General features: G+C 41.5%; 3 protein-coding genes across 11 annotated transcripts; 2 read left to right on the forward strand and 1 right to left on the reverse strand.

Annotated features, from left to right (window-relative positions):
- Window positions 1–807: 807 nt before the first annotated feature.
- DNAAF5 (dynein axonemal assembly factor 5) lies at window positions 808–42,764 on the reverse strand. 2 transcript variants are annotated; one of them, XM_073362091.1, is made up of 13 exons: window positions 42,125–42,764; window positions 41,394–41,578; window positions 39,921–40,045; window positions 39,330–39,445; window positions 30,587–30,819; window positions 27,984–28,196; window positions 25,160–25,303; window positions 18,960–19,128; window positions 15,988–16,135; window positions 10,610–10,760; window positions 7,775–7,931; window positions 5,166–5,357; window positions 808–2,666 (listed from the first exon to the last, which is right to left on the reverse strand). In XM_073362091.1, exons 1-13 carry the CDS (start codon window positions 42,675–42,677, stop codon window positions 2,536–2,538), a joined length of 2,517 nt encoding a protein of 838 aa, XP_073218192.1. In that variant the 5' UTR covers window positions 42,678–42,764; the 3' UTR covers window positions 808–2,535. The 2 variants fall into 2 exon arrangements, with proteins under 2 accessions (XP_073218192.1, XP_073218193.1); XM_073362092.1 differs by lacking the exon at window positions 808–2,666 and having other exon boundaries at window positions 5,265–5,357; window positions 7,899–7,931.
- Window positions 42,765–50,821: 8,057 nt separating this feature from the next.
- Window positions 50,822–169,501, forward strand: PRKAR1B (protein kinase cAMP-dependent type I regulatory subunit beta). Of its 3 annotated transcripts, XM_073362094.1 has the most exons (12): window positions 50,827–51,125; window positions 51,866–51,947; window positions 52,524–52,707; window positions 73,485–73,655; window positions 79,515–79,606; window positions 115,300–115,361; window positions 116,146–116,192; window positions 126,506–126,664; window positions 136,344–136,404; window positions 140,067–140,188; window positions 166,380–166,461; window positions 166,869–169,501. In XM_073362094.1, the coding sequence occupies exons 3-12, from the start codon at window positions 52,531–52,533 to the stop codon at window positions 167,039–167,041; spliced, it is 1,146 nt and encodes a 381-aa protein (XP_073218195.1). In that variant the 5' UTR covers window positions 50,827–51,125; window positions 51,866–51,947; window positions 52,524–52,530; the 3' UTR covers window positions 167,042–169,501. The 3 variants fall into 3 exon arrangements, with proteins under 3 accessions (XP_073218196.1, XP_073218195.1, XP_073218194.1); XM_073362093.1 differs by lacking the exon at window positions 51,866–51,947 and having other exon boundaries at window positions 50,828–51,125; XM_073362095.1 differs by lacking the exons at window positions 51,866–51,947; window positions 166,380–166,461; window positions 166,869–169,501 and adding an exon at window positions 141,944–144,626 and having other exon boundaries at window positions 50,822–51,125.
- A 26,448-nt stretch (window positions 169,502–195,949) lies between these two features.
- Window positions 195,950–223,447, forward strand: PDGFA (platelet derived growth factor subunit A). Of its 6 annotated transcripts, XR_012161118.1 has the most exons (8): window positions 195,950–196,453; window positions 198,036–198,132; window positions 206,359–206,463; window positions 208,839–209,026; window positions 218,099–218,225; window positions 221,364–221,446; window positions 222,438–222,551; window positions 222,655–223,447. XR_012161118.1 is itself a non-coding variant. In XM_073362096.1 (7 exons), the coding sequence occupies exons 1-6, from the start codon at window positions 196,391–196,393 to the stop codon at window positions 221,417–221,419; spliced, it is 636 nt and encodes a 211-aa protein (XP_073218197.1). In that variant the 5' UTR covers window positions 195,950–196,390; the 3' UTR covers window positions 221,420–221,446; window positions 222,655–223,447. The 6 variants fall into 6 exon arrangements, 2 of the variants coding, with proteins under 2 accessions (XP_073218197.1, XP_073218198.1); XR_012161119.1 differs by lacking the exon at window positions 221,364–221,446; XR_012161120.1 differs by lacking the exon at window positions 206,359–206,463.
- Window positions 223,448–288,358: the final 64,911 nt, after the last annotated feature.

The following is a 288,358-nucleotide window of genomic DNA, read 5'->3' on the forward strand; positions in this document are numbered from 1 at the left end:
TGTAGTTTTCCTTTATTTTTCAATGCAATTAAAAATACTTTATTGGCATAATCAGCTTCAAAATCTTTGCTAAAGAAACCTGAGGTATCTTTCAGAGTGGTCCAGATTCTCAGCTATACGCTTTTGTGCTTCTCTGATCCATGAGGGCTGCCAGTAGCCATTTTGGTCCCCAGCATAAAACAGAACATCCTCAAGATTGCTGTACATCATGACAACTTGTGATGGTCCACAGGGGCTGTTGCACTAGGTGGTAAGTGTCAGAATACAGCTTGCTCAGATCATGCCTGTGGCATGCCCACACTCTGCCCCCAAGCCAGGAGTTGGCCCGAAAAGCATGGCAGAGAGCTGGTTACGCACCTCTATAACCCTGCTTCTCAGCCTCTACATTAATTGCCAGAGTCTTCTACTTGGCCATCCATACCCTTTCTCCACCTCTAGCTCACCACAACATTTACAGCAGCTCAATCAGTTTATATTTATAGACATTCAAGATACTTTGAAAACATTGCTATATACCCAAATGACAACAGCTCTGTGCAGCGTGGCTTGGGCTTTAGCTGCAGGTAAAATGCAAAGGGGTTAGGGGGAAATAAAACAAGGAAAAATCTGCACCCTGCCAATTTAAGACATATGCACCTTTGCATAAACATATTTCCCTGTACTATAGGCCAAGGCAGAATCTGGTCTACAGCTCAATTCGGTTTGATCCCACCCCCGGGTAATTAACAAAAGCTATTTGCTTCAACCAGAGTGTGGGGGTGAACAAAATCTCTTGGAGGCAAGATGGTCAGTTTCCCGCTTCCACCTGTTTCCTGGTCTGGGAGTGTCCGTACGTAAGTTTCTTCACGAGGTTGGGACGATAAGGAACAAGAGAACCTTCTATTCCCCTGTGGGGCTTTCCCCCAGCCTTATACTGCCTCCATGGTTCAGGCCTGATTCAGAGATTCCACTGTCTTCAATGGACTTTGGAACATACCTTATGTCCTTGCTGTAATGAGGCCCTAGTTAACCCCTTACTTGCCTACGTTAATCAGGAGAAAAGCCCCTCACAAGCTGTTTTAATTATTTATCTTAATAATTTCCACACTAGCTACTCCTTCCTAACCACCCCAAAATAATAAAAATAAAAAGGCACTTCTCCTCCAGGCCAAGAAAACAATATGAATGTGGAGTGTGTAAGCCAAGCCATTTTGGGAGATGAGCCTAATAACAGAAAAATCTTCAGTCAATAACAGGAACGTTTTTAGAAACCAAGGCCCACCATGGTCTTGTACTTTGTGTTAATTTCACTCCATAATACTGTAATTCACAGACAAAGACACTGTAAATATAGTTTTTAATTATACAGCTCAACATACAGAAAGAAACCATATTGTATGCACTAAAAAATCTAAAAAAAAAAAAAATCAAACCGGTTACCTAAAATCAGATTCAACACAATCTGGTTTGTTTAAGGCACTACAGTGTAAACAATAAAAAAAATACAGACGTAATGTAATTAATGAGTACAAAAATAAAAATACTATTGATCTAAGTATATTTTTGTAACAAAAGACCATTGTTTTTAATGTCATGTAAAATCCTTAATTCCTTGTCGTATATTCCTAAATATATTCTCATTAAATTCTTCTCTATTCAGACAGTGCAATACAGTGACAATACGAAGCATTTTTTAAAAGTCACATGTGCTCAGAATAGTACAGGCTCATTTTGTATACTGCAAGAAGTAAACATAGTACAAAGAGATTCAGTCGATTTACAAGTACTGTGGAAAAATACACTTTTTCCCCTCTGGGTTAATGGTTTTATTTTAAAAATTGCAAAATGTGATGCTAGTTACAATGGAGGCATGTTGGAAACGAAGGGTCCCATTCTGCAAATGCTGCCAAGTATGATGCTTGTGTGACTAATATACCTTTAATTTGAATAGCACTGCTCTAAGAAATAAGCTTGTCACTTTGCTGTGTTTGCTGGGTCAGTTGCTCTGCATTTAACCAATACAGTACTTTAAGAGCATCAGTACACAAAATGGTGTAAGATTCTGTTGCTTGATGCAATTTAAATTATGCATGAATAATTATGCATGGATAATTCCCAGAGCTGGAGGCACTCAGCAGCTTGCAGGATTGAGGCCTACATGAGCTTCGCTAATTCAATTTTAGGCCTGAGGGTACATTACGTAGAGGTTAGTTTGTAAAATAAGGTAGTTTTCTCAAAAATAAATATTGTCAGATAGATTCACAGAGAACATTCTTGCCCCAACCCAAATACTTTCAATAAGGAATTAATTAAATTAAAACATTCTGTTTTGTATTACTAATTGTAAGTATGCACAGTCCTGTTGAAATTGCAATGCAAGATGTCAGAGTGTGTTGATTTCACTTTTAAAGATGACACTACTCTATTTGCAAAAGAGCCACACAACTATTGCTCAACTTATTTTATTGTAGAGTTGGAAATGAGGCAATTCCAGTTCATATGAAGTTCAAACAAGGCTGTTTTAGAGACAGCGTTGCCACTCCTGACTCAGAAATTCTACTCCCCACGTGACTGAATGTGCTGTAGTAGCTGATTGCAGTACGCTGGAGTTCGATGCTTATGTTCAACTGCTTCTATTTCTTTTACCAGTAATTCTGGATATAAAACACTTCCTTCTTTTAAAACTTCTGTAAAAGAAGAACATATATTCATAATAATCAAAAGATCTGTCCTTCTCTAGATATGCTTCAAAGTACCTGAAACCTGATCTGGAAGGACATTTAGAGGTGAGAAACTAATATTCAGTCTTTATGCTAATTTAATCCCTGTACTCTTTAGGGCTGTCCATAAATTAAACAACACATTTTCTGGTGATTTTCAAGACCCATTCCCACCCCTTGTAACACTGAAACAAACATGGAAAATTAAGGACCCCTCTCAATGCATGATGTAAATTATGGACAGCCCCTTTGCTGATATTGATATTTGCAATGTTGATAACCATCTGCTTGAAAATGGACTGAAAGTACCAATTCGTTTCACGTAGACCACAAAACAGCTATCATACGGTAGTATATTGCAGTGACTACTAACTTCTGACAGATATGAGGCAGTGACTTAGTGGTGAAAAGTTCTATATCCCATTACATTTCCCTAATCTATCGAGTTACTGAAAGGTGTAAGCAAACAAGGGAAACCTGGACAAGCAACCAAACAAGAACATTACAGAAAAAGCGTAAACAAGGCAAGACTGTTGGGAAACCAGAAGTCAAAGAATCGTGCAAAATGCAAAATCACAAAGATCGGACAAGCAAAAGTTCTGGAAAGGAGAGGCTCAACAAAAACAAGATATGAAAATGATATACAAGAACGTTAAGTTGTATGGCAACAATTAGGCCAATGGTGTGAGCAGTAAACAAGGCTACCGGTGAACTGACAGCAAATGCTGAAGATGTGCTGGAAATATGGAAGGAGCATTTTGACAAAGTGCTGAACCCTGTAGTTCATCCAGATACAAGCATTCTATACAAACTAGACGAACAGGACATCTTAAAAAGGAGAATGGATATCAGTATTGAACCACCATCAGAAGAAGGACTAGAAAGAGCAGGGAAGCAGTTAAAAAATGGGAAAGCTCAAGGAACAGACAATATAACAGCTGAGCTGCGAAAAAAGCCAGCGGGACAAGTGCTATCACAAGATTTGGAAAAATATACGAGAAGGTATGGGAACAAGAGGAGATACCGGATGATTGGCTAAAGACAATACTTGTGCCAATCCTGAAGAAAGGAGATCCTACCAGTCTGAATATTTATAGAGGTAAAAGCTTATCATCAGTGCTGGGAAAAATCATGAGGAAAGTAATTAACAGATTAAGGCCAGTTTTAGAGGAAATAGTAGGTGAGGAACAGTGTGGCTTCAGACCAGGCCAAAGTTGCACGGATCAGATATGTTCCAACAGTTGATGGAAAAAAAGTGAGAATGGAGACAAACGATGTTTGCTGTTTTCATCCACAGCATGTAGGCATTTCATTCAGTTTGGAATAAAGCACTATGGAAAGTAGTAAAAGCATATGGAGTCCCAGATAGGATAATTGCAATTATAAAAGTTATGTACGAAATCTCCTCTAGTGCCGTGAGAATTGGTAAAAAATTAAGCAACTGGTTCAAGTTGAAGTTTGGTGTAAGACAAGGCAGCATGGAATCACCATCACTTTTCATCAAGTTCTTAAACTGGGAATTAAGAATGTTAGACAAGTTTGAGGGTGTGATATTGGGTGATCTAGAGTTAAACTCATTAGCTGATGCAGATGACACCTTTGAATTAATGAGGATACTCTTCCTTACTTTGGAAAATTGGTGTAGTCGACTTGGACTTACAATAAATGCCAAGGAAATTAAGTGGCTGCATCTTCAAAAGAGACAATAGACAAAATGGTGAAATGCAGCAGCAGTGAAACTATAGAACAAGTAAAATCATGTGTGTATCTAGGAAGCTTGATCAGTGCCGAAGGATGAGGTTAAAAAGAGATGTGCAAATGCTGCACAGAAGTTCATGAAATTATGGACTGATAAAAACATGTTGGTACCAAAGTGAAAATTTATCAAACCAGTATATTAACAATATTACTCTAATGAAGCAGCTGCATTAAATGAAACAGACATCAGAAGGCTGGAGGCAGTAGAAAGGAGAGTTGTTTGGAAGATGGCCGGTGTAAAAGTGGAATGATTTTAAAATAAATGAAGAAGTTAGATGGAGAGTAGGGTGTAAAAGCAGAGTATGGGATTGATTGCAATTCAAAAGATTACAATGGTGTTGACACTGTAGAAGACAAACTGAAGATATGGTGCCAAAGAAAATAATACAACACAACCAAGGTCAGTCTGACCTAAAGACCAACCATTGACTAGATGGTGGAACTTCGTATGACGAGGTATGGCCAGACTGGGCTTAATGGAGGAACAAGTAGTGGACAGGAATGAATGGCGTCACTAGTGCTTCCTGTGTCTGTAAAGATGCTCTGGGATGAAAAGAAGCAATCTAGTTTCCAGAGAGGACAAATACACCCACCCACCTGTTCAACACTGAATGCACTGTTCAACACTGTTCAACCTGTTCAACACTATGCAACACTGAATATTCAATCTAAATTGCTCATTAAACTATAGCTCCTTCACTGACTTACCTAAGACTGCCCGTTGGATGTTTTGGTCAGGGTCATCCAGATGAATCAACAGTTCTCGGTAAAGAAACTCAATATTACTTTTAAGTATAGATTTTTCATCATCATTTCTTATACATTTAAACCAGTTAGTTAAGGCTTGAGCAGCTGCTAGTCGTACATCATGTGCAGCATCATCCAGCCGCTTTAAGAGTTCTAAAAAGAAGCATACACATAATTGAACAAGTAACATTGGACAGATGTGAGAAATCATTAAAAAAAATCTTCAAATTGTTTCTTCTTCTTTTATATTGCGAGACACTGCAAAATACAAATGTACTTCATGATTGTTAAAAGCTAAAGTTTATAATGTTGCTTCTGTCACCCTTCTTTGAGTTCCTGGAATATATCAAATACACTATACCAAATAATCACGCACTATATCATTATTTGATTGTTACTGATTTAGCTGATTTTTATTTAAAAGCAAATCTCCGTAAAGATATTATGAATTTATACTCATGCATTAAAAAAAAATACAGATGGGAATTTAATTAGAACTTGAAGCATCAACACTTGTTTCAGAAACATATTTCTGACAATTATTGTTATTTGAGCTAATATTGTATATTAAATTACTATGAGTTTGAGACTATCTATGGGACTGAGGTATTGCATTCATGGAGTCCAGTAGGATGTGACGAGGAAATCCTTTGATAATTGTTCAGTGATAGTACTGATTATTTATGCCTATAAAATGCGTTGCTGGTTTCCTGCTGTGCTATGTGGCAAACACATTAATGACTATGGCGCCCTACTTGGAAAAAAGACATTTAAAATCACCATTCCTGATACCCACTCCCCAGCAGATTGTGCTGAGGACCATTTAGTTCAGCACTTAGCTACTATGCTGATGGGTGCTATAGAAAATCCTAAGAATAGTAAAGCTATTCGACTGCATGGAGTTGCGTGTTTTTGTTTTTTTTGTTTTTAAATACAAGTGCACATTATCTATTCTTCCTGGCTTTTTTTGCATGTCCATCTACACATTTGTCTGTATAGAACATTATTACCATTACTCTTTGAAGTGGAGTCTACTTATAGCATTACCTCATGGTGTGCTGTCAGCATGATTTTGAACAGTACTGGCAAAAAGCAGAGCACAGCTACTGTTTGCATAATTTATTTCTGTTCTGCCTGCACTAGAGTTAAAATTAGGATTGCCAAGTTTCTAATCGCACAAAACTGAACTCCCTTGCCCTGGCCTCTTCCCTGCCCTGCCCCTTTACTGAAGCCCCACTCCTGCTCACTCCATCCTTCTCTCACTCTCTCCCAGCCTCATTCACTTTTACCAGGCTGGGGCAGGGGTGCGAGAGGGGGTGCGGGCTCTGGGGTGGGGTAGGGAGTTGGGGTGCGGGAGGTGGTGTGGGCTCTGGGAGGGCGTTTGGGTGCAGGAGGGGGCTCAGGGCTGGGGCAGGGGGGTTGGGGTACTGGAGAGGTGTGGGGTGCAGGCTCTATGAGGGATTTTGGGTGCTGGAGGGGGTTCCGACCTGGGGCAGAGGGTTCAGGGTATGGGATCCACCTCAGGCGGCCCCTGGAAGTGGCTGGCACGTCCGGCTCCTCGGTTCTTGGCCAATGGGAGTTGCAGTGCCAACGCTCGGGAGCCTGCCTTTAGCCCCACTGATCGGACTTTTAGCAGCCTGGTCAGCAGTGCTGACCAGAGCTGCCAGGGCCCCTTTTCAATTGGGTGTTCAGTGGAAAACCGGTTGCCTGGCACCCCTAGTTAAAATGCACACTATTTGGTGCCATCTAAGTTGGGAATGATGCAGATGAGGAGCAGGCAAGTCTTGAAGAGGAGAGGATACTATAGAGTAAGGTTCCATCTAGTGGGCAAACACACAATAGCACTATGATGGCTTTAGGTTTGATTCTGCAAAAATTTTATGCATGTTCTTCACTTTACACACCATTAAGTAGACCCAGTGACTCCAAGTGAAACTATTTAAAGCCGGTAAAGTTAAGCACATGTGCAAGTCTTTGCAGGATCGGGACATTAGAGTGCAGCCGGTCAAACAAAAATGCTGCCAAATGCACAAAACTGTACAGCCTCTTCCCAAAGTTTGTATGTTTATGAAATTATTAGAGGGGAAAAAAAATTACCCATGAACCCTGATAAAATACCAGATCAAAGAATGCAGAAATAGCCTTCCTTTAGATAGTGCATGTGTACAGGACAGTGAAGGAATGAATGGCTGGGAAAGCAATTTATTCACTCAGGGTAACACTTACCTCTATGTAGAGAGCCAACACAAGCTCTATGCACTATTTACATTTCACTTAAGCCATGCCTAGGCCTCATACTGGCCCTGTACACAGGTTCAAGGCTAGAGGACACCATGACAGAAACTGCAGAAGGGCTAGACCGATTGTGAAAAACGTCTTAGGGTCAGCCTGTGACCTGCCTAATGCACCAGTCACATATTTTTCAGGCTCAAAGAGCCTAAAACCCTGCTTTAGGTGAAAATGCAAATGCAATGTTAGCTACAGAGTTGCTGACATCTCCTCTATAAGGAAGAATTAAAATATTATTTTAAATTCTAAGAATATTTACAGGATTTAAAAAAAAATCATACCAGGATAAATGTTGTTGAGTTTATCTAGATCAAACTGCTTCCCACAGATGTTTAAAATAACACTGACAATACGACAAGCCATTAATCGAGTCATTTTAGAATCTTCATCCAATGTGGCAATTACCTGAGGCATCAGTGCATCTTCTAGTTTAAAAATCTACAATCAATAAAAAAAAGTCATTAAAAAATAGTAGCTTTTCATGCAATCCCTTGCAATCCGTGTACTAATTAGTTATTTTAACTTTCAGGAGATCTGTCAGAGATGCTGTCTGCTTTAAAACCATTTTTAAAAAGCCAATTGCTCGCTAATATTTATAATACTACTTCATTTGTGCTCTTTTATTTTTTGGATTTCATTCAGCATGGAGAATGAAAATAGATGAGCAGACCAGTCATTTGATGAGCACTTTCGGGGAAACATGCAGTTGAATCTTGTGTAAGGGGCAAAGGCATATGTTTAACTTGCTTTTGTATATTTTAAAAAACATTTTGGTAAGATGAGGATTATTTTTGTACACTAGCACATACCGCTCATGATCTAAATGGAAAATTTAAATAAAGGCCTTTGTAATACAGCATGCCTGCAGTTGAATTTCATATTTTTGTCTTTTGTAATATGTATATTCTGCACTGCATATTACTGTAGCAAGGTACAATGGTCTTGATGCAGCAAAACACTTAAGCATGTGCTTAATTTAAGCATGTAAGTAGTCCCTTTGAAGTCAGTGGGAGTGCTTACGCATGTAGTTAAGTCTGTGCTTAAGCATTCTGCTGAATCAGGGCCTATCACAGAAACCCCTCGCCCCCGAAATTAGGTAGTTTTAATAGCACTTTTAAGGTCACTTGTTTCTTTATTTTAAATAGCAATTCTTTATAGTTAATTAAATGTTAAACAGAATGAGGGAGGGATGTTAATGAGACCAATAGATTAACTGTGGCCCATAGTATTCTCAACGTGACCTGCACCATAAGCATCCTCCTCTTACAGTGAGCTGTATAAAAAGCAATGTGATTCAAAGATGCCACTTGGACCTAGATGAAGCTTTGCCTACACCTGTTCCCTTTTCTCAGTATTCGTCCAGAGGTGATAGAAAAATAATAAAAGACAAGAATACTCTATGTGAGTTCATTCGCAAGCATAGTGATTGTTTGGTTTCACCCACATAGTTGTTACTGGGACATTTGATGCACTGGATTAGGTACACCACACATTTTGATAGGCATGGGTAGGACCCCAGAATCTCGAAAGGTGTGTTGTGGAGGGTACTCCTTCGCAGCATACTCTGTGGTAACTGAGTGCCTGCATATGGACAATACATTTCTTGGTTACCCCACACTGGAAGCCATACAGAGTGAAAACAATTACAACTCATATTTGATGGGGTCCACTTCCTGATATATAAAAAAAAAAACTTTCCTGAACCTCCCATCCCCCAACCTCACCAAGTTCAGCATCAGAAGCAAGCTCCCCACAGAGCAGGATACAAGAAATCAAAGTGACACCAGACCCTGCCTGAATAACAGAAAAAAATCTGCAGCCATATCTCTACTCTACGAAGATCAATACCCCGCTAACACAGCTTTCAAAATGCATGGGTCTGATACATGCCTCTCATAACATGTGGTGTACTTCATCCAGTGCATCAAATGTCCCAAAACAACTATGTGGGTGAAAACAAACAAAATCACTATGCTTGCAAATGAACTCTCATAGGAAAATGATGAGAGACAAAAACACCATATCACCCGTGGGTGAATACTTTTCACAAATTTCAGAGTAGCAGCCGTGTTAGTCTGTATCCGCAAAAAGAACAGGAGTACTTGTGGCACCTTAGAGACTAACAAATTTATTAGAGCATAAGCTTTCATGGGCTATAGCCCACTTCATTGGATGCATAGAATGGAACATATAGTAAGATTGTATATTTTCATGGGCTATAGCCCACTTCATTGGATGCATAGAATGGAACATATAGTAAGATTGTGTATATATATATATATATATATATACACACACACACACACACACACACACCCCCAGATAAGTTGGAAGTTACCATGCAAACTGCTAATTAGCCTCTCACAGTTTGCATGGTAACTTCCAACTTATCTGTATGTATATCTTACTATATGTTCCATTCTATGCATCCAATGAAGTGGACTGTAGCCTATGAAACCTTATGCTCTAATAAATTTGTTAGTCTCTAAAGTGCCACAAGTACTCCTGTTCTTTTTACTTTTCACAAAGTGATCACTCCATATTTGACCTCTCAGTCCTCGTCCTCAAAGAAAACCTGCACACCACTGTCAAAAGACGAGCCTAGGAACGTTAAATTCATAACTCTGCTGGACACTAAAAATCATGGACTTAACAGAGACACTGGTTTTATGGCTCAATACAACAATTTGTAAAATACCCTACTGCCTACTACCTTCCTTTGCCCTAAGTCTGTAGAGGTATTAACAGCCCACTTAAAATTAAGTGGTCTCTTACAATGAATGTGTACCCCTTATATTTACCAATCTGTCCCCTTTATATTTAGCTGTGACACTCTGGTTACCTTCCCCTGAATTGAGGAAGAGCTCTGTCAAGCTCAAAAGCTTGCCTTTCTACCAACAGAAGTTGGTCCAATAAAAGATATTACCTCATCCATCCATATTACCTCTCAGTCACATCCTGGGACCAACATGGCTACAACAATATTGCAAACATCTTAAAACATTACATTTTTTAAAGGATTAATTTTGTAAAGGGTAAGTTTGTGTTTACTACATGTGCCTTGTGTTTTCCTGCCTAGGTTTTAAAGTACATTTGTTGGGGAAAGAGGAGTTTACCTCTTTTGGTGAAAGCATTTCACTGTAAATAAGAGCCCAAAGGCACGATACAGCTGTAGTGCGGATGGCAGCTGCTGTTCTTCCAGCATGCCACTGCAGATTAGGAGCCAATATCTCTCTTATCACGATCTCGAAGTAGCTAAGAAACTGCCTAAAGCCAAAAAAAAAAAAAAAAAGCAAATAAAGGTTCAGGAGAAAGTGGTGAAGAGATTCAAAGGCTGAAATGGAGAGTTTTCAGTATTGGAATGAGAGAGAGAGAGAACAGGAAGAACATAGCATAAAAAAAATTAAACATATATCCAATATGATTATTATATATATTAATATAATTTAATTGCTTATCTTTTTTTGGCTGAATATCTGGACTTCAAACAAAACACTAACATATTCAGGGAAAGAGGAGTCTGGACATTTTTCCATTTCAGACACTGCTAATGACTTGTGTGTTAATCTTGGTAAGCTGTTTACTTTCTCTGTGTCTGAATTTACCGACTGTGGAGATAATACAAGCCCAACTCACACAAGTGCTGTGAAGGTTCATTAAAGTTTGTGCAGCCCTTTGAGATAGTCCAGTGAACAATGTTATATACAGTGAGAAGTGTATTTGCTATTGATGAGACCCGTATTACTGATATTACACCAAATCCACATTGGAATAATTCAGCTTTTCCTTCGCTTAGAAGCCACTCTCCCTAGGATAAGAGCTTTGTAGTATTTTCTGGTGGTACCAGCATCAATGCAAGGTTTTTTTTTTAATTATTTTGGGGATGTCCACCATGCTTGTGTGTATTGGGTGCCACCTGGGTGCAGTGCACCCATTTCATTGTACAAATGAATGAAATCATATGTAAATCAGTGATACCTTTGATATGAACAAGAATTAACCATTTCTTCCTCCTTCTCCTCCGTTGAATAAGCTCTTAAAATACCCAAAGCTGTTGTAAATCTAAACAACTATACCCGATTACCCATCTAATTCCAGCTAAAACAATCCTCATTTTAAACTGAGTATAAAAAGTGGATACTTTGGACACCAGCCTTCCTTCCCACACACACACAAAGAAAAGCTGCTGCTGACCTCCCCAAAAGTCCCTTTGGCTTCAGGGTGAAGTAAGTGGCTCCTACAAAGATATGACATGGATTGGAAGTACACAGTGTGCAGATGTCAGTGACAAACACTAACCCCAAACATTAAAAAAAAGTGACAAAGATTTCCTTAGTGGCCATGTATCAGTCCAACAGGGACTGCTAGTCAATTTTTTTTTGTAGGAATGTAACTATTACTGCCAGTCCTTACAAGATGGATAGGAAGGGCCTTATCAGGTAGGTATAATCTGACTAGAATATAGAGAGATGATTTAAATCATCTGATTGGCTAGCATGCCAGGCATTAATTCTCTAGTACCTTGATTCTCTAGTTCTCTGTACACACAAATTGGAAATCTGTATCTTCTATATGATAAAATCCACACACCTGTTTTTTTTGTTTGTTTGTTTTAAACTGTGTCAGTTTATAACAGCAGTCAGAATTGGAGACAGGCAAGATTATGTTCTCATTTCTGCTTCTTGCCCAGCAGGTGGCACTTAGGAATCAGCAATAAATGAGAAACATAACCTCTAAAATCAAATTAATATCTGACAAAAACCTTTGATTTACAGTTTCAACACTTAACACATTTTAATGCATTTAAAAAGTTTTTTTTCAAAAGATAACGGTCTTTTTCTACACAATAGGTTACTAGGAAAGCCCTGAGTGTGAACCATTATTACTTCAAATTTCCTTTTAGCTCTAAGGTGGTGTGTGCTAAATGACCCTTAGCTACTTTAGTGTTTTTGGTAAGGCCTTCTTTAAACAGTTAAAGAAAATCTATCAAAACATACAGGTATTTCCAACAGCCTTTCCTACTTACTATAATGGCAGGCTCTCTCTGAAAAATAAATTTCTTCAAAAAATGCCTTGTATTTGGTATTAGTGAAGCAAATCAAGGCTAATATTGTAAGACTTTTACACCAAATGAGATGGCCACACAAAAGCTGCTATTAAGGTAAATTGGAACTTGCCAATCTGAACAATTAAAATGTGTAAGAAGAAGAAAGCAAATTACTTTCACATAATGAATGCTATTATATGACTAAAAGAAAGTAAACACCATTTTCTAGGATGAGGCAGTAGTTCAAACATTGGAATCTCTCTGGATACTTCTACAATGATACTATGTATTTATGCATTTTCATTACTCTATGTATAACAATAAGAATGTACTGTATACAATGATGAAATCTCATAATCACATCGGTACAGGCCAACTTCTAAATCCGAGCTATTTCAATACAATATATCCTCTTTGTTGATAGTATTCACTAATTTGTGAATTTGTCTTCACTTGTTTATAAAACAACTAACATGATTCTATGTCCGCAATAATAATACATACCAGTTACCATCAGTAGATCTCAAAGCGCTATTACAGAGTAAAGAATCATTACTTCCACTTTACATACGCACATAGTTATACTCTATCCTCATTTTCTTTAGATGTCACTTATTTTAATACTTTCTTCTAGATTTATCCCTTTTCTCCGTTTTCTATTCCACAACTGTAATTAGCAAATTCAATTAACTATTAAATTGAATTTACATTTTATAAAACAATATTAATATGCTATACCCAAATCAATTTTAACAAAATATGAGTCATTTTCATATGAGAGGGCAGAAAAATATCATTGTAATTTCCACGGTATTCACCTGAGGTGGTGGGCCAGAAACTCAAGAAACACTGTTGGTACTACCTCCAACCTAAGACGAGAACTGGGGTGCAGGTGGCTGAGAAAGTTGCAGTAGAGCAGTTTATCCAGATCATCCCAGCAGGGGGGAAGAGACTTAGTGGTATGTCATCAGCCTGAGACACTGGCCAATTCATGGACAATTACATGGCTGCAGACAGACCCCCTTCCAAGATGCCAGGTGGTAGTTATACTGGGTCCAGAGAGCTCTGAAGCATGTGCCAGGCAAGGAGGCTGGTCTAATTGGAACTACGCCTCTGACTGAATGTTACCAATGGCCCAAGGTCACAGCAAGGCTGCTGATCCCGGGTCCAAACTGGAACAGAAACCCAGAGAATATTCGGACCTACAGAGAAGGAATTCCGGGGGCAGGGGCAGACATACCCTGAGTGATGAACAGGCTATGACCTCCACTTTAGGAAACACTTCTGCCTGTGGGAAATAGGGTCACCTCTGATGTGACTGCCCCTTTACAGAGAGTGTGACTATGGGCAAGTCTGGACAGCTGAAAACAGGGCAAAAAATGAGGCCCTGCTAAAAACGGTAGTCCCTGTACAAATTAATGGGGTGGAAATGTCAGGGCCAGGTAAGTCAGGATGCAGCCAGACATTGGTTAAAGAACAGCTGATGGACAGTCAGGGTATCCCAGGAGAAGTGGTCTTCCTCCAGTGTGTGCACAGAGATGTACGACCATTACAGATGTGCAGTATCGGTGGGGAAACCTCTTTGTAGCACTAGCATCTAACCTGGCATATCCAATAATCTGAAAGAGACTGGAGATATTTTAGGGAAGTCATAAAGGAGTGGGGCACTCACTCACTTGAGAGGATACCCTGATCTCAGAGACCCAAGAATCTGAGGGTCCGAGGGAATTGGTGGGGTTAGATGAAACAGGCAACCCCAGGAAAGGGACTTCCCACCAGGCAAAAGACTCTCTGGCAGGAAGTGATGCAGGGACGCAGCTGCATAGCACCCCAAGGTGCAGTGTTTAGCTGCCAACCATTGCCAACCTGCCCTGGATTGGAGCTGGTGGAGATGGGGCCCAGGCTCCCCTACCAACACCTAAAGAAGCTCAACTATTAAAGCCTAACCTTTGGCAGGGAACCAAATTGATGGAAGACCCTGAAGATACAAGGGTCTGGACCACAAGGCCCCAACCAAAGAGGGAAGCTCTGAACCTCCCAGTTGATCCTGAAGACCTCCTCGTTATTGGACTTTTTCTTTACACCCTGAAAGGGCTGGACTTGCAGACATGACCTGGCCGGAGGGTTAAGTCACCGAGGACAGACCTCTGTAGGATAGAGCAGTGGTGAGAAAGGGGAACTCCTGGAAAGAAACAACCCGCCAAACCCCCGCCCAACCAGGAGGTGGCATTGGCAGTGAGTGTTCCCCTTCACATGGGGTGCTGGGCATTCAGAGTTAAGTCGAACAAATACTTTAACAGTTACTTATTAAGCACCATGAGAGGGCTAAGGGCAGTATAAAACAAATGGAAGATATGGTACTGGCCCGAAGGACCTTGCATTCTAAATTACAGGTCAGGGATATAGTGCATCAGCTTACAGCAAATGGTTAAATCTCAGATCAATGCAAATGCTTCCCAAATTGCTTCTGACCTCCCTTATTTTTAGTGGAAGGAGACTTACAAACCTTGGGCCTGATCCTGTAATCACTCATGGGAGAAGTCCTTATTCACATAAGTAGTCACAGACTTCAGTAGGATTATTCATATGAATAAGTGTTGCCGTTCAGGCCCCAGAGTGGTCTGAATATACAATGTAGGCAGAGATGTGTAGAAACATGGCTTAAAACCTTTCAGTTCAAAAAAGGAGAGTATTATCAAACACCGGCTTAACCACACAGGCCCTGATCCTACAATGGGACCTGGGAATACCTGTAAACAACAGGATTCACCATTTATTAGTAGATTCCAGAGGATGTAGGCCTGTAACATATTCGTAATGCTTTAATGGTGAAAACAGTAAAGAAAAAGTTAAGCAACAGGATACCTTCAACATTAGTCATTAAAAGCAGTCATAAGTCCTTACTGAGTATGAAGTTCAATGCATTTCTAAATACCATGTTAGAACGTAGCTTTTTTTAATAAAGTGGAGGACATATTTTTCTGTTTTTTTAACTGTTAAATTTTCCATTGATAAATAAATCTTCAGTCCTTGCTTGTAATAGCTAGCCAGAAAGACACTGTTTCATTCCTAAAATTCTCATCGCAGCTCTCACCGCTACACAGCCTTTCTACAGTAGTTTTTTGTTTTTGTTTTTAAAAACAAACAACTAAACCAAACCCTCCACCATTGCCCAACCACCAGTGCAACTCTATCGTGATAGCGAAGGTGGGAGAGCTACTGTGGACAGAGCCCAAACTTCTTTACTACTGTGTCATGCCAAACTCTCCTGAGCAGAATTAGATAATATAACAGTAAAAATGTCTGAGACCTGTAGTACATAGTGAGACTTCCCCCCCAAACGCTAATGCAGACACAGCCACAGGGGTTAAATAACTACCATGAACTTGACTTTTGAACAATATTGTACTGTTCAGGTGGTACATGTGAAATCAGAGCTGTACCTACCCCTGAGAGTTGATGGTCTCATTTGCTTTCTGGAGCAACTGTGATAAAATAGTGAAAAGCTTTAAGCGCATTGGTGGGTCTTTGGTTGGCTGAAGACATGTCTTAAGGATGAGAATGAAATCTTGAAGGGCTTCACCTATTATAGGACCTAGAAAATAAATATTTAAATCTTGATTGAATTGTACTAAATATTTTAATCTTACATTTAAATATTTAGCATATAAATCCAATCTGTAAGGTAAACTACTTCCTTTCTTCTTCAACACTTGGGTGAACAGTTGGCTGTAGCAATAGTTTGCCATTTGATCTGTTCCTGTGTGGCCAAAAGGGCTTGATGGGCCAAGAGTCCAACATTGGAACAGACTTGATGCACCCATTTAATAGGGGGTCTCTGGTGTTAAATTAACATTTTACTTTGTGTACTGCATCAGTCCTTGCAAAATAATTATGACACAACGTATCACCTGTCAGAGTCCTGAGTGGGTCAGAAGAGTGGCTATGTTAGAAAGCCCTTCCACTCCCCATTGGAATGACAAGGGTTAAAACTGCAAAGCCAGGAAGCAGCTGGAGCCTGTTAACTATCCTGATTTATTTGTAAGAAAGAGGTCAACTGCTGGGAAGGTTTTAAGCAGCAAGTGTGACCCAGCCACTACTGACCTGGTTGTAAACTTCCAGTAGGTTTCAATCTGTATTTGATTCAGACTATTTACAGGCCCGGGCAGACCGGTTTGTTTACCTGCCGCGTCTGCAGGTTTGGCTGATCGCGGCTCCCAGTGGCTGCGGTTCGCCACTCCAGGCCAATGGGGGCTGCGGGAAGCGGCATGGCCCAAGGGACATGTTGGCCGCCCTTCCCACAGCCCCTATTGGCCTGAAGCGGTGAACTGCGGCCACTGGGAGCGGCGATCGGCCAAACCTGCGGACACGGTAGGTAAACAAACCAGTCTGGCCCGCCAGGGGCTTTCCCTGAACAAGCGGCAGACTGGCTTTGAGAACCACTGCTCTACTCTGCTCTGGAGAAGAAGAAAAAAAAAAAAAGCAAAGAAACATGATGGTTCACTAGCAGCCTTATTTTTGTATTGTTTGGAGCAAGGAAAAGCTTCCAATGACTATTGTGAGGAGGTTAGCTGAGAACTTTACTACACTTTGGCATTGAAGAATGGGGAAGAAGTATCCAATAGAAGCAACAATATTCTGTCACATGAAAAACTGTCTGATGAAAAGTATTCAGATGCCAAAAGAAGTTCAACACTGTATCTGGAAGTGTGTTGTCTCTAACTTGGAACAAATAATAATCTCAGATGTCTAGACTTAAACATAGGGCATAAAATACATCTTGGTAAATTTCCATGCCATAAGTAAGATTTTATTTTTGTAACAATTATTCAGATGCATTGCTTTATGCTAGACCTGAGGTATTGTTAAAACAATGCCATTAAATCATGTTTTGATAATAGCAAGTTAAATAGATGGAGAACAAAATAATCTACACCACTTATTTCAACAGAAATTCCAATTCCTGCAAATTAAAAAAAAAAAAGGTGGGGAGGAATTGGAAAGGAGTAAACCTCACTAAATTGATTCAATGCAACATTGTGTGTGGGAATGAAAAGAAAATGGGAATAGTACTAGGAGTTGCTGTTTTAGACAAGACAGAAAACACAGAAAAGAGCATATCTCCATTATGGGTGAAAGCCAAAATATTTGCCCAGACATTTTATGATTTTTCATTAAGCAAAACAGACAAATGTCTAGAAATTCCATAAATCAAGAAAAGGAGGAGAAGGACTGTTGGCCTCTCAATATTTGTATTGGACAGTTGTTGTTCTTCTCTAAGGACTAGTCTACATTTTAAAGTTAACTAGGATTAAGGTAGATGTGAATTCAAAATGCAAAAGCTATTATGGAATAACTCCATGTGTAGACAAGTCCTAAGGGTGAGGCTGGTCTCTGTACAAAGCAAGAGAGGTGCCTCAGGTGGGCTTCTTGAGGCAATTTGGAGATGAAGGGAGATTGAGTAATTTATCACTGGAAGTCTTAACAGTTAGGATGGTGAGAAGCTACTTGTCCCTGAAAGGCCATAGAGGATTTTACTAGATACAATATGGGGAACTGTGTTGGTGTACCTGTTCCAGCAGAAGGAGACTAGAAAAATCGTAGATGCAAGACAAGGAGGAATGGTGATACAAAAGGCCTTATGACATATTTAAAGATGGCACTGTAAGAAGGGGAAAGAGAATGTCACTAAGTAATTCTTCTTCTATTGAGGAATGTCCACCATTCCTGTCTTTTCAAGCAATTTCAGTTGAGATAGGCTAATTGGTTATGCATCTGAACAGCAGCTAGAGCAAGGAACTGGTTATATTTTATTTTTTATAAAATTAGAATACTGAGATTCCCTTTTACAAAGTGCCTAAGTGAGCTTATTTATACAAGTTTCGATAGCAATGATCCAAAATAAGAATTTTTTAGGTAAATTCTTGCGAAAGACAGTATTTTATGGCTGCATTCAGGTAACTAGTTACTTGTGTTAACAAGAAAAATTACTTCTAGAATATCAGATTTTTAAGGCCCAATCCTGCAAAGACAAAGGCATGTGTTTAACTTCATGCATATGGGTAGTCTCACTGACTTCAAAGGAGTTACTCACATGCTTAAAATAAAGCACATGCTCGCATGCTCTGCTGGACAGGGGCATAAACATACAACATACAGTTTAAAATAAGTACACAAGGTGTTTCATTACACTAAAAATTCAGGTGTTAAAATGAATATTTTTATTATTCTCCAGGCAGTCCATACATTCTGAAATGCTCCTTAAATACCACAAAACTTCATATCTTTTCTTGCATCATGAACCTGTGAAGTTTCTGAATGTTAAACTTATAAAATACAGCATGTTCGAAAGGCATGGAGACTGTTGTAGAACACAAGAAATGTCTAAGATCCCCATTACCTTGCTTAATGAGTCATACCTGAATGAGTGGCAATGACATCTAACTGTAATAATTCTGGAGAATAGCAGTTCCAACGATCATGCGATACAGATACCCACTCCATAAGCTGATCTATATGTTGTTTATACAGATCAAGAAAACCACTCAAATGCTGCACCTGAGCTAATGAACACATTGACTCCTCTACCTGTTTAAAAACAAACAAAAACCAAAATAGGTGAATTTAACCAAAATGTCGGTTAAAAAAACACCCCAAACATTTTTGGAAATTTTTGATGAAGCTGACCATAATGTCATCACCACCAAGAATTCAGAGAACAGCATAGGCATGTCTGTAAGTATCAGTTATTTTTAGTTTTTAAATAAAATAAGAAAATTCAAGAGACAAAAAACCCTCACCGTTTCTTAGTAGGGAAGTCATGGTCAATATCTAAACATAATTTATCACAGTATTATACCTGTTAACGTCAATTTTAAAATGGAAAAATTGTTTTTGCTTCACTATGACATCACACAGAACACTGCAATGCAGCATCAAAACTGATGAAACTCAGTGTCACATAAAAGGACCTCAAAGCCAATCAAAATTGTAAAACAGTTACTTTTCCATGTAGATAAGTAGTGGTTTCCTCCCCAACTCAATAATGCTTAAAACACTTATATAGGAGGTGACCTCTCTCCAGCAAGAATAGCTAGATGTGGTTGCCTCCAAAGCCTATCACTACTACTTCTTGGATCAGCCAAAATGTTTTTTTTAGAAAAATAATACTATGTGCTCCATCTTCGCAGACGCTGAGCATGCTGACTTTGCAGCATTCCTAGCTCCTGCCTGTTTGGTGACAGTGTTGACATCAACCTTCCTTTTTACATATTACCAATTCCATTAATTCAGTGAGGAAAAAGTGAAACACGTAAATAAAGAAACACCAGATGAACATGCAAGCTACAGTTATGTGTTATGCAAGAAAGCATAAGGATTTTCATAGTAATCTATAACAGGTGTATTCATGCATAAAATTGTTTGCTTTTATAGCTCCTTAAATCTCCTATCAAAAGTACATGTCCACTAAAGGTGTGATCCAAAGCCCACTGAAGTCAATGGATACACTCTCACTGATTTCAGTAAGCTTTGGATCATGCCCTAAGGGCCTGATTGTGATATCCCCACACTGAGCAGTACTTTAACTCCACAAGGAGCCCCACTGACTCCAATAGGACTACTTATGGTATAAGACTGAATTCAATGTGAATACAGGTGACATAATTTAGCCTTAAACAGTTAACTGTAACTAAAATTATATGCATTTGTTTTGCTATTTTTAAACTGTACTCAACTGTTCTGGTGTCTGGGCCCTTTAGAATTTTGAAGATAGATCGCTGGCCTGACAAGTCATTAGGAAGCGTCAGATGTGAAAAGATTTTAGAAAAGGCAGGATTTGCTAAGTACAGAGATTATACTTTAAGTGACTTTGCCTGCACCCAAGACAAAAGATTGCCGCTTTCTGTAGGATCTTTGCATTCTAGTCAAAATTACTCAATATTTGTGTTTCAAAGTATTTTTGTTGACCTGTAAATAAATCAGACCATTCCACAACACTGAGCTGTGTATTTGAGTTCAAAACCATTGTCTATCATTCCGTATATAAACCACCACAACTTTTTTTTTTCATGGAAAAAGGAAGAAAGTACAAAATGATGTAATTCCAATCAAGGATACAATAGAAGCATTGTTCAGAGGTGGTTTACAATAAACTGTTCAAACTTTCCATTTGTGCTAGTAACATAGGAGGGTACACATTAAATCCACAGATAGGCAGATGTCCAGCATTAGTTTCACAACCTTGTAATACATTTGACTGAGTCTCTTAAGAAAATTGGCAAGGGTTACTTTTAATTTCTATAAATATTTTAATATCTAACATGACCCATCCTGCATTAGCCAGCACTGCAGTAGTCCTCAAACTCACACAGCCTTTCTAGTCAAAGAGATGAAGTTACATTACTGTGACATAGACGTACCTGTAAGTACAAATGCTGAATTATCCTCATACCAACAATCAAAACAGACCTGATGAAAGGACAAGATGGCTCACAAGTGTGGTAAAGGAATAAAAAGCCTTTAAACTACTATATCACCAGTTCAAATCTGGACAAGTTCAGAATTGATCTAACAGAGCTGCTATCTGATGGCTGAAATGAGTTCCAGCCACCTAGAAAATGGAGGGCCACAACTAAGCACAGTACTTAGTAGGTGGTCTTACCCCATTTTCATGGTGCTTAGTTGATGGCCTGTCTTCATTTTCTATAGGACAGGTAATTAATGTAAAATCTAGCTCTTATATAGTGCTTTTCATTGGTAGATCTTAAAGCACTTTACAAAAGGAGGTCAGTAGCTTTATCCCCATTTTACAGATGGGGAAACTGAGGCACAGCATGGTGACGTGGCTTGCCTGAGGTCACTCAGTAGGCCAGTGGCAGAGCTGGGCACAGAATCCAGATCTCTGAGTCACAGGCCAATGCTCTATGCACTAGGCTTCACTGCCTCCCGCAAAGAAATTGGTGCCATTGCTAACTGATCAGCAGATGAGCTAAAAATCCAGTAAGTATGAAGAGTGCACTATTCTCTTACAATTAGAAGTACACAAGATAATCATTGATGCCCTACCAGTGTATCTCTGCAACCTCCTTAAATAATAGCTTGGAGGTTTAGTAATTCAAAGGTTCAGATGGTTCAGGTATATTCACAAGATCTTTTGATCCTGAATAAGGAACTCTTCTCAGAGCAACACATTTCTATTTTTAAGCTAGCTGGAAGGCATTTGTCTTCTATGGACAAAAACTATTTCAGTAGGGCATTTTGCTTTTTGGAGTTGTTTATATGGATTGTATAGCAGCCTAGGGCACAAGGCATGAAATGCACTATGTAAAAAAAGCATTTTATTGTACTTTGTGGAGGTTTTGGAAAAAACACACAAGAAATATATTGAAATTCTTAGATCATTCAAGGTAGAATTTATGGGACACAGAGTAATAATGAGGAAAGGAGGAATCTGAAGATATACAAACCACAGTTGAATACATTCTTGACATAGCCTTAAGCATTATGAGGCTGATATTGAGAGATACTGAAAGCTGCAGCCCATTTTGAAGTTGTTGGGAGTTAGGTCCTCAATAACTGAAAAAATCAGGTTATATTTGTCTTTGTGACAAACCTGAAATATTGGAACTACCCAAACTAATTGCCAGATTATCTGTCTTGCTGAAAAAAATGCTAAAGAGAACAAAGAATTTAATCCAAAATAATGTCAACTGGAAAAAAAAACACCACTGTAAATACAAGAATATCCAAAGCCTTTAATAATTTCAGGGGATTTCCTTTGTCTTATGCGAGAACCAGGTTTTATCTCCATGAAACTGCTTTACTTCTAGGACTTGTAGGATTTGCAAAGTTTGGAAAGTGGGCATGTCAACACTATTGACCATTCTGTAGCCAAAAACCGCAGAGATGCGTAAAATAACGATATTTTTGTTTAGGGACTCATGCATTCACAATAAAGTTTATAAAAATGTATCCCAGATTAGTTCCTTGTGTAATTTGACTTTGAGTTTGAAAGAATCTCTTGCACCTTGTTTTAATACTTGTGTAAGCTTTGTTTCATTTCTTCCTTTCAGATTAATTTTCAAAGGGTATGCCTCTTTGGAGAGAGCCTGTTGGTGACATAGCCATAAATACTGTTAAAGCACAGGTTTTTGGATTATAATGCCTGGAAGCAATACAAGAGGAAGTAGAACAGCCATCAAATAGGAGCAGGTCTGAAAAAACAGACTTGGATAGGCCACCAAGGAGTTATAGTGAGTAAGGATGGCTGTTGATTTATTTGGCATTTAACTTTGGGGTGGGGGGAGGATTTGAAGAGTGCGAAGAGAATGAAGGAGATGAGATAATGGTTAGAAAAAAGGTTGACTTATTTTCAGAGCTTCTCTAGATGTTGTCCTTGATGTTAGAGAATGACTACAACACCTCTTAAGCTTTCTTATGAGAGGTGAATAGGTCAACTACTGTAAAAGCCTCGATGTTTGGCAAAGCACAGAAAAAAAATCCATTTTGAAACTCATTTTGTGGGCTAGTAGTTTGACCTTTCTTCTGTGGCCAGAAAAGAACTTGGGTCCAGTCTCAAAGGAATGTATCGTTAAGCAGGGTCCCCCTAATGTCACACGATTGTTTGCCTTAGACCACACTTGGGGGTGGCCTGCTTTCAGCCTTCACCAGGATGACTCTCTGCAAACCTTCTTTGCTTTTTTTCATCAATATCTAGTCTAGAAGACTAACAATCTTGGATCTGAGATCCTTTTTAGGAATTACCTTTTTCCTTCAGATGAACCCCTTCTCCCAAATTTAAAGGTTTGGTTCTGTAGTTTCTTTAAGACAGTTTGTTTTATTCAGGAGAACACCTTTTAAAAGGAAAGATTCCTGTTCATCTCACCACAACAGAGTCCTTGATGCAGCAAAATAAAAAGCAGCTCATGCAAGGCCTGTCTTGACTAGTTCATGGTACTCTACAGGCAACTTTGGAGATTTTGCAGTTAAAGCCTTGTGGAAGGATATGAAAGCAAAAGGCCATCATAATCAAATGGTACAGCCCAAACTTCCCTTATTTAGTTCTCTTCCCCTTCCGGGATGCAATCATAATGCTTTCCTGGCCACTTGTGCATATATGGAGAGCTTTGTTTGAGGCAAAAACAATACTGCAAGGAGAATATGGTTAGAAAGTTTGAATTTCTTTCTAGCCTGGTGGAAAAATTGTGGCCGAATCAAGCTGTTCTAATCTTCTTTAGCTACACACTATAGTAAAACAGATTTCTGAACATTAGTCTCCAGGCCTCATGGACCCACCAGTTAAGGCATAAAATTGTGAAATGTTGGCTTTTTGGGAACAGAGGTGCAATGGGGAGAATTTGTTCCTGGAGGGTTTACATCTTTGCGAAGGACTTAGACGAAACAAGAAAATTCTGAGGGATTTTCATTGCTATCTTTAAAAGAGAAAGTTAGATTAATTTCTAATAGGAAGAGTGAACTGGGTGAAGAGTCTAACCTGTGGATGCTTAACTTATAGGATGTCTAAAATAAAAACTTGTTCAATATTATAAAATATTCATAGTCAGTAATGCATCTTCTGATGATAAGAATTCCCCTCTTTAAAAGTGTTATGTAAAGTGGTTATAATACCTACCTGTCTTGTAATAAAATAGGATTTGGCTACCTCATAAGGGTGTTATAAGACTTTAATGGAATGTTTGATAAGCAATTTGAGATCCTGGGATGAAAGGCACTATATGATTACAGTGTATTACTTATATGATGATAATTTGGATTTTTTTAAAAAGAAAAAAAAACAAAACAAAAAACCTCTAGAAGAAGAGCACAGCAGTCATGAGGAGCTTCTGGTAAGAGAATCAGGAAATAACAGAGTTACAGAACACCTTAGAACCGCTTGATATATTAAAGCGGGAAATTTCAGTGTCTGGACTGGTGACTAACAATAATACTCTCTCATACAGCTCTCTTAAATCCTCAGAATGCTTTCCAAACATTAGCCAACCTTAGCAACAGCCCTGTGGAGATAGCTAGGGGCAGAAAAGTTTAAGGACTTGCTCAAGACCAAAGTCCTAAATCAGAGCTGCAATTAAGAACTAAGGAATTCCATGTTTTCACTCCTATGCTTAGATAATTAGTCCATGCCAACCTCTCACTCTTGCAACAACAGACAGAATATGCTGTACTTGAAAGAACTGCAAAAATAAATAAATAAAAACTACTGTCCTACGGTTCAGATCCTCGGCTGGTATAAATCACATTTTTAATTGAGCTATAATGATTTATGTCAGTCGAGGATCTGGCTCTAGGTGTTTCAATAAGGGTCTTTACTCAAAACTAAAACCAAAGGAACTTCTTGGGAAGAGAATGAGCAGACAGAGTTTACAGCATTCTACATGCGCCCCTGGGGCCACATAATGACTGAATCTTCTGAACTCTTTAATCTTTACTGCTCGACTCTGAGTTAAGCGCTAGCAAGGCCTGAAGCCTAAGAGCAGGGAGATTTATAGCGGTTACTTACATTATATTTAGACAAATCGTCTTACCAACAGTAAAAACAAACAAAACAAAACAAAAATCAGGATTTTAAACATTTAAAACACCCATTCACAGTTAGTGTCACCTTTTCATTAAGATGTTCGGCGCGTGGTATTGCCATTATTGTCACCAAAACTTTCATCAGCTGCAGGCTAGTTTCTTTGCAGTCTTCTTGGCACACTTCAGTTATCGCTTGTACGCAACAAAGCAATTGTTCCATGTAAAAGATCTACAAACAAAAAGCATGAAATGTGTGAGTTTTGTTAGACAACGTTAGACACCCTTTCTTTCACAGGCCAGTAAAATTGACACAATCCTCTTTAAAAGTCAGGTATTAGTCGATGACAGTAATAAGATAAATTGTACATATCCTGCTAAACTGGATGCCTATTTATTGTTCCAAATATAGACTCTATAATTCACTCAGTTTTATAATAACCTATGGGGCATTTTTTGTAGAGCAACAAATTAATACACTCTTCCCAGGTTTTTTGCTTGTGGAAGTGATTACCTTGTCCTGTTAAGAAAAATTAATAACCATCCTGCCAGCCACACGATTGCAATATGCTGGATAAATACATTAAAGAATTTTGGGGTTCCTAGGAAGATTTTCATCTTATCCTGAAATGGAACTCTTTAACTTCTAATGCTTCTGCTGTGCCAATCTCAAACGTCCAAATTTCTGAACATACCAAGTAGTGTATTGCAACATCACTATGCAGAAACAAGGAAACCTGAAGGTCTGTCTCCCACCTAATTACTGCAACATAATGCATGAAATCCTGGCCCCACTGAAGTCAATGGGTGTTTTGCCATTGACTTCAATGGGGCCAGAATTTCACTCAAAATTCTTGTCAGTTTGCAAGTCTTCTGTAACAAAGCATAGCAGACCACAGTTGGCAGAGGTTCCATGATTTGCTGTACTATATCAGTGAAAGAGACCACTGTCATACGACTGGTTAGCTCCACTTCCAAAAAGAAAATAAATAAAACTTGAGAATACTCTTACCTATAAATGGTATTTATCTGATGTCATTTATATATCATTCTCTCACTCTGATAAAGAATTATTTCTCAAATAGAAAAGTTAGGTCTGTCTACTCTCTATATTGTCGAATAGAGTTAATTTCTAGAAGATCACATGGCACTTTTGCAGATCTGTTCTGTGGACTCATTGTTTGAACACCCAGAGGTGGTGGTGCTTCCAGTGGAATAGATCCCTAAGAATAACGTATTTCAGTGTGATTGAGGCCAATTCTGAGCATTCTAAGAATCACTCAAACACATGCCATTAAAACAAGGACTTAAAGAGGAAAGAACTACATTGTCTCAAAGGGAGAATTAAACAGATCCTGTAACACTAGAATAATCTTCTTAAAAGGAATTATAAATCTGACAAGGGGTACAAAGAATCTTCTGGAGACAGGGTATTGGCCAACTGCATATCCCTGAAGATCCCCTGCTAGTCATTCTAAGGGCAGAGGCTTAACATTTCAAACTCCTCCTGGAAAGAAAGCTAGAATCTTAATTAAGGAGAAGGCTTGGTAGACTGTATGGATCTTTCTTGTATACCAGTAACAGAACATGCTGCAGATCCGGAAATAGAAGAAAGGGGTGAAGAACTCCTGAATTTCAACTGTTACACTAGAGAGCCCACTCCATATTGGAGAAAGAACCTTTCATACACCAATCTGAAAGGGTCAAGATACTGAGATCTAAGGATCCTTTCAGCTGAACAGTTACATGCAGAATAATTAACACAGGCAAAGAAAATGTAACAGGTGAGGAAGTACACCAAAGGAAAAAAAAATACATGCAATGCCTTAATGCTAATTAATTGTAAACATCACTCTCACTATATGGCTCACAAAGAATACGGGCACTTCAAAACAGTATAGTAAGAACCGCCTTCAGGCTCACGTCCCATGAAATCCATCTACTGCACGTTAGTTATGTGTGTGCTTAAGAGCAATTTTATCATGATGGAAGTGTCTTCATCCTGCATTTTTAGGATGAAGGAACCCAAATGTAAGAAGCTTAAATGCTAAAGCTTTTTGCAAAGAGTGTTCCTAAATGCACATTTAAACATACTGGATCATTGCCTTTTAAAAATCAAATATTAATATCCAAAAAGCTAGCATTAAAAGGAAGCACTTCTCTTTGTGAAATATAACATGCCAATCACTATTACCAAGAAAACGCTTGTAATGATTGTATCAATCATTTTTATTTAGCTGGACTGCAGAGCTGGGAAGGGACAAAGTAAATTCATTTGTTTGGATTCTATACATGATGAACTTATCAAAACAAGGGCCAAATGGTGCCTTTGGATTAATCCAATTGACTACCATTGCAATACATGGGAATGACGTTCATAGGTTTAAAAGCAGAAAGTTAGTCTAATGTAGATAACTTGAAGTTTTGATGGCAGGGAAAAATCAATATCTTATAACTATATTAACTAAGACCTATATAACCCAGTGTAGTTTGAACTGAACATATGCAAGATTGTGTGCAAACAGACAATCACAAATGAAAAACTTGTGTGCACAATAATTTAAACAGAACTGCTATTATTTTGGTCAGTATTTCCATGGTATGAGAAGGGGACTTGTTACTTTAATATAACTTTTTTTTTCAATCCGCAAAATTGCTTGTAAAATTTTCTAAAGTAAGGTACAGTCTAACTCAGTGGTTCGCAAATTACAGTATGTGGGCCACAATCAGGTGGCATGCAGATGGATTTGAAGTATAGTATGAGAACAAGAATCCGTTATAAACTACAGTTAAAAACAACAAAAGTGGTTTGCCAATCACTTTTGGCTTTTAGATGTGGTATGCTAAGACTTAAAGTCTGAGAACCAGTGGTCTAAGTCCTGGGCTGTTTTGGATTTTCCATTTATCCTTACCTCTTCAGATCGCTGACAGATCTCAGGTTGTGAGAGTGTGTTGGCAAGATAAGACAAATGAGGCTTTAAGACTTGTCTTGGGCAACCTCGTATCACTGCAGCTAGAATCATGAGATAAGAAGGCATAGGTGTTTTTTCAAGGGCCGACACCAGTAACTTCAGAGATACCTTAGGGTTAACAAATGTTCCAATCAACTCTGCTGCTTTCACACACTGTAAAAGAGAATAAACATAACTTGAGGATTATTTTGAAAACACAAAGACCATTCATCATATCCTGGCCCTTCCTCTTTTTATGATTCCAGCTGTTTTTTAAATACTTCAGCAATTGGCTTATAGGCCTTTCCGCTCACTCAGTAATGACTGCATGCATGAAAAAATTTTCTTGACATGTGTTCAGAAAGCTCATAATAAGGCATGCAAGCACCCTTCTCAGCATCAGACTCAAACTTTCATGAGAAAGTTGTAAAGCACAGTGTAATAGATCTCTAGCTTAGGGTGACCAGATGTCCCAGATTTCCTGGTTCAGGGTCCCCCCAACCCCTGCGAAAACTGGTCTGAGGCACACCCCCTACCCTCATTTATATATATATATATATATACAAAACTCAAAAAAGAAGTAATCCATTTTTTGTTGCATTCACACTCCTCTCAAAACTGTGTTTTAGAGAAGCACCTTTGTATTTTTCTCTGGCATGCAGAGGAGTCAAGTATACGTGGCAACCTAGTGATAGCATTGTGTACTCCATACAGAAAGAGCCTGCTCCTTTCAATCTTTCATTCTCGGTGCTAGCAGGGCTGCCAAGTACTATGTATCCCTCTCTGGCATGCAGACGAGTCCCAAGGCCTAGGCTCCAGCACAAGCCCGAATGTGTACACAGCACCTGAACAGCCCCGCAGCCTGAGCCCGAGTCAGCTGACATGGGCCAACCACAGATGTTTAACTGCAGTGTAGACATACCCTTAGAATCCCCTAACCCAATGCTCGGGCATTGGTTCAGTGATGACTCACAGAGCAGAGAATGCTCCTAACTGAATCACCAGTACTGTTTCCTACAACATTCTGAGTTTTCTTCCTCCAAGTACTGATCAGGTGCACCTCTGCTTAGCTTGTGAGAACAGAATCAACTTCAGCCTAAAGTGCTCTGGCTCAGGACCACACATGTGGAGTAGAATCAGGGAGAATGGGTGTGAAGAGATCTAAAATCTGATATATGGGAGGAGGGTGCAATCTGTGAGAAGAGGAGGAATGCAGAGGGTGTAGAGAGAAGTAAGGATAAGAAATGAAATCCAGACTTCATTTGGCTTCCATAATAGCACTATCCCATACAGAAGCTTGATTTGGAAAACCAACCTTTGTTGACATATACTGGCTGCAGATAGTCCAGGCAATGTGAAAGTAACAAAAATTGGAAACTGGCAATGGAACTTTTTGTTACAGCTTATTTTTTGTGTGTTCCGGTGGCAGTAAAATAAACAAACAGGAATGAGATTTAATTGTTAAAATTATATAAAAAAACCCCCGTCCTTTATACCCTTTGAAAAATTTGGTTTAATTATTTTGTAAATGCAGCTGTGACTGATAATCTATGAGAGTTTTGCCTGTTGATAAAAATCAATAAGAACTGTGTATTTTAAGGCACTGGCTTACATAAATCTATTAGAAAAAGTGTTCTATTTCTTGTCTAAACACAACAGTGGGAAGGAAGCATTTACTTGGATAACTGATGTGTCTGAACACTGATGGCTATCATATGAAATAAACATACCTTAATGTTATGGTTAGATTATGCGCTGAGAGATAACAAGTGAAATTAACTAGAAAGGTCATGAACTTCACATATTTTTAAAATGGAATTTGTTGCCCCAAGGCATTTACACTTAAATCTGGTGCTTATGATTTTTAAGAGGCCGTTAATGCTTCTCTTGTTGGCACAAGAAGTGAAAACCATTTGAATAGTCTCAGTTTTGGTCTTCACATGAATCATACAAAAATAAAATTTATTTTAACAAATACACATAAAAATCTACAAAATGTTTAACATCCTCCCTAAAAACATTTAAAACTACTGGGGATCTTGATCATGCATCTGTACTCTGGCAAAACTCTCACTGAGTTCAACAGAATCACTAGCATCATCTTTTCCCATAACAGTATTTCTTTGAAACATTTTATAAAGGAGAAATGAGATTCAAAGCACTATTAACAAGTGGCAATTGTAACATTATTTTATATCCTGTGGGAAGAGTGAGATGGCAACTCATGAGTTTAGGACCCTTAAAAGAAACGAGAGGGGAGAGAAATTATTGGCCCAGTTCACTCATGTTGTTAGTTGTTTGTGTGCCAAATACTCCTTTGAGCTCAATTACAGGATGAGGACTTTTCCCAACATGTTAAGTAAAATATTTTAAAATTTATTTTCAGTTAATTAAAAATAGTTTAATTTTAGCCACATGGACCCAATCCTGAGTGGTGCTGAGCACTTCCCTCTCCTCCCCTGGACTTCACTGGGAACTAAAGGAAATAGCCCCATACACTCAAGACTATTTAAGATTGGGTCTCTATTTAGGGTATTGTAGATATCTAAAAAAGGCAAACTCACATTTCTAACCACATTATTGTCTTCATCTAAGCATACTCGGTACAAAGTTCTAAGCAGTAGCTCCATGTGCTGTGTAATGTGATCCTCTGCATGTAGCAATAATATAAACAGAAGCTGAGATGCTTTTATTCTTGTGCCTTCAACCCAGTCAGTTACATCATGACAGAGACCTGGAAGAATTTTGGAGAGGTTTCTTGTAACAAGCTCCCGACATCCCAATTCTGGTCGAACCACTAGGAGAAGAGGGAAAAAAAACAAAACAAAACAAAAAAACAGAAGGAAAGTTCAGGAAAAGCACTACAAATGCTTCGCAGAAAATTTTAGAAAAGGTTAATGGTGTTGATTCATAACAAAAATAATGTCTTTTTTGCTTCTATGTGAAGTACATGATTCAAAGCACTGCATGTGGCTTTATCTGGGAGAATGCCATTGACTTTTTAATTGCACAATGCTATTAAACTCCATTTAACACTTTGAAAATGTAGTTATTTAATAAGTAATATTAATACCACCTTGGTGTTATATAGCAATTTTCATTAGTAGAGCTCAAAGCACTTATATCATTGGAAAGTTGGTATTTTCATTACATGCTTTATTTTTTAAAAAATGTATAAAGGAGAGAGGAAGGAAAATAAGAAGCTCACCGCCCAACATGGCAAATGCATTTTAGCCAATCTCAAAGCATATGACACAAAGAGATAATCTCCTTTTTACTGTTATTTTAAAAATCAAATGGAAGCAAACAAACAAAAAGAAAAACAAGAAAAGCTGGACTTTTTCAAAACAAGCTTGGTGGCATCCCTGGCTCAAACACAATTGAGACAGCACGCAGCAGTCAGAAAAACTTTGAAATAGCATGAGAAACATTATATACAGGTTTCAAAAAAGAAAAAAAATATATTCTTTTCAGGGTGTCAGAACACAGCAGGAATTGGCAAGTGTGCCTCCTTGTACTTCATAAAAAGAAAAGGAGTACTTGTGGCACCTTAGAGACTAACCAATTTATTTGAGCATGAACTTTCGTGAGCTACAGCTCACTTCATCGGATGCATACCGTGGAAATTGCAGCAGACTTTATATACACACAGAGATCATGAAACAATACCTCCTCCCACCCCACTGTCCTGCTGGTAATAGCTTATCTAAAGTAATCATCAAGTTGGGCCATTACCAGCACAAATCCAGGTTTTCTCACCCTCCACCCCCCCACACACAAACTCACTCTCCTGCTGGTAATAGCCCATCCAAAGTGACAACTCTCTACACAATGTGCATGGTAATCAAGGTGGGCCATGTCCAGCACAAATCCAGGCTCTCACCCCCCCCCCCCTTTTCCCGGACACACACACACAAACTCACTCTCCTGCTGGCAATAGCTCATCCAAACTGACCACTCTCCAAGTTTAAATCCAAGTTTAACCAGAACGTTGGGGGGGGAGGGGGTAGGAAAAAACAAGGGGAAATAGGCTACCTTGCATAATGACTTAGCCACTCCCAGTCTCTATTTAAGCCTAAATTAATAGTACCCAATTTGCAAATGAATTCCAATTCAGCAGTTTCTAGCTGGAGTCTGGATTTGAAGTTTTTTTGTTTTAAGATAGCAACTTTCATGTCTGTGATTGCGTGACCAGAGAGATTGAAGTGTTCTCCGACTAGTTTATGAATGTTATAATTCTTGACATCTGATTTGTGTCCATTGTTTCATGATCTCTGTGTGTATATAAAGTCTGCTGCAGTTTCCACGGTATGCATCCGATGAAGTGAGCTGTAGCTCAGGAAAGCTCATGCTCAAATAAAATAAATAAATAAATCAAAAAATCTGATCATAGGTAAACAGCATTGGGTATACAAAAGATTGAAATCTGACACAAGGTAAAAAAATGCCTATGAAGTAACTATTTAAAATAAAATTCTTTAAAACATAAGACACTGTTTGATTATTGCTTCTTTTGTGTATGGAAGAGAGCACTTGGATTATAAGAATTGACAGTGAATAGCAAAGGTCAAATGAGGAAATCTGCCTGAGACAACAAATATGGAGTGGCATTCTATTTGACCTGAGGCAGAAGGTTTTTTTTTAAAAAGGATTCTGACCATTCCTTTTCAATAGTTCCTTCATTTCAGATGTTCAAATGCAGACATTTAATTCCTGTAGCTACCTGCTGTCAAAGCATTCCCCCCCCTCACTATAAACTGTTTGCACCTGTATCCCAAGGCAATGGTTGCTCAATGGAAAACCATTCAGTTGTATAGATGGCACTGAATATTAGGGCAGCCTTCACTCCCCCGCCCCACCCGCAGTGTCTATCATCATGAGATCAAAGCACAGTAAGGCTGAGGTGTCAGGTTCATTAGCTTGCAAGTACAAAAGGGTGGTTAAGGAAAATGCATTACAGCCCTTAATGGAAAAGAAGGAATTCTAGATCCTGAAATATAGATTTACAATGAATCACTCATTATCATGGAATTCTTTTTATAATATGTTTTGAAAAGGAAGCAAATAGACGCAAATGTTAAAACATAATCACAAAGAATAAAATGGAACTTAAAATACCAGAAACTGAAATATAAAACAGATGGTACAGATACATAGATAAATACAAAACTTGCAACAAGACACCACAAATTCCTAATCTTATTTCAAGACACAGGTAAGACTCAGTGGTAAATCATCCTTTTCTCTTTTAACATGCATAGCTAGAGAGACACTATCAGATGCAATCTGGCAGTAAAAGTAAATGGCAGGAAGGAATCTTAAAGTAATTATTAACTTCTTGGGACTGAAGTACAATATTACCAGGTAATTTCCTCAGAAGGCTCTGCAACTATCTTTTCATTGAAGACTTAATGCAGAACTTTAGCAAGCAAGATGAATTTAAAAAAACGGATACAACTGGGCAGCGTTGGGGCGGTTTGCTCAACATTGCGAAGCACTTTTCTTTTATCAGAGCATTGTCTCACACAGCTCTGTAGCAAAGACTGGCTTATGAAGTAGCTCACTTTCCTACCAGTGGTAAGTTCCATTAAAATAATTCCACTAGAAACATATTCAAAAAAGATGCAATTAAATACTAACAAATATGTTATTTTAACTAATACGTTGCACCAAAGTTCCCTCTTGTGGTATGTTTTATCTTTCATGGTAGGAACACCAAAACCGATCAGCTTTGCTGTTCCCTCATCAATCGCACTCATGGTAACACATATCCCTGATGATATGCATTAATTCATAGGGGATGCCTGCATTTGCACCTTATCTGAAAATGGTGTAGGTAAATACAACACTGAAGAGGACACCAAAGAAGGTCCTGGAAACAGGACCAGTAATGTAGACGGTGCCAATACTGAATGGTGAACTGCTCTTAGTACCAATTTTTGAAGGTGCATCTTCACTGATCTTGGCATTTTAAAGATGTGTTGCCACCCATTCTAGAATATAAAACACTTGTGAAGACATTGCAAGTGGTGTAGGAGGAGGTTATTTCCTAAAAACAGTAATCTGGGATGAAAACATTTGTAGCAAAGTCTGATCTGGTTCAAGAGTTTGGTGCAGATTCTGTGAGGTCTCCAGTGGCTGTAATGCTTCCTAGAATAGCAACTTATTTTTCCTCAAGGAATTCCTAGATTCTTCATGTGAAAACTATCAACATATCAGAGGAACTGAGTAGTGTAAAGGGACCCATTCCAGAGACACCTTGCTTAACTATAGGATAAGAAACCTTACTATGCTTTTAATGCTTTCGAAGAAAAATTTAATAGCCTCACTTTCACTTATTTAAGTTTTCAGGAAAAGAGATTTTGGAATCCAGTGCTAAAGAGAAGGCAGTGGACAAAAAAAGAAAACAGAAGCCGATGGATACTATTCATTTTAGCTCTGGAGGACATTTTTGACTATATTCTGAGATAACATGTAATAACTCCAAAAACTCAAGGCCCATACAAAATTCAACTAAGAGAGAAAGCAAGAGGAGAATTATTCAGACTCATCAGGCTTTTGGAAACAGAGCGATAATAGGCAGGATGTGCTGTCATGGTTATAGTTTCTTTTCTGATTCGTGAACCATTGGACGATAACAAAGTACCCACAGATACTCAATAGGGTGCTGAGCATGATGTGCTGTAATGCAAAGTAGGCAATGGCCTCTGCATGGACAAAATTCACGGAGGAAGCATTTGCTTTTATTACCAATGGAAGTACCCTTTCAGAGGTATGGTCACCTTTCATGCTAGTGGCAGCTCCTTCATTCAGAATTGTGAGGAAGTTGCAGACTGCTTATGTGACTTGAGACAGGTCACTTACTTTCTGTGTCTCAGTTTCCCCCTTTGTCAAAGGGTATAACATCCTTTCACCCACCTTTTGTATATCTTGTCTATTTATATTGTAACCTATGTGTTTGTAAAGATCCTAACATAATAGGGCTCGTCTCAACTGGGGCCTAAGGCAATACCATACCACAAATAACTACTTATAACAATGAGAATAAAGTATTTCCTTTCCATGACAATCCTCCTTTCCCAAGGTAAGTTAAAACATTTTAGAATCAATTACGAGAAGTCATACTAGTTTCTGTTTTTCTTGAACCTTCTTCTTCCTCCGTCCTACTCTAATTTTAATATGGGTAACAAACAGCAGCATTATTTCACAACTACTAAGATTGCTTTAGCGTGCTCTTTTACATTTAGAATACCGATCACAACATTCATGAAAAGGGCAAAATTTTCCCTCAGCCTTCATTGCAGATATTTTTAAAAACCTATCATTATCTTTACAAAGGAAATATATGAATGATGGGTGATTATCTAAAAATTCATGAGGCTGACCATCTATTAATATGAACAGCCTGTGACAGGACAAATATTTCTCTTATCATTGGAGGAAGCAAAGGCATTTTTTACCATTTACATGTCCCAAAGCTAATTTTATAACTTACGTCACAGAAAGAAAAAATAAAAACGAACAACAGATCAACTTGACTGCCTTGAAGGCTACGCAGATATGTCACGTCGGTTACTATTATGACGTGCTTCCCCTTTCATTCAAGCATTACCAAGTAAAACAATTTTAACAAAAATATAATTTCAAAAGAGAAAGGACTCCGGAACCCACTGTCATCGAAAGGATTTTGTTGCTGGGGATTCTGTGACGTGATTGGCAGGTAGGGACAAGTCAAGCATGATCTTGTTCTTTCACACCATAAGAGCATTTTGTTCTGTTAAATCTGAGTGTACAAATCAATAAATTACCCACTTTAACCCCCTCTCTCTCACCAATATCCATAAGCATAGTTTTAAACATTAACTTTACAAACCTAAGACAGGAAACAAGCTTCATGCCACAACATAAATGTTAAAGCCACGTATAAATAATATGGCGCAAAGAAGAGGTTAGCCTTTGTTGCCCACCTAGTTTTCCTTGGAAAATAGGGAAGGTACAGTAGTTTCCCTTAACTGCTTCCATTTTCTCCCCCTCTGCTGGCTGACTTTACATCTGCTTAGAAGTTTAATATAATTTTGATGCAAGCTTTTCTGCCATTAAATTTATTTGGGTGCTTCATGCTATCCCATGAATGCTGTGTCTCAGTCTCACTGTTCAGGAAGAACTTAATGTCTCAGGGTCTCTCTCTCCCCAACCCTCCCTTCTCATCTCTTCTCCCTCTCCTCACACGGTTTCTGCCTTAAAAACAGCTTAACATAAAAATGGCCATACCGGTTCAGACCAATTGTCCATCTAGCCCAGTATCTTGTCTTCCGACAGTGGCCAGTGCCAGATGTTTCAGGGGAAAACGAACAGGACAATTACCAAGTGATCAATGCCCTGTCATCCAGTCCCGTCTTATTGCTGAATGGAGGAGATTGCAGTATCGTTTCATCCCTTTTTCAATGTGCAGTGTGCAGAGACTGCAAATAGTAATGAGTCCTATCCCACTTGCCAATTATTTTGGGCCAGATTATGATAATTTATACTCCCTGTGAGAGAGGCTATTTTATGTGAAGTCCCATTGAGGCCAATGGGACTATTTTCAGGGTAAATTACTAGCAAATGTGAGTAAAGGTATCACAATTTAGCCCTATATGGCTATATCCCTCATCATCTACTTTTATTTGTGATAACAACAGAAAAGGCTTTGACTCAGGTGGAAAAATATGACTCCTTAGGTTACAGGAAACCTGAAATGACGCCATTCAATAAATCTGAATTTTGCAACAGAGCTGCAATACTGTGGATATACATATAATCATATGCCCCCTAGGAGTGAGAAGGAGCAATACGACTTCTAAATTCATTGAACTGCAACTAGTGGATGGGATTTGTTTTTATTTTAAAAAAAAGAAAAGAAAATGGCTCCTATAGTATAGGAAAATATTAACAGAGCTTGAAACTGTGTCTAGGATAACACTGTTTTAGGAGAAGATGGAAATGTCTATATTTATTTATGAATTAATTCTAGCCATCAGCCCAAGCTGTTGTGCATTCTGACCCCTAGATGTGCCAAGAATAATTATGGCCTTATCTTCTGACTTTAATCCTAAATTTTTCTGAAGTGTAGATATTTCCCAACCACGTTTTGCATGCATATAAGTCTCCTTTCTAGTGAAAACACAATCTGGGTTTTGTTTATTTTAAGGTTAACAGTACAGTTTACTTATATATTCTCATTTTCAGGTACTGCCTCTTCTTTTTGAGAGTGTGGGCATGTTCTGCCAATGATTGCAGTGGTCAGAGTAAAGGTACTAGCAATGTATAGTATTTCTGAAATATTCTCAATTATTAACAGATTCCTCCTCCTCCAGCTCAGGGAAGATGGGGGAACCAAAATCCTGGAGGCTGATTAAGGTAAGAAATGGGGAGCAGAGGAGAGGGTAAACGGATCCCTACAGCTGATTAAGGCAGTGATTATGGTAACTAATTAGAACAGAGATGCAAGTCTGAACAGATGAATAGCAGTAGAAAAGGTAGGAGAACAGGAGACAGAAATGAAGATGAGGAATAGGAATTCCGGAGGCTGGATTAAGTGCCTCTCTGAACACTCTTCTACAGAGTACCTTTTATTTAGTGAACAAGATCCAACTTAAATTTTCATAGATGTTAACTAAAATAACATCTAGTGACCAGTCAGCATGGACACTCTTGTTTGGAGGATCATGCAAGAATTAGATTACTGGAAATGCTCAAATACACCAGGCTTGGTCTTTGTTGCATTTTCTTTCTTCCTCTTGTACTAATTTAAGTTGTTACCCTGGGGGAGTTGGCTATGTGATGAATGGCAAACCCCATTATATCAGAAAGCTACTGTTCAGCAGTGGTTGAGGCACTTGTCATACAGACTGACATACATACATACATATCTGGCTCAAACCATATAATTCAAATCTATCTTATATCATACATACATATACACACACATATATATATATACACACACACATATATACATACTTACACCCCCCCACACACCCCCAAGAAAGTATATTCAATAAACCAGATTAACTTCCTTACATACAGAGTTGGCATCCAGGAGTCATTTTAGTATCACAGCCTAGGGCAGTGGTAGAAAGATTGCATTCATGCTAGAAAAATTCAATACTGTGGATGACTTGGAAAACTGAATACAATAACCCATAGCTGCTATATAGCTATGTCTGCACTATGAGCTAGAGATGTGATTCCCCGGCTCATGTATACAAACTTGCACTAGTTTGATGAGAGTTGGCATGAGTTTTAGTAGCAGTGTAGTTGCAGTAGTATGGGTAGCAGCAGCAGAGTCAAGGCTGAGACGTACTGAGTATAATACCACCTGAAACCAGTGGGTACGTACTTGGCACAGCTCATCTATGCCTTCACTGCCGTTACCTATGCTAACACTACAGTGCTATTTATGCTCATGCTAGCTTTCAGAGCTAGCACAAGTATGTGTACATGAGCCTATAATTTAATGGTTTAGTTTTCATTAGATATGATAGCTCTTGGTAGACCAATATATTTTAATTGTAAGAAATACCAATAGAATGTTGCGAAGACATACATTACAATAGAACACTTGAGAGACTGACAAAAATGAGTTATGTATCAATACAGAACAAAGAAGAAATTGTTGAAGTTTCTTTAATAAAGTCTGCATAACCTATGAATGCTAACCCACTACAAAGTCATATGGTTTTATTTTGTTTATATTTTAATTCAGGCTGATGGGTTTCTCCATGGAAACAAACAAACAAAAAACGCCTAGATGTTTCTTACTGGGGGGAAAAAGGAAAAATAACTTCTGTAGAAAATTTGTGAAGCCTATCTGTGCACTTGCACCAATTCTGTACAATCTTTATAGCTGTAAGTAAGATTTATGTAAAGTTTGAGGTGAAGTTCGTTAAAATGGGATTTTCTAATGCACTCAGTGTAGGCCTAACTCTGCTTTAACTGAAGTCAATGAGAGTTTCACCATTGACATAATGCTCTCATTTAAACCAATGCTGAACAGCTTCTGAAAATCCTACCCTTAAGCAAATACATACATAGAGCTTAACTCTGAGTACCTTCAGCTCCCATTTAACTTTGTGGGAGCTGAGGGCACTCAGCACCTCACAAGATCAGTCCCGTAGACAACTATGACTGCTTCAACTGCTTTCAAGTACTTATTTTTCACATCCTCTTCCCTTTTCTTAATATCTTTTATGCATACATATATACTGAGGAGGAGCTTCTCAAGCCAGTTATTTTCAATCCCGAGTGCTTTTCTACAATACTCACGTCCTTCAGGATAATGAGATGGTGCTGAATAAAAGTCAAGCTTATCCTTAAGGTCTTCTTCATTCTCTTTTTCCCACTGCAAGCCTATCCTCTTCCAATAACTCACAGCCAGTTGCCTAAAGTATAAAACCAAAGTGTTTGAACCACCCATCTTTACATACATACAGAATGGATGCATTTTTAAATGAGACTGCTGGAAAACAAGAATCCCCTCTACACTCAACTGGAAGACTTCTTTGAATACACTGGGACAAACACTAACTTCAGATACACTTATGCAACTGTAATGGCCAGAAATTTTTTTTTTTTTAAATGAAGCTTCAGTTCAACAGAAATAAACAGTGTGAATCTCAACTAGCTGGGGGAAAAAACCCTTTTGCTTTGAGAAGAAGAATACAACCTCCTCTACCCTCTTTATAATCACACTTATTTGAATGCAGCAGTAACAAAAAAAATGACTGAAAAGTTGTGTGTAGAAATAAGCAAATCAGCTAAATAGAAGAGCAGGACGTTTTCCTGAACTCCGACCTGAGTGCAGAAGTACTTTAATACGAAGTTATCTATAAAAACTGGATCCTTTGTTCTGCTTACTTGTTCTCAGGCATTTCATCAGTAAAGCTGCTAAGTAACAAAGGAATCAACTTGTGAAAGTAAGAATATCTATCCCGCAGGTGCAACAGCCATTCTCCAACAACACTTGTAACAGCTTGCCGAACCTAGGAAGGTGAGAGAAACAACACACTGCAAATTTTCCTACAGTCCCATAACATGAAGGGAAGAACTTTGAAAACAAAAACCTTAGAGTAAACTTTAGCAAAGTGTCTAGAAGAGTCATTTATCAAATCTATTTACAAAAAACAACAACACACACAAATAATGAACTTTCATACAAGACAAGTAAGCTTTGAGCGGGGAAAAAAATAATCAGACAAACTATAGGAGTAGACTGCCTGCATGTCCTGATCACCATTATCTTAGCTCATCATTCCCTGAAGTAAACAGCTCCAACATAGGGTATGTCTTCACTAGCAACGTTTAAGCACTGCTGCAGTTTAAGCGAGAAAATGCAGCACTATAAAGTGGCAGTGTAGACAAGGCCATACTGTATTTCCATTTAAATGGTGGATAAAGTCCGACACATTCTAAATCACAGTAGTTCTTAGAGGGAGTACATTATGAAATGAGGTAAAAACATGGCACCGTCTACTAATAAAAAATATTTAAAAAAATAATTCTTCATTTATACAGCACATTTTAAGCAAGGCACATATACATTTTAAGCACATATACATATTTATGTATATGAATAATCCCATTAAAAGTCAATGGAACCAATCATACGCTTAAACATTTACATATGTGTTTTGCTGGAACAGGCCAGAGAGCTCAGTCCCTTACTGGATCAAGCCCTAAGACTGCAGGGAGAACATAAACGCTATCACTCAACTCTGTCAACCAACACTTTAGATTTTCTGGTTTACTTGGTCTTCAAATTTCCTATCTGCTAAATACTATTGTGCTGAAGGATTATTGCAAATCCCTTTGATTTTACAAAGATTTTTGTCAGCCCCTGGAGAGACATTCATAAACAAACCAAAAAGAGTTCTCTTCAATTATACCCATATTACTGAGGGACAAAAGAGCCAAAGGACCAGATTTTTAGAAGTATTTAGGTACCTAACTCCCATAAAAATCTAGCCCTAAGTGACGTCTCCAAAGTTATGTAGCTAGGAGTAGTACAAACTGAAACACAATCCAGAACTTCTGATACTAGACCACACACCCTCCCCACAAAAGTTGAGTATTACAGCTTTATTCACAAGAACATGCCATCCTCCCTAATTTTTGAGGATCCCTCCTTGGTGGCTAATTTTTACTTGGTCAACTTTATACATTAATATACAAATACTTAAATTCAGCTGAAGCCGAAAATCTTAATGAAGCTAGGAGAACAATTTAATTGGCATTAAGTAGTGAACAGATATTTTTATTACATTATTTTTATTCCTAGAAATATGTTAATGAAGGCGAGACAAAAATCTAGACAAAATAAAGTAGAGTTACCTGAGGAATTTCATCAAAAAGTCGCTGGGCCAAATGAGAGAGAACATCGTCTACAGACTTTCCGTTGCCAAACTGTATCACCGTTCCTGTGGCCTGAATCACAGCAACACGGACTCGGAAGTGCTGGTGTGAAACTGTTTGCATTAAGGGTTTTATTAAAAATTCTGAGTGCATATGAAAGTGTTCTGTTAAAGGAAAAAGAGAGAAAGCTCAGCTCTGTCTTTATAGGTATGCTTACAACAGACCTTGTGCAAACATCACCCTGCATTTATATAGCACCTTCTGGACATGAATCTGATTTATATAGCTATGTTTATGTATATATATGGTCTCATTTGGCAGTGTGTGTTAGACTGGGATAACAGCACATTTGCATCTCTGCTACTATCATCCCAGTCCCATGACCATCCCAGCACCCTCCTCCTGCTGCAGCTTGTTCCCTGTAAGTCTGGTCCCATTCTTTCTACCCTGCCCTCTACTCCCCCATCCCCAGTTAGGATGGCCAGAGCAGCACTGTCCACATACCTGCAACTCCTCCAGCCAGGTGCCCAGCACCCTGAGTTCCACCCCCAGATCACCCTCTTCATCCGAGTCAGGGCCACTAACAATGCTCCTGCAGATCCCTCATCCTCCCTGGCTTCCCCACCATCTCTCTCCTCTCCAATCACTAACCCCGAGCGCAGGACCCTGTGCACCCGCAGCTCCCCGTGGCTGCCTTCCCCGGGTCCCACCTGGCATAGCCCTGGCGCTGGCGGCCGCACACCTGCAGCTTTCACGCTTGACCTCGGGGTAGGGGTCGAGGAGGGTGGCCTGCAGGATGTGGATGACCTCGGGCAGGTAGGGGGCCAGGGCGGTCCCGCAGAGCTCCAGCACGAGGCCCAGGAGCTGGATCAGGGCCAGGCGCAGCTCCTCGCAGGGCTCCTGCGATTGCCCCTGCGGCGGGCTGAGGCGCTGGGCCAGGGCCGGCAGCAAGCAGGGCAGGCCCTCAGCGGGCCGGACACTGTGGCTCAGGCCGTGGTAGGTGAGCTGGACGGCCAGCTCCCGGCAGCGCTCGGCCGGATCCCCCACCAGGCACCGCACCAGCGGCCGCAGCAGCTGCTTGGCGAAGACCTCCTGCAGCACCGGGGCCGAGAGCGGCCGCTCCTGCACCTCGGCCCGGATGGCCCGCAGAGCCCGCAGCCGCGCATCCCGGCCGGGCTCCTGCAGGCTGCCCAGGTGCCGGCCCAGCGCCTGGACCACCTCCGCCACCCGGCGTCGGTCACCCAGAGCCCCGTCCTCGGCCATGCTGGAGCGTCGCTAAGGAGGCTCAGACCCCCCGCTGCGGCCCGTTACTAAGGACTCTGCTCTGCTGGCAGCCGCTTTCACGGCAGTAAACACATGCTTTACGGCAATTTCAACATGCAAGAAACTTTATTGGCAGGGGGCTCTGGCGGACACGGACGCTGAGGCTGTGGTGGGTCTCGCCCAGCAAGCCGCTCCCGCGCCACAGAGACAGTTCGAGAAGAGTGATAGGGGGGTTATAGAGGGAGCATGGGTCAGGGGTTAAAGTGCATAGCGGGGAGCCAGCACTGCTGGGTTTAATTCCCATGGGGCCTTGGGCAAGTCATTTGACAGCTTCCCTGCCTCAGTTTCCCTATGTGTTAGCTGGGGCTAACAGCATTTGCAATGTAGTTGTCCTGACACAGTACGGCATAAAGGCTGCCCCGTAGCTAGGGTTGCCAACCCTCCAGGATTGGCCTGGAGTCTCCTGGAATTGGCATCGATCTCCCGGCGACTATTGAAAGCAATCCAGGAGATTTTAATAGATCATTTTAAGAAAATGATATTACATCAGTGGGGAAATCTCCCGGAATAGCTTCAGTCAGAGTTGGCAACCCTACCCTGAGCTGGTGCCTAATATTCTGTCTCCTGGGAGAAGGGCTTGCTTTGTGTTAGCATTCACCACTAATCAGAGTGAAACACTGATTGCGTAGCTTAAGTAAATGTTGTAGGGTGCAGTCCCTTAAAAGTCAGCGTCTGTGGGAATTAAAAAACCCAAAGCTCTGTTCTTTGCTTTTTCATATAATCACCCTATCTTTGGATGGAAGGTACTATCAAAGTGCGGAGAATCATTACACCAGTGTCTTGATATTAATCCCCAAAATAACTGCATCACCCATATCCTGAAAGGGGATTGCTGCTTTAAATGTTGAAAAGGACCCCAAAGGAACTTTTGGAGCCTTGTGAAATGTTGCATGGTGATGCTGACGAATGTCAAAATGTTTAAAATTGCCTATTAATGGTTGGCCCCAATCCTGTGATTAGACCCATGGGGTGATCCAAGTGCAGGGTCAGGGCCTTTTTTGTAATATTGTACAGCAATGCTTGTGTAAGCAGAGTCAGGATGAGCTCCACCCTGACATCTGGTGGTGAGGTGTGGCAAGTTGTGGAAAAGAACTTCAGGGGCTGATCTCATTTGTATAGGCACACCCACCCCGCCTAGAATGAGGCCATAACTGCCCAAATGGTCACTTTGGCTGTTGTGGGATCCCCAGTGTCTCTGTTATTAGGGTGGGAAGAATAAATTGTTATTACCCAGATTATGGGAACTGTGCTTGGAACTGTACTTGGCCTTTTGTTATGCTGGAGGGACTCACCATCAACTAAGGAGCACTCGCTAGGCAAGGGACCTGGGTTCCAAAACTCTGTGAATTGAGAGAGGCTTGAGACAGGTATTTGTACCTGGTGGTGTGGGCCCCTTTCTGAGGGCCTGAAACACCAATTGTAACTCTGTCTCTCTCCACTGTGGAATGTCAGAGCTAATTTTGCATCTCTTAAGAGTCTTGCTACAGGTACTGTGCTGAATTCACTTTGGCCTTATGGTGTACCAGCACTAAGGCTCCCACTACTATGAGCTGAAATCACTGAGAGCTGGAGTCACTGAGCACTGTGTCAAGTAGCGGGGAGCCGGAAGAACTAGAGTGCAGTGGTGCTGTTTGTGGATAGGCTGGTGGAGTGTTCGTGAGGCGAGCTGTGCAGAGCAGAGTGGAGCCGGTTCATGAGACAGTGAGCTGAGCAGAGCTGTTCGGGAGATGGTGGAGTGAAGTGTTTGTGAGATGGCGAGCTGTGCAGAGCAATGCCGGTCGTGGTGGAGCGGAGCCGGTCGTGAGACAGCTGAGCAGAGCCCTGTGGGGCAGTCAGATTCAGGACACTTAAGGTGCCCCTTACCTCTTTCCCCCCCAACACAGGCACATTTTAGCCAGACTGGTGAGCAACACTCTGCAGATGAACTTTCGAACTCTGGGGCTGGACTTTTTGAACTTTGGGTGATTTGTGGATTGCTGGACTCAAGAGATGTTTGGGTTCTGGGACTCAAGAACCGGAGGGCAAGGATGTGGCCCAATTTGCTGGGGTGGGTCTTTGCTCATGGTTTGGTTAATGAACACTAGTTGTGGTGTTTCCGCAATTTAATGCTGATGTCCTTTACCTCATGTTAGTAAAGATTCTCTGCTACACCAAGACTCTGTGCTTGCAAGAGGGGAAGTATTGCCTCTTTGAGGCGCCCAGGGGGTGTGTAAGATATTCCGAGGTCACTGGGTGGGGGCTTGAGCCAGTTTTGCATTTGCTTTGATGAGAGGGAACCCCTGTGTACAGCACCCGGCCCTTGCTGCTATCAACTTGGCCTGGCAGAAGGGTTACACTTGCACAGTGCTTCGAACGTATAAAGTGCTAATTAAAGGTGAAGGCTACATTCTTCAGAAATTGGATGTGTAACAATAGGTATCTAAATCAATAATCTCGCAGAGATCTGGCCTTCCTCTAATCGCTCGCTGCATTTGAAAGCAGCATTGCATGCTCTTTGAACATGTCACCAGGATGGACAAAAATACCCCAGCACGATGCTCTCAGACTCTACATTGATGTGTGAAGGGATGCACAACTTGACCCTACCTGGCATCACCTGTGAGGCTGCCCCAGAGATTTGTAGATTTGCAGGATTGAGCCAGATCTGGGAACTTCATTCTATGATGCCTGGTACAATGTCATCATCATTGATGACTGGTGGCTGGTGCATCAGTCCTCAGACTATACACGTTTGAAAATCAGGGCATATGCATAATCAAAGATGCTGAGTTACCCACATTTGGACATTTTGGCCTAAGTGTGATGTAATTAAAAAAAATCTGATAGTGAAAGGCTGAAAATCTTGTCTCCCTCCAATGATCAAGTGGTGCTAGGCAGATCTGACTATTGAAGCATGAAACATTATATCCGGGGCTCAATCAGGGGCTTCCAAACTTTTCCCAGTCATGGGGTTGCATTGACAACTTGCTGGGACTAAGTGGGAGGCATCTCATTCGTATGATATCAAACAGATTGAGATATATTCACACCGAGATATATTCCATCCTCCATGCAAACTCCTAACAAATCCTAACAAATCTCCGTGGTACCTATGCATATATCTCATCCGACCAATTAATATTCACTTTGTGGTGGCATTACAGTAAAACTACAATTGGGCCACAGTCCTGCAGTTTGTTGCTTACCAGCAGACACCTGAACCTCTGTTGGGCCCCACTGACTACAACAGGACTCTGCACAGATGCAGGGGTCCACCCATGCACAATGACTTGCGGGCGAGGAGCAAGACTATACTGTAAAGGGATAATGGTTTCAGTGTATGACTTGATTCTAAAGCCAAGGCAAAGACATGGCTTACCAAGTCAATCTTTAACATACCAAGATAAGAAGCATAAAGTGCAGTTAGGAGTTAGTATAGACAGCTGGCACAGTATGACTTACTTCATTGCATATTCTTGAGGGATGCTGACAATTTGGCTTAGTTTGAAAATCCAGCAAACAGGCAGCATGAAGTGGATTCAGACCCCCAGGAAAGCAGAATTTTCAGACAAAATGCCTTGCACAAACCATTAGAAAGCATCACAAAAAAGCCACTGTAAAGTGCATTGAAATGACTACAGCATAGGTTATTGGGACTGCAATGCTTTGAGGTGTGTACGAGGTACTGCCCGGGAAAGTCACAACAGAGATGGTTCTGGGGAATAGGACAGTTTCTTTCTGAGGCCCTCCAACATGCTATAGAAACTCCATGGCCCCGCTGTGCCACAACAACTGTTTTTCTGCATGTAAAAGCCGGGGCCAGCTTTAGGAGGCAGCAAGCAGTGCAATTTCCCAGGGCCCCACGCCACAGGGGGGCATCGTGAAGCTAAGTTTCTCAGGCTTTGGCTTTAGCCCAGGGTGGTGGGACTTGGGGGTCCAGGCTGGAGTCCTGCACAGCAGGACTTTGGCTTTCTGTCCTGGACCTTACCAAGTCTAAAGCCAGCCATGCTTGATAGAACCCCTGAAACCTGCTTGCGACTCTCGCAGGAGACCCCAGATCCCTGGTTGTGAACCACTGGAATAGGAGATAGTCTATCATCATGCTATAATACTTTTACATATCTGGTGGGAGGCTCCAGGCAATCCACCACCAAAGCATTGAACTGGATGGGATGCTACAGGGAGTAAAACAATACTTCAAGTGTGGTCAGACTGCAAGGCAGAAGAGCCACAGGAGGTCACCCTCTATCACTGGGAAAGGATGAGCTATATGTGCAAGATGGGATTTTGCTTAAAGGGGACAAAGCAGTAATCCCAGTCGATTCAAGACCTGACATCATGAGACAGATACATAATACATTCTTGGGTATTAAGCATGCCTGAGATGAGCCCAGTTGTGTATCTACTAGCCAGGCATGAATGGCTATGGAACAGTGTGAGCTGTTCAGAGTGTAGTGATCAACAACAGAAGGAGACTACATACAGCCTAACCTGACCCTGAGAAAAGGCCTCTCTCTGTAGAGGATAAAATTTTCAAAAGTACACAAGTCACTTAGTGACTTTCAATGGGACTTTGGTTCCTTAGATACTTATGAAAATTTTACCTCTAGTCTTTTAATTCTTTAATTCTTTTCAAGTTTCTCCCATACTCTAGGCACATTACAGACATTCAAAAGATAGATTCATTTGATGCATTCTGTAAATATTTGAGACTATAGGAACTGCCCTGTTGAGTAAGAACAGTTGTCCATCTAGTGTATTATCTGTTTCTAACAGTAGCCATTACCAGATGCTTCTAAAAGAGTTGCAAGATATCCCATAGTGAACAGTTATGGAATAACTGGCCCATAAGGGAGCTTTCTTTCTAACCCCAAGCAAGGTTGGCATATGCCCCTATGTAGGAACCTTATGGTAGTGTGGATGTTCTCATTATCCATATAAATGCCAATTTCTTTTTCAAATCCTGCTAAACTCTTGGGTTCATTTGATACCTTGTGGCATCAAGTCCCACAGGTTAATTAGGTGTTAGGTATAAAAGTATATCTTTTTATCTGTTTTAAATGTATGGAATTTGTTTCACTGAATGCCTCCTTGTTCTTGTAAATAGAATAGATAGTGTAAACAGAAACACTTGAATATTTTCCCTTTATCATTCATTATTTTATATACCTCAGTCATATTCCCTCTTTATCATTTTCTCTTTACATTAAACAGTCCCGATCTTCAGTTTCTTCTTACATGGAAATCTTTCCATTTCACTAATTATTTTCATCACCTATCTCTGCATCCCCTTCTATCTTTTTTGAGGTGGGGTAACCAGAACTAAACATAGTGTTCACAGTGAGAACATGCCATCGATTTATATATTTTTAATATTAGTGTCTCTCTCATTCTTTATGCAGCATAGTGCTTGTCTGACCACTACTGTGCATTGGGCAGATGTGTGACTGGTGTCAACAAGATAGTTTTCCTGAGTGATTGCAGTTAATTTAGAACCTAGCAATTGTTATGAGTAATTCAAATTATTCTTTTCAAATCACCTTGCATTTACTGATGCTGAATTTCATCTGCCAGTATGCTGCTCATTTGCCTAGCTTGCTTAGGACTCTCTGGAGTTTTTTAGAGTCTTGTCTACTATTGACTAGCCTAAATAATTTGTATTATCTGCCAGTGTTGCCACTTCATTGTTGTCTCCTTTTTCTAAACCATTAATGGGTTTATTAAACACCAGCTGTCCTAGTTTATATCCTAGAGATATCCTCTTATTAACCTTTTAACCTGTGATTCTTGAGGGTATGTCTATACTAGAGAAATGGAGGTGTGTTAAAAAAACTGTTATCTCACATGTTTTAGTTAGCATGTTGTTAACACCAGTTACTGCCATCCATTGTGGACAAACACATTAGCTGGCTGTGGTTAAGCCTCCATCATAGCTTCCTTTCACCCCAAATTAATTGCCCTTCCCCTCACACCCCAAAAAGCCTGGGAGAACAGGCTGCATGTCCTGAAGGTCACCAAATCTGGTCTTTGGAGAACCACAGGCTATGTCTTGTCCGTGCAGGAGACAGAGCTTTCTCAGGGCCCGGTCTGAGAGACTGGAATGAACTCCCCTGGGAATTGAGGACCATCACAAACATTCCCACCTTCTGTTCCAAGTGCAAGACACACTTTTCTGACCTGCCTTCTCTAACAACTACACAGCAGCACATATATTTAAAAGACGAAAACAAAGCCCTACCTAAACAAAACCCTATTGTGATCAATGAACGCTTCACTGCCAGCTTACAAGGTTTCTGGTATGTACATTCTGGTTCAACAAAATATGGCATGTGAGATCTTAAAGAAAATCCAGAATCACAGTGATGATTAATATAATTGTGAAATGTATGTACCGATACTATGCAAGGAGTTTTGTATGCCTACTGAAAATGTGCTTTAAAGTGTGTATCACGGCAGAGTTGACAAACTGGCTTTCTGTCATGCAAAAGAGGTTTAGTCACCAGTCTGTTGGCATGTAAATTAAACATTGTAAGGTTAACACCATAGAGAGTCATTTACCTATGAAGTCAACAGGAGGATGTGAAATCAACAGGGAGGCAGCACAATGGAAACTAAGCCACAGAGGTTATCTTGGTTCTGGGTACAGACAGTGAACTTTTGGGGATATAAGGAGAATGAAAACACCACTTCATTCTCCGCCTAGGAAGCAATCAGACAGTATGATTACATTCATGAAAATGGGATCACAAAGGGCCTTGGTTAAAATGCTGCAAAGGACATTTGCGATGAGATGCATTCCTTTAGACAGAAGGTTAGCCTGTTAAGTTTAGTCTCTAGAAATCATGTTATGATTTTGTTCGAAATGTAACCTTTGGTTTTCATTATTCTTACTATCTCTTGACTCTGATAATAAACATATTTGTTGATTTCACTATAAATATATCCAAGTGTTGGGATATTAAGCTGGGGGCTGATCCTGAGTTGAATCATACAAGCTGGTGTGTACATTTTCTCCTTGGGGACTGGAGACCTGCTGTTTCTGGGAGTGTTTGGTGGATAAAGAGCTGGACACTACAGGGGAACACTTCAAAGAGGCTTGGGGATAGGATGCACCTGTTGTTAACCTGCAAGGCAAAGTAAGGGCTGGCATAGCCCAGAAGAGAGTGCTTGGCTGGCTCACAGGCTGGCAGCATCAGAGAGCTGACCCCCAGTTAAGCACAAACAAGTCTCCCTCATGCTGGAGGCAGAGGGTAACAAGGTGACTCTCAGCCCTTGGTTCCCCAAGAACCTATACTGTGCACATGGTTCCACTCCTGGAAAGAAAATGTATCACATGACACAGATTAGTCACGTTCCTTATTGCACGACAGGAAGGCATCAGGTACTATGCTGAGGAGGGTTGTATAAGAAATTATGTAGAACAGAATGGGAGCACATTGGAACTCTGAGCCTGAGCACCTCACAGGATGACAACTGCTGCAATATCACAGGGTAGAGAGGCAGTTTCTGAAAGTGACAAGCCCCACACCATGTTGGGCTTTAGAGGTCAAACGCAGCCCCTTCAGCTTGATCCGGACCTTAGCTGGCGGTTGTGGAGCACAGGTGTAATGTGCACGTCCAGGGACACGTTGCGGGTAAGCCACCGCTTTCTGCACGAGAAGTTTCAAGGCATAACTCCAAGTCAAGTGCACTGCTGTAATCTAATCGGGGTGACAAAGGCACAGGCAGCTAAATGGGTGCAGCCCTGGTGCCAAGAGCAGATCATAAGCACACCTGGCAACTGCTGCTATTGGGGCAGCTGGGGACGCAGCAAGACTGCCAGGGTATGAGCCACAGAAACAGAGAATGGGTTGGTATACCTGCCACAGAGAGGCACCGATGTCACATCTGCCCTTTCCTCTGGCCCTTTACTCCATCTCCTAAGCACCATCCCCAAAAGCAAGCTCCAGATGTCCAGGGCACTTTGGGGCAGCTTGGGGCGTACCTATCTGCCTCTCTCAGACACGCTGGGCAGGCTGCGTGCCCCTCCTTTGGTGCCTCTCCCCCCTCGCCTGCCCCCCCCCCCCCCCCCCCCCCGAGAGCCAGAGCCAGAGCCAGAGCCGGCTTTGCCTGGTGAGGGAGGCTGCGCTTCCGCGTGAGTGACAGCAGACGGGACTTCCTGCCGGGGAGCTGCTGCAGCGCCCGGACGCTTTGCAGGCGAGCTCTCTGGGGTCGGCGGGGGGTGGGGGTGGGGGGCAGGGCGGTGAAGGGGCCCCCTCAGCTGGAGCCCGTCCACGGCTGCCCAGGGAGAGGAAAGGTAGCAGCAGCCAGGGAAGGAGGAGGAGGCGGCCGCGCTGCGGAATAACAGGACCCCCCCCGCGTAAGGGAAGAGAGAGGAGAGCTGCTGCTGTCACTGCTCCAGCCACTCAGGTATTTATATGGCCCTCTCACTCCACATCCTTTCCCCACGGCTCCTCTTGTCCCCTAGCCTGGTTTGGCACCCTTCCGTCCTCCTTCCTCTCCGGCGTTGACAGCCCCTTTCCCTCTCCATCCCTCCCCCATCCCCAGGCTTTGGAGCTGCTCCCCAGCAACAATGGGTTTATTTCAGCACACAGCCTGGTGCTAGTGGAAGCAGGGGAGGGGGCTGCTTATTCTCTCCCCCCTTATTCACCCCCACATGGTGCCCTTCACAAAGGCTGGGAGATGCTCTGATGGGGGGGGGGGGGGGGATATCGTCTCCCGCACTGGGACAATTGAAAGGAGAGGAGATGCCCCCTTTCCTACACCCCTAGCCGAAAACAAATCCCAGTCCAGCATGAAATTTCTCCCACTTCATTGTAAAACACACAGCTAAATTCTCTCCCACTGGAGGGAGACGCTTTAAAAACTGCTTTGAAATGGATTCTTGGGAGGAAGGGGTTTCCCTCCAAATCTGTTTTAAGACATAATCCCCAACCTTAGCCCAAGTTTCAGTTAGGTGGAGGGAGAATTGTCTCGTTTCGGATTCATTTTGAGCCAGGTTTATAAGAGCATCTGGCTCTTGTGATGAAGGATTTTGCTGTGTCGTTTTTGTTCCAAGGGAGCATTTAAGCATCTCATCTATTGTTTTTCTGTAAAAAAAAAAAAAAATCCCTCTTGTTTGAAATTGTCCCCTCCTGAAACATTCCTAGGGGTTGAAAGCAAACCTCAAAAGATGCTCTGATGATGGGAATTGAGAAGATGTGATGAAACTTAAATGATCTTCTGATATAAGTAAGTTAATATAGATCGAAAAGACCACAAACATATGTCCTTTTAATTTGTACTGGGTGAACACACATTAATTGGAGGAATCAAACATGTTTTTCCTTCATCACCAAACTCCTCTGCCCCATATATATTTAAAAAAAAGAGTATTAAAGTATTTTACTAGAGACAGATGCCCCTCCATCTTCTACAGAAATCTAGCACCCTGAAGAGAGGGATCTAGACTCCATTTGTATACCGATAGGGACATTAGTCTAAATTGTTATTTAGCAGATATCTTTAAAACTCATATTGTGCATGATTTATTGCACCATTGTTTTCAAATGTTGAAGAATGTCTAATAATTTGAATGCTCTTTTTGTAATTCTTGGTATGTTGCTTTTGTAGAGATGACATGATTCAATATTTGCGTGTGAAGTGCCACGACATTGACATGTGCTGAATTGTTAGCTTGTGAAGAGAAGATGTACAATATTAAAATACCTTAGTTCTGTCAAATTGCTTTGACAAAAGACTTCAGGAATTCTCTTTGATATCTTAATTGCACCATTTTCTTACCTACGTTTGTTTTCTGTTTACAAGCCTGAAGATGGCTGCTTCTTCCTCCTGCAATGTGGAAGAAGATGAGAGCCTGAAGGGATGTGAACTCTATGTTCAGAAGCATAACATCCAACAGATTTTGAAAGAGTGCATTGTAAACCTTTGCATAGCAAAACCAGACCGGCCAATGAAGTTCCTCAGAGAACATTTTGAAAAATTAGAAAAGGTCAGTGGCTTTCATGTGGCTTCTATTTTCAGTTTCCAAGTGTATGAATGCAAAGGATGTTCTTAAAGTTTCATATATTTGGGTGCAATCTTTTCTTAGCATTCTGCTTTAGTAGTTATCCTTTTAAAAAAGCTCCTAAGAGAAAAACTTTTGTTTGCATATGTGCAGTGCAATATCTGATATCATGCACAACTTCTTTTTGTGGGATAAGGGTTATAATTTCTCCTCAGATTGCAAGGACACTCACACTGACTGGTAAAATTGATCCAGAGAGTTACAAAAATTTATAGCATTATAACATACAGGGCCCTGTTCTCCCCTTCCATCAGAAGGACCTGCACAGCAGAGCAATGTGTGGGTTCTTCCTATTCATTCCAATGTCAGGAGATTCCTTACCTCCATCATGGAATCTCCAAGTTCTGTGTAGATCTCAGGAAATGCGCAGAGGCCAATCTGCTACTTGACTACACTGACTCCTGTCCATACTGGAGAGCACAAGTACCGCAGGAGTGGTGCTTATAGGGACTGTCTATACTTTGACTGCTCTGAAAAGGCATTTTGCACAGTGTAGAGGCATGTCATCATGCTAGGCTGATCTGGTGTGCCCACTTACAGACAGGCATAGTGTTATAGATGAACCCTTACTTGATTTTTCTCATGCCCAGAGGAATCAAGAAGTCCAAACAGACAGTTGGATGCTAAGAAGCACCTTCTTGTGGAGGGTTTCATTTATTAACAGAAAAGCCAGTACAGAGTATAAACAAAACTTTCACCCCAACATCTCAGCTGTAGGACTGGGTCATTCTTAGCCTATCTGTCTCTCACCTGAGTCTAGTGCTCATCTTTACCCAGGCTCTTCCTCAAGGATTTTCTCAGTTCCAGTCTTTGCCTCTGGAGTTAGGACTCTTGCTCCTACCAGAGTAAGAGCCTTCTCTGGAGTGAGGGGAGGTTAGTCCACTGTGACTCTTCCCCAGGGATAGCAGGTGATCCCTGCCTGGCAAAGCCTCCGGCCACTGTCTAGGAGACCCTGACTGAGACCAGGTCCTCTAGGATACCTGCTGACTGCATCTCTCTTCCTACAAGGCTCCCCTCTCTAAGAGCACCTCTTACAGGTTCCCCATTCTGATGGATTCCACAGACAGCTCACCCTCTAGGCTCTCTGCTCAGCCGTCTTCAGGGAGCTCCTCCCTACTAGAGCTTCCTGTCTCCATTTAGAGTTTTCCTTTAACTAAGCTTGGATAATCTTTATTAGGTCCAGGTGCTCATTTACTAATCAGCCACCTGGAGTAGACAGTTACCCCCTGATGAGGCCTTCATAAGGTGGTCACAGGCAGACTTGGCCCTAAATCCCCATAAAAGGCAACTGCCCTTTGTGGGGAAAAGCAGCACTGATAAACACATCCTCAGCTGGAACCCGACAGAGCTTCCCAGAAGCTATCTTGGCATGAGAAGGAAGAGGGGAAGCATGTAGCAAAGAACTTTCTCCTCTGTGGAGACAGGATTCCCTCCAAGCATAGATGCAGAAGGAAGTATGAGGCTCTGGATCTTTAACTGTACAAGGCCTCACTCCTGCAAAGACTTACACATATGCTTAACTTTAAGCCTAAGAGTCCTAGTGGGACTATTTGCGTGCATAAAGTAAGTGTGTAAATCTTTGCAGGATCATGGTCTAAGTTAGATGTGGTTGCAACTTGACTTCATTTTTAAAAGTATTTTTATTGTAAATGTGGAATTTTAGGTTAAAAAGAAAAAAATATGCACAGAACAAGAAATATAATAATCAGTTGGCTGCAAATGCAGCCTATGTACTATATGTTGTGCATGCATTGTTTGTATGATAGGTTTCAGAGTGGTAGCCGTGTTAGTCTGTATCAGCAGAAAGAACGAGGAGTACTTGTGGCACCTTAGAGATTAACATATTTATTTGAGAATAAGCTTTCGTGGGCTAAAGCCCACTTCATCAGATGCATGTAGTGGAAAATACAGTAGGAAGATATATATATATATATATATAGAGAGAGAGAGAGAACATGAAAAAACGGGGGTGCCATGCCAGCTCTAAAGAGAGCAATCGATTAAGGTGGGCTATTAGCAGGAGAAAAAAAACGTTTGTAGTGATAATCAGGATGGCCCATTTCAAACAGTTGACAAGAAGGTGTGAGTAACAGTAGGGGGAAAATTAGCAGGGGAAATAGTTTTTAGTTAGTGTAATGACTCATCCACTCCCACTCTTTATTCAAGCCTAATTTAATGGTGTCCAGTTTGCAGATTAATTCCAGTTCTGCTGTTTCCTGTTGGAGTCTGTTTTTGAAGTTTTTGTTGTTGGCCAATGTACATGGCAGAGGGGCATTGCTGACATATGTTGGCATATATCATGTTGGTGGATGTGCAGGTGAACGAGCCTCTGATAGTGTGGCTGATGTGATTAGGTCCTATGATGATGTCCCTTGAATAGATATGTGGACAGAGTTGGCAACGGGCTTTGCTGCAAGGATAGGTTCCTGGGTTAGTGTTTTTGTTGTGCGTTGTGTGGTTGCTGGAGTGTATTTGCTTCAGGTTGTTTTAAAATAAAAAAACCCAATATTTGTATACTGTTGGAAACAACTTAGAGTATACACCATGTTATGGGGGGGGTAACACTCTGAGTGGACCACCAAGGTCATTAGCTGTGGCACATATATCACAAAAAAGACAAAATTCACATCAAAACAGTTTTTTCTAAACTTCTGAAAACTGAGCTCCACTTCAGTACAATGAAACCAATTCTGGTTCCTCCACCTTGCTATGTATTGGTAGAGACTTACCTATTGTAATGTACACATCTTCTGAACTTTGTAGCTAGTGTGAGGGCGACGTGCATCATACTTTTGCAAAACGCTTTCTTAAAATGTGCCACGCTAGTCCGTATTATTTCAGTATTTTATTATTAGTCTCCTTGGCTAATGGGATTATTTATTTGAATTGCAGTTGCAAGGGATCATGGCTCCATTGTGTTAGATGCTGTACACAGAATTAGAATTTACATTGTCCCTGCCCAGAGAACTTACATTGTTTTCACTTAGGTTTTTACTATTTCAGGAGAGAGCAGTGGATAATGCTTCATAGTAGTATATAGACCAGGAGGCAAACAACTTGCCCCCATACAAACCAGTGAAAACTTTCCAGTGTTTTGAAAGCTGAATGAGATTAGGGGCTAGATCACCTGTTATGTGAGGAAAAAACCAACCAGGACAGGAAATTCTGTGAATTTCATGTTGACAGTGGAAGGAGGCAATGTTTGTCTTAACTCCTAGGGAACAGTCAGGGGAGTCAGACCCTGCAGTGCTTAAAGTTGGCTGGAGTCCCAAAGGGTTGTAGACCTGGCCAAAAAATAAAATAATTGAGCTGGGTTGCTGAGGGGTGCACTTTAAGCAATGTCTTTCCAAAGCTGCTGATCCCAGCTTATGATAAGCTCCCCACTTTTTTCAGACCACTTTAAACACTGAGCCCCCTGAATCTACAGATCTTGGGACATCCCTGGAAACCAACAGCTTTCAAATAGTGGTTAGTCTCTGTCTAGCAGCATGACTCCCTCGATCAAAGACGTCCTTGAGGGGAAACGGGCTCACATCATTGAGGGTCTTCCAGTGTAGGATAAGGTTGACTAGGTCAATTGTTTGGGATTGATGGGGTGAACCAATGCCATGGGAGAGTGGTCCTCACAACCGTACCCAGCTTGCTGAGCTCTAAACTCACAGGGGCAACAGTATGATGGTGCTGTGGAGGCAGGACTCCCCTCTTTTCTGTGCAATCATCCTAGATCCAACTGAGCTGTGTGGCCCCTCAGTGAGTAGAAGCATTTAGGATGATCAGATCCAATATGTTGCTAGCAACATAAAATCCTCAGCCCTGCCATGTGCACAAGTGCATCCCTGTCCTCATGTGGAACCCCACTGAAGTAGTGAGGTTCCATATGGGCTCTTGGCATCACATGCTGAATCAGGACCCAAGAGTGCAAAACTGGTGAATCCTGCACTTTGATGGCTTGTGATGGGGCGATTTATAATTTGTAAACAAAAGTCAAGAGAATTGCTTCAGAAACCTTCTATCCTGTTTTTAATACCTACTGACACTATTATTACAGGCAAGTGTGCCAAGACAATTTTAATATACCTTGTGTTTGCCGAATAAGGAGCTCGACAATTGCCATCAGAGTTTGAGCTAACACCAAATATGACTGTTCATACAATATTTTCTCTTGCTTAGGGAGAGCAGTGAAAATCTTTGGGTTTAAGACTTTGCTTAAAACATTTGATCTAAGAGTTATTTTCAAAAAATTGGATATTTTAGTTCATTTTCCAAATTTCTAAAGTTAATGGAAAATCTAACTTTGTTTCACTAGAAATGGCAATAGCCTTGAATGCCAGGACATATTCTCCAAAATTCACTTGAGAAATTTTGGGTTCAGATGAGAGGTATTTTTTCAAACATTTAAAAACTGGAGCTCATTAGAAAATGTATTAAGATAAATCCACAGTGTCAAATTAATTCTTGGTGCAGCCCTACTGACTGCAGTGAAGTTACATCCAGGAGACTGAAAAATACAGTTTGTATTATTATGCTAATGATCTCATTACATATCTTAAACTGCATAATTAAACTAGAGATTAAACTCAAGAAAACATAATATAGTCCAATAATCATGCATCACACGTGGCCCTATCGTGCAAACACAAATAGGTATAGTCTCACGAATGACAAAGGAACAAGTATTAGCCGGATGAGGTCTGTTGGTTCAAGAGGATCATACCTGGGTAAGATCACAAATCAATGCCTTCTGCAACTGATTAAAGTTTGATATCTAAATCTATACCAGTCATTTACTGTCAGGTCTGGGCAAAAGGTAAGGAGAGAAAAAAATGCCTGTTGTCAGCTTGATGCTTACAGGCCATAATTTTTCAGAGACCAGCCTGCCTTCAATGTTATTGATTAGGAGGTGTTATTGACACAAACTTGATTTACTAACCGTAGCAATTCCAGAATATAGGAATTTAAGAATAATTGCTGGGAATCATTAGTACATCTGTTTCTGTTCATTAAATACAGCCAGGTCCTGCTGTCTTAAACATACTACATCAGCTCTTACCTTATTTACTATTTTATATTGCTCCAAAGTGAGACAGGTGCCTAGCAATACAGGTAAGTCAAGATTATTCCTGCCCCAAGGAGTTTATAAACAAATATCGAAGGACACAATGCAATGGGTGACAAAACATTAAGGAGGGATTGTGAGGGGAAGGCCAGAGTGACATTAAGATTACTTTCTTCTTTAACAAAGACTTCGGCACAGCACGGATTGATGATGGTTCTTAACAAAAGATCTGAATGAGAAGGCAGTGGGCTTAAAACAAAATGTGGGACCTTGAACATCAGTAGTTTACAGATAGAGTTTTCACAAACCAGAACAAAATAGCCTAACCCTTAACAAAAAGAAAAGGAGGACTAGTGGCACCTTAGAGATTAACCAATTTATTTGAGCATAAGCTTTCGTGAGCTAGTGAGCTGTAGCTCCCAAAAGCTTATGCTCAAATAAATTGGTTAGTCTCTAAGGTGCCACTAGTCCTCCTTTTCTTTTTGTGAATACAGACTAACACGGCTGCTACTCTGTAACCCTTAACAAGTACAGCCCCAAACAGTCCATTTCTTCCAAGCCACCTCCTCCCCAAATGCCCAAGGGAAGAAAAAGTGGACTTTGCAGCATGCCTGGAATGTAAACAAATCCTGGGTCTGTTGGATCAAAGGTGCAATTGTCTAAGCCAATGATTAATCATAGAAAACACATCTATAGTGTTGCTAAGGCAATATCCCTTGCCCAACAAAGGATAAAATGTTAATAAAACCCTTATTTACTGTTATAACATTAAACCATTAAGCGTGGTCTGGGGTTCCATGGAGAGTTATTGCTGGTTTATTCACATTGTAACAACTGCCATTAAAAATCTTTAACCTTTTGTTGAACACACAAAAAAAGACAGAAAACAATTAAAGCATTTGGAACTTAAAGAATTAATTAAGGTTTTCATTTGAACAATTTCCCTTATTCCCATTCTCTTTAGCAATATAGAACCTTTTATAGGGGGATACCTCTGCTTGATGGACTTTTTAGATGGTATTACCTTGTCCTTTTTGTGGAAAAGAGAAATAATTAACGTATCTGGTTTCCTTTAGGACAAAACCAAGCACACACACACACCAAGAGAGAAAGAAAGGATAGCAAAAGAGAACCTAGTCTCTGTCTCTAATGTTCATTCTTGCTTGTATCCTAGCTGCTGGAGATGGCAGGCAGAGCATACTATCTTATCAGCCACTCTGGGTATGTCTACACACTGCAATTAAACACCAGAGGCTGGCCCATGTCAGCTGATTTGGCTTGCAGGGCTTGGGGTGCGGGGCTGTAAAATTGCTCTGTAACATTCGGGCTTGGGCTGGAGCGTGGGCTCTGGGACCCTCCCCACCTTGAGGGGTCCCAGAGTTTGGGCTGAAGCCTGAGCCCAAACATCTACACTGCAGTTTTACAGACCCATCGCCCGAGTCAGCTGACACAGGCTGTTTAAAGGCATTGCTTTTAGCTTGCCTTTTTGGTCAGACTTACAGCAATGTTGCAAAGGATGGAGTTATCTTGTCTGGCTCAGCAAGGCTTTTGTTAAACAGAAGGGGGAAAAAAGAGAAGAAAGGGGAAACAAGGTGGGGAGGAAAATGACACACTTAGAGGGGGGCAGCTGCAGGAACTTTGGGGCTTTCTTTTTAGATATGATTAGGATTTAGGTGAATCCAGTTTGTACCAATATTTGTCTCCAACTTTTCTTGCTTTTATAAACAATTTTATATAGCTGACTGAGTTGCCCTTTTGTTACTTTGCATAATTTAGAATATGGATAGTCACTGCACAACACACTCTGTTTTAAATTGAGGGGGCTCAAGTTTGAGCATGTCAGCTGATTGCTACTGTGGCAATATCACACAAGGAGAGAGGAGGTCTCTGTTAAGTAAAGCAATACATATTGGTTGTATTATTGTTGACTTCCTTATCGAGCTCCTGTTAAAGTCAATGGAAAGTCTCCCAGTGACGTAAAAGGGAGTTAGATTGGACTCGTAACCCTCAACCACCTGCTGCAGTGGATAAGAGAGAACCAGACACTGGGGAAGAGCAAACTCAGAATAGCACTGGAGGCTGAGAAAAACGAAAAGCTGGAGTAGTTAAGACTAAAGAATTTGCCTTTCTTCAGTCTCCTTGCAGAGCATTACCATACTCCATGGACAGCTCAGCTGGACCGCATTTCTGAGACAGTAAAATGGCTCTTTTAAGGGAAGATGGATATATTTAGGGATGATTCACTCATCTCTACCAGGAGATTTTAGTTATTTGGCTGGTTCGTCAGCAAATTGTGATTCTTTCCCCACACCACAACCCCAATGAACCTTTTAGTGCCTGTATAAAGTGGGGAAATAGAAAGCTCTAAAATGGTGCAATACATTATTGTATTTTAGCCTTCAGGAACCATTTAATTTGGTGTCTTTGGCCAATTATCATATTTAGACCTCTCACTTCGCAAAGAGACTATATTGAATTTTATTATTAGCAACTTTACTTTTCCATTTATAAGGTATGCCCATCAACAAATTCCTTCAGCACATGTACACAGAAAGAAAATGAAATACATGGTAATATATTGGCCAAATGCCAATTAAGGGGCTGAAACATCCCACCCAGAAAGCAGCAGTAGACTCCGAACTCTCTCATACCCTACTAGCCAAATCCTCTTCTCCAATAGACAGTACAGGGAGATGAGCTTCTTAATAATCGTTAGTTTTAAATAAACAGATGCCTGAGCGGGGTTGATTATTATATCACGGGGCCAGTTTCGTGGGGTCCTGAGGACCCCCTGTCAGGTGATGAGTTGCCCTCAATTTCTGCTGACTTTGGTGGGAGAGGAGAGCACTCAGTGCCTCAACATATGAGATGCTCAACATATTGTATGATCAGGCCCAGTGTTTTCAAGCATCACTGTAAGCAGCAGCTCTACACCTATGAAATTAGTCTGGTCACTTTACCAGTGTATGGAACAGCTTCTGAGAACACTGTTTTCCAATAGCAATACAGGATTTTCCCCAATCTTTACCTATTAAGTAATAGAACGCATAGGATTATCTGTATAGAATAGAATAGGATTATCTGTACTTGCTCCATCTGGTGATCCCCAGATAATTGCACACATATCTCCTGCCTAGAAAGAGAAGGAACCAAACCATATCAAGTTTACTATTAACACAGGGCTGAGATTTGCTGAAATAAAGTCAGTAGTAAACTGATGCACAGCTGTTAAAATATTAGCTTGATAATAAATGCTCATACACCCAGGGACCTAGCTACCCAAGTGTCAGACCATCTTTCTGTAGCCGTGACCTCTCATAATAGCTACATTCCTCTGTAGCAATAAGGTTTTCAGCCAGTAGTGGGGAGCCTCTTGAGCCCAGTAGACAGAACTTTCACAGGAACCAGATGAAAACAATGAAACTCACTCCCAGGATGACTGTTAACGTCCCTGCATTCAGAACTAAGTGTACAGCTCATTCTGTCAAGTTAGCTTTCCCGCAATATTGCTCATACACACATGCTCCAAACCCCCTCCCCAACCACCCTCAAAAAATTGAGCAGATTTTCCTACCTGATGAAGTATTAGAGGAATATTATGATATCTTCTGAACTGTGAGAGGCACAGAGACACTACGGTGCTGGTCACCAGTATAAGAACTTGATAGATTGGGTAGACAGGGCAAACAGGCTGCCTCGAAAAACATGGTTTAGACTGGAAATTTTTGTATTTTTAAACCCCTTAACCTAGATTTTTTTAAACACAGGAGTGATGTGTTTTAGTAACTTATTTTACTCATTAGGGAAACCTGAATCTCTGAAATTGTGCTCTTAAGAACCATGTGTCAGAAATAAATTAGAGCATCACTTAACTCCCTGTCTTAGTTTTCATTTGTCCATATGACAATACCTTCCCAATTCTCAAAGTGGGGAATTGCTGGACTGGAATTTATTGGCAGACTCTGAGGGAAAGTTGCTCATTATCTGCCCTTACTTTGTCTAGATGTATCCTTTGCTTTTAGTTTCTGATTATCAGGTGATTTAAAGCCTTAATACAGAAAGGTACTTGAGCACATGCCTATCTTTAAGCATGAGTAGTCCCATTGACTTTCAAAAAACATTGACTTCAATGAGACAAGCACATAAGTAACTTGAAGCACATGAGTAAAGAATCTTGCTGAATTAAGGTAATGAAGTCCAAAAGAAGTGCTGGATCTGTCATTGTCCAGGAGCAGAATTTCATCAGATTGCGATAGAATTTTAAGGCTTGTTTAAATACCTTGCCAGCTCCTGCTTCCTGCAGTGGTCTCTGCTGTTTTGAAAGGGGTTTACAACCTCATGTGACCCAGCTCTCTTCAAGTGTAGTGCTTTCATTTTGGGTTTTTAATTATTTTTCAGCATCAGCACAATAGTATTTTCAACATCTTCCCTATTCAATGGCCCTAGTGATTTAATTTCTAGTGGAAAACTGGATTGGGGGTTGGCTAGCTCGATAAGGAGTAACACCACTGTTGTTTGGGGTAATTTATATGTGGAGAAAAGCTACAGCAATATTTTTGGTTAATTCTTCAACAGATAAGCTGCTCTTCACTCATTTCTCAAGTATACAAAATTCTACCTAAACTAAAGTGCCTCAAAATAAGCATTTTAAGGGCACAAACATCAGTTCAGAAATGTCCATGTGTCAAGGTTCCTCCCCCACTCTGAACTCTAGGGTACAGATGTGGGGACCTGCATGAAAACCTCCTAAGCTTATTTTTACCAGCTTAGGTTAAAACTTCCCCAAGGTACAAATTAATTTTATCCTTTGTCCTTGGAATATCCACTGCCACCACCAAACTCTAACTGGGTTTACTGGGAAACGTAGTTTGGACACATCTTTCCCCCCAAAATCCTCCCAACCCTTGCACCCCACTTCCTGGGAAAGGTTTGGTAAAAATCCTCACCAATTTGCATAGGTGACCACAGACCCAAACCCTTGACTTCATTGAAAAAGCATTCAGTTTTCTTACAAGAAGACTTTTAATAGAAATTGAAGTAAATAGAAGTAAAGGAATCACCCCTGTAAAATCAGGATGGTAGATACCTTACAGGGTAATTAGATTCAAAACTTAGAAAATCCCTCTAGGCAAAACCTTAAGTTACAAAAAAGACACACAGACAGAAATAGTCATTCTATTCAGCACAATTCTTTTCTCAGCCATTTAAAGAAATCATAATCTAACACATACCTAGCTAGATTACTTACTAAAAGTTCTAAGACTCCATTCCTGGTCTATCCCCGGCAAAAACGGAAGTCACAGACCCTTTGTTTCTCTCCCTCCTCCCAGCTTTTGAAAGTATCTTGTCTCCTCATTGGTCATTTTGGTCAGGTGCCAGCGAGGTTACCTTTAGCTTCTTAACCCTTTACAGGTGAGAGGATTTTTCCTCTGGCCAGGAGGGATTTTAAAGGGGTTTACCCTTCCCTTTATATTTATGACACCATGGCTCTGACGAGAGTCATTCATACTCAAATTAAAGTAATAAGAACATAAGAACGGCCATACTGGGTCAGACCAAAGGTCCATCTAGCCCAGAATCCTGTCTTCTGAGAATGGCCAATGCCAGGTACTTCAGAGGGAAGTCAGCTGTTGGCTCATAGTCTGCTTGAAATTGTTTAAATGCAAACATACCATTGTTAAAATTTATAGGGCAAGTTCACACCTCTCTTGGTGCTATTACTTCATTCGGTCTTGTTGCAGTCTCAGTAAAATGGCAGTAGTCTGATTTACATTGAGACACCTATTTTTGCATTCAGAACAGCTAAAAGCTTCTGTTTTTTTTAAGTGAAAGCTGAAACTGAAGAGCATACAGAAAAATCTGTGGGAATTGCATAAGCATGAAGATTCAATGCAGGCCTAGTTTGCCCTAAGTAGTGGATGAGATTTTTAATGTTTATAACGGACATTCTTGGAGACTGATGTCTTCTATTTATCTATAGCAAAGGCAGAAGTGGTGCAAGCACTCACAATGCCCCCCCCCATTGTTTTAGAGAGACCACATCTAGGGTCTTGTATACATTAGGGAACCTCAAACCCATATTTTAGCTCCAGTATAAGCTCTGGCATAGACTGGGCAAAGGTATTTTTACAGCCATGGTTAGATGTTATAGTGGCAAAAATCCGTATGCTAGGTTTATGCTAGAGTTTATACCACTGGTAAAAGCGTTACATGATTGCTTAAAAACTGATCAGGGATTCCTAGTGTAGATTTATCTTGGTACAAGAGCAGTTCAGTCTTTATTCTACTTCAGTGGTTGATCTGCCTGCTGCTTGTGATAATTAATTTCAAAAGAGTTCTTTGTTGGTCGAACTCTCCTCTTATTGAAGTCACTGGTGCTAGAGCTATGCTGATTTTTCTTGTCAAGGATCTGGTACTGTTACTTTACATGACTTAGCTGTTCTTTCACTAATTTGGTTTGCTGTTGCATGTGAAATGTGTTTGACTATATAATACCGACTTGTCATGTAAGGTCAAAGTTTAGGATGCAGACAGATGAAAGATTCCAGTCCTTTCTCCTGTGATGCATGTTAAATTCTCTTTCCCCATATCCTTTCTCTGTCAGTGTGGTGGGCAAGGCTTCCCAAGAGCCTTTTAAGTAAGGCTGCAGCTAGTTTAGTCATGGCCAAAAGGTCATTGTGTCTTTACTCAAGGGCACTAACCTAATTTCTAAATTACTTTATTTCATTTTCTTCTAGTTGTAGAAGATGCTTTGGGGAAAGTCTGGATCAGGCTATTAAAGCTGTGTCAAACAGCTTTGCCCATATTAACCACTCTAAATAAAGTGCATGGGAGATAGAAATAATAGCAAATAAAATGGAAATGTAAAATTGGTATAAATTGGATCTACCTTGAAACATGTGTAAGAGACTGGGCAAGACTGAGGGAGTTTGGTTTTAAAGTAAACAGACACTATCAAGTGCTTTTTAACAATATTTCTGTAACCATTCTGCCAGGTGATGTCAGCAGCAACAAGGGACAGTTTTAATATCTAGGAGTTCCTCTTAAAATTACAAAAAATACCCCCGTCTTGAATTCCCACCCAGAAATATAACTAACTGTGTCCACTCGGTGCCTCTAATAGGCACTTGCTCACTTTCAAGCACTGAGTCTGTGTAAGAACAAAAAAGAAAACTTTTTTTCTGGTTCATCAACATCAAATCTACTCTGGAGGAATATTGTTTAGCTATAAGAATAGCATTTAGAGCAGCACCAGAAGCTTATGGCAGTTGTGCTTTAAAAAAAAAAAGTAAATCTGGATTTTTCAAAGGAAAAATCTTAAAGACACTTGGCACCAAATTATGTCGGTTTTGATCAGTGACATTTTAAAAGAAAGGTCTGTTGCAAAATCTTGTTGCAGCCTTTCTGGGTAAATATTAGTGATAAAAGGATATTGATGAAGAACAAATCTACTCTGCTTTCTGTGCCTGCTCTTACCTCTTATGTCTCAACCCTGGCCCCATTTAAGGTGCCCTAGCACCTTTACTAATTACTCTCTTTTTACTGATCCATCTCCCATCTTTATGTCTTCTTCCATATGGCCTACTATCCATGAATCCTCAACCTAGCCTACTGTGGGCCAACACCCTCCTACTTTAAATCCCTTCAGAGAATTCACTTAATCCAAAAAGCCATTTAACCCCAGCTCCCTTCCCTCTACACCATGAGATTATAGTGAATCAGAGAGAAACTAAACACAACCTGTGGAACTACTGAGATGTTCTTAAAGCAAATGGTGAAGTTATCACTTACTTTTCTTGCATCCCATCCCCCACATACCTAGTGTCTGTATGTGAATGCTATATAAATAATACATGATAGTAATTTATTATGTAATTTTGTTTCTAAAACATTCTGAAATGCCACAGGGACTTGGCGATGGAGATTATCTACAGAACATGAAAAATAAATTTGTTTCTAAGCCTGATGAGTTTCCAGGAAGTAGTGTCACAGACTTCATGTGTCATTTGCTATCCATAATTTTGTTTTTTTCCTCTCCATTTATTAGTCTTCTCTTTTCAGCAGTATCATTTAATCAGTAAACACAAGCAAAGAAATTTAGGAACTGATTTTTCAGGATTCCAATTTGATTTGCATTGTTGTCAGATCAGAACCACATCTTTTTGGTACCTCTGTCATTTACTAAAGCACTCTAAATACATCAGAAGTATGTTGGGGGAGAACAGTGAGATGTCAGGGAACATGGATAACTGAGGAGTGATACCACAAATAAGAGTTTTTGAGGCACCCTCATGATTTACCTCACAGAAATAATCGTTTTTATTTCCTGTGCTCTAAGGGCCAGTTTCTGCCACCCTTACACTAAATAAATCCTTATTCCTCGGATAGTCTTGCTGAGTTCAATGGAGTTACTTGTGGATTAAAGTATTCCCCAGTATAAATGAGAATAACAGAATCTGGCTGTAAGTAAACAGCTGTGGATTTGGCATTGTACATCCTGTAATATTGGCAAAGTTGAAAACTTTCATGCAGAAGCATTGATGTTGCTGAAAAGCACAGCAAAATATCCTTACAGTTCAATCTGAAGTGATGTTTAGCTATTAGAAGCAAAGCAGATTTAGGTGATTTTTTCTTCACATACTAGATATATATACAAATGCATGCTTGGCTTGGATTTTAAAAGCAGAACCTTTGGCTACAGTTCTCTCTGTTTGGTAACATGAGCTTTTAAACATTGAAAATACCTTCTGTGTTTTGTAACGTAACCTTGCTACTTTATAGTGACGTATATATAAGAAACTAGGGCATTGCTGGTGATGGAATGAGATTCTGCAAGGCATTGAAGTGGAAGACAAGTTTTAATGCGATACAGGAGGTAAGAGAGATTCGAGCCAGTGAAGGGATTCGAAGATGAACGGGATGTAGGCAGAGTCAAAGAAGAGAGGAATGTTTTGGCAATAGTATTGTGCTTAGATCATTGTATTGGTACAGCTGCGCCTCTGCAATGCATCTGGTGAAGACGCTCTGCCGACGGGAGAGCTCTCTCTTGTCTGAATAATAAAATCATCTTCACAAGCGGCAGAAGCTATGTTGGTGGGAGATGCTCTCTTGCTGACATAGCAGTATGCACACAAACACTTGTGTCGGTGTAACTTATATCACTCAGGGGGGTGGTTTATTCACACTCCTGAGCAACATAAATTCTGCCGACATAGGCTGTAGTGTAGACATAGCCTAAGAAATGGATAAGGACATTAGTGGTAGGGGGTGGTTATTAAAAGACAGATTTCAGAGATGCCATAGAAGAAGAAATGACAGCATTTAACAGCCTGGATGTAGGTGGGGCAATGCTGAGGATTGGGTCAAAAAGCCCCATTGAAGTTGCGAGCCCATATGATGGGGCAGATAGTGGAGTTGTCTATGGTGATGATGACAGGATTGGATGGGAAGATAAGAAGTTCATTTTTCTCCCTGTTGAGATGTAGATGGAACGGGGACATCTGTGAGGAGTTGACAGAAAAGCAGTCAGAGATGTGAGGACTGCAGAGTCAGAGGAATGGGGTAGAGAACTCCAAAATTTCCATCAGCTTCAATGGGCTTGGAATGAGTCCCATACTGAAGAGATCAATCCGGCACTGCCTGCAAAGTGGAATAGTTTGAGCTAATAAATCTTTTGCAGTTCTAATCTTTATAATTCCAGGTGGCAGTCTCTAGCAAGAACTGAATGGTCATGAAAACTGAATTACTTTCTCCTCCCTCGTGGTGATCACTCCAGGTCAGTTCTGGGGGCAAAAAATCAGGAAGGTTGCTCAGTCATTAACAGTGTTGTACATTGTCTGTGGATAAACAGGACACAGACTTCAGGGCCATCAATTAGGAAACTTTCTTGAGGACTAAACTTGGAAAACGAGAAAATATTTCAGTAGGACAGCACTCTGTGTGGGTGGCAGTTTTAGAACAAAGTGAATAACGTGTGGGGAGCAAAGTGGAAATCACTTAATGAAACTTAATGGCCAGCTTTGCTTTTTAAAGTCTTTCTGGATGTTATTATAAAGCTATACAGTGATTTGGACCTTGTCAAGTGTCATAGGTCTCTATGCTTTCACATTGAGTTTTCAGACAATGACTGAGCATAAAAAGCTGATACAGGAGGAGGAACTACTGAAAATGAATTTCTCCTTGAAAATGTACCAACTCAGAAAGAAGAGAGTCTATGGGTTAGGAAACATACTCTTGAACTGAAGTATGAAAGAAAGAGACTAACTCAAACACTTGTTCAGCATTGTGACCATGGCTCATTTTCATGCTCAGTGTCATACCCTATGAAAACACTAATCAGAGACTAAGTGACCTATTACTTTGAGGTCAGCACACTAAATTCTTTTGTGTCATGCTCCAAAGTCTCCCAGGACAAGTTCCTTAGCTACAGTCATACATACGTTAGATACACAGGCCACTGCAGACATTTACATTTTTATTTTTTTAAATTCTAGGCAAGGATGACATTTCTTGTTTCCTTTCCAATTTTTGTCCTAATCCTACGTGCACCAAAGCTGCTAACTGCAGTACTCCAAGTTCACAGTCAAACTCCCTTTGAATTTGCTGGCAATACTATGGACTGCCTTGAATTTTATGGTATTTGATCAGGACCCAAATGATTTTGGTGGCAGCAGGATCACACTCCTTGTAGATGAAATGGTTTATATTATTGTAAGGCAGTGATGTGGATTTGTAACTTCTGGGCGTGTTGATGTGGTTCCATTATAGTAGTGGCTTTACACATTTCAGGCCCAAGGCTCCTCTTACTACCCCAGTGTAAGTTTGGAGTAATTCCACTGAAGTCAGTTCAGTTACTAGTGTAAAAGTCAAGAAAATAAGGCACTTGCTATTGGATTTGATCCAATACTACCACCTGATATACAGTGGTCTGGTCTGTATGCCTATTTTCTCCATAGACTATCATTTTAAATTGGAAATATGATTTCCCTGCTGTTGTGAATTCTCTGTGCCATTCCAACAGAGAGTGAGAAAGCCCGTTGTCATGCCAACAAAAGAATGGTGAGGTGTTTACTTGAAAGTGAGTTCTGTACAAGCATTCATAGCAAGCTATGTCTGATGATCAGTGTTTGAACTAATCTTAAGAGAGTCTGTTCTTCCTTCAGAATATTTGCTCTGTTTATGTAGTTTTACCCCAGGATATAAGGAAGATGGCTATTTGAGAGCAATACCCTGGACACAGTGTATGCTTTTGTTTTCAAAAAGCACTCTTGAGTTCAGTAATGGAAAGCATACCTAGACTACAAATAACGGCACATGGAAAAGCCAACCAGTCAACTGTCTGCTGCTTATATAAAGAGAGTTTGTAGTGAAGAGACTTCTTTTTAAAATGAATCATATGGTAACTCACTTTTATAATTATTTAATATTTTTTGTTTTATACTGTATTTGGGTTTAAGAGGTGTGTGGATTGTGATATTGTTTTACCTCACTAAGCCTTTTACCTTTTATGAATCTGTACTGGACTAGGGGACATATTAGTTATTAATTCTTCACAAATGCCTATTATACAATATACAAAAAAACAAGAGAAAGCATATATTCAGATATTGCAAATAAATCATTTTCTGTATTAATATATGCCATGTATGAAAAGACAATGTTAAGTGCAAAGTAACGTTATATAATTATTTACCTGACTATCTGGTTTTAATAGTGTACCTTTTATTGTACTTTCAGAATTAAAGTGTTACTAGCAGAATATTGTCTTAGAAGGAGGATGGATTTATAGGTTTGCAATCAGGTGTCTGGAGAAACTGTATATAGTTTTGGCCACCAATGAACAGAGTTTACTATACAACTGGAGAACTACATGAAGTTAAAAACACAGTATGGGTTATTAATATTTGAAATTCTTCAAAAATATATCAGTTTGATGTTGGTAAACAGGTATTAATTAAAATTTTTGATGCACAGAACTTTTGTATGTTCTTTAAGAATGTTTGCTTTGCTGTCGCTGCATACTTCTGCTCAATACAACGGTGCATCCAGACACTTACTGTGTGTGTCGTGGGGAGGAATCTGGTGTGAATGTTATGTATGATTCACCGTTCTGAGACTGTATGAAAATCCAGTCTAGCCATCCTCTAACTGCATGATTTATAGTTTGAGATAGAATTGCAGACATTTTCAGTACCTTGGAGCTCTATTTTGCAAGGTGGTGAATAGTCCCATAAAATCAGTTCGTTCTGTGCATGTACAGCACCTAACACAATGGGTCTTGCAGTAGTGCCTTGGATTCCAAATAATAAAGGGAGCTCGTCACCCACAGGAGCACACTTGGCATGTTGTGGAATCAAGCGTTTCGTCAGCCCATAAGTTGTATTTCTCTGTTGGTCTCCAGAAAAATTCAGTAGTCTAGATCTTAAAAATTATCTTTGACCAAAACAAGGATGTGCTGGGAGCTGTCATTTTGAATGATGCAGCTTGAGACTTACTAATTTGTGCCTTAACTCAGGCACCAGCAATACAATCAGGTTTGATGTAAAAGGTACTTTTTGATAAGCAGCATAGCTGGATTTGTCAGACATTCATAAACATCGATGGCAAACCATGTATTAATCATCTGTTTTTCTTACAAGCTTTAAAGTTGTGGACATGTGCCAGTAAAACAGGACACATTTTATGTAGCACACTCTTTTCTGGTGTCATACCTGATGAGCTAACCATAACTCATTTCCTGTGTCAACAAAACCAACTGGTTAAGATGTTAATTAATCACATGACTATCACTGGTACCCTCATCCTTCCTCCTCCACTCCCTCCATGTATTACACGCAAATTAGATAGGAATGTGGGTAAGGCAGGGGCTGTTTTTTGGTATCACCATCTAGCACAATGAGGCACTAATCTTACTGGGGACTTTGAGTGCTACTGTGAAAGTAGTTTTGTTAAGTTAAATTCTGGGGAAGTTAAACAAATTCAGTGGATCATGATACAATTTGATAAACACCATTCACTGCCACACACATTTGTAACTCCCAGGACTTTTCCCCCATACTGTTTCTCTCCCCTGTTAGTCCCTCTTTCAGGGATTCCCCTTGGTTTTCTATATTGTTTTCCAGGAGTGGCAATTTGGAACACAGCCTTTCTTTTGGCCAGCTGGCACTAAACCAGCCATCAATTTTCATTGTCCTCCAGGGACTGACTCAGATCTCATTTATTCAGTTTTTACATGGATGTAACTCCATTGACTTCAGGGGAGTTGCTTACACTGTTATAAATCAGGAGTGAGATTAGAATTGGCCCCCAGCAGTGGAGATTCCAGAATATGCAACCTCTTGAAAAAGGTCAGCCAGCATTTTTGCTGTGTTCTGGTTGTGGGAAACCTGGAACAGAGCTTCTTGCAGAGGTACAGTGATGTGATTAATGTGTGGCTTTTGATTTAGACTCTTTTATTAAGAGAAACATAGTCATGACAAAGTCTGTTCTTTTACTCACTCCTCCATGAGTATCTTCCCATGGGAAATTCAAAGCTTCTAAAGATCAACTGAAAAAAAAAAAGATTTTGGAACGTAAGTGATAGTAGGTCTCTGTCTCTTCCCACAGCAATATTTAAACCATTGAAAGCAATGAAGATACCTTGGTGGATAATTGGTATGAGAGACAGGGTCAGGTCTAGTACTATGGCACTTTCTTATGCATTATGCAGTGTAATAGTGTCCTTAATGGATTAGGTGGCCTAGTGGATAGCAAACCCAGTGTCACCTCCTGGTAGGGTTGCCAACTTTCTAATCACACAAAACCAAACACCCTAGCCCTACCCTTTCCCTGAGGCCCCACCCCTTCCCAGAGGCCCCACCTCCCCACTCACTACATTCCCCCTCCCTTAGTGGCTCGCTCTCCCCCACCCTCACTTACTTTCACTGGGCTGGGGCAGAGGGTTGGGGTGCGGGAGGGGATGAGGGCTCTAACTGGCGGTGCAGGCTACAGAGTGGGGCCAGAAATGAGGGGTTCAGGGTATGGGAGGAGGCTCTGGGCTGGGGCAGGAAGATGGGGTGTAGGAGGGGGTGAGGGCTCTGGCTGTGGGTGCATGCTCTGGGGTGGGGCTGGGGATATGGGGTTTGGGCTCCAGGCTGGGAAGTGGGGCCGAGGGATTTGGAGTGAGGGTGGGGAATGGAGTGTGGGAGGGGGTGAGGGCTCTGGGCTGGAGGTGCAGGCTCTGGAGTGGGGCCAGGGATGAGGGGTTTGGAGTGCAGGAGGGTGCTCCAGGTTTTGGGGGGAGCTCAGGGCTGGGGAAGGAGGTTGGGGATCGGAGTTGGGGTATGGGCTTACCTCGGGCACCTCCTGGTCAGCAGTGTAGCATGGGGACTAAGGCAGGCTGCCTGCCTGTTCTGGCACCACACTATGCGTGCCCTTGAAGCAGCCAGCAGGTCTGGGTCCTAGGGGGAGCCAGGACCCAGGAGGCTCCACGTGCTGCTCTCGCCTGCAGGCACGGCCCCCCCAGCTCCCATTGGCCGCAAACCGGCCAATGGGAGTTCAAACCCGGTGCTTGGGGTGGTGGCAGTGTGCGGAGCCCTCTGGCCCCCCGCTTAGGAGCCAGATCTGCTGGCTGCTTCTGGGGTGCAGCGTGGAGCCAGCCAGGACAGGTAAGGACTATCCTGCCTTAGTGCCGCAGCACCGCCAACCGCACTTTTAACAGCCCGCTCAGTGGTGCTGACCAGAGCCGCCAGGATCCCTTTTCGACTGGGTGTTCTGATTGAAAACCGGACACCTGGTCACCCTATCTCCTGATGGATAGGTCTTGCAGTTTTGGTCCTCCTTTAATCAGAAGTGCGGCAGGGGGCAGGTGGTTTGGGTCCCTCTTGTAACATGGCAGAGATAGACTAGCCCAAGCCTAGGGTTACAACCCTCCAGGATTGGCCTGGAGTCTCCGGGAATCGACATTGACCTCCCGGTGACTATTGAAAGCAATCTGGGAGATTTTAATAGGATATTTTAGGAAAATGATGCGATGTTATGTTGAGGAGAAAAAAATGTCCTGGAATAGCTTCAGTCAGAGTTGGCAACCTAGGCTGTTCACTCCACCAGGTTTCGACCCAGGGCCGTAGGAGAGTAAACAGTGTCTGGATCCTAAGGTGTCCTCTGAGTTACCCTCCCTGGGTCACTTTCTACTGCTGCTTTCCTCTCTCAGCTTACATTCATATGGCCTTATTCCCTCAGGGAGGCTTCTCCAGTGCCCTTGTCAGGAACTTCAGGGCAGGTCTGTCCTCCTCCCCAGCCTCCCTCCTTCTGAGCTGGGTTCCTTCCTTTTCAACCCTTTCTCCAGTTGGAGCATGCCCTGCAGGGCTAGAGAGGCGGGGCTACCAAGGCTCAGTAATGTCCTTTCACCCCTTCCAGCCCAGTGTTGGATTTGTGTACCCCATCACATGCAGATTATGTTGGCTGGTTTTCCTTCCTACGGTTCACTAGTGTTTAATTGTCCTTCATCAGAAAACACAAAAGTTCACAAATGTAAAAACATTGATTAAGATGTAGAAATGAATAAATTGCTCTGAGTTACCAAAAAGAAATATACCAAGTTTTATTTAGGGTGGCAGCTACATAGCTATGAAGGGAAAATGCATCTGTGTCTTCTTTTCACTTACAGGAAGAATGCAAACAAATATTGGCTCGGCAGAAATCTAATTCCCAGTCAGATTCTCATGATGATGAGATTTCTCCTCCTCCTCCAAACCCGGTGGTGAAAGCTCGACGCAGAAGGGGAGGTGTCAGTGCTGAGGTGTACACTGAGGAAGATGCAGTTTCTTATGTTAGAAAGGTAACGTATTAGCATCTATTTGATTCTGAAGTGTATGTTACAATCAAGTGATCTGTTTGCATTTTACTCTGTAAAACATCAGTTGCAATGGTTGGGTCATTTTATATTGCCACTTCTTCTGAAGAAATGCCAAGCACAAATTAAGAATAAACGAAGCAAGAACTAGAAGTTTACAGTCTGTGGAAGCCCTGGACTCTATTTCACAGGGCTCTTTCAAGCAAATCAATTTATGTTTATAAAATTAAATGTGTTTAATCTTTGGCAGGTGGTCCCAAGAGCATGGACTTTTATTCATCTTCCCATTAACAGACATAGGCTTTAGACCCATCATAATCTTAAATTCCCCTCCAGCCATTATTTCAGAGTGCCATGAGATGTGCATGGCAATTTACAGGCTCATATAAGACAACGAGATCAGTGCCCTGCAAAGCTTTCATGAAAAGGTGGATACATTTTACCACACTAATGCTCCTGTTTCGGTCAGTTTGCTGGGAAAATTCCCAATGGAAGCACCTCAGGGTATAAATCAGGGGTCTCAAATGCAAATGACCATGAGGGCCACATGAGGACTAGTACATTAGCCTGAGGGCCGCACCGCTAACCACGGCCCCCCACTGCCGCAGCCCCGCCCTTATTCCACCACTTCTGTGAGGCCCCGCCCCTGGCCCGCCTCTTCCCACCCCTTCCCTTTCCATTCCAACCACTTGAAGCTTTTCTGTTGCAAAGTTGCCACCCTTAAGTCTGTTACTGAGTGGCCAGAGAGGTTGAAGTGTTCTCCTACCGGTTTTTGAATGTTATGATTCCTGATGTCAGATTTGTGTCCATTTATTCTTTTGCGTAGAGACTGTCCGGTTTGGCCAATGTACATGGCAGAGGGGCATTGCTGGCGCATGATGGCATATATCACCTTGGTAGATGTGCAGGTGAACGAGTCCCTGCTGGCGTGGCTAATGTGATTAGGTCCTATATGGTGTCACTTGAATAAATATGAGGACAGAGTTGGCATCGGGCTTTGTTGCAAGGATAGGTTCCCGGGTTAGTGTTTTTGTTGTGTGGTGTGTGGTTGCTGGTGAGTATTTGCTTCAGTTTGGGAGGCTGTCTGTAAGCGAGGACTGGTCTGTCTCCCAAGATCTGTGAGAGTGAGGGATCATTTTTCAGGATAGGTTGTAAATCTTTGATGATGCGCTGGAGAGGTTTTAGTTGGGGGCTGAAGGTGACAGCGAGTGGCATTCTGTTATTTTCTTTGTTGGGCCTGTCCTGTAGTAGGTGACTTCTGGGTACTCTTCTGGCTCTGTCAATCTGTTTTTTCACTTCAGCAGGTGAGTATTGTAGTTCTAAGAATGCTTGATAGAGATCTTGTAGGTGTTTGTCTCTGTCTGAAGGATTGGAGCAAATGCGGTTGTATCTTAGAGCTTGGCTGTAGACAATGGATCGCGTGGTATGTCCTGGATGGAAGCTGGAGGCATGTAGGTAAGTATAGCGGTCAGTAGGTTTCCGGTATAGGGTGGTGTTTATGTGACCATCGCTTATTAGCACAGTAGTATCCAGGAAATGGACCGCTTGTGTGGATTGGTCTAGGCTGAGGTTGATGGTGGGATGGAAATTGTTGAAATCATGGTGGAATTCCTCAAGGGCTTCTTTTCCATGGGTCCAGATGGTGAAGATGTCATCAATGTAACGCAAAATAAATACAAGGTGGGACAGATTGTTAAGCATAAGGAGTTCGCACATGTTATAGGAGACCACTTAAAATGAAGTGGGCACTTAAACACGTTTGCAAAGGAGGTGTGGTAGGCAGAAGAGTGCGTTACAAATTGTTGGAATGGGCCATAAAACTTGTGTCTCTGTTAAATCCATGTTTTTTAGTCCCCAGGCTCATCTTTTGAAGGTGTTGGGCAGATTATTTCTGAGCATGTAGGTCAACTCTTAGATCACTGGCATGGATTTATTTTTATCTTCATTAGATGAGGTCTTTCATTATCTAATTAGACTTCCCACATTCATCTTCAGGTTTTTCTAATTTTACATTAGAGATTCATAAAGTATGAAACTTGGCTTTGCAGAAGCTTTGCATATCTTAGATGAATCAATAAGTGACACCAGAAATACTGGACATTATGGGCCAGATTTTCAAGTGTTCAGTCCCCAGAGTTGGGTGCAGGTGTACAAAACAGCTCTGCACCAGCATCTCCTATTGTGACATTTATTGCCAAATTTTCAGAATAGCTGAGCACCCAGTGTGCTGAGCTCTGTAGAAGATCTAGCCCTAGCTGTGGTTTCTGAGCTCTCTAAAAATGTTGTCCTATAATACATAGTATGGTAATATTTTTAATTAGAAATATTAACTTGTTAAAAATTAACATGAATATTTGCTATCCTGCAGTGGATCCACATAGGCTGCATGGCTCCCTTTCCAGGATTGGCCCATGAATGCCAATTTACACATGTGCAACTGTTTCATTAACTTCATTGCTTTTGGGTGTCAACATTATTGTAGGCATCTGGTGTCAGTGGGTGGAAGGATTTTCTTTCTTCACCAACAAATACTGGCTAACAGTTACCCCCAGCAATGGGGGGGGGGGGGAGCGTAACAGCTGTTGCTCCAATGCCTGAAGTAGCTCTTCCACCAAAAAGAGTTTATTTTATAGGAATACATTTTGACAACCATTATTTTTGGGTGGAGTATTTTTTTCTGTTCATGAGTGTGCATGCCTTTGTCATCCTCTTGTGGCATGAGCTCGCTGACCGCTATTGCATCTTCCCTCACAAGAAACAGACACCTGGGAGAGCTTTCAGCCTAAAGCCAATTAGAGAAGAGTATTCTCCCAGCATTTAAATCACATAATGCTGGCAACTACCCAGTACATTTTTAAAAACTCTATAGTTAAACTGTTAATACATGGCACTGTTTAAAAAAAGCATTTTCATGACACTTTAAAAGGCACTTTCAACTACTTAGTATCTTCTCTCCACAGTTCTTAATCTCTCCTTTAGAAACTTTAAAACCCACCGCAAAATGTCTCTCTGCTCATTACGGGCCCAATCCAGCTCTTCTGAAGATCAGTGGAAGTGTTCCTCCATATTCCTTGGGATTGTTTTCTTATGTTCCTAACTGAACCTGAAATGAACACAACTTTGTTTGCTTCCTTCGGTCAACAATGATGTCGGTACAGGCTGGCAATGGAGCTTGACAGGCAGTTGCTGCAAAGCTCGAAGACAGTACAGATTATTTTTTGTGTTCTGCATAGAGATGATATGCTTTTAATTTCTTAGAAGCAGATTGTGTTTAAATAATATTCTAGGGGGCTATTTTCCTACCAGGTTATTTGTAATGCTAAGAAATAAAGAACTCGGAGGTTGTGTTGGAATACTTTCTTTGGTGGCATCAGCACATGAATCTACTCAGGATGTTGCAGAAGTATGCGTGATAGAGCCACCTACAATGCAGATATGAAAGGAGAAAATGACATGTGGAACATCCAGGATGTTTCAACCCTCTCTAGAATCATGCAGCAAGAGACCAGGACTGGAACTCACACCAGTGTTTCTCTGGCAGGGTAGGACACTAACAATAAGCTCTGAGCTTTTCTCATACTGAGCTAAGTTTTGTCTAACTCTTATTTTGATATTAGGAATTCCGAATCTCTACTCAAGTGAAGGTGAAATGTTGCCTTCTGATAAGTATATGCGCTTCCATTGACTTCCCTACACCTTTGAGTAGAGGAAATCAATGGGAGGTGTGCTGGTGAAGATAGAATTCAGCCTTTGAGCCTTTACCAAGGTGACTGTCACATTCTTCTGTACCAGATATGGACTGGCTACAGAGCTTGCTCATACAGACCAGATGTGTTCATCATAAGATCCTTTAATTCTCTGCCAGCTACGGCAGAAGCTTGTTTAAATAAGGTATTTTACACATAGTGCCACCTAGGGGCTAAACCGTATACTATAGTTTAGCATTCCATTATAGACAATGGCCCTTTTCCTTAAAATAATTCTAGGGTTGTTCTTTGTTCGACACTGCAAGAGGGTTGTCATGCACCAGTCCCCTCACTGGAAATAACCTTCTTCTGTCTGGGTTGGCAATATGGCCCTCTGGCCTAATCAAGATCCCTTCCCTGCCAGATTAATAAGGGAAGGGACGAACAGCCGAAAACAACCCTTTCTCACATTGGGAAAATGGCTTACTTCTGCCTAAATTAAAGGGGGGTTAGGAAAAAACCAACAATAAAAACCCCAAGCCCACGGCCTGCTCTCACTCTCGTCTCTTGGGATTTTTCCCTGCGCAGTTTGAAAGGAAAAACAAAAAGAAGACGTTCATTCTTTTTAGGCTGCCTCTCACTCACAGCCTCTGTGGGGTCAAATAGATTCTAAACTAAGCAAAATAAAGCTCATCCCTTTTGAGGGGAGGAAAGTCCTTATGGAAGCATATCTCCCCTCCTCACTTATTTCTTCCCCTGTACTCCCTTAAAGGCCCTTTTACATGGAATGAGAGGAAGACTTCCCTGTCCTCTCACCTGTCTCCCCCTCCTGAGTGTCTGTGGCTCTTCCTGTGACAAAGTGTTAACCTTTTCCCTGCTAGATCAGGATAATGTCTGTCTACTCTGTCACAGACAGATCCTAAAATACTGTAAGATGCTTTACTTTTCAGAATGTAGACTTCACTGGTGATATGAAAGCCCGCTCTTTGTTCTGTGGGATTTCTGCAGAAACGTAGATCGCTCTTCCTTTGTGATTATACTTCAGAACTCAAAATATTTTCCTTTCACTTAATTAACTTAGTTTCTTTAACTATTTTTTGTGTGGGAGATTGGAGACGCTTCTGACATAGGAAAGTGTCCGGTAACTCAAATAATGCAGGAGTTCTGTGTGTTTCATAAGATTGTGTCAATTGCCAGAATATTTTTTCATCATTATTCATCCTGGAGCATCTTTAAGACAAGGGGAGCAGTGAAGCATTGCCATACATTCCTGTCTCTGACTTGTTTTTCCATTACTCCCAGCCTGGTCCTGTCCCTGCATATGATGTCCCACATCTAGTCAGTGGTCAGCCTGTAGGTCGGACTGGCCTTGGTTGCATTTGCATTATTTTCTCTGGCATCCTATCATCTGTTTGATACGGTGTCCCCATCACTGTAATCTTTTTAATTGTAGCCAATCCTGAAGCCTAGTTTCACATCCTACTCTTCCGATAACTTCTTCATTTGTCTTAAAATCATTCTATGTTGCACCTGCTATCTTCTGAATATCTCTACTGCCTCCAGCCTTCTGATGTCTGCTTCCTTTAATGCATCTGCTTCCACACCAGACAATAATGCACTGGCTTGATATTATGGACTGATAAATAACAATTTTTCACAATAAAAAAGAACTAGGGCACATGTTTGTATTTTTTAAGGCAGAGAAACATCACTCATAACATAAACTGTTTTATGTTTAGAGGTAGATTGCTTCTGAAGTTGCTTTGGGGAGAGGAAGTGTGTGGAAAGTGTTTTCCTCAGTCTATTAAAAAAATACATGAAATATGAAAGAAGTCTGCATAGCTGTTGTCAGTTCCTGCTGAATTTTTGCCTTGTACTGTATAAGGATATTTTATGAGGTGAGGAGGGGCAAGAGGAGGAGGGGCTCCCATACATACCTGTTTTGATTGTTATATTAGTAACAATAATTCTTGTGCCCAGGCTGTCAAAATTGCAATGTATTGCTTTCTTGGTGGTTTTATATTAAATTCTAAATCTGACTCAGCAATTTGAAACAAGCTGCATCCATGATATTGAGTAATGCAGTTTTTTAGACATCAAGATACATAGTGAAACAAAGCCAGAACTTTAACTTTGTGTGTTTTCTTTTTCCCCACAGGTTATTCCAAAGGACTATAAAACAATGACTGCTCTGGCAAAAGCCATCTCCAAGAATGTGCTCTTTGCTCACCTTGATGACAATGAGAGAAGGTATGAGGAGGTGTTCTTATTATCTCAGCTTTTTGAATTAGTGGAATACATTACTTGAACTAAAGACAAATCCTCCACAAAACTTGACGCATATGATATTGCAGCCCAGAAAGCTTTATGGGACTTCGAACCTCTCCCATAGGGTATTGGTGGATTTAGACTGTGGCCAGAGTCTTCCTAGCCCTTATGCAGGGACACATTGGGGGTGAGTAAAGACGGGATGGCCAGTGGAGCTTCTCTCCCTTGCATGAGCCATGTAAGATCCATTCGGAATAGCAGTTCCTGAACTGAGGGGTATGCAGGGATTGTTTTGTTCCTACCTCCTGGGAGAACATGGCAGCCTGGAGGGGGCTGGGAGCATAGGAAGGAGTGAAGCCATGGGCAGGTGCTGGCCAGGTGTATAGGGCAGAGTGTGTGTGTGTGTGTATAATGCTGAATCACAGAGCAGCTGCAGAGCTTCTCCTCGAAGGGTCCTCCAGGCTCCAAGCCCCTTATATGGTCTTGCCAAAAAGTGGAGAACTGGATCTTCTTTTCCATGTTCTACCTTTTCCTCACCTTCCCAGGCAGGGAAGCCCTACAGATTGTGTGGGTGGAGGGTGCACAGCTTTCTCAAATTCAGTGAGCACTCCCTTCCCCTTTTAGGGCAGACCTGCTTCTGCTTCCAAGGATTCCTAGGATTTTCCCCTTAGTGAGATTTCTTACTCTGTTTTCTTTCTAATTCATATTGTTTATCAGTAAGGCTAAGGTTTTGGCATGGTTATTTTTAGTAAAAGTCATGGTCAGGTCACGGGCAATAAACAAAAATTCACGGAAGCCATGACCTATCTGTGACTTTTGCTGCTGCGGCTCCATGGTTTCCCAGCAACAAGGTGGCTGGGAGCTGTGGGGTTCCCCCTCCACGCACAGTGGCTGGGAGCTGCAGGGATATTTCCCAAAGAGAAAACAGGACACCCGCAACTGCTCGCCCGAGGCGTCCCCCTCACCCCCCACTACCACGCACGGCTGTCACCCATCGCTGGAACCCTACGGAGGGCCCCCTCAGGAGTCTGTCACCTTTTGCTGGAACTTTGCAGGGGGCCCTGTGTCGCTGCTGTCACCTGTCGCTGGAACCCTGCCAGGGCCCTGCTGGCTACCAGCTTCAGGGTCCCGCAGCCTTGGGGCTGAAGCAGAGAATGTCACTGAGGTCTCTAGAAGTCATGGATTCTGTGACTTCCATGACCTCCGTGACATAAACGTAGCCTTATTTATCAGCTAGGAACTAAGGCCTTGTCTACATGGGAGTTTTAGCATGAGTAGCAACACCAACACAGTCCTTCAATGAGGCTACTCACATGCTTAGAGTTAAGCACACGTTTATTTACAGATTCCTACTTATACTAGACATCAACTAAACATCATCAGAGGCAGTTAAACAGTCTAATTACCATAAGATGCCATTAGAGTGCCACCCTCCAGAGTAATTAGGAGGGCATTAACTTTCTATATAATACCTTCTAACTTTCCCAGATATTTAAGTCCCAATACGTATCTGCTGTATAAGACTATTAACATATGCAAGCAGTGGAAGAGTATTTTCACCACCCTCAGGTACAAATTGAATGGACAAGTATTTATGGCTAAATGAATATTTTAACAATATTTCAGCAGAGAAAAAATGAAGGAAAGAGAGTTTTGCTGTCCCAGGTTTAAATGGCAGGCGTGGCTCAAGGTGATGGCCCAACCCCTGTATACTATTGCCCACATCTCACCTAATTCTGTGAGCTAGTGTCCCTTGTCCTATTATGGGTACGTGGACATTGGGAAGGGAAAGTGTGCAGGGAGCATTTCACCTCCTTGTGCACACCACATAAGAGTTAGAGACATTCTGTCACTGCAGTCTGGGGAGTGCAGGGATTGTTTTCTCCCTGGGGAGCAAATGACCCCTAAAGGAGCAGAAAAGAGGGAGGGCCATTCCTCCTTTGCGTCAGCCCACCAAGCTGCAGAGAGGCATGGTGCAGCTTGCACATTCCCCTTTGCTGCCAGATGTTTCAGGAGAGATTCATCCTCCTGGTGTTCCCCTGCAGCATTCAGTTCTGCACCATCCCCCTGCGTGGGGCTGGAGCTCCATGCCACAATCACGCCCCGTAGCGAGTACGACAAGCTCTCATCCACATCAAAAGAGATGGAAATCTCAGAAGGACGTATACGTTATGCTTTTTTCAGACAAGGCTGCTGTCTGCAATTGGTTGGTCTCTGAATTTTAATGAATTTCCTCTTGACATCATACTTCGTTGCTCTAGTCCAGTCTCATGTTGTCAAGTGCTGAGAAGTCAGCAAACCGGGATACACTGCCGTCATTGCTGCCAGTCTGCATCTTACTGATGCAAGCATGTAGCTAAGCAAAAGCAATCGCGTATGACTTGTATTTTGTCCTCTTCAGAAATATCTAAGTTTCTGAATGACTGGCGATCCTGGGGATAATATTTCATTTCCTACGCTGCAGTGGTTTTTTTCTGCAATCAGCTTCTCATCCTGCAGTGTCTGTGATCATTGGATCATTATTTCATTGTCATCCCTCTTCCAAAAGTGGGTGCTAGATAACCGTTGTCACCCACAAAACAAACAAACAAACATAGTGTAGAGCTGTTGGTCTCTTGCACTTTTCCTTCTTGTCAGAATCAACTCTGCAAGAGAACTTTATTTTTATCTGCTCCATGGCTGAATGGTCAAGGAGTTTTGTGGATTATTTATTGGTCAGAAGCTGTGGAGGTCCTTACGTAGGATGTAAGACCCCAATTCAGCATGGTAGTGCAATGTAAATTTTCCTATTTCCCATGTATACTTTGACTTCTATGGGACTACTCACATGCTTAAAATTAGGCATTACTTTGCTGAACTGGGGCCTAAGATAGCATAATTCATGTCATTATTGTGGAGAATCTATAATAGTATCCTTTCCCAAATATGGTGCTACAAGTAACAGGGATTTACCTCCGCCTCCATACACGAAGTAATGTAATGATACACAGAAAAGAGCTGCAAGCAGCAGATAAAATGCAACTGCATTGGTATTAAACAGTGCTCAGTTTAAAATCCAGGAGCTGGTTTCCCAGCAGAGCTTTTGGTGAAATGTTCTCACTTATCTCTAGACTGCCTACAAGCTTAAAAGAGAGCTCTGCTCTGAAAAAATGACTAAGGACTTGGTCCTGTGTCATTGGAGTGAATGGGAGCTTTTCCATTGAGTTGAATGGGAGCAAGATTTCACCCCTAAGTGAGCTGCTGGTCTCACTTGGCACAGGAGGACTACCCCAGCATAGGAGCTACAGCAGGATCAGAGGAAAACGAAGATCAGCTTTAAGCCATGTGTGCACATGCATGCATACACACTCATCTTGTGCTACCTGCACTTCATCCTTAGCCAATGATCTGGCCTATTAAATGTACAGCCAGACCCCACATACACTTACACTGATGTCCCAGAGACCCATTGCTGACTTCTTGTTAAATTGGCAAGAAAATTAACAAACCATAATACCTAAAGGTAAAGCAATGACAGTGCTTCACAAAACATACTCATTATACCTTGACAAGTGTTGTCTAGTTTTAATTATTTGTCAGAATATTGCATAATGAACTAGCAGATACACTGGAGTACCTTTTTATAAGAATAATGAAGTCTTAGTAATGTGCAAACTCATCACAGGGTAACATCTTAAATCTTGGCTGAGACCATTTTTTGTTTGTGAATTATAAATGAAATAGATTAGTGAGTTACTACGGACACATGGAGATTAAAATGAGAAAAGGGTTCCTTCCACCGTTAACAGATGATCTTTAGTTGCTGTCCTGTCACTCCCATGTTAAAATATTTGTTGAAATTTCTGTTGATTAATGGATTTCAAAGGAATTATGACTGTTATAAACTTTATTCACTACTGCATAATATCATAGTTTATTAAAATACTGGTTGCAGTCCAGCCGGAATGCTTCACAGATGTGGAAGAAACCTAATACAGCACCATTCAGGAGCAAGGTATTTAAGCAACAGGACACCACAGCTATGCTGTTTTCATTACACACCCTGTAGTTTCATTGCATTTGTAACTTTACTCTTTGTTAAGAACAAACAAATACAGGGCAGATTCTGCTTGGCCTTTATACAGACATGCAGTGAGCAGGGTGGTGTGAGGAGCCTTCCTCTCCCTTCCTGGTCCGTGTATAACCCAAGAAGAATTGTTATTATTTATATTACTGTGCCTAGAAGCCCAAGGCAAGACTGTGCTAGACATCACTTGGACACATAGTGAGAGACATTCCGTGCCCCAAAGAGATTACAGTGCAATCAGACAAGACCATCAAAGAGTGAAAGGGGAAAGAAGCATAGGGAGGTGAAGCGACTTGCACAAAGTCACACAGCAGGTCAGTGGCAAAGCCAGGAATGGAAGCCAGGTCTTACAATTGCCTGTTGAGTGCCTTATCCAGTACACAACACTGCTTCCTCAGAATTGCCGGTAATTTGCTCAGGGAAGTGCATGGTTTGATCCCGTTCTTCTCCTTTGGGATGAATAGTGCATCAAAGAGAGTGGGGAAAGGCAGGACCATATCCCTGACCCATCTGCATTAGTTTGAAGAGGAGAACTGGTAATTAGGAGGAGCAGGCTGCATCCTCTAAAGGCATGTAGTAGTGGGTGTTCTCTCCCTACAGCCGGAGAATTTTGGGAGACAGTCTGCAGTCTATGGCAATTTGGAAGAAATAAATATATGCATTCCCAAATTCTGTCCTTTGAGTTGTACTACGTGGTCAGACTTGGGTGAGACTGCAGCTTTTAGTCATGTATCTGAAGTTATTCTAGAACATTGCAGATCTCACAATTTATCACAACTTCAGTTCTCGATTCCATTTTTAAATGAAATTACGAAGGTTGAAAGTGATGCATTGCCTGATCTAAAATAAAACTTGCCTTTATTACTGAACTGGCTTTTGTATTGTGATGATGCAGTTCACTGATGTAGCCTACTGAAGTCATTTGGTGTTTTCTTTTATTAACATAAGAATAGCAGCATACAAGGATAACCTGAAACTGAAGACATAGTGATTATACCCAAAGTCAAATGTAACACATTCTAGTCTAAAAATGGTCAATATTGAACTACTCTGATGAATGGGAGGGATTTTGTTCTTGGAGATTCGTCATTTTAGATAATGAAAGGAAGTTGGCTTCTTCCCATGAACACAAAGCCTTGCCTTGAATTCCACCTGTAATCTGCCAAGAGAGAGGAAGATAATATTCAAACCTATCTCTCAAAAGCCTTCTTTGAACTAAACAAAGGGTTTATTTCTTTTGAGTAATGCTGAAGGTATTGTCCGGGTAGATACCAACACTGGGTCCCTTACAGTCCAGCTTCTCAGAGTCTTTCTGCTTGATGAATCCTATTGATGGCCCTGATTCAGCATGGTACTTAAGCATGCGCCTAACTTTTAAGCACAAGAGTAGTTCCCATGTCTTGCCATTGATTTCAGTTGAACTATTCACATGCTTAAATTTAGGTATGTGCTTCAGCATCTTGCCGAAAAAGAATACTTCTTATACTAGGAAAAGTTTGTGGATTTTGGAAACCATAGCTATTTGGCAGCAGAAATGGAAATGGAATGAGGTGGAATTGTCCAGCCATTTGGAAAATAAATTCTCCATTCAAGGATTAGACAAAAATTCAACACTGAGTTTATTTTCAGACATATCCATATTGTTAACCCAAAAAACTATTGTCTTTTATCAGACAGGTGTCTGGAGGCACCATTCTCTGGGTTAGTTTGCAGCTCTCAGGAGATTATATCAACTTGGCTATCTTTGTCCAATCAAAACTTTTGTGATGGCAGGTTTTTAGTTTTGTAAGATAGACTCTGCTCCTAAGCATAATTAAAGTCTCTGACATTTGATATTCTCAGTCTTTCATCTTTAAAGAGAAGTATTCTCACACTGAAAAAAATAATTGTAAGAGCTTTGTTTTACTTTCTCTGTTTTGTTCAACAATTCATATTTTTCATCACAAATAGTGGTGATTCCAATGGCAGACTTTTAAAAGTCTGTATCAATTATTATCCCAGTGGTTTACCAAAAGGCATTCTATCACCCATTCCTGGTAAGTATTTCAGATAAACAGAGTTTAAGTAGAGCACTAGTTTATCTGGTTTATTTCTAGAGTATTTAATTCAAAGAATGTAGAGTTAGGCTGTTAATATTCTTGCACACTTAGGATGATATCTTTACCCTAAATTCAGTGTATTGCAGCTGCTGTACAAGGATATTTTAATGCAGTAGCATTTACATGTGAAATAATTATTTAAATAACATAGAAAAAGAATAAACTCCTGTTTACTGCTGAATTTACTGACTATTGTGAAATCTTTCAGTTTATATTACAGTACCCTTGTGTACTTCTTCTTTACACAGCAATTAACTGGCAATAATTCTGTAAACTTAACCATTACTTGATGTAAAGGAGTACAAAATTTAAAAACAAAGGTTGATTCTTTTCTCAATATCCAATCTTCTCAGTGTGGCAATATTTTGTCTTTGTCTTTCTCATTCAAAGTGGATGACAGCTTGTTGGAAGTGGTAATTTGTCTCTGTTCACTGAAGAACAATGGCTTATTTCAGCTAGAGCTGCTGAAAGCAGTGTTTACCATTTTGTTTTTAGAAAGGTTGTATGTAACTTGTTCAGTTACTCTTACTGTAATGTGTCTTGATTTGGGAACAGATCTTGAAGTCCTTCATAGCTCAGATTTCTTTGAGTGGGAGTTTTACCTGTGCCTGGGTTGAAGGCTTAACTCTCTGAGTTGCTCAGTTGTTGGTTTAGGCTGGGATTTCCAAAGAGTTTAAAGGAATTAGACATCCAAATTGATGGAAATATGATGGGATTTGGACACTTAACTCCCACAGGTTATTCTGAAAATCCCAGTTGTATATTTTGACATTTAGGCATATAAATGTGCATTACTAAAGTACATCTTACCATTTTTGAAAGAAAGAAATTGGCTTAACGGCCAACTCCCCTCCCCCCAAAACAAACAAACAAACAAACAAAATCTACAGTACTCTGAGTTCAAATGTTATTTTAGAAATAGAAGATCCAGTTTAGTAACCATACAAAGTTTCTCTGTCACTCCAATGCACTAATGGAAATTCTGAGTGTAAATTATTTTACTGTTAGGCTCCAAAGACTGTTCTAATGAAAAAAAAATCTGACAAACCCAAACAATGATTTAGTTCTCGTTTTACAAGTTGATTACTAAAGAATATGACCTGAACTACATTGCATCTTGTGAGGTAACAGCTGGTCTATCATAGTCCTTGGAAAAAAGTAACAGTTGCTAATATTTCAAGAAACAAAGATGGTCTTTGAATCAACTGGAACAGCTGTAAGAGACTGACACACCATGCACTGTCAGCTGCTAAATTCATATATTCAGACTGACTGAAACAGAATACTTTAATCCTTTGGTGCCACCAGATTACTACTTTCTTTCTTTAAAATTTAGTTTAAATTTTAAATCAAGTTTTCAAATTGCTTTTTGCTTTCTCCTCCCAGAAAAATAAGTTATTTTTAAATTTCCATACAATTTAGAACAATTTGAATTTTCTATTTGTCCAACTTCTCTTTCGCAACCAATATTAACACTTGTTTTCTAACCTGCTATTGTACAGTTGAAGTCTGTATTAGGTATGTATTACCTGATCTTCTGCGTGGTGCACAAAACTGGACAAACAAAATGCTTTAGACTGGGTATCAGGGTGAAAATGTCAAACACAATGTTAGAGCCCTCAGCACCTGCCTTTTCTTTCTTTCCTCCCAACAGTGTAATAGAAGCTCAAAGTACTTAGCTTATCCAAGTAAACTTAGAGGTGGCTTGATCACAGTCTGGAAGTACTGATGCAAGGAGAGGATATCTGATACCAAAGGTCTCTTTAATCTAGTAGACAAAGGCATAAGGGATCCAGTGGCTAGAAGCACATGCAAATTGGAAAAAGATTATTTTTTTTTAAGCAATGTCAGCAAATTAGCCCTTGGAACAATGTAACCAAGGATGTGGTGGATTTTCCATCTCTTGAAGTCTTTAAATCGGGGTCCACTGTTGCCAGCTCTTACAATCTTACCACGAATCTTGTCATGTTTGGTGTTTCCCCAACTCCTGGAGTCAGCTGATTACATGAAAATCTGTGCTCTTATTTATTAAAAGTAAGTTTCTAACCCTCATGCTTGTATGGAAACACTTGAAAACATGAATCGAGTGCACCCTAAAGGCTCAAAAAGCAGAGGCAAACAAAAAGGGTCTAAAATTTACTATTTTAAAACATCTTATGATTTCTAAGCCAATCCTGTGATTTAAGGGACCTGATTTAAGATGTTTGAATTCTTGGGGTTGGCAATACAGGATGTCTATAAACTATGTGCTCTAGTGCAGCTACAAGTTATTGTGCTTGATGCAGGAGTTATTCGGTGAAAATCTGTGGCCTCTGTTATGCAGGAGTTCTAGGAGGTCATCATGGTCCCTTCTGCCCTTAAAATTGGTTAATCTATTTACTCCTATTACCTTCTGTACATCAAAGCCACCCCTATTACTAAGGAAAAGTATGTAAAGCCCCACAATATTCTGTTTATTTGGCTAGAGGGCTTATGATTGACTGAGTGATGTGAGGTACGTACAGAACCCTGATCGTTCTTATACATAGAAGATTTATAAGCTACCTCATTGTAGTTGAATACAATACTGCCCCAAGTCTAATTTTGCTCTCTCTCCTCCCCTCCTCCCGCATTATTATTTCAACTCAAGAGTCTCCTTGTAATTCTTCCATTGGTGTGAAGAATTTGTGAGTATGGTGGTGAGTGTCCTACCCTCTAAACAAATGGTACCCGTGATCTGCACGGGGCAAAGGGAAACTATGGTGAGTCCCCTTGACTCTGTATCATAGCTTCCCACAGATCCTGGATAGCACTGTTGCGGCATGAACCATGCTGGGTCAGGGGTTCCCGCAGCTGAGGTCGTCCATGGGACCCTCACTAATAACAATTGTAATATAACAGTGGGTCAAGTCATGACAGATTCTGTCTGCTGTAACATGCTCTAACTTACCCTGTACCTTTGGGTGCTGGGAGGGACCCCTGCTCCTGCTCTCTCTGCCTGCAGGGCTGAGAGCACTACAAGGGGTATACGCTGTGGAATCAGCTTCCCCACCGCCAAATCTGGATCTGCAATCTCAGGTTCCTATATGCACTCAGAAGTAGAGGGAAGCATGGGGCTTTAAACACTTCATGTCTTGATAGTATTAGTTTTTCATTTATGTCCTTACAAGTGATTTGCAAAGACATTAGTATGTACTTGAAGGCCCTCTGAACCCATCTGCGCGCTCAGCAGTAATGTGTTATTTTAATTTACCTCTTCTCTTCAATATTCTTAACATTATACCTTATATGTAAAGGTAAAGCAAAGAGCAGAAAGCCTCAGAGAACCCCTGACTATAGAGCAGCGAGAGTGGGGAGCAATAGCCCTGATCCCCATAGGCAGACCCTTCACCAGAGTGGTCCTACAGTGGTTATGACATTGCCAGCACTATGCATAGATGGGAATCTTATCTGAGCTGCTGTGATTGGGGAACAGGCTGATTTTCATGGTGCTATTTCCTCCTCCACTTCTTTATTTCTACTTTAGAAGTGTGCTCCGACCTGAGTTGTTTCAGTATTCAACAGCTAATGCTTAGGGACGGAGCTTTTTATAAAAGAGAAAAATCCCTTTGCAGATCACCTTAAATTTTTCTGATTTCAGAGTAGCAGCCGTGTTCCATGTTATGCTTTTAAGCCATGATCCTGCACTGTTCAAGTCAATGGGAGTTTTGCCTTTGACTTCAGTGGTTGTGGGATCAGGCCTTTATAAGGTTAATGTACTTATTATTTATCATGATTATTGATTATTATTATTATTTTATTATTTATTAATTTGTATTATCATACAGCGCCTACGAGGCTCAGTCATGGACCAGACCCCCATTATGTTAGGTGCTGTACCAACACAGAACAGAAAGACAGTTCCTGCCCCCCAAATGCTTACAATCTGTGCTGTTATCATCAGCCTGGGAAATATAACTCAAATCAGGCCACCAGAAGATCTGAGAGTGCTTTGCTACTGTTAATGTATACCCTACAAGTGAGGCAGGTGTAATTATCCTCATTTTTACAGATGTGAAAACTGGGCATAGAGAGATTGTCCAAGGTCACACAGGAAACTTGTGACAAAGTCAGTACAGAATCCACATATCTGATTCTCATTTACACTAAACCCACTTTACACCACTCTGATAGAGCCAGATCTCCGGACTTACAGCCCTGTTCCTTTTATAACTGCTGCATTTAAGCACAAGACCCACCTTGCTCTCTTTGGGCCTAACTTCACCTCAAATTTCCACTGCCTTGTTTTTCATGTTTTGCAAAAATCAGCAAGCTGAGGATTGAGAAGACTTCAATAGAAACAAAATTAAAACAGCACTCTGCTTGTTTCATACGCTTTCTGGATTTATTTTCTTCTCTGATTCCTTCTTAATAACAGTATCCACAAGATATCATGATCTTTACATTTTTGTGTTCATCATCTTTTTCCTCTTACATTTTCCTCACATGAAAGCTTTTGGTCCAACGCTTTTCCTCAGATAGACATGTGCATGCCCCCTGAGGTCAGTGGGAGCTGTATTTGTATGTCTGAGGTCAGAATTTGGCCTTTTGACATCTTAATAATTCCCAAAACAGCCAACAGAGGTCGTCCACACCAAGGATTTTGGCTTCCCTATTCTAATATTGTAATGTCATTGTGGTCTTAATTCATGATGACAGTTTCATCAGCACAGTGAATCTGTTCCTTTTATAACTGCTGCATTTAAACTTTTTTGGTACAACATTGAATTTTTCTTTTTCCAGAAGCTAGATTTAAAACAATAAATCAGGGCATAGTTTGTCTTTGGTCCAGCTTTACTTGGTATTCCTTAGTGGTATGGCTTGTCCTATCTTTCTCTCCTGCTTGTTAATTCCTGTAATTCAAAAGATAAGTACTTTTTTAAACAAGAATTTGAAAATAGTGCTGTATTACAGTTATATTATTCGAACACAGAACTTGATTTGGTGAAGTGCTCACAGGAGGTTCTCAGCATCTTTGCAGGATCAGGCTTTTACAGTCAAAACTGGACCCGGTGAATTCAATGAGCATTTGGCCACTAACTTCAATACCAGCACTTTGGTCCTAAAATCGAGGTTAAATAAAACTATTCAGTTGGCTAAGCAATATGTCGTGGCATCTGAGCATTAATCTTTCTCCTCTACAAACTCTCTCTGTGTGCTAATGCTGACATGTCATTGTTCCAGGGAAGTAGACTTTATTATATCCGACTCCTTATATACAATACCTGACTGTGTTTCTTAAAGATTTTAATGTGTTTAATGGTGCAGTTAAGGTTTTCTTGACCCTGCTAGGCCATTTCAAAGTATTCCTGGTTGTACTACCTCCTGACATATTTTGGTGCTAAGTAAATTTGCACTTATAAAAAATACATCTAAATTGTTTGGCTTACCTCGGCATCCTCCTCATGCCTTATATTTTAAATTCAAATGTACTAAACCTTAGCGTAGCCCATAGTTATTAGTACAAGACCTATGTGCTAACTTCTGAGAGCGTTCATTTAGTGTGCTCTTTGGTTTTGGAACTCCCTTCCTGTTATGGTTAGCCAAATCCAGCCCTTTAAATCTGGGGTTTATTTTAATTTGTTTAATGTGGCTTGGTCTTAATTACCTGGGCTGTATAGCATTGTGTCACAAAATTTAGATTTCTTTTGCGGCAACTTCCTATGAAAACAATTGTCTTCTGAATACAAATACAGTGAGAGTGAACGGTTTATATTTAGAAGACTAGTTTCATTTTCAAATGATGTTTTCATGGAAAACAAGGTTTAATTGTGTGGGAACAATGGAGATTCTGCAAACAGCGCTAATAGGTACTGCTTCTTTTTTCTCTCCAATAGTTTTATAAATTGGATTAGCTAGAACACAAGAGATACAGTGAGAAAAAGAAAAAATAAAGCCATATTATTCTCAGAATCCATAACTGTTTTCTTAATGGTTCAAATTATGAACAATTCATCCAAAGTTTACTTAGAGCTTATTTCTACCACACAACCTCACACTTCTTATTTACCAGTCTGATTTGTTTTGCTGCTCTGTTCTGGTGCCATAGTGACACCCTCTGGCAATGGTAAGATAGCAGAACTCTTTTACAGTGGATCAGTGATATAACTATAAGGGTACTACTGTGGCATATCCAGTGATTTCTACACACTCAGAGTTTGCTTTGTCTAGTGATTAAAGATCATATATACCTTTGTATATGAATGTAACCAGCCCAATCTTACAAGTTAAAGTATTGTGAGATAAACCGTGCAGTTAGCCGGGTAATTTTTGTTGATGAGTGAATTTAGTGCTCATGGAAGCCTTACTTTGAATCAAGCATGATAGGAGCAGGCATTGTGCAGAGCAAACATGTAAACATATATAGTCAAACCTGATCTAAAACACCCCCTGCCATTCTTGTAGTAAGCCTCTGAGCAAAGTCTTAAGTCCCATTTTCAGAAGTAACTTTGGCAGTCTCTGTCTTATTGAGAGTCCATGGGAATTTTGGCTCCTAAGTGTCTGAGTTGCTTTTTAAAATGGACTTAGGCAGGTTTGAAAATGTTACACACTATCCCTTTGTCATCTCTATATTTAGTTATAAAACTTTTCCCACAAGATTTTTGAGTAGTGATTCTAGTGGGGAAAAAAATCTTTGCATAGTCTGCACATAGGCCAGGTATGTGAATGGTCAGACCATCCTTGCCACTGTGAAATTCCCACGCATGGTGGAAAATAGCTGTGGCAAATAAGAGATATTTATTTTCTGCAGTGATGAAGAATAACCAGAGCACAATTTTATACAGACCAGGCTGTAGTTTAGACTGTTAGGAAAAGTTTTGCACATTAATTAGGGCAGTGGTTCTCAACCTGTACCATATCAGGACCTACCTCTCAATCCCCTGAGAGCTCCTATCTAGTTAGAATCTGGCTCGGAGGGACCTTGTACCATTTCACAATATATGAAGGGTGGTCAAGACTTCAAGGCTGAGAACCCATCAATTATGGAATTGGGGATTTTGAGCCTATTGTTTGTAGGAGAGTGCAGGTTTAGCTCAGATCATTAGAGTGGCCATCATGGTACCTGCCACCTGGGGTCACTGTGTTCAAGGTTATTAAAGGATGTATAACAAAGAAAATATAATCAGCAAATAATCCTGAGGCTAACATTTTGATTGCCAGTGATGCACACATTATTGGAAATAGAAGACTGTATAAAATGTAACTTACTTTGGAAGAAATAGAAAATCTGTATTTTAATGCATATAAACACATTTGCATTAACACAAGGTTATTTTAGAATAAACTAACACAAGGAAAGCACTAGATCTCTAAAACTTTCCCATAATACAAATTTTCTAAGCTCTGTGCTCATTTGTGTTTAACACAACGGAGTATGAACAGTTTGAAAGACCCAATCTCTCTCATGTAATTCAGTATGTATTTTGGGAGTGAAAAAATATTTACTGGACTTGATTCTGATCTTGAACTGGTCTCATATACTAATATTGCTACATTGACAGCGGCGGAATTATTGTTGATTTACATTGGTATAGGTGAAATCAGAATCAGACCAAATATGTATTTTTAAATTGTATCCACTTTATAACATGTATTAAATCTACTCTGTTTTAAAATCTGTGTCTTAGCTAAAACTACAATACAGTAAGCCTACATCCTCAGGCACAGGAAGAACATGCACTTTGTTTTCAAGTTGGCTGGCCTAGAGAAAAAAAACAGATATTTAACTAAAAAGCCTCATAATGGTGTGTGTGTATGTGTAAGTGAAATTGCTTCAATAGAGTTGATCGTATGTCGGGGAGAGGATAGGGCAGATGTGCCCAGGAGAGCATTCTGCCCCAGCTAATGACATGCAAAACACAACCCCAGCCCCCCTACCCTCCCCGCATGAAGCTGTATCAGCAGCTTGTGAGTTTGTATGGAGCACAGTATACCTAGTGCTCTCTCTGGGGCATTACAGCTCTGCACCACTTATGGGATAGCGTAATTGTGACATTACAGCCTGAAATGTCTTAAATGTAGCTTTCATAGCCTTAAAGCTAAGATGGTTGGACACTGAAACCCTAATTCAAATATTTTCTTCTATTCACAGGCAGCAGGGCCGGCTCCAGGCACCAGCATTCCAAGCAGGTGCTTGGGGCGGCAGTTAGAAAGGGGCAGTAGTGTTTCCGCGGTGGCGGGAATTCGGCGGCAGCCCCTCTTTCCCGCCGGCCGCAGTGGCAATCCGGCAGCAGCTTCTCCCTTTTGCTGTCCACGGCGGCAGTTTTTTTCACTGCTTGGGGCAGCAAAAACTGTAGAGCTGGCCCTGACAGGCAGTGATTCACTTATAAAGACCTTATAGTTGACCAAAGGAGTATATTCCTTGCAACCTTTTTGCTGTAGTTGGCCACAGAGTGGCCACCATAATATATAAGTCTATTTCTTTCTTTATTCTTTAAACTTGCTACACAGAGACATTATATGTGATAAGAACAGGAGTACTTGTGGCACCTTAGAGACTAACCAATTTATTTGAGCATAAGCTTTCGTGAGCTACAGCTCACTTCATCGGATGCACCATTAATACGTGGTAGTCCATTAAATCCAGGATGTTTTTTAATACTGAAAATTGGCATCTGAGTATTTGGACACTCTTTGACACTGATCATTAGAGTATATGTCTGATCTATCTTTCATCTCGCTGTTGGTATATCTTTTCACTGAACTGCCCTCAGAAGTACTCCAATAACAGAAAGAGAAAAGTACACTGAAATTAGTATTCAGGTGCTTCGCAATACTTGCTCTATGGCTGTATAAACTGAAGAGAGATACAACTCAGGCAGTGCATGACAATTGCCAATTCAGTAGTGTACTGTGGAATCCAAAATGAACTGTGCATAATCCATCAGCACCTCGAACTAAACCATCCTTTGTGTTTGAACTAGACTGTATGTGGTTTAAAACAGACCAGATTCTCCTCTCAGTTACACCAGTGTTATACTGGTTGAACATCTTTGATTTCATTGGAGTTCCTCATGATTTTACATCAATGTAAATGAGACCAGAAGCAGAGTCTGTCTAGGTTCTTATAGTACATTCATCACGTGCCTCTGAATGCTTTGCACACAGTTGGTGCTGGATAAAGAATGTAAATTAAAATGCTGGTTATGGCAGAAATGGCTCATGGGATTAGAAAGACTGATACGTTTAATAGTGCAAATAATACTCTTATTTTTTAACTTCCTTCACTCCCTCCCTGCCACCATACAAATTTTTGAGCTAAAAATAGGGCACAGGTGTCTTTTTTTTTTTTTACATGTAAGAAAATGCCTGGAATGTGGAGCAGTGGAGAAAACGGAGCTCCTTTCGGCAAGACTATGTCCTCTTTCGTTGTTGTTCAGTGCTTCGGGCCTCATCCTGTGAGCACTTATAACAAAGCCTAGCAAGCTCAGTAGTGTTATTTGCAGTCATAAGCACTGCAAATTTCAGGCCCTCAGACACCCCAATGATAGGTATGTCAGAGATCGCATGGATTTGATGAGTAGGTTTTGTTGTAGCTGAATGTGCACTGAAGTTGTACTGCTCATCACAATTGGACAGTCTCCTTTCCCCCACTATTGTCTGGGTTCTTTTAAACAATGTTGATCAGTCTCTAAAAGAACACTGTCTTGCCATCCAGTTAACTGTGATACTAGAAGACCAGAGAGCAGATATGGACAGAAGGGAAGGGTGTTGTGGAGCTAACTCAATATTAGTGGTTCATTGATAACACCTGCCTGGTTTTAGACTCAGTAGGAGAAGAGGAAACAGCTGTGTGAATTGTAGGATGACTTGAGATACAGCACTGGAAAGTAACAAAATGTCTATGACAGTGATGTGGTAACTGCAAGGTAGATAGTAGAGGGTTTAGTAAAGTACTTGTATAATAATAATAATACTTAGCTCTTACATAGTGCTTTTCAAAAGTAAGATCTGTTGGCTCTTTAAAAAGGAGGGTATCTATCTTTTGTTCAACCAGTTTCAGATATTGTATGGCATTGGTGTTGATTGATAGGATAAAATTACAAACCAAAGCCCCAATCCTACAACTGGATCAATGTAAATTTGCACGTGGGTGAAACTCAGTTGACTCCCCTGGGGTTTTGCATGGGTGTGAGCAACATCCAATTATATGGAGATTCGACTGCAGAATTGGTGCCAAATGGATAAAGAAGCTGTGAACCATAAAACAAAATTAGAAAAATATTGGTAGAAGAGAATTTAAAGATGCACTCTTGCGATAGCTGTTTTTGTAAAACAAACCGAATGAACAGAACAATGATTAGTTTTCTCATTAGTCAGCCACAATTTTAAGGAGGCCACATTTCACATTTACTGAAAAACTTACATATAATAGTGCATATGTGTAATGTGATCAAGTTAATGTTGATGTTGGAATCTTTATTTTTGCATTTTCTCACTTTTTATGATTTCATCTGGGCAAAGTTAATCTTGCATCGGCACAAAGTTTTTTGTGTTTAATTTCCTAAATTTTAGCCCTGGTAGATTGTAGGATACTGCACTGTAAAATCAATCTATAATTATATATAGTAAAGCTAGGGGTTTCTAAAATGTAACTAGTTCTAGAAAGTAATTTCTCTCTCTGAGTTTTGACTCCGGCTAGTAAGAGAGCCAGGCTTTGCAATCAAAAGGGTATGAAAATCAGACCAATCTTTTTTCCCAAAGCTGTTTAGAACACACCTAAGGAAGTGTTTTGTAAGTCTGCAGCATATGCACATTATACAATATCAAGGTGGTATAAGGGCCTGATCCTCATCTGATGTAGTCAGTGCTGGTACACCAATATACAGAAGCTGAGAGTCTGGCATCAATTGTATAATGTTTTTACAGCTTTGCCACTTGTGAGTAATGTGCCCATCCCAGCTTATGTTGATAAAACCTTTTTACCCCCAAACCACTGTATTCACTTTCTCTTTCTCTACTTTATGTGAATGTGTGTGTTTACCCTTATACCACAACTCACTATACTATATATTTGTGTGTGGGGAATACACTCAGACACATGCACACATCTGCACAATCATAAACAAGTTCTTTTTGAGTTGGGATGAATTTGAACACCTGAACTCCTTACAGTCTGATAATGTACAAGTCTGAAGCCTCAAATCTGAGCCAATCCCTAGGGTTTTGGTTCCAGGCCAGATTCTGGAGAAAGATGCAGGCAAAATCCCTTGAGAAAAGTCATTCTAGCAATATTTTTGCCCAAGATGGTGGGAATTTTATGCGAACTGCTGACCTCATTAATTTTTTTCCATTGGGGTAAAAATCTTAGGAAAATAACAGTGATGCCACTGAGATATTGCTGTTCTCTAACTGTTGGTAGCTGTTCATTAAAAAAAAATACAACCACAGTATGTTACCATTTCTGTAGCTCTTTCCATCTGTGGATCTCAAAGCACAGGGGGAGGTAAGTAGGTGAGGAAATTGAGGCAAAGAGAGGTGAAGTTACTCACAAAGCATTTTTTCTCAAACCAATAAGCATGGAATAACTTTAATCATGGAACATTCTAATTTTCAAAGACTCTGATTAGTATAACAGCTACACAAAAAAACTGGCAGTGAATGTGTTTCTAGGGATTTTGCAAATGGCTGGTTTATACATTTTCTTTAGCAGCCTACACAGTTGGTGATAATTCAGAATTTAATTGAGCCAACATCAAGAATATTGTGACCACATTTAGGGATGGGTGAAATGTTTTGATTACAAGAATTCCATCCCTCAACCAATGCCCTTACCTTTGTCTGCCCCTCAAACTGGTCAAAGAAGGAGATAGGGAGAGTACCCCAACTTAACTTCCTACTCCCTCCTGCCAGTCCCTCCATCAATTGGGTATTAATCATCTCTTGCCACGTACCCTGCCTCATAATCTTCTCCCTTCCACATATATCTTGTTGCAGAGCCCACTTCTTTAGCAACCATTCTATTAGTCCATGATAGTAGCTTAACTTCACTATTACTTGATCTTGGTCATGCAAGGCACTTTGTGGCATGTGATCCTAGGGCATTCTAGATTTGAATTAAGCAGCATCAGGCACTAGCCAAGAAAGTTCTGGGCCTTGCCCCAATTGTGTTAGCTTTTGGAAAGGGGAGAATTGAGTGGAGAAAATCAGGAGATTTACTGCTGACAAGGCAAAGATGGTGGCAGCAGTTAGATCTTGGATCTTCCTTCTTACTGTCCGGAGGTAGCAGAAAGGCCACTGACCTTACCCATCTTCCATCATTGCCTCAAGCATCTTTTCCTACCTATATGGCACACTGGTTGGTGTACAGCTGTGTCTTTGTCTAAGTTTGGAATGTGCCAAATGCAGTGAGGGTACTACTACAGTCTAAATAATAACTAATAATAGATGAAGGTAAATAGTTGAAGGGCTAGAGAAGGACATCCAGGGAATGATGAGAAAGGCAGTCTGAAGTCACATCTGTAATAATAGAATTCTTACAATAATCTTAGACAGTATGTTCCCAGTATGAACCATGACACACAGTGTTACCAGAGCATGTGCTAAGGGACTGGAATTACACATTTCCTGAGATGCTGCAATCCAGTGTAATGCATCTAGTTGGATGGGTCCCACAACTCTGATTTTTAGACATGGAGGATTTCTAGAGAGTGTTAGGAACACTGCTAAAACAGACAATACTACAGAGCTTTCATAAGTGTTTTGTGACTTCAGAGACATCGGAGATGGATTATGAAAGCTGCCAGTGCAAAATGGAAGGTTGTTTTTGAAGAATGATATGTCTTCATCCTGACCCCTTTACCTAACATGCAAGCCAGGAGAAAAGCAATGATGCCAATCCAATAGGCATTCTCAGCAGAGAATATCCAAGTTTCTGTTTTATATCCAGTGATGATAAAGGTTGTTTATAAAGGCAAGGCATTATTGTTTTGAATTGTTGGCAGTACCTCACATCTTTTAAAGTTGAGAGGAGCAAGTCTGACGAGGTTTCCAGCTCCTTGGTCTCAGTTACAAGAGTGGGCTGTTGGAGATCATTTGTGCCTTCTTTGACAATGATCTTGCACTTACTGAATTCCTCTTTGCCTTGTTAGGAAACATTTATTTCCTTGTCTTTAAGTTACTCAGCCTGGCATTTGGATATAATCCAGCGTAGTAGACTGAACTGGTAGAATGTTAAATGCAGTAGGACCTCACTAATCTAAATGTTGCTAATCTCCACACTATTGTTTTTCCAAGGAAAAGTCACTCATCACACTTGTCAGCAAAGATGCAATACAGTAGCAGTGTTTAGTAGCGAGTTCAAGATGTGCATACTTCAAAATTTAGGACTTGTCCATGTGGGAAGTTAGTGTGAAATAAGCTAGTGTGGACTTAAAAGTGTGATAGCTATTCCGCACAACTTCCCGTGTGAGTACTCTTATTCTGTGCTAGAAGTTCCTTTGTGCAGTTTAGCTTAGTCTGCTAAGTAACTGAATGATCTTATTCTTGTAACCCTTGTCCTTCCCTTCTCCATTCCTCTTATTGCTTGTTACTTTCCCTTGTCCTGTTTATATTGTTAACTCTTTGGGCCAGGGAGCATGTTATGCCTTTCTATTTGTTGTGTAAAATGCCTAGCACATTTTTTTTTGGTGCTGTATAAATAATAAATACTAATTATTACTAGTAGTGAGGTTTCTTGTTACAAAGACTTCATTACTTTTGGAAAATAGTGTAAATCTGAAATTTTTCCAGATATTCAGTAATATGCAGAGAAATATGATGACATCAATCTACAGCTGTCAAGGAACATGAACAAAGTGCATTTTATGATGCAGTATCCTTGCTTTTTATTGTTTATTCACTTACCAGCTGATTCATAAAAAATCAGTCATTCACAAGGATTCGCCCATTCATTAGTTCAAATTAGCAAAGTTATATCTTCAATAGATTTTCTGTATGTGAATTTCAGATTGTGTAGCTCCTTTTAGGTGTTCAAGCCGATTTTATTTTTAACCTACTTTCACACACAAGTGTTTTCAAGTATTTCTCTACTTCTCAGAGGAAAGTCTTTAGAAATGATTTTAATAATGGTTTTTCCTAATAACAAGATCAGATTGAATTCTGTTTGTGCTGCTCTATCTATCTGAAAATGCCTCTCCTATCCAGCTACTGAGTCTCCTAAAAACTTTCCTCTTTGCATTAAACAACTAACTGCAAACCATAGTCACCATTTCCTTCCCCCATTACTACATGCTTATATTCTTCCCTTGCTGTAAGTAATCAGCAAGAATAGTAGCATCTTTACTGTTTTTAAATTTCAGCTCCCTTGTTTATTTCTTCTCCTTACATTTTTTTTTGCTTTCTACCTTTAAGATTCTCTGTATTCAGCTCTGTAAAGCATTTTATAAGGCAATGTCCTCTGGAGCATGTTACATAAAATATACATTATATTGTACAGACCTTCCCTGAGGACTGCATCTTGACATGGTGGAAAGGCTTGTGTGATCCAGTGACCCTAAGAGCCATGCCGGGCAGGGAATTTTAACTCCTGGTAGGGCCACCCAAGCTGGACGGGTCAAAGGGTAGTAACCAGATGAAAAGCAGCCCACTGGTCCTCCAGATTGGGGTTGAACAGTAGACAAACAACGTATCCTTGTAAACAAGATGCAGAAAACACAACAAGATAGCCATTCCGCAAAAAGCATGGTAGACAGGGATGGCAGAGCCTTATTGATGACCTCACCAACGTCTAATAGTGTGGGAAGGATTCAGATGCAGATATTGTACTGTGCCCTCAGTACATCTCTTCACACCACCCAGCAGACCTAGCTCTTAAGAAATTATTTTTGAGCTCTTTCAAGTCACCTCCCTGGTTTGGTTTAGGAATGACACTAAAGGATGCGAATACTCTGAATATTGTGAACTGTTATCACTGTTATTATCCTGTAAACACTTCCTCTTTCAACATCCCAGATGGGATATGGTAGATGTTTCCATCCAAGATATGAGCTTTCCCTAACCTCCAGAGATAAGACACCATATCCTAGACATAGACTCCCATTCTGAAGGGGACAATACTCTGTTAAACTGGCATTTCAGAGCCACTTTTCCTGATTTACTCCGCTTTGACATATTTTCCTTTACAGAACTGTCCTGAGGTGCTCAGCACTTTTGAAAATCCTAAAATGGATTTAGAAGTCCATTGGGCTTCTATTTTGAAAATCTTGGCAATGCTTTATATACCTAGTTCTATGACTTGAGAACATTTAGCTCCTAGATCTCACCTAAACCCTGAAGACAGACTGCTAAAGAGAGCTTACTTTTCTGTTAGCCAGTGTATTATCTTACTCCTTTCATTCCATTTTTATAAGGTCTCCGATCAACTTCTCTTCTATGTGTTTTAGGAAATAAATTCTACCGAAGGGTGCAGTGATACTGAACAGCACTGATTTACTAAGAGGGTTGATTAAAATAATTCTAGAGGAACTGTTCATATTAATGAGGTTTCTAAAACTTAAGTATTTGGGATCATAATGTTTTGACAGAGTGTTCTGCAGCACTCTCCATTGAAATCAACAATATGATCATAGGAGATTAAGAGTAATAAGATGGCCTTAGGAAACTAGTATAAAAATAAACCACAACTTTGATAATAAGAGCAGTAAACAGCAAATTGAGGCAGAACTATTCCATTCAAACCCCAGAAAACCAATGACATAAGTGAGACCATTAAAACAAATAGTATAAATGAGCTTGAGACAGCTATAAGAGAGAGATAGGGTGATTGATGGCTCTAGTGACAAGTTGGGGGCCCAGAAGTGGATTAGAGATTGAGTTAAAGGTAACAGTGCTAACACACCTTTTCCTGTCCAGCAGTTCTAATCGTTCTTCCTTCCTGCGAGTTCAACATACAATAGTGTATATAGCAATATTTCCTTACAGTTTTTGGATGGGTAGATCAATGGGTTATTGTCGGCTCTGTTTTTTCAGTAATAAAGTTTAGTTTTATACTGGATGCACGGGGCAAATTCAGGGGTGATGTGTAAACTACCCTTTACATGAACTTAGACTCCCCTAGAGACATTTGTACACCAACTGTTAAATGTCTAAAGGAGTCTAAGTTGGTGTGGCTTGTGTTGGGGAACCAGAAGGAGATGTAAAATGAAGATTACACATTTGTCTCATGAGGATTTCCAGAACAATTACACAAAAGCAAAATAACCCCTCCCAGCAAACCATTAGGGCATAGTTGTGGCATATCTACAACCTTATTTGCAGAAGGTTTTAACACTTGACCTGCAAAATCAACAAAAGAATCACCATCTCCCATCTTAATAAATTGGGTTCTATCTGCACTAATCACATCCTGCAAATACACCAAGTCATCTGTTTCCTTTTTGCTTAGATCTTGCATACTCTTTGGAGGAAGAAGGTCTACTGTTGTCAGCACTCCTGTTAAATTTATTTGCTTTTCTAGTGCAGGGAAGATATGTGTATAACTCTAAAGGTCACATTCTACATTTATTTATTTATTTGATGACTTTTGATTTATAGAAATGTCCCTGTAATCTTTGTGCAAGAAACATGTACAAAATTTACCAGAACAAAAATAAAATGGGAAGGCCTCTCAGAATATTCACTAAGGCCCTGATCTTGCATTTGTTCTCTGTGAGCAGAACCCTACAGTCATGTGAAGCACCACTGAAGTGTAAAGAGCATGTGATGCTCTGTGCAGGATCAGAACCTAAACCCTTGAGCTTTTACTTTCCTTCCTCACTGCTATGTTTCTTGTAACTGGACCATTATTCAGAAGGAATTAATATATATAAAATTACAGTTTAAATTATAGCAGTCAAAGGTTCCAATTCAGCAAGGTGTACTTAAGCATATTCTTTACTTTAAGCAGGTGCTTAAATCTATCTCCCTTCAGGAAAGCAATTAAGCATGTGCTTTAGTCCCATTGATATCACTTGCATGATTAAGAGTTTGCAGGACTGGGTGAAAAAATTGGTGAGATTTAATTTGGCTCGTCAGTCAATTTTTTTAGAAGTATAAATCCCAGGTCAGTCTGAAGCATCAGAAAATTATTTGCTTCCCATTTAAATTTCAGGATAGTATGAAAACAGAATGCAATTTAGCTGATTTTCCTTTCCATTTTATTTCTAAAATAATGGCAATAATCCACCAGCAGTTTTTCTTTAATCCAATTAGAAACTTCCTGTAAACATCAACAGCCTATCTATCTATATCTTAACCTATGGAACAAATTCTAAACATCCTTTATTCCTGAGAGCAGAAAGTAATGCATTGAACAAATATATCTCTTCAAGAAGTTATGAGTTTTACATACAATATGGAACAATCCAGGAGGGGGATACTTTCAGAGCACAAATGGGAATTAAGCACCCAATTTTCAGAGACTGAGTTAGGGCCCTACCTGTCCTTTGTGCCTTTGAAAAATCTGACTCATTGGGTGAAAACAGTCCCATGATGAAGCACTACTGTTGACTCCAGGGGTCAGTAATGCTCACATGCTCAAATGATTAAATTGGCTCATCAGTGGTCATCAGATTTTTTTAAGCTGTTAACTTTATTTATGTCTTAGAGAACTAAGGCTTTTAAAAGTTACATGTTACAAATTCATGGCCAAAATGAAGACATTTGTAAGCATTTCTGATGAAGAAAGAATGCATGTAACAATACGTATAAACTGACTTCATGTTTCACTGGCCATCTAGATTTATTGTCCTTGGTGGTAAATATTGACCTTGGATTTATCTCAGTCAGTGTTTACCTCTTAGGTCAATAAATCTGAGGTTCACCTTAGCCGAAGTCAATATCTGCTCAGTGTTCGGTTTCATTATTAATATAAATATTTTGGTGACCTTTACATGTATTAAGTAGTCTAGTTTTTTAAAGTCTTTCTCTTGATATGCTTATTTCTTTAGGTATATTTTTACACCATCTCCCATATTACTTTGAAATCTGTTAATGCAGAGAATTACTGTCCTTTTTTTCTAAGGGGAGCTCTCAGATTTTTCTGGACATAACAGGTGCTCCATAGTATAATAATATAAAATTGACCACATGGAACACCATTCACTTGTCTGCTAGTAGGGCATAATGGTTACTCCTTTCTCTTCTCTAGTTTCCTTTTTGAGAAATCTTTTCTGTGATATGGTATTTCCTTTTTGCATCTTTTATAGAGTTTAGAGCCAGAAGGCACCATTAGAACATCTAGTCTGTCTTCCTTTATCTCCTGACCATCTTTATCTTATTCATCGAATAAACACTTCTTTCGGCTTTCACAGAAATGAGTCTGGGGGGTTTTTGTTTAGGTTTTAGGTTTAGGTTTAAACCTTTGTGTGTCTGCCTTCTGAATGGTCTTTGGGGGATTTCCCATGTAGTCTCAAACTGAAGCACCTCAGAAGTTTCAAATTCTGCTTTCATGACTCTCTTTGGACTGTCATACACAAGTATTGCCTTTTCTGCCTCTGAATAGGCTGTGGTGTAGCTGGATCTGAGAACTGCATCTGAATATTATCTCAAGCCATTAGATAATGGATGGAGTCCTTTAGTTTCCTTCCTTAGTTTCCTCCTTTCCTTCCCCGGAAAGCTTCCTAGAAGTAAGATGCAAAGTTGACACTGACAGCTCCATGAATCCTCCTTTTTAATCTCATGGGGGGCATGCAAGGGAGAGCATACAAGCCAGAGCCTGAAGTTTCAGAAGCAGCTCCACAGCTACTCAGCAGACTGGAGACAGGATGATTTCCCTTTGGGCCAGCTACTTGAATTGGGTGCTTGGCTCAAGATTGTCCCCATTATTATTGCTGTATTTCAAAACATTTATGTAATACCATAAATTTAATTGACATATCAGAGATAAGGTCTAAGCATATCAAAGATATAGATAAGATACACCCCCCGCCCCCAATCTCCCAAGAGAGTTCAGAGTCTAAAGCAGTGGTTCCCAAACTAGGGGTGCTGTTTGTTCAGGGAAAGCCCCTGGTGAGCCAGGCTGGTTTGTTTACCTGCCGCATCCGCAGGCTCGGCTGATCGCGGCTCCCAGTGGCCGCGGTTTGCCGTTCTCAGCCAATGGAGGCTGCGGGAAGCGGCGCGGGCTGAGGGATGTGCTGGCTGCCCTTCCCGCAGACCCCATTGGCCTGGAGCAGCAAATAGCGGCCAGTGGGAGCCGCAATTGGCCGAACCTGCAGACGCGGCAGGTAAACAAACCAGCCCGGCCCACCAGGGGCTTTCCCTGAACAAACGGCGCCCCTAGTTTGGGAACCACTGGTCTAAAGGCCTGATTCTGCCGACCCATTCTCATGAGATTAGTTCTTATGGTACTACCATGAGTAATGACTGTTCACATAAGTAAAAGATTGTGGGGGCTGGTCCTTTGTGATCACATAAAAATCAGCGTTGACTGTATGAAGATTTTGGGTTATTCATTCTAAAGGTATGTTGGGTTTAAATGGTTTTAGAATGTTGTGCTATGGAAAATTCTGATCCCTGTCACATGGAAAAACATAAACCTAAGCGTATGGATTTATATGAATATTATTTACAGAGACCCAGATACAAGATACATATAGTTTTCTTTTCCTGTTGATTCCTTTAATTGGATTTATTTTAAGCGGGCTTTAGTGCAGAAATTTCTGCTGAACTTCTTTCATATATTCTGGGATTTCACATGAGCACAAATAAAGGCTATTGACCCCTACAATAGCAAATAAAGGCTATTGACCCCTACATTTAAAAAAAATGTGTATTTATGTGATTGGTAGTGCTATATTTAAACAATAGGCAAAATCTTGTTGTGGCCATCTTTTCTTTATCCTAATGTATACCAATCCCTTCTTAATTTGATGGGCACAATATTTTAAAATTGCTTTGTCAAAAGCAATCCAGAGTAATGTATCCAGTTTGGATTTAAGATTCTGTTGAGAGGAATTATACATGATGATTTCAGTATATTCAGAGATAAATGTCAAAGCTGTGTTTGTGTTGAGATAATTTGGCTCAGCAATATATCAAGTCTTCAGCATTTTTTCTTCCGAAAGTTATCATTTGGAGGGATTTGTATGCTACAGGCCATGTAATAGCTGGCTTATATATAAGGCTTGATAGAGCAAGCAAAGCGCTTGGCTGTTTTTCTGTGATGCATACCTTTAAGTCAGATTGAAGAGCAGCTTACTGTTGTCAACGTTTGATTCATAGAGTTGTGTAAATGGGCAAAAAATTCCTTTCTGTCATGCCAGAGGCCAAATTAAACAGAAATCTGTGAACTGGGATGGTTATGTGGTTGTGGGGAAACAACATGGATTGTATAACACATTTCTGTGTGTTTTTGTGATTTGTTTGCATTGAGTTTTGATCCTATTTTATTTAACTCCATAAAATATAATTCTGCCTATTTGTTAAACTGCTGTAAATATGATTACTGCACTAAGGAAAACATGTAGTCAGCAGAGTTAGGCAGAAAAAGTGTGAACACTACATATTGTGCGTAGGCTGAATAAGAATGACTTTAAACATTTCAGTGTTAATGATGTTGTCGTACTAGACTGCCTGCAGAGTTCTCCATATTCCATTTCAAAAAGGTATTTAAAAAATGTCCTACAGATACTCAGTAAGGCATATACAATAGTGCTTTTTTCCCCCTTTCAACGTTAATGAAAGCCCAGCATATTTGAGATTTAAAGGCACTTTGGAAACCTGAATCTTAACGATTGTAGCACTGTGGAAAGGTAGAATACACTAAGGCATCCAGTATCTAAAAATGGTCTTTCTTTTTTAATTTTTGTAGCAGAGTGCAGAAGGAGCAAGATTAGATTTGTGACATGTTTACTAGGCAGATTTTTAAAACACCACAAAATCATAGCAGATTTGTGCTCTGAGGTTAAAAGTACCAGATGTTCCTGCTAGTAATATTTTGGTAGGGCCCTACCAAATTCACAGCTATGAAAAAGTGTCATGGAGGAACAGCTTGTGCTTCTTCATGCTTAACCCCCCATTCCTCCAATCTGTCCAAATACTGAAATACTGACCCTCCTGAAGGACAAAGATGCATATCATCTGATCTTATTGACCTTTATTTTCTAATTGAGCTACTGGAGCTTCGAAAAGGGGAACTCTTTCACTCAAAACTGTTGTTGCACAACACACAAGAAACAAAACCCAGAAGGGACCATCTGAAAAATATGGACCTCTAATTCATTTTGTGAATATAAGTTATTCTGTTCCAGAAGTGCAGGAAATTAGGGGGAGAATATGAAGCTCTAGGGAAAGATAAGGAAAATGGGTGGGTGAATGAGTTTGCACATATCTGTCAGCTACACTGGCTATGCAAATATAAAATCGAGTGGTTGCTGATCTGTGGTTTTGTGACAGTCATGGAAGCAGGACTTTGGAGCTGTGCTCTGGCTTCGCTCCAGCTCCAGGCAAAAACCTGCAGCTCCGTGCTCCAGCTCCGGGCTCCGCTCCGAAGCCTGCATGGAAGGACTCAGGATCCTCAAATTAGTGGATAAATTAGACTCATCCAATTTTAAAGAAAAAACCTGACACTTTTTATAGATAACCTTTATCAGAATATTTTATAATCATTTCACTGATCCAAATATAAATTATAATTGAATCTTAGGTTAGACTAATACATGTTTTTATTGTGCTTAGCTGTTTGGTATCTGCAAGTGTGGTAGTACACAACAGAATGGAAATGATTGAGACAAAATGTGGGAGATGGTTGCAGCCATATGTAACATGCTTGTCAAGAAAGGGAGAGCATGTCAAACATTAGCTGATCAGTTGTAGCATGCGTTTTTCTGACATGATGCTTGCCACAGAAATCTGTACTACTGTCCAATCTCTGGAGGACAGTAACCGCAATTTGATGGAGGATTGCTCTATGGGACAGAGGCTCTCTCTTCCTCTGTGTCTTTACAGAATCAAGCAATTGGTGGCAAACAATAGATAATACAATTAGTTGATGATAACCATGGGAATTTTCTGGCATACAAAACTACTTTGCAGAAAGCTAAAAACAAGAAACTAAAGTAAATTAAATTTAAACTCTGAATCTAGCCAATGTGTCACAATTAACAAACATAACTCAAATTTTGAATACCACACATTGAATGTTTGTGACAAATCCACAGAGTTAAAAAAAAATTGTAAACAATGTTTCTTAGTGAGTATAAGTAGATCTGTACCAATCGCAGTTTGTTCACACACATACTGTGAGTAGAAAAACAGGTTAAATTCTGTCAGTTGTTTGTTTATCTTTAATATTCATAGAAATATCTGGCTGGCAAACAAAAATCATTTATTTTCTATGTAATTTGTCTGTCTCATTAAACAACTTCATCTAACTTTCACCTCAAATGTTAATAAAGTGCCAGCTGAAAACATTAGCAGGGGATGAGGGGGATCTACTTATATCTACTGCACATCCTGAACAATAAGTACAAAGCTAATGCACATAGTACAGTATTGGTTTATGTGTAAATTGTAATTTATCTAGATAGTTATTTAAAATAATGTCCAAGGTTCCTATTACTTTCTTAACATATAGGGTATTTAGCCCATGTAACTGGCTAGTAGTGCATTTTGTACTTAATATTAAATTGAAAACCTCTGGGAATATTTGAAATCCCAATGTATTCTAAAATATTTTCAAAGAATTCCAAGCAAAGTAACAAAATGAAACTGGCAAATAGCAATTAACCATCTTCAGATCTGTCACTTATAAAGAGTGTTAGCCCACCATCTGAATATTGAACTATATCTGATGAATAGTATATAGTAACTCTTCTTACTTAGTTGGAATAGTCCAGAAGAGGGAGCTTGGAATTAAAGAGTAAATATGCTTAAAAGTACATGAAGCATAAGTTGCTTAAATATGGTAACTTTTTATGGTTGCCAATTACCATTAGTGGAACTTGTTTTATATTAAATAAATATAAAAAAGATTTGGTTTTAGGATGTTATAATGTTTTTATATTGGTTTTCTGTCATGGTTTTAAAGCAATTTTCTATTAGAGATTCATTCTAAATATTTTGCTTGTCTTAGACTAGCAAGCAACTTCTCTAAGCATGTTTGATAAAGAAACAAGGAAAGTAGTAAACTCATGATGATGGTTAGATCATAAAAAACCCAAATCCCATATACAGTGCATAGGACCATATTTATCTTTGGTTGAGTCAAATCTATTGACCTCATCCTAGTTACACTAGAGATGAACTTGGCCTACTTTGCCTAAAGTATATGATTTTTCATTCTGATAACACATCCCCGGGATACTTATAGAATGCCGATGTATACAAATACTGGCTTTGACTTTGTTACAATGTCCTTCTGTGCGTCTAATAAAAATGTATTTGGAGCCTTCTCTAAATAAAAGATCCAGTACAGTATGCCTGCAGCCAAAATGAAGCAGTGGTGCATTCTTACAGTATGTAACCTCCATCAATAGAGTGCTGTCACTCTTTATCCGACCTATCAGTTCTCATCCTCAAAGGAAACCTGCACAACACTTTTGAAAGATGAGCCTGGGAGTTTAAATTCATAACTCTGCTAGACACCAAAAATCATGGTCTGAATAAAAACACTGAATTTATGGCTTATTACAACAGTCTGTAAACTAACCCCCCCTTTTTGTCCTATGACTATATGGATGTTAACTAGCCAGTTAGTGTTGCCAACTCTCCAGGATTGTCCTGGAGAGTTGGAATTAAAGATTAATCTTGAATTAAAGATTATGTCAGGTAATGAAACCTCCAGGAATGTGTCCAACCAAAATTGACAACCCTAGGGTCACTTCACCTTAAATGTTCCCTTAGAATATGTGCTAACTACTTACCTTAAACGATCTGTTGGATCTTGTATTTACTTGTGACACTCCTAGTACTTTTCCAGACCTGATGATGAGCTCTGTGCAGCTCGAAAGCTTGTCTCTCTGACCAACAGAAATTGTGACAATAAAAGGTTTTACCTCACCCACCTTGTCTCTCTAATATCCTGAGACCGACACAGCTGCAGCACTGAACAGATCAGCACAAAACTGAAACCTGAACAGATCAGCACAAGACTAAAATAAATGGCAGAAACTGGTGGATCCCTGTACACCTGAGGGAGCAGGAAGACAAACAAGAATAATTAAAGAATAGAATGAAGCCTTATATTTAGATGGTATGCTGCACAGGCCAGGAACCTTCACATTCTATGTGCTCGTAAAGCACTGTCCAAGTCTGCATTGTATGAACATTAATGAGATGAGCTCAGTACTCTGTCTTACAAAAGAAAAAAACAAAATAAGACAAAAATCCTACTATAATACTTGGATATAACAGAATAGGACTAAACGAAGAATTTGAAATGCAGGGTTACCATGGAACACGTTTGCTCAACTCTTAGTATATGAAAACAAGGAGGCTCAACACAACTGAGTAAGAAGTGATACTGGTTTTTACAAGTATTATGCTGAGAGAGTGTTGTAGAGTTTTTATGGAACTATGCCTGATCAGCTTAATATTTTTTCAAACCTACCCTCAATAATATTGATTTTTTTGGTAAAGTGATAAAGGAAGAGAAAGTATGTATAGCACACACACATTGAATGTTTTCTGTTTGCCTACACAATGAAATAATTCTGCTTGAAGTCTGACAATACCTGAAGGTATAACAAGGCTTTTCCATTTGTGTCATGGATTCTCTACAATGTATACATTTTATCTATCTCCATCTTCTTTTTGTGTTATCTACTCACCATAGTAAGGGCTGAAAACAAATCCGACTTTGAAACCGATAAATCACATTCCATAGTTTTGTTGTATAGCCATTGCCATTGTCTGATTTTGAAATGTTTGAAATCCTGTTGTCTCACTTGACTTCAACAAGCTTGTTCTCAATTGTCTATTGCCAGCACTGCGTAACCTACAGTAGACATTGCTTTTTTTCCTTTCTCACTTTCTGTGTTGATTCAAAATAACCTCATTGCAACAGCAAATGAGATTATTTATTTTTACCATTTTTTTTTTCATGATAAAGAAAATCTCTTCGGCCTATCTTCCTGCTGCCTTTCACCTTTTGTTGTGCTTTACACCTGGGCAGGTGGGTGGGAAAGACTACCAAATCAAAATGGTGTAGTGTGTTCTACCCACTTGGCATTCACTGTGCCAGATTCTCTGCTGGTGTAAATGGGTGCAGCTCCAATGACTTCTGTGGAATTTTGCTCACTTACGCCAGCAGAGAAATTGACCCTCTTTGTACAGGGGTAGATACATATATAAGGTGGAAGCCAGCAGAGAAATCAGGCCCTTTGGTCTCAGATCTGACTTCAGTTATTTGCAATCCGCTTGTATGCTTTATGGAAACCCTCGACATGTTAAAACTTGCTGTGAGTCTTTGATATCTGCAACCCTTTAAAAAAATCCTTTAAATTTTGATATTCCGAGACAAGACAGATGGCATTTTTTGATGGAATAGATAGAGATTTCAGGTCTAAACATATTCCTCAGTTTCACCTTGTTGGACTAGTTAATAATCAAACTTTATATTATGTGCAGCTCAGAATCTTTGCTTGTAATTTCATTTACTATTTTAGATTGTATTATCACAAAATTACTAAAAATTAAATCTGCATAACCCTCTGTGGAGTTTATCAGTGGTGGCTGAGTCATAGACTATCAGGGTTGGAAGGGACCTCAGGAGGTCATCTAGTCCAACTCCCTACTCAAACTAGGACCAATCCCCAATTTTTGCTCCAGAGCCCTAAATGGCCTCCTCAAGGATTGAACTCACAAGCCTGGGTTTAGCAGGCCAATGCTCAAACCACTGAGCTATCCCTCCCCCCAGTCCTGTCAGTCTTTCCCTGCAGTGCCAATGGGAGCCTCATGTACATACAGTCCCACCTGCATCAGTGGTTCCAGACCAAAAACTGCCCCCAAAGCCTTCTGATTGGAGCACTGGGTTTGGCTCCAACTGCCGTAGCAATGAGAACTCACCTTTTCAAGAGGTAGCCAGTAGAGACTGTGGAAGAGCCGCAGAATAGACCTAAAGCTTTTCCCCCTGGGGACAGGGGAGTAAAAGGCTGAGGAGAAGCAATATTGACATTAGAGATGAGTGAGCTAGGATGCTTTGAGGGAAATATTGTGTAGGGAGCTGAGACAGCAGTGCTGGGGGAGCCCTTCAGGTGTAGGTGCCTCGATGAAGAGGTACTGGGCATCCCTCTCTCCCTCCACATTTTAGAGGTTGTCCATAAATAACATAACACATTTTTTGGAGATTTTGAAGACCCACCAGCCCCTGTGACACTGAAACAAACATGCAAAATTAAGGACCCACCTACCACCTAATGTGTTACGTAATTTATAGACAGCCCTGTGACTCCAACCACCAATATCCTGAATTGAAAAACCCAAACACAACACCCTACATCCTCATTCCATCACCTAAATAATACACCTAGGAACATTACAAAGGATAAATTTAAAAACAAATAATCCCGTCTGTTAGCAATTCTCCCACACCACACACTGATACACAAAGGCATTTAGTAAAAATCTACCCCATGCACACTAACCATCTACTTCAGCATTCTGTACCGTTAGGGAACTTAGCTGGAGTCAGCATTTGGTGAAGAGGTGGAGAGTGGAGTCATGTGCTGTGGGTGCAGTAGATAGGGAAAGTAATATGGAGATGAAATCATGGTACGGTAGTAGGTTTCAAAGTTTGGGTGAAGATTTAGCTAGTGATTTCCTAGCTTTTTATATCATTGTGTTACCGTGCTGCAGTGTATGCACTTAAACAACCACATACTGTTTTTTTAATAAGAAATTTTGTTTGGAGGAATTTATGTGTATATGTTTAAATATATATAAATAATAGCAACTTGGAAACAAAAATTCAGGTCCCCTCCACACATCTGTTACAATTCTACTACACAGGCAGGGCTGTTTATAACATTATGTTTATGCCTTTCATGGACAAAAGACTGTTGTGAACCATTCTAAAAATAACATGTACACCTTGTAGCAAAAAGAAGAAGGTCAAAATCTGGGCCGTGACCATATTATCTCTTTAGTGAGCTCCACTAGTTTTCCTCAGTTCATCTATTTTTTAAAACCAGCTTTGTTTTCTACACATCACTCCTCCTCAGGTTTTTCTAGCATGAAATTGCATATTGAACATGAAAATATATATTGATAAAAAATTAGTGTTGTATTTTCAAATGCCAGCTTGAACAGATCATGACCAAACTTTTTAACTTAAAATAAAATAATTGGCATGCTCTCTCAGGGTAACAGTTTTTTTTATTTTAGTCTATTTTGTATGTTGTAAATCAAAGTCAGTAAATTATATCTGTTGTTTCAACATCAATTCCAAGTAGCCTAAATTAAATCAAAGGTCAGTTTTGGTGCAATGAAGTTATGAGGTTGGTAGGTTATTAGGCCAAGATTTTCAGAAGGGCTTTGTGAGGTATTGTGTGCCTCTGTTTTTGGGGGGGCCCAACTTGAGACGTGTTAAAAGAGGCTGATTTTCAGAGGGTTAGCAGTAGTTTTTAACCTAGGAGTTTGAAAACATTTTTGATAAAAGGAAGAGATGTTCAGAAATCTGATAACAAACCATTTTGGAGAAGGGTGCAGTGCTATACATAATTTATCAGCCACTATTTGTACAGTTAGTTGTTAAGATATAAATAAAACACAACCTTCAAACAAGAGATAAAAAGCTGACACTGTGCATGGTTATTTCTCTGTATTTAGTCCAAAAATGGTTTCCAAATCTGTTCAGTCACATTTTGTTTTTGATTATTTTTGTCCACGTTCTGATTTCTCTATTTAGTGGCATAATCTTTTGGGGCCTGATCCTCTGAAGCACAAAGTGCCTTCAATGCTAGTGAGAGCTCTCCACATCTTGCAGAAGTGGGCTCTTAGATCTCTGCTTGGGCACAGAAATCGGGGTAACACAGGGAGCCAATTGAGGATCCTTGATCCCATTCTGCCTGGTCCCAGCATAAGATAGAGCTACTGAGAGTACACCACCAGTGGGCACACTGGGGAGGTCCAAGAGAGGCACAATCCTTGCCAGTTCTCTACTAGGTATGGTACAGTTCTGCACTGCCCCCTACACAGGACTGCATGCTCATCATACCATCTAGCCCTAGCAGTGGAAACATACTGACTGCTCAGGAGGAAAGATATGCCCAGCTTGAGTAATGAGTGAACATTTCCTATAACTGCATCTGAGTGGATTGTGGAACTGTTGGACAGGAAACAAGCTCATAATGGGATTTTACAATGTGCATTTCCCATATAAGGGATTGAAATCCACCACAGGTTTGTTACTGACTTCCTGGCTATTTTGCTTAACCTTTTAAATTTCTTCATTGTTTTCACTTATTTGTGATTGAGAGGAATTTGCTCCATTTTATGGGCTAGACGGAGAGTTTATGTCTCACTCTGTGGGAGGGGCAGTACATTGATGCACCACTCCTGGAGAAGCCAGTCACAATTCCTCCCCTTTGCTGGTGGTGCGAAGTGGTTTCCTTCAGCCCTTTACACTGATGAATTGGCGGCGGGAGTGGGGGAATAGTGCAGGCTCCACCCAGTCTTTGCTCCTCATCCTCCACCTGTGTGGGAGAAGAAGCAGTGGTTCTGTGGGGCCTGCTCTCTCCCCAACCTGGGCAGGCAGCCTAAAGTGATTGTGGAGGGTGAGTTATGTCCCTTACTGCCCAGCCTGGCCTTGTAAGGGCAAGTGACAAGCTTGCCCTATATGTTTAAAATCATGGTGCTGTGGAGAGTCTGGGAAAGATGAATTAGTCCAGTGCTCTTCTATAGCTTGAGTGTTTCCATAGCATTGGCCGAATATTCATCACACTAGTAACTCTGCTAAAGTCACTGAGCGTAACTAAAGTCAGAATTTGGCTTCATATATTTACCTCTGCACTGGAAGTGTAATCTCTTGCCAGCTCTTATGCTGTCTTAGTTTAGTCCTTTATATTTCCGAATGCATCCTGCTTTGTGCAATGGGTTTTGCTGGTAAAAATGGAGCCTCATTTTCAAAAGGGGCTGTGCTTCTATTTTGGGTTTCCAACAGCTTCCGTTGTGACACACACTGGGCTGTTTTGAAAATCTGGCCACTTTATGGTGCCTAAAAGGGAACTGAGGTCTTTTGAAAATTCTGGCCTTAGAGAATAAAAAGTATGAGCTGGCTAGTTTGTAGAATGCTTTAATTTAAGAATGGGTCTGTACACATAAATTTTGGAAGTTCTTTCAAAATAGCATGAGTGGGTTGAGTCACTGTCTGACTTAGTTTTAAACTATGGCTCCAACAGAACTAGCTTTTCTGGTGTTTTGCCAGCTGGGGACTCCATGTGCTGCTGCAATTAACCTTTCTCTTTTTCTTTGCAAAATCTGTTAATGAAGGATTAACAAAGCAGAGCGACTTCAGTACTGTTGACTAAATAAGGAAGAAGTTTGACTCAACAATGGCTGTTCATTTTCTTTTATAGTGACATATTTGATGCCATGTTCCCTGTTATGCACATTGCCGGAGAAACGGTCATACAGCAGGGTAAATTTCCACACTTTTTCCCTTACAGATTTGCTCAGATTGTATCATTTATGCCACTCTTTCTGATGTTCAGAAAATTAGGGGGTCAGAGATTTTACCATTTTTGCTCACATGCAGCGACATCTTATTCCACAAGTATCTAAGTATTTATTTATACTGTAAGCTCTTTGGAGCTTGGGAATGCCTTGTTCTGCAGTGACCAGCTCCAAGCATCATGGGGTTCTGGTCCATGGCTGTGGCTGTTAGGTGCTACCACAGTCTAAATAAATAATGATAATACTAATAAAAAAGTGTCCACATTGATTTACATGGGGGCTACCCACGGAGTAAAGTACTACTCAACATGAATAAAGGGGGCGGACTCTAGCACAGAGTAATAAAAGATGGAAAATATTTTCAATGGCCATTGAGAGTGCTCAGCACCTCACTGTATCGTGTTCATAGTTACCAGATTTGGCAACTTACTTGCAAGCTTAGAGCAAGTGAAGCAGGATTTTAGTATCCTGAGGGTATGAAAAGTTTCTAATGTGTTTGCCTTCATTTTAAATAAATCAAAATGGATAAACTAATACAACTGAGAAAAAAATATAAATAATCACCCTTGATATTTCTGTTCATGAGCGAAACGAGGCATGGATGTTGAGGAAATGATTTTCTCTTTAAATAATCAGCTCTGCAAACCTGTGCAGATATGTGTAGAATCAAATATGGGGATTGGAAATTATTTGTATAACCATCCAGCAGACATTGTGAAAACAATAATCATTTATATTTTTGCTTCCAGGTGACGAAGGAGACAACTTCTATGTAATTGATCAAGGAGAAGTGGATGTAAGTTTTAATTAGCCTCCGATTTGGAGTTGCTTCCCCTTCTTATTTATTTTAATCAGACTGTTGCAATATGATGCTCATTCTAAGATTACATAGTAAAATTTCGTGCTCATGAAAAGAATCAGGGGCTCATAGTGGATCACAAGCTAAATATGAGTCAACAGTGTAACGCTGTTGCAAGAAAAGCAAACATCATGCTGGAATGTATTAGCAGGAGTATTGTAAGTAAGACACAAGAAGTAATTCTTCAGCTCTATTCTGTGCTGATTAGGCCTCAACTGGAGTATTGTGTCCAGTTCTGGGTGCCATATTTCAGGAAAGATGTGGACAAACTGGAGAAAGTCCAGAGAAAAGCAACAAAAATGATTAAAGGTCTAGAAAACATGACCTATGAGGGAAGATTGAAAAAATTAGGTTTGTTTAGTCAGGAGAAGAGAAGACTGAGGGGAGACATGATAACAGTTTTCAAGTACATAAAAGGTTGTTATAAGGAGGAGGGAGAACAATTGTTCTTCTTAACCTCTGAGGATAGGACAAGAAGCAATGGGCTTAAACTGCAGCAAGGGAGGTTTAGGTTGGACATTAGGAAAAAATTCCTAACTGTCAGAGTGGTTAAGCACTGGAATAAATTGCCTAGGGAGGTGCTGGAATCTCCATCATTGGGGATTTTTAAGAGCAGGTGGGACAAACACCTGTCAGGGATGGTCTAGATAATACTTAGTCCTGCCTTGAATGCAGGGGACTGGACTAGATGACCTCTCGAGGTCCCTTCCAGTGATTCTACTTGCCTAGGGCCTGATCCAGCAATGTTCTGTGACTCTCCACTCCTGTTGAACTGAGGGAGCTCAGCATTTCACAGGATTGGTCACCATGTTAGATTTTGTCACATTAGGTCTTTTATGTATAATGTTATAAATGGTATATTTTACAGCCACATTTATTTGTCCATTCAAAGCAGGATAATAAGGTATCATGATCAAGCAAATTACTTTATCTTTAGAACCCTAACCACACCTCTAAGCGTGCTGCCTTCAGTGGCGCAGGCCACCATGATGGAATTCACTTGAGGGGGCCATATGAAACATAAGGAAAATATTTTCTTTCATCACTTATCTGAGCTCATGTGCATTTCTTTTCAAATCAAGAGAGAGCCCCAGGCTGCTAGTTTCATTTTAGAAACCTTAATTTGCTTTTTAAACTAGATCGGAATAACCAAGCAATGCACTGTATTGATAAAGCAAGGATTCTTTAGAAGTGTCAATTGAGTTTTTAAATCACAAAATGCCCACCAGAGTTTGCAATGGTTTTGTCTGGAAGGGTTTGAAAGGAAGCTACCCTCTGAATCTGGTTTCCAGTTCTAATCTGTGCATGTCTGATCAACTTCACCCTAAGGAGTGGTATGACATCAACCCCCTTTGCAGCTTTCATTTGGTACAGTCTTCTCATCTCATTGAATTCTCTGGAAGCCACGTCTTACATATCAACAGTTGTTAGATAGGACAGGCTGGCTCATTAGCAGTGTTGCTATGCAGACTCCCAGTTGAATTCTGTTTGGATTATTTAAAGAAGGCAGTGATTTATTTTGAATCCAGCCAGCAGGCATACAGTTATTTTAGTGAAAGTTGTTTTTTTTTTTTTTTTTTTTTTTTTAGAGGTTTGTTTCTGTCAGGGGACCGTCTAATTGGTATTGTTGGGAATCGAGAAACCTCACACTCTACCTCTGGAAGTTACTCCTCAGGAAATCCGTGTGACTCACTGTTCCTATCAAGCGGGGTAGCGTGCCTCAATAGCAAACATTGCCACATTGGCAGTGCCAGAAAATAACAAGTGCAGTATTTTTAGAAGTGTGGTAAAAATTACTTTTAAAAAATTTATTTAGGGCCTGATTCAAAGCTCACGGACTTCATGATAATATGCACAAAATAGATATTGGAATCTTACTGTAGTCCTCCTTAAAAGTGCCTTGCCCTCCTTTGGAAGTTTTAGGGAATAGTTAGCTGCATTTTCTGTCACTGAAGATGGCTTCTTAGTCCCCGTCCTCCCACTACATCCCATGATCCCCCACCAGAGCAGCTCTTTTACACAATGTTAAGCAAATTCTTACTGAGAGAATGACACCTTTTCATACATAATCCTGACTATACGTGGTCCAAGGAGGGACCTAAATGTAAAGATTGTTTTGACTGATTATTGAGTACATGAGGGCCTGATTTAAAGTAACCTCTATGTGCAGGTATCAGATGGTTTTATGGGCAGTTGCAGCTTCTGGGGAGGGGTACAATTTTCAAAAGCAATTTAGTGGCTTAGGAGCTGTGAGGGGGTGTCTCCTCACTCCATCCCTGAAGGGGGGTACGGTGGCTCAGAAGGCGCTAGTTAACCCGTAGGCTGCATCTGGACAGAGACTTAAGCTTGAGGACAAGGGAAGTGTGAAGACCCATAGTAGGAAAAGGACAGGAAAAAGGGGACTATGGAGCCACCGTGTATGGGCGCCTTCTTTGCAGAGGGCAGATATACCCTCCTGAGCTGGTCCCCAGATTTACCACTCCCACTGAAGGTGGCCGACAGACAACAGAGAGGAGTCCAAACCATAAGGGCTGGAACTAGGGGTACTGGGTTCTGCTGCTGCACCCCCTGGCTTGAAGTGGTTTCCATCATATACAGGGTTTATGGTTTGGTTCGATGGCTCTCAGCACCCCCCACTATGCAAACTGTTCCAGCATCCCTGATCTGAGCCCTCTTTACGCAGGCTCTGGAGAACCAGTGGAGACTGGGAGGCACAAATATACCTACAGGGTTATTTGGCAAAGTTAGCTGAACAGCAGCAATATTTACTTAAGATTCTCCAGGAAGCGAGCAGGGGCCAAAGGGGCGGAGAATGGAAAAGAGGTTCCGAGCCAGAAGGTCAGAAGCCCAGCCAAGGCAGTGCTATATGTGTGTGGTCAGAAGAGATACATTAAAAGTGAATGTGCCTCCGGGGATGGAGACGAGAAGCCCTACCCTGAAGGCAGGAAGACAGGAAAGCCCTGAGGCATCCCACCTGTTGAGAGAGAAGAAAAGGGCTGCTGCCTGTTTTTCCTTTGTGGAATTAGGGCGTTGCCCTCACAAAGAGCAGAACCAAGGCCGAGGGAAGGGCTGGGTCCTGACTAAGGGCTGGAAGAAAGGGTTAGTAGACAGCAGCCTGTACAACCGTCATAGAGAAAGCTGAAGGGGCAGTGATGATAGAGGGTGAGAAAGAACTGGAGGAGAGAAAAGCACCTGCAAAGACCCACCTGAAGGAGGTGAGGTGGACAGTGAGACCAGTCAGTATACAGTGGGAACTCAGATGCTGAGGGAGAGGGTTTTGAAGGTGTCTGCAGAGCAAGAGAAGGGGCTACAAGAGAAATTGATAGCCATGGAGCAGACTTTACAAGTAGCTGTACAAGACCTACAGTTCTAGAGGGAAAAGAACCAGCAGAAGGGCAAACTGCTTCTCTTAGCGAGTGAACTAGAGCAGGAGTGGGATGACCTGTGAGCCCCGCTTTGGCATCCATACCCTGGAGGATTGCAATCTTGAGGGGGAGAGTATGTGATGGGGTATTGACCCACACCACCTTTGAAGTACTGGATGGGCTAATTAACCTGATAGGCTGCAGGACAAGCACTAATTGAAGATGGAACCCACCTTGGCAGGAGTAGGCAGGGCTTTTATAAAGCCAGGAAGGGAGAGCAGAAGAGGGTGGCAGTGTGAAATTCTACAGTCACTCTCCAGGCACAGTGAGGAGAGCAGGAAACTGGGGGGAGTGGAAGCCCTGGGATGTGAGTAGTGTTGGGCTACAGCTTTCAGTGTTCCTGTGGTCTGCACAGCACAGACAAGTGCATGACCCCAAGATGGTGGATCCATGGAGCAATATATTCTGAGAATGTCAGTGGCTGGCATGGAACCTGAGTTTCTGTACAAATGCAAAGATGCAAGGTAATGGTACTGGCAATTGCCATCATTAAAAATTCCAGATGGTACCTGCAAAAATGTCATGCAGGTTTTTGAGGAAGAAACTCTTTAGATCACAGGCAGTATATCATTAGAGTTATAGAAATATGTACTCCAATTAGTAAGTACAAGAGTTATGATGAATCTCCTGATGGATAATTTTGCAAATCTATGAAGAACAAAATAAAAGGACAGTCTAACACTATGTCTGACCATCTCTACATATGCGGGAGGATAAATGAGAAACATTAAATACAAATAACTTAATATTATAAATCCGTAACTTTTCTGTCTATGGTCACTGTGGGTGACAGAATAAAATCAAATGCAACACCACACAGTTTACAGGTACTTTACCCGGCTTGACAGGAGCAGTGGGCCAAAGGGATTGTCAGAGGAGAAACTTTCTTTTCTAGTACGTGAGTCTTTGTATTATCTTCCCTTTGGCAGTGATGATGACTTACAAGTGTACTACTAGCAGTGTTAATGTAATAAAAATGGACATCTAAATAAGTGCTTGTAGCCCTGCTACCTGGACTTAAGAGAAATCACCGTGTTGGTCAAATAATAGAACAGTCACAAGAGCCTATACAGCACCGGTGTCCTACAATGGATCATTATTTCAAGATAATTTACTGTGAGCCAGATTGTGGCCTGGCTTGTATGTCCACACAAGATAGTAAAGGGGGTAGAAGGCACCACTGCTACCATGCACCAACTACCTGTAGTGTCACTCACAATGCAGGAGGGGAAACACAAAAGGATGGAGCCTTGGCTTTGCCTCTAGTGCACGAGGCGGCATATCTGTACCAGGTACAAACCTGGCACAGTGTACTCCCTCAACCAGAGCAGCAGGGAGACTGGGAGAGAGATTGTGACTTAACAGATCATAGTCAGAATCTCCCTATTGGGCTGCTCCAGGGGTAGCACATATTGCCACTATCTCAGGGAAGATTGTTAACTCATGGTCTAGCCCTGTATGAGGAATAACTTTCTGCTAGCTAGATTATGGCTTGAGGCTTTAAGTCTCAGGGGTCAGCTGTCTACTGGAAGCTCTACTACTTGGAAAAATGTGGATGTATGCCAAAAATGCATCTAGTGAGGCTTATATTATGGTTTCCAGTAAAGATGTTGAAAGTACCTGCTAAAATATGTGTTTCTTGCAGAAATCTCTAATCCATATTTTTAAATATAAAACTGCCCTCCTGTTTATTATTTTAATCTTATAACCTCACATTTTGCTTAAAAACCACCATCAACTACCCTTTTAAAATATATTTTTTAAAATAACAACTTCCTATTGAGAAAAGGAGTACTTGTGGCACCTTAGAGACTAACCAATTTATTTGAGCAGAAGCTTTTGTGAGCTACAGCTCACTTCATCGGGTGCATACTGTGGAAAATACAGAAATGTTTTTATACACACAAACCATGAAAAAATGGGTGTTTATCACTACAAAAGGTTTTCTCTCCTCCCACCCTACTCTCCTGCTGGTAATAGCTTATCTAAAGTGATCACTCTCCTTACAATGTGTATGATAATCAAGGTGGGCCATTTCCAGTACAAATCCAGGTTTTCTCCCCCCCCCCCCCCCACAAACCCACTCTCCTGTTGGTAATCGCTTATCTAAAGTGATCACTCTTGTATTTAATAGGGTTGTAACTCTTTTTGCAATCATTTTCAGGTGTTTTCTTCTTGTAAAACAACAGCCAAATGCACTATGGTGAAAAACCGAATAAAAACTTGCCAGTTGTCCAAATAACTAAATAGCATTTGTGCTTAAATAACTTGAATATTTATCATATTCAGGGTATTTCCTACAGCATTATATAATAGACAAGTACAAAGACATATTGTGGACACTGAGGTAATCTTATCTGTACATCTTGGGTAAAATTGGCAAGTTTACAAAGGCCACAGCCACCCTTGTATGTAGAAATATAAAGATAAAACAAAGTGAAACAAACAAAAGTTACACAGCAGCTGGTCTATGAATATTGCTGGATTTTTAAGAGCGAGTTAGACTTAATACTAACCTATTGGTCAATGAGATCTAATGGCATTGCTTTTCCTGAAGAACCTCCCCACCCTTTTTCTCTGTGTATTTAATTAAATGTATCCACGGCAACTAGAATTCCTCCATCATTAGCATTGCCCATGTTTCACATCTTCGTATTTTCTAATGGATGATTTTTAAAAATCTAATAAGTACATGCTATGAGTTACAATTTTCAAGACGCCACTTTGAGTTTTTGAGGATTTTTAAGATGGTCCCAAATTTTGATAAAAAAGAAAAACTACTAGTATCATGTGAAAAAGTCACCTACATGTATAAAAACTTCATGTTTAAGACTCATTTACATTTCCAAGAAGAAATGAGCCTCATTTCTATTTTGGGAACAGAAATACTTGGACCTACTTTCTCCAGACAAGACACAGGGCTGAAGTTATTGCATAACATAATGGGGATGCTGAAAGTTGCAATACCAGGATAATTTCAATAAACAAACGTATTAAATGAGTGAGATTGCCTCCATAGGGCAGAGGGGCAGCAAGAAATGCAAATGGTTAATAAGAAATCAACAATATAAAATTGAGGACTGAAAAGCAGAAGTACATTCATTAGGTCTGAATATACCTTCATATCCCACTTCCCAAGCAAATCGGGGAGTTACTATTATTGGAAAGATTAAATCCTATTTTTATAAATAACCACAAGATGAACGAAACTAAGATTTGCTCCTAGACCACTGAGCCTTGTGTGAGTCACTTCGATTTTCTCTCACATTTAGTGCCTAATGTATATCACAGCCTGTGAGGAAAGGAATTGAAGAGTACAATATCACACAAAATTCTTCCCGCTAACCTTCTATAAAAAAAATATAAAGTGAGCCCACTTGGGTAATTTTTCTTGCTAACAAAAATTGCAGTGTTCATACCAACAGAGATGAAAAACAATAGAAATCTAGAATGCCTTTGATCTCCAGAAAGTAGCAGGCTCTGGCAGCATGATTGCCCTTCATATTTGGGCATCTGCAGCTATGCATTCCTTTACGGCTACATGAAAGTAAAAAGATCCCACTACTGTGCGGCTGGGTCAGCTGTCCAAGTAACAACTCGGAATGTTTTGATTGTGTGCTCTCTACATTGGTGAGGGTTCATAAATACATAAAATGTATAAGGCAGATCCTGTGACCAGTAATTTTTTGGAAGGAAAGGGGATCTGCCGAGCTGCTGCCATGCAACACATCTCTCTTTCCCAAAATAGCCTCATCTTCACCTTTCCTTTCTCCCCCTTTTTTTTTTTAACTCCACCTTAAAAGGAATCTTAGTGGGGTTGAACTTTCAGCTAAAGGACAGAATGACAGTATAATATATCATCAGTGCACTTTATCATCATCATGAGGACAAAAGTTTATTGTTGACTTAGGGTGCATTCTGGAGGGTGTAGTACAATGGCTTTCCTCTTAAAGTACAATAGTTGTTCTTGTGTTGTTTTGTCTTCAGGAGCTTGAAATTGGAAAATGGTGTTTTTATTGGGGAAGAGAGTGCTGGGCCCAGGGATCATGTCATCGGATCAAGATTTGGTTTCAGTTCAGAATGCTTTAAACCTGACACACTTAGTGGGGTTTGACCATTTTCATCAACTGTTTACAAACCATATGTCAAACGTGTTTTGTGGAGTCTAGTCAAATGGGATAGTAAAATTAAAGATGGCTTGGAGTGGATTAACTTCAGCCTTTTTTATTGCAGTGCAACTATTGTAAATGTCAGTACTTCACTCACTTTGCTTTGAGTTTCACCAGATTAATTTCCCCCTTTGGTTTGCAGTCATGGGCCACTTATTGACTTAACAAGGATTTCCATGTTACAGTTTTAAAATGTGAGTGAGCACATTTCCCATTTATAGTTCAGATGCTGTCATGTCCATCCTAAAGAAACACCCATCATGGTAGCAAGTCATCTTACCACACTTTTACGCAATAACAGAAATTCAGCTCGACAGCAAGACACCGTATACAAAAACTACTTTCTGTCCTGAGTGTAAATTCAGGATGAGAGATCAGCTGGCATTCAGGGCCTAACTCAAAGCTCATTCAGTGGATTTTACCTTTGGATCAGACCCTCACTGGGGACATGAGTTGCCTGATTGGAGCAGTCCGATGGGTGTGTGTAGTGCAGTGTCTACTTCTGCTGGTTGTCTATTCCTGATGCTTCACAATAAGAAGACACCTACTCACCGTCTCTAAGAGAAATGCATCTGGCCAATTTTGCAATGTTTAAATATGGAAGGTGGGGTTATTTTTTCTTTTTTAAGATTTACTCTCATTCGGTTACCAAACTTTAGGCCCCTCATTTTATTCGTCCATCTTCCCTGCTTTTGACATGCGGCAGTTCCAGGATTCACACTTCAACCAGACTTCGGACTTTTAAAAACTCTTTTGTGTGTAAGTTTCTCATCATGAGAAGAATTAACGATTGACCCAACATTCCATTTGGTTTTCCTTTCAAAGCCTGTGTCATAGATCAAAAGAAACCCTGCTATTATTTAATGTGACAGTCACCCGTAGTAATGAAGAAATTCAGCTACAAATGACCTTCCTGGCTTGCATTCATGGCTTGGTTACTGCCTGCCTACTTTGGTTTATTTTTTACCTTTTGCTTCTATTCCTTGATCTCCAGGATGCTCCAGGAATACAGAGACCCACAACACTGGCTCTTCAGCTATAGTTCAGCATTAGGGCTAATAGAAACCCACGCAGTCCTTTACATTCATACAAAGTCTCTGATCAGTTAAGCTGCCCCATGCCTTGAAGGCTTGTTCTAATTCCTGTTGAAGTCAGTGGAAAGGCTTCAATGGGAGCTGGATCAGGGCTTGAATGAGTATTGGGCAAAACAAACTGAGACTGATTTGGGCTGTAACGCAAGGGACATCTTTTCAGCATAACCCGGAAGATAGATAGATAGATATACACACACACAAAATATACTGAAATTTGTTTTTATTTTTGGGAAAAGACCAAATATACGTATATTTTGCCCCATATTAGATAGCTTATTTTTTTCATTCCTAAGTAATAGAGGGTCCTAATTTATATTTAAAAAAATGCATGAATCCATTATTTGTAACAGGTTATGCAAAATTATTTTGGTTTTCTTTTTGTTTTTTTCCTGTTTGTGTAGAGAATAATCATGTTTCTTTTATTACATTTTTCTTTATAGAGCTGTTACAGAGCTAATGTTCAGTCTCACTGATTTCTATTGTTACTGCCCCACAATACATTAGGATATATTCTGCACTTCATATGTGCATGCAGTGTCTGCTGTTCTGTAAACTCCTTAACACATTAATAGCCTAAAAAAGGTGTCCCTGGTGTCAGTTTAGAGTGACAAAATTACATGCATGCTGCAAAATACACAATCCGTCACATTCTCTGAATGCAATTTAATGCCTCAGAAGCTATACTGTCCATGGATAGCAGGAGGAATTCACCCTAGTGTAGGGACCCTGCTCACACCCGTCTACTCAAGTGAAGGACTTACATGATGCAGAGAAACTTGGATAGGCCCTCCATACTGGGTTGTATTTCACCCAGTAAAAATGTTGTGTGATAACTACATCAATTAATAACATTTTCTGATCTAAAATAGCTTTGGATCTGATCCATTTCATCAGTGTAAGCAGGATCATAGTGGTAGTTTAATAAATTAATTATGGGTCCTGGAGAACCGTAGAGCTGGTACATGAGTGGAAGGAAAAGGATAGTTCTATTTACATGCTATCAAATCCAAAGTATTCAGTAACCCACTAAGTCAACGGGAGACTTTGAAAGCTATCCTTGGATAACTGATGAAGAGAATAAGCTTATAAAAGAAAAATCTCCCCTTACAGAAGGTGTTTTCCTTGTTTTGTTCTGTTTTTCAGTTCACAGCTATGGTGCTTTCCGAAAAATCTCATTACAGTTTTTAACAAATCTCCTTTCTTTCAAGTTTGACAGTGTTAATAAAAAGCCAAAGTTGTGACAGTTCTGCTTGTCGATTCTCTGAGTGCTGAACACAGGAAGGAAAACTTGATGCCAGTTAACCACAGGAGCTGAAAACTCAGAGACTAAATACAATTATTGTGCTGAAGCAAGAAGACTTGAAATTCTGTCCACAAAGCAGGTTGTCACCCTCTTTTGTAACTGAGCGAAGAAACTGTTAGGCTATTGTTTTCTTTCTGTGCCTCCCAGCACTATCCAACTTAGCTAGATAGGAAATTATTAATGGGCTTTTAGGTAACTGGAAGTAGAAGGAAAAAGCACCGATAAGTCTCCCGATTATTTTTCCCTCTTCCTTTTGTAGGTTTATGTAAATGGAGAATGGGTTACCAGCATTGGAGAAGGAGGCAGCTTTGGGGAGCTTGCATTGATCTATGGAACACCAAGAGCTGCCACTGTCAAGGCCAAGACAGACCTCAAACTTTGGGGCATCGACAGGGACAGCTACAGACGTATTTTAATGGTGAGTTTTAAATGTTATGACTTATTCACATTACTGGTATTACTAAACGTTTTATGCAGTGCCATACATGTGCACCACATTTATATTTTATATTCAAATTATATCAGTGCTAAAACCTCTGCAGTTTAAGGCTCTAAAACAAACAAGTGCACATTAAAATAAAATTGTGGGTCTGTGTGCCAGGAATGAGCATGGGGCTGTGTGCCAGGAACCCCTGAGTACTGCCCCTATCATATAATACATCAGTAATTATTTAAAACTGTGAAACCCTCAAGAGGTCCACATTACTCCCCTAAGCTACCACATATCATCATCTCGTTGTCAACCCCGTTCTATCCTCCCTCAGCACCACCCCATGCTTGTTACTTTGTGTTGTCTTCATTCTAATTTACACTGTTAGCTCTTCTTGGCAGGAGCTCCATTGCAGTCAGTGGGAAAACTCCCATTGACTTCAGCAGGTCCAGGATATGAAACCCCTGCGCCCCGCATCCTTGTTTGTCAACCAAGCGTCATGTATGTACATGGCCCAATATAAATAAATAAGACTGCACGACCCTAAAACTGCAGTAGCAGCTGCAGAAAGCTGCTAACACTCTGTGACTTCAGGAAAAGATTCCTTTCCACCCCCCACGTCTTTTTAGAGAAGCCTGTCATAGAAGCTGGCCACCTGCAGCATGTGTTAGGCTGTTGATTTGTCGTTAGACCTTGAGTCGTGGATTTATAATGGAAACTTTGACACACGCTTAACTAAAGCAATGTCTTAGTTTCACCACAATTATTTGTTTTTCTGATGTGAATGTACAAACTCTTTTCTCCTCCACAAAATATTCCCTTCCTGCAGATAGTTTATACTTGAATAATGTTATTTAAAGCATCTTTCTTGATAGGAACTGTTCGTCATTGGTTACATTATTTCATTGTGGCCTGGAGCAAATGTTACTATGCTTTCTTGGTAAGAAAATAATGTGTATTAAAAATATATACAGTACAAATGGAATTACTGGGTAGCTTAAGAGTTTAGCAAAGGGATACAATGGCTTTCAGTGCCAGGGTCACTAGTTCACATCCAACTGAGTTCAGCAGTGACCTAACATTTATGCTATTTGATGACTGGTGGGTGCCTGAGTGAAGTGAGTATATGCCTAGTTCTTCATGGACTGGTGTCCACATCACAAAAATCACCATCACAACTGGCACTCTCAGTAGAGGAGCTAAAGATTCATTGGAGAAGTAGATGAAATTATTCTTCCATCCTTAGAGATGGGGGCGGCCCCTCCAGGACAGGATTCAGGTGCAGTGACAAGCAGCTAGTAATGCCTGTATCAGTTCTGTGGATGAACAGGATGAGTACTATTTGAAAGCTGCTTGGTACAGGAGAAGCATTAGTTGACCTTCAGTAAGACATTTCTTTAAAACCTTCTTTTTAACTCATAGGGATGGAGAACATAACTTGTCCACTAGTACCTGACAAAGGCAATCAAGACGGGTATCTAGAATACTGCTTGAGATGAATCTGCTTGGTGCAAATACGATTCAAAAGTACAAAAGAGAAATAAACAGCATAACTGATGTGTTCTCTGGCTTTTTAAGAAAGGCTTTTTGGTTCTTACTTTAATCTATCTAATGCAGTTACTCAAGAATAGAGAGGAAAGTTTCACAATCATCTCTGCTTTTGAGGCCCCTTTGGTCTCAAACTTGATGAAAATAGCAATAACTAATCACATTCAAGCTTGTGAACCGTTCAGGTTTGATCACTCAGTTAGGGGTCAGATGCTCATCTCCATTTGATAACTATCTTCAAAAGCTGGGTGGGCATTTCTGGTGCCAGAAGGAATCTTGCTTAAAAGACGTATAACCTGCAGCAGAGGAGACTACCCCTTTAATGCTGGGTGCAAGAATGCTAAACATAGATATAGCTTGACTATCATGAGCATCTAGCTGATAGTAATATACAGAAAACTGCCTTTAAATTGCATTTAGACTCCCTTGCTGCTTTCAGTCCGTAGGTTCATAGCAAGATGATTTTGTGTCTGAGCACTTTGTTGTTTTTACATTTCAGGGTTGTTGTTTTTTTAAAAAGTGGTGCAGTTGGTGCCATTAAAAATGGAATGTCTACTGCCCTGCGCCAGAGAGTTCCTTACTATTTTAGATGTCCCACATATTGTCTGTTCTTCTAGCCGTTATTTCTGCTCATTGCCATTTTTTTTATCCACTTAAGCATCTCAATGATGCTTTTAGATTTACTGTATCCATAATTTAACTTTTTTTTTTCTTGGAGCGGACTAAAGTCTGATGCACACAGTCCATCTAGCTTTTGATTTCATTTGCCATCCATTTGTTGCTTCAGCCTGTCTTGAAAGAACCATGTTAAAACAGATGTATTTCTGCATATTTCATCGTCCCTTCCTAGGTAGCTTAGTGCTTGAGGATCATATTTAAACTCACTCAACCAGCTGTGATGGTAGCAAGCCTCGGGTCAGTTTCTTCAGTTGAGATGTGTAAAGAAACTGCTTGGCATTCATTGCAGTCTTTCACAAAGCATTATAACTTTGAAATTCTATGAGGGTAAAAAAAGTTCTTCTAAACCAGTCAACTCTTCCCCCATTTCCCCCCACCTTCCCCAAATGTTCTTCCTGAGCACGCCACCCAGTTCTCTAACCTTGTTTCCTCTGTCTAGGAAAGTTATCTGTGCTGTATGTTGCTTGCCTTACCTATGTAACGTTTGTGGGTGTCTTTGTTTTCATGTTTATATCTTCCTGAATGTGGGTACTAAGGAATCTATGGCTTGGGATTGTCATGCAGTTTAAGTTGCTAAAATGTTGCTGCTGTCTTCCTTGCCATTTGGATTGAAAATCTTTGGAGATAGGGAGCCCCCCAAGGTTGCATACAGAGAATGCCTCATATACAAGGATAAAAGGGGACAAATGTCCATTTTCTAATAGTGCTCCTATACTAAAACATCAAGTCCATCCCCCAGCCAAGTCAGCCCTCAGGCTGAGGATATAACACACTTTAATCTGTTAAAAATGTGTTATAATTTCTCTTTTCAGAGAGTAATTTACCCACCCTCCAACTCACTTGACCTGGCTATTATAGGGGAGGAGTTACAGGCTGGACACACAAACTTGGGGCTAGTCAGCCACAGCATCACTAAAGTAATCCACATGAGCCATCTTGCCAATTGTGACCTTCTCACCTCTGATCTGAATGTCTCAAACCCCATCAGCCCCTTTGTCCTGCAGTCACTGGATTCTGTCTGTGGCATGACAAGCCAGCCCTGCTTACACACAGTGAGTCACGTAGGATTGGAAGGTATGTCTTGGATCATCAGGGATTGCAGGCAATCCCATCATATAATCCCATTGATAAATTTATCAAGCACCATTTTAAAACTGGGTAGGTTTTTTGCTCCCAACACTCCTATTGGGAGGCTGTTCCAGGACCTCACCCCTCTGATGGTTAGAAGCCTTCTTCTAATTTCCAGCCTCAATTTATTCACAGCTAGTTATTTATAGCCACAGGCTATACTCTTGGGACACAACTAATGATCAATCAAGGTTAGTCCATCCCTACTGTAATGTCTGACTTAATTTATATTGTTCTGACCTTGTTTTACCAGCAATGCTTCATACTGCTTTGGATCTGAGAACACTGTTTCTTTTACCACTCAGAAAAATTAAGTCACATCAACTGCACATTTTTGTACAGTGTACATGGTGGCCAAAACATAAACCAAATCCAAAGCCTGCATTCCATTTAACATCTGTGCAATATAGCAGTAGGATCTTATGGCGTACTTTGTTTTCGCAGTTAGTATGCGTTGTTTCAGTGACTTTTTTTGTGCTCCTTTAAGAATGTACATTTTAAGCATAATTCAATATCAGTTTTACATAGGGATTAAAACTGAGGTGGAATGGTCGCCATTCCAGCACCTCCTGCCAGCTGCATACCTGCCAGCATAACCCTTTTATTTGAAACTTGAGCCTTGTTCTACCATTCGGTAGCCATTTGTTTGGCTTGTCATTCAAGGTGGGGCTTTTTAGGAAATACCCAATCAACTCCAGCCAGCCCAGCTGTACTTCTGCAAATAAATAAATAAAAAGAGCTGGAGAAGGAAAGCAAAGAGGCGAGCAGAAGGGAAAGAAAGAGATAGATTGGAGTGGGAAGAGAGAAAATAGAGGAGAAAGGGGCAATTTGAGTACCTGTTTGGGGGCACCAGATGCCCTGGCTACCTTAATGTATACAGAAAAATGACCAGCCCTGCCCCCATGGGACCTGTTTACAATCTCTGAGTTTATGGCATTTGTTTTTGCCAAGCTGTGTGCTGCTTAAACTAAGTTGGAAGCCTGCTAAGTCTTGAGCTCCTCTAAACTGAAGGGCTTTGAACCCCTTTTTGGGATGGAGTTGGTGAACTGATCTGGTCTTGCTTCTACTGACTGACACCAAGAGGAAAACTGTAGCTTAGAATTTAAAGGGAGACACTGCCCTCTCCATATTAAAGATTCTTCCTTGTAAATGGGAATAGTAATCTTTTAAGTATGAGCTTGTGAATGAGGATTCTGCTTCAGAGAAGGAGGGAGAGGAGACTAAGAGGGTGGGTGGAAAGAAGCAGAAGGAGGTGGAGGGGAGAAAGAGTTAGGTATTAATCCAGAGATGGCAAAGACCATCATCATCGGATCAGCTTGTCAAGGTCCCTATCAGTGTAGAATTGTTCCCTAAAGTACATTTACTAGTGTTTTTATCTATCCCGGTTTTAAGTGTCCCAAACAATGAGACTTTCCCTACTTCCTTTGGGAAACTTTTCCATGGGCTAATAAATCTCACAGTCAGGAAGATTTTACTGATATTCATCTTAAATTACTCCTTTCTTAACTTCCTCCCATTACTCCTAATTATGCCTCCTTGTACCCTACATTGTAGTTTCTGTCCCTCCTTGGAGTTTACATCCTTTAGATATGTGTAGATCATTTTCCTTTCCTCTCCTTAAAACCCTCTTATTTGTTGATCAGCTAAATGACACATATTTAAACTGTTAATATTTCCTCACAAGCCATTTCTAAATGTTTCAGTTAATTCTTCCCTGAATTCCTTACAATTTGTCTATGTCTTTCTGGTAAGGAGGGACCCAGACAGATCACAACATTCTAGGTGTAGTTACACCAAAACCATATATGTTAAGACTATTATCTCTCTGTTCTGTGGTAGGATGCCTTTGCATATACAGATCAAAATTGTATTGGACTTGTTTTTGCTGCAGCATCACATTGCGAACTCACGTCTGACTGACCATAAATCTCTTTCAGCATTACTACTTTCCAGGTTTCTCTGTCCCATTGAATATTTGTGCCTTGGATTGCTTTCCCTAGATCTCTTAGCTGTATTTTCCAAACTGAATCTCATTTTGTTTTTTTCTACCCCGTTTCAAATCTCTCTAGGCCCCTTGGTGGTATTTCCCCATTCTGCCAGGTTTTCACAATGTTTCCCAACCTGCAGATTTCATTAGTGTGTTATTGGCTAGATAGATTTCCTAGATCATTAATGAGGAGCTTATATAAGAGCAGGCCTAACACAGATCCCTGCAACATTCCACTTGGCACCTCTCTGATTCTCAAGTCGACAGGAAACTAATGGAAAGGTTACGGTAGTGCAAAGGATTATGATAGTGTTCATATTCTGTCTGATTTACATCAACTCTGTCAGTAATGTTTTATGGGACGCTCCAGTGCTTTCTTAAAATCCAGATATATTACCCATGACACTTTTCTTCATCCACTGGTTTTGTAATTCTACCACCCTCCTATCCCCAGTCAAACTGTGGCCAGTACCTAGGGCAGGCTACTGTACTAAATGGACAAGTTATAAAAAGCAGATGAGATGGCACAAAACAAATGGAAGAATGTGTGGAGAAGGCTGGAGATGGGAATTAAGGGAGGCAGAGAAGTAGGAAATCAAAAATTCTCTCTCTGCCTGTTTCCATGTGGTATAAAGGTCAGCAATACTGATCTGAATACCAGAACAAATAACCATGTGTTTGTGTTGTAAAAATACTGTAGTAATGTTTTCTCTAAAGTATCCCTGTGCTCCACCCAGGAGGCAGTCAAAACACAGAAAGACATCCTAAAGTAACAACAAAACATTCTGAACTAAGTTTTATGCCCATGCCTGGGCAAGTGCTTTGGAAGTGGTGAGAGGAAGCAGAAAATCTTTTCTTCTGTAATTGGACAGAGTGCAAGACCTGACGGCCAAGTAGCATTGTCTGAAGAACTCAAGACTTCCATGTGAGGGCATTGCTTTGCCCTGCTTTCCTGATGGACAGTGTGGGGGGACAGGACAGGGGGATGTACTGGCTCTTGGACATCATAGCAATGGGAGCAGCCCTAGCTGTTTTACCAGCCAGGGTGGAAAACGTTTTTGGCTCCTCCCCACTCTCATGCCCAAATGGCAGATCAAAAATAAAAACAAAAAGCAGAGCAAACCCAATCAGCGGAGCAAAAATGGCCAGCCAATCACAGCAGAGTAACTACAACAACAACAACAATAACAAAAAGCTGAGCGGCACAGTGATCTGGCACCCAAAGGTGGTGCCCAGGGTGACAGCCTTTGCTCGCCCACCCCTAGAAGCAGCCCTGCATCACAACTCCCACAGCTCAGCATACTCTCTCCAGCACTCAAGCAGAGTTATGTTTTTCCAGGCACCATGAAATGGCATCCAGCTTCAGCATTAATACCTCACTGAGATTAATAGAAGCAATTCCTACATCTCAGAGCTATTGATCCAGGATGGCTGCAGACTCAGGCACATTTAGTTCATACTTTAAAGGTTTCTTTCCCAAACACATGAACTCGGCCCTCTCCACACTAGAAAAAAATTGAAACCATATTTAATAGGTGTGACGCAGGGGTGCACCTGCCTGATAATACGGATCTCTTAAGCTGCGTGTAGACTGGATGCAGGCTTTTTAATATGTGGCAGCTAGCCTTACTCCTTTTCATTTCCACCAATTTTGTTCCTTTGTTTTAGGTCTAGGGAAATCAGTAGGGCTTTTTGTTGCTAGAATGCATTGTTCCTTTTCTTTTGAGGAACTGCCTCCCTGGTATAGTGGGAGTCAGGAAAACTGGACTCCAATCCTAGCTCTGCCACTGGCTCTGTGTAACCTTGGGCAAGTCCATTTTCCTCTCTTTTTTCTCCTCCCTTTTGTCTGTTTTATCTATTTAGACCATAGGATCTTTGGCCTGTATGGACTGTCTCTCACCATGTTTCTATACATGACCTAGTACAAATAGAATCTCAGTCTTGATTCTGGTCTCTAGATGCTATAATAATAATAATTAATAAGTAATAATAAGTAATAATTAATAATAAACTTCCATTTAGTTCTCCACACCTACAATATTCCAATCAGGCTAGTTTTGTCTGAGAATTTTATAGCACTGCATTGACATTGTTATAGTCTTACAGAATCAAGAGTTTACACACATGTTTCTTAAAGAAACTGATGGCCTCTTTGCCCTCAGTGCCAGCCGGGATGTCTAGATTTCTTACCTTTTTGTCTCTTGTCTAGTTCTGTAAATACTCCAGGCTGTGGTCAGGCAGCCTTTCATGGCTTCTGATTACTGCTTCTTAAAATTCATCTGTGTCCGCAGTAATTTTAAAAGCATTTTCCACATCTGTCTCTACATGCCCTGGCCCATCGATCTAAACCACCAATCTGGTTTTCCACAGCTGTCAATTTTGCTGGTCTGGTTTCCACTCTGGATTGCAGGGAGGAGAGCAGGGAGTACACAAGGTCCAGTTTTCCATTCATTGTCTCACAGTGAGCTGTCAGGATTTGGCGAGGTTTGCAGAAACTCCTCCATTTGAAGTTTTATGCTTTTACTCTTGGCATTTCCAATGCTCCGGGGGCCTCTGAGGTAGAGAACATGGTTAGTCAGATGGAGAGGTCAGGTGAAGGTTACCATTGCTATCTCAGCATGGAGATCCTGGGAGACAAAGGATCATCAGGGGGCTATACAATTGTGAAGGATGGGAGATGGCTGCTGCTTCTGCTGTGGTGCAAAGGCACCTGGTAGAATGTGGCAGCCAGTGCTGGTCTGATGGTTCTACTCCAGTACAGAAGGAGCCTAGGAGAGGAGCAAAAATGACAATGACTGCTGCTCTGATGCACAGTGGACCCAGAAGGAGCATAATTAGCAGTTACTGCTGGTGCTGATGCTTCTGTCCCAGGGCAGAGCTGGTGTAGCAGTAGAGAGAAGGTGGCAGTAGCTGCTGGTGCTGTTATTCTGGTGCCAGATCCAAACCCCGTTGAAATCACTAGAAAGACTCTCCTTGATTTCAGTGAGTTTTGGATCAGACCTATGGGTGGGTATCGGAGGAGAGAAGTTTAGTTCTTAGTTGTATAACTGAACAGAAGTATCTGGCTCTGTTCTTTCCACAGTTTTGTCCCAGTTTTATATTTTCACCCTTACTGGATGCTTTGACAGTGGAGATTATTATACTGCCCTTTTCTTCTCTCTTCCCAGCACCCATCAACACTCTCCCCTTATGGGAGGACAAGACAAGTGGCATTTTCTATAGCAAACACTAATATTTATTTATGGCTTATCCACCCATGGTGTGAGTAAATGTGGCCTGGGTTTCCACATTCCTCAAAAGATTAGCATGTCCTCCCTGCACTGGGCTCTGTCTTCACAGCTCTGGCTAGCAGGTGCACCTTCTACCAAGATCTTTCACACAGCTGGAAAATGGGCTTGATTCTTATACAGCTCTGCATGGTGAATAATTGTAAAGCAAGCAAATTTTGAATGATGGCAAGAACAACCTTTTTCTATAGCTTGCTCTTTGTTACCAGGGATGGGACTTGTTCTTTTAGATCACCTATGACTATACAATACAGGGAGAAGGGGTGAGATTATTAATGTGTGGGTAAAACTGCTGGGAAAGTTATGTAGGGCAGGACACCTTTTCTTATGCAAAGAGTAATCTGGGTGCAGTGCATCTTGTATTTGAAAAGTCTAGGAACATAACTGAATCCTTTTCTGATGTTCTGAAAACTCTTTATGATGGCTGCTTATAACCAGATAAAATACTACATCATCATAACTTTTTTCAATAATAACAATAGTAATTTTGTTTATTTGTATTCCATATGCACCTAGAAGGCCTAGCTAGGTTGTGGCATCATTATACAAGGTGCTGTAAAGATATATATATAAAAATAACTTAAAATAATGCTTAATAATAAACCCTTGGTGAGCCCTGTTGAAGCCAAGGGTGTCTGAGCGGGCAGATCAGACTGAATTAGTAATAGTTTCCTCCCATTTTTTAATTGTAAGCTCGCTACTTGTGGGCCTCATGCATAATAATATCTAAAAATTAATGGAGAAATGCAGCTGCTTTAAATTAATTGCTGAAAAGGGACCAAATTCATCCTTGGTGTCCAGTAACTCCACACAAGTCAGTGGAGTTATATGAGGGATGAATTTGATCCTTACTGACATTACTTATCAAGGATATGGCTTACCCAGACATTTTATGAAGAAAATCTTGCCGTTGGCTATTTATACTGGCTGTGTTTAAGTTTCAGAAGGAAAAAAAAATCAGAAAGAGCAGCTGGAGGAGCAAATCACAAAAATACTTTGTGTAATGTTCTGCCTTTTCTCTCTCTCTTTTTAATAACAGGGCAGCACACTGAGAAAGCGAAAGATGTATGAAGAATTCCTGAGCAAGGTCTCCATTTTAGGTCAGTTGCCCTTTGGACTTCAGTGTTCATTTTTCTGTCACACATGTTGTCTGAATACATTTTGGTCTTTGATGAGATGATGAAAGTGGCAAGTGGTTGAACAGAAGACCACACAGTATCATCTCCAGCCAAAGAAAAGCATGTAAAAAAATGCAAATGGTTCTTCTCGCTAGGACTCATTTTTCTCACCCTTACTGTGTACGAAATAGGAATTAGGTGGGTGAAGTCTTTCCTTGAAAATCTGAGTAGGCCCTTTGCTAGTAACTTTCTAAGCAGTGAAAAGAAAAGGAGTACTTGTGGTACCTTGGAGACTAGTGCCACAAGTCCTCCTTTTCTTTTTGCGGCTGCTACTCTGAAACCTTTCTAAGCAGTGGTGTCACAAGTGGGCAGTTGAAGAGGGATTTTTATAATATGAATGTGTTATAAAGTACTGTTAAATCTTTCCAGCTGACAGGTGAGAAACTTTTTTTTCCTTCAGGAATGATCTTGTAGCCTCTTATATGCATTTATGTGGGCTAAACAAACTGACACCACAGATCTAAGTGGGCTTAGATTGTTTTTGTCCTGTTCTTTTATAACCCAGGTCTTACATTCTTAAAACATCTGTTTAGCTTCTTGTCCATGGATTTTGTTTCCCTTTGATTAATGTGATAGCCACGAAATTTGGACATGTTCTTGATGGCCTTCAGTAGGAAAAACAACAAACCCCTAATGCCTGACCAATCAATCACCATTAGGAGAACAATTTCTAATAAGGAGGACAGTGTTAGATGATACAGGGAGATGCTGATTCTGTGGGAAATGCATCAAATTCCCGCTTGAAGTCTATCTTTGGCTATTTTTAAAAATATATATAGATTAATATACTATATAATTGAATAAAACTCTTCATAGTTTCTATTTAAACAATTTAAGTTTGCTTATTTATGATATTCTGCTACCATTTTAGCTCGATGCGAGCCTACAAAAAGATACTTAGTGAAAATGTACTTGAACTTCTCAGAAGATCTGGCGTGAGAAATTTGCAATTACGCTTGTATTCTTAGATTAATGTCAGGTAAATCACTCATTTATGTTCTCATCTTTTCCAGCAGAATGCAAAAGAGCCTTCTCCATTACTTAATTTAAGTCTTCATAAATTAGGAATGCAAATTATGCCAAATTATATGAAGTGTTTAAGGGAAAAAAATCTCTGCACCTGCACTAATGAAGTACAATTACAGCAATGAGACATTTAAAAGTAATTTCAGAGATTGAAGTTATTCAGAAATGAACTCCCTTGAGCATGCAAGTTGACACTGTAATCTTATACTCAGTCCTCACTTCAGCAAAACACCTATAGATTTCAGCTCATTCACTTTAAAATGCACTATTATTTGCTGTAGGAGTTTTTCCTCAGTAAGGACTGAATGAAGACTTCAAATCTGGGCTTTATTTTCAGAAAGTTATTATACAGCATATGTAGTGCTGTGGATGCATTGAGAATTTAGCTGAAATATCTAAGAATATTTTGTGTTTGAGTAGTAGATGACAGCTGGCAAACTCAATAGTCATTTGAGACATCTCAGCAATACAGTACTGATAAATCAATCCCATTTCCCACCTTAATCTAATCAGATCTCAGTAATTTATTGATATAAACATTTGATGTTTTGAATATAACTTTTCTGGGTTTGAATACTTTCTCTAAGTAGTCAACTATGACATTTTAGAAGTAATGTTTTAAAAATTGCATTCAGACTTATTTAGATTATGATGCACAGGTTCAATGTATATTTCAAAATATGAGAACATTAATATTTTGAAAACTTTCCTCTGAGGCTGTTTAAATGTGAAATCAAGATTTGATATGCAAAATTTGAAGATTACAAATCTGCATATAATCTACTTTATCTGCATGTATAAATTTACCTCTGGAACTAAAAGAGCTTTAAACAGTTACTTAATGTAAATTCCTCTATAAAGTTTTTATTTGCAAGTACCATTAACTAATGTATTTGTAATGGTACAATCCCTTTAGACAAGAGAGAGACTTCGTGACTAGAGCTACAATTAGCTTTGAATTTTTCATAAAGCCAACTGAAGAAAAAGTTTAAAGGGACTCTTTCTTTTCATTGTTAATTACTGACTCCTTTTTTTTTAAATCAGAAAGCCAGTTCTTCCAGTCTTTACAAAAGGGTTTTATGCATATTTTTAATTAAGCAGTACACTTTTTGAAGATTGTATTTACAATATTTTTATGGGCTATGTTTGCAAAATAAAAGTCATAAATGATATAGGAAAGTAACTTAGTATGTAATCATGGAACAAAATAATTGAAACCGTTATTTTTAAGTGCATATGAGGAAAAAAAAATCCAGAAAATGCTCAGAGTTATATGTACCAAATAACTCTGAACTTACTGCCACATAGTTTTGTTAGACCCAATACATACTTCTGATTTCTGCCACAGGTTTATTTTCATATGCCTAATTTCAGCAACAAAACTTTTCTTTTGTCATGATGCTTCTAAACAGCTTTTTGAAAAACAGGAGAAAGCAGGGTAGAGTTCAATAAAGAATAGGCTAAATTAAGCCCTAACATCAGCAGTTGTGACTCTCGACTTCAAGTAATTCAGTAATTCATACTAAAACCTCCGTTCACCCATCGTTAGTATGGATTAATGAAGTCCTGTTGCATGGACTTTAACGATTACTAGCAAATTCTGCTTTGAAGACATATAACATTTTTAGGCCACCCTTGGAAAATAAAAGATCCATTCCTGCATTCCTTGGGCACTTTAATTGGCCAAAATGGTTACTGAAATTAGGTTACAACCTTAAACATAACTATGCTAAAACAGCCTGATCCTGAGGCCCTCATAGCAATGGGAGTTTTTCCATTGGCTTTAATGGGACACTGATCAGATGCTTGGAACCAGGTTGTCATCTCTCGTTGTCTCCTTTGTACCACAAAGCATACACCTACACTGCAAGTGACAATGAGTCTCCGAGCCTAGGTCTACAGACTCAGGCTCAGGGGGCTTGTACCACAGCGCTAAAAACAGCCATGCAGACGTTTGGGCTCAGGCTGGAGCTTGGGCTTTGAAGCCTAGGGAGGGGATGGGGGTTTCAGAGCCCAAGCTAGCAAGTCTGTACCCTCAGAAAACAGGCTGTAAATAGCCAACTGAGAATCCCCTCAGCAGGGAGGAACTCTCACCCGTGTAGCTAGCAGAACTTGCTCCTGAACTAACTTCCACTCTGATGTTGTGGGGTTCATCAGAGACAGTGAGGGAGTGGAGCTCTGCTCTGCCCTTTCGCAGCTGGGCTCATACACAGCTCGTATCGTAGGATAGCTCCGAGTCTGCTCAAATACACTGCGGGTCAGGGGCAGCACAGACCAGACCCTGGAACCAGGGAGATATAACTGTCTGTTGCTACCTAACTTTTAAAATTATTCACTTCATCTTGGGCATCAGAAATCACACAGATAGTAAATACTTCCATGTTTCCTGAACAGAGATTCAGGCAGAAGGCACCGATGAAATAAAAGTGAACTCACCACAATTTCATTATCTGCTAATATTTATTTTTAAATAGAACCAGGAGTATCGGGTTAGATGTGACTCCTGTGTCAAAGCTGGACACTTTCGCAATAAAGCTGTATCATCTTTAATATTGTAGAATCATTGGACAAATGGGAGCGCCTTACAGTGGCAGATGCACTAGAACCTGTCCAGTTTGAAGATGGCGAAAAAATTGTTGTTCAGGGAGAGCCAGGGGATGACTTTTTCATCATCACAGAAGTAAGTGTGGCTTTCTGGCAGAATTTCCCCGTGTGTGGTTATGTTCAAGCTATGGTAATGAAAAAAGTTGGCCACATTTAATCTCAGTTCATCCATTGTAAATCTGGAATAACTCCACTGAAGTCAGTAGAGTTACTCCAGAATCAGCTGAGCTCAGAATCTGTACCCTTGGCTTCTAGGGGGGAAGCGTGGCAGAGGTGGAGCTGCTACGTAAGAATCTGAGAATACTGATCTGTAATGTTCTGAATACTGTATGTGGCATGGTCAGTAAGGTAGAGATACTGTATAGCTGTGCTGGGTTATTAGATTTCCTGTGTGAATGTATTGATCTAGCTGAAGAGGGGGATGCTGGCAAAACAAGCAAGAAGGCAACACAATGGCTCAAGATAATTGTGATGGGATGTTAATCTTTTCCAGGCTAATGTGGGTGACTGAGGTGCCGAAGGGGATAATTAACCTGATAGGCCACACCTGAGGGAGGGATTAGGCTGACAGGCAATCTCTGAGGATAGAGCCCAGCTGAGCAGGAGCAGGCAGGGCTGGTATAAGGCCAGGAAAAGAGGACAGAAGGGGCTGTACTGTGGGTTTAGAGAGGGAAAGGAGGAAGCCCCGGGGGAGAGTAGAAGCCCTGAGATCCAGGCCCTGAAGAAAGAGTTTACCCAGGAGGGTGGTGGAGCAGAAACCTGATAGAGGTGGAGTAGGAAAAGGCTTGGGGTAACGACAGCAATGTTTGGGACAGTGCAGACCTTGGCCACTGACTCAGGGGTCCTGGAGCTGGAACCTGGAGTACAGGGAGGGCACAGGTTTCCCTACCAGACACTGGGGAAGTGGTATAGCCTTGGATTGAAGGGCTGCTGGGAGTTTGAGACCTGAGAAGGAGAAAACTATCGTGACCTGACCAGAGAGCCAAGCTATGAAGAGGGAGCAGCTGAGTCACAAAGAGAAAGCACAGCAACTCCTGGTGTGCAAGAGGGGCTGCAGCACGAACAAGAGACAGATCAGGGCAACAGACCGGGTGGAGTTACTCCCCAGACACAGCCACCCCAGCAATGAGTGAACCCTGTGACAATAAGCGTCCTCCTAACAAATGCTTGGGGGGCAATTCCAAGACACTGGCTATTAGTGGTGAAGATGGCTTCCAGGCTCCAGCCCAAAGTTCTTCAGCTGTTTTGCCATAGTGATCAAAAGGACACTGAACAGTGAAAAGGACTCTCTCTGGAGAGAAAGGGAGTGGAAGCTGAGTGTCTGCTGTCCTGGGAGACATGGAATACAGACACTGGTCTTGTGGGAGTGGCTGAAGCAGTTGGGGCCTTCCCCAGCCCTGGGCTTATGCGTCAGGGAAAGATAGGCATGTGTATAGACTATCTGTTGTTTTAAAATCTGTTTTCTCTGAAATGCTTTTGTTCTAAATAAACAGTACTTTTGCTTTAAGAAGGTGCTCCAAGAAGGAACAGAACTGCAGATACTGAACCAACCTTGGGCCTGCTGAGGTTATCACAGTCAACACCAGAGAATAGCAGCCGAAAGTCTAGTCTGAGAGTGAGAGAATCGTGGGGTTCCCCTCTCACTTCCTCCCCACCCAAGAGAGGTGCAAGCTTGAGGGCTGGGGGTGGAGGGGGCACTCAAAGAGACCAGGAGGGGTCAGAGGTGCAGTTAGCCCAGCAACTGTGACAGGTGGTAGGGGTAATCCATCCCTCTGCTTTGCTTAAACCAAATCTGGGTGGCTGAGTTGCTTTCTCACTTGCTCTCACACAGGCAGTCAGACCAGTCAGGCAGCTGAGACATCCTCTGGGAAATCATCTGACACTTTCCTTCAGCTCCATCATCTCCCTTCTGCCTCACAAGCAAGCAGATGTTGATGGGTATTTTATACACACACACACACACAATGTGTCTTGGAGCAAGAAGATAACATAAAAAGGACTCAAAAATACACACACACACACAAATATAATGTGTCTTGGAGCAAGAAGATAACATAAAAAGGACTCAAAAATACAAAAACAGCTTTAGTGTGTGACCATATTCTTACAGTATTAGGAGCCCTCACTCCATATATCCACATCAAAGAGTTTTGGCTGCATAGTTTCTATTGCTAGCTCAGGGATTGTACATATACAAAGGTATAAACTCTACCCATTAAACCCCACTCTAGAATCATGAGGGGCCTGCAAAGAAGCATCTCAGAATTTTGTGAGGGCAGCCAGAGCTCCCATGGCAGCCAGCATGTGGCCAACAATGCATATAGTGGGTTTAAAATGCCTTTTTTTCCTTTCTGTGTGGGTGCTGAAGCACTGAAGAAACTTTGGACCTGGCTTCCCCACTTTTGATGCCCACAAAATTTTGAGTGCAAGTCATTGCATCTGCAATATCAGGTAGTTAAAATGTCTAAATGACATTAATTGTGCCCACAAAAAACTATGGGTGCAAAATGGGAGGACAGATTTTAAAAATCCAGCCCATAATATATTTGTAGTTAGTAAAACAGCTTGTATGTACGCAGCATTTAGAAAATATAGCTTCTTTGTAAAACAACACAGTGTGCATTTCTACAGGTTTTCTAAAAATTTTGTGGCTCCATGGAGCAGCAAAAGGCTACAGTATTAAGTTTTCTTAGCCATCAAAACCAGTGTGGAAAATTGGCAGCCTGCTTAAGAGCTACCAAAGGCCTTTATTTTCCTCCTCTTAACGGAACAGCTGCGAAGACTTCAATGGGTAGCAAAGCACTAGCACTGCATACTCATGTACTATCTGTTCTTCTGTCCCTCCAGCCATTCATCCATTCACTCCTAGAATTTCATCTACATGTTTCTCACTTTGGAAGCTGCCAGTGTTTTTCTGCGTTAAAGAATCAAACCCCCTTACTAGTTATTTTATATAGAAGTTACACTTGTGCCTGCTTGTGCTGCTGTAGTTCTGGGTTTGTAGTTTGAACCTCATTTCACAGAGGTTTATGGCTCAGATATAAAACTTTTTTTCAGGAGATGTGAGCAGAGCCATCGGGAACAAATTATTTTGCAAACTTTAGTTGAAAGTGGTTTGGCTGGTTTGCAGTCCAAAAAATATTAGCTCCTTTCATATTCTTTTTTTATTTATGGCCTTACATCCAGAAATACTCTACAAACATTACCGAGTTATTTGCATGCTATTCATTTCACGTGCAACTGAAATGCAGTCACTTTTGGGGTGTGATATGGCAGTTGTTTAACAGTACACAGTGACACTATGCAGAAGCAATTTTAGACTGATTTTTTATTCCATATTATAATAACGCAAAGTGAAAATGAGTCAACAATGTGATGCAGTTGCAAAAAAGGTTAATATCATTCTGGAGTATTTTAATAGGAGTATTGTATACCAGACAGTGGAGATGATTATCCCACTCTACTCGGCGGCGATAGGGCCTCAGCTGTGTCCAATTCTGGGCACCACATTTTAGGATCGATGTGGACAAGCTAGAGAGTCCATTGAAGACAAATGAAAAGGATAAAAGATTTAGAAAACTTGACCTACGGGGAAAGGTAAAAACAACTGGGCATGTTTAGTCTTGAGAAAAGAAGGCTGATGGGGGACCAGATAATCTTCAAATATGTTAAGGACTGTTTTAAAGAGGATGTGGATTGATTGTTCTTCATGTCCACTGAAGGTAGGACAAGAAGTGATGGGCCTAATCTGCAGCAAGTGAGATTTAGGAAATATTAGGAGATATTAGGAAAAACTTTCTAACTATAAGGGTTGGTAAGCTCTGGAATAGGCTTCCAAGGGAGATTATGAAATCCCCATCATTGGAGGTTTTTAAAAAAAGGTTGGATAAACACCTGTCATAGACATCTAGGTTTACTTGGTCCTGCCTTGGCACAGGGACGGAACTTGATGATGTCTCGAGGTCCCTTCCAGCCCTACATTTCTATGATTATTATGTACAATAGGTGTTTACTTAGAAAAGGCAATGGCCCAGCTTCTGAAGCTTTGAAACAATCACAGGGACTTCTGGGATTGATGTCCCAAAGGGCGTCTCCAAGTTTATATAGTTTTGTAGCTCCACCGTGTAAGGTTCCCTAGGAGTGTCAGACCTACCACAGATTTTAAATAGTTGGCATCATAGTTTTTGTTAACCTGCTATATAAACCACTCATGTTTTGTTAACCTTCATAGTTGCTTTCCTCTATAACATTACTTTGAGGTGCTAACATTCCAACCATGTTGGCTCTTCACAGGAACATTCCTGGTACAAGGGGTAGCACCCTGTGGCGGATTAAAGATTTTGCCGCCTGTAGGGCCTGAAATAATTGCTCCCCCCGCCCCTGCTCACCTCCGCTCCACCTCCGCCTCCTCCCCTGAGCACACCGCTGGGTCCTGCTTCTCCCCGCTCCCTGCCAGTGCTTGTGCACGAAACAGCTTCGTGAAGGAGGGGGGAAAAGGGGGGAATGTGGCGCGATCAGGAGAGGAGGCGGAGCCGGGACGGGGATTTGGGGAAGGGGTGCAGTTGGGCCGGGGCCGGGGGAAGCAGCCTCTGGCTATTATAAATTTGCCACCCCTGCAGATTTGCCACCCTAGGCCTAGGCCTTGTTGGCCTAGGCGTTAATACACCGCTGGTAGCATCTGACATGATTTGTCCAAAGAAATGTATACATTAAGGAGCGCTCAAATGGTAACTTGAATTTTTGATTAGGCAAGTTAGTATGTTATGCCTCTTACACTTGACTTTTTCAAACTGTTTTCTGATGCTTTTGGTTTGGCAATCATCTGTGTTGATTTTTGTGGCCAGTTATAATTATATGTTTATTTAGCTGTGAGTTTGCAGCCCTGTTTTGATTCCAGGAAATAATAATGTTGTTCTGTAAACTATTGTATAGTGTCTGCCTGATACAATACCAACTGTTCAATATGAAGATGAAGATATTATTGAGTTGGTTGGATTTTCATTTATTGTAATAACCAATTTGCAGCACCTAGATATGGTATCTATGACAAATAAATGAATAAAACCAATAGATTATTTTGTGACACTATAGATAGTATTTGTTACAAAACAATTCAAATGTCTTGTGGTTCAGTGCAGCTATAACTTTCTATTTCAAATATACAAATACCCATACATGAGTTATTGGAAATACATGCTTTTGTGCTTTTTTATTTAACCCAATATCTATGGCAACTTTCCTCCAAGGATCTCCACACACTTTAAAAGATTGATTAAACTTCACAACAACACTACGAAGTAGATAACCGTTATTCCCATGTTACAGGCGGGTGACCTGAGTCACAGAGAGGTTAAGGACAGTGTCCATTAATTGAGAGTACCTCCATTTTTTCCTGAAATGCTGAGTACCCACCACTCCTACTGACTTCAGCTGGAGATATCGGTCCTCAGCACCTCTGCAAATGTCTCAGACTGGATGCCAAAAAAAGGGTAGTAACTAAATTAGTGCCCACTTGTGAAAAACTGGGCCTAAATGCTTTGGGTCAAAGTGAGTCAGTGGCTAAGGAAGGACCAGAACTCAGGATTCCTTTCTCCCACTCTACTTACATGGCCCCACCCTGTCGACATACAGCACTTCAGTTTTCTAACTCCTTTTGGCCTTTTCTCTGTTCCTGAAGGGGCAAGGTATGTGGCGCCCTCCAAAACCAGTGCATGTGTGCAAATTTGCTAATAATTAACTGTCTGGCCTTCCTCCTACAATCAAAACTTTCACACTCCAGAATGATCAGAAAAGCAACCACAAAGTAAACGATGAATAATTTTCTGCTGGCAGCATACGGTGGTGGAGTCCATCTTTCTCTTAACAGGCATATTGAGTATTTTTGCCACCTGGAATAATCTCCACTGCCTTGCATTTGTTCACTTACCCTGCTAGTACTTTAGTGCTCTTGCCACACAATCCTTTGGCTTATTTTATTACTTACATTGTCAGTGCTCAAGCTGCAGTTCAGGAAAGCACCCCTTATTATGCATTACAGTATTTAGCATTCCTAAGCATGTGTTCAAGTCCCATTTGAAATCAAAATCAAGCACTTTTAAGTGCTTTCGTGAACAGGGATGGCCTATGCAGGCATTTAAGTGCTTTCCAGAATGATAGGCATGATCATTAAAAAGATTTATTAAAATAATACATATCTACACTGGCACACTATGTCATACACCAGATAAAGATGAGCATAGGGTGCCGATTTCTTCCCTTAGTTATACCTGTGCAACTCTGCTAACTCCAGCGGGATTGCACTGATGGGAAAGAGGGCAGAATGTTGCTCCAGAAGTGAGAGAGACTTTAGTTTTACTTTCTGCACTAATAATTTTTAGCTTCCTTTGAGATCTATGGAAGAAGAGGGCCACAAAAGTGCTAAGCATCGTCATCCATACTTTGCAGAAGAGGAAACAATAATTTATATTCTGGTATGCCCCAGAGGCTTCAACTGTTGTGTTAGGCCCTGTCCCAAGGAGGGGTTCACATGACTTCGATGTGTCTACACAAACATTTAGTTCGTGGCCAGCTGCACTAGTGTGCTGCACAATGAGTCTCTGTGTGGATGCTGCTGACATGCTCTAACAGTTCCTTCGTGCACTTTGATCTATCCTGCCTTGAAATAGGAGTAGATCAAACATATTAAGGAACTGTTAGTGCACTTCAGCGGGCTCCACCCAGACACTCTTGTGCGGCAGGCTAGTGCAGGATAGGTTCACATCCCAGCTTGCTGTGAACTAAATGTTCGTGTAGACAAGCCCTTACTTGCACAAAGTCAATGTCACAACCATGATAAAAACCCTGGCCCACATCTAATACATCTATCCTCATTGTCTGCCCGATGAGTAGTGTAGCCCCTCTGTCCCCATTCCATTATATGCAAAACTGAGGTAATGATACTATTAACAAAAAAACCATACTCATTTAAGACGTCCATAGTCACATGCACTGGAGGTAGGAAAGTATCATTAGCCGCATTTTGCAGATGGGGAAACAGACATAGAGCATGTATGTATGCTTGTGTCTGTCTGTCTGTCTATCTGTCTTTCTCTCTCTAGTGGTAAATATATCCTCAGGATTCCAGGACAATTAAGGTTCTTCCACCCTAAATTTTCATAAACACCCATATGATGTCTTCCTGCATTAGCATGGGCTCCTCATTTTTCATGTAACTCTACAATCAGCAGCAGACACCATCAAGACTTGTCTCAATTTAAATATCTAGTGGCTAAGAAAATTGTTTTTCAGATGTAAATTTTTTTACCTTCTGTACCATACTTCATAATTTAAAGATACAAGAAATCAGTAGTGACTTTATCCTTTAATAGCAATGAAATAACTATTGGCCCCAGATTTATTTACTACTAAGTTGAAACTAAAAAAAAATCAAAACGGCAGGCTCTGTATTTTCAGACATTTACAGATCTTGTCTTCCACTACGCTTTTCACACAACAAACTCAGGCTTTCTCAGCCTAGACAGATGTGGAATGTATCTGTTGGATTCCAAGGTCATGGAATTATCCCATATGAGATTCCTGGCACAGAGGTGCAAAACTTTAAGCACCATGCAGCAATTGTTACCATAAAAGAATTATATTTTGGCAAGTGTAACTCATAACAGATGTACAGTTTCTAACAAATAAATTTGCACTTGTATCATAAACTACCCAACACTAGGAAGGCTTTATTCATTTGACTTCATATAAAGCAAGTATTTTTAACTACTATTTTAAAGGAGGAGCCTGCTAAGTTAAAACTCCAGTAAAAAAATGTAAATCTAAATAAAATGTCATTCAAATGGGGCCTGATTCAGCTCCCACTGAGTTCAATTAGTGCTTTGCCATTAACTTCAGTGGGAGCGGGATCAGGGCCATGGTACCAAGGAAAGGACTGTTATAGTTGTCTGCTATTCAGGCCACTGGAAAAGTTAACAGACAACAGTAGTGAGAGAGGAAGTAGTTTTCATATGCTGTTCTGTACATTCAGCCCAAAACTTGGCTCAGTGGTGCAGTACCTAAAAGAAAGTTTTTCTGATTCAGCTGCCAGAAAATGCTAGGGTCCACAGCTGCGAAGTACTATGCTGTGTCTTTCAGCTCCCACCATTCCCTATATCAGATCCTTTGGATCCACTTATCGTTACTAAGCACCACATATGGCATAGAGTTATGTCATGGAACTGCCCTGAGTACGCTCAGAATGTCCTCTGATTTCAGTTGCATATTGAGAGCTTATCATGTCTGGTTGGTAACTGAGCTGCTGCCATATGCCTGTGGCAGTCCTTAAAGCTTGGAAAGGCTTAAGGAACATATACCTACCGACAGAAAAAGATTATAGTCATGTAGGACAACTTACTGGAGCTCTCTGCATGGGCTCTCTTCTATCTCCCAACCGTGCTGAGTACTCTTAGGCACAAGAAATAAAACTGTGTGCATTATGCAGCTTGACATATGATAAAGTTCAAGGAAAACTGGATAATATGATATTAGATGTAATAATGAGCAGTTTCATATTGGATGGTAGTTTTAAAATCCAATATAAGTGTCATCCATTTAATAATAGTAGCTTTTGATAAGTAAAAGAGAGATGGTATGATACTGACCTCCTTTGTAAAGCCCTCTGAGATCTACTGATGAAAAGCTCTATATAAGAGTGAGGTATTATCATTATTATTAATTATTAATTATTATTATTCTCATCTTACTGCTAAGAAAAGGAGATGATGTCAGGTCTCCTGGGTTCGAGTCTCAGCTCTGCCAGTAATTCACAGTTTGGACAAATTTTAACATCCCCGCGTCTCTATCCCTATTTTATAGATCAGAGAACAATAAATCTGACAGCACTTTACAAAGGTGGGTGAAAGATGCTCTTTAAGTACCAAGTATTATTATTACTATGAAAACCAGGCAAATGAGAAATTGCATAATTGCAAGTGGGTCCTAAACAAGGAATGAACAGAAATGATTTGTCTACCGTGTAAAGGCTTTTGAAAATGAATGCATACAGCAGTACGCTTAAGTGGGAGAACTGATGTGACAGAATGGATATGTAGAACTGTGTTTGGACAATTGTCTTGGAGCACAGTTATAATTATCATGGGGACCATTCCCATTGACTTGGACATTTCAATCAGGGCCACGGTTTGATGCTTCTGTCTGGGCAGGGGCATGCTGTGAACAATCATGACCGCTGAAAAGTGTTTGAGATTAGAACTCTGTAGGGTGAAAGCGCTGTTTCTTAACAGAGCTGTAACACCCTTTGTGCCTAGACTCTATATGGTTGCAAACCATGTTCAAACCATGGTTAGATTGAACAAGGTTTGCACCTTGGTTAAAAATACTAACATGGAGGGACCCTATATAGTAGGAGTTAAGGGGGACTCAGCCCCTTGCAGGATTAGGCCTTTTTGTGGTAAATGTAGGCTTGTGTATTATTGCAAAACAGGTTTTTGAAGATTTATGGTGTAAAAGCTGTTTAACAAAAAAGAAAAAGAAAAATAATGGTCCAATTGTTTCCTGCTTTAAATTGTTACACTTTGACACTATAACCTGAAAGAGATCCCTTTGGCACATACCCCTACAACAAGCAGGAGAACTACAAAGTAAACCTCTTCCGTAGGGTTAATGAAGTCACTGCCTTAGGCACACTCCGCTATCACACATGATAATCTCTTTAAAATACAACGGTGATTAATTATTAATTAGGAAGATGAATGTGGTCTAGAAAAGGAGTTTCAAAGGCTACACTCAGAACTGCTCAGTGTCACCAGGATTAGGTTGATAGTGAGTATGTTTGTCAAGGGCTGCGCAGTACAGCAACTTCTACTATACCTAAAACAATAAATGAAAGTAACCAAAATAACAATAAGTGCCTGAATTTCCTGGGCTGTAGCTGGTTTAACAACAAAAGAATTATTTCACCCAGAGTCCTTGCAACAAGGGTTGATTCTGTTTCCATCTGGTGTCACCAGTTGAGCTTAAATATTACTGCTCACATGGGCTCCAGTTCAGCATTCCATCCCTTCCGTGTTTGTACAGTAGGGTTCTGATCTGTGACTAGCTCTCCTAAGCACTATGGTAATATGAATAATAATTCAGGACAGTACCTAAGCATGTGCCTAACTTTAAGCATGTGCTTAAGTCCCTTGGAGGTCAAGCTCTTAAAGTTTAGGCATGTGCTTACTTGCTATCCTAAATAGGGATGTGATTAAGCACATGCTGCAGTGCTTTGCAATCCAATCCAGCAAAATATGGGCCCGATCCAGCTGTTGGTGATGTCAGTGGGAGTCTTTCCATTGAATTCAGTGAGCATTGGATCAGGCCCTATAGTTGTAACCTTGTGTGCATTCTGGCTCTGTGGGATGCTGACCTCTTCTAAAGAATGGAGGCAGAAAATAGGTTATAAAATAATCCACCTAACTCTCTGAACCATAACTGTATGGAAAAAGCCTATGCAAACAAGCTTTGCTACCCTTAATTCTCAAGATGTTCACATCTGACACATTATTACAGAAAATATTCCCAGCCAGTCTGGCCAATGCAGGGCATTTGTGTCAAGTTTCTGGGCGTAATAACTTTAAAAAAACAAGACATTATAACCTAAAACCACAGTGCTGAAATATTATGTATAATACTTTTACCAACACATCCTATCTTAGCAACTTATCTGTCTTACATGGCTCCGTTACTGAACACATCGCAATCTTCAGTGTATTTATCCTCACAACAATAGGGCAGTGTTGTTATCCCTCTTATACACAGGGGGGATTGAGGCCTAGGGAGACTAAGTTACTTGCCCAAGTTCACACAGGAAGTCCATGGCAGAGCAGAAAATGGAATCCCATCTTCTGAACCCCAAGCTAGTGCCCTAACTGGTCCATCCTTCCTCCTCCACCTGAAGCTTTACATGTTCAAAAAGCTGCACACACATTTATCAGATTAATTTAATTGCAAATTAAGGTTTTCATAAATGGCTAATGTGAAGCAACAGGATTTGGGGGGGTTGTTTTGTTTTTTTAAATGAGACCAACATTTTCAGTGTCAGGTGCCTGAACTTATGCATAAATGGGCTATGCATAATGTAAGTGGGCTTTTTTCAGAGATGCTGGCTCACAGCATCATCCACTGAGGTACTTTATACTTCAAAATTACTGGCTGCAATTTGAAACTTTTTATAAACTATTATTTCCCCAAATTTTTAAGATCCAGATCATTGACTACATCTGAGGAGTACAGAGTTCAAAGGGTGTACTTACTGTTCTTCACCTTGGCATTCCCTTGAACTTGGGGCCAGTTTTGGAATTTCTGATCCCCAGGTATAAATTAAAGCAGCCTCAGGGTGCTGTAATTTAAGCTTCCTGTCAATGGTCCCAAAGGACAAAATGCATCAAGGAACTGGTGCAGAGGTGGGGCATCCTGATTGCTCCCACTCGCCTCTGATGACCTCCAGTGTGTGTATAGGAGCCTTTATGTTGCTTTTGTGTCATTGAAGGACACCCTTTGGCCTATGCCTGCTTTATGATCAGATTCCATCAGCAGTGCAGCACAAAGCAGCTCTGGAAGATCTAGCCCTCAAATTCCTAAAAGTATTTTAAAAACCCAACCTTTTTGCACACTTTATGCACAGCACAACAAATTTGCATTGAATGGTGTTAATTCATATCTGGGATGAGAGCTTGTGTAGAGCGTTCAGTCTCATTCAGTTGTAATTTAAATCACTTAAAATTGAGATTTATACTGGAAATACTGACACACCCTAGATGATAATGGCCCGGTCAATTGCAAATATGGGACACACTGAAAACTAGGAGGAAAGTTGGTACTGAGATGTAAATCCAGCGTTAATTGTTGCCTAGTAACATGCAGTATGTACAATTCCATTTTCAAAAAGATCAAGAATGCTGGGTGTTTTTAAGATTCTTTCCTCCATGTACAATGTTTCCCAGGATTGTATGTTTAGTTAGAGCATATTCTTTTTTCTTTCTGGGTACGCTTTGGGCCTGATTCTGCTACCTTTACTCCTCTCATGGTGTACCTTACTCAAGTCAAGAAGCCTCATTGAAATCCCCCCAGTAAAGTATTGCTCAGTATGAGTAAGACTGGCAGAATCAGGCTGGCTGTCTCTGCAGGTTTTCAGGAGGTTGCCAGGATATGTGTTAAGGCTTTTGGGGATTGAAGCATTTGCTAACACACCATTACAAACTATTTACTCAATACGGTCAAGAGCATTGTGGCTCTGAGTGCTTTATATCTACACTACAGGTGCCCACAGTCCCAACAGTACTAGGTCTGTGTTTATCGCACTTGAGTATTGTCTCCTGTAAACACGTAAACGGTATTTGACATATACCTATATAAACAGTATTCAGACTGATGGGAAGGGGCATTGTGGGATTTCCCAGACTCTGGAAGAATTCATCCATCTCACTGGATACTAAAAACCATGCCTTGCAGGGGTAGCTTTTAGCCCTGGCTCATAAAGATCCTGTTGAGATGGCTATAGATTTTGCAGGATTTTGCCTGCCCCTTAGAGCAGGGCAAGTGGCTTTATAGTGTGGATTTCCATAGGATTTGCAGAATGTACACAGCTTTCTCTGTAAGAAAAGGCAACTCTGGGGGAATGTATTTTACTGTATTCCAGAATTGCAAAATTTTGTTTTTGAATGCAAACTGAAGGTATTGTAAATCCCCTAGAGAAGCATATCACCAAACCCCATGAGGAGTATTTTATTCCATTCCCACTGCAAATTACTCAACGTTTTGTTTGTTGCTTAGAAGCTCCTGCCCTAGCTGGTGGCAGCTGCTAGCCCAGTTCTGGTCACAGCATTAGTTATGAGACTTTAATTATGATGTCTGTCTCAGACTTTTGCTTGGTCTGGTTACTTCAATATCTACAGAATGTTTTCACAAAGTAGCAGATGGTGGTAGGAGTAACTGGGCCATAAAACAACATTAACAGCTAAAAATGATTTTCACCAGAAAGGAGTTTGCGAGTGAGGGGAGGGGAATTTATCACTTTTTTTTTGTTTTCTCTCTTTTGCATTCAATATTGCCCATTCCGTAGGTGGTGGTATTCTATGCTGTCGGCTCCCAAGACACGATAACTGTTAAAGTCAGTCACAAATATGAACAGTTGATGAATAACCCATTATAGAGTCACTTTTATGTTGACTCAGTGGACATTTCCTGGCTTCAGAGGGAGAAAAGATAATGGCAAGCTTTGTAGAAAGAAAGAATCTTTAAAATGCAATATTTTTTTTCTTTGTGACTTTTATTGCCTTGTACACTGCCTTGTCTGAAGGAGGAAAACAGTGCATTGTTGGCAATCATCCACGGCGCTTGGCACAAACAGCCCTTAAAATCTGGCATCAGGATGAGTATTAATTCTGTTGTTTTCCCACAGAAGCTACAAAATAGTCAAGGCCAAGTATCTTTAAGATCATTCCTTAAAAATTCACACCTGGACCTACCTTTACAGTTCGCCTATTGAAACAGGTAATTTTTCTGCCACCAGAAAAATTATATACCAGTACAATAGAGGGACTGGGTATATAAAAAAAGCAACTAAAATGTTAAAACTAGGTAGAAGTAAAAAGCATATAGGCCCAGATCCTGAGCTGTGATGGAGCCACTCAGCATCATACTGCCAACAGGATCTGGGCTCGTGATCTCCAGCTGCCATACTGGTCCCAATTGGCAGCTGGTATAACATAGTACAGCCTTAGGGCTGGCCAGCACACAGCTGGCCTAGAATCAGAACGTACAAAGGTCACATTTGCATCCGCCTATCTGCACTGCTCTATATGCTTTTTGCCTGTAGGTAAAGACCTGAGCAGCAATATTGTGCAGATACGCATTTATCAGACACCTGTCTACTGTACCCTGATCTTGTTTACAGTGGTGTAAATCACAGTAACATTTCTGAAGTCGGAAGATATAGGCCCTCTTTCAGAAAGCATTTCCACTGGTTATAAACTTACCCTATTGTAAAGAGTGAGAAATGCTTGGTAAGGAGATCACCTACTGAGCAAGGACTTCTTGATTTATATTTTCACCTAAGTATTTCAGGGGTGTCTGTACACTCTCTATGTCCATTCTGATTGACAGAGAATATTCTGTTCCTTTTGGCAATGCGTCAGGTTTGCAGGTCTCTCTCACACAACAGTTCTCATCCTGTTCCCACCAAAGTTAATAGCAAAACTGGTTGGCTACAGTGAGAGCATGATTGGACTCAGTACAGGTTTAATGCCGACTTTCTCACCATTGCAGAGCAAGCCTGTCTCTGAGACCGCTATGGGGGAGGGACAAAATGATGTAAAAGGTCTTTCTATCTCAAATCTACTATGATTTTAAATAGTAAAAGATCAAGACAAAGGCATTTCCTGGTGATTAATGACTGACTGGGTGTAGTCGTGTCTGGGCCTTAACCCTGATCTCTTCTATATCCCTAGGAAATGCCCTGTGGCTCAGTTGTTTTTGCTGTTTTAAACTACTCTTAGTGTATGATTGATTGTCATTTTTAAAGCACCTTCATAGTTGTGGCTATTTTGGTGCCTGTGTGAAACAGCTTTTGTTCCTCACTCTCTTGAGCAAGCGGATGTTATTCCTAAACTTATATAAATGGTACCCACTTGCTGATGGGGTCTTAGAAACACATATAAATTTTATGCATGTGTGATATTGCTGGCACATGTCACATTGCACAGTACCAGGCATAGTTGGAGAGCTAATGTCTAGAACATGTGCCAGTCAGATATCACAGTTTGTTTTCTAGTGTCCTGTCTAGCTTGTAATATGTAATAATGTTGCTGAGAATTTTGTGTCAGAATATTGTGCATTAATGTTACCAAGCTTATAGAATGTTAGTATAATTGTATTAACAATATAAAGGCCCCTTCTGAACCGCTGTTCTGTAAAGACAAGTGTGTGGGAAGCACAGTGCTTCCATTATTGCTATAATGCCGTCTTTCAAGTTCATTCAATGATAGGGGAATTTTTAGGGCTTAATCCTGCTAGGTGCTGAGTGTCTTCAGATCCCCTTGAAATCAGTGGGATTTGAAGGCACTCTGTGCTTCTCAGGGTCAGGACCATAATTAGCAAAGCTGCCTGTGTACATACTGCATAAAATAGCTGGACAGTTTTTAAAATGTTGTTAGTAGAGGCTACTGTTACTTAGCAGCTGCCTTCTCTGCATATTGAGAACTGTAATCTACAGTCAATCCTAACATGCCAAGAGAAGAATTCAATACATGGACATAGCTCAAAAAGGGATTTTTTTATGCAGGCATGGGGCCTGATTCTATAGCCCTTACTCACATAAGTAATCATTATAACAGATAAGTAGTAAAGATGGTCATGAGAGTAATGGTTGCAGAACTGAACTAAAGACGATTAAAATTATAGTTTTTAAATTAAAAAGAGCTGAATTGATTTAAATTATTAAATCACCATTTTAAAAATAACGTTGAAGTTGTCTGAAACATTTCCCGATAGATCGCTGTGGGTCTGCTGGACTCATCAGACTGTCAATGTTTTTAGTGTGTTTGTTGCCCGAGAAGAGGAACTACAGCTTCTGAATTTCCTTCATTTGAACTAATGGCGGGGCGATTTATACTGCAAATTAATTTTGTGAATTATCAAGTAAGGAGGCAAAGGTGATTAAATAAAACCCCTATGGATACTGCATCATAAACATTTTGTTCATTTCAGGCCCAAACCAACTTCCCTTGCAGCCACTGACTGTGCTGTGATTTGAATGGAGCTGTTATTTGGCACATGTGCAGTAGTTTTCTGATATTACTCCATAGCATACTAGTAAATATTTAGTAGCTTGTAATAGCTTAGCAAAGATTGAATTGTACTGCTGTAATGAGGTCTCATGTTTCTGAGGACTGGGGAGAAGCTTACCTTCTGAGTGTGTGAATTACGGGGTGAGTGGGTTAGCAAACTGTGAAAGAGCAAGGGGCTGCTGTGCATGGTTAGCAGTTGATAGCGCAATGGTTTAACAGCAGTAGCAGAGGGAGAGACTACGACTACATTTACACTACAGCACTTACAGCAGCGCAGCTGCATCAATGCAGCTCTGCTATAGCACTTGTGGGAGAGCTCTCCCGTCGGCTCAATAGTTCCTGCCTCCGCAAGAGGCGGTAGCTATGTTGGCAGGAGAAACTCCCCCACTGACATAGTGCTGTCCACACCGGCACTTAGGTTGGTGCAATTTATGTTGCGCAGGGGTGTGGATTATTCACACCCCCTGAGCAACGTAAGTTATACCCAAGTAACCTGTGGTGTAGACAAGGTCTAGATCTTTTCCATCTCTTGTATGTGCAGGCCACGTACTCTTTTTTAATAGATGATGCAGAGGGAAGAAAAATGCGTCAGGAAAGCCTTCAAAACTGGGAAGTGGGAGCAACTCCAGGGTGGAAGAAACCCCAATTGTTTAAATCTATATTTACAAGGTGAGACAAGGCTAGTTTCTCCAGTTTGTGTGTTTGATCTTTTCCCATTATTACTTCCATGAAAAAAAGATGCAGTCAAGCACAAAAAGGGACTCAGGGAGAATTGCACGAGCCAGATAGGAATGTTCAGCGTTGCACCCCGACTGTAAGGGCTCAGCTACACACAAACCATGTACCTCTCACTATATTGGTATAGTTAAAGCAATACAACCCCCCTAGTGCAGACTCAGATATACTGGTATAAAGGTGCTTATGCTGGCATAGTTTATTCCCATAAGGAAAGGGGAATAAGCTATACTGGTATACAGCAACTTTATCCTGGTGTAACTGCATCCATCCTAGGGCTTGCACCAATTTAACTATTTCAGCTGAAAATCATGCCCTTAACTGAAATAGTTAAATTGGTAGAAAAACTGTACATACAACAGGCCTGAGCTTTGTCGCTTTTGTGGTCTGTGGTCTGCTCTCTGACAGTACTTGTTAGTAATCAGTAAGTGGAAGTGTGTTCCACAGGGGGGCTCCTAAATTCACAAGAGATGACTCTCCCATTCAGAAGCTCCTTTCATGGATCAGTCATTCAGTGTTAGTGAGGTGAAGGGAAGTGAAATAGACAGAACATAAAAAAGTTAATTAAAAAAAACATACAAAGCAAAATGCAGTACTCGGTTTTATACCCATTTCCAGATGACTGAACACAGTGGTGTTCAATGCAGCTGATACTATGCTAGCATTTTGCCTAAAGCCTTTACCACACTTCCTTGCACTGATAAAATAAATGGTATGAAAAGAGCAGAATGAATTCATACAATCTACAGAACATTACTGATAATGAGCCTGGGAGTTTTACCCAGTAGAAGCTGGATTGGGCATATGTACACACAGAACCTAAATTCTTTGTCAAAGGCAAGCAATAAGATACTGTGATTTATTTTCCTGTTAAAGGACCCAATGGTGCAAGGCCCATCTCACATGAATGAAGGTATAAAGAAGGATTTTCAGGATCTGGCTCAAAGTGACGGGAACTTGACCCCTTTACACAGGGCTCGTCCTGCAGTTGATTAGTAGTTTCCAAAGTTTGGCCAAGTTCAGTATATTTCCATCTCTAACTCCAAGTACAGGATACTTCCCATCTAATACTCTTTCATCAAACTGCAAAAAGTGGGAAGATAGACAAATATTTTAATGACTCATATTAAAATTACAGTGTGCCACCAATTGCTACTAATCCATCTAATAATATTTAGTCACCCATGGCTATAATTTATACCTGACTCGGTTTTTATTATTTGAAAAGCCCAGCCCCACATCTCCTTTTTCACCTATCATCCCAAATAAAACTATATATTGTAGCTCACAGCCTACCCTATGATAACAGTAACATCTCAGCAACATAGATCTGTGGCTGTCCTGCCTCATGAGCCTTCAGATGCTCTCTGCATAGTCAGTAATCCCATCTTCATAGAGAACATGTAGGAGGCTGCCAAACCCCCTCCAGCAGATTAGCCTCCGTGGGATGGTTCTGCAGCTGCTTCACATCCTAGTGAGAAGGAGTCACTTCTTCACCACCTTCCTGAACATCTGCCTCGTATGGCCAGGCTGCTTGGGCCAGCTGCTGGGCACAGTATTTGTTCTGATTGGTCAAATCCTGAGATCTTTTCTCAGTTTTTACTTTGGTAAACTCCAACTGATTTCAATGAGTAAGTAGTGAGCATGAAGTTCACAAGCTTAAAGCCCTCTGCATTGCTAAAGCCATGCATTGGAGCTATTAGGCTTTGATGAACTGGCAGAGAGGCAGGGAAGGGGGCCTGCTTTACTGACGGACCTCGATGTCCACCCTGTGTAGGCTGGCAAGCAAAGTGGTGATGGGGGCAGACATTGTGTGGTTGAAGCCCACTTTTATGCAAAGGCATGGGCCCTAACATTCGGTGCAGGAGCATGGATGGGCTGCATAGCAGTTTTTCTAGAGAGGCAACTTTACCGCCTGGTGTTGGTTTGGGGTGTGTGTGGTAGATTTCAGATGCTACACTTCCCCAACATGAAACCTGAAGAACTAGGTTTTACGAAGGTAAAGTGAAATTCACCCTAGTAAAGACTGAGACAGGAGCCTGGATTACAAGAATATCAGAATGGCCATACTGGGTCAGACCAATGGTCCATCTAGCCCAGTATCCTGTCTTCTGACACTGGCCAATGCCAGGTGCTTCTGAGGGGATGCACAGAACAGGCAATCATTGAATGATCCTTCCCCAGTTACCCACGCTCAGCTTCTGGCAAGCAGAGGCTAGGGACAATGAGAGCATGGTGTTGCATCTCTGCCCATCCTGGCTAACAGCTACTGATGGACCCACCCTCCATGATTTAGTTGGTTTTTTTTTTAACCCTATTATAGTTTTGGCCTTTACAACATCCCGAATTCCACAGGTTGACTGTGTGTTGTGTGAAGAAGTACTTCCTTTTGTTTGTTTTAAACCAGTTGCCTATTAATTTAATTGGGTGACCCCTGGTTCTTGTGTTATGTGAAGGAGTTAATAATACTATCTTATTCACTTTCTCCACAGCAGTCACAATTGTATAGACCTCTATCTTATCCCCTCTTAGTCATCTCTTTTCCAAGCTGAAAAGTCTGTCTTTTTCATGTCTCCTGATATAGAAGCTGTTCCATATCTTTAATAATTTTTGTTGCCCTTCTCTGTTCCTTTTCCAATTGTAATATATCTTTTTTGAGATGGGGTGACCACAACTGCATGCAATATTCCAGGCATGGGCATAGCATGGATTTATATATTGGCATTATGATATTTTCTGTCTTATTATCTATCCCTTTCCTAATGGTTCCTAACATTCTGTTGGCTTTTTTGACTGCAGCTGCACATTGAGCGGATGTTATCCACAATGACTCCAAGATCTCTTTCTTGAGTGGTAACAGCTAATTTAGACCTCATCATTTTGTATGTGTAGCTGGGATTACGTTTTCCGTTATGCTTTACTTTGCATTTATCAAAGTATAGAATTTCATCTGCTATTTTGTTGCCCAGTCACCCAGTTTTGTGAGATCCCTGTGTAACTCTTCACAGTCTGCTTTGGACTTAACTATCTTGAGTAATTTTGTATTATCTGCAAATTTTGCCACCTTACTGTTTACCCCTTTTTCCAGATCATTTATGAATATGTTGAACAGCACTGGGGGACACCACTATTTACCTCTCTCCATTCTGAAAATTGACCATTTATTCCATCCCTTTGTTTTCTATTTTTTAACCAGTTACTTATCCATGAAAGGATCTTCCTTTTTATCCCATGACTGCATACTTTGCTTAAAAGCCTTTGATGAGGACCCTTGTCAAAGGCTTTCTGAAAATCTAAGTACACTAGATCCACTGGAGCACACTGGTCCACATATTTGTTGACCCCCTCAAAGAAATCTAATAGATTGGTGAAGCATGATTTCCCTTTACAAAATCTATGTTGACTCTTCCCCAACAAATTGTATTCATCTATGTGTCTGATAATTCTGTTCTTTATTATAGTTTCAGCCTATTTGCCTGATACTGAAGTTAGTCTTACCAGACTGTAATTGCCAGGATTGCCTCTGGAGCCTTTTTGAAAAATTGGTTCACATTAGCTTTCCTCCTGTCATCTGGTACAGAAGCTGATTTAAATGATAGATTACATAACACAGTTAGTAGTTCTGCAATTTCATATTTGAATTCCTTCAGAACTCTCTGGTGAATACCATCTGGTCCTGGTGATTTATTACTGTTTAATTTATCAATTTGTTCCAAAACCTCCTCTACTGACACCTCAATCTGGGACACTTCCTCAGATTCATCACCTAAAAAGAATAGCTCAGGCATGGGAATCTTCCTCACATCCTCTGCATTGAAGACCAATGCAAAGAATTCATTTAGCTTCTCTGCTCTTAAGCAATGGCCTTGTCTTCCTTGAGTGCTCCCTGAGCACCTTGATCGTCCAGTGGCCCATTGACTGTTTGGCTGACTTCCTGCTTCTGTTGTACTAAAAAAAAATTGCTGTTAGTTTATGACTCTTTGGCTAGTAGCTTTTCAAATTGTTTTTTGTCCTGCCTGATTATACTTTCACACTGCACTTGTCTGAGTTTATGCTCCTCCAAAAACCGTAACACATTTTAAATAGCCATAAAGCATTTTAAAACTACCCCAAAATTGCAAACCTTATTACTGTTCATTAATTTCTTTTCTTTTCCACCTTTATTTTTACGGGTTGTAACATAGCAGTTTGTCTTGCATTGTTCATTGCATTGATCATACCTCAGGGCTAACATATCTATGAAGTAAAAACTTTAATGCCAGTGATTTTTAGTAAAGATTCTCCCACCATTAATGGGCCTGATCCAAATTCCACTGAGGTCTACAGAAGAACTCCTATTGATATCGTTAGACTTTGGATCGGGCCAAATCTGAACAGAATATCAGAATATAAAGATTCTCCCACTATTAATGAGTCTGATCCTCAGCCTGGTCCTACAGAGGAGTCATTTTATTCTTATCAACGGTCCTACTGAAGCCAGAGGGACCAATCTTGTGAGTAAAGTGACTCAGATGTGTAAGAATGTGAAGGATGAGGCCCTATCAATGCTACTGGGGTGCCCAGATGAACAATATGTGTGGTTAACTTTCTGGGATGTCTAACCCACCTATATGGTCAGACAGTAAAACATCGATCAAAAACTCATTACTTTGGAGAGGAGGGAAGCTCATGGATTATAAAATTTAATTTACCTTTTACATCTTAAATTATAGTGCCATATCTAAGTTATAAATTTTTGCAAAGCAAATTGCTGGTGCGTCTGAAAGGCATTCATAAATATTTCTCACTGCTGCCACAGAACTGTTACAGAGGGAGTAACTTGGTGTGTGGGGTGATGATGGTGGATGTTGATGGCACATTGCTTTGAGAACTCCTACTCCTGTTGTTTTTGCAATAAGATGCCTGTATTTACTTGGAGGAAAGAAGAGGAGGTTAATGATATCAGTTACTGGGAAGACAGAGACCCCTCAGTGCCTGTATGAGAAAATTCCTAGATCCACTAAAGATTTATCATTTCACTCCCAAACTTCTTGCTAGCGAGGAGACATGCCTGTCTGCTTTCAGTTTCCTATCATCACAAAATACTGATTTATCAGATGGTGTCAAACATCTTCCTGCTGCCTACAATGTATACTCTAAAGGTTTTGCTCCACAATGGAGGAGGTTGAAATAACTATCAGTGTACAAGATGCTGTTTTAAACTGAACAGTATTAAAGGGCTTGATCCTGCAAAACTTTGATCATTGAGCCCAACCCTGCAAACTGCTATGTGTCACCTAAAGGGAAGTGTTTGCCCATTGAGATCAAATGTTTGGGGAGGAGAGGGCACACAGGCTGTCTGAACACTCCTCATGAAATGCTCCTGATTCCCAGGATTGGGACAAATGCCACTGTTCATGCATCTGAGGACTTCTGTTGGGAGTCAGGGGTTGCAAGGCTCAGCACAATGGATGTAGACAACTGAGAAATCATACTGTGAACAACTGAAAAGTAAGCTAAGATGAAGTATGGCTGTGAAACCTTGGGGTGGGGGTGGGGGTGAGAGTGGAGGTGGAGGCTGGGGGGACTAATACCTAATTAGTTTTGGTATTATTGACTTAATTTACAATAATTTATGGAGAATAAAGGGTTGTGATTTATTTTATTTCAACATTGGACCTGTTATACATGTACAAAATGGAGGTGTTATAAATGGATAATTATAAACACCCTCTTCTTTTTGCCATAATGTGGGCTGTTTTCCTGGACAGACACTACCCCAAAGATGTACGTGTGGAGTGTGCATCTACTGCAAAAAGAGACAAATCAGGTCTTACATCTGGGTGCTGTTGTCAGGATTTCAGGAAACGTCTTTGACTCTATTATAGACCTGTTTTCGCTGAGCAGCGGGAAGAGCGTATGTGACTGTTAAACAAGAGTGGAAAAATATGTATCTGGAATATGCTTTATCCTGCCAAGCTGAGTGTTTATTGTGGAGCTCAGACACATCTCTGCTTCTCCAGCAGATATCACGGTGTTTCTAAAAAGGCAGACTGCAATAGAACGGTGGAAGCAATTGCTTCAGAAAACTCTGACTTATTAAAGTTTTATATCACGTTGCCTCTATCAAAAATATTAATATTAAAAGAGGCCCATAAAAGGTGATACCAGGAGAGATAGAAGTAGTACCACTTGGTATTGTAATTACCTCAGAATGGGTAGTTGGGAACTTTAACCTGGAGGGTCAGTACTCTTCTCATTTTATCAGGTTTTCATATGTCATAAATGTTGAAAAAAGTACAGTGGAAAAGAGAATGGAGACTTAGATTTCAGACAGGTACTTTGGTGGAGGAGTGAGGGCTTTGCCACTTTTCAGGTTGGGACTCGGGTTGAACTAATGAGAGGTGCACAGGGGCTGGAAATCATCAAAGAAGCTGATCTTGCAGGCTTTGCACAGCAAATTGGGTGCTAACGGAATGCAGACATGGGGGCCCATGGGCTGCAGCTGATCTGGAGCTTAGCGAGAGAGGGGTTATTCTATTCCCATTAGTTACTCTGGAGCACGAAGCATTCCGTGCGTGGGTATGTGTACACACGCGCACACCTGCACCCTGTGAGAACTACTGTAGTCAGCTTGGTGAAAAAACGTCAGTACACTTACATTGTACTTACATTACTTTCAAGTTGACTTGAAAGGCTTGGAATACAGCAGCTTTGGCTAAACGGTTTAGTTATATCAAGGATAAAGAATTTTTGCTGGAAATTGACAATTCACGAGATCACTTTAGTATATTCAGTCCTCCTGTCCAGTTCCTTTGATGGGTATCCCTACATTTGCTGCTGACAGTTTTATGTGCACAGCTGTGTTTTGACAGACAAAAAAATAATTGTAAGCCTAACCTTATTTAAAAACAGTATGGACACTGATCCTGCAAGCTCTTGCCCATGGCAGTTGTCCGTCTTCAGGCGAGAAGTGTCTATAGCATGTTTGTGAACTTCATGTCTGTGCCTCTCCTGCTCTTTAGGATGATATCCTGGCCCTGTTGAAGCCAATGAGAGAAGCCAAAGAGCTTATTCTTTTTTGACAGGTTTCAGAGTAACAGCCGTGTTAGTCTGTATTCGCAAAAAGAAAAGGAGTACTTGTGGCACCTTAGAGACTAACCAATTTATTTGAGCATGAGCTCATGCTCAAATAAATTGGTTAGTCTCTAAGGTGCCACAAGTACTCCTATTCTTTTTTGAAATACTATTGAAGCAAGCATTTGACATGTTAAATTGTAGTGCCCAAGAAAACATGTTGACAGTGCTATATAGTAGTTTATACTAGGCACATGTTACTGGTAAGGAAGCAACAGGGGAGATCATAACTTTTAATGTGCCAGCTTAATTTGATAAATGACAAACAGCAACAGATGTTGGGGACTTGTGAAATAATGCACAAACCTTATTTAATATTTACATGCGGTTCCTGGCATGATTAGAAACAAGATTTGCCTTCTGATTTGTGCACTGTGTAAAGGGTAAGGTTATAAATTAACCTAGCAAATAGCCCTCTATTTAAGAAGTGTCTGAGCTTTAAAAAAAAGAAATCTATTGTGAAATAAGGCATGATGCAAGAAAACCGTGTGTGACATTTCCTTATCTATGTAGCACTTGTTCAGAGGAAGGCAAATTATGATAATCTTTTACATAACACTGAATATTCCATTGCTGGATTGTGCCGTCCTACCCCAGAAAAACAAAGATCAGTGGTTAAATAACTATATATTTCTGTTCCCATTTGTAATCCATTGGAATAAAACACAAGGACTAAGGCCCAGTCCTTAAGGTGCTTGGTGCCCTCAACTCCCATTGAAGCCATTCGGAATTGACGGTGCTCAGCAGCTTGTACGATCAGGCCCTAAATCGAGCCCCATGGTAGCTTAGAGAGCCTCTTCCCTCCAGGAAAGCAAGGAATTGCTAGCAGGCTGTTTGAGGGTGGGAATAGTCTGCAGTTTTGGGTTGTCTGCACCCCAGGAGCCAATGTGCAACTAGGTTATACTCAGCAATAAGCACTAATCAGGCTACTGATCAGAGTAGTGGCAAAATATGTTCACACGTGGTGCCCTGTAGATCGTCCCCGGCTGGCAGAATCCCCCTAGTACAAGACACACCAGACAGTGTGTCTGCTCCCCCTTCCCCACTCTGGCTAGGGCAGCATTTGGCTCCAAGTATTATTTTTCCAAAAGTGGAAACATAAACCTATTTATTCATGCCCTATCCCCTTATAATAAGGCCCATTGTTGTCTGTTGGGGGTGAGTTGGAAAGGATAGAAATGTTGCAGTTTCAGATCAATCATCTATTATGGATGCTCCACACTTAGATTACAAAGTGTCCTTTTCCCCCTGCACTGTCCTTACAGTATCATCATCATTCGTATCTCCACTAATTGTGTCTCTGGGTCATTTATCAATTTTTAATTTTTTTAAATCTATTTCAATTGAAAATAAATATAGTTCCTTATCCTTTTGAGTTGTATTTTCATAGCACAGACTTGACTGTTCCTTTGTCAATCCTTTTTTGTTACTACAAAAGAATAGGTGGCTTGAAACCAGAGATGTTTCATCTATGAGAACTTTGTGGTGTGCATCGAAAATAATATGAGATTAATAATATGAGATTTCCTTCAAGAAAGGTTATTTATATATACCAAGAACCTCTTTGAAGGTTTGTCTGTGCTGCAGATTGTAACCGTGTTTTAGCATGTGTTAACTAACACAATTGTTAATTGTAGTGGAGACAAGGAACAATGTTTATTTGGCATGCTTATCCCTAGGGCTATTATGATTACACAATTACAAACTGTAGTGTAGACAAGTCTTGAGAATAGCATTTGGTATCATGAAACCTAGCCTCTAAGAGGAATATTGTATGGTATGGGATTTTGAGGGATGGATGTTCCATTTAAAATGCTTCCCCTTTAGCCAAATTGTATTAAAATGTGTAATTCATCAGATAATTGGATGACTTCTGGGATTGCCAATGTGCTATGGAGATTTTCACCTCTTAAATTTCCAGCTCATATGTATCCTAGGTTAGATCAAGCATTGTTACAACATAATGGGTGTTTGGTGGGTTCGTGTGAAAGGAGTTTGGTGGACCTAGTTCAGTTTTGCAGCTAGCACAGTTGGTCCCCTTGCTGATAATCTCAGCAGAGATCCAATGACTGAACAGGCATGAGGACTGAAATGCTCTCCTTGCTAAACAGAGTTTCAGGGCAATGTATGGGAAGCTTATTCTCTTGCAGCCTGTGATGTAAATGTTCTGAGAATGTTATCCTTCAAGTCTGTCAATCCAGCACTTTTCACAAGGCCCTGCATTCATTCAGAACACATTTTTGAATAGTAGATTGTATATTTATGCAAGTCACTGTTGTAGTGTTTAGGGACAGAACTACAGGATCCAATCTTGCTTCTAATGGTTTCGGTAAGAGCTCCCATGTACAATAGCTGCACTCGTAAAAGTGTATCCAGCCGTGCAGTATTATTGAATTTTTTCTTCTTTATTACTTCCATTAAAATTTGAGTAATGTAGACTGAGATTGCCATCACTTTATGCCCAGTATTCTAAGAACATGGCTGATGCATTGCCAAAGGAAATACTCTGGATTTAAGTTTTTTACAAGCATAGTATTTGCTGTTTTCAAGCAAAGGGATACAACTGTTCAAGTTTTTAATTTTGTTTTCTAGGGCACAGCTTCTGTTCTTCAGCGCAGATCTGATAATGAGGAGTATGTAGAAGTTGGAAGACTTGGACCATCAGATTATTTTGGTAAGAAAAATTCAATGTAATAAGATAAAACATTGTTTGGAAAGACATGTGGAAGATAATTAGTCTCTTTCAAAACTAGTTTTATATGCTTCGATCAACAACAGGGATATATAGGGTCAGATTCTGCTCTCAGCTATCCTGGTGTAAATCCTGAGTAACTTCACTGGAGACGGTGTTATTCTGGATCTGCACCAGTGTAAATGAGAATCGTTAAAACATTATGAATGTTAGACTTCTGAGTAATTGTAAATGGCACAAGCATATATAATACAACAGGATCTGCAACCAAATTATGTAAAGTGTCTATCAAGATCTCTGTTAAGGAATGTATGACATTTCTAGCGCACACTGAAGAAAAGGAAACAGGGACTATGTTTGTATGACAGTATATTTATTCCTGCTTCCAGGTGAGATAGCACTGTTGCTCAATCGTCCCAGGGCAGCCACTGTAGTGGCACGTGGGCCACTGAAGTGTGTAAAGCTGGATCGTCCTCGCTTTGAACGAGTGCTTGGTCCTTGTTCTGAAATCCTGAAGAGAAACATTCAGAGATACAACAGTTTCATTTCTCTTACCGTTTAAGCTGTTCCATTGGGAATGCTGCCTTTGTGTGACCTTGTGCACTTAAATTTGACCTGTGCAGCTCAATAGCTTTATGAAGAGAAAAAAGTGTGCATTTTATTTGTCTTTTTCTGTCTATGTCTGATGCACTGGATATAAATTCAAATGTTATGTATCATTAAAGTAGGACGACAACCATTTGGATAAGACTAGCTGTTAGGAATGTTTATGAATGGTTAGGTTTTCGGCTTCTGGGTAAGATTGCTATGTGTTACCCTGTAAAATACTTTCATTGTGCATTTTTAACTACTTAAAAATACATCTGAGTCTCTATTTCTCCATTTATTTTAGCTCAGTCTCCTGAAAGTTAGTCCTATCCATCTTTTGTCAAACTTTTTTAATGAATATACATCCCCCTCTGCCCTTCAGTTTAAAATGCTCTTCACTTGTTACGGGAAGTTTGCAAAACACCACATGACAAAGGACAGTTGTACAATTTGAGGGGGAAGGCAAGAGGAAGATTTTGATCATTCCAATACTCCAAGAAAGAGTAGAGCTGTGGATCATTTTGTCTGTTAAACCTACTGGCCCAGATTTGTCCCTGATGCAAATTCTTTGAAGGCAGTGGAGTTACGCCAGGGATAAATTTGGCCAATTCAATTTTGAAAGTGAAGATTTCAAGGTGTTTTGGGGATTTTTTTCTAAGCATTTAAGTGTAGCCATTAGTTCCCAAAGTGGGTTGCCCTGAGCCTTTTTAACTAAGAGCCTGAGCCAAAGCCCACTGAAGTCAATAGGAGCTTTTCCGTTGACTTTAGTGGGCTTTGGATCAGGTCTTAAGACTTTTGAAGCTTCATACACCAAAATATCAGCAGCAGCTTTTTCTGAATAGATATAAAAAGCTTGAGAGATCATGCTAGAAAGCATATGAAAGATACTCAACAGCAGTTTGGTATGAAAATATTTTACATATGTCCATTTACTGCAGTTAAAATACCTTTGCTTTTATATATGATCAAGGTTTTTTGAAAGCCAGACATATACTTTAAAATGAATCATCCCCGAATGTACTATGCATAGGGTGACCAGACAGCAACTGTGAAAAAATGGGATAGGGGGTGGGGAGTAATAGGCGCCTATATAAGAAAAAATCCCCAAAAATGGGACTGTCCCTTTAAAAACGGGACATCTGGTCACCCTGACTATGCTGCCTCTCGTCAAAAAGATGAGCACTGTGCAAGAAACTAGTCAGGCCCTGAACCAGCAATGAATGCCGTGTGCTTGGACCCCTGTACCTGGGCACAGCCCCACTGACTTTGTTGTGGCTCTGCAAAGGCACAGGAGCCCTCTTGTGTAGGGCTTTCTGCAGAACCAGGCCTTAGCCTGCTGGGCAGGCCTGCAACATTTTAACATTTTAAATCATTCCTTTGGAGAATTTTTCCATTGGAGGAAACCTCAGCTTGAGGACTGTAGCAAAGTGTGCATCCACTGGCCATAAATACACCTGTCCACTCCTTTTGATTATGATAAAGCCATATTTCTCTGCTTGTTAAAGCATCCTCCTATTGGATGACAGTAAGAATTTTTCATATCCTTCCTTCCTGATGTGCTGAAATTACAAATTAAACAAGACAGACAGAACCCTTTTTTTAAATCAAAGGGGTTAGTCAAGAATATGGCTAAATTAACTGAAAAAGCTCATTATGCTCTTTTAACCTAAATTAACAAAAATTCCTTTTGGAATTTTCCTACCAAGAAAACTCCTGGGACTCAATACTACAACCCTCAGAGTAATCTTCGCTGAGTTACATAAACCCATTGACTTCAGGATCAGGCCGATCATAATTTCAAGCTATTTAATTTATTTCAGTATGTTTTTAGTGATCCCAGTAATCTCTATTTATTACTGTTATTTATTATGATGGTTATGCTTCTTGCATGGATTATTAAATGTGACCATTCAAAATGTTTTGTTTTCCAACTTGCAATTTCATGACAAACATTTATATGGACAAAAATCCACCAGACACATACATTCATGTAAAAAACTCATTCTTTGCTTAACCATTTTTGTATTTTCCTATTCTGTGCAATTAAAAAAACATTTAAAGGTTACCACTCACTCATGTATGCTGTTTTATCTCTTGCGTTTCTGCTGCTGTATTGGTAAAAGTTTGTGAGTGTTTGGCATAAAATGCAGGAAACATTTCAGGATTACTTAAACACTGAGTGTATTAATCTCACTGTTGAGAGTTAAATATACACACATACAAAACAGATACTTTGCTATGAACTTTTAAAGATAATGAAAATCAGATTTGAATTACAATTCTGTTGTAAACAATCTGAAAAGACATGTAACCATCTAACAGCAGAATTCCTTTGATGTAAAGGGAACAGTCTATTCCATTTTAAAGATTATTGTAATATTTGATATGGATGATGGGACAGAATTATGGTATGAATAAAATTCTTGTACGTTAATGTGGTGCTTGTGAGCTTCTTAACAATGGAAGTTGTATTTAAAAATCTGAATACTGTAATAAAAAATTTGAGCTCTGTTGAAAAAAAAAACCCAGGGTGCAGAATAATGTATTGTGTAATGTAATGTAAAAACAATCAGAGTAGGGAAGAGGCAGATAATCCCTATGCTGTACAGAAAGGGAGACCGCTCTCCACGTTTCTGTGTTGGTATTTAGGCCCCAATTCAGCAAGGTGCTTAAGCACATGCCTAACTTTAAGTATGTGAACAGGCTCATTGAAGTTTTAGAGACCCTGTACTAAGCCAGGAGGATTGAAATCCATGGGACTTCCCATGTGCTAGGCATAGGCTTAAATATCTTGCTGAATCAGGGCTTTAATTGGAAGGAAAATCTTTCTCAGGACCAAATGCTGCCCTCTTTCCCCCAACATGTACAAAGCCCAAGGCCTTTCCCCCAGTGGGGATTTGTGCTGACCACACCTTTTGATGGCCAGTCACCCGTGTATCGGCACCTTCATTCAAATCCCTAGTGTAGACACGCAGAGCCACTTTTTGCAACCGTGAAGCATCTCAGGCCAAGCTGCATCAGTGCCAGTTGCAGAGTATGGTGGTTTACCACTAGGGGTTTGAATTGGTGCAGCTATCCTGGGGCTGAAATCGGAACAAATCCCCAACGGAGACAAGGCCCCCAAAATGAACTGCCTTTATGCGGGACATATAAGAGGGGCTGGAGGAATCTTTCTGCCTGTCCAACCTGGTGTCTTGGTAAGGAGCAGCTATTCAGTAACCCACTGCCACCAGCAGCTCATTGGCGGTAGTATCAGATGGACGCCCTTATGCATCCCCTACAAGGTGTGCGGGTTTTCCCAGCCTGCCATCCAGCATTTCTGCTATCAATGAGGAGCAGCATGCAGAGTCACTCTGATGCCTCTCTGTGATGTCCCACACACACTGGGATCATGGGTGGTTCCTCTGTGTCTAGGGTTTTCCACCTTACCATTTTTGGAGTATGTTATTTTCCTCCCTTTGCTATGATTCAGGCTGCAAGGATTCATCTTTTCTGAGAATTACTCACATTATGTAGTAATCAGAAGTGACTGCTTTCTCTGAGCTTCTTCCAGAATGACATTACTATCATATGCTCCCAGAAGAGGATCTTACCGCCTCTCATTGTCCTTGGGTTTTTTTCACCTTCCTCTGCAGCATGGGGCATGGGTCACTTACCGGTTTAAACTTGTGTAAATGGTGAATTCTCTAACTTGAAGTCTTTAAACCATGATTTGAGGAGTTCAGTAACTCAGCCAGAGGTGAGGGGTCTATTACAGGAGTGGGTGGATGAGGTTCTGTGTCCTGTGATAAGCAGAAGGTCAGACTAGATGACCATGATGGTCCCTTCTGACCTTTAAATCTATGAGTCACTCCCAGGATTCTTGTTTTGGCTGGCTTTGTTTATACTATAGTCATTTGAACAGTATTCCAGTACAGATGGTAGAGGATTTTTTTCTGTGGAATTAATTGTAACCCTAGAATTTATTTTTAAACAGACATACATGGTTGAACGTGGTTTAGTCTCTAGTTGTTGTATGATCTATGTATGTATTTTTGGAAATGTATGCCGCTTTCTACAGATCAGTGTACAAGGCCCCAAAAACTGTGTAATTGTGTCAAACTCTCTAATCTTCAGTTTCCTTTTTTCTCCCAAATGGAGTTGGACTTTGTGCCATCAAGGATGGTGGGGATGTCTGGGAGAACCAGAATTTTCTGAGGATAATAAAAAACTTTGATTAGTTTCACGTTTAAGTTTGTTGCAACAAATGTCTACTAGATGTCCACTAGGGTTTCTGATGGGAGTGTACTTGGGCAGTGCCACAGAGACTATGCTTCTATTTTTAGCACACTAGTTCAATCACAGCTAGCGTGGGACTGTCTACTAGAGCTGGAAATTACACCTCCAGTGTAGCTATCACCTATGGGTGAAATACATCCCTGTGCAGGATCTTAGCACAAGGCCTATGCATCCCATATGTTCTGTTTTGAGTTCTTTAGTGGTGCATAAGCCCTGGTGGTGGCCTCCTTGGCACAGAGGTGAGTTTCACCCTTAACGCACATTTATGTGTAATGTCAGAGGGATGAAATATTATCTCTTGTTATAAGCGCAGAGGCAAAACCAAGACATTCCTTGTAAAAATAGCCATAGATTTTATGATCATTTTACTGTGATGATTATATCACTAATGTACTGACTTGGGTGTCTGGATGTACGAGCAAGTAGGATGACAATTGTTTCACTGTATTTTGCTGACACATTGATTGCTAACTGCTCTCCAGAGAATGCCTATTATATATTTCAGGTAATCAAAGAGCAGCGTATTCATTTAAGGGTCACGATCCACCTCAAACTCCCAGGCATGCTTTTTTCAGAGTGATCCTGGCAATTCTGAGTCTGTCCATTCCCACCCTGTACCCAAAATACACACAGCTTCCCACAAGCTCTCACGGATGTGATCACAGCTGCAATAACTCCTGCAGATCCCACTGCCCTGAGGTGGAGGACAATGGGTGTGCATGTGTATGGGCTTGAGAATCCAACTGTGAAACTTGGAGTTATGGGAGCTCATCTGCTTGAGCTCTTCACTTCCGGGGCTTTTCAACAGCTCCTTGTTGGGGAGTAGGGTTTTATCTGTGGAGTGTGGCTTGCATGACAAACTGGCCTTTCCTCTGAAAAAGCTGGCTAGCCACAACATCAGCATCTGGAGCCATCTGTGCATTGCCGGGAAGGCTGAGGATGTTTTGTGCTTGGTCAGATTCCAATACTAGAGTGATCTTGCTGATGTCTAACAGTCTGGATTCAACTTTTTAAACTGGGCAGCACTTTGCTTTGCAGTTGCAGCTTATTAGGATACTGGCAAAGTATGACTATCTCCTCTTATATGGTAGGGTCCCCTACTAGAACTACATAGATAATCAATTTTGGCGTCACTATTCTCTAACTTCTCCAGAACCTTTTTTTAAATTAAGACAGCACAGTTGAAAGTATGTGAGCCAAGGAAGAGGCTATAGTCTACATCAGCTGGAATCCCAAGTAACCCACGTTCCTGTATTTACTCAAGTTTAAATTAAATCTGCAGATTTCTCTTTAAAAACATTAATTTTCATGAAGGAAAAAAAACCAAAAAACAAAAAATTGCATTACCCAAGACAACTGCTCATATTCCAGTGTAGAACATATCCAAACATGGAACAACAGCATGCCATCTTGTTACACATGCCAACAATGCTGAATGAATTGGCGGATCCAGTGTTTCTGCATAATCTCTAGTCACTACAATATTAGGATAGTGCTGTATTTTTTACATTTTCCACTTTACTTGCTATTTTGGTTGCAAAAAATCAAATCTAATTAAGGTTAGCTGACTGCATTAGCGTTACTATTGATGGGTGAGAACAGTTTCCTGTCTTTTGCAAGCATTCACACTTAGACCTGGAAACTATAGATGGATGATGAGATAGGGATTTTCTCACCACTGCCTGCTGTTACTGGCTGTGGATGTGTATGCTGCAGGCTCCAGGGAAATCAAGCTGAATGCCTTTCAGGGAAGTGGCTACTCCCTATCCTCTTTATACAGAAAATGTATTGTCATTATTTGAAAGAACTTTTGTATTGCCCTTAGACTACAAGTATGGTGATTGTTCCATTAGAAGACATCATTGTGCATAGCAGTGAAATACGACGTACAGTACCATGCATGTGTATTTTCCAGATAAACTGTGAACATGGTGAAATGGCCCTGCAAAGAGTTTGGGGGCACAATAGCTGCTTTACATTCTTTCATACATGTGGAATTTATATGTACTGTACTGCAGAATGACTCTGTTACATGACCATGTGTTTAAGATAATGTGATGATTAACTAGCTTTCTAGTGGTTTTCTCTTCTAAGTCAGAGTTGTGGTCCAAAGACAAAGTAGCACAGACCTCAGATCAGGCGATGATCTGTTACTGGCTAAATCCCTCACAATCCCACTAAGAAAGACCAAGAAACCAACAGACTTACACTTTAACAGTGTGGTGGCGTGTGGGATTCCTTTTCCCCTTCCCTCTGTGGAACTGCTAGCTAAGCTGCACCAGGCTACGGATTTGGCTGCAGCTGAAGACTATCTGAGTCTTTCCAATATTATGTATATCTGTACTATGCCCCCACCCCGAATCTGAAATGTGAGCATTGTCTGTCGCTCCCCACAATTTAACCTGTGCAACAATGGTTGCAAGCCGATGGCTTCAGGCAAAAATCAGTTTCTCTTGCATACAGCATAAAATCCAGGTGCAAGCAGTGGGTCATACAGTTGGTCAGAAGGCACCTTGTCATGGTCAAAAGTATGTGTTGGTAGGCCTGGCCTCTGATTGCAAGGTGGGCATGGCTCTCTGGGAAAGAGGCATGGCTGCTCTTCTACCTGGCAAAGCTGTAAATCGCCAGCAGCAGCCAGTGCTCGCCAGCAGCAGCAGCAGCATCCCGCATATTGCTCATACTGAGAAGATCAGTCAGATGCACCAATCACATACTGTGATGGCCCAGTGTGGGAAACTGTACTGTTAAATGGCAGGATCAATGTATCCTGTCCTGGACACGTGGCCAGCTAAGCACTGGACCCTCCCTGGGCACTTGGGTTTTTGGCTCTCAGCCCAGAGTTTAGCCCTTAATGAAATCAGACAGGACAATATCAGCTGAGCCGGATTTTTTTTTTTTTTGGACTATCAGAGTTTCCATCAGGAGCATGAGAATTGGCACGACAAAGGCATATTTGGAAGGGCTGACGAGATGTAGGGGAGCCTGTGCTTGGGTAAACTTTGCCCTACCAAAATAGCCATAAAGAAACCGCCTCTTCGCTACAGAAAAGCTGTTATGCCCGAAGCATATTAAATTGTATACGCTTTTTCTCAAGGCTAAAGAATTGCAGCAGCGACGGCAGCTGCGGCCGCTGGAACCAAGCCACTGCATTCAGCGAATGAAGGCCTTGCTGAGGATGAGGTGGGGGAAGGAACACAGCTGAATGTATTATTCAGAGACCCACGCTGAAATAATGTGCTGGTCTTTAGAATGTGTAGTGTGAAAAGAGTGACTGCACAGTCACCAAGTAGCAGTGTCTTGGCCAGAGAGAGCAGCAAAGCTGATTAGTTGACTCATTCGCCAAGTTTGATTCTTAACGCCTGGAGGATCTGATTCCTGCTTTTGTAACGGTGAGGGAGGAGTTTTCCCCCGGTTCCCTGAAGAAAGCACTAGAGCTTAGCAGTGGTAGCGGAGCTGTGCTGGGAGGGAAGGATTTGGCCCATGGTTACTGGATCGGCTTGATCCTGCACAACACAAACAAATGCAGAGCACAGTGCATATAAACAGAAGATTAAAAGTAGCACGCAAGCGGGATATGCAGGGCCAGCCATTCCTTCACGAACGTGAGCTCTGCTGACAGCTATTCCATTACAGCCTTCTGGTAGCAAGTGCAGCCCAAGAAGGAAGAATGCAGCCTTGTTAGTGTGATGAGGATCACACGTAAACCCATCTCACCTCAGGCAATTCCACTCTCCACCTTCACTGTGCCCCTTTCCCTCTGCACACTTGAGAAAAAGGGAGTGGGGGTACAACAGGCTTGGGACTGTCTTCCAGCCAGCTATCAGGCTATGGCTAGTACTTAACCTCACCTGAGCCCACATTTGTTGTCAATCACAGGAACCTTGTGCTCCCTGCACTATGCCTGGATTTGCAGGACTCTCCCTGACACTGAACACCCTGGTACTCTACATGCCTCCCAGTCTAAAACGTGCAGAGGATCCACAACAAGATCTCTCTTCACAGCTTCACACAGCCTTGGCCTCCTTGTGCATGAATCTTATCACTGACACTCAAAGTCAGTTACTTTTCCCTGGTTGGAAGTTGGATCTCTGAGCCTCGATCTCCGGCCTAATTTTTTCTGGATTTCCCTGATCCGAGAAGGCCTTGTGTTAGTCCTACAGCCATTGCAGCAGAGGGGAGCTGGACATGTCACCTTCTGGAGCCTCAGTCCATTGGAGGGATCGTTCTGGGATGTGGTGAGTAGCTAAAAACTTTTTATTTTTCTCCTGCTTTACAATTTCCTTGAGAGTAGATCTGAATTGATTGGAAGGTGGTGGGGGAATCCTATTTATCCTGTACTTTTGGGAAATTAAGAAAAAACAGCATGAAGCTTCCCTTGGTAATCCATGAGCATTTTAGTATAGATAGGCTCATCGCAGCATCTCCCAAGCAGTAGAAGGCAAAACAAGACAAAATATATTAGAAATGAGCATTTTTATGCTAACATATTGCAAGTGTCTCACTAATGATGAGTTAGGCTCGTAGTTCACGCTCTACAACCAAGAAATAAAGATAAAGATCACACTTCTGAATGCCCATTTCAGTTTACCTCCAGCCATTCTAGCTGTCCATTCTTTAAAGCAGAGAAGAAGAGATTCATGGCTCTCCTCCAATGCAAACAACTTTCTTTTATAGCCTATGGGGTAAGTAACCTTTCGCATTTGAATGCATTCCATATTTGAAGTCATTGTGTAGGTATGGATGAAATGATTCAGTGAAATAAAATTCATATTCAGCTGCTTTTAAAGCAGATTATGGCAGATTAGCCAACTAATCTACCGTGAATCCCTTCTTCAATGATTTCAAAATGTAAACAAATCCAGCCACTTGTCTTTTGTGTATAAATATTTACCATGGATTATATTAAGCTTAACGTTAGGTGATATTTGCAACAATGGTTTTACTTTGTGACAAGCTACGTTTGGTAATATAAAAGCTACTAAAGGAAAAAGGTCTTCAAGAAAGCATGAAATTTAAGCAGATCTGCTGTACAGTTATAACACAGGATGTAAACAGTCTGAAATAGGAAGTTACTATTACCTAGAATTGAAGGAAGCTGCTTGCTTGGTATAGAGTACAATTGACTGGGATTATTAAAATGCATTTGTAAAATCTGCACTAAACCATAGGTTTAAATTAATTTTAGCGATGATGACATAACTACAAGCAGTGCCGGTAATATGGAGTATATATGCATGTAGAGTGTGATTTTCAAAAACTCTAAGCATTGAACTAACTGCTCCCACAGAAATCAATGGAAATTTTACCACAAATTTTATAGGATCAGTTGAACAAATGCTCTTTGCTTTTAGAAAATCCCACTTATAACCTATAAAATGCTTCAATAAATAACAACAACAACAAAAATGACCAAATTACCTTTCTCTAAGAACTTTACAGTTCAGTTTTTTCCCTAATCAGGCAACTGGAACAAGACATCTAAGAACTTTTTATTAAGGATAAGGTTAATTGTAAGAAACTGATGAGGTCTACGAATTGATCTTACCCTTGTAAATTAATACAGTTCTAGCCCGTCTACCCAAAATTGGTTGTTTTTTGCCTTGGAGACCATGGACATCATTCGTACTTTATGACTTCCAGGCCACTCATCAGATCTGAGCCCTTATTAAACATCTGAAGCAAACTACTTTACAATTAATATATGACATTACCTCTAACCCTTATAAGTCTATGGGAGTTAAATCTAAGCAGCCATACATTCAGAAGGGCCATATACATACAGCAGACCATTGCTAATCCTCACAGACTGATGAAATTCTGAGGCTGGGCTGGAGTATAGGTAGTTTGGATGATGTCATGGCCAGAGTGGGAGCAGCAAGACACCTCCTGGCCCCTTCCCCTTTCATTCATTAATGTACTGAAACAGATCAAGGACATTTATCATTGGCTGGTGCTGCACCTGCTCCTCCCCAGCTGCAGCACGCATTAGTCCACAAACGTCTCCAATACACCAATAATCAGTACAAGTCAGTGAGGTTCTGCGTTCTATGGTTTCAGACTTGAGCTTTAGATGCAAATCATGAATGTGGAAGCGGGACACGGCAACCACAAAGGCAGGATTGAGCCTTAGGGCTGGAACACCAACAAGAATCATAGCTTCACATTTTGTAAGCGGATAAATATGATTTTGGTCTGTTCAAAGTCATTTTCTGTAGTTACTGGCCCCTCAACTGAGTGGCACATGTGCAAGGGGAATCCATAAAGAGTTGGGTGTTATGTGAAAGTTGAAAACGTTTAATATTTAGTATTTCATATTTTGGGACTTCACCTTTCTAGGACTTTCAGCAGGACTGTGAACCTGAGCCATTCATTGGCAAGACTATTTTTCCTACAAGAGCAGAAAATGTGGAAATCTTTGTAGATTAGTGGTGCATTTTCCTGCAGATGTGGAATTTTCACTGACTCACCAGCTGTATAGAGAACTCTTTAGTGTATGAGATAAAAGACCCTGTAGCTGACCCCTAAGAGAACTACATATGCCAGTAACTCTACTGTATGAAAACTCCTGTGTATGCTGTATTCCAAATACAAAATTTAATTGGAGAGGGAGGCGAAAAATCCCTGTGTGAATATCGTGCAGCTCTCTGGAGCAGGGAGTTAAAGGTCAACAAGTACAATTCTCTTGCTGTGACACGTGCTCTGGAGCCGAATCTCATTTAATCTGCAGACCTTGTGCAGTGAGGGGGAAGAGCTGGAAGGGGAGTGAGGTTATGGGCAGTAGGTGTCAGGAGCAGAGCTTACACTTCAAAAAACGAGGCACAAGATGCAGTTTCTGAAGGAGCAGAGCCTAAAAGCCGGTGCTTCATAACCTTTGTCAGCAACATCACATCATGCCTATACCATGGTGTTTAGAGGAGCGTCAGATACTGATCAGGTGTGGGCCTTTCATCATGGTGGCTTTGCCTGAGGAGGACCAGGTAGGCCCACGGAGCCGTACCACTTTTACTGTTACTTCCCAAAGAGTGAGGCGGGGCTCGTGAAGCTTTGAGTTGTGACACAGGATGTTGTGTCTATGAAGCTATCAGTGGAGTGTCTAGTTATAATGAAAATAGCTGTTAGGAACCTAGGAAAAGAGAAACCACCTTTCCATATGGAAGGCAGCCCCTTCCCACCCATAGCATAATTAGCACCGTTTCATACTCTTATTGAAGAGACAATCTGTTTAAAATAAGAGATTTTTAGAGTCTTCTCAGACACACTCATTTGCTAAATGGCTTCTGATGTGGTTTCTGTTCTCTTTGTTCGATTACATTATAGAAATCTAGGTTAGAGAGACAATGATTCATATTTCGATCATCCACCCACCATCTGATATGTGTTGTAAAGGAAGAAAGGATATTGTTGCATTCTCTGTTGTGTTAATGCTGGGAGCTTGAAATGCTTGGTGGTGATTTACCATTACAATCAAATTACTACTATGCAGAAAAGAAAAAGGGTTGGGTTTTGTAGCAGCCGTAGTTATCACAAGACCAACATTTGAATCGTTGGCAATTTATTATTATTTACTTTATATAATTTAATGTTTGTATTTGCAGTAATGCCCAGAGACGTCAAGCTGGGGCCCCAGTGTGGTACCGTCTGTACAAACAATAAGAAAACCTGGTCTCCACCCAAGGCTTATGATAATTATTTGATGATAACAGTGCATTATGGACCCAGGCATGTACAGTTTGCTTTACCAACAAATAGTTTTATCATTACATGTTTGTTGCCCAGCCTAAAATGACCATGTGTTTCTTCCATGCTGGAAAATGAGGCTTATGCGCCCACTGACGTCAGTGTGAATTTTGCCTGAGAAAGGGTTGCAGGATCAGGCCCTTTGATTTTAACAGTCATAAAAAATTCGGTCTCCTCCCCATTTTTGCCTATGGTCAAATATTCTGAAAGGCTGTCTGCCTCTCTAGAATCTAACTCAAAACCAGGGGTAGTGAGGGTCTCAGAAACCTCCCTGGCAAGCCTAAATGGAGTATTGCCCTTTGATGTGGTTTGTTGGCTCCCTGTCTTGAGAGATTAACCTTTTTTGAGGGGGGGGAAGGAAAATCCTATTCCCGGCTTGAGTAACTGTGACCCAAGCAAATGCTGGCTAGAGTGCCAATTACATGGTACATAGTCTTATTTCAGAAGGATCTACAAAGCCAAAGTATTGAAAGCCTTTCGTATTGTAATTCTGGAAAGTGTGATATTCTCTTAAAGTGGGAATATGACTTCCACTGACTTCAGTGAGAGCAGAGTTAGGCTCTGAAAAGCCTACTTTTAACTTTTTTCCATTATTTCCTCATACAATGAACAAAAGAGCTCAATTGATTGTTCCCCCCCCATACATTTTGACTCTTCATAAAAAGAGATAACCAACCCTTCCTCTGTTTTTATCAAAGCTTATGATGGAATTGATGAGGGATGTTGCTGACCGTTTAGTTTGTATTTGTTAACATCACGAGTAACTCAGAGTCACAATGGTTTACTGTAGTGTATAGGAATGGGATCGTATCTCTTTAAGTAGTTCAGGAGCTCTCTTGCGCGCCACCCTGTCTCTATGGCTGAAGACACCAGAACCCAACAGAATAGCAGTATGTATAAGTAGCAAGTATGTTTGTATATAGGTAGTAAACACAGTTATTTGGTACTCAACAGTGTTGTCATATTTTTAATGTTGTGTAGAGAATAAAGACACAGCAGTTGGCAATGAGGAGGAGATACTACCCAATTCCAATACAGTACAATTACAGACATTTGCATTTTGTAAGGACATCACACTGGGTAAGCAACAATATTCAGGATAAAAATTAAACCAAGGAAAACTTGCCCAGCTAATGAGAAGATCGCCAGAGAGCCTTTTCGGTCAGTGCTAGCAGTTCCTTCGTTGGATAACTCAATGTGTGTTAAAGATTTATTGTCCTTATCCCACCTTATTGCCAGGCTGAATGTTTCAATTATCTTTTTATGTCTGGCATTTCCCTAATACGCAATGTTACATTGTTGCTCCTCTTTCTGCAAAGACAGAAAGGGCCTTGTTTTTCAATCATTACACTCGCACACTGATCAGCTAGGGGAAGATTACAGAGCATATGTGGCCTGCCTTGATGATTTTAAAGGTTACTAATCGACCTCTATCTCATCACCTTACCCTCATCAATCTAGTTAATGGCTCTCTCCTTAGCTCTTCAGAAATGTGTCCAGCTTCCTCTGCAATGGATTCATGATTTTATTGCTGGCCTTAGCAGTTAATTCCCTTATTTCATTCATCTTGAGTTTCAAGCTAATCTGTACCCCATCTTGACTCTATAGGCCAAATTCAGCCTCGGTGTAATTCCACTGATTTCAAGGCAGTTACACCAGCACTGAATTGTAGTCCATGACTCCATTAGGATCTCCAACAGCATACTGGCATCAAGCTACTCTTTTCAAGACCTCCAATTCCTCCAAGACTTTCCCTTAAGCCAGCGGGTTTCAACCTTTTTTCATTGGCAGACCCCTAAAAATTTTCAGATGGAGGTGCAGTGGTCTGCAGACCCCTACCATAGATGTCTTAGGCTGAAAACTAACTGAACAGAATTCAACTATAAATGTTGTATGTGCTGGGGGTGGCATTTGATGCCGCATGAGAAAGGGTACTAAACTGTAGGCTTCTATGGTAACAACAACAGGTCTGGGTTTTGACCTGTAGGGGGAGATATTCACATACTTTTGATTGATCAGAAAAATGGTATGCCCTTTCTGGGATCTGACCCTTTATTTTCATCATCACCTTTGGTGGACCCCTTAGACAAAGTCTGCAGACCTCCAGGGGTCCACGGACCACAGGTTGAAAACCACTACCATAGGCCTTTTGTCTCCAATACTGTGTATACAGATAATAGGCTAATCTCCACTCAGAACTCATTTCAAGAGCTAGTCAATTTTTTTTCAATAAAAAACACCTTTTTGACCAAATAGAAATTTTTGTGAAAAAAGTTCCCCTGTTGGCAAAAACATTCTGGGTTGCCATAAAAAAAATCGAACACGGATGGAGTGGGTGGAGCTCGGGCTCTGACTCCGCCCCTGCCCCCAAAACACCAGGGAGCACATGAGAACAGCTGAAAGAGAGGGAAGTAATCTCTGCAAGGGATAAGGTGGATTCAGATTCCTTCCCCCTGGAGTAAGGGAAGAACCTTACACAAACCTGCGACAAAGCCTCGATTGAGCCCTATGTGAGATGTATATTAACTTTTGATACAGCAGGCGAGGTGCAATGCTGTAAGCAGCAGTGCAAAAACCCGTGGTAGCCAAAAGCTTTTGCCCTTTTAATGTTAAAAACATTGCACCCAACAATTTAGCTCTGCTGAGTGGACCACAGGTAATGAGATTTCTTTCTCCTGAACAGTGTGTGCCTCAAGCTGCTGTTAAACTCATTTTTTAAATACAGCATTTTTGATTATTTCCTATTCACTTGATATGTTACCAAAATAGATCCAGTCTTCCCCTGTTTTAGCCTCTGCTAAAACCCTCAGATCAATCTTCTCCCACAACAAAAAGTATGTGGAATTGGCTAAAAAAGAAAAATTCCTCTTCTCACAACACTTAAAAAAAATAAACAACCCCTCTTCTTTTTTGCTTAAAAAAAAAAAGAAAAGAAAAAGCACGTAAAGAACTCTGTTAAACTGCGGCTGTCCAGCGGGCTCCATCCTAAATGAGATCTGTAGTATCCCTTTAACCATTGCTTTACCACACCTTAGTTTAATTGATTAATCCTCCAAAAATAGTTGCAGAAAGAGGAAGCGACTGGGAAGGCTGATGACAGCAATACACACGACATCATTTATTTTGATCTTTCAGAAAGTCTTGCCTGGAGCCTGCAGCTGAAAGTCTGAGCTTTAAGGATTCAGGGGGTAGGACATGGAAATGATAAAATATATGGTTTCAAATAGAAAACTGAGCATGAGAGATCAGTTAACAGTGTGTCCAGCTGTGGGGGGAGGGTGGGAAATAGGGGTCAGGATGAAAGCCTTTTCCTCTTTTTTATTCTGAATAAATGACCCACAGAAAGAGACAGAGAGAGAGAGTGAGAGCGCACAGGTAAACTAGCTGAACTTGCAAATGCTGATGGCACTAAATCAAATAAGGGCAAATGCAAATTTACATCCATGCTTATACACACATATAATGGCAGTTATATATGCAAACCAGAGAGAGAGAGAGAGAGAGAGAGAGATTGTAATGGGTTATACTGGCCCTTTAAGCCCAGAAGGGTAAATCTCAGGGGCCAGGCCACCCCATTCCAGGCATTCTGCAGTAGACAGAGACTCAGGGACCAACAGAGGCAGATGCTGAGAGAGAGGAAGCAGTCCCAGGGTAACAGCTGGTGTCTGGAAAACTCCATGCTAGGGTTCTCCTCGGCGTCTGGGACCAAGAGCCTTGTGGGATAAGGTGGGGTAGGGTTTCTTTTCTCAGCCAATTAGGAAAGTTCTGGGAAAGATGGTCACATATAATGTGCCTCTTCCTTCAGAATGGGGAGAGACTGCTTGCCTGCTAATCTCTCCCTGGCCAGAGAGAATGAGACTGAATTGCTGCCTCCAAGCAGTGGAGGAGTGTCAGGAAAACTGTGCCCAACACTGATGCCTAAGGAGAGGAGAACACTTTGCTGTGAAAGGTTTTTTTCCAGGTTTCATTTCTCTGAGTGGCTTTGTAGCCAGTGTGGATGGAAGCAGTTGAAAAGGCTGGCTCTGGTTCTCAGCGTGATACATCGCGATAAACCAAACACAACTCCTAATGGTAAAAAAACACAGTTTGATGCAGACCGTTATCCCATTATGTACAGCATGAAAAGACTGAAAGGACATACAAAGGCATTGTAAATGCCTTGCATGGTGCATGCACAGCGGTGCTATTAACATTCATGGAATCTGTGTGGGCATCAAGAGAGGGCACTCCTGAGTGAGGGCAAAGGAGATGAAATGGAACGGAAGCGGGAGTTGTGTAGGCTCCTGAAGAGAGCAGCCTAACTATCCAATTAAACAACGTGTCTGGCTTGGTGGCTCCTTTGGGAATTTTGTCCCCAAAATCACCGGAAATGGCCCTTAGCTGGGTGACAGAGCACCTGTGCGACTCTCTAGCAAGTCCTCCAGATGACTCCTGAAGCAGGGTTTGGCTCGGTGAACTCACACTCCAGCCCTCCTCATCATGAAGGAAGGGCTCTATGAAAGGCAGCCTTTATAGGGGGAAAGCGAGATAGGGGGAAAGTGCGGATCAGAAGATTCAGTGGACATGACTTACCCCCTCAGAGGTGAAAATGTTGGAAACTGACAAAAGCCAAGGAACCTCTGAAATAAAATACTGAAAGTCCCCCTTACTCTGCTCTGTTGCACCTAAGTCCTGCAGGGAGAGATTTCAAAGGCCATCCTTACCATACAGCTTAGAGAAAATAGAATAATAACGGGACAAAATTCAGCATCAAGTCTGAATCGCTTGTCTTGTATTCACTTACGTTAGAGCCTTAGTAGCATTTTAATGCTGACTCTTCATGTGTACATTCATCTTCCTTCTTAATGTGCAGCTAGATTAAAAAATAATAATAATAAAAACTCTGCTATGAAAGTGAATTGGCCACAATAAATTGAAATTCTGTTAATCTATTACGGCCTCTTGTGTCATGTGCCTAGGACTAGAGTCTGATCGTACACTAGGTTTATGCTAGTATAACTCCGCTGACTTCAATGGGATTATTTCTTATTTAGGATCTGTTACAAAACCTATTGAAATCAATGGAAAGACCCTCCCAGACATCAATTGGCCTAGGATCAGACCCTTAAACCAACATAAGTGGGATCAAAATTAGGTCTTTGGTGTATGCAGTTACAATCTTTATGAGAATTAGCTATTCTATAAATGGCTGAGAAAGTTAACTTTGAAAAAAAAATGAAGTGTATTCCCTGTGGAAGCTGGCCAGCCTGACAGCACTGGAAACTGAATGTCCCTAACCACAGAGCAGGCAAAGTATGGAGAATGCCACTCTGAGCCCATTCTGCCATTGAGCTCTGATCCTGTTCTGGGAGACCACCTGGAGTGCTGAGAAATTAATTTGTGCCTTCATGCCTCTTTAATCCTGGGCCTCGCTGCCAAAGGTGTTATGTTATGAGGGTGTTTTTTCTGATGTGAACATATGTATGCTAGAAATTGGACTGAGACCACATAGGTCACCGAAGATCAAAGCTGCATTTTGAAGCATAAGCTTTCGTGAGCTACAGCTCACTTCATCGGATGAAGTGAGCTGTAGCTCACGAAAGCTTATGCTCAAATAATTTGGTTAGTCTCTAAGGTGCCACAAGTACTCCTTTTCTTTTTGCGAATACAGACTAACACGGCTGTTACTCTGAAACCTGTCATTTTGAAGCAGTGACACAGAAGTAAAAGACTCCCGATCTCATTACCTGTCCCTTGAGCCATCTGGTCTCCCATCTCAGCCATTTCACTTCATCTTTTCCAAATGCCAAAAATGATTAGCCCCTAATATGAAGTACTGGCTTTTCAAATGGACTTTACAGCCACTTTTGTGCGATCTGAGTGCAAACTAAAGAATTACAATACACAGAGTCGGTCATAGCAAAAAGTTTTTCTGATGACATTTAGGGTGAATAAATGACTCCGGGACTTGGAGGGAGGAACAGAAACTGAATTCCAGATGGTTGGGAAAGCAGAAATGAAATAGCAAACTCCTACTGTAGGGCGGGACCAGGAATCCAAGATATGGGGAACATAGAAGTTGGGGAATGTGCGGTTATGAGGTCAGAAAGCTGGGCTGGAGACAGTCCACAAATACGTTTGAAAACTAGGAGAGCAATTGGTTGTGAGATTCGGAGATAGTACACGAGGGTGACATGGAAGGGGTGTGATAATATGGGCTCTGACTGAGCCAGGTACATAAGTATATGCCTAACTTTAAGAATGGAAGTTGTCCTGCTGAAATCAATGGGACTACTCATGGTGTTAAAGTTAAGCATGTACTTAAGTACCTTGCTGAACCTGAGCCATACTGAGGTCTCGCTTTCTTGAGTTCAGCATCCTGCCTGTCCCCTACCCTCTAGGGATTTAGTAAGCCCTAAGAGGACATAAGATCATGAGCGTCAAGAAGAAAGTGATTAAGGCAGGAATAAGGGATTCATCAGCAGTTATATGCTGGGGGTGAGGAGAGGCAGAAAGACCCCTTTACGCACCATGGAAATGTGCAAGAAAACATAAGCAGAGACAATAAAAGGGAAATGCAGAAGAAAACAGTTGAGATCAAGATTCCTACCTTGGGGGTAAAGTTAAGGGCTCCATGAAGGACAGTGATAACAGCCAGGGACTATCATATAAGCTAGCAGACAGGAAGTATGAGGAAATTAAGTCATATACTGTACTAGTCTGGTAGTTTTGAATTCTGACACTATACTTGCAAAACATAATATGAAAAAGTATAAAGAAAGGACAATGGCCCATTTCAAATCCACCTAAGGGAGTGAGCACCCAATTCCCATTTCAATTATCTTAGCGACCTCTGGAAATCTCACCCGAATCCCAGCACTGGCCCTGTACATGCAAGTTTTTTAAAAGGTCTATTAGAGCCAGCATTTGCTTTATCCCTCCTTTCCACAGTGCTGACCTGGACTTTGGTTGGCCTTGCCCATTAGGAGGCAGAAGGGTCAGTCAGTCATGAGATGGTTGGGGTGACTAGATGAGGATTGAGTTGCTCCTCTGAGAAAAGAGAAGCAGGCAAGATTACTCCTGTCATATTGGGGGCTTTGCACCCTGGACCATTGAATACTTTTAAAAGTCGTGAGTAACTATTTTAGAGACTTGGGGTCCTATTACAGTCAATGAGAGTTTTGTCAATACAGTCAGGATTTCACTCGTGGTCTTATAGTAGCGCAGGTTTTTGTCTTGAACAGAGACAAAATTCCACCAAAGATGCTTCGTTGGCCCCATTTAGCATTGAAGAGGATTGGACATTCAAACTGCATCAATCCCTGCCACGGGCCCTTTCACTGACAGAACAGCCTGTGAGAGCATTCAGAGTAAACATGACAGTATCTCCAGGTCTTTGTAGTCACAGAGTGTAGTATGAAGAAAAGGAGGACTTGTGGCACCTTAGAGACTGACCAATTTATTTGAGCATGAGCTTTCGTGAGCTGTAGCTCACGAAAGCTCATGCTCAAATAAATTGGTCAGTCTCTAAGGTGCCACAAGTCCTCCTTTTCTTTTTGCAAAGACAGACTAACACGGCTGCTACTCTGAAGAGTGTAGTCTGTTGTTGTAGTCACGTTGGTCCCAGGATACTAGAGAGACAAGGTGGGTGAGGTAATATCTTTTATTGGACCAACTTCTGTTGGTGAGAGAGGCCAGCTTTTGAGTTTAGGGAGAGCTCTTCTTCAGGTCTGGGAAAGGGACTCTGAACGTCACAGGTAAATAATGCTAGGAGGCGTAATCATTTCACCACTGAAATCCAGGGCGAGTGTGCTACAAGAACACCCAGTCATCTTCTGGCACCATTAGAGTGTGTTTGGGTTACGAGGCTGCAACTTGCATCTTATCTAGTAGCCACACAAGATGAAATGAGACATGAAAGCTGTGGAGAAAGGGACAGAGAAAACACATAAGTGAGCGGAGATTTGGGAATGAAAAGTAAGGAAGGCAAGTGAGGTGGGACAAAGGAATAAAGATGTATGGAGAGGAGGAAGGAAAGGAATGGAAAGAAAGAAACAGAATGGGTACAGAGTAGAAAAGAAGAAATGGGAGATATAGAATGTGTTATAAACAGGAGTGTATTTAGCAATTTGAAATGCATACACACCGTGGCTGGTGTATTGCCCATAACCTTGCAAGCTACAGCAGCCATTAAACACCACACAATCATTAACGCAACAGATGCCACCAGAGATACCTAGCAGGGTGTTAATATAATGCCTGATGAAGACACCACCTGCTAGTTTGGCATGGTGACCCAGGAAAGATAGACAAGTCCTAGTGATTTTGCATTATTTAATAAGGCATCTATTGCTCTCTCAACACACAGATTACCTTTATGGGAATTATACACATCAAAGGTGAAACAGAGACATAAGCCCAAAATCTCTATGGGTGTAAACAGGCAAAAATCCATTGAAGTCAATGGAGTTGCACCCATTTACACCAGCAGAGAATCTGACCCCTAAATATTCTATTCTATCTATCTATGTAGGGTATTGAGAGGATTTCTATCTTTATAGATCCTAGACGCCAAGGGCTTCTTGCTCACACTGGTGTAAACCTGGAGTAACTGCAGTGATGTCAATGGAATTATACTGGTGGGAGAGGAGAATTGGCTCCTACATGGTTGCTACAGAAAGGTATTTTATGGAGAAAAGAACAGTTTGCTCCCCTGTTTTTATATTGAAAACATCATAGCAATAAAACTGATGTGTATTATTATTCATTATTTAATACTGAGAAGTGTTGCAGCCCTTTACAGACATGCAGGAGAACATGCTCCTACCCCAAGGAGCTAAAGGTTGCATTGGCAACTTGCAATCCAGCCCCAGGAAGAGCTAGCATGCAGGTGTGTTTTCCCAGAGGCACAGCATGGACTGAGACTCACAATTCACTCCCTCCTTCCCCCTTGCTCCATGAGAAGTAAGTTGTACCAGTTCCTTTCTAGGCACAGTTTACTTCCCCCTCTGCACTGGCTTAGATGTGCTGGCTAGCATGTTGGGGATGAAGCTAAGACTGCCCACTTTGCACATATCTGCATGGTAGGGGCAGTAGCAATCTCCTGGCAGCTACTCTCCCTGCCATGTTACAGGTAGCCTGTGCAGGGTCTTAAGGGACTTTTATATCCCTTTACTTCTCTGCGTGGGCCCATAACCAGAGTCAAGACCTGGCCCTAACCAAAGACGCAAAGCAGAGATTCAGGGAGAGAGTTATGTTATCTTCTGACCTTCTTTTAACCCTTGCTTCTTTGCTTATTTTTTATTTTAACACAAGGTAACTGTAGCACCTTCCCCCATCCATCTCCTCCCTTGGCCTTATTCCCTCAAACCTTGCAGAGTCATCTCTGTGCTTTGCCTCCTCCCAGTTTCATGGAAGAATTCAGTCATGTGGATAACAGAATTATTTATCATCCTCTCCCTTTCCAGGATAACTTGCTGCTTATGGAAAGCACTGAGGAGCACGAGGGATCACACTACAGTTAAACACAGACAGAGCTTAAAGGATAATATCCTCTCATCGATTTTTACACCGCTCTCCTCATTGATTTCCAACAGGGAAGGAATTCAGCAGGTAGATCGATGGCAGGATCTATTAGTCAAATGTCACCCATTTAAAGGTGAACAAATGCTGAATTCTACAAAGCCAAGGGAGGATGCTGGGGGTGGCTCATCTTTTGCAGAAAAATAGGAAATCCACTTTTGGTGCAGATCTGAGTAGAGAATGTATCCTTTCTGATATGTGACACTTCAGCTATGCTGCTTAGTCTGCTGATTTATAAATAGGTAACACAGGCCACAGGACCAAGGCAACAAGGATCGAGACAACCACATGTGACATAGTTGAAATACTTTGAATATTTTATGCTTCTTTACAAGTTTGTTAACAGCACTTTGTGATACGGCAATCCTAACACTCACCGGAATATCCATTCATGTTTTTGCTAGGAAAAACGGAAGTGTGTGGGGTCAAGGGTCTGGAATGGGGCCCTTGACAGTGAATAGGATTTAGGCTCCTAAGTGCCTGCCATTTGAAAATGAAATTTAGGCTCCTAAATCTGTTAGGTGTTACAGCGCTGAGCTCAGCAATGCCTAAATACATCTTAAAATCAGGGCCTACGCGGCTGGATTACCAGCTTGTCAAATGGATATAAAGGGGCAGTGTTGGATTTAGAAAGTGCTTTGAGTAAGATGCTAGAGAAGGGCAAAGTATTCTTACTCACATTATTGAGTTGTATGACTCAGCAGCTCTTATGCAGAACGCCCCATTGAATTCAGTGCCGAAGAACTGACGGCACGAGCCATTGTTATTATTTATTGCGTTGTGTGTCTAGTTTGGACTGAAATGGGCAGTGTTATCGTGACACACAATGTAATCATTTGAGAGTGAATGTCTCACAACAGCTAGAAAGATGGATTAAGAGACGATTACCTTCAGAAGGACTTTGTTGTTGGCCCCAATCCGGCAAAGTATTGGAGCACATACTTCATTTTAAGTAGAGGGATTCCATTGGGGCTACTCCTTTAAGTAAAGTTAAGCGTGTGCAGTTTTGCAGGATTGGGAACTTTGGGCTAGATCTTCAGCCACAGCAAATTGACTTACTCCAGCTGAGAATCAGGCCCCTATGCTTTTAGAAAAAGCCAAAATATGCTTCCAAAAGGGAGATGTGTAGCGGTGAGATGCGCAGCAGTGTTGTAATTGTATCCTTTGAATTACCATCTCCCCATCTCTGCATGTTGCCTTAGGATCAGTGGATCAAAGGGCCAGAGATCCAACTAGGGAATTTCACAGTCACGACAAACATCTCCAACTCACCACAAATTAGCCACTTCCACGATAATGCTTGTTGTCCCTGTTAATTCAGAGTCCGTGGACCTGATCCTGCAGCCCTTACGTGTGCAGTCCCTCCTTCAGGGGGGCTATTCACGTACAGATGACGCAGCTCCGCTGAGTCACAGGGTTGCATGGATGCAGGAGAGTAAGAATTTGGGCTTGCAGCTTTAGACTTTTAGGCAAGAACTGTCATACTATGTTTACATGGTCCTAGCACAACGGACCTGAGCTGGGTCAGGTGCTACCAAAATCCAAATAATAAGAAATAATATTGCAGTTTTATGGCAGATAGCAGGGCTGAGTTACATCCTGGAGTCAAATCGAAATAAGAATGATGGTGTTTCTCACTGACTTTGCACGGGTATAAATGACGACACAAGCAGCATAGCTGTGGCTGATCAGGCCCCAGGGTGTAAGATATATTTACCTCCTACAACTATATTTTATATCTTAAACTGTGTTGGCACTCTTACAGGTATTCAGCTAAGTGCGCTAAATATCAATGACAAAGTACAGCGCACTTTTAATAGATCTCTCCAATAAGCATGTTAGTTTGACTTGCTGTCATTCCATTGTTCTGTGGAGAAGGGGAGCAGGGAACAGCTTAATATGCCACCAGAATCGTGTGCTGGTATGCAAATAGCTTGGTTTAATGCCAAACAATGTATCTCACTATCCAGTCTGGCAACCCGGCCAGTTCATACACTCAGTCCTGAAGGTGAACTTCATGTCACCCAGCAGTGACTGCTACCCACCTTGTCTCTAGGGTGGAAATATTATTTGCATATTATACAAATCCTGCCCATAGCCTTCTATGTAACAAGGGTTTGATCCTGTTCCCATGGAGGTCGATGACAAAATGCCCATTAATTTCAATGGAACAAGTACAGGCTCTGAATGCAGATACCATCCCATTAGAAAAGACACTAGTCCATCTCCATAAACACTTTGACTTAAAATACAGGAGCAGGAACAGGTTGTTCAGGCCAGAAGATCTCTGTACATTCATTGGATAGATCATGTGAATATTCAATGGACTCCTCCTTACTGATCGCTTTTTCTTACCAAAACATTTCCATTGATTTGCATGTGTGATTTTTCGAAGTACCTGTCTCCCATGAAAGTATCTGGAATGCTGTGCAAAATGATAATAAACAAAACAGAGCTCAGCCCAGAACAAATAGGCCAACAGAAGAGCCCAAAAGAAAGGGCTGAAAAGGGAGGCACAAATATCCATAGGTGTAACAACTGGAAGAGGGCAAAAATTGTCCTTGTTTGCTCTCTTCAGTTCTTGTGCGGTCCCTCGTCACAGGCCGCATTTTAAAAAGGGGTGACCTTCCACACTGTGCACTTGTAATTTTTTTGCCCATAAACCTGCTGCAGACCGTGAGCCTGTCTCTATCTGACGACAGGCACAAATCAGGCAGTCAACAGTACTGGTAGGTAAGATGATTTGCGCATGTAATTTATTTATGCAGACTCAAAGCTACAGGAGCAAATTTTGAAGAACCAAACAATGTGCCCCTGGAGAGGGAGGACAGGCCTCAGTCCATCTGAAAACACAGGCTAAAGAAATGAGTGTTCAAAGTCTGACATCCTTCTCCTTTTAAGAAATGGATGAGCTGCCTTTTAAATGCACTCTTTATTTAAAGCCATTTGCCTATGTTGCTTTCCAGATTGTGCTTTTTAGATTCTGTCCATGGCTTTTATAAATGTTTGGGATTGTTGCTGAAAGACCTGGGATCCTATTCTCTGAGACTGCTCCTTACGGTCTATTTCTGGAGCCATGATGCTTTCTGCTCTAAGTAATTTTGCATCTGCTATGTGACAGAGCCTTTGTTACAGAATGTGCCCAGTAAAATGGTTTAGACAGTGACTTGCCTAAGGGTTACTTCCAATGTTGGTCTCCTTTCGCCTTCCGTAAAACAAATCGGCCATCCAAAGAAGAACAAACAAAACACGTGACTAATATTTTTATCATTTTTTTTAACATGATTAAGAAGCAGACAAATCCCCAAACTGAAAATCAATGTGTACACTAATCTGGGAGGTTTTGCAGGGTTAACTTTCACATTTGATGACAAAAATACAACCTTGTTTGTCAGGCAGTCAGATGCCAGAGCAATGTAGAAATCAAATCATTAGAGTAGCTGCAGCCAGCTGGTCGGTGGCCATTTTAAAATTGTCCTAACTCCCACCTGCTGCCCCCAGCGCTTCCTTTAGCTCTTTCTGGCTAACTTGTCGGAAGCCAGAGATGCCTGCCCTTCCACTCCTCCCCTTTGCAGCTTCTTCCTGCGCTCTCCTGCTGTGAGACCACTTCCCTCCCAAACCCCGTCACAGCTCCTTGGCCTCTCTCATCAGCAGCCAAGGGCAAACTTTGTAAAAACATGATTTGGTTTCATTATACCAGTTGACCTAGCACTGTTTATACTCACTTAGCCTGAACTGGTTTAAAATAGGGTTTGAACTGGGTACAGCAGAGATGATTTGGGCCACAGTATCAAAAGAACTTTATATTCAGCGCAGGACTCCATTGTGCCAGGTGCTGTACAAACGCAGAACAAAAAGATCATGTCTGCCCCCAAAAGCTTACAAACTAAGTAAAAATATAACTCATAACTCTTGTGTTTTCTGAAGTGTGTAGAGTAGCTGTTGTCCCTAAAAGCCAAAAAAGTGTCCTACTTAATGCAATGGCGTCTTATAATTTGCACTAATCCTCATTCACACCCATTAAAACTCCTACATCATCCCTCTCTACATATAAATAGATATAGATATTGTATAAAACTATAGTAATCCACCTATGGTACACTTACGTACAGTAGACTTACATGGACGATGCCACTGAAAACTCTAGTGCATTGTATATTACTTTTATGTGACATTTTTCCATATAAAAGTGTCCTAGCCTGTTAGTAAGAATTCTTAAACACAACCTAGGGATTTTCATATAGAAGGCTACTTAGATACAGAATTTCCTTCATAAGCATAGAAATAACTTTTCAGAGAGGAATAAAACTGCATGCAGAAGTTTCTGCAAGCTAGGCTCTGATCATTGGACTCTTTTGGCTCTTACATATTTTGCCCCATTATCAAATATTTGCAATGAACCATATAAACAGTCATGTGTAAAATGCCTCCAGAGGAAGGATGCCCATCTGATCATCATGATAGATTTAAAAACGATGCAGATGCCGTAAATTTTTCATGAAACGACGCATACAAGAAATAGGAAAGACTTCTTATCACTAGATAACAGCTAAAATTACTCCTGAAGTTGGTTTTTACTAAAGGTTCAACTCTTTAAGGAGTTACCACTGAATATCCAGCCAATTATGTTTCTAGATAAACATTAGCCAATGAACTAATGAGGGGGAGGAATAATTGCTCAATGAGATTTGCATCGTTAGACTCTTCCCAACCTTTTAGGGACAGCATTGTTATTATTGCTATGGCAACACTGACCACAGGTTTGAATGTAACCCCCACAAATGATTAGAAGAAATTATACAGTTTAAATTTAAGTCATCACTTTTCCGCTTGGGTGATGTCACCCTCTCCCCCTCCCAACCAGGGATGGTAACCCACAATCCACCCTGCACGACTCCGTATCTGGATCACTCTGCTGGTTGTAGCACTGTGTTATACAGACGTACATCTGTGTGCGCTGCAAGGTGGCCCTTGAATCGTCCCTTATCAGGAGACATTGGGAAATGGTTGCACACTGGCTCCGTGGATTTCCATCTCCAGAAAAGACCCCCCTTTTAAGTGCTTCCAAATCTTTCAAGGTGTTGTGTTTTGTTGGTCCTGAAGACCACCCAGTGAGCCTATATGACCTCATGAGAGAGCAGTAACCGCACTTGAAAGGCCACTTCTGTTCTGGTGGCAAGTCCTATGCAATTGCAAAGTGCCCATTAAAGCACAGGTTGTTTCCTAGAAGCATGCCCAAGCCAGTAGCACGTAAACCCCTTCGGGGGCTCTGGAAAGCATTCCCTTTTGAAATGCTGCAGGAAACACCGAGATGAAAGGATAAGTCTCCTGGCTGTGCAGTTACAGTCTATTGTCTTCCATGAAGGAGAGTTATCACTCCTCAGTTGTGTTATTGCAGTTAATCCACTTAAAGGCTATTGGATTTGCAGATGAGCTGAATTCTTTGCTCCTGCTATTAAGATGCTTTGTTGAGACGAGAAAGGGCTGTTATTTCAATCACAATGAGTTCAGTGAGATGTCAGGGTGCAGGGGACACCTTGTGCCCGTTTACAGGGGGGGTATTTTTTTTTTTGCCCCCAGGAGGAGGCTAGAAACGCCTTTGATTTGAGCACTCAGAGAAAGCGCCCAAATCCCAGGCCAATTATTAATTGTTAACGAGTTCGCTCAATCCGGAGTGTCATAAGAACACTTGCCCCAGGCGATCGGTTGTGTAAACGGTGGCCAAGGAACCCTGCCCTGCAGCTCCATGGCATACAACGCGGAAAGGAGGGGCTGAATCAATAGGATACGGGTTTAATATGTAACCGAGTCGGCCCTTGAATAAGGGGCAGGGCACAAAACAGCTGCTGCGCGTTGACTTTGAACCTTTCCACGGGAGAGAGCTGCTCAAAGTCAAGCCACCCCTGCGCGCCCAGACAGACACACACCCAGGGCGCAACAAGCAGCTGCTCCAGCCCGTGGCAGTCTCCCGGCTGCTGCACGATGGCCCCAGCTCCCTATCCACCGCCTGCCTTTCGCAGGGGGGATTGGGGAGTGAGGCGGGGGCGAACATGTGCCCACCCCAGTGACCTCCCCCTCCCCACGCGATCACGAGCGCCTGGACTGCAGCAGACCGGGAAGAGCGCGCGGCGCCCGGGGAGGGAACCTTGCACTTCATGCGTGTGCAAAGGAAAAAGGGGGTGGGAGGGGAAAGGTGCCGCAGGCGTAGGGTGGAGACGACGGGGAAGTTCTGGCTCTGCTGGCTGGGGAACCCCCCCCCCAGCCACTGCTCCCCTCCGAGGCAGAGACACACCCACCCCCCCAAGAGCTATTGCAAGCGCTTTCCTCTGAGCTTGGCATTCTCCGAGCAGCAGGACAATAGTGTTTCCACCCCCACAATATTTGCAAGGTGGGGAAGGGGACCATGTCAGGACCCATTAATAATCTCCTCCTTGCCCACTTGTACGGGAGAAACTCAGCTCGCTCTGCCGCTTAGCTGTCTCCTTGGAGTGACGCGACGTGACCCTCCCCAGGCAGCCCTTGGGTTTTTGGCGGGGGAGGGAGCGTATCAGGAGGTTGCTGAATAATGGCGATTTTCCTTTGCCTTATAAGCGAGACAAGGTGGATGCTTTTAAGGTTGCAGCCTAGATCTGCGCAGAAGCTCTCTCAGCCCTTCCCTGTGCGTTGGAGCTGCTGGCTCATCCCTCCCTCCCAGTGCCGCAGAGGTGACAGGGTTTGGGCTGGCAGCGGGAGGGGGCAAATAGCCCCCTCCCCCGGTTTTGCAGGGTCTCTTCTTTCCCCGGTGCGGGGCTCAGTTGCCAGGTGGCTTTGCAGCGTGCGAGGTTGGAGACTGCCGCAGGAAGCCCCCAGCCCCTCCCACTACTTGTTGTTTGCTGCCTGGAGTACTCTGGGGGGGGGGGGGGGGGGGAGAGGGAGGCGCATGGGGTGGGAGGGTGCCTGTGCTATATTCTCCTCCCCGGGATTATTTCACACTCCAGACAGCTCAAGAACCCTGCCTGGGAGTTCCGATTCCTCGCTCCGATCGGCAGAGCCGGTGCCGGCCCCCCGGGGATTTAAACCTGGCCTGTCTCCCGTGCAAAGTGGGGAAGAAACTGCACCAGGCCGCCTGTGATCTTGCAATATTGCTCCGATTTTTTTTTTTTTTAACCTCACCCCAGCCGGGGCGGCGGGGGAGGGAAAAGCGGGGGGCATTTTTCAGCAAGAGAAACATTTCGGTCCCTATAAATAAAGATCCATTTACTGGGGGGGAGGGAGGGAAAGGGTAGTGGAGGACCGGGGGAGGGGGGCGATCTTGCAATACATAAATAATTAAAGGAACCTGCTGCTGCTGGGGTTTGCCTCCTGCCGGGAAAGGGAGGCGGGTTTGAAGCGCTCCCGCATGTCTGGAGGGGGGCGAGCTTGTCTCAGACAGGTGATGGGCGTTTCGGCTGCGCTCCGGATTGACTCCTTGGGTTTCACTTTGGTCTGATCTAAGCAAATATGCAGAAGTACCGGCTGGTCTAGTCCTAAAGCCAAGAGGAGCGCGCGAGAGAGCAGCAGAAGCGGAGCTCCTCTAGCCAAGGGAACATACAAATCCCCCAAGCAAGCCCCCCCCCCACCTCAACGTGGACGAAGAGCCCCGAGCTGCACGCCTCACCCGTGTCTTTCCCCGAGGGATGGTACTGAATTTCCCAGCCACAGGAGCCGGGCTGGAGCTCCGACACAGCACCCTGACCTTTGATTCGTGCCCCCAGTGTCTTAGAACGCGATGAGGACCTGGGCTTGCATTTTGCTGATAGGGTTTTGCTACCTTCCCTTTGCGTTTCCTGAGGTAGGTGAGACTGGCTTCTTGCATTGTTAATTCCTAGGGCTCAGCAGCGGTGGTGGTGCGGGGTGTGTGTGTGGAAAGAGTGTTTAGAAGGTCGTTTGGGAGGGGGAAAGCTCCTAGTTTTAACCCGGGCCGGGGGAGATCGTTTGTTAGTTCCCTCCAGGGCATCTCTCAGTATTGCTGCCGGGGGAAGCGATTCACCGCGGTTGCTAGAATTTTGCAAAGGCAAAAACCAAGTTGCCATGTAGGGTGCAAATGGGTGAACGGAATGACCGTGCATTTTGCTCCAGGGCTGTTTGCTGGCTGCATGCTTTTTGGAAAAAAAATTGCATACCCACCCCGTTCCAGTTTGCGACACCCATCGGAACGCAAACGGCCTTGGGATTATTTGCAAAGAAATCCGTGCTCGGACCTGTTGTTGCATGGCAAGGAGCAGGAATTATAGCGCGGTTTCCTGCGAACAAGAAACTAGAATGAAACCGCTAATAAAATGACCGAGGAGCAGTTACTCTACTGGGTTCATATACACACACGATCTGGGTTTAAAACCGAAATCATTAAAACCTCTTCTCCCCTCTTCAGAGCTGAAGTTGTTCTTGTGCGGCCAAAAATGTAAAAATAAATATCCCTTTGCACCTATTTATTTGGAGCCCAATCAGGGAGAAGTGGGGTGTAGTCTGAGCTAAACCCATTCGTATGTGTGGGCAGTAGATTCCTATGGAGAGAGATCTAAGAGAAACATGATTTTCTGTCTCTCTGGGGATCATTACAGGTGGCCATTTGTAGGGGGAAATTTGAGGGAATTTGTAAGACAATTGAAACCCCACTTTGCCTCTCGCTAGCGGCACAAGGCACATGCCCACCCCAAAGCATCATACCTGGGGGGTTGTTATCATTAATTATTATTTTTGTAAGTTTCATTTTCGTTTATACGTACAGCGTGGGTACTTGTTCTAGGATACGTGATTTCTCTCTCCCTCCCGACAGACGTTGGGGGAAGCTGCTGACGCCCTGGGTTGGTGTGAGCTTATAACCAGCTTGAAAACTTTGTTTTATCCCCTTCCTGTGAGTTTCTGGGAGGTTTAAGGATCTCTCCACCTGGCAGAAACTTTAAACCAGCTCAAAGATGAAAGTGTTAAACAATTGCTCAGGGGTTTGGGTTTCAGAGTCGTGGCGCATTTCAACTTGATCTCTTCTGCTGGTGGTGATGGCTCTATGAAATCATAAACACCTAGGCACCCTCTCTCTCCCTGCCTGTGCACAACAGCGGGGCTATCAAGCGGTGGCGAACGCAGGACGACTCCAAACCCTGTGGAGGGGAGATTTTAAATGTCTCATCGAAACACGTCCTCGGACGCAAGGCGATGCCTAAAATGATTTACTTGGAAATGTTAAGCAAGGAGCCTGTTGAATAGAATTTCATGCGAAAAGCCCCATTCCACTTGCGTAGTGGGGTGCAGGGTAGAATCAGCTCAGAGCTTTCAGGGGCGTCCATAGGCACGCTCAGCCTGCAGTGCTCATGTACTCAGAGGTGATCCTGGAGCAGGAGGGGGAAGCAATGATTTGGTGTTTTGTCTGTTTGAAGGAAGCTGAAATCCCTCAGGAGCTAATCGAGAGGCTGGCTCACAGCGAAATCCACAGCATCCGCGATTTGCAGCGCCTCCTGGAGATTGATTCCGTAGGTAAATTAGTCTCTTTCCTTCCTTCCCTTTTTATTCCACTGTTCAGAGGGATGGCACCTGGGCCCACAGATCAGCACGTGTCTGTTTGTGAGGATGGCTTTAAAGAGACGGTTTCTGAATATTCCATTCCCTCCTTTCTAGCGCTGGGTGGGCCGACAGACCTAGCCCAAAGATCAGAATCCAAAGCAGGGAAACCAGAGGAGGAAGATGATGAGTCAGGCGTTTCTCCCCAATCCCAGCAGGGTTCTTAGGAAAGTCCAAGAACAGTTACCCCAGACAAGGATCCATTTCCAAACCAGGCTTATTTTGCATTTAAAAATGAAACCATCGAAAAGTGAGCAGACACCAAATAAACTTGGTGCACTTTTTTCTCTGTGTAATATTAATGTTAGTGACCTTTGTACTGTGAGACATCTTTATCAGCAAAAAAAAAAAAAAGAATTTCCATAATATTTATTGTTGTTATTCCACTGCACCGTTATCTTTAAACTACCGTGTGAGAGTCATTTAAAATATTTGCAACAATATTTATGAATGAAGTAATGTCTCTCCAAAATCTGGGGCTTATTGAAAGGAAAATAAACTGTCCATACTGATTTTAAACAGGAACCTTCCTATGGAGCTTACAGACACTCATTCAGAAGAGAATAGCAGGAGGTTATTTTCTGCACCATTAGGCTTGTGAGACTGTACACTTCACTAATGTTCTACACTGGAACAAATGATTGCAGTTTGGAATCAGATCTCAGAATCATTGCATTATTGAGTCAGAATCATTACATTGCAGTTGATGCACTTAGCTGTTGGTGGTTTCTTCCGTTAGTTTGTGAAAGAATAAAACAAACAGATGCATCCTCTATGAACCCAGGGTAAACCTCTACCTTTCTAAAAGCACAAACAAAAAGTCAATGAGTTGTTGCTTGCATTGGTATTGGGAGAGCTCCATTGAAACCGTATGGTATGCATTTTGGTAAAATATAGACTAGGCTCAATCCCCTTCATTCAATGTTGCAACATCTTTTTAAATGTTAACTTAATTGTCTTATTTTTTTTTAAAGTGAAGTAATAGTGAACAGAAATGTACCAGAAACATAGTTTACAGACATGGCTTTCCTTTTTCGTGATGCTGAGCAGTAACTGGTGTCCCATTAAACTGAAGTTTCAAATACTCATCTCCTTTCACATTGCTTTGCCATAATGGCTGATTACTAATACTGTTAAACACATTCTTTCTTCAAAAACCCTCTTATCCATCTTGATTTTGGGTTGATCTGAAATTTTTAGAGAGAAGTTCTGCTCTGATTGTCATTGGCATTAAATAAGCTTTCACAATAGGGACAAAATAAGGAATCCATATGTCCCCACCTAAAATTGTGCTTTATACCATTCAAGTGAATAAGGACCTAATGCTGATTCCATTGGAGTTAGTGAATATTTTAGCTCCCGAGGGAGATGCCTGAGCACTTTGGAATTTGAACAGATTTTTTATTTCCTGTGCCTTTGAGTCAATAACTGGTAGATACAAGACTATATTATTTTAAAATATGGCAGTGAATGGAGCAGAGCAGTGGAACTTATTCCAGGCTGTAATTACTTACCTAATTGCAAATATCAAGCAGAAACAGTACTGAAAAATTAAGAAGTTAACCATAAATGTGTTATTTCATTTTGCTGTTTTACTGCAAAGCATCAGTCAGAAAGCACCAGAAAAAACAGGAAATACAAATATTTTAATATTTGAACATGAAACATTAATATTTTAGGGCATGAACTTATAAAAATTCCAAGGATCCAGTCCTGCACCTTTATTTTTACTTATGTGAGTAGTCCTTATCCAAGCATTAAACTCTATTACTCTATTCTGACTAATGGTTTCAGGACTGGGCCCTGATGGAGGTAGGTAGGCATTTACAATCTTAGTTTATGCTTAAACACATCACTGGACCCAATCCTGCAGTCTTTTCTTTCATGAATAATCCTTAGACCCCAAGTATTATGATAGCTATACAAAATCAATTAAAATTGAATTCAGTGGGTATACTCTGGAGATAAAGGATTGCAGGATTGGGCATGTTTATTGTATGTGAGGTTAGCATGGGCTAGAAAGTTAGATGTCTGATGGTTAGCACTGCTAAGATAACATTTCACACAATACTCTTTCTTTTGGTTTAATATATTTGTTACTTAGAATAATAACTACATTTTAAAAGGGTTGGTTCAATTAAGATCTATGCAGCAGTTATGTTGGTGATTTTGCAGCATTTACTCTGATAAATTATGGATTGCACAAAAAATTCCCAAACCCAAAAAACTCAAAACTCCACGCAACCCATCCAATTATCACTTTCTCCCCCATTTTAGTGCGTAACCTTGCACATCCTTCCTCAAGTGACTAGCTCTATTAAACTCAATAGATCTTCTCAAATCAGTGAGAATTGCTCTTTTGGGCAAGGGTTTGCAGAATTAGGCTTTCATGTAGTAAATGTCTGACTTTCCTAAGAAATGTGTAGCTCAGTAATGGGCAGAGTCAGTGGAAATTGGAGAGAGAGAGGTCACTTTCTCTCTCACACTGTAAAACAAACACAGTATATGTTTTTCACAAGTAAGTCTTTTAAGTCAGAGTGGGCAGCTCTTCCTTGCATTCTGACAGATTTTGACTCGATCTTGTACTGCAAGGATGACTGATAACCCCTTCATAAAATTAGAAACCACACCCCCACACCATCTGGCATATTACTTAAAGCAAAACATTATCCAACACGGTGCTTATCAATGTTTTCAATAAAGAAAATCTGGGCCAAATTCTTCCTTGTTTGCCAGAAGCTGGGAATGGGTGACGGGATGGATCACTTGATGATCACCAGTTCTGTTCATTCCCTCTGAAACACCTGGCATTGGCCACTGTCAGAAGACAGGATACTGGACTAGATGGACCTTGGTCTGACGCAGTATGGCCGTTCTTATGTTTTTATGCTCTTATGGCCTGATCCTGCACTCCCTAGTCAGAGAAAACTACCACGGAAGGCAATAGGAGTTTTGTCTCAGTAAGGATCCCAGAAACAGGTCCCTGTGAAAGTTACACTGATGTAAATCCATTGAGTTCCACTGAGAGCAGAATCAAACCCTGGCTACTTAAAATATAAAGCATGCATGATCCCAGCTAGTAAATATCTCTAGCATTCAAGGTCCACAACTTTACTACTAATAGCTAAGAGAATAAATCACCAAAAAAGAGTCATTTCCTCTACTCTGTCTGCAAAATCTCTTTCGCTAGCAGTGTGGTTCTTACTATTCACACACTACCTTCTCCCTTCTGTCCTATGGGTGGTGGAGTTCATTTAATCATCTAGTAGATTTGCCTCCTGCCTCATCACTGCTTGGACTGAGATGAGAATCTCCCACAGAGGGAACAATAGTTTCCCTGTACTAGTGGATGATGTTGGAGCATCAACCAGGAAATTCTGGTGCTGCTACAATGCTAAATTCTAATGGTGTATTATAAAATAACACACACACACGGAAAAATTGGTATTATGTTAGTTCATTACATCACAAAGAGTCTAATTCATTAAAAGCTCCTGTTGACTTTAGCAATTTTTGGACCAAGCCCCAGTTTAAAAATGGACAAGGATGCAGATATTATCTTCTATTAGGCCATCTGAAAACAGTGAAGGAGGCAAGCTTTTGAGATATGTCTGTATTTTGCTCTCTTCTTCCTCCTCCCCTCCCGCGACATGATGTAGGGAATGTGGCTCTGGAAAGCTTAAATACTATAATGTTATTCTTTTTAGTTACTAAATTACAACTCTCCACAGAAAAATGCATCCTACATGTTACTATTTTAATTTCTTTTAGTAGATCAAAGTTTAAAACTTAGACAGTCTCTGAGTTTGGATATCACAAGGGCATATTTTAGACCGGATAGAAATATGATCAAACTGTCTGATTTTGCCTTGGGCTTTTGGGAGTAGGACTGATTTGTAAGAGAGACTGTATTTGTTATTGTACATTGTATTGAATTCTGAAAGAGAAACAATGAGAATTTCATAAGCTGATGATGATACCAGGAACCTTGGGCCTCCATTTCTTGTACACTCATCAAGATGATACTTGTTTAGCAGAATACAACTAAGCGCACCATTTGGGACTGTACCGTATGCACAAAAATTACATGTGAAAACAAGGATACCATACAGATATATAAGTATGTAACAGTTGCTTTAGTTTTAGGGCACTTTTCACATGCTTATTTAGAGAGTACAGTAATCACATTATTGGCAGTGTTATAAGAATGCTGAGATTTATGTATTAGCTACTCTGTGACATAGTGGAAAAATGCCAATCTGACAAAAAGAACAATTTCAACTACATTAAGGGACTGACCAGAGCTAATGGCTAGAATTTTTTTCTACCCATCATCAGAATGTTGTCAGTGCATCAGTGCATAAAAGATTAAAGAGAAATTATTTGATCAGCTGCCATGAAAACATTTGTTTTATTAAATGAACTACCCCATCTTAAAAGAGAGTGGCATTCATCTTGCTCAGCACAGCATCCTTAAAGTTGACTTAGCAACCAGTACTTTTCAACGTTTATAAATTGGGAATCATACTTTTTTTCTTACATTCACATTTCTCAACTCTCTGCTCTTAGGACCTAATCCTGCAAGGTGCTTAGCACCCACAGCTCCTCCTGACTTAATAGGGAGTTCAGGAAACTCTGCATTTCTGAGGCACTTGGTACCCTGCAGCTTCATTCTCTTGATCACTTCTATCTTAGGAAAAATTGACATAATTTCTGACACCATTCGTTCAGGAGCCCTTTAGTCAAATCGTGAGTTTATTTCTAGGCTTCAATAGTCAACAGGAGAGTTCTGTTCTGGATTGCTGAAACAGCGTTGTTTTAATCATTAAAATGGTAAAAATTCCTCTTCTTTCATTGATTTCAATGGAAGTTAGGAGCCTAAATACCTTTGTGGGCCCAGGTGCCAAGAGGGATACAATATAGGCTAACTGCTTTCAGTTACAATAACTCTTGCAGTAACCACATGCTCCACAATTCTGTTCATAAAAAGACACCAATGATTGAGTGAAAAAAAAGCATTTTGTACGTACGTTTCATAATGCATTTAGATTTCAGTGGAACTTGTTTCACAGTCAGCTGTGTTCGCAATAGGGTAGCTCTACTTTTTTTTGCTTTCAGGACTTGCACCCAGCTGGGCATATGGTTGTGAACCAATTGCATTTTATAGTGATACAGCAAGACACAGTATAAGCCAAGGGCCTTCTGCGCCTTACAAGTTATCTTAGAATAAGCACATCCAACATGTCATTTTACTTGTAACCTGATGGTAGCATAAGACTAAATGGAATTCTGAGTTGTGCAACTGCGGTCTCATAAACACGTGGTTTAACATAGTGGTTAGTTGATGAGATTACTTCCTGGATCTTACCTGATTCATAAAGCAATATAGTATGACTGAGTTATGCTAAATAGGAGCTTTGCCCAGTAAGGGACGGAGGATTGGAATCTGGTACTCAGGGCTGCTCCATAATTCATTTCTTTTTTCAGCAAGATGGCCGCTACCAGCAGGAGGCTAGGCTCAGGAGTATCAGTTTTACAGATAGCCTTTACTTTTTAAACCCTGTTTGCAGGTAAGCAGAGTGGCTTTGCACCCTGTGCAAGTCAGGCTCTTGTGCTAAGCAGAATGAATGCAGCTTGCTTTTGCATAGGGTGACCATATTTCCCCAAAGAGAAAATGGGACACCCCACTGGCCAGCCTGAGCCCGCCCCGCTGCCCACCCACTCGCAGGGCTGGCCTGAGGTTCCCCTCCCTGGGGCCATCTGAGGCCCCCTCCCGCCCACCTGGGACTGGCCTGAGGTCCCCCTCCCACCAAGGGCCGGCCCAAGTCCCCCCCCCCCCACAAGCCACTCTCCTTAGCCCTCCCTCCAGCGCAGGACTGGTGTTGCCACTCCCCCCCCTGCACCCCCCGTGTGTACTTCCACACCCCTGCTAAGGGTCACAACCCACTTTTTTTTTTTTTTTTTACAAAACTGTGTGTTTGTCGAGTTTGTTCTTGCCCACTGATGCTTAGTCAGTAAGAGCCAACAGGGCAAAGGCACAGTTTTGCCAAAAAAAGTCGGGATGGCTGGGAGAGGGCTTAAAAAAGGGACTGTCCTGGCCAAAATGGGACATATGGTTGCCCTGCTTTTGCACTATAGTTTCTTGCATCAAAGAGAGGGAGGTAGCCAGTGCTTAATGATCTCCCAGCATATGGGAAATCATTAAGGGTTTGGTCCTGAGAGGTGGTGAGTACTCGCAGACCCCACTGAGTAAAAAGAACATGCCAGATGCTCAGCTAGTGTAAATCAGCATAGCTTCACTCACCTAAGAGTGGAAGGATGGCCTAGTGGCATTGGGGTGGGACTTGGGAGACCTGGGTTCAGTTTCCAGCTCAGCTACCTACTTCCTATTACTGTAACGATACAAAACTGAGGTACAGGGTGGATTAAGTGACATATCCTAGGTGACCTTGGATACGTCACTTAATCCACCCCGTGCCCCAGTTTCCTTTCTGTAAAATGGGAGCAATATTTCCTTACCCTTCAAGGGTGTTGTGAGGCTAAAAGCCAGTAGTGATCGCGAGGTGTTCAGACACTCCTGTGATGAAGGCCACATACATACCTAGACAGATTGGGTTCAACGGCACTGTGCTGATTTACACCACCCCCACAGGATCATTCCCACTGTTTTAGGAAATGGGCAGGATTTGCCAACAGATGAGTGGAAGCGTTTGCTGGAGGCTACAATTGCATAGCCCACTTAGTTTGCTTTTTTCCACTTATAAGAAAAGAGGAATTACACACTTGAGGGCATGTGGTTCCTTCTAGGGTGCTGAAGGCACCTGGGCTCTGTCTTTATGTCTCACTATGCACCCGAGGCGTGCAATTATTTCACAGCCGCATGCTCTGTTGGGTGTGATTCCTTGGGTGTGTGTGCGTGGGGCGGGAAGGAGTCAGTTTATTTATAGAGCAGCCATGTGTGATCCATACTGTTAACATAGCTGAGTGTAAAACAGGTTCCACTAGAGTGGATACATTATGAAACATGCATATGAATGCACTGGAAGCAGAAAGGACTGCAGTGTTTAGAAGGCATACAAAGCTATAGAAAACAGGAGACCATTACATGCTGTTAGCAAGCAGAGAGTGTAATTGATTTTTTGTATGCTACCCACTTGTATTTTGTGTGCGTGTTACAGTTCTCCTTGAAGGCATTGGTGAAACTGATCCAACAGCCCATGATGTCACAGAGGGCATTCCAATAGGCAGATTACCACACATACGAGATGTGTTGGAATTTACTTACATTTCAGTCCGCATTTTGTTTATACCAGCAATGCAGTATGTGCTCATATCCTTCTGAAACCCACTGCATGTGACACGACCTGGACGGCTTCACTTCACAAAACCAAATAGCGGAGCTGTCATTTTATTGTTGTATATGATAAATGAAATGCCAAGTTTTCCATCTTTGCTTTTTCTCATGGCCCTTTAACCCATGTGGTAGGCTTATTTAGGGAACGAGACAAGCCTGGATGCAATCCCAGAGTCTGCAGTAGCTTCAGATGCCCCTCCAAAGGTTAGGATACTTCACAAGGGATTTGTTCTGCAACAGAGAGGCCAAAAGGAAACCCAAACTAGTTATTGCTTGTTCTTGAGTTAGCCAGACAAGAGAAAGTTTATAGTAACAGCATTCTTACTACAACACCATATTTTGTATTATGTAGACTCACACCACCAGAACTCCTGGAACGTCTTATAAGAGAACTTCAATCTGTGTATTAGCATCATGAAATATTGTTATTCTAATTTCTACACCTAGATCCAGTTAGAAAGTTTATTATACCTTTCACAGGAAAAATGCAACAGAATTAAAACAGAATTGCCCCTGTATCATACAACACAGAGAGTTTCTATATTTTTCCATAAAACAAATATTAGAGAGTTAAAAATGCACATGTTTATCTGAGAAATTCTGCATTAAGTTCTGCCCTTATGCCCCTGCAGTTTTATTGGCAGGAGTCTCACAGGATTGTATATTAAGGCAGGATTTGATCCTATATGTATGGCTGACGCATATTCTTATACATTAATAGTGGAGAATTAAAGTGACTGTCGTGCTTATGACACAGTTAAGGTCTGATATTGTGTTTTCTACTTTAGGATATGATGATGTTTCAGAAACAAACTTGAGATCTCATAGTATTCATTCTGCTAAACATGTTCAAGAGAATCACCCTGTACCCATTCGCAGAAAAAGAAGCATTGGTAAGAAACAACAAGCTGTTCGTGCTTAAAGAACAAAATCGTGGGGGGCTCCTTTGATTAGTCATGCAAGACACTTCATTGTGCAAAATAAAAAGTAGAAAGTAAAATGGTCTTTTCCTTTGAGTATGTCACTTTTCCAAAGTCAGTTGTTGCATCAGTCACCTTCTGCTGGGTAATCTATCCACAAGAGACAAGCATGAATAAATTCTTTACATTCACTGTCGTGTTGCAGCACGTTAAAAGGGAACCCTTAGTTGGAAAATGTGGTGATATTCAATGTATAATTCGTAGTGTGGGGAACAACTACTGCAATTTCCTTATTTTAAAAAAACATCAACAGTTGGTAGAGTTTTCAGGACAGAAGCTCTAGAAAAGGAAACAGCTTGACTCTTTAATTCAAAACCAGTTTATCCAAAAATTGAGAGCAAGACTGAAGTGCTATGACATTAATTCCCATCATTATACAAGGGACCAGGCATGTTTACAAGGCATTTTTCTAATAAGTATTAATGATGGTTTCAAACAAAAGCCTGGATATAAAATGAAATAGATGTTACTTGACTTCAAAATGGCATTTTTATGCAACACTTGTTACAAATGATTAGGTCTTACTGATTTACCATTTAATATATCTTTGGAAAACATGCATATTCTTATATGCTGTGGGCAATTCCTAATCAGTATATTTTAACTTTAGACTAAGATCTCATGAAACATACAGCAGAGCACACTGTTAGCATGGATTTGCACTGTGAATTGGCAACTGCAGACTCCTCACACTGAACGCCTCTAGAGAACAATGCTTCTAAAACCACCTGCTACACTTGGCACCTTATTCTGTAAGGTGCTGAATGCGTCCCATTTAAAGTCATGGGAATGGCAGTCTTAGCATTTTGTAGGAGCTGCCCGGTATCTTGCACTGTCAGGCCCTTAATTGGCCTAGTTAACAGCATTGTAGGGAGTGAGAAGCATCCTTCCTCTGCTGTGATATTTACCCACCCTATAGAGTTGTTTTTAAGTTTCCTCTGGGGGCTTGCCCATCGAAACGATCCTCTTCCCAAACCAAATCAAAGCAAATGTGATCCTAGGCTTTCAAGTTACAGGTTCAAACCAGATCACATTTTCTTCTCTTTATACTTCTATTGAGGATATTGAAGAGCATCCCAACTTCATCATACCCCAGCAGCTTAGCCTCTTTAACTGGACAGCAAAAAACAAGCTGCCTTCAAATAAATTGTCACCATTCAAATTTCCCCGTTGGGGCTGCCATAACAGAGATAAAGCATTCTTTGCCAGCCCATCTGGTCCTGGAGTCAAGAATGTCACTTCTTCAGTAGTCCTAGTTCTTATCATCCCAGGCTGCAAGAGATCTCAGGTTTGTGGATCTTGGATTGTTCATATGTCAGCTAAATGCACTGTGACTAAGCTGTCACCGAGCAATATCTCACAACATTGCTTTATTGCACAGCAAACATTATACAGCTAACCCTCAAATGCCTGAAACTTTTGTTTGTAAACTGGTCTTTCAGCAGCAGAAAGTTGCTGTAGATTGAGACCTGGTAAAATAATTTGCACAGCTGAACATAGTATTATAGGTTTCAGAGTAGCAGCCGTGTTAGTCTGTATTCGCAAAAAGAAAAGGAGGACTTGTGGCACCTTAGAGACACTTTTGGTCATGGTTTCGCCTTGTTAAAAATATCAAGCCATGCGTCATTATCCCAGCTTCATTCAGAAATAAGGACTGCTGCCATTTTTATGACCGCTTGGTGTTAAGACCACTGCAGAACTGAAAGTTGGAGAAGGTTGTGTCATAAACTAAGGGATGGTGCATGGTGTAGCAATTACAGAAGCAGATTGTGTGCAGTTTATTAAATGTGCTTTGTATGTGTGAAATATACATAGATGCACATTACGGCCCTTATCCTGGAAAACAGCAAAGCTTCCACTGACTTCTATGGTTCAGGACCAGTCCCTATCCAGCTATCTGACCAGGAACTAGTACAACAGTGAGAGTTTCAGACGGTGTCCTTGCCTGCTGTCACCTTTCAGACAGTCTGTGCCTCCCATTTATTTGTGCGCGCTCTGAGCTGCACTGGGACGTGGGCGGTGGAAGGCCGTCGTCTCGTGAGCTGGGTGTTTGGAGCCACTCAGTCTTCACTCTGGGGTAGCATGCACAATTGAACGGGAGGCAAGCAGTATCAGCTTATCCAAGCCCAGCACAAAGGCTTTTCGTTAAGGTCAGCAATAGGAGCATAGAGCACCTGTCGCAAAAGCCTGGGTGGGGATCACTCTCTTAAGCACGTAGTGGCGTAAGCATGTATGCTCTAAAGCGAGAACAGCTGTTCACCTGGAAGTCTGGGTTCTTCTGTTTGCAGAGGAAGCCATTCCTGCCGTCTGCAAAACAAGAACTGTTATTTACGAGATACCTCGGAGTCAGATCGATCCCACGTCTGCCAATTTCCTGATATGGCCACCGTGTGTGGAGGTCAAACGTTGTACTGGCTGTTGCAATACCAGCAGCATGAAATGCCAGCCATCACGGATACATCACAGAAGTGTCAAGGTGAGCAAATTCTGGTTGTAGGGCTATTACTGTAAGAGTTTGGGAGCTTCAGACATTCTTGTGTGCATCCTGTTTAGCATCTACCTTTACCACCCTCACCCTAGCAAAGTCAGTTTGATATCTTGCTCCCTTGTAAGTGAGCAGATGCCTTTCATAAAATATGATTAGTGGAAAATGTTATTTTTGGATTTGATTTTCATGGATTCCTTTCATTTTCCTTTATATCTAAAAAAAAAAAAAAATAGTTTTGATTGTGTCTTTCCCACGATCTCTCCCAGAACAGATCTTGAATTTAAAAGATAGAATGACTCGAGGGGCGTTGGACTGCAAAACCCACTGCACAGAATTACATTTCTTTAATTAAATATTGTGCAGCCTAAATTGGGCTTTTATATGTGACAATATAACACTTTTGATCTGAAAAAATGTCTTCCAAGTTATTGTATCCCTGGGGTTAAGAGACTCAAGGCTTCATGCTATATTTATTCATTAAGCAAAATCCATTTCTCCCTGCCACAGGCTTCTGGTAAATATTACATGAAGTGGATGGTATTTCTTGTATTTTGCTCTCATTTAGATCAGTGCAATTCAGCAGTTACTCTGCTGAAGTCAACGGAGTTGCACCAGCATGAGTGAGAATCACATTTCAGAATCACATTTCATTAACCTCTGGGCCCCATGCGTGACTGAAAATTCGAAGGTCAAAATTCTATTTTTTAAAAACTCAAATATGGATTTGCCTGGTAGGATTTAAGGAGTGCAGCAGACACTGTGGTTTACTGAGTAATTATAAGAGGTGCTTCTAACACATTTATTTGGTCATTGCGTATTCCAAGTACAAAGCGCGACATCCCAACCAATGATGAATTATCTGAACCCCCGAAAAAGTGTCTGAGTTTTTTAATGGGCGAGGAAAATTTTCACACTCTGATAAGCTGGAAAACATCTGAACAGATTTTTTCAGTCTTTCCAAAAATAGTTATACTTTTCACTTACATGCCATCATTCCTTTGTGGATCTTGATACACTTTGCAAATATAATTAAAAAAATACAAAATAAATAAGTCAGGGACAACTCGATTAACTGCTGGGCTGAGAACAAAGTGGAGAAGTCTAAGCCCCAAAGTGAAAGCCACTTAAAATAGAGACCTAGAATGAAAGTGCCTCCCTACCTGTGACCATCATGTCACTGGTGAATGTAGTGCTAGCACCTTTGGGCCCAGTCCTGCTCCCATTGAGTTCTCTGGGCCAGATTCTATGGTTAATATGCAAACATGGTGCAAAGAGGTGAAAATCAAGCTGCAAATGCCGAGCAGAGAATTTCCTTGGCTGATGAGAATTTCTGCTGGTGCATCTGTACCACAACCCAGTCTCCACCCCTCCATCTCCCACTGAACTGTAGGGGGCAGGGAGTGAGCAAGCCACAGCAATCCCCCACTGGCGTAGGATGTATTAAGGAACGTAAGCCAGTGATAGAGTTTAAAACTTAGGCAGCAGCTTTAAGTTATGCCAGTGCTGGGCCTGTCATCTCCCCACCATTACTGCGCCAAGGAATCTGTCTCACTGTCTCACACGGTTCAGTGATGCACATGGGTCCCCTTCAGGATTACATTAATTTTATTAAAAGTTACCCTATCAGGCAAGATGATTTTATGGCAGCATTAATAAGGTGACACCAATGATATCGAGTACACATCGGCCAGTTCTTCAGAAAATTCCAAGGCAAGTCCCCTGCTCCAAACAGTAATTAAGAAGCAAGAAGGACAAGAGGTCAAATAGAAACAGGATGCTCATTGTCGAGGTTGCCCACTGACCCCACAGTCTCATCAGAAATCTCTGAACAGAATCTGTATTTGTATCCTCCAGAGTTGGCTTCTCTCGTAGGCTTTGATATAATTAATTGTTTGGTGAGCCTTTTGGAAATCCTGTATTTAGAGCTCAGGGGGTGTGCATGCCATTATCTAGCAAAGCCCTGCATGAGGGTCCCAGGAAAGGTAGGAGTTGTTTTGGGGGGGCTTGTCTGGGTTATTCCTGGAATGCAGTTGAGAGCTCTCTTGTTTTTTCCATGATGTCAGACTGGATAAAAGCGCTCTTTTGATTAGGACTGAAAGGGCTTTCCTCCTTCCCCTTTCATTGACAAGGTGGTGAGATCATAGCATGCCTAGTCACACTGCAAAAATGTCCACCCAGAAAGGTCAGTGAGTGGGTTTGCAGACGTATTATCTCACAGGCCAAAGCAAAGGAGGTTTCTTTATGCTCTTGTGGACAAAGTTATCATTTATCAATTAGTCAGAGTGTTAGGGCTGGAATGCGAGGGCTTAATGCAGGTGCATTGAAGGTGGGTGCAGGCATTAGGGTCATTCCTCTCCTAGGACTTGAGCCTAAGGCCACTGAGATCAATGGAAAGACTCCCATAGACTTCAGTGAGCTTTGGATTAGACCCCGTGTACACCAGGCAGGGGGCTGCTGCTGGGGAGCCAAGCAGTGCTCTGGGCCAGCAGTGCTGGCCTCCCACAAAGGGGCATGGGGACAGGGGTGCTTTGACCTTTCTCCACTTCCGCATGAGCCAGTGGACTTGGCTGGCATTAATACAGCCGGGCACAGGCTGCATCCTTTCAGAGGGTGATGGAACTCACAGTCCAGGATATGCTCCTTTTGGAACTCCCTCTGCCTTCAGGCCCCTCTGAAATCTCCCTACCTCCAAATGCAGCCAATAGTTTTAATAGTCACAGCGTGATCCTTTATTCTTAGCTTGAAAACAAGCCATCTGATACTATGGAATCTCTTTCCTCGCTGAGCAATCAACAAAAAGTAGTCTCTGAGAAGTGGAACTGCTGCATGGCAGCACAGAGAGCACCTATGTCCGATGTATCTCCCTTTCCCCACGGGAATATGTTTTAAACAGTCTATTCATAAATAGCATGAAAGAACGCCTGTTTGATTGAAATGAAATGCCTGTTTTAAAGTCACTCTCCCTTGTTGACCCTCAGGTGCATATAAGCACAAGTTCTGTTGCTTGTATTTTTATGCTAACATACTCGAGGATTCAGTAATTGGACCAGACTTGAAGTGTTTGCCGTTTCTTTTATTGAACCTCTGAATATCTTTTCTGACCCGGCTACTGAAAAGTCTGAACCACGGTGCAAAAGCAAATTGCTTGGTCCTGCAGAATTTTGACTTTGGGAATTCCTCTGTGATTAGCACATGGCAAGGAATCCAGTCGCTCCCTAGTGCCAGCTGGTGGAGTGTGATTTTTTTTTTAATGTCACTTGTGGAAGCATTTTCTTTAACTGTGCCTGTTGCTGCAACAAAACTCAATTCATAATGCTTAGAGGTTTCATTGGTTTTATATTTGTTCCAGAAATATGTCAGGTAGATGAAGTTTTAACCAACCCAAGGACCTGGAATATCCCTTTGTTTGGCATTTCCTGAAGTTTACTTAACTGGGTCAGCCCAATAGCAGTCATGAAAAAACCCACATCTTTCCATTCAACAGATCTGCTGGTTTGTTCCTAGCCAAGACAGCCGATGTGAACATTATGGAGCAAATCCTGTTCCCAATGCCAATCCGAGTAGCTGAGCTGGGTGCTAGGGATCTCTGCAGGAACAGCAGGGAGCAATCTTCCTTTCCAATCTGTGGAGCAATAGCAGAAGGGCTCCATCCACTCTTCTTATCCGCTGCCTCAGGTGTAATAGCTCTGATGGATTTGGAGCTGCTCTGCATTAATTTATGAATGTTGCACATTGACCTGGTTAATGGGATGTTTACTGTATGGAGGTGCTGGTGTAATTCAATAGGGGGCTGTTGGGAAAGACAAGCAGGAAGGGAAAGAGTAGCCCAAGATAAGCCACTTCTCAGCAGACAAACACTTGAGAGTCATTCAGAGACAGTGCCAGGGCAGGAAAGGGCAGATATGCAAGAGATCAAAAGAACTCTCGCTCGTTTAAAAAGGAACACTTCCTCAAGAGAAAGAGGTGGTTGTTCAGGAGAACCAGACTGAGATGCATGGACCTGATGGGGGTATCTTCCTTCGTGACCGTCAAGGGATGATAAGCCTTTCGGTAAGACAAACAAGCAGATAGAGTGTTTCTTGTTATAAAATTTTTTTTCTTGAAATGTCTTGTTCTTTCTGTTAAAAGAAACAATACTTTGGTTTTAAGAAGACTGTCTGATCCCTGGATATCACTAGACTCCTGAAGGAAAGAACCGCGGGTATCCAAGTTCAGTTAGACCTGCTGAGTAAGAATGGTTGATCCACAGAGTGCTGTAGCCCAGAGCCTGGTGTAAGAGAGGGAGAACTGCAGAATTCTACTCCGCCATGGGTTAAGGTCTGCAGACTGGGAGACATGACAGATATGTGTTGCTTGGTGCACTACTGGAAGTGTTCAGATAATTTGGTGATGAGTGCAGTATAAGAACGAGTAGAGTAGAGTAGAGAGCAGATGCATTCAGTGAGACCAGAAAGAAAACAGAGGTGCAGATAGCCCTGTAACTGTGACAATAGCCTCTACAGTCTTTGTATCCCCCATCACATGCAGGGGTCAGTGGCTGGTGAGTCCCTGCAGCAGTAAATCCAGCAACCCTACACCCAAAGAACCCTCATGGCTCCCTTATCTGGCCTCCTCTACACTGTAAAATGGAACTGTAGTGGTTCCTCTACCAGCAAGGCCTTCTGGACTAATTATGCGTATCCTGGTAGGTGGTCCATGAGGTCACACATGTATGGTTTAGGGGCCATGGACATCTAGGTAGCAAGAATCTATCTGTAACAAAGCATTTCTTGAGGACTGTAGTGGATTCTTATCTCTTCAGTGTCCCTGCCAGTGTCCAGGGCCAGGCCGTAGTTTCCCTCTGAGGTAGGTTTAGTGCTTTCAGTCAAAACAAAAGTCCTCCCCTTCCAGGGCAACCACATGAATCCAAAGCAAAATGATACAAAATGGTCCTCTGGTCCTCCCCAGGTTCAACAATCCTCATTCCTGAGGCAAAGCTAATCAGATTCTCTGTCCTCACTGCACTAAGTATACTCTTTTCCTGTGACTCAGAGCTAAATGGCTCCTTCCTTGGTCCACAGCTCTCTTCCCATTCATGTAGGGGAGTGAAAAAGGGACTTCCTCCTACTCTTTCTGGAAGCACCAGTCTGAGCCCCTAATTGTGTAGCCAAAATCAGGCCTCAATCCCTCACCAATACTGTTTTGCCTTATACTTTGTCCTTCATGTGCTTTATCACTACCCTGGGTTTCTTTCACTAGGCCTCCTCCTAGGTCCTAGCCACAGCCTCTTCCAGGCTGTTTCCTCTGCTCTCTTGGTGAAGAGCCACACATCGAGTCTGATCTCTCCCCAGTTTCTCCTCTTCTGAGGGAAAGCTGCTCCTTAAATTCCCTGTTGCTTCTTCCCATCATGTCTTGCTGCATCGTACAATTTCCAGTGTCCCTCTGGGGACTACATCTTTCAGTATTCTCTTGTTTTGTGCTGAAATGGGACCAGGCAATACTTGATCTTTAACTTCCCTTTAAGAGCAATTGCAAACCCCATAACAGGTAGTGTTATAATAGTTCTTGTTCCATAAAACACAATTGTGCAGTGACTTTTTGACCTATTATAGGCAAATGCACCTTGCCTCAGCTGTGGTTTGACTCCAGCTGACTTCTTTGTGTCTAGTTAAAACGCAACAGACCTCTGTCTTCGTTCTTTAACTTGACACCTCAGTTGCAATTTTTAGAATTGCCCAGGTTGATAGAGCTTCATTCCATCATACCATTGCTAATCCACTTCTGAGCTAGAGCAAACTGATGCCTTTGTTAGTCATTTCATTTCTGAAAAGCATCCTAATGCAGGATTTTATTTCATGTCTGGTATGTTAAACAGGGACCATCCAAGTGGGTTTTGTTGTTGTTGAGTGTTATAGTAAAAGTCATCTCCCATGCTGAGAGGTTTCTTGTAAGTTCTTGTACAGAATTAATTTTGTTATTATGCTGGTGGAGTTCTCAGGGTTTCCATGCCCAGAGTCCTGCCTTTTTCCTCTGCTTTGAGTCTCTGATTTCCATGAGACTCTGCATTGCAGCCTGCCTGGGAAAACTCATTGCCATTCCTTATGTATCACTGTTGAACAATTTGAAACATTGCCTTCCCCTTGGGGCTGAGGATACCATCAAGTGTTCCCACCAGACCAGATATTTTTATCTGAGCAACATAACTTTCCCCTATGCTCCCTTCCCCTCTTCCCTTCACTCCCTCCCCTCTCCTTCCTCATACACATAGGAATGTGGAATAGAGACCACAGAGGTACAAAACATAGACCCTAACCTTTATATGATGGTACAATTATTTAAATGTAATATTAGGAGGAAATTAAAAAGAAACACAAATGGAACTTGTCTCCCCATTGTTTTTATAAGTAATATTTTTGGTGGATTGTGTTGTTGTTGAAGGTTTTTGGTTTTGTTGCATTAGAGAAAGATGAAGGAAGCCCATGTTGAAATCAGTGGCTTGCTGAAGACTAACCATTTCAAAGTAATGGGTAGAACACAATAGTGTGTAGTTATCCTTCTCTTGCAAGCAACAAGATAGGGACAAAAAGAATGCTAACCTAGAGTTGGATCCTGTGATGTCAAAATAGCCATGGTGTTTTACATCAGCTGAGAATCTGGCCCAGAGCCTAATGTTTTAGCTTAGCATTAATTATAGATCCCATGGTGGCAGCAGGTGTTATGAGACAACACAGATTTATGAATTTAATTGTATTTGATGTTGCTTTAACTTGAGAAATTGAATGTTTACAGCACTTTATAAATCTTCAATCTTAACTTTCGTTGCCTGAAGGAGAAAGAGGAGCCTGGGGGCTGCTTTTTTGTTTGTTTTAATTTACAATGCACTTCAGTAAAAACCGTAGCTTTTAATTGCTCAATGTGAAGTAGGTTATCAGAGTCTCTAAGTATCTCCTCCTACATCTTCCAGTGCATGTAGTAGAAAAGTAAGGAGTGGAAGGTGTGTATATGTAGTTATCTCAATTTGGAAAAAAATAGAGATGGTCTAAAATAAAGTTAGATTACAGTTTTAGTTGCAAGTAATTTTTGATGATGCTGGTTAATTCCAACAATTGGAATATGCATGGCAGATATCAAAGCCATTTCATAATTTCTGGGTCTCTTTCTAGGTCTCTGGTTATGGAGGTCTTAATCGCTGTTTGTTATTGTGAATTTTCAGGATTAGTTATCCTTTGATGCCGGATGACTCAAATGTACCATACACTTTCAAATCTTTGCATTCAAAGCCTTGCTAGAGTTATACTCTGATAGATGAGCCTGAAACATATTGCTGTGACCCATTGTTGACCCTTCAGCAGAGCATTCTGACATGTTAGAACCAGCTCTAAATCTTTTTGTATGGAAATCTGACAGCCTCAGAAAATGTCTTTAATGTGGACATTTTAACTACTGCATCTGTCCGTGCAGAACTATTGTTTGTTGGGCAAATGCAAATAGGCTCCAGATCTTGTTGACAAAAGGGCGCCGTGACTGAAATGTAGGTTTGAAATCTTGGCTCTGTTGAAGTCAGTGGCAAAACTCCCACTGATTTTAACGGGGCCCAGTATTTCACTCTAGGCTCTGGGTACTCTCATTCAGTTGTCCATTGGTCATGTGTGTCCAGAAAGCTAAAGGATGGTTTCTGACAGCTGGGAAGTATAATTTCCCCGCCCTCCCCATGTTATGAGAAGGATTTGCCACTTTTGGAAGGACAGAGGGTCAATGTTTTCTCAGTGCTAAGATCAAGGAGCATTAAAACCCCCAACAAACAAATCAATACACAGTTAGCAAAAGGGTCTAGTAAAAATTGTGGACACTGACCATTTTTTAACAACCCTGCCTATTTTAATGATACACCGATTGACTGGTGCTATGTCCTCAGAGCACCACATGTGTGTCAATCATCTCAGTGTGCAAGGGATCAGAGGTCCAGTCTCTCGATTTCTCTCTGTCTCTAATTTGTATAAAATAATACAGTATCCGCACTATTAGGTTTCATTGCTGTCCATGACAGCCCATCTTTACAGCCCCCTACTGTCAAATGGGAGGCACATTTTGGATGTCTCCCTAGTGCCAAGCAGGACTGCAAAGCAGCTAGAAGATTCCCCTTTGGGTGTGGTTCTTTCCTCAGCACAAGGCCCTGTCTATAATGGTTTCACTCAGGTTTAATCTCAGTGGTGGTTGCACAGGGCTCTAAGAAGGTTAGGCTGGCCAGCGTGAATGGGGCCAGTGCAAGTTAGAGCAAGGTTTAAAATCTGTGTTCTATCTTCGCTCTCTTCCAGAGCTAGAATATGGTCCATGCTAGCCCACCAAACTGTGTTAGAACCTGTTTGTACTGTATTTAAGCATATTTGCTGGGCCTGGAATGTACCTGGAACCTAAATACTAGTGAAATATGTGCTCAGTATATCTGAAGAGGTAACATTTCCATACAGTAGAGAGAGAACATCAAGCAAGATGGATGTGTCTCAGCAAAGACTTTAAAAAAAAAAGCTGTTAATCTCCTTTTCATTTTCTTCCTAGTTCTCCTTTAAAGGTAAGTGAGCTCTCATTTACCTGGAGATTGCCCAGAGTTGCTGCAAGAAGCTTGCAGGACAGAGAGGGGGTGTCCCTTGTGAGATTTGGAGCTAGGTTCTCAAAACAGCACTGGTGCTTTCCATGTCTTCGCTGTTTGCCTTAGTCTTAAAAACAACAGGTAGTTCAACATAACCCTGGTGAAATGTTGTAGAGAGAAAAATATATTCAAATCTGTAAATTCAGCAGACAAATGCAGATTTGAGACTGAATATGAAACTTTACCTTGACTTAGAAAAATCCTGAAATATAGAATTGCTCAAACCCCATGAATGGGAAATCAAACTCTTGGAGAAAAAAAACCTGGTCTGTTTGGAACTGCTGAATTTGTATAAAGGATGTGTCATGAAATAAGTGTGTGATGTATGTGATGCTCTACCAGGATAGAGGTGGTTTATATAGATATGTAACCACCTGTCTTAAATCCTGTTATGCATTAATGTGTCTAAGTACAAACACCATTCTTTTTTTTAGGTGGCAAAAGTGGAGTATGTTAGAAAAAAGCCAAAATTAAAAGAAGTTCTGGTGAGGTTAGAAGAGCATATGGAATGCACCTGCACACCATCAAATTCTAATTCAGATTATCGAGAAGAGGAGACTGGTATGTCATCCTTTTATTTTTGTACATGTACTTTTATCAGATGGGAACTTATATTTGTAGTAAAGAATATGGACCCAACCCTGCTCCCATTGACCTCACTGAGAACCCCTCTGGTTTGAAGGCGTGAAATTAGAACAGGATTTGGGTTGTATATAAAAATTTGGATTCAAAGTTGAAATTGTAGCAGTTTTCTTTAGTGCAGCCTTTAAATTAAACGTAAACTGCATAACATAAAGATCTTGCCTAACTGATTTGAAGGTTATGCTATTTGTATCTTGCTGGTAAATTCTATCAAGTAACGACTCTTCTGAGGTAGAGTTAAGGCTGACAATTCTCTTTACTAAAGGGAAAACCAGGTTTGAAACGAATAGAACATTTTATTTAAAAAGAATTTAAATGTTCAAAAGTAAGGAATTTTGGAATTAAGTTTCCTACTGCAGCCTTTATTCAGTTTTCATTTCTCTACCCATCTTTGCAGAGATTGTTGCCAGTTGTCACATTAAACTTATGCCTGGCTTGTTGAGAATATGAATTACAGAAAAAAGGGGGATTTATGATAGCCCAGGTTCTCTCCTGTACCCAGATCCACTGATCTCAGGGGCTAGGAGGCATTCAGGAAGCTGGGTACGGAGCAAGCTGCCCAGGCCTTGGCCCAACCCTGGTGTAAGTCAGAGCAGCCTAGCAGTTTACTTTCAGTTATGCCAGATCACTGGGCACCCTAAAGGGTCATACACCAGTTTTAGACTCGGTGGAGTGCTGGTGCCCCCAGGGATGAGGCAGGCAGTGTAGCAGCTGGCGATGGTTGATAATGTATAGGGAGGACAGGTACAGGTAGATCTTTGGCCTATCTGTGGCAGGGTTTTTTTTCCTGCAGACTGTAGTAGGAACATTCATGGGGTTATTGTGTGATGTCTTGCCTATATCAGGAGATAAAGTAGTGTTTTCTGTTGCTGAAAAAATAGTTGGTCTGATAAACCATTAGGTGATTCCAGTTTGGTGCCTGTGTAACTCCATTGCAGTCAACCAGAACACAAGATGTTATAATCTCTAGCTGTAAATGGGAGGATGATCTGGTGAGGGATCAAGTCTTAATTCCATATGGATTAGGGGGCCTGATCCAAAGCCTACTGAAATCAGTGGAAAGACTTCCACTGACTTCAGTGGGTTTGGGATCAGGCCTTAGCTGGTTAGCTAGTTTATAAATTTGTCTGTAGAGTTTTGGCAGGGAGAGTGTATTTCTGGACTCCATGTTAGGAAGGGATTGGACAACAATAAACAGAGGGACGGGTCGTCTCTAGGTAGCAGCTAGCAGATAGCCAGGATTACGGGTGAAAGCTAAGGTTGATCCAGGACCCGTAATTTCCTTACTCTTGAACATTTTATTGTTATTATTTAACTGTAACTCTGCCCCACCTCCCATGAAATATATTTGCGGCCACAATTCTCTGTCTGAAAGTCTTTTGTCTGACAGTTTCGTTGGTGTGGGTTTGGGGGTTTTCCATTATTATTATTATTATTATTATTTCAATTTCTCCTGGCGGCGTCTTGCTGTGGAACATTTTGGTCAATAAGCTCTGCGTGTGCCCATGGATACTATAACTGCCCCAGGGACTCTGACAGTGCTGGGGGCGTATCTCTGCCATGAGGGATTTTTCAGAGGTTGTACTCCTATTGATTACAAAAGGCCTGATTCTCCCCTCACTTCCACCATATAACTCCATTGTGCCAGATCCTCAGCTAGTGCAGATCAACTCCCCTGGTATCAATGGAACTGGCAGTTTACACCAGCTGAGGATGTGGCCCACTGACTTCAGTAGATTTTCTGCTGATTTATACTGGTGTTAGGAACAGGAGAATCAGGCCCAAAGGGTCTGAAACTTTTATAAGGAAAGTAGAACGGGTGAAACTTGCCTGCTTTGGGATTTCTGACAAATAGGAAACTTGCTAAGGTTCCCCAGACCAGGCCTGAGTTTTAGGCAAGTTTCTTGCTGCTATCTCCTTCCCCCGATGACACACCTTTGCCTAGGAGGTCCAGGCTTCCCATTTCCCCTTTATATTTTTATTCTGGAGTGTAGAAGTGGGCAGCCCATTGGCCTGATGTCACTGAGATGGGAAAGCAACTGGCTGGATATTTTTGGTGCTGGCTTTAATTTGCCTCAGTTTTCCAGCAGAGGTTACAATTTCTGTCAGATGCCTGGCTGAGATTGTAACTTGGGTGAGAGAACCTGCCGGAGGTTACCATGTCCTGCAGACACCTGGTGTAAATTTTAACGTCTTCAGAGGACCTCTTACTAGCGCAGGGACTTAGCAAATGCAAGGCTCATGAGCTGCAGGTTTATATTTATTGGACTCAGAAGCTCATGTCAGAAGAATTTACCTAGCTGTTTGTCTTACAAGAGCTTTCAGGTTCTCTTGACATGCTTTGCTTTACATATAACCTCCTATAGGCCTCTCGGGGAAGTTATAATATACATGGAGAGCTGAAAAATGCACTGGCTGTCATTAAGCACCCACAGGTGAATCAAGCTGGATGATTTTAGTCCAAGCTAGTTTGTGTTAAGACTGGACCAAAACATTTAGGAAAAATTGGTGGCTTTTCATATTTTTGTAAATTGTTCTCTGTTTCATACATGCAAAATCTTATCTAATCAACCTCAACTTTCCAAAATGTTTATTGTGGACAACGACTAAGCAGTTGAATTTTCAAGATGAAAAGCTTGTGTGTATGTGAGAGAAATAGGATGTCAGTTCAGAATCAGGCTTCTGAAGGAAGTGATCACAATGGCAGAAGACAATGATTCACATCCATAGTTATAGGTGAGAAAATGTTACGGGTGGCAAGTTTAAAATAACTAAACTACAGGGATGGAAGGCAAATATTGAATACAATATGCTAACAGTAGTTACAAGGCAGATCTGTCACCACCAACACCATCTTGGGTTACTGGAGCTTTGCTTTTATATAATTACTCTACCTATGCAAACATTAATTTCAAAATCAGAAGTTATAAAGAAATACCTGTAATGCAAAAGATTATGAGTATTCTGTGAGCAATAACAACTTGAGTATTTATTACTTCATTTTCAACAAAATGCATTATCTTAGGGCTTTTTACCAGCCTGCCCTTATGTTAACAGGAAGGCCTAGGGAAACAGGTAAAAAACGGAAACGAAAAAGGTTAAAACCAACATAAAAACTACTGGAACTATTTGCTTATCAGGTAGGACCTATATGCTGAACACCCTAATGGCACAAGTAATGGAAAACGTAATCAAATATCATCACTCCAGCTTAATCACTGTTCAAAATCTTGACACTTGCTACCTCAAGGCTGCAAAGAGATTAGATGTGATTGGCTTTGATAATTCTACCTGCTTGGTATTTTCCCTTTAAGCTACACATCACCATAAGCATCTTACATTCTTCAGCTACTTCCTCCTTTTGCATTTTATTTATTGAGGGTGCTAATATTTAAGCTTCTCGGAAATCTCAAGTTCCATTTCCTCTGCTTTTTGTTTCATTATTATTGATTTCTGAAGCCTAAGCATCCCATGATAATGCATGAATGAATTGCCAGGTTACAAATGGTTTATGTTCCAAGCCGTCGGCTGTGAAAGCATTCAGTACGTATGGTAAATTTTATTACATGCATGACCATCAAACATTCTTTGGCCTGAACTGGGGACTGATTAAATATGCATCTGAAATTATCGGAATCACTGCATAATTTACAAAACAAGAGGACACCTGTTCTTCTGTAACAAGGCCCTGTATCAGAAAGCTAAGAACCTTCATTGGTCTGGGGGCTTTCAGAGGAAGAATAGGATCCAAAAATAGGATGGCATCAAAATTTATAAGGTTTGCATTGTAGGAAAAAAAACAAAACAAGAAACCCCTCAATACAAAAGAGTGGCTTGATCAGCATATTAGTGAAGTTTGATGTGACAGTAAAATTTCCAAATTAAATATGGATTTTGTATTTCTAAAATATCTGAAGTAATATGAGCTGCAACAGTTGCAGATGATTCTAGTGTTCTGAGTGGGATTTAATTTGAATTTGTAGCAAATGTATCTAATTGCTGAATGATGGGGTATTTAATAATTCAAGCACTTTTTTTTTTTTTTTTTTTGCACATAAACTCCCAATGTCAGATTTCATTTCTATGGCTGTATCTTTTTGAAAGAATGCTAAACTTGATATCCTGTTTCAGATTAACAGGTATTTATTGGGAGTAGTATGATAGAAGCAAAGATTTTGTAAAATTCAACTTTAAAAGTCAGCATGTAAACTCAATCAAAACAGCATTTAGAACTTCTTGTCCCAGGTTAGTGAATTTCATGCAGAATAGTTTTTTTTAAAGACATCTAAGAGGAAAGGTCCCTGTGATTCTAATCATGGAGTTATTATATCTTTTTTCTCTCCTGCAGATGTAAGGTGAAATAAGCTAGAAAAAAAAAGAACTTCTCTCTGGGACATGGATGTACATGGTTTGTTACATTCCTGAACCTACTATGTATGGTGCTTTATTGACTGTATACTTTATTTGTTCTCCTATGTGAAAAAAACTGGCTGAAAAGAACACTTAATGAGAACAAAGAGACAATGTACATTTGTTTAATGTGACATCAAAGCAAGTATTGTAGCACTCTGTGAAACAATAGGAAGCTTCCCTGTCCAAAAAACCCATGAAACAACAAAACAAACAAAGAAAATAAAAAGACAGTTGAATGAATGGAGGATACCAAAAGTACAAAACAAAAATAGAAGAAGAAGAAGAAGAAAAAGACAAAACTCTTAAGTGAATAGTGGATTTCTGTCAGAGCAGTCAACGGTGCTTTATGTCAAGAAATGTGCCTGTGTTCTTGATGAAGATGGATGGACACAAATATACGTCAGGCACAAAAAAGCAGGAATGTATCAAATGCCACGCAAACACTATAGAAACAATACATCCTTGCTCGGTGGTGTTTTAAAGTCTATACAAAAAAAGAATACCTTCTGGGGAGCCTTAAATGGATTTTTTTTTACACCATAAAGTGATTATTAAGCTTTCTTTTTACTCTTTGCCTAGCTTTTTATTATCTCTTGGACTACATTTATCAATAACACATATAGAAGACTGGTGTAACAGTAAGCAGAACACAAACATTATGGTATTTCTCCTAGTGGGATGCGAACTAATGAGATATATTAAAATAAAAATGGTATACCTATGCATAATTTTCTAGACGTTTCTTGGTTTATGTCTCCCAACCTCCCCCGTAATTTAAAGCATTTAAAAAAACCTGATGTGTGTAAACAAATCATAGGATATCCATGCAAATATCCTTTTTTTCTTTGAGACTGATGCCAGTTGCCTAATAGTGATATTGTGTTAGCAATTGCCATTCTTATCAGTATACAAATACTTTTATTTCACATGTTGGCGCTGTGTGAAATGTACAAATTCTTGTATCCGCATTGTACAATGTCATTGTGGCATGGGAAAGACCTTGCTGCAAAGAGTTGAACAAAACCTAAAATTCTTTATTTTTGGTAAAATGTTATGCTTTATGTGTATTCAACAGAAATATGTGTTTTGTAAAGGTGAAGTTTGTATTTTTATCTAAAATTAACAGTTTTATATACCTAAGAAAGCCTGCTATGTTTTCTTGAACAAAAAAAAAAAAAAGAAAAGAAAAGAAAAAAAAAGCATTTTGTGGTCATATTTTTGTAGTTGAGTAGCCCAAATAACTTCAAAATATATTTTAACTATAGCAGGGCAGATAAAATACTCAGGCACCAAATCCTACATTTTCAAAGTGCCAAGGAATTTAATTGTTCAGTTCTTCCATGGACTGTAATGGGAGCCACATGGCTAATTCTTGTCTGCTGCTTTGGAAATGTAGGCCTGTGCCATATATATCATGGCTACCCTGTTAGCCAAAATCACTGCCCCACTCTGGTTGGTTTAGATGATATGCCCCTTGTGTTACAGTATTTTGATTATCACATTGGACATGTAAAATAAACTACTGGGTTCTTTTCTTTATGAAACGTCTCCAATAAGATGAAAGATTTCTCTCTCCTTTGTACATAATGTCAAAAGAGCAAGTCTTGAGGATAATGTGTCCGCCCTGCATTAAAAGTCTTAAATGTGAACGAACTTCAGAACTTTAAGATGTAACAAAAAAAGAGAAATTTTGTTAACACATTGCCCCACTCACTAGAGCTATGTCCAATTTCAACCAAGCAAAGCAATTTTAACAAACAGGCATTGGTTTCAACGGCTAATGCAAGGATAGAATTAATCACTGTCCTGTTTTGCGATCATCTTCCCAGTGTATTACATTGAGCACCAAAACTGGAAATACATTTACTAAAACTGTCTGTGCTTGTTCTTCACTAAGTGTACTGTTCACAATGTTATGCCCATGAATGTACGTGTCTGCGTTTAAAAGAAAAGTGTATAAAATGTAATTTATATATTTATGTTTCGGTGGGATACCAATAGTGTTGCTCAGTTTTTTGGTTTTCTTTTTCTTTTGGGGGTGGTTGTCTAAAATATCTAATGAAAAAAGAATTCATATATATCTATTAAATTTATGTAGATGAAAAATATTATGTGACCCACGAAGAGATTGTGCAGGTTTGAAAGGATGCCAAAGTCACTTAAGTGGAATACTGCTTCAGCAAATTTTTCAACTAAGGTTACACTGGCACAAATAAGGATTAATTTAAATCACTCACCTGGGCCAGATCTTCAGATAGTTTAATCTGGTGTAGCCCCATCGATTATAATGGTGCTGTGTGTTTACACCACCTGAGTATAGTTAATCCCTGATGAAAATGCAACTACTGGCATGCATTTGCCTGGTGCCAGCATAGATATCTATGATGCCAAGTTTGAAAGGAGGAGAGAATGAAGACTGAATGAAGAACTTTCTGGTAATTATTTGTCTGAGATTTGAAATCTGTAATTCATTTTGTTACCAGGAATTAGGAGCATACAAAGTCTATTTTCAAACCCAGTGTTTACATGGCTCACAGTAGCAATCGTCAAAGTCTTAGGGCCAGATTCTCAGCTGGTGTAAATTGACAAGCTCTGTTGACTTCAGTTTTCATGAGCTGAAGATCTGGGCCACAGTCTAAAATATTGCTGAATGTTATAATTGGGGCCATTGATTCTATTCCAGTTGAAATTTTATCTGCAGCATTTCTAGCATTACTGTCTGTTGAATCAGTCCTCATCTATTTCTGTGATATAACAAATATAACTAGGAGGAACAGTAACATTAAGGCTTGTGATTCAAAATAGCATAAGCAAGGGACAGTAATTCAAAGTTAAGTTGGGCATTTTGAGGGCCAGATCCTCAGTTCACGTAAATCAACAGCTCCACTGACTTCAATGGAGTTATGCCAATTTACACCACTTGAAGGTCTGGTCCTCTATCCTTTACTCATCCCCTTTGGTCTCAGGTCCTGCAAGGATCTCAGATAATTGCGTACGGTTAATGTAACATCATGTTCCAACACTTAAGCACCCATTGGTGAGTTTGAGAAAGTGTCAGACTTAACTTTGAATTTCCGTGCTTTGAAATGGTTTGTTTCACCATCGTGGCTGTAAATTAAACAGTTTTCTGTGCATTCACAAACATTGTGCAATGGTGTCTTATCTCTGCTTCCAGTGTAAATACAGGAGGAAATTGTTTATGATATTGTCAGCGAAAGAGGAATCCCTGTTTGCTTACGTTTAAATTGTAACATTTGGAGTGTCACAGAAAAAGTTTCAGGCGCCCGGGAACCAGGAGGTATCTGATGGCCTGTATTTTTGCTTTTCTGGGAGGTGGGGGATTGCCGAGGGTGTAATGAAGCAGTAGGGAAAATCACTGTTACCTGGAAATTATGTCTTTTTTGGTAATTCTCAGTCTGAAATGTCATAGCTCTTGTGCTTGCGTACTTCAGTGATTTCAGGATCAGATGTTTTTGACACTGCTAATACCCCCAATCATCACCGGCTGTAGGAAACTGGTCTGATAGTCATCCCGTTTGCAGTCTTTTCTGGTTAAAGCGCATGATAGGAAGGCACTGGCCAGAAAATGTAATTCCAGCATAACTTTGGCTACAGTCACCGATTCTGTGTTTTAGTACAGTATTCTCCTGCTTTGCTTCCTCTTTCCTCAGTTGTCCTTCACCTGCTTTTGTGAGTGAAATCAATTGTAACAGGGTTATCTTAACCCGTGTCACCTGCTTGCTATCTCAGTTTCCCCCTTCTTTGCTACCTGCTGAATGCAGCCCTTCCCACTCCACCCCATTTGGTTCAAGTAACATCCCCACCTGGGGTCTGGTTTATTAGACTTGCACAATAAATATGAGCAGTTGCTCCTTTGGGGCAGCAGTTGGTTCACAAATAAGTCCATCCCTTCTGTTCCTTTGAGCTTAGTCCTCTTTCTCCCCTTGGAACAGGGTTTCACAGCTCCCTTGGGGCTTGATAATCCATCGTTCCTCAGTTTGGCTTCAACTGTCTCTCTGCTACATGAAACTTGGCAGCTTTCCTTCTAGGCTCTGCAGTACAATCCCTTCTGCATTCTATATCCATTAGCCCTCTTCCTAACTACCATAGGGAATCCCAATTCCCTGGGACTCTGTCAGGCCATGCATCTGATCCGAGTAAAGCATTTCTCTCAAATTCTTCCCCAAACCCTGGATCTCTCCTGTCTGATATCCCTGCCTAGGAAAATAGCCTTTACCTGGTTTCGTGTAGTTCACATGATTGCTGCTAGTCATGTGCCCTCAGACTATAGCTTTGAGCTTTAAAGAGCCAGGCCTCATAACAGATAGTTCGTTGCACATGCCTTTAAACCAGTGCTCTGTTACATAGTTATACACGTACTGGAGAAAAAGAGGCATGTTTTCACCTGCTTAGCATTAGGAAAAACTGTCTCAACAAAGAGTTCCATGTTGCAGCCAAATTTTGATTCCAGTTACACCAGTGTAAAACTGGACTAGCACCATTGAAGAGACACCACATTTACATTGCTGTAATCGAGATCAGATGGCCCCCTCTGATAGCTCAGTTTGGATAAGCAACCAAAAGCATGAGGGTGGGATTTTCAATGCTGCCTCCGAGATTTGGATGCTCAGTTCCTCCTGGTAATTAACAGCAATTAGGGCTCTAATCAGCTATGTGACTTTGAAAATCCCATCCTGGATGTTTATCTGACTCCCTCTTAGGCTGGAAGTCTTGCTTTAAAAAAAGTGTGTTGGGTTTCATATTTCCAGACAAGGCAAACCATTTTCTTGGCATTTCTCCACCTGGTTCTAGCTGATCCCAGAAGCACAACAGTCATATCAAAATGAAAAATTAGAGGGTGGGGGAAAGGAAGCAATTTTTTTCAGTTCTCAGCAAAGATTCAGTTCAAGGAATTAGGGGAGGGAGGGAAAGAGGCCCAATAATTCATCTCTCCCTATGCTCTGTTATCTTTTTTCACCGGTAGCTGCGCTCCTGTCCACACATTTGTAGCAAGAATGTATTATTTATTCAAGGGCTTTTCTATGCTACTCCTCACTATGGTGTCTGAGTGCCTCACACCCGTTCATGGATTTCCTCTTGCTACACCCCAGTGAGATAAAGAACTTTTGTTATCCTATTTTAGGGGAGACTGAGGCACAGAGAAGCAACTAGTACAAAGGTTTCAGAGTAGCAGCCGTGTTAGTCTGTATTTGCAAAAAGAAAAGGAGGACTTGTGGCACCTTAGAGACTAACCAATTTATTTGAGCATAAGCTTTCGTGAGCATCCGATGAAGTGAGCTGTAGCTCATGAAAGCTTATGCTCAAATAAATTGGTTAGTCTCTAAGGTGCCACAAGTACTCCTGTTCTTTTAACTAGTACAAAGTCACCCAGCAAGTCTATGGCACAACCTCAGGGTGTGTCTTTACTGAAAGTGACAGTGTCTTTGTAGCACGAGTAAGCACACCCATGCTAGCTTTAATTCTAGCTAGCACGGATAATAGCAGTGTAGATGTGGCTGCATGGGCTACAGCACGGGTTCGCACCCTGAGTACGTACCTAGAGTCCCTGGAGGGCTTTAATTCCTGTGGCTAGCCTGTGCTGCCACATCTGCACTTCTGCTGTTACTCATGGTAGCTAGATTGAAGCTAGCATGGGTACGCCTGCCCATGCTACAATCTCACCTTCACTTTGCAGTGATGACCCACCCTCAGACCAGATCACATTCCCCATCCAGTGCCCTAAACCACATGGCCAGTGTTCCTTCCAAGACTGAACCCTGCCACCCTTAAGGCTAAATACTGTAAAGACTGAGGGCAAGTCATTTTGCCTAATGAATGCATGTATGGGCTACGTGAACAAAAACTATGCCATAGCTTCAAAGGCAGTAGTGACTGATGAAAATCCAGCTCTCTGCCCATGCAAACGTAGACAGTCTGTTACGCTATCATCGGCTAGACATTTCCTGCCCATCTAAGTACTCAGCCTTCTGTGACTTCAAGGGGAATTACGCAAGTGGAACAAATGCAGGTTCAGCAACTGTAGAATCAGATTTTATGGGAATCTACAAAGATTTAGTAGACAGTAGTAGGCACTTTCCCCCAGCTCATACACTCCCTGTATCCGACGAAGTGAGCTGTAGCTCACAAAAACTTATGCTCAAATAAATTTGTTAGTCTCTGAGGTGCCACAAGTCCTCCTACTCCCTGTATAGAGGTTGGTATCCTCCATAAGAAATCCCTTTCTACTGTGGCTCCAATCCTGAATTCCTTATGCAGGCCCACTTTGGGAAAACACTTAAGCATATGCCTAAATCCATATCTATTCAGCACAACACTTAAGCATGTGTGTAACTTTAAGCATATACTTAGTCTCATTGGCTTCAGATAAGGCTAAGGTTGTGCTTTAGTGCTCGTCTGGAGTAGGTGTGAATCGGGACCACAACAATTGCAGGATTGAGCCCTGTGTGCCCTTAATGTATTGAGGTATGTTGTATATTAAATAACCCCAAATATGGAGCAACAAGGCCTCTATGAATAAGAGAAAGAAAATAAGAGTATCTTCAATCAGAGAAATCTGTGAGACCTCCCCACAGTGTTCTACATGATTTAAAAAATAATTTCTATCCTTTGCTGTACATAGGACCATCTTAACATCTGTAGTGATGGCACTTAATGTGATTGTTGCTCATACACCTAAAGCATGACATTTGAAAACACAGGTTATTTCTATAGCTAAGCCAAATTTGAGAAACATTCAGATCCAGATGAAAAAGTTATTGTTGAGATAAGCATTGTCAAATTTTAAAACATATTCTTCACTCATCCAGCTGTCTAACATGTATTAGTGTGTCCATTAAAGCCAAACATATCTGATGAGACAGAAATTTTGGGCCAAAGTTTTTTTTAATTGTGAAATTTTATCTGTCCCCTTACTTAGCTCTAACTATTTGATTTGTAAGGAAAAGAAATTTGTGTAAACTATGTTTAAAACTAGCTCAGAATCATCATGGTACACATGGAAGGAGGTGGCTATGTTGCCTTGAATTGCTAGAATATTTGAGGGGGATATGCAATCAGCTGTAAATTAAAAGCACAACTCATAGGGTGAAGTGACTTATTTTCCTTGCATAGTATTGCTACGGTTATGGTGTGTTCAGTCGCTGCTTGCCCAAAAATGTATGTATGTGTTTTTTAGCTTTTATTATTGATTCATTAATGTATAATTTGCATGTATTACTGCTTGTTATTATGCAAAACAGTCTGTGTATCATACATTTATGGACACATGCTGCTCCATAAAATGAGAAAAGCATTAGCAACACTATTCCTCTCTGTCAGTTTTCCACATAGGATTTTATCTCATGAACCTTGTAGTAGCAATGTTACCTAGCATTTTACAATTTTTTACTGATTAATTAATCCTAATATGTGGTAGGCAGGTATTATCTCATTTTTATAGGTACTGAAGGAAAATTAAGTGTCTTCCAAGGTGACAGAAGGAAGTTAGATTTAGAGTAGCAGCCGTGTTAGTCTGTATCCGCAAAAAGAATGGGAGGACTTGTGGCACCTTAGAGACTAACACATTTATTAGAGCATAAGATTTCATGGGCTACAGCCCACTTCATCAGATGCATAGAATGGAACATATAGGAAGAAGATAGATAGATATACATACAGAGAATCATGAAAAGGTGGGAGTTGCCATACAAACTGTAAGAGGCTAATTAATTAAGATGAGCTATTATCAGGAGAAAAAATTTTTTGTAGTGATAATCAAGATGGCCCATTTAGACAGTTGACAAGAAGGTGTGAGGATACTTACCATAAATTTCCCTATGTTAAGTATCCTCATACCATCTTGTCAACTGTCTAAATGCGTCATCTTGATTATCACTACAAAAGTTTTTTTCTCCTGCTGATAATAGCTCATCTTAATTACTTAGCCTCTTACAGTTCATATGGCAACTTCCACCTTCTCTGTATGTGTGTATATATCTATATATATCTATATATATCTTTTTTTAGAAGGAAGTTACGGACAGAACTGGGGGTAGAACTCACAGGAGTAGGAGCCAGGACTTCCTGAGAAGGCTACTAGACCATGCACAAAATCCTGGCCTTACTGAAGTCAATGGGAATTTTGCCATTCACTTCAGTGGGGCCAGGATTTCACCTCATGTCTCTTTCTTACTAAGGCTATTTCTTCTAGTCTTAGTCTAAAGGCCTTGTCTACACTATGGGGGTAAGTTGACCGAAGTTACGCAACTCCAGTTATGTGAATAATGTAGCTGGAGTCGACGTAGCTTAGGTCGACTTTCTGCAGTGTCTACACTGCATTGGGTTGACGGGAGACACTCTCCCGTCAACTTACCTTACACTTCTCGTTCCTGTGGAGTACTGGAGTTGATGGGAGAGCTATCTGCGGTCCATTTAGCGGGTCTGTATTAGACCCGCTAAATTGACCCCCGATGCATCGGTCGCTACAGCGTCGATTCCCGGTAAGTGTAGATATGCCCTGAGTATAAATACAGGGGAATCAAGTCATTAGTTGTGTTCCATTCATTAGCAGGCAATTGAATCTTGGCTAATTTGGCTTTCAGTTGAATAGAACTTTCTGAATGGATTAACCTTTGCTCACTCAAACTTTCTTTAATGATTCCAAATAAAAAATAAATATGACAAAACAGACATGTCGATAAATGTGCCTCTTTTTTAAGCTCTGGAAAATGTGAAATAGCTCACGAAAGCTTATGCTCAAATAAATTGGTTAGTCTCTAAGGTGCCACAAGTACTCCTTTTCTTTTTGCGAATACAGACTAACGCGGCTGCTACTCTGAAACCTGAAATATCTAGACACCTAAATCTTCATGTGACTAGTGATTTTGGATGCCTCAGTTTTGAGATGCTGAACTAGAGACACCACAAGAGGCTCAATTTTCAGAAAGGGCTGAGTTCCTATCCTTGGAAATCCATCCCCTTTAAGGTGTCTGAAGTTGGACATTCAAAAATCAAGGCCTCCAATATCAGTAGTCACTTTTGAAAAAGTAGGCAAGCTTTTAGGACCAAATTTTCAAAGGTGTAGATAGGTGACTAGCGGGATTTTCAAAAGCACCTAGGCATTTGAAATAAATAGGAAGTAGGCATCTAGGTGCATTTGAAAATCCTGTTAGGCGTCTTAGGTATCTAAATACCTTTGAAAATCTGGCCCTTAGTACATTTAGCAGCTGGAAAAGAAACTCTGGAAAATACAGTATATCTAATGATCATTCAGTGGCCAGAAAGTAGAAACAGAAAATGTGTTAATGTTTAGAGCTTCTCAGCAGTTAATGATCATCGTCCACAGACCATAATTCTTGAATACTTCACTTATCAATATATATCAGGGCTGGGATGAACTTTGAAAGTTCTGAAAATGGTACACTCCTTAGCTTAAAGATAGCTGGATGTTCTTGTCACTGATCAACCAATTACTCATATAAAGGACCAGATCCTAAACTGGCGTAAATTGACATAACTCCACTGACTTCAATGGATATGAGGTTTATACACCCTGAGGATTGGGCCCAAAGACTGTAATACTCTTGAAATGACTCAGATAATGATTTCATTTTTTGCTACTAGGATTGCTGTAAAAATAGATTCTATTCCCAGAGCAGCTAAAATAACGTAATCAGAAGAGGCCATTTCCCACAGAGACTCATCCTCACTGGAATTCGCATGTTACGAGACTGATAATCCGGATGTGAAAATGTGCTATTACAAAACAAAACCCAACAACTTTGTTTAGAGAAGTCTCTGACCTGTTAAAAATTCCAAGTATTTGCTCAGACTTTTCGTTGGCAATCAGTCGGTAGAATTACTTATTAAAACAGGTCCGTTTGCTTGCTGGGGTAGCAGTAGTAAACTCTATGCATCCTTTGTTCCACCACATGGAAGCAAGAGTTTATTCATGTACAGCTGGCTCCTGTGTGGGGCTGAGGGGCTTATCTCCCATGCAAGTCACATTCAAACTTGGAGGTGGTCTCTGACGTCAATGGCAGTTGTGGGTGCTCAGAACACCCCATCCTGCACCAAAACTCATCCAGAATCTGTGGATGCTTCTGTCTGAGATTTCCAAAGGATTTGGACATCCAGTTCCCATTCATTTGAATGGGATTTAAAAGTCCCAGATGGTTTTGACATTCACAGCCTGTATGCGTGCAATGGAGACCAATCGTGGCCCTGCTTAAGACCATGTGAATGTTGGAGAAGGGACAGGCTCTAGTTTAGTCTCTGCTCTTCAGTCAAGCTGATTCCCAGCAGTAACATGAAAAGTCATTATTTCGCACCCAATTTACCACTGTTATGGCTACATGTTTACAGCTGCCTCCTGACATATCAAATGTGACATCCTCACTGATTAAATATGTTTGTATTTAACATATGGCATAGACAGTATAAAGTCTGTGAATGATACCAACCTGGGTGGGGTTACGAGTGCTTTGGAGGGTAGGATTAAAATTCAAAATGATCTGGACAAACTGGAGAAATGGTCTGAAGTAAATAGGATGAAATTCAATAAGGAGAAATGCAAAGTACTCCCCTTAGGAAGGAACAATCATTTGCACACATACAAAATGGGAAATAACTGCCTAGGAAAGAGTACTGAGGAAAGGGATCTGGGGGTCATAGTGGATCACAAGCTAAATATGAGTCAACAGTGTAACTGTTGCAAAAAAAGCGAACATCATTCTGGGATGAATTAGCAGGAGCTTTGTGAATAAGACACGAGAAGTAATTCTTCCACTTTACTCCACACTGATACGGCCTTAGGTGGAATATTGTGTCCAGTTCTGGGCGCCACATTTCAGGAAAGATGTGGACAAATTGGAGAAAGAAAGTCCAGAGAAGAGCAACAAAAATGATTAAAGGTCTAGAAAATATGACCTATGAGGGAAGATTGAAAAAAATTGGGTTTGTTTAGTCTGGGGAAGACAGAGGGGACATGATAACAGATTTCAAGTACATAAGAGGTTGTTACAAGGAGGAGGGAGAAAAATTGTTCTCCTTTACCTCTGCGGATAGGACAAGAAGCAATGGACTTAAGTTGCAGCAAGGGAGGTTTAGGTTAGATATTAGAAAAAATGTCCTAACTGTCAAGAGTGGTTAAGCACTGGAATAAATTGCCTAGGGAGGTTATGGAATCTCCATCATTGGGGATTTTTAAGAGCTGGTGAGACAAACACCTGTCAGGAATGGTCTAGATAATACTTAGTCCTACCATGAATGCAGGGGACTGGATTAGATGATCTGTCGGGGTCCCTTCCAGTCCTACGATTCTATAGAACATACTTCCACACTTTATATGATTTATCCTGTGTAGCTATATACATATCGTGCATGGGAGTGAGAAAAATATACAGGGCCGACTTTCATTAAAAACTGTATGCATGTGCAAAATGGTTCATTTGTATGCATGTGTCCGTCCACACAGAACCTAGATTCATATTTTAGAATGCTAGCTGCAAAATCCAACCCTGCAAACACACACATACTTCACTTCATTCCTATTATTATTATTAATTTCTATTACTGCAGCATCTAGGAGTGCTAGCCCTGGCCCAGGACCCCATTGCGCTAGGTGATGTACAAACACAGAAGAAAAAAACATGCTCTGTCCCAAAAGGCTTACAATAAAATGAGTGTTGTATTGATTTCAGTGGAACTATTCACATGTATTGGCAGAATCAGGGTCCAAGTCCACTGTCCTGCAACGGGATCTATATGGGCAGAACCTTATACCTGTGGGGATTCTGTGCAAACTTAAAGCCCTTCTCACAGGTTCCTTTAGGGGACTGGAGCCTAAAGCTGGCCTCTCTTCGCAACCCCCCTAGGAAAGCAGCAGTGCAGATACAGATTCTGAGACTACAAGCTGCTCTGTGAGAGTGGGCCCTTGCCTCCAGCTGTACAGCTTGCAGCACTGGGCCCATACCATGCTCTCTCTCAAGGTGACTCCCTCCAAGGCTTCACCTTCAGGTGAAGGCAGCATGTGTTGGTAGAGTTCGCACATGCTTATGACAGCAGCTGAGAATCAAGTCCTGTATGTGGCCTAGTCCCATCCACATCAAAATAAATTGGAGTTTTGTCATACGTTTTCCTGAGATCAGGAAACCCATTTAAATAGGTCATCAGAATACAAATTCTGTCTTGATAGCATCAGTTTCCCATAGGTATAACAAATTACTGATGTAGTTTACGTGTATGAATCACAGATATTCAATATGCGCCATCTACCATTCATACCTTTCCAGTATATTGTAGCTATTGCAAAAGTCACCTTTTAAACAATATTTTCAGTGCTTGTTCAATGGTACACACAAATATATGTTTCTCTTGCATGTGCTTTAGAAGAGAGTAACCTAACAGCCAATGTCTATTTGCAACAAGAAGCACAGCTGTCTACACTGAAATCCCAAAACTAGGAGTTGTAGCTAACTTTAGTTTCAGAACACCACAGATGTGAACAGTGGCCAAGTGGTGTGCACTAATCTAATTGCGTAGTTTAGTGGGTGCAAAAGTTGCTTCTTGGCTACGTAGATACACATAGGCTGCGATTCAGCAAGGTACAGAACCAAAAGCCTAACTTTAAGCCTGTGGGTACTCATTTGCTTAAAGTTAGGAATGGTCTTAAGCATCTTGCTGGACTGGGTCCCTAAAGAGCCTGCTTTGGTAATACCATGTGTGCTTAATATTCTCCTTTTGTGCATGCACAGGATGATGATGCTCAGTATGCAAGTGGCATGCAAACTTTTGAAAACTGTCCCATAGTGTCTGGTGAATGCATAGTCACTTAGTGGCCTAATATCAGTGAGCTGGGCTGCAACATAAAGCATATAGCAATGTTGGCCTTTTCAAGCCCCATCAAAGACTTCCTACCTTGTTTTCCTTGGCATGTTTCCTTATTACAGTGAGTGTAAAAATAATACACATTTTAAAAGGTGTGAAATTAACCTGATCAAATGGTCTTAATTGCTTTATGTGGTTTAATTAAGAAAACAGTTACCAACACTGATCTTATATTTTGCAGAACTAGCAGGGATGAAGAATCCTTACAGCAACTTCAAAAGACTTTTCAAGCTAGGTCTATAAATCAGGAAAAGCTAAAACCTGAGGTGGAAACTTCTCACATACTTTATAGCTCATTAATTAAAGAGAATACATTGTTCTCTAGGATATTAATGAATTGCTCACGAGGAGGGTTCCAAAAGCAAAAATTACATATTCTGGGACTTAAAGAAAGGTCTGATGGATTTTTGTTTGTTTAAATAGTACAATGATGATGATCGATGAGATAGTTAGATAATCATAGCTCTCCCAAAAAAACATTTGCAATTATCAAAAACTGGCACCTTTGCTGTCAGTTTCACCAGGAAAGTCTTATGACTGAATGGGTGTAGAGACTACAATACCCTCTGACCACAAGTAGAGCCCTGCGCGGATACAAAATTTGTATCCACATCTGATCTTCAAACATGATCTATGGATACAGAGTGAATAGCCACAGATTTTCAGGCTCTAGATATAAAATTTGGATCTGCATCCATCTGCGATCTGCAAACATAGTCCGTGGATATAAAGCGGATATCTGCAGATTTGCAGCACTCTAACCACAAGCCCTTGTCCTCTGCATCAGGGCTGAGTCACATTAAGCGGAAAGCCTTGAAGTGTTTACAATTGCAGCCTTCACTGCATCTGTGACTAATGAACTTCAGTCTTCAGAGCTGTCAATTCAGTATCTGTCAACAGATGAAGGATGATCTTTTGTTTAATGTACTGGAGTGGGACTCCAGAGAACTGGATTCAGTTCCTGGTTGTTCCTCAGACTTCCTGTGCGACCCGAGAAAGTCACTTGAGCTCTCTGTGCCTCAGTTCCCTATCTATAAAATGGGCACAAATAACACTTCCTTCCCCACCCCGTACCCTTTCTCTCTCTTGTCTATTAGACTGTAGGTTTTTTGGGTAAGTGACTGTCTTTTACTAGGTGTAGGTATAGCACTAGCACAAGGGGGTTCTGCCTTGGAAGTTATAGCTGCTACTGTAATATAAACAATTAATAAATAATAATAACGATGCCATCTATAAATCAAATGGCTACTCCCTTCAGAAAGTAAGTTGGGAAATGTGACCAAAAGAATGGTGAGCATCAATTGTTTTTCACAGAAATACTTCACTGAATGTATCATTTTAAAGATCTAAAGTTTCAAGTACTACCCAAAAAAAAAAAAAAAAAAGAACAGGAGTACTTGTGGAGTACTTAGAGACGAACAAATTTATTAGAGCATTACATTGGTTAGTCCCTAAGGTGCCACAAGTCCTCCTGTTCTTTTTGCGGATACAGACTAACACGGATGCTACTCTGAAAAAAGTACTACCCATGAAACTTTAATATTTCCCACTGTCTGCCCTCTGAAAGAGCAGTAGTTCCTTCAGTTTGTTTTACCACTATCCTGCCTACTCCATCCATCCCAGTCATGGTCTGTTGAACCTTCATAGTGTAAAATTAGACTGAAAACACAAAGTCCCTGAAGACAGGAATCTTGGGTAAAATTTTTGAACGCACCTAAGTCTAAGTCTCATTTGCAAAAAGTGGCTTAGGTTTCTAAGGCTCAGAAGTACCCAGGTGACCTTGAAAATCCCACTAGATGCCTGTCTGCATCTTTAAATATCTTTAAAATTCTGGTCTTATTGAAGAATCAATAGGAATCAGGCTTCTGAGTGCCTATGTCACTCTTGAAAATGGGGCTCAGGCTCCTAAGAGATTTAGGTGCTTTTGAAAACATCACCCCTTGTCTTTATGTTCACCTTACATTTGCCTGGATTTGCTGCATAAGTAATAATGATAAACAATTAGCTAAAGCGCTTTATTGATCTCTTCTCTGTATGTGTATTTCATGGTTGATATTCTAGGTCAGATGGTGTCCATTACAGCCTTAGGTGCCTGACCGCTTGAGGAAAAAAAACCTGTTCTTTCTTAAGGTTGTAACAAGCCACTTATTTTTAACTAGCCATTTTAACAAGACAGTCAGTGACAACTGCTTAGGACCAGGGATGGACTCAGAAAAGCCTCCTTGCTCCTCTAGCAGGTACAAAAGGTAGCTGGGTCCATCTGGCTGAGGCTGCTGGGTTGGGGGGAATATGTGGCAGAGCAGACTGTTAATGTGATTTTCCATAATTTTCCTTGCAGCTGCATTTTTGAGGGGAGAGAGAGAGAAATGGAGAGGCTTGCAGTAACTTGTTGTGCTGTCATAAATGCTACAGCCACCATCTGTTTCCAGACTACAACTTGAAAGAAAACCAAGCAGCAATCTCATAATTCACGTGAACGTTTACACTTGTGAACCCTTCCTGACCTTTGTCTGATAATGAAAGGAGCATGCAGCATCTACAGTTTGGATTTATCCTGCAAGTATTTGTGTTTATTTGTATGTGTTTCTTTTGAAACGTGTTTCTTCATGGGTCCTTAAAAAAAAAAAAAGTTCTCAGGAAGGCAAAGCAGACAAGCTGCATAGTCAAAATGCACTCAAGGCTAAATCCTGACTGCATTGAGCTTAATGGAAAAACACCTCAAGATGAGAACATTTTAACATCTCTCACTCATGTCTGTTGCTTATTTGTTGCTTAAAGAAGGGAATACATTTGAAAATGAAATTACAGGTTGTAATAACTACCATTTTTCAAAGTTTTCTGCAGAAAAAATATGCCATGTGCTGTTAGACCTGCTGCTGGGGTTGCACATTTGAAACCAGCAAAATCAGACATGGTCATCTATTAATGGCTGGACCCTGATGAAAACAAGTTTCTTTGCTAATCTTGATTTGAGCTTGGTCCTCTGTGGGATTAGGATATCAACGGCTAGCTAATGCCATGCCCAGGTTCAACACTAGCGGATAGAAGGGACAAATGACTTGACAGTTACTTTTGTGAGTGATAGCTGTCTATGTCTCTTGCAGTGCCGGGTTGCCAAAGGTCTGGTATTCAGGTTTCACTCATGGAAATACTGTTGAACTGCAGTCTGTGAATTAGGGTTAGCCTCATTCTAGGATTCCTTCTCCACTCTTCTGTTCAGCAAAAATGAGAAGAAATGCTACGTCTATTTCCTCTCCCTTTTGTTTGGTTACAGGCAGCACAGCTACATATCCTGTGCTATACAAGAGGATAGACTTCATCATCTTATGGTCCCTGACTTTAAACTCTATGTATCTATTATTGTTATCTTGATTGCATTGTGAGTCACTTGGACTGGCAGAAGATAAAAGGTTACTTCTTAACTTCCACAACCCGCTGATCTTTAAATCCTAGCACAGGTACGTGGGGAGGAGAGCACATTTGAAGCATCCAATAATATAGACGTTGTTGTCATATAGATAGTCAAAAGCTGTCCATGAAGGGCATTATCAAGGGATGAAACTTGTAAGGGGACACCAACTCAGTCGGTATTCTCCCATATTAGGGAACAAAATATAGATCAGAAGGATTGTTTTTGAGCAATGAAGACATGTGTTGCCTGCAGAGATGGCCTTTGCAAATCTTCTGATGCCTTCACAATGCCATGTCACAACATGATGGGCCACTCTTTGCTCAGGTAAATGTTGGGGGTGAAATCTTGGCCCTGTTGATGTCACTGATGAAACTCCATTGATCCCCAATATGGTTAGGATTTCACCTTGGATGATTAGCACCAAACAATCTTTTTGCTCTCAAAAGCCCAGTTAATGGCTTGCTGATGTTGGACTCAGTGGTCTAGGAGAGCTATTAATGGCTATTCTGAGGCATAGTGATGTTGGATGAGATATGGAAGTAATAAATAACTACCTGTTACTTGTTCAGCTTGGGGATGGTAACAATTACGTATCTCTGTGACATTTTCCTATGTGATTAAGGAGCCCTGAGGACATTATTTTGCCTATGGCCTGGTCTACACCTAAAACTTAGGTCAATTTAGCTACATTGCTTAGTGCTCTGAAAAATTTCATGCCGTGGGAGACAGTTAGGTCGACCTAAACCCCCACTGTAGATGCAGCTAGGTTAATGGAATATTTACACTATCAGCCAAGCGACCGCCTCTTGGAGAGGTGGATTACCTACACTGACAGACAAAACCCCTTCCCTGGATATAGGAAGCATCTTCACTACAGCACTACAGTGGCTCAGCCGCAGCTTCATAGCGGGGCTGCTGTAGCTGCTGTAGTGTAGACATACCCTAATTCTTTATAGGAGTTAAAAACAACCACCAGGAGGGTGAAGGAAGGAGTCAGAATAAACAGCTCCACCTTCATTTTATAGCTCCCCCTGCTTTATGTTATTGTTTATTACACCATCCTGTTGGATTCATTTCCTGCTGCAGTCCCACCCTCCCATCTTTAAGATACGCCCACTTACCAAAGTGCTGCCATCAGGCATTTATATCACCTCTGAACTGGGCATTTTGTGAGATGGACTCCTTAAAAATGCTTAGTGGGGCTACCCTGACATCACTCTGTCATCACAGATTGTGGCAGTTGGGGTGTGTGTGTGTGTGTGTGAAAGAGAGAGAAGTCAGGGCTGGTGAAAGGCAGTAGCAGAGAATGCCTAACACAAAATTCTCATTAGCAGGATTTGCACATTTTATATGCATCTTATAAACACAACAGAACTGAATTATTACTCCATATTCCTTCTTTTCTTATTATTTCCTTATGGTCTGTATTCGTCCAACCCTGTTGTGACATTTCCCCCCTAGATTTAGGTAATCCAGAGGCTAAGAAACAAATACCAATGTATGAAACATAGTTCACAGCCAAAAAAACACCCTGAGTTAGGCCTGTGATGGACAGAGATAGCCCAGAGAGGAGGAAGAATGATGCAAGCCTTCAAGGACAACTCTAAAGAGAAACTGAAAATAAGAGAGGGGGAGAAAAGAAAGAAGGAGGGAAAAGAAGAGCGCCATGTTCCCCTCTTCTCTTCCTCCTTTCCTTTCCTTCTCAGGATTTTGAAAGTAGTTGTCGATTTCAGAATGACTGAGCTGCTGCCAGGCCCGACAACCCTTCCACTCACTGCATTGGGAAACTGGCTCTTCTGAAAGCCTCGGTGCCTTGAATGTTATAACTTTCACTTTGTGGCCTGTTTTTGTTTTGTAGCGCTTGCAACACAATTCTCAATTTCATTGCATATCAAAGCAACTCTATCCAAATGTCTCCAAAATTCAGCTATAATGAAAGAATTGAAAATAAAGGCCCATTTTATCAGCATATACAAATGTCTGCCCTTTATTTAATCAGAATTTCATGCATTCGGTATTAACTATGTTGCATTCGTATTCCACTAGCTTGTCTCTAGTGCTCCTGGAAGTAGGAATTTCATTCTGTAACCAAAAGCATGTTACCCTTCTGCTGTTTTGATGGTACGGCATATATAAATCCTACAGCTCCTTCCTACAGTTACGAGTAATGGGAACTGTCATATCTATTTCACAATGAAAACTGTGTTTAGCATCAGACCAAGGCCACATAGCGATGGAAGAGAGTAACCTTTCCCCTTTTCAAATGATCTCTGAAATTCAGGCATCTGTTATAACCATTGAGGTCTATAGCTGAAAAGCGCTACAGAAGAAATAGGTATTAATTATTATTGTTACCCCTTTTGACCTGAGGATTAGTCAATATTCAGGGCTCCCCCACGGGTCCTGATCCAGTAGCCACCCTCTGAGTGTGCCCACTGGATCAGGTCCCATTCAAAAGCTGGAGGAGAAGCCCACCTTATAAGATTTAGCTCGGTGGTCAGAGTACCCACCTTGGATATAGGAGACCCAAGTTCAATGCCCTCCTCCCTGGCAGAGGGGGACAAAAGATTGGAACTGGGGACTGAGAGAGGGGCAGCAGAGGGAGAAAGAGATCATGGAGCACAACTGCAGGAAGGGGCGTCAGCTGTGCATAGCTAATCCTCAGAATGGCCAGGAGGAGGCGCCATCCTGTGGTGAGTAGAGCCCTCTGTCACAGAAATAATACAACTCTACTGCAATGGCTCTGGTCCAAAAATTTAGGCTCAGAGCAGGAGGCATCGCTGTAAAGACTGAATCTCATGTCTCAGGAGAATTCTCTAAACACCAAGCTTTGGGATAGTCTGGTGTGGGACTCCACCAGTTGAAAGTCTGCCACTGTGGATAAAGTAAGGAAAAAATGATTGGGCCAGCAAGAGAGAGAATGACTCTGTTGTATGCCAGTGGTTCGGGCACCCACCTGGGGGGCAGGAGACCATGGCTCCTGTCCATATGCTCTAATCACTCTTTCATTATTTATACACAACTGCACAGCTTCAGCAGGAGAGACTGAGTGTGCCCCACATTAGACAATCCTATGATTCAGTGGCTAGAGCACTCTCCCGAGAGGTGGGAGACCCCAGTTCCCATCCTTCCCCTGCTCTGCCACAGAGGGGGGAATTGAACCTGGGTGTCCCATGTCTAAACCACTGTGCTTTAATCCGTGGTCTAAACGTTGTAAGGTGGGCACCTCCACCTCCTCTGGCTGTTTTGGGTGAGCGAGGCAGGCAGCTAACTCATTCCTGCAAGAAACTACGTAGCCACCTAAGCCAGGCGGTGGGTTCCCGTTCATGGATAGCTAGGCAGAGATAGGCTCCTCCCTGGAGCCTGGACTTAGGGACCTATCGCTGAGAAAGGGGTGGGGCATAGCACATCAGTGTCTCCTATTGGCTAGTTCAGGCAGGCAGCCGCTGAGCATACTGGCTTTTGTGAATCGCATTCTAAGTCACCAGTCTCTCCCCATTCGTTGCATAGGGAGCCCAGGTGCTGAACTCAGCGTTGTGGATCACAGTGCTGTTCCTGTGGTTTTCTTGGTGCCTACATGTTAGGTGCCATGCTGTTCAGTTTTGTAACCCTTAAATCTCTTTATGGATTCCACCCTTCATTTTGGCCTCAGGTCCCAATCTGTAAAATGGGGATAACAGCAGTGCCTTAACTCCCAGGGGTGTTGTGAGGCTAAATACAATAAAGATTGTGAGGTGCTCAGATACTATGGTAATATATGGTAAAAAGGTCTATGTAAGTGTCCTAGACAGATACCCTAATGCAGTGCCTTAACCACTGGACCAAACTGCCCACTGAAAAGCCTTAATTTTGTATGAGAAATATGGATGAAATCCGAGCACATAGGGCCAGCTCCTCAAAGGTATTGAGGCACCTAACTCCCATTGAAGTCTGGGCCATAGGGCCTGATCCAAAGTCCACTGAAGTCAATGGGCGATTTTCCATTGAGTTCATGGGGTTTTGGCTCAGAGCCCACAGAGGGTCAGCAAAATAGATCCAGGACAGCACAGTATCATCAGTAGCAATACATTTATTGCTGAATGATCAAAGGCGGGCCAATTGGTGTGCACACACTCATGCCACCTGAAACTAGATAACTATAACCATATTACTTTGAAACAGCACCTCCTCTCTGATGACCTCCAAAGCTCTCTGCAAATGTTAATGAATTTAGCTTAACAACATCCCTGTGAGGGAGGTATTATTTTTATTGGAAACAGAGGCAGAGAGAGGACAAGTGACTTGCATAGTTACCAAGGGAGTCAGTGTCATAGCTGGAAATACAGCCTCACTCTCCTGCCTTCAAGTTTTATACCTTAGCAACCAATTTGGATGCATAAACATGCAGTTGCAATTACCCATTTATGCCTGCAGAAATGCAGCTTTCAGAAGGGACATTGCACATGCCTGTATTTGTGCAGGTGACCTCCTTTGAACCTCTGTTCTTCAGTCACTGAGTATGGATGGACATTTTCCAGTTTATCAGGGTGGCAGAAACCCAGGTGCGGACAGTGGCAACTTAGGTCATGGTACAGTAAAAGAAAAAAGTGCTTTCTGAGAATCATTATACTTTATCATAGTTGCTAATGATTATTTAAGCAGCAACACATGACGATTTCAAAGATCGGTTTTTCACAGGACTCTGGCTGATATGAATCATCTCTTGTGATTAATATTTTGCTTCTTACATAGTGAACATAGCAAAGGTATGAAAAGTGAAGGTTAATGATTTCCTTTTAATAAGCATTCAGAGTTCATTCCATAATGCTAATCAAATGTTTTGAACAACAGAGTAGCACCAGGATCCACCCAGTGTTATATAATTATCCCACAGTATAACACTTTCATGTTTCTTTGCCATGAAGATCAGAACGGAAACACTTTGTGAAAGCCACACAAGAATTGCTTGCATAATAGAGCCATTTAATTTTGTGCAAATCTAAACTGATCAGTAGCGTTTCTGCAGAAAGAAAGCAAAGTTTCTTCTAACCAAGAAAGGGTATCTGCTGCTTTATTTAAATGAAACAGTATTGCACATTTCTTCCGGCGCGTGTTTTACAGATGATAGGTCTATGACTGCAAGAACAGGAGGTAAATTAAACAAAGACAGTTTGGTCTAGTGGATAGCTGGCTGGGCCCCAGAAGATCTGAGTTCTATGCCTAGTTCTGTCACTGGCCTGCTAGGTGACCCTGAGTAAGTCTAGTTGCTTCTCTGTGCCTCAGTTTCCATCTGTAAAATGGGGTTAATGGTATGGCCCGCCTTTGTAAAGCACTTTGAGAGCTATTGATAATAAGTCTTTACAAGAGCTAAGAATTATTATTAATTATTATTATTATATAAATTTCTCCATGCATGGATGAACATTGGGAAATACACTATGGGTAAAAGAGAAAAACAAGAGTGCCACATTTTATTTGTTGCTAAAGTGAACCTAGAGACACCTTTCTATTCCATGATGTCCAAATAAGTTTCTTACTTAAAGTTCTCTCTCCCTTTTCAGCTTGGTTGTTACTTGGAAACTGTCTTAAAATCGTAAACTTTTTGTTTTGTTGTTTTAAACAATGCTCAAACTTGGACTTGCCAGGCCCTATTACAAAAAAACGGAGCCTTAATATTCTAGGGATAAAGTGATTCTAGCCCAAGGTTCTTAAATACCCACCTAAGGTGGTTTCTGCAAAAAAGAATAGTAACCATATCCCTAAAAGGGTTGGTGTTTTAAACAGCAAAGCTGGCTTTGATGGTGAAAGACACCTTAAGCTCAGCAGGGACTGTATTTCTGCACTGTACACATGGCTGGTTTCAATGAGGGAGGTCACCAAAATGCATGAATTCTCATGCTTCCCTAACAACATGTTAACATCTTTGTATAACCTGGTTAAATAAACGGAGTTGTTTGCCACTGGAGCAATAAATGGCTGCTTTTTCTGTGTTTACATAATGCTTCTGTCTGCTTAGTGTAGATGCTTTGTATCTTTGTATGCTTTGTATACATACATTTTAGACTGTTTTAATGTTACTGATTTCTGATTCATTGGTTCTAGCTCAGAGACACATACTTTTCTAACACACAAGGAAGGGAAAACCCCCCCACCTTTACGAACTTTGACCTCTTAAGATCACATACAAAAGCAAATCTCTAATGCTAACTTCCAGCTAATGCACCAGGTAAGGCCTGAAATAAAATCAGATTCGATATGTCCCTTTAAAATGTCTTTCAAATATGAAATCTCTGTCAGTTAGGGAACTGGCTCCGTATCCCACAACCTAAAGTGCAACAGTAGAGTCTGCTTTCAAGTTTCTTTTTAATAACTGTTATGCATTTGCTTACATATTGATTGGCTGATGTATGTACAACCTTTTTGGGCAGGGCACGCGGGATCCAACATGAGGCTTTCCTCTCCATGTCCCTTTGATTAATGTAGGAGTGGCAGGAGGAATTTTTTGCTTTACCAGTAGTCTGGGTAGCCTTTGAGCCCAATTTTTCCATCATCCCCACCCATAAACAAACCACCACTATAATGATACCAAAACTCCAGCCACAAGGCTAGGAAGCTTCTGGTTCCTTCAAAGCTGTGGCCAGCAGCTCTGCAGACAATCTGTCAGTAAGTACATGGAACCAGTCTGATACCCGGCACATTTCCCTTTCTGCAGGTGCTGTGCTTCTATTAGAGGTGAAGTTCAAAGGAGAACACGTTTGTGTTTTGAGCTATTTATATACACCTTCAAGGAACAATCAAGGGCAATATGGCTGGGCTTTCTTTTCTTTACGACTTTTCATTCACCTATCTTTAATTTAGGACTTATAGGTCTTGGTGTCTCTATTTTTTTCTGGATGATCATTGGTGGACTGGAGAAGGGAAGGTAGCATCATAATAGTCTGAAATCTGAGCTTCTAGGTCCTCAGCTGAGGGAGCAGAGGGGGCTGTCTATCCACACGCACACAACAGCAAAAGGAAAAGAGCCCATCAGACCAAAAATTGGAGGCTGTTTTCTTGTAGAAAACCAAATGCACACACACTTTTTTTTGTTAGCTTGGCAATTACACCTTCAAATTCTCTTTTGTTTCTTCTCCTCGCTACACTTTTTTCCCTTTTGCTTGTTCTATAACTGTTGGCCTCCCTTGTGGCAAAACCAGCAGGCAGGCGGCTTCCCAGTGGAAACATCACCAGTACCGTCACTCAGCAAAGGAGAAGTGATACAGCTGGTACTGTACTTTCTTTCTCCAAGGAGTAAATGAATCATCTTCTTAATATGCAGTGTTACCCAGGATCTTTAAAAGGCTTATGAATTCCAGCACCTCGGGAAATATTATTTCCACAGTTTGGCCAGACTAGGAATCACTAGGTAGGGTAAACAAGTCAGGTCTGCATTTGCTATTTCTTTTGATTTATTTGAAGTGAGTCTCCAAGCACTAGATGCCTGTACAGATATTACAGTACAAGGAGAAGGGCATGTATCCTTGACACATAAACCCCACTGCCTATGTATTGGCCATTTAACCTCACCAAGCAGACCACTGAAAAATGAAAACCCACCATAACTTAATAGTCCACCTTCCTCCCAGAACTCCCTTTGTGGGAGGGGGGTGACGAACACCCTCTCCAGTGTAAGTTTGTGCCTTAAAGAGAGTGGTCGATCTCAAATTTATTTTCCCCCCACTGGCTCAGCTCCAGATTAAGGTCCCAATCCTGCAGATGGTTGTGTATGTGCTTAATTTTATGCACGTCAGTATTTTGTTTTGTGTTTGCGCAATGCCTCACACAGCAGGGGCCTGGTCCATGATGAGGGCTTCTGGGCTCCACCACAATACCATTTGTTGTTAATAATAAATAATAATAATACTAAATAATTCCACTGAAGTCAATGGGACTACTCATGCACTGAAAGGTAAGCACATGCATAAGTGATTGCAGAATTGCGACCTAAGGCCCTCCCCCAAACCTGGATCTGCAAGCACAGACCCCACCCCGTACAGAGGCTGCACCATTGGCTTTAATGGGATCATGCACAGTACTCCGGAGCACGTGCAGGAATAAACATTTGACGGCTTTTGGAGGTGCACGTTCTGTGTCCCTGCTGCAGCCCTGGCTCCGGAGGAACTTGCTCTCCCCGCCGTGGCGCTGGGGCCGGAGGATTTCTGTGCCTCTGCTTGCCCCCCTTTGTGCATGCCCCTGACAATACTTGTCTATTGTATTCCTCTCAGTTACTTCTGCAATAAACATAGGCCCTATATGAATTGAAGACCCTATAGGAGTAGTGTTACTGTTATTTGTATTATAGTGGCACTGGGAGGCCTCAGCCAGGATTAGGGCCTCATTGTGCAAGGTGCTGTATAAACACACAGAAGAGGCAGTCGATGGCCCAAAGAGCTTATGCGCTAAATAAATAGGATAGGAGACAGGAAGTTGTTATCCCCATTTTACAGATCGGGAACTGAGGCACAGGGAGATTAAGTGACTTGCCCAAGATCACACAGAAAGTCCAAGGCAGTGAAAACTGAGTCCAGACCTTTTAAATCCTGGTCCAGTGACCCACCAGATCATCCTTCCTGTGTATATTACGATGGGGCCAAGTCTCTAAGGCCTCATTTACGCTGGCGGTGGTGCGTACAGTACGTGTAGTACACACAGCAGTGAAAGGGGGTTCCAAAGAGGATGGCTCTAGACTGTTCTCAATGGTAGCAGATGACAGAACGAGGAGTAATGGTCTCAAGTTGCAGTGGGGGAGGTTTAGATTGGATATTAGGAAAAACTTTTTCACTAAGAGGGTGGTGAAACACTGGAATGCGTTACCTAGGGAGGTGGTAGAATCTCCTTCCTTAGAGGTTTTTAAGGTCAGGCTTGACAAAGCCCTGGCTGGGATGATTTAACTGGGAATTGGTCCTGCTTTGAGCAGGGGGTTGGACTAGATGACCTTCTGGGGTCCCTTCCAACCCTGATATTCTATGATTCTATGATTCTATGAAAGGCAGGCTGTGTCCCCGCTGCGCTGTGTAGCTGCATGCAGCCGTGAAAGGCTCTGGCTGGGGGAGGCCACGGGACACTACACTGCTAAAAGTAGCGGTGAACACGTGGGAGGCATTGCGTGGGCATGTAGAGAGCCGTGTAACGCACATGCCCTAAAGTTCTGGTGTGTCTTTACTCACCTAAGCAGCACCTTACCATCTATGCTGCTATTTATACCCATGCTGGGGGGGGGGGGGCATGCAATGTACGTTCTGTACATGCTGCTGTAAATGTAGAGCTAGTCGAAGGGCATTTCACGCTGCCCTGACCGCCATCCTGCTTATTCTATCTCTCTTTCTTTTTTGGCCAGCTCCTTTGGACCTAATTCCCCTCTGCTCTCGTATTACTTATTCCATCTAATGGGTGTTGTCAGTTATGCAAGCAGGTCAAGCATCTTCCTGGACCAGTGCTGCAGTTGCTTGTTTGAGAGGGCAGCAGGAAACATTTATCTAGGCAGGGTAGTTGATTTTTGTAGGTCAAACTATGGCCACTGCTGCACTTTGCATGTCCTGGGGTATGGGAGAGAGCTCTCCCAGCGCTCCTGGTAATCCACCTCCACAAGGGGATTAGCTCCAAGCGCTGGGAGCCTGTCTACACTAGCGCTTTAAAGCGCTCAGACTTGCTGCGCTCGGGGGGGGTATGATTTTTCACACCCCTGAGTCAGCAAGTTAGAGTGCTATAAAATGTAAGTGTAGACAAGCCCCTGGTGCTGAGGGGCTTAGACATCATCAGAGCACGCAGGGACTATGGTCACAAGTGCCATAGAACTGCCCCTGAATAAAGATACTGACTAGACCACTGTATTTGTTCAACGCGTTGCAGTGGGAAATACGGATCTGATTTAATATAGATATTGTCAGCCTGGTCACAGTATTGTTTTCTTCTAGTCTCAGGTTTTATGGATACGAACAGCCGATAATTTCTTTCTTTTTTATTTTTTTTTAAAAGGGCATTTGTTATGTGTGCCAAGCTTCTAATGAGACGCTCCTGTTCAGCAGCCTGGAGGATAATGTTTGAAAATATAAACTCACTAAAATGATCTTTCTATATGTTTATACCATTCTGGCATTTTCCCCTTTAGTGTCTCCATCCCTGTGTATGCTGCAGACCCCAATGCCTCCACAGTACTTTTATTTACGACAGCACAATCATCATTTCCATGGCAACATGTTTTTGAAGCTGCAGATTGAGGATTGCAATTTGCTAAGCAAGAGAGGAAGAAAGTGGAATTATTATTATTATTATTATTTTTTTACCAGCTAGTAGCAACTTTCAAATGCAAAATAATGAGTCAGGGCAAATCATTTAAATGCTACGTTATAATCAAGGCAATTTTAAAGCTCAGCATGGTTATTCTAAAAATAAAGAGAGTTAGATCCAGCCGTTCCATGAAAAACAGATCAGGCAATGACATCCCCATCACTGCTCCACTAAGCTGCCTTCAACTTGTTCTTTCGGTACAGCCGAATTTGGCACAGAACTGTTTACAGAAAGGCTACTTGATCGTTATAATCCTATATGTTTTAGGACCAAGTTCCCCAGTGTTCAAGGAGACTAACAGTACAGCCAGCCTGTTTGAAAATGGCCCAGGCTGTTAGCAAGTGAATGTTGTTGCCAACTGGCAGCTGATGGTTGGCTCCCATGAAATAACTGCCCCAGCACTTTTCATCTATAGATCTCAAAGCACTTTCCAAAGCAGACATTTTAAATATGGGGAAACTGAGGCACAGAACAGTGAAATAACTTGCCCAAGGTGACCCAGCAGGCCAGTTGCAAAGCCAGGAACAAAACCCAGGTCGCTTCAGCCCCAATCCAGGGTTCTGTCCCGTGGACAACACTGCCTCTCTGGTGAATTGGTGGTCACAACCTAGTTCCTTACCATCTCAGCAGAGAGGCCAAGGACCAGATAAGTTTACAAGGAGCTACGCTCCCCCCCGCCCCTCCAAAAAAGGTTCCTCTCCAGGCCACGGATGCTGCACAATGGTAGGCCAGAGGAGGGAAGCTTGTGCTACCCATGTGGTTCCTGTTCAGGAGATGGATGAATGTCACTTTTCCAAGGCTCTCTCTTTCAGCATCTTTTGCCAGCACTAAATTCACTCAAGACTTTTCTAAAAAAGTAAATTTCTCTCCACGCTGGGTTTCCTGGCTCTAGTCAGGACTGGAAGTAAAAGTGACTAAATACAGCCAGAAAGGATGCTCTTGTGTTAGTTCCTGCCTGGCTGCAACCAGGGAGCCGCGAAACCTCTCAAGGAAGGCTCTGGTAAATATCTAAACTCTAGTGTGGTTCACTGGCCAAACTGAACCTTTGGGCACTTTCAAATTCACCTACTGGCAGACGTGCTTTAAACCTAATCTGCAGTTTTGACCCCAGCACGTGATGGTGACACTACAGAACAATCTGAGGTAACATCTGTACATCTGATTTTAGGAGAAGCCTCTCAGAAATGATTTTGAAGAATGCCGTGGGGACCCAATTGCTTTTTGATTTCATTTTGACTAGCAAGGAAATATGATCAGGTATTCAAACTGACCAGGGGTACTTCCCTGCCCGTTAGAAATCTATTAATCCCAATAAATTCTCCTGAAACTTTCCTGGGATTCCGGGCCCGGCCCTCATCTTTATTTAGGCAAAATTTCCACTGACTTTAATGAGAATGTTTGGCTGACTAAAGCCTTGGGGATTGGGCCCACATGGGTTATTCTTGTGAGGTACTGAGTGCCCTCAACTCCCACTGGAGTCAATTGGAGTTGAAGATGCTCAGCCAGCACAAGCCCTGAGTCTCCAAACTTTATGCCATTAATCTTTCATAACAGTGGCCAGTTAACTTGGCATCACTAGGTGGTGGAAATTAGATCAAGCCTGCCTCAGCTTTGAATTTTTGCAGGAAATCAAGAACCCACCATCAAGAAATGTTAAACACTCGACTGAGGTCACCAAATGCTAATGAGAAAAACCCAAACCTCTTTAATGTGCACCTTCTTTGTGTCTTTGAAGTCTGGTGTCAGACTTGATTTGGAGTCACAGCACCTGGGTTGGGAAGTCATGGCGCCACTAAATATTTTCTGCGCTAAGGAAAGGGCTCACACTGAAGCTTTCTAGCAATGGACAAGGAGGAAGGATTTTTCAACACACTCTATGGTTTCAGACTTGAACTTGGAAATGTTTGTTTTTGCAGCACCACCCCTTCCGCCTTGGTTAATGGACAACTTTGAAACCTTGCTTTCTATCCCTTGTGTTTGATTTACATTCCCAGTGCAGGCGTCTGAATCACTTGTCAGCACAAGGGAAGGAGGTGACACAGTGGGAGGAAAAAGTGATACGTTAACACCCCAGCATAAACATACAAAACAGCTGGACAGCCCTGTTACAGGGAGTGCCCTGAACAAGCCAGTGACAACTAGTCACCTTGCTCAAAATGGTGAAGTCTAACCCGTGTAATATATGGCAATGAGTTTGTCTTTTTTGATTTACATTCAGTTCCTCTAACATGGCAACCCTGCATCCTGTTTTCCTTTACACACTGCAGCTGTGCATTAAGGTGAGATCTTGAAGACTTGGAGGGAAGACTTTTTTAAACCCCAAAATAACCCATAATTTCTCTTTTTTGGTCAGCATGTTGCAATCCTTTTTATTTAGCAGCTATCAATAGCTAGGCTGACACACAGGAAACTTATATAATCACCGTTCTCAGGACAGAGAGAGTTCACTTGGCACTTTCGAATAGTCCAGATGGAAATATTTTCAACTTCTGTTTGATGATGCAGCAAAATCAGTAAGCAAAGTTTATTGAACATACCAAACAGTTTAACACCCCATGCATTGCAGTATCAATCAGTGCAGTGGTGAGAAAAGGAGAGTGTTTAGAAAGTCCATTCAAAAATGTTTACTCCAAATGAAAAAGTATTATTGGCCCACCCTGGGTTGACTAGAAAATTACCAGTGAATAGCTTGCATGAAGCAATTAATCTGAGAACTGCAACTCTGATGCTATGACTCTATAGTCAGTGTCAAGCAGCCACATCTAGATGTTTAAAACGTCTCCTAGTAAGAACTATTAATGTGACTCATATCTCTAGGGCCCAATCCTACCTCCACTGAAGGACTGAGGAAGGGGCTCTTGCTTGTTCATGTCTGTTGGTTGGAGTTGTATGGTGTACTTAGAATCATAGAAGTTTTGGGGCTTGGATGGACCTAGAGAGGTCTTGTTAACTACAGTTCATCAATGTCAGATCAGATTTTCTTTCTGAATGTCCTGCCCCCCATGACCTGGTATTCTCGTGTAACTAGAGTACCTGATCATTTCAGCTTTTTATATGGCCACAAAACACGCATCCCATATGAGGAGAGAGACCCTCATACAAAATGCATAAGGCCCTCAAGGTTTTATTGTAAATTAGCACTTTTGTTCCTTACACCCATATTAAGCACTACAGTCCCAGAACTTCAGCTGGTGTTAATCAACCTCCATCCATTCTCTGACTTTGGCACTTAATGTTCTCTCTCTTTTAGTTGTCCTTTAGATAGGATATCTTTTAGCTCTTAACTATGGCATCTTGCTCTCAGCTCCATCATACAGATCCTTTATAATGATAAAAAGGAAAAGGTGGACTCTTAGACTGATATCCATGGGCTAGATTAACCAAAATCGCAGACCAGTATACTTTTCCGTTCTTTTGTCCATTTCCCCCTCATTTCTCATTACACACAAGCCTAAAACAGGAAGGTATCACATACTTGTCAAAAGAGCAAGTCAAATATTTGTCCAGTAATTTATTCAGTTATTTTCATGGCAGTTTTCAAATAAATTGAAAATTTCCTCCTCACTCACCTAGCTTAGCAGGCCTGATATATTATCAGTGAATACTCTTGAATATATATATATATATAATTCCATTGAAATTTTTGTGATAAAATATTTACATAATAATTCTCCACATAATTCTCTCAGCTCCACAGGGCTCTGCTGTATTCTCAACCACATACTCTACTGAAGGGCTCTTCCTCCAAGTTAAACAAGAAAGCTTACCAGAGAGCTTTCCCTTGTTTAGTCATGTATATCTGTCACACTAAGTTTTCAGCTGTGGGTTCTAGACTCATAAATGCAGTAAAGGCAAAGCAAGCAGAAGAGATGAGAAGTCCATTAAAATATAGAAAAATAAGTGACTTAATTGAAAATCCCAGAGGACACACCCTAATTTTAACTTCCAAAACTCCAAATAGCAGCTTCATAAGACAGAACTACCTCTTTATATAGTACCTTATTAAAAGGTAGAAAAACTTCTAACTAAAACCCTTAACTGAAGTCTGCCAGCTCCTAGGACAGGAATGAGCTCCTAAAACAGTAACATGCTCCTGCCCTGGGCTAAACTAAACTCAGCCTAGAGTAACCTTAGTAGCTATATAAAACTTCCAACCTAGACTGGGCTCCAAGGCCACACCATACTCACAGACTAGAATAAGCTCCTTAAGTACAGTAAACTCCAAACCTGGAATGGCTCCCCAAGATCAGAGCAGCCTTCTACCTAAAGTAAACACCTATCCTAGAGCAAGTCCTCATCAGCTGGAGCAAGCCTTATTGACTCTTAGCCCCACCCCACTGGTTCTGCCCAATTGACCCCCTCCACCTGTCTCAAAATGGAGTATTACAGCTAGTTACAAACATTGTGGGCTCTTATAAGTCCAGTAGAATCTCACCAATGCATTTGCCCCCATTTCCATTATTCTAAAATAAAAATATTAGAGAAAGAAGCAGAGAAGCCAATTCTGCACAAACACCCTGTGGTAGGGCTCTTCCTTCCCATTTCTCTTTGGGGCTAGTCCAAAGTAATTAAAACAGCCTATTACCCACTGAAACCCTTTTACACACCACTCCCTAGTCTCTGTAACAGACTGCTCTATCTTAGGCTGGTGTTCCGTTCTTGCAGAAATAACGTACATAAATAGATCCCAATAATAATGACTATATCACATCAAGTACTCTGCACTTCATATTGCATCTTTCACTGATGGATGTCCAATATTGGCTAAGGTTGGCAACCCCCCAGGAGATTAGATAAGTATTTCTACCCCCAGTTTATAGCTTAGCCCTGCAAAGTGCTCAGCACTCTGTCCATGGTGTAGCAAGGCACTTAGGCACATGCTTGACTTTAAGCAACAACTTCAGTAATTATACTCATATGCTTAAAACTAAGTCTGGGCTTAAGGCTTTGCTGTATCAGCACAAGTGTGCTCAGTATCTTGCAGGATGGGGATACTAGGGCAAAGAGAGAGTAAGGGCTGGATCCTGCTCCCAGTGAGGTCATTGACTTCTAAGGGGCAGGATCAGGTCCCAAATGGGTTGCCTGAAATTACACAGCAACTCAGTGGCAAACCTGGGAATGGAGTCCAGGAGGTCCTTACGCCCACTCTTTAACCGTTAGACAAAACTTCCTCTCCAGGAGGAAAAGAAGTGGATGTGCCAGCAACAAGGGGGCTGAGATCATGGGGAAATTGGGGCTGATGCCTAAATTCCTTCATTTCTTTTCTAACCATGTAAATTCCTCCAGAAAGTAAACCTACAGTAAACCCTGATGAACGACGGTTATAAATGTAAATGCAAGGTTATAAAGCAGGCCTTTTGGATTGACGAGGACAATTTGAAAGTGTTAGCAAAATAGCTAAAGATATTTTTTTTTGCCAACCTGAACATGAGTCCCTTCAGAATCAGGCACCTGATGACCTCTGCAGCCCTTATACAAGATAAATAAAGATACCCACAGTGAGGCTTGAATATAACCCAGAGTGTCAGATTCATATGGATGCTGAGCCTAGATATCCAACAATCACAGTGATTTTCTATTGAAAATCCAGAACAGATTACAGTTTGCTTAGAAACAGACAGCAAAACCCTCCCAGGCATTGCATACGGCCCCACTATGAAATAAGACGAGACTTAGTTAAGTGCCCAGTATTTTTATCACAGCAATCTCCTCAAAGAATTCTTGCTAATTACTAAAGCGATACTAATTTCCCTTTCAGAAACAACTTAAGCTGCCCTTACCCAGTGTATATTGCAACAATTCCCAGGTTTGAGCAGCCCTTAAGGTAACTTTTAAGGCTTTCATGTTCAGTGAAGTCAAGGGAGGTAGTCTGATATGCCCTTGGTTTTCTCAAAGCTCTCTGAAAATTATAATAATAATTGCATTATATTCGTTAGTCCTCAGGGACAGCTCCATTTTCCATGCATGTAACCTTTACCACTTTGGGTTGCATACCATACTGTTTGTCTTGGCAGCTTGAAGAGCCCATAACTTCACTGTGATAACCATTTTTAGTTTGGCCTGTAGGGTTTTTTTCAAATCCATCTGCCCTGAGAAATCTAATTCCTGATTTCACCTGGTATCACCTACCCTTTTCATTTGCAAGAACAAAATTAGAATAATCTACTTTTTTCTCTCTCTTTGTGCTTTGAATTTCCCTAGCACCACTTACCCTAGAGATGCTTATTTTCCGTCACCATTTCTGTATTGCATATTTCTTCAAAAATATGCCTGAAATTTAAGGACTCTGAAAAAGGCACCATGAGGCTCCCCATTTATATAACTTCCTATGACATATGGATCAAATTTGTTCTGATTTCTAGGAACAAAATGTATAGTTTTAGTGAGTGCCTGCATGGCACATTCAACCAAGGATCTGTGGCTCAGATCCTTAAAGGTGCTTAAGCACCTAACTCCCATTAAAATCAACGGGAGTTTGGCACCTAAATACATTTAGTCTGGGGCTGTGTTCTTGGCTCTTGCTTCATTATCAGGAACATAGATTCTGCAATCTGAATTTAACAGTTCTGTTGATGATGCGTGAACCAGAAAAGAAACCAGCTCATTTTCCCATAGCTCTCTATTGCTCTGCAGTACTAAAAGAAAAAAGAAAGCAAAATATTTTCTTTGCTAGAAAAGTGAGCCAATGAGACTGGGGATACATACAGGTAGCAGAGCTATTGAGAAGGAAAGTGCCATATATTTTCAAAGCCCCCTTTTGACTATAACCACATTTTAAGCAGAATGCACTAGGACTAGATCACCATACAAAGCCACTCATTCAGACTCTGGATCACCATTCACAGCTGTCAAGTGTTCTTACAGCTGATTCTTTTTCAGATGACCAGCAGAGTTAGGGATGTGTTATTTAAATTAGGATATTAAGCCTGAGTCTATCTTCTCTCTCATTTACACTGCTGCAAAGCAGGAGAGATTCAACTGAAGTCGATGGGACAGATTCAGGCCCCTACTCAGACCCCGTTATGCCACTCTGCCAGTGTATACAATCCATGAGGAGCTTTAGTTAGGCCAGATGAGAGTTTTCCCAGTGCCAGAGCAAGAATGGTCCTATTCTGTCCCCCACTCCTGCAGGCCCTAATTCAGGGGGCATGTTAGAGAGAGGCATGGTCAAAGTGTGGGATTCTGGTCTGTGAAGCAGTCGATAGGCAGCTGTGGGGAGGCTGCCATAAATGTGAGCAAACCTTGGGTCTGGTATCTGATTGAGCCCAGAATCTGGGCAGTATAAATGTGTCATAAAACCATCTTTATTCCACCTCCACTTCATCTGTGCCTGTCAGGTGACCCAGCACTGAATCTGGCCCATTGGAGTTACATCAATTTAAAACCAGTGTCAGGTAGAGAAGAATCAGTCCAGCGGGTCTTTCTCGGTGAAGACAGGTTAAGCTGGCAATGGTAGCATCAGATACGGTACCATCTGAAGTTTGTTTGGTGAAAATTGAAGGTGCTGGAGAATTTCTATGTTGAGTAGGAATTTTGGGTCAATAACAATACTTTCTGCAGCACCAAAAAAAATAAAAAATAAAATAAAAGGCCCAAAATAAATATTTATAGGTTCATAATTGAGGTAGGGAGCAATCATTTTTTGCCATCTTGCTTCCCATGAAGTGGAACACTCTTCCTTCGGGCCCCTACAAAACTACATTTGTGGAATAATCCTGTTCATTGCAGGAATTACTGGGTGAGACTCTTTGGTTTGTGTTATACAGCAGGTGAAACTAGATGATCAGAAGGGTCCCTTCTGGACTTAAAACCTATGAAATGAATATCCTCAGGCAGTTGCCAATTTAGCCAAACTGAAGATACATACTCTGCACCAGGCAAACTCTGGATGCTTTTTTGGGCTAATCCTGTACCCCCTTACTCATGTCTTTAGATGTCTCTCAATCACTTCATTGGAGATACTGACATGACTAGGTCTGCTGTTCAGAACATTTTCTTTATCTTGTCAATATTTTCTACACATGTTAACTGGCCAATGTTAAGTCTTAACTAACTAACATACCCCCCGCACTCCATGAGATATGTAAGAACTAGATTTTGTTGAAGGGGAAACTGAGTAACAAAGAGGTACACATGATTTGGCCTAGGCTATTTAGCAAATCAGTGGAACAGATGGTGCTAAAACTAAGTTACTACTGGCTCACCCCCACTCCACTAGACAATTTTGCTTCTTTTCCTGCAGGCCAAAGTTCTATGAACTTTGGGGAGTTTTTCCCTGCAGGATTAGGACTTAAATGTTTAAAAAAAACCCAAACCTAAATGTTTAAAAAAACCCAAAAGTTCTGGGAGGTTTCCTGATTTAAACTAGCCACAACTGGGAAGGGCGTTGTGTCATTTTAGGATGGGTGGTAGGAACATATGGCGAGCACTACATATTACATAAAAGGCCTTAAAATGTGCTAAATGAATAATTTCCACTGCCTCTGAAGGTCTAGTGCTTTGATTTGCAGAAGAAGAGGAGGGCAAAACAGATCAATGACTATACATATTTGGAGGCACAGCATCTGAATTTGAATCAGCATTTGGACTGCTGCCGAGTTAGATGTGGACTCTCCCTGGGATGTTCTGGATTCAAATGTGATCATTTCATTTCCTCCCATTTTCTCTTTTCTCCTTTGCAGTATTCTTCCCCTTTCCCCCGTATTTACTGTGTAGGATGGAATTTTTACAGAAAAAAATAGGTTTTGGCCTCTGTTTAAAAATTATCCTAATATTATTTTATTATCTCCTTTCCCCACTAAGTGATTATTCCTTATTCAATATCTTAAACAACATGTACTCTCTTGCTGATTTCTTCATCCTGTTTAATTCCCAATATTCAGTAGTGAAACCACCCCTCACTAACATGATGCTCAATGCTAGCTGATCTGTTTCTTCACATGCAGGTGACATTTCTCTAGACCTTTCAGTTCTATCCCTGCACTGAAACCCATTTACTACAGTTATCTAGAAATCCCATACCTTTCATCCTGACCATATGGAAAACTTCTGTTAGCCAACGCTATTCTGCCCTAATTTGCAAGAAATAATTGATTTATTGCTGCTACATATCTCGCCTGATTTTACAGTGCACAGCAGAAATAACACGATATTCTGGTTTTAAAGAACTAAATTCACATACAAGACACCTCTGTAAAACTTTCAGTGATAAGGGTAACTCTGCTCAAAGGTTGCTGCATTGTATCTTGACTCTGGAGTTTATTTTTTTTAATAACATCCTGACTTTGGCATATACAATGCCTGGTATTTGAAATGCTTAAAACAACAACCACAGGAAGATCATGGAGTGTGTTTTGCAACCAGTTCTCACACCAGCAGGGCACGGATCCTGCGTAGACGTCATGCCACATTTTATACATTAGCTGAATGAGTTATCGAGATAGCTCTCCATCTGGCTTGAGGTATCAACACAGTGCAGACAGGGGTACTTTTCCCCCCACAGAACTCTCTGAAGTGAAATTGTCGGCACAGCTACAGTTAATGGGTTCTATCCACATGCAGTCAATCTCCCAGTGCAGAAGAAATGGTTTACAATCAATGAAACCTGACGCTCCTCCATGACTGCCATGCAGCAGCAGCAAGTACCATCTACCACTTTTCCTTTTGCACTGTGTTGCATTCAGGTTAATAAGACAATGAGGACACTACAAACAATATTCTGATAGGCAGAACCAGGGCAAATTGGTTGACAACATCTGTAAACAATTTTTATCCACAACTAAAGACTCCCTTTAAATTAAATTAAAAGTTACCTTTTCTTTGGGCTTCGTATTAGTCTTGGAAATGACCTGTGATCTTCTATATAACTTTGCCATTGCATGGAACAATTCTTTGTCATTGTTAGTCATAACAAAGAGTTTATCCAGTTAAACCTCATTAGGCAGGAAATAGCTGGCATTTTAGGAAGATAACAGAGCAGAACTTTCTGGTTCTCTTATGTTTGCCTACACTGCACACTAAGCCTGAGCTCTGAGTCAGGATTGAGCCGAAGCTCCCTTTCCATCCACACACACAAATCAGTGTGATTTGGGTAAGCAAGCACTCAGGACCCAGGTCCTAGGACCCTGCTAGGGAGGTGGGTCAGAGCCCAAGTCCTGCTGTGACTCGTGTCCAAGCCCTGCCATTTTGCAGTGTGGCTGCAGCTCAAGCCTCACACTGAGTCAGAAGGTCTGTGTTGTGCAGCATGGATACGTTAGCACGGCTGTGAGACCTGGGTCCGGCAACTGTAATCCCAGGTTTACAGTCCAGTGCGGATGCTCAAGTGTGGGCTTGGAAACACCCTGGAGTTAATAGCCCGAGTCCCACAGATTCGGGTTTACAAAGCAGCACCCAGACATATCCGTAGCGTTTTCTGTGAGGTACCCTCAGAGTCTGCCTGAATGAGCTTTTATTATACACATTAATGTACAGGTCATCTGTTTATAGAAGTGATTTTATTCAAGTAAAATTGCCTGTTTCCTAGTTTAAAAAAACGTGTTCAAGTAATGTTCAGTTCATTAGCACGGCAGAACAACAACTTTATGCTCCGAGTGTGTGGACTGAGACAAACTGTGGAATACTGGGATGACTTCCACTTCATCAGCTCTCTAGTTGGCCAATAAGGTCTGATGGCCAAGTCATGACTACTATGTGATGCCAGGGCCATGGAAGAGCTCTGCTAATTATGATACATGGTACAATTACCGAGGGAGGAAAAGATGTATTTAGGGCAGTATAAAGGATTTCAACTAGAAGCAATGGGATGATATTTAATTAAAAGAAAATTAGGCTGAATATGAGTACAATTTCCTAGTTAGCAGCTATTAGGTTGTGATGTAGTCTCTCAAGAGAAATGTGCCCATTGCTTGAGACATTTATTTAGGCTGAAAAAAAGACACTCGGGTTCTGTTCTCTCTGCCACTGATCTGACCTGACCTTGCAGAAGTCTCTTATCTCTCTGCACCTCTGTTTCCCTTCCCACCTTTTGCCTGTCTTGTCTATTTAGACTGGAAATCTTTGGGACGGGGGCTGTCCCTAATTACAGCCTAATAGAGCTATGTATTTGTACGGCACCTACGAATCTCCACGGGCCCCCCCCCCAATCTCCACGGTGGCCTGTAAGGGCTACCACAATCCAAATAAATAAATAAACAATAGAAAATACAATATAAGGAAAAATACTGCAATGACAGGTAGATGTGCTGGATGACTTAATACTCTTATCTTCTCCAGCTCTAAATTCAGTGCTAATTCCCAGCACATTTATTATTATTAATGATTATATATTAATATAATTTATTAATATTTTATTATTGTTATTGCGCAATTAGAACATGTAACATTTTTGTGAAAGTCTCCAAATATGAACATTTATGAACTAGCTGCTGATGCAAAACTTGCGGATCAACATTCATTGGCTCTGATCATATTCTTTAGTACAACCTTTTTAGTATCTTGTTGTTATAGTAATAAAACACATATATTTCAGTTGCCAAGCTTATGATTCAGTGTGCTATGGGGTATATGAATAAAGCCAGCTGCTCTTGAAGAGTGCAGTTTAGTTCATGGTTCTTCAGCGGGGCTGCAAAAAATCCAGCCTCTCCTTGCTCATAGCCCCTTCTTCCTTCCTGAACTACCCCCCCATCAAATTATGGGCTATAAATAACTCAAGTTATCTAACATTCACCATATAAGGAATAAGCAGAATTGGAAACATTCATTTCCCTTTGCCGTTAAAGTTCAAATTAAATGGATATTATAGCAAGTTAGGTTTTCCCAGCAAAATGACTTTTGATACCATATTGGCTGAAATGGTCCCCCAAAGGCAAATATTCTGCAGATGAACAGGCTGTTCTCATGAGTGTGTGCATGTGTGTGTGTGAATTATGTTGGCCCATTTATTGGAAGGCTGTGTGGTGTATTTTGGTAGCAGGGTGGAAATGACGGTCAGGTTTGATGTCTAGAGTATTAAAAGAATCTCAGGTTTCTGATCAGCTAGAACCCAAGAAAAGCAGGGCTTCTCAGCAATTGATTTATCACATATTAGGGTTAGGGTGGAGATAGAAAAATCTAATTTATAAAAAAACTTACCAGACAATTACCTGGGTGCCAGTGGGTACCACCATGAGCACTGCAGCATCATTCTCAATACCACCACCACCATCATCATTAGGGTGACCATATTTCCCACAGGGGCAAGCCCAAGCGTCCCTCCCCAGGTGGGCTGGCCTGAGCCACTCACCTGAGCCCTGCCCCCGCTCCCCATGTGGGGTTGGCGTCATTGCTCGCTCGAGCCCTGCCTGCCCCCAGCCCAAGCCCTTCTTTCCCGCCCCTGCCCATGCGGGGCTGGCATCACAGATCTCATGTTCCTCCCTACCCCACATTTTTGACAAAAGTGGGCATTTGTCCCGTTTGCTCTTGCCAATGATCAAGTTGACAAGAGCAAACGGGAAAAATGCCCACGTTTGCAAAGTCAGCACAGACGGGACAGGGCTTAAAAAAAGAACTGTCCTGGACAAAATGAGACACCCAAATCAATCATCATCATCTTCATTGTCAGAAGCAGGACATTCCAAAAGCAGATCTGGCCGAGAGGTCACCGCTGGGGATATGGATAAGGTTTGGGTTCAGGTTCAATTCTAAACTGGGGCCAGAATTGGAGTTTGACAGTGTGAGCTGATTTACAAGAATTTTTCCTTCTTAAATGATGGGTGACTTACAGGACCAGCTGTTCCACCTTTTAAGCCACATTCGAACCAGATGGAACCCATTCCCATTTTGGATCTGATCAAGATCCAGAACTGTAGGGGTGGCTTTGCATCGAGGCATCCCAGTTTGAACCTCCACCTGAAATTTATAGTGGAGATGTAGGATCTGAAGTTCCAGTATGGGCCTCTTTCTATCCCAAAGGGAGATAAACTGCATAATTACTTAAAAGCAATATAGTATCTGCTAGTAATACTAAATTAAAGAGTAATTTCATGAATGAACTAGCTGGCTATACAGAACAGTATATATGTCAGTGTCAATGATTTAATCCACCCCCGCGAAAGAACCCTACATGATAACTAGACAGAAAATTTAATTTAACACTCAATTTAAATAACCTCCCATTTCCCCGAGGCATAGCTACATATCAAGGTGTTTTATATGATACAGAAAAGAAGGCGGTGATGCTATTGATGTTTGAAGTGGAAAACATCAAAGTGATGAGCTATGGTACAAGGAAGACATGCCCGTAGAGCAAAATTTAAAAAGTGTTGGAAGTTAATTTACACTGGTTTACTGAACACCCGGAACAAATCCCATTTCCCATTCAGATTAACTGTAGGAAACAGAATGTCTAATTTGTTTCTTGTGCACCTGCCTACCCCACCCATTGATCTCTTTGCCCTCAGATAATTCAACAATCAAGTTCTCTTTTCACTATAGGGCCTGATTCTTGCACTACACCTTATATAGTCTTTTCACCAGTGCAAAATCAGAATGGTTGATTTTCACCCCTACTTTGCATGACACTGATGTAAATGACTACATGAGATACAGGGCAATGAAGAATCAGGCCCATAATGTTCATAGGTTCCCCCAGCAGTTGAGCTATATGAAACTCATATGAAGCTAGAGGTTTTGCACGAACATTTCCCCCAAACTTCAGTTTATACCGACCCCCCCATCACTTATCTACAAATGTCTGTGTGTTAAACATCAAACCAAACCACAACCACACTATTCAATCTACATCAGTAATGTCAGCAATAAAAATATTGCCTCCAGCACACAACAATACCCTCAAAATCTGTGTGAACAGAGAAGCTTTGGAGTGTGCCTCCTTGATCAGCAAGCTTAGCCTCTCTTGGAAAAGGAGGAGCATTGACTTCCAGTATTGAGACCCGTCCATTCAAAATGCCCTGCCTCTAGTCCCCAGATGTTGGTGTCTGGAGGCTATAAGGTTGAAAGCTCAACGGTTGGGTAAGAGCATGAGGGAGGGAAACAAGTTGCCTCTATGGTACATAGAACCCAAACCTTAATGAGCTTTATAGGTCACCTTGAATTGCATCTGCATTGGAAGCCAGTGCAGTTAATTGCAAACAATGTTTCCAATGTTTGTGCATGAAGAGAAGCCCATGAGAATCTGTCTGAGTCATAAATTTCCCCAGTACTCCTCTAGGAGCACAAATGTCACCGTCTAGCCCTCTGTTAATAAAGGACATTAGAGAATATCACCCACAGTGCCATTATCTAGTTATCTATCACAGACTCATAGAGATGTAGGGCTGGAAGAGAACACAAGAGGTCATTTCTCTGTCTCTCTCTCTATTTTGTTCTCATCCTTACACCTCTTTTAACCATGGGTTTTGTTAACATTTAGCACTGAAAACCTTTCAAAATATGGATTCCTCTGGAAAGAAAGTTAAGGGAGTCAATTAAAAGGAACACCAATAGTGCTTGAAGGCTCTGGGTTCGTGACATCTGTATGTAGACATAAATCCCCCAAATATTTGTATAATACCTGTTTATAACTTATGGGCTAACTCCCCCCTTTAATCAAAAACAACTGTGTGAGAGGTAGGAGGTGTAACAAGTGGTGGGTAAGTAAGTGGCCACAGGTCTAGGAATTGAGACATTCTGTTTGCTCAGGAGAGTATGTCTCCTGACAAGCCAATGCAAAGCATGGAGAGCAGAATATTACTTGTCATCTCACAGCAAGATGCCCTCCGTAATCACACTGTTGGTAGCATACAATTCCCTATTTCCTGCCACCCACACACCCTTGGTGCATGGGCCAGCATTTTAGCTAGGCATAAATCCTGGTTCACTCTAGTGCATTATTAAAGTATGTTTGTTTGTGTGCCTATTGGTGATAGAAGAGGTCCCCTATATTGCCTTTCCCCCCTTGTACAGAGGGCAGGATTCAGCCCAGAATGCAGTCTGTTTCATGCCAGTTAAATAGGGGGTGAATGTCACTGATCAGTTGTGGAATCCTTAAGATCATTGATGTCATTATTTCAGCACACAATTGTAAGAAATTCAAAGCGTTTCCCCTTCATGGACTGAGATACAGAAACACTGGGAAATACCCATGCAAGTAGAGCACATAATAATTCTGGACAAATATGTTCTCATTTGTTAAAGCAAAACCTTACTTGTTTTTTAAAGCGTGTGTTGAAAATCGGGTACCTTTCTCTTAGTAGGAACATCTCTGGAATCAACCCCAATTCCAGAGTGAGCACTAGGAAAACAGTGGTTGCAATGCAATAGAGTCATAATTTATTCGAATAGATGACCTGGCATCTTAATGTCATTGTAATTTTCTCAGCATCCTGCTTTAAAATTCTGAGTTAAAGCTATGTTGGAAAAATGCTGTCATTCTTTGGACATTAAATTTGATCCATTGTTTTTATGGGATTTTTTTTTTAGGCATATGTTATGTTTTCCTTTCGTACCATACATGGCAAACTAAACTCCTTTGTAGTTCAGAGTTGCATTCTTTTAAATCAGCGCTGAGTAGTAAGTAATACAATAGACATGGGTCTAAAAAAAATTGTTAGCAGCCTGAAAACTGCAGCTGCTTCATTTGTTTTTTCAGTGGTTTGGGATTAAATTTACTGGCGTTATTAAATGATATGAACTCATGTTTTCCATGAAACAGGTAGATGAAAGAGTTTGATGTGACTGTGGAGATAATCTCATTGCTCTGAAGTAACAGAACTTAGTGGGACAGAGACAGAAATATTCATAGTTGGTAAATGTTTATAGGAATGAGTCATCTAACTCTTGATGTTGTTGCTAAGTTAAATTATGGATCGTATTAGACCAGACTGGAGACAACAGCTTTAAAGCAAGGCTCATGATAAATTATCAGAGGTAATCAGTGGAATGAAAACACTGGATTTAAACCAAAGCGCATTTAGTCAATGGTAAGACTCCCTTTGACTTCAGTGGCCTTGGGATTGAGTTCACTATAGGCAAAATCCTGCTCCTTCCTAGTAGAACTAGGCTGTAAAGACTGAATGAAGGGGGTAGGGGGAAGGGTCTGGCCTACGGGACATCCCGCAGTTGCAGGGCAGAATGGCACAGAGCAAATTACATTAACACACAGATTACTAGGCAGGACATGTTATACACTGATACAGGCGTCAGATGACAGATTCATGGAGAAGCGATTTGTTGGAATGAGTATTGGGATAGTGACAGAAGCAGGTTAATATTCTCAGGAGGGACTGTTCAGGAACAGTCTATGAGGTTTGTCAAAAATAGGAACAGATCTTTAAAGATAATCACTCAGTGATCTGCAGAACTTTCCTGGTGCCTGACAACTGTCTGCACTGGATCTAGTGGTACCAGCACGGTCATTGCATTTGTGTTTGAGCTGCAAACTGCTGGCAGGCAATGCATTGTTACCACAGTATGTAGTCAGGTGAAGCTGTTATTATGGAGATGCAAAGTGTTTTTGCAAAAGAAGAGTGCATGAATTTTCTTTCTTCAAATGTGAGAAACATTAGCTTAGCTTAACTACCCTCCTTAACTACCTTCTTGGTGATTGTGTATGCACCTATAGAAATCCCCTCAATTTCATGGTATTTCCCTGCCTACTGATATCAACCAAGTGCTTCAAGAATCACTCCATGCATAAGGCAGCTGTTTTGCACCTGGTTTTATGGGAAACTGTGAAATGAGATTTTCTCAAGATTTGGGGAGGGGAAAGACCCTGACATATTTAAAACAACGGTATTAAGATTTAATACATAAGGAATTTATGAACTCTGGTAGCATTCAGTAATTAAAGTGTAATGAGCTGAACTTGTGTTTCATAATTTTGTTTTTTAGTGACTTTTCAATGAACTGTTTTTTTTAATTGGCAAGTTAATAGGTTGAAATAAATCACTCAGCTATGGAAAATCTTGTCAGTCTAAGTCAATAGTTCATCAAGGAAAAAAGTATGCTTTGTTTTTCTCTAGGTAAATAGTATCCAGGGAATAAAAACTCTACATGATAAAAATGCAGCTTAGGTACAAAATACAAAGCTAAGACTAGTTAATATTTTCCATCAAAAATGGGATTTCAATTGTACAAAAATATCTCAACAAAGTGTCTGCTTTCTTCAAAACATTGCAATTTTTCATCAGAAAACTGAACATTTTGGGGTTTTGGGCTTCTTTTTCTTCTGCAGTTTTTGGCTGAAATTTTGGGGGTTTTCATTTTTTCCTCTGGAACACCCCATTTTCCAACCAGCCCTAAGCTATGCCTATAGTTCTGCATGGCAATAGCACCCAAAGTGTTCCAGGTGCTATACAGACATATAAAAAAACAATGTTTCTGCTCCCAAGAACTTGCAATTTAAAGGGACAAAAAATATGAAAAGTGGGGGGGAAAGGCAGAAAAACATAGACGTAGAGTGTTGGCCTTGTCTTGTTAGTTAGACAGTTGGCCCTGTCTTGTTACGTCTTCTGCTCATGCACATCAGTGGAACTCTGTTGGGGATTTGTCCTGTAACGCTTTCGGTAAAAGTTAGTTTTAGTTTGTTCCAAAGAGGGATGTGGAGTTCCAATGAGGGAGAGAAAAGGTGGAAAAGGGGGTGTGGGAGTAAGAGAAGGAAACAGGAGAAGGAAACTAAGGAGGAAGGTATTAGAAAGCAGAAAAGAGAGAGTGGAGGGGCAAGCAAAAGACTATGGGCAGGGAGGGTGAGGTGGGGCTGTTGAAAGGTCACAGTGGCAGGAGAAGGGTAGGGTGGAGGTAATCCTGAAGTCAGTGCCCATACTCTAAACAAGAAGAACAAACTCTGAATCTAAGCTTCTGGGTTCAGCGAATGATGCCTGGAGACTGTGATGGCTCCTCTCCCAGCTGCTGATGCTGTTCACCATGTGGGTGTAAAGCCACTTTACTCAGTGCTCTAGGTGGGTTCCTATAGGAAGGGTGGGTGGGCCTGGAAGGCCCTGACTTAACCCGTGCCCTTAATTGGTGCTGGTGCTGGCTCCTTCAGGGCTTTTCAAAGTCAAGCTTGTCCCTGCTGCTGCAGCTCCCCAAGTGGAGGATGGGAGAGGAAAGGCAGCTGACAGCTGTTGATCTGTCTGTCCCCTGACTCCTGGGCTGTAGCTGCTGCGGGCTGCTTACGAATGTCTATCTCACCGAGAGCCCAAAGTAAGATGTACGGTGTTATTAACCTGCTAGCTGCAGATAAAGTATTTAACATGGTGGAAAATACATACAGATGCAATTCATTCTCCTTCTGTTAAATCTGTAACCAGTCGTCATGGCTTAGCAAGCTAGACGATCCTGTTACATTTCAGAAGGTAGCTATAGGGATTCATCTTCCACACTTTCCATGCTGCCATATGTGGTGTGAATGAGATGGTTTCCTACTGAAATGACTATCTCCTGTCAGCAAGAAGGGCATAGTCTAGGAAAGCTATTAAGTAAGTAAGAATCTGATGCTGACGGCATTTTTCCCCCCATCATGTAGTTTCATCTGTTTCATGTATTAGTGCACATGAAACTTGTAATGATATAAATTATATAAAATCACCAGAGATGCTTCCCTGAAGTAGCATAGACGATGGAGACCTTGTGTGATATGGATGCACATCATAAATGAATGAATATAACAAAATAGTGGAAAATCATTAACGGTTCACAGTCCAGATTAGCGTGGTAACCGTCATTTGTTTATCATTGCTCAGGAGCCTATTGCTGATATTAAGTACAAGTGAATTAGAAGAACTGGTGAGCTGTATCATTGAGTTTGGTGGGAAGTGCACCTTAAAGTCTGAAGACTTGATATAGCCACAGTCATTATGACATTCTCCATTGCTCTCAGAAAGAAAAGCTGAGATGGCACTGGACCAGGCACCTCACAAGATGGATGATTATATCTAGGTTTGGACATGAGGAATGTTTTAACTTTAAACAATGTCTGAACGGTGCTGGGACAATAACATAGGCATGTAAATTGCATACAGGAAGGATGGTTTTATGGTTAAATCCCTGCATGGGGACTCTAAAGATCTTGGCTCTGCACAGATCTTCCTGTTTGTCCTTGGGCAAGTCATGTAACTGTACCATGCCTCAGTTTCCCATTTGAGAAAGGGGAATAATATTTTTTTCTCCCACCCTTTGCCTGTCTTGTCTTTTTAGATTATAACTCGTTGGGGGAAGGATCTGACTCTCATTATGTGTTTGAACAGCGCCTAGCACAATGGGGTCAGGATCTCGGTAGGGGTTGGAGGCAGCTACCACAATATATGAAACTAAGAATAATATAAAAAATGCTTGGATACAAAATTTTGTAAAAATTGTGTTGGATATGTGGTTTTTTTTAAAAAAGATCTGAGATAAAAAATGTCCCCTGAATACGTTCAAGTGGGTCTGCGTCTACTGAATTAAAATGATGCTAAAGAAATTATTATAAAGGTATTCCTATCACCCAAAGACAGATCCCGCTGTCTTTCTTACTCTGGCACAAATTCCACTCATTTTAATAGGAAGTTTGCCTGAATCAGGATATCCGGATTTGGCTCAGGTACTAGACAGGGCAGGAGATGGAAGGACCTGAGCTGCCGTAATAGTTTGTGGAAAATGTTGATCAACCAGATTACATCACACATTCTGAAACAGCAGATTAAATCAGCTTTAACAGGAATTGCAGAACATTTGACGGACTTCACCGTATTGCTAACTGCTAAAAAAATTGCCAAATTCTGATTAGTTATACCTATGCAACTCCTCTGACGTCTGAGCTACCCTGCCAAACCTCTTAGCAGTACTTCTTTCAGCTGCGCCAGTGCAACTGAATTAAAACCAATGGGATGGCAATGCTGAAACTGAACAGAGAACTTGGTTCAGCATGTCCTAGAATCACCAAATATGGCTTGTGGATTTAAATTATGCAACGGTGACATTCTGTCCCGTAAGATCTGGATGTATCTTGAGCTGCTTTGTGATGCCCCTTCTCATGCCGAGTGTTATTATTAGCACTGAGATCTTGATAATGTACCCGACGTGCGGCAATGTAATTTCAGATACTCACCACCAGAGAGCAACTTAAAAACTCAAAGCACTCTCCCACTTGAACAGTTCCCCATCCACACAATCCTGCTCCCCATTTTCTGAACCTTTCGAGGGAAAAAGATGAGCCTGGCAACATGCCCTGAAAGTAACCAGGTTGGGCTAATTTTGACCAAGAGGTCAGAGCAGATTCCAAGCTGGGGTCCTCACAGAGACTACCCTGCCACCCATCCCCTCCTGTTAATACCAACACGACTATGGCTCAGGAAGCTCTGCTGGTCTCAAACTGTGGCAGTAGGGCATTAGGAGAGAGGCAGCCTCTCTCAGCTAGGTGGCGTCTAAGCCATTTAAGATTTTGAAGGTCAAGTCCAACACCTTAGTCTGCATTTGGAAAACCATAGGCAGTGTGTGAACTCAGTGGAGCTGCTCATGGAGTAAGGTGCTATGCAAGGTAAGTAGGAATCTCGCAGTCAGGCCTCTTGTGAAGATGGTTAGTTCCGGTGTGTCTGTGTAATGCTCACGTCCCATACGGGCGTAACACACAGCAGAGGGAAAAAAGGAAATTACACACACGCTCCTCTGAAAGCCAATGAACACATTAACAAAGAACACATGCCCAGTTTCCAGCTGTCTCACTTAGGCCAGGTTATGGTGAGAGGAACAGCCCTGCTTTCCCCCGACACTGAGTGATAGGCCATTGAATCACTCACCAGCCATCCCCAAATCATGTTCATTCAAACACCACTTAGACACACCATTAGGGTTCCGTTTGTCAATAAACATTTCCCTCTTTGTGCGGAGCCAGAGCCCACCCAAGTCTGCACAGACTGTGAAAATTTGCTCAGCACTTGGCTGTCTGAGGCAGATAAAAAAAATGATCAAACTTATAAAAGTCCTTTTTGGTGTATGTGTGTGTGTGTATGTGTGGAGTGATGGAGGGGGGCGAGGCCTGGCTGCCATTGTGATGAGCTTGTCTGTTTTATTGTTTAATTTTACATTTGTGTGTGATTATCATTTAATTCCCATGTGCTGTCATGTGGGAGCTAAACCGAAGCCCAGTTCTACAAAGCTTACACGCAGACAGTGCCATTGGCGTCAATGAGGCTGCCTCTCTGAGTAAACTGCTCTTGTGAGTAAGGATTGCACAGCGAGTCCTTGCAGAAAAGCACTTGTTCACAATAGATGTTGTTTTCTAACTGGGCTAAATGAAGGTTTTGAATGATTGATTCAGATTGGTTTGCTGACCTGCTGCACAGAGCTTCAAAACAGCCTTCCTGGTTACAGAGTAACAGCCGTGTTAGTCTGTATTCGCAAAAAGAAAAGGAGTACTTGTGGCACCTTAGAGACTAACCAATTTATTTGAGCATATGCGTTTCGTGAGCTACAGCTCACATCATCGGATGCATACTGTGGAAAACACAGAAGATGTTTTTATACACACAAACCATGAAAAAATGGGTGTTTATCACTACAAAAGGTTTTCTCTCCCCGCACTCCACTCTCCTGCTGGTAACAGCTTATCTGAAGTGATCACTCTCCTTACAATGTGTATGATAATCAAGGTGGGCCATTTCCAGCACAAATCCAGGTTTTCTCCCCCCCCCCCCCCCCCCACAAACCCACTCTCCTGTTGGTAATAGCTTATCTAAAGTGATCACTCTCCTTACAATGTGCATGATAATCAAGGTAAGCCATTTCCAGCACAAATCCAGGGTTTAACAAGAACATCTGGGGGGTGGGGGTGGGGTGGGAATAGAAAAAACAAGGGGAAATAGGTTACCTTGCATAATGACTTAGCCGGGTTAACAGCTCTTCTAAACAGGTTTACCCTTGTTTCTGGAGATGGCTAATCTTGAGGCAGAAGCTTCTTAATTTCCACCTGTTTGATAGTGAAACCACTTTTCTAGCTCTGGGAGGCCTGGGAGTCACGAACAAGCTTCTGAAAGACTGTGCATTTGACTGAGAGCTGTAGGATACCTTGGTGTTAAACTCTCCACTGGTACTGTGCTATTAAAGTCAGTCTCCAATTCTATTTGTTAAGAAGGTTGATTGCATTTATGGAGTCTTTTTTATATTAATCCAGAATCTTTAATAAGGTTACGCTCGGAGAGTTGCAGAGAAGCAGGCTTGCATTTGAGATGAGAACACTGCCACAGACAAAATCTGTAAAAATTAACCAGGCTCCCTATCTAGAGATTACCCACCCACTGCCCTGCCACGTATACGCCAAGAAATCAAGGGGAAGCATATGTGATGCATGGGCAAGAACTGAAGTGAAATCTGAGCTACATCACTGCGAGTTTCACGATGATCTTCCTCTCAGCTGAGGTGGCCAGAGAAGAATGTTAGTGTCAATGACACTATCCAGCTAGACCTCCGCTCATTTCTCTGGATATGATCCAAAGTCAGAAAGAGAAAACCAAGAAGCCATCATCGCTACAGCCCTGCCAATAGGCCTGTAGCTTCACACAGACAGGAGACTAAGAGAAGTGACTGACAAAGAAGAATATGTGTTGGCAACAAGTATGTTTCATATTTTAAACATAACACTGCAGGCAAATTTCCCACTGAGGTCAGTATTTGGTCAGGGGATACAAGTTCCTATAAACACAACAATAGTTAAGCCGGTGACTAAATCAATCTCCTCATCTATCAGCAGGCCAAAAGCAGCAAGGTCACATGTGGGGGAATGGTCCTACTCTAAATTGCTAGACTTTCTGAGTGAGCTTCTCAAACCAAATGGGGAAAGCAGTATAGATAACACAATTAATAGTTACAATTCCTCGTCATTGACCACCAAGCCCATGCCATGGCACTTTAAAGAAAAGAAGAAGTGTCATGGGGGGAGGGGGGTGGGAACATTTTCAAAAGCATCTAAATAATTTAGGACCTTCTGGATAAAAATGTCAAAAGCAAGTAAGTGACTTAGGTGCCTAAATCCCATCTTCAAAATAACTTTAGGCACTCAGGGGCCTAAATCCTGCTGACTTGGAAATCTGAGCTACCTTATTAAGAGTTTCACGGTCATCCTTAATGACTAGTCATTCTTTCAATGAGATTTAGGCTCTTAATTCTCTTAAGCTCCTGAGTTACTCAGGTGCTTTTGAAAATGTTACCCTTGGATCTTGAAATCCTACTGTTTGACTTGAACATTTTTCAGCAACAACAGCTGTAGATTAGATTGTTCATTGTAGATTATATTTAACGGACGACCTAGGCCAGGAGACCAAAGTAGCCATCTCATAATTGCTCTGATCTGCTTTTAAAATGCCCAAGTGGCTCTGCTACAGTATCATATGGCTCTGAGTCACAACTGATAGCATCAGTTCTCAAACTGGAGGTTTGCAGTCCCCAGGGATAGGGTCACTGCAACCCTCCCTTTTTTCATGACTGTATGGATGGGAGCCTAAAACCTTTTTCTCTTGTAATGTGGGGTCATGGTATGGGAAAGGCTGAGAACCACTGATCTATATTTAACATTTCCCACATTTTGCGAGTCCATGTTATCTTTTCCCCAATGTACAGCAGTAAGTCTTCCCCTGGGTCTCCTATCTCTGAAATATTTTCTTGGCTCTGTTTTCCCCTGTCTTTTGCATAGGCAGCATCTGGCTGGAAATAAAGTATTATAGTTTTGTGCAGAACTCTGGAAATTTCAGTTTAATACAGTGTCACAGTTTCTAGGAGTTAGTACCTGTGGACCTGATTCTGTTCCAGTTAAAGTCACTGGCTAAATTCCTATAGATTTCAATGGGAGCAGAGTCAAGTCCTACAAACAAGTGTGGTTTGTAGGCATATGAAAGAAACAGATTAATTTCTTGCCCTTTTCTAAAATGGAGAGAGGTAATAAATTGCTTGTACTTTCTCCTTAGCCTATATATTTTTCCTACAACCTGAATGTTTCTATGTGCTTCCCTGCATCATTCCTAATTTCCTGCTGAGAAAATAAAACTTTAATATTTTATTTCACCTTCCGCCAAATTTTTTTAGTTTGCAAATATTTTATTGCTCTGGATGTTTCTTAGAATGAGTTTGGCAAGCAAGCAAATTCAGCAGTGTCCTACTAAGTAATATGTGACCTATTTTTTATAAACCAGACATCGCTGGAAAGATGGTATCACTAAACAAAGATGCTGAAGGCTACATGATTGTCCACCTCTGAATCTACGCCAGGTAGTACATATCTCATGAGACAGAATGTTTCCAGGGAACATCAGACAGAGTAACAGAGAACCATAAAACCACAACAGCCGCATGACAGCCAATGGGTTTGGCAATGACTAGAGTAGAAACAACAAGTCTTAATGTACCTCCATCATTTCTGATTGCTCAAAAGCACACAAATAAGAAATAATAACTGGTAAACTAATACTGAATAGTATTATACATACTGTAGCACCTTTGACATCTCCAAAGTGAACAGGTCTAGGCCGCTGGAAGTCAGTCCTCAGCCACAGAACTATTTTGTCATTAAACAGAGTGCCATAAAAGAATTAAATTATGCATGGCCACGTTTTGCCATGATCAAGCACAGGAACAAAATTTTAGGTGCAAGGATTGCATTTAGATGTTTAGCTGCCTGATTTAGACATCCAAATGCTGCCATTTGCATGTACACAAGATTGCAGCCACAGAATTAGATGCCATTTAAAAAAAATAATTCAGCCTTTAGAATACAAAAGCATATTATCAATTTTATACTACTGGAGTAATAGCTGATTCATCTAGAGAACATAATAAAACTCCCTTTCTCCCACTCTTTTATGTTATAAGTTCTTTGGGACAGGAATTGTCTTTCACTGTGTGCTTTTACAGAGCCTATCACAATGGGGCTCTGATTTTGTGTGGGGTCTCTGTGTGCTGTGGTAATACAAATAATAAAATGATAATAATAAACAGATACATAATGGTTGCATTCTGAGTAGTATTATTTAGGGCTAAATGGGAGATCTGACACTGCAAATCTGTCATTAGTTTAAAAGAGTCTGGCGTTAAAAATCTCTGCTGCCTGTGGACATGCTAGAGTTTGTTGCAATGTGAAAAATTAATTGGCTTTAGCTGGGACTACAGAGACAGATTTAACCGAATGGTCTGTGTGGATGGGTCCATCTGTGTCTTTTGTATTAAATTGCCATTTTATTCATGGGACAATGGCCACATCCATGTCATCAGGACTTTGCATAACAACTTATTCAAACCTGAGGAGAAAGCCACTTTATGCTTCCAGAGCCAATGGTTGAGCATCTCTGGTTTAGACCATTTTCATTTATACTGGCACTTGCAAGTTAACATTAAAACAAAGCTAACATAATCAGATCACCGAATCCCCACTCCATCCTGCAAACAGAACTTCCTTGCTCCTCGTAGAGATTCCTTGACACGTGACACCTTTGGTTTCACTGAACTGACATTTAAATGATCCTTGTAGTGAGGGAGAAGCTTACTAAATGTATAAACTTCTTGGTTTGGAAATTCTCTACATTTAGTAAGCACCTTGCTACACCTCCTGGTCCTTTCTGGTAACCGTGGAGGGCCCCGAACTGTATAACCACAACACAGCCTTTACGGAGCACAGGTAGACCCATCCTTTAGTCTCGTCTCATGATGACACAACCCCTTGGAATTGTTTAACAGAAGAACAATACAAAAGCAAACAATAAGTGAGTTAGACTGATTTTCACCTGCAGTGAGATATACAATAACTAGAGACTGCAAATATTCTCTCTGTTCTTCCTTTAGGAGGAGAATCCCACTTACACTCAAAACAGGAAAATAAGTCCGAGTTCAGTGGTGCAGAGGCCCACTTTACTGGACTGATTTCATCCCTACAGGATGCCTGCAATTGTCAGTAGTTCTACTGGATAAGGGAAATTAATATGATCAGTTGAATGGGAAAAGTCACTTGCATAGGCGGGCTGTTGTGGTGCAAGCAGAATTCACCGATGCCAGATTTGATGTCCAGGCGCAATGGTTTTAGGCTGGGATCAGAAGCTTAAGGGAGTTTGGTGCCTAAACTCCCCTGAATTTCTAAATGAGTTTCCATGGGAGTTGATGCCTAACTCCTGACGCCTTTGAACATTGCAGTTGAAATGGCTCGCATGCTGCAATGACAACAGCGTAACTCTGATGTGGTAATGTCTGCTGTGCTACAGTGTCTCTTTATTTAAAAAAAATACGGTCAGGTCCAAAGGAATCAGAGAAATCAAGGAAGTCACAGTACTAAAAGAGTAAAGCGCTCTTTTCTAATACTGAAATGTAGACATGACTCAGATTCATTTTCAAATGAGGAAATTCATCCCTCTGGTGTATATAAATATGTTGTAATATAAGTTTCCAGGTTCATTATTGACTTGTTTGGTGGCACTTGGCAGAAGAACATAAGGTTTTTTTATTTCAAAATACACTGGAAGGGATTTAGCAGCGTTTTGGAGACACTGCATTTTCTCTATTTTGGGAGATTTCTGACCTTTCTCAAAGACATTAACTGTCTGGGATTGTCACATTTGATTTCTTTAAATAAGGGGGGAAACTCACAAAGAAACGGAAAGGTTAGTGAACTTTGCTTTATTTTGCTCACAGCGAGAACTTTCAAATAATTGGAAAAGAATTTGTCTCTATTTTAAATGATAGAAGTTAAAGATAGGAATGACCTATTAGATCATCCCGGACATTTCTCCGGCAATGCAGCCCTGTTCCACTATTTCAGGGACTGGAAAATAAACTCCTGGGGAGGGGACTGAATGCTTCAGAGGACTGATAATAGTTTATGGATCCTCAAGTAAGATATGGCCCAGGTCAGGAATGGCTGGAAACCTTTACCACTAAACATCTGTTTGGTGGCCTGTTGAAATGAATTAGTGATCTCAGTCCAGTGTCAATTAACCAATTAATTATGATTAACATAATGAAAAGTAGAATTCAATCTGAGCATCTTGGATGAGTAGTGAATGGACAGAGAAACTAAGCTATCCTTTTACTCACAGATACCATGCCTCTCAACAGGGCTGAATCACATTGACCTGGCAATGTGGAGAAGCATGCATAACCTCCTCCCAAAGTTATTCATTATTAACTTTTAATTTTCAAATATATAAACCAATTGAGTGAAAAAGAGGGTTAGATCAACGTAAAAATCAGATAATCTAGTTAAGAAAATAACTCTATATTGCAATTTTCCTCTAACCAGAATTTATTTTCCAAAGTATCTCCTGCGGGTTATATAACTAGAGGGAGATTTTTTTAAAATATTTCTGTGTCAGGATAATAAAGATCATATAACTTTAAAAGATAAGTACTTTTCTGCTTTGGAGGTTACCCCAGGGATGTCCCTTTTCTCATATCCCAAAATGGGAATTCACATTGTATAGCAGTGTGAAGTTCCTGATCTTTGGCTGTATGATAGCTACTTGTGAGAATGCCAATCATCCAAAAAGTCTCCATCACCAAAGTATCCTGTATTCTAAAGAACCTTAAAGTAATCTCACAGGGTTCTCTCTTTCTCCAAATGTCAGCCAAAGAGCATCAAGTCTAGTTATTACTCTTATTATAGTTAAATGTTTAGACACAAGCTTTATGTTTTTATAGCACTTTATAGATGTTGGATAAGACATACTCTTTGCCCCAAGACATTACAAACTACAGAAAGAATACATGATGAAGCCTGTGCACTCTTCTATTAAGAAGGCTATCAATTCAGCACCTTTCAGAAGCAGTGATATATCTTTTCACTGCACTGACTGGGCATTAGGTGTATGAAGATTGTTATTATTAATAGACATTAAAACTGAATTGTATCCCATAAACTCTATTATCGAAGGACTTTGTCTTTGCCTAGATGAAGAATAAAATCCACCCTATTTTGGGACATGGGATGGGACTCACATACCACACCAAGTGTGCCAAGGCTGGGGAGAATTAGTGCGATCCAAACTGTCAAACTGCACTGGATACAGCCAAATGCAATAGGCCCGAGTTGCAATAAGCAGCTGTTTCCTTATCAGAGGCATGAGTGTGAGATGCGTACTCTGGATATGTAATACAGCTGTGGATGATCACATTTGAAAATGTAATAAGATCTAAATAGGCTGAACTCATTAGTGCATCATTGTGTCAATATTAGTGCCATGCTGAGTTAAATCCAGCTCAGTAGTGTGGCTGGCTCTGCACACATTAATGAGTTAAATGGATCTGAGAGGAAAGCGCAGTCTGGGGTTGGTAGGGAGAATGAGTGGTGTCAAACTGCAGTAAAGTCTCCTTGGTTGCGTGGCCCACGCTACAGCCCAAGAAATGGGGTGGGGGTGGGGAAAATGAGAAATGGGCTGATTCAGCACATCACTGTATCAGCCTCTTTCAGTGGGTTTCCTACCTTAAAGTTTCTTCTTCCTGGTGGAGTTCAGCTTTGGTATCACTGCTTGACCTCCATGGGGCTGAATCCACCGCCAGGGTGCAGATGGTGTAGGTATAATTTCAGAGATTCACAGAATCTCAGGCCAGAAGGGACTATTGTGATCATCTAGTCTGACCTCCCGTACAACCCTGAATTAATTTCTGTCTAAACTAGAGCATATATTTTAGAAATTATACCTCTTTGCAGCCAGTTTGGGACTATATGCATATCTTGGGTTTTCTCCATGAATATCAAAATAGGCTCATACGATGCTTTCAGACATTTGGTTGGGCTTAGAAACAGACCTATAAATGGTAAGTCTAGGGACAAGTGAAAGAAATGGGTGTCCGTCAATTTTCTCTCTTGAGAGTGGCAATGAAACTGATAGAGATAAATATATGACAGCCTGACACTGATTTAGGACACAAGATGCCCTGTGCAGAATGAAAAGATTTCCCAAGGTATAGTCATCAGCTTCAGCTGACACAACCAACTCATTGGGGACTTGTGGGTAACTCGTTCTTCTTGGTATTTGAAAAATTTGAGGCAGTGTGTGTTCAGAAACCACATCCAATCCCCAAACATTCCCATTTAAATGAACAAGACTGCAAGCTCTTAAGAGAGAATGTTTCTAACTTTAGGCTTCCAAGGCCAATTATATATAATATAGAACAGGGGTGGGCAAACTTTTTGGCCTGAGGGCCACATCGGGGTTCCAAAACTGTATGGAGGGCCGGGTAGGGAAGACTGTGCCTTCCCAAACCCTAACCCTATCCACCCCATCCCACTTCCCGCCCCCTGACTGCCCCCCTCAGAACTCCCGACCCATCCAATCCCCCCTACTCCTTGTCCCCGACCACCCATCCTGGGACCCCCACCCCTCCCCAACCACCCCCCCCGGGACCCCACCCCCTATTCAACCCCCCCTGCTCCTTGACTGCCCCAAACCCGACTCCTATCCACACCCCCGACCCCTGACAGGCCCCCCCTCTAAAGCCCCTTTTGGAATGGTGCCCTGCGAACATGAGCAGAGGACTCAGGAGGAGCAGGGGTAGCTGGAGAGAAGCGGCGGGTTTCCCCTTCAAAGCACTGCTTCTCTCTGGCTGGCTGCGTGGCCACCCGGTGCTCCTCCTGAGTCCTCCGCCCGGGTTCACCGCGCTCCCACCACCCGCACCACCTGCCTGCTCCCCTGCAGCTGCAGGTGAGCCTCCCTCCCTGCTCTCCCCTGTCCCCGCAGTGAAGCCCCCTCTCATGCTGGCGGCACGGGGAGCTGAGACTGCAGGGGAGGGGGGACAGTGGGGGAGGGGCCAGGGGCTAGTCCCCCCCAGCCGGGAGCTCAAGGGCCGGGCAGGACGGTCCCACGGGCAGGATGTGGCCCTTGGGCCATAGTTTGCCCACCTCTGATATAGAACCACCCCCACTTTTGTCTGACGGGATGCATATCTCTTGCCCAGCCAACAACTTCAGACGTGTGACCTCATACCATTGAGATACACGTTCCCCTTTCATAATAAGGGTAAAAGAGACTGATCTGGCCAACTGATTCTGCTTTTAGACTGAATACATAAATTGTAGTAAAGATGCACCATGTGACCATGCACCAGGCGGACCATGTGACAGGTCCGGCACTGCAGCGCCCCTTTGTGGCAGGGCAGATGGGGTGTCGGGGCCTCGCCACTCTTATGTTCAGCATGCCTGTCCTGTAAGGGCGTTCGGATGCGGCCCAAAGGCCGGTTTCCCCATGCTTGCCCCTTGGCCGGGGTGGCGAGACCTAACGGTCTGAGTCCAGGTATCGCGCCCCCAAGTCTCAGGGCAGCTTGGCCCCTCAGCCAACGTCAATATAGCTCACCCCGAGTATCTGGGCAGTGTGGCCCAACAGCCAGAGTCCATATAACATACCCCGAGTATCAGGGCATTGTGGTCCAATGGCCAAAGCCCATATAGCTTGTCCCGAGTATCAGGGCATTGTGGCCCAATGGCCAGAGTCCATATAACTCGACCTCAGGCGGGGAAGTGTATCCCAATGGTCGGAGGGGTAGGGGGACCCGGGTCCGCCCTCTCCACTGGGTCCTGACCCAGGGCTCTCCTATTGCTGGGGTTGCCCCTTGTGCTTAGCTTGGTGGGGATCCGCCCGCAACACGCCGCGCATTGGTGCAGCTTTAACGCTGCTTGTCTCTAAAATGCCCCTGGGTCACTTCCTACCCTCAATGTCATCTTCTCCACTCTGGGGGGGCGAGGGTTGTCTCTCCGGTCCATCCCCTGCTGCTAAGACCTTCATCTGGGACTCCAGTTGCGTCCTGGCTTGGCCGGCCCCTGGACCCGGGAGTGTTGGCTGTCCCTCCTCAGGAGCTGGCGGTGTGCCTCCTTCTCCTCCGGTGGTCAGCCCAGACTGACCACCTTTGCAGGCTTTTATACTTATTCTCCAGTTGGAGCATGCCCAACAGGGCTTCTGGGATGGGGTTTCCTCTGCCAGGAAGGAAGGGTTATCCCCTGCGGTACCAGTGCAGGGCCAGTCTGTCCTCTCACCCCCCACCCCCTTAAAACTGCGGCTGGGGCCGGTGGTTTCTGGGACTTTTCTTCCCCCTCCCCTTCCCCAACGTGGGAAAAGAAGTCCGCATTCCTATGGGCCTTCCCCGCCTGGTGTGACACGTGGAAGGAATAGGGTTGGAGAGACAGATACCACAGCATGATCCGTGTATTCGATTCCTTCATGCTGTTAATCCATCTACGAGGTGCGTGATACGTCACCAAGGAGAAGGTGTTCCCTAACAGGTAGTACCTCAGTGTCTCAACTGCCCATTTGACCGCAAAGGCCTCCCGCTCTATGGTGGAATACCGGGTTTCTAGGGGAAACAGCTTATGGTTTAGATATAAGATGGGGTGCTCCTCTCCCCGATCCTCCTGGGACAACATGGCTCCCAGCCCTACCTTGGAGGCGTCGGTCTGAAGAACAAAGGGTTTTGAGAAGTCAGGCTGTCTCAGTATAGGCTCTCGGGTCAACCGTTCGCGTAGGGCGTCGAAGGCCTCCTCACAGGCTTTCGACCACTGGACCTTCTTCGGCTGGGAGCTTCTCATCAGGTCTGTGATGGGGCCTGCGAGCATGGCAAAGTTAGGCACAAACCGTCGGTCGTATCCGGCCAGCCCTAAGAACTGTGGAACTTGTCTTTTTGTTGTGGGCATGGGGTAGCTTTTCAAGGCCTCTACCTTATCTACAAAGGGGTTTCCCCTGGCCCACCGTATAGCCTAGGTAGGTCACTTCTCATTGGCCCAAGTGGCGTTTGGCCGGGTTTGCAGTGAGACCAGCCTTGTCCAGGGTGCACAGCATGTCCATGAGGTGTTGGAGATGTTCCTCCCAGCTGGAGTTATAAATAATGATGTCATCGATATATGCCGCAGCATACAAATTGTGGGGGCTCAGCACTTGATTCATGAGCTACTGGAAGGTGGACGAGGCCCCGTGTAACCCAAAAGGCATCATTGTGAATTGGAAGAGGCCAAATGGTGTGGGAAAAGCTGTCTTTTCTCTGTAGGTGGGTATCAGAGGGATCTGCCAGTCTCCCTTGGTCAGATCTAGGGTGGAGATGAATTCTGCCTTACCCAATCATTCCAGCAACTCATCCACATGGGGCATAAGATAGGCATCAAAATGAGAAATTGTATTTACCCTGCAAAGTCAGAGCAGAACCTGACTGCCCCATCCGGCTTAGGGACTGGCACTATTGGGCTCTGCCATTCGCTTCTCGACTCTTTGGCCACTCCTAGGGCCAACATCCTCTCAAGCTCCTTTCTCACGGTCTTCCGCATCTTCTTGGGGAGCGGGCAGTGGCTCTCCCGCACTTTGTGGCCTGGAATGGTGGCGATACGGTGGCTACTCAACCTGGGCTTCCCTGGCTGGGTTGACAGGACTGTGGTGAAGTTGGATATCAACTGTTGTATCTGCTCCTGCTGTGGCAAGTTGAGCTCTGGGCCTATGGCTGCCACCCCTGGTTCTGCAGGTTCCCTGGCCAATGGCCCCAATTCAGGTTCTAGCGGGTATGGGGAAATCATCAGGCCTTCACAGTCTTTCCAGGCCTTGAGGAGGTTCACATGGTAGACCTGCGTATCCCTCTGTGACGAAGTGGGACTGTTCTTAATGTTTCCTCTGAATAGTGTGGGGGTGCCTCAGTTTCCCCTAGGCAGTTCTTAAGTCTCTAGGGGGTGGGGTAAGGGTGTATGATCATTGCAGAGCCCTAGAGGGCAGGTGTGTGCAGGAGTCTGGACACAGAGGATGGCCGACACCCTGTTTCCTGGCCACTGATGGCCTGGGCCCTTCCCCCCCTGCAAGGTGAGAGCTGAAGGGTTGGAGAACAAAGGAATCAGGTGACCACCTGGCCTGGGAAAGGAACAAAGCCCAGAGGAGGAGGGGCTGGAGGGGGTTTTCAGTTTGGGGCTGGCTGGGACATGGAGTGAAGTGCAGACGTGGTTGTCTGGCTCACTGCCCCCCAAAATGGACCCAGCTGAGGGGTCCCGTTCTCTGCACCTGCAAGCTCTGTGTTAGACCATGTTCCTGTCGTCTAATAAACCTTCTGTTTTACTGGCTGGCTGAGAGTCACGTCTGACTGCGAAGTTGGGGTGCAGGACCCTCTGGCTTCCCCAGGAGCCCCGCCTGAGTGGATTCGCTGGGGGGAAGTGCACGGAGGGGCAGAGGATGCTGAATGCTCCGAGGTCAGACCCAGGAAGGTGGAAGCTGTGTGAGCTGTGTGTCCTGCAGACAGGCTGCTCACAGAAAGGCGACTGCCCCAGAGTCCTGACTGGCTTCACGGGGAGCAGTTCCAGAGCATCGCGCAGGGACTCCGTGACACCCTCCTTCGTCCCGACAGCTGAATTTCATAGTCTACAGGCCCTATTAGTCTGGTTACCTAGAAGGGGCCTTGCCACTTTGCCAACAGCTTGGATTCTGAGGAAGGTAGCAACAAGAGGACACGGTCTCCTGGCTCAAAACTTCTCATTTTGGCTCCTTTGTTATACTGAGCCCCATGGTTGGGCTTTCACCAGGTTCTCTCGTGCCCAGGCTCCCAACGTGTGTAGCCGTCCCTGTAGTTGGAGGATATATTGAACGGATCCTCTGAGCCGGGTCTCCTGCTCTTCTCATGTTTCTTTCAGGAGATCTAGAATTTCCGGGGTCTCCTCCCATAGAGGAGTTTGAAAGGGGAGAATCCTGTGGATGCCTGGGGTACCTCTCACATGGCAAAGAGGAGCACTGGGAGTAGCTTATCCCAGTGCCGGGGATCATTGTCCACAAACTTTCTCAGCATGGCTTTCAGAGTGCCATTAAATCTCTCTATCGACCCATCTGTCTGGGGGTGGTAGACGGAGGTCTTCAGTGTATCGATATTCAACAGACAGCATAATTCCACCATCAATCTAGAGGTCACATTAGTCCCTTGGTCTGTCAGTATCTCCCGCGGCAGGCTGACCCGAGTGAAGATCTGTAGGAGCTCGTTGGCGATGATCGGGGCCATGGTGGACCGTAATGGTATTGCCTCTGGGTACCGGGTTGCATAGTCAACCATGACCAGGATGTACTTGTGGCCTGAGCTGCTCTTTTCCAAGGATACCACCAAGTCCAGGCCAATCCATTTGAAAGGTGTTCCCATCACCGGCATGGGCACAAGGGGGGCTTTTGGTACCCCCTTTGGGCTGGCCTTCTGGCACTTGGGACAAGATGAGCATTACTCCTGCACCTCCTGATGAATGCCTGGCCAGAAGAACCTCTGGGGCCACATGTTGTAGCGTTTTCTCCCTCCCCAGATGCCTGGCCCAAGGTACGGAGTGAGCCAAGTGGAAAAAGTTCCGCTGGAACCGCCTTGGGACCAACAACTGGCACAGTTCTTCCCTCGTCTGGGGTTCCTGGAACACTCGGTAGAGTAGGTCATTATGGATCTCAAAGCAGGGGCCTTGCTGCTGGCGTCCAGGTGGGTCTTCCTCCCCCGGGTCACTCATCACTTGTTCCCAGGCCCGGCTGAAGGTGGTGTCCCCCCTTTGTGCTTCTAGGAAATCATCATCGATATCCAGCAATCCCTGGCTCTCCCTCACCTGGTTCTCAGCCAGGGCCCAGTCTCCTTGGTCTAGCTTGGGATTCTCCAAGGGCCCCTCCGGGGGGGCGTCTGGTGTGGCTTGGCCTAGTAAGCCTGGCCTTTTTGCCCGCCGCCCCCTTGGCTGCACCGGTTGGTTACCCCATTCTTTCAGGAGTTCAGCGAAGCCCGACCAGTCACGGCCCAGAATCACTGGGTAAGCCAGTTTTGGAGCCACCCCAACCAGGCACCGCCCTCCCTTTTGCGCCATCTTGAGCTGCACCCAGATAGTGGGATAGGGCTTCACATCCCCATGGATACACCTCAGGTGTATGGGGGCCCCGGCGGGGCCAGTGGGTTCTACCAGCCCCACTTGGATGACTGACTGGCTACATCTGGAGTCTACCAAGGCCATAGTCGGCGTCCCATCCACTCTCAGTGGTGTGAGGATCTTACCTGGTTCCCACCTCTGGGCCTGTTGACTGGCGGCCCAAACTTGTCCATAATTACAATCCATGTACAGGCATTCCCTCTGGAAATGCCCTGTCTGTCCGCACTCATAACACTGCTCCTGATTGCCTTCTCGAGGTGGGATGTCCTGGGGGATACTCTGTCTTCTTGGTGAGTCATCTTGGGTCCGCGTGGGGTTCGCCCCCGGGGGATTCCTTGCAGCATGTGTCGGTGGGGTCCCTGAGGGTTGGGCATATGAACGGGGGCTCCCCCCTCTGACTTGAGGGCCCCTCTTCCTGGGACTGGGTTCTGTTCGCCTGAGATCCCCCCTTTTGAGCCGGCCTTCTGCTCTCCCTCCACAGCTAGGTAATCCTCCATTAGCAAGGTTGCCTCCACGAGGGTCTTTGGTAGGGAGGGTCTGCAAGAGCTGCTCCAGAGCCACCGTCTCGGCAACCTGAAGACTCGTCCGGCATTCGGGCTCGAGCCACCTCCAGCAGAGGTCACAGATTTGTTGGGCCATGCTCATGGTCTCGCCCCCAGCGTGTATTGTTCTCGGTGGAGTTGCTGGCGGTAGGTCTCGGGACTGATGCCGGTCTGGTCTAAGATGGCGTCCTTGACCTTGGAATAGTCCAGCGCCTCCTGTGGGTCAAGGTTACAATAAGCGGTCTGCACGGGGACTGTCAGGTAGGGGGCTAGTATAGTGGCCCAATGTGCGTGGGGCCACTGGACGGCGGTGGCAACCCTCTCGAACATCAGGAGAAAGGCCTCGGGGTCGTCTCCAGCCCCCATCTTGGTCAAGCACACTGGTAGCCCTCTGAGGCCCTCGCCGTCCCCGCCACACCAGACGAAGGACTTGGTGCGTGTCCTAGCAGTGTGGTCATCTGTTGGAATAATCACTCCTGGCTGGCTTGTTGATGCGCGGCCAGCTCCCTAATCAGCTGCTGCTGTTGCTCCTGGTGCTTAGCTCCACTCTGGGGAGTTGCTGTTGGGCTGCTAGTTGTTGGAGCAACTGTGGAGCCTGTTGCTGCTGGTTGCCCAGCAGCCACTTCAGTAGCTTTTCTGCTTCCATCCTGAGCATCTGGGTCCTTACTTCAGGCTCTGATTGCTGCCCGCATTCTCCACCAGTTGTGACAGGTCCGGCACTGCAGTGCCCCTATGTGGCAGGGGTGGATGGGGCGTCGGGGCCTCGCCACTCTTATGTTCCCACGCCCATCCTGTAAGGGCGTTCGGATGTGGCCCAATGGCCAGTTTCCCCATGCTTGCCCCTTGGCCGGGGTGGCGAGATCTAACGGTCTGAGTCCATGTATCGCGCCCCAAAGCCTCAGGGCAGCATGGCCTCATGACCAGCGTCCATATAGCTTGCCCCGAGTATCCGGGCAGTGTGGCCCAATGGCCAGAGTCCATATAACTCGCGCTGAGTATCCGGGTATCGTGGTCCAATGGCCAGAGTCCATATAACTCGCCCTGAGTATCTGGGTAATGTGGCCCAGTGGCCAAAGTCCATATAGCTTGTCCCAAGTATCAGGGCATTGTGGTCCAATGGCCAGAGTCCATATAACTCACCCTCAGGCAGGGAAATGTATCCCAATGGTCGGAGGGGTAGGGGGACCCAGGTCCGCCCTCTCCACCGGGTCCCAACCCAGGGCTCTCCTATTGGCAAGGTTTCCCCTGGTGCTTAGCTCGGCGGGGATCCGCTCGCAACACGCCGAGCATCAGTGCAGCTTTAACGCTGCTTGTCTCTAAAATGCCCCTGGGTCACTTCCTATCCTCAGTGTCATCTTCTCCACTCTGGGGGGGCGAGGGTTGTCTCTCCGGTCCATCCCCTGCTGCCGAGACCTCCGTCTGGGATGCCGGGTGTATCCTGGCTTGGCTGGCCCCTGGACCCGGGAGCATTGGCTGTCTTTCCTCAGGAGCTGGCAGTGTACCTCCTTCTCCTCCGGTGGTCAGCCCTGACTGAGTACCTTTGCAGGCTTTTATACTTATTCTCCAGTTGGAGCATGCCCAGCTGGGCTTCCGGGGCGGGGCTTCCTCTTCCAGGAAGGAAGGGTTAACCCCTACGGTACCACTGCGAGGTGCGGAGCCAGTCTGCCCCGTCACACACCACAAGATGATTGGGTAAGGCACTTGCAATCACATTTCCACCCACTCATATGGTGTGAGAATGTTGGAGACTCAAGTGACAAGCAAAATATGTACATTTTTATAATACTTCCAGGACTTAGCTCTTTTCAGCCTTAGATCTGAAAGCATTCAGAAAGGAAAGTAAGCAACTTTACCACATTATACAGATGGGTAAAATGAGACATTGAGAGGTCAAATGACTTGATAAAGATCACACAGCAGCTCAGTGATGGATAACGAACTCAGGTATCCCAGTCCTTATCCAAGAAACAAAACTACTTCATAAAAACATCCAGACAGAAGAAACAAAGTATTGTGGAAACCCTTTAGCTTGTGGATGTCCATTTGTACATACAAATAAATATACTCATGAACATGCTGGTGAATCCTGGGATGCCCTTGGAAAATTTGGCCAGATTGTTTCTTAAAGTTCTGATAAACATTGACTCAGAGTTTTCCCAGTATGGTCTCAGCTAAAGCGCATCTACCTCACTTGGAATAAGTAGGGTTTATTTGATTCAGCTAATATTTGTGTATTTAGCTTTCCTGGAGAAACCCTTCAATTTCTTGTGTGTCCAGAACACAGTTCTCTGAAAAAAGTTCTGCATAAATACACCTGCAAACTTCATATGTCTCACTGTTTGGATTTGCTTCCTTGTCATCCTTTGTCACAAGTTGCTTTATTCTGATTCTGCTCTTTGAGCCCTGGTGTCTCCCCACTGCCCGATTCCCAATATTTCTCTTTTATATGAGTTCCAGCAGCATACATTCACTCGTTACATTTTGCAGCCTGTTCATGTCCTATCTAGTATTAATGGGCTCCTTTCAAAGTTCTGCACTCGGCCTGCCTGTCTGGTGAGTATCTAAATCTTTTAACAGGTTTGTTAACTCTGATTTTTCTAGATTTTGCTCCTTCATTTTACATGCATGCCAGAAGATTCAGCTTCTTAAGAATGTCTTTGAGGCATCCTCTGCCATAATAAATAACAAAAATGAGAGTTAAAAATATGTTTAAATAATATTTGTTTGGCTCTAGTGTGTGGGTTTGTCTTGCAGAAATGAGAGTGGGAATGAATGCCAGTGTCTTCTGGGTAAGTGTTACCACATTAGAGTACTTACTGTACAAATAAATAACCATATATGTGCTGCAGGGATTTTCTTCGATAATGGCTGGCTTATGGTGTACTTTCAGCTGCAGTGATTAATTAGGTGCCCCTTTTAGGGGGAATACATTTGAACATTTTTGTAAGAATCCTTGTTTTGCGGTGCTAGAGGCTGAAACTTCCCCTTTGCTGCAACCCTTTCCTAATGATCTAGCTACCAGGGAGAGAGATTCGTTTAAAAGTGGCTTAAAAGAACGACAGAAACAAATGGTAAGTGGCTGTTGGCATTAAAAATGCAATGACTTTAAAGCAATGGCCCAGCTCCATTTTTTAATAGGCCTTAACTTATTGATTATAGCACAGTGTAGTAATTAGAGATAGGGAGCAAAGTCTTTGACCTTTTCTTAAGTCTGGGGTACCTGCAAAAAGGGGTACTTGGACTGGACCCAAATCTAGTAATAATCCAGGACGGTAAGGATGAGAAAACGTAATTATTAAAGGTCAAGTTTTACTTCACTAGTAAACAAACCTTGCCTATGCACTAAGGACAAATCATCTTTGCAACATCCAGCCTGAGTAACTATGTTGAGCCATGGGTGGGTGTCACAAAGCAGCAGCAGATTCATTCTACGCCCAGTTTCCCCAGGCCTTGTGTTCTTGCTCTTTTAATAGCTAGTGGATTCAATAGCCCTGCCCCACTGTGCTCAGCTGCTCAGGAAGCCCCTAAAGATCTGGGGTGAAATCTGAGATCTGGGAAGTTTTGCCGTTTACTTCAACAGGGCCAGAATTTCAGCCCTTGGCTCCAGAGTACATAGGAGTTCACAGCCTTCACACACACACTCCTGAAATCCTGCAGTCATCCAGTGGAAGCACACTGGTTGTGTTCA

The sequence above is a fragment of the Lepidochelys kempii genome, chromosome 10, assembly GCF_965140265.1.
Source record: "Lepidochelys kempii isolate rLepKem1 chromosome 10, rLepKem1.hap2, whole genome shotgun sequence".
Classification (NCBI taxonomy): domain Eukaryota; kingdom Metazoa; phylum Chordata; order Testudines; family Cheloniidae; genus Lepidochelys; species Lepidochelys kempii.

Excerpts from the sequence above, each read along its gene's own strand:
- PDGFA (XM_073362096.1), top strand. The coding sequence starts at position 196,391 with ATGAGGACCTGGGCTTGCATTTTGCTGATAGGGTTTTGCTACCTTCCC. Across the intron at positions 198,133-206,358 it reads CCTGGAGATTGATTCCGTAG|GATATGATGATGTTTCAGAA; the intron begins GTAAATTAGTCT and ends TTTCTACTTTAG. Across the intron at positions 218,226-221,363 it reads TTATCGAGAAGAGGAGACTG|GAAGGCCTAGGGAAACAGGT; the intron begins GTATGTCATCCT and ends TTATGTTAACAG.
- DNAAF5 (XM_073362091.1), bottom strand. The coding sequence starts at position 42,677 with ATGGCCGAGGACGGGGCTCTGGGTGACCGACGCCGGGTGGCGGAGGTG. Across the intron at positions 30,820-39,329 it reads ATCTCATTATCCTGAAGGAC|TGGTTCGACCAGAATTGGGA; the intron begins GTGAGTATTGTA and ends CTCTTCTCCTAG. Across the intron at positions 10,761-15,987 it reads GAGACCATCAACTCTCAGGG|GCAGTTTCTTAGCTACTTCG; the intron begins GTAGGTACAGCT and ends TTTTGGCTTTAG.
- PRKAR1B (XM_073362094.1), top strand. The coding sequence starts at position 52,531 with ATGGCTGCTTCTTCCTCCTGCAATGTGGAAGAAGATGAGAGCCTGAAG. Across the intron at positions 73,656-79,514 it reads CAGTTTCTTATGTTAGAAAG|GTTATTCCAAAGGACTATAA; the intron begins GTAACGTATTAG and ends TTTTCCCCACAG. Across the intron at positions 79,607-115,299 it reads CTTGATGACAATGAGAGAAG|TGACATATTTGATGCCATGT; the intron begins GTATGAGGAGGT and ends TTTCTTTTATAG.